General features: G+C 45.4%; 5 protein-coding genes and 2 long non-coding RNA genes across 25 annotated transcripts; 4 read left to right on the forward strand and 3 right to left on the reverse strand.

Moving 5' to 3' along the window:
- Positions 1–2,893: 2,893 nt before the first annotated feature.
- NPEPPS (aminopeptidase puromycin sensitive) lies at positions 2,894–89,024 on the forward strand. The gene is made up of 23 exons (XM_081219978.1): positions 2,894–3,300; positions 13,703–13,787; positions 47,252–47,329; positions 56,230–56,351; positions 58,943–59,050; positions 60,313–60,513; positions 60,967–61,063; positions 61,177–61,210; positions 62,068–62,182; positions 64,317–64,481; positions 65,292–65,396; positions 65,822–65,882; positions 67,745–67,854; positions 69,855–69,918; positions 72,138–72,277; positions 74,370–74,504; positions 75,758–75,977; positions 80,005–80,147; positions 81,288–81,344; positions 84,179–84,286; positions 84,771–84,926; positions 85,197–85,244; positions 87,489–89,024. The coding sequence occupies exons 1-23, from the start codon at positions 3,040–3,042 to the stop codon at positions 87,639–87,641; spliced, it is 2,766 nt and encodes a 921-aa protein (XP_081076104.1). The 5' UTR covers positions 2,894–3,039; the 3' UTR covers positions 87,642–89,024.
- Positions 89,025–94,013: 4,989 nt separating this feature from the next.
- Positions 94,014–114,238, reverse strand: LOC308607185. 7 transcript variants are annotated; one of them, XR_014013964.1, is made up of 5 exons: positions 113,524–113,881; positions 112,333–112,556; positions 109,635–109,832; positions 98,640–98,726; positions 94,014–97,610 (listed from the first exon to the last, which is right to left on the reverse strand). It is a non-coding gene; the product is annotated as an uncharacterized lncRNA (long non-coding RNA). The 7 variants fall into 7 exon arrangements; XR_014013967.1 differs by lacking the exon at positions 94,014–97,610 and adding an exon at positions 113,927–114,236 and having other exon boundaries at positions 98,082–98,726; positions 113,524–113,638; XR_014013965.1 differs by lacking the exon at positions 94,014–97,610 and having other exon boundaries at positions 98,081–98,726; positions 112,333–112,593; positions 113,524–113,885.
- A 44-nt stretch (positions 114,239–114,282) lies between these two features.
- On the forward strand, positions 114,283–139,881 carry KPNB1 (karyopherin subunit beta 1; the record flags this gene model as incomplete). Of its 2 annotated transcripts, XM_081218895.1 has the most annotated exons (22): positions 114,283–114,637; positions 114,740–114,798; positions 116,980–117,162; positions 119,604–119,804; positions 120,708–120,860; positions 122,472–122,531; positions 123,090–123,179; positions 123,532–123,642; positions 124,401–124,502; positions 125,732–125,956; positions 127,401–127,592; positions 128,392–128,522; positions 129,579–129,726; positions 130,073–130,144; positions 131,375–131,519; positions 133,113–133,195; positions 133,683–133,790; positions 134,172–134,315; positions 134,429–134,534; positions 135,198–135,312; positions 135,968–136,129; positions 136,844–139,881. In XM_081218895.1, coding segments are annotated over exons 1-22 (2,631 nt in total). In that variant the 5' UTR covers positions 114,283–114,597. The 2 variants fall into 2 exon arrangements, with proteins under 2 accessions (XP_081075021.1, XP_081075020.1); XM_081218894.1 differs by lacking the exon at positions 136,844–139,881 and having other exon boundaries at positions 135,968–136,133.
- Positions 139,882–140,974: 1,093 nt separating this feature from the next.
- On the reverse strand, positions 140,975–143,433 carry LOC308607993. The gene is made up of 4 exons (XR_014014072.1): positions 143,229–143,433; positions 142,921–143,007; positions 142,464–142,544; positions 140,975–142,060 (listed from the first exon to the last, which is right to left on the reverse strand). It is a non-coding gene; the product is annotated as an uncharacterized lncRNA (long non-coding RNA).
- A 3,713-nt stretch (positions 143,434–147,146) lies between these two features.
- Positions 147,147–164,450, forward strand: TBKBP1 (TBK1 binding protein 1). 6 transcript variants are annotated; one of them, XM_081220527.1, is made up of 11 exons: positions 147,154–147,205; positions 148,404–148,527; positions 149,148–149,407; positions 149,817–149,939; positions 150,174–150,278; positions 151,319–151,499; positions 152,110–152,282; positions 152,479–152,540; positions 160,961–161,079; positions 161,299–162,026; positions 163,055–164,450. In XM_081220527.1, exons 3-11 carry the CDS (start codon positions 149,183–149,185, stop codon positions 163,181–163,183), a joined length of 1,845 nt encoding a protein of 614 aa, XP_081076653.1. In that variant the 5' UTR covers positions 147,154–147,205; positions 148,404–148,527; positions 149,148–149,182; the 3' UTR covers positions 163,184–164,450. The 6 variants fall into 6 exon arrangements, with proteins under 6 accessions (XP_081076652.1, XP_081076653.1, XP_081076648.1 ...); XM_081220526.1 differs by lacking the exon at positions 148,404–148,527 and having other exon boundaries at positions 147,147–147,205; XM_081220524.1 differs by lacking the exon at positions 147,154–147,205 and having other exon boundaries at positions 147,253–148,756.
- Positions 164,451–184,795: 20,345 nt separating this feature from the next.
- On the forward strand, positions 184,796–194,775 carry TBX21 (T-box transcription factor 21). Its single transcript, XM_081219217.1, has 6 exons — positions 184,796–185,412; positions 192,003–192,157; positions 192,513–192,634; positions 193,242–193,400; positions 193,554–193,615; positions 193,850–194,775. Exons 1-6 carry the CDS (start codon positions 184,922–184,924, stop codon positions 194,466–194,468), a joined length of 1,608 nt encoding a protein of 535 aa, XP_081075343.1. The 5' UTR covers positions 184,796–184,921; the 3' UTR covers positions 194,469–194,775.
- Positions 194,776–251,384: 56,609 nt separating this feature from the next.
- OSBPL7 (oxysterol binding protein like 7) lies at positions 251,385–263,431 on the reverse strand. 7 transcript variants are annotated; one of them, XR_014014053.1, is made up of 25 exons: positions 263,268–263,431; positions 262,666–262,745; positions 262,297–262,345; positions 261,887–262,041; positions 261,653–261,778; positions 261,425–261,478; positions 260,708–260,821; positions 260,242–260,352; positions 260,029–260,146; positions 259,251–259,354; positions 258,802–258,894; positions 258,585–258,717; positions 258,402–258,496; positions 258,124–258,219; positions 257,307–257,444; positions 256,646–256,742; positions 255,744–255,976; positions 255,461–255,598; positions 254,548–254,611; positions 254,380–254,458; positions 253,310–253,454; positions 253,080–253,224; positions 252,867–252,949; positions 252,534–252,656; positions 251,385–252,394 (listed from the first exon to the last, which is right to left on the reverse strand). XR_014014053.1 is itself a non-coding variant. In XM_081220198.1 (25 exons), exons 2-25 carry the CDS (start codon positions 262,708–262,710, stop codon positions 252,286–252,288), a joined length of 2,688 nt encoding a protein of 895 aa, XP_081076324.1. In that variant the 5' UTR covers positions 262,711–262,745; positions 263,268–263,431; the 3' UTR covers positions 251,385–252,285. The 7 variants fall into 7 exon arrangements, 6 of the variants coding, with proteins under 6 accessions (XP_081076324.1, XP_081076323.1, XP_081076325.1 ...); XM_081220198.1 differs by having other exon boundaries at positions 252,867–252,993; positions 255,744–255,973; XM_081220197.1 differs by having other exon boundaries at positions 252,867–252,993.
- Between the last annotated feature and the right edge of the window lie 1,600 nt (positions 263,432–265,031).

A 265,031-nucleotide genomic window follows, 5' to 3' on the forward strand; every position in this document is an offset into this window, starting at 1 on the left:
GTGAGTTTTGAAGGAAGGGAGGGGCATGGGTTTGCGAAGAAGGATGAGGAGGCCTTTCCAAGCAATAATGCATGAGCAATGGTAGAGAAGAGAGTGAGCAAGCTCTAAGGACCAAGTGGTAAACAGCTTAGCTTGCTAAGACCGGAGAATCTATGTTAAAGGGTAAGGAGAAACAAGTCGGAGAAAATGGTAAGGACAGTGCATGAAGAGCCTTAAATGGTTATATATCAAATTTGCTTTAACAGAAAAGAGGGAGCCTCAAAGGTTCTTGCATAATAAAAGTAACTTTTTAAGAAGCTGAGGTACAGATGAATTAGAACAAAACAAAACTGGAGAAGTAGAAAATAGGGGAGATGCTGCAAAATTTTCCAGGAGAGAAAAAAAAATGGCTGGGTCCTTATGCCAGCTCTGCCATTTATCAGCTATATGACCTTGGGCAAGTCACTAAATCTCTGTGTGCCTGTTTTCTCATCTGTAAAATGGGGATAATGGTGTCCGCCTAACAGAATTGTTGAATGGATTAAATGAATTAATACGTGAAAAGTGTTTAGTAAGCACTCAATACATTAGTATGCAATTATTAATTACATTATTAATATATTAGTATTATGTTATTATGACCAAAAAGTGGTCATAGAAATGCAACCATGCAACAAAAGGCCCCATCTCACATCTTACTTTGAAATGACTGCAGCTTTTCAGTCTGCTCTAAAAGGTATGTAGGATTCAGAGGATAGGAGGGCAGGCCTAGTGTCTGAGACTATGCTGATCAATATAATAGTCACTAGTCACATGGGGCTGTTGAAAACCCAAAATGTGCCTAGTCAAAATTAAGACGTGGGCTTCCCTGGTGGCGCAGTGGTTGAGAGTTCACCTGCTGATGCAGGGGACACGGGTTCGTGCCCCGGTCTGGGAAGATCCCACATGCCGCAGAGCGGCTGGGCCCGTGAGCCATGGCCGCTGAGCCTGCACGTCCGGAGCCTGTGCTCCGCAACGGGAGAGGCCACAGCAGTGAGAGACCCGCGTACCGGAAAAAAAAAAAAGATGTCCTGTAAATTGAGATGTGCTGTAAATACACACTGGATTTCAAAGCCTTATTATGGAAAAAAAATCATATACATTTATTTTTTTGGCCACCCAGCTTGCGGGAACTCAGTTCCCCCACCTGGGATTGAATCCAGGCTGTGGCAGTGAAAGCCCAGAATCCTAACCACTAGGCCACCAGGGAACTCCCTCATTAAAACTTTTTTGTTGATTGCATGTTGAAATGATAATATTTTGGATATATGGGGTTAAATAAGATGTATCAGTTTCACCTTTTTCTCTTTTTTTTGAATTTAAAGTTACTTAGCTGGCTTGCATTATATATATATATATTTTTTAATAAATTTATTTATTTTTGTCTGTGTTGGGTCTTTGTTGCGGCGAGCAGGGGCTACTCTTCGTTGGGGTGTGCGGGCTTCTCACTGCCGTGGCTTTTCTTGTTGCGGAACATGGGCTGTAGGTGGGTGGGCTCAGTAGTTGTGGCTCGCGGGCTCTAGAGCGCAGGCTCAGTAGTTGTGGTGCACGGGCTTAGTTGCTCCGCAGCATGTGGGATCTTCCCAGACCAGGGATCGAACCCGTGTCCCCTGAACTGGCAGGCGGACTCCCAACCACTGCGTCACCAGGGAAGTCCCTTGCATTATATTTCTATTGAACAACAGTGGTCCAGTACAACTTTCAGCACTGAGTTTTAAAAATTAAGCAGTTCTACATGAGAAGGTTCTATAAAGGAATATGGGGAATTAAAATCTCCTTGTCCTTGACACTTTAAAACATATGTTAAATATACACACATTTATATGTAATTAATATTTATATTAAAAATATATATACCTCAATTTGCGAGATAACTACAAAACTGAGGGAGCCACAGCTAATTTACCTTTAAAGAGGTCACAATTGGTAAAAGGCCTTTTATTTTATTATTATTATTATTTTTGGCCCCACCACGAGGCTTGCGTGATCTTAGTTCCCCAACCAGGGATCTAACCCAGGCCCTGGCAGTGAGAGCACAGAATCCTAACCACTGGACCGCCAGGGAATACCCAGGTCTTCTATTTTTTTTAAAAAAGCAGAAACAAAGATGAAAACAAAAAAGGTGAAACACATCTTACTTTTGAACATTAAATCATGAAAACAAAAATCTTCTAATTTCTGAAATCACACCCTCAAACGTCCAAATCTTATTGGTTTAAGTAACCTGAATTATTAAAGGTTTTCTAACAAAATTTTTCGTATCATCCCCTGAAGTTACTACTTAAAATAACCGGAATAATTACGGCCAAAGAGCCTCCTATCAGGGTTTTCTGCTGGTCTGGAGGTAAAAATCTAGTTTGGGGTTTTGTTCTGAACTGATATTTCAACATTTTGCCCTGACTGCACTGACCAACTACATAGGCTTCTATTTCCAAAGACAGCCCGAGGGTTAGCGGGGTGGGGGGCAGAGAGACAGAGACATAGAGACAGAGACGAGAGAGAGAAGTGTGTGTGTGTGTGTGTGTGTGTGTGTGTGTGCGCGTGCGTGCGTGTAGGGGGTGGGGGGCCCTCACGCCTTTTCTGTGCTTCTCAAACCCTTCCGGGCTTCTTCCGGCTCGCAGGCGGCCTGCTCCCCGCAGCGGCGTAGACAGGTGCAGCGCCGGCAGCCGCCTCCCCCAGGGCTCGCCGGCGACCCTACATCCCGCCAAGCTGGCCGCGCCCTCGCCGCTCCGCCCCCTACCCGGCGCGCGCGCGCACACCGTCGGAGGCGCGCCCGTCCGGCGGGGCCGCGCACGCAAAAACTGCTGCTGCCGCCGCCGCCTCCTCCCTCCCTCCCTCCCTCCCTCCCTGCTGGCCCTCCTCCCCTTCCCTCCCCTCCGCCCCCTTCCCTGTAGGCAGCCGGCCCGCCAGCCCGCGCGTCCGTACTGCCTGCCTCCCGGCCCCTGGCGCTCGGGCTGGGTCTCTCCCCCGCCCCCAGGCTCCCCCGGTCGCTCTCCTCAGGCGGTCGCCGGCGCTCGGTGGATGTGGCTGGCAGCCGCCGCCCCCTCCCTCGCTCGCCGCCTGCTCTTCCTCGGCCCTCCGCCTCCTCCCCTCCTCCTTCTCCTCCTCAGCCGCTCCTCTCGCCGCCGCCGCCGCCTCCACAGCCTGGGCCTCGCCGCGATGCCGGAGAAGAGGCCCTTCGAGCGGCTGCCTGCCGACGTCTGCCCCATCAATTACAGCCTTTGCCTCAAGCCCGACTTGCTGGACTTCACCTTCGAGGGCAAGCTGGAGGCCTCCGCCCAGGTACGGCGACCCTCGGGTGCCGGGGGCGAGCTGCCGGGCAAGCAGTTAGGCCGCGCCCACGGGCTGGGCTGGGGGCCCGGTCGGCCGGGCGAGCGGGCGCGCGGGCCTGGGCGCTGCGGACCTGGGGCTGGGGGGGGCCGGCTCGGGGACGGGCGCGCCCCTCTGGGGCGGCCGCTGGGCGCCCGGGCGGCTGTGCTCTGCCCTGCCGGCCTGGGGCCCGGGCCGTGCTGCAGGGAGCGCCGCGGGAACCGGCCGGCCCGGCCCGGCCCGTGTGCCCCTCGGGGCCAGCACACCTGTGTGGAGCCTCCCCCAGACCCCGGCCCTTCCGGGCTTGGTCGTGGTCTGCGAGAGGCTGGAGGGTGTTGGGGAGGCCAGAGGGGTCATCGGAGTCCATGCGCAGCCTCCTGACTCAGTTCTTTTCTCTCGTTCTCCCTACGCCCCATGGAGGACACATTGGAAGGGGCAGTCATCTGGGACCCGGCTGCCGCGCGTTAGCCAGGAGGGGAGATTCTAGAAGGGGGAAGAGGGTGAGAGGGAGATGTTACTCCCGGGCAGCCTTGCTGAGTTCTCCCCGCCTGCTCCGGCCCAGGGGCTGGGTTTCTAAGATGATCCGCCCCCTCCCCCTTCCCCTTTCCCTCAAGTGACAGTGCAGCATTGACTTTGTTCTCTCCTAACCTCTCGAGAAGCTGAAGGAGGACCCCCATCTCCGCTTTTCCTTCCATCTTCCTAGCTGTGCAGCCTGTAAAGCAGGTGGATTTATTGCTACAGCGATGGTTGCTTAGCAGTACCCTCCTCTGAAAGAAGCTATTACTTTCAGCATACCACCGGTGGAAATATGCCATTACTCTTCATTGCAGTTTTTGGTGAATCATGCTCCCCCCGCCCCTCCCCCCGCAGATCATCTAAAGTATCGTTTGATTTTGGAGATCATTAGTGTTGATGCCTTACAAAGATCCAGAACAATAGACATTTGTGATACCATGTTATGTGATGTATTATGTGAAGTCTGTACTGAACAGTGGGAACTGTTTAGTATTTACCTTTAAAAAGAAGGATGGTAAATACATTTTGTTTCACTCCTTTTCCTACTGCAGTCAGGGGGAAAAAATCAGTAGGCCTCAACCTTAAAGAATAGGGTGTATGTAGCAGCGAAAGGAAAGAAATGTAGACTAGTGTAGCGTTCGAATGAATTGCAAGTTGGCAGTTATTTCTGAAAGCCGAGTTCTCAGATTGAAAATATGTCTAAAAGTGTAGAATTAAAAAGTATACTGTCAGATTTGGAGTGCTTGTATGAAAGCATGAGGGCTCTGTTGTCTGGCTGCATCAAAAGGCAAAACTTACCCCTGTGAAAGTCAGGTGATTTAAAAATTTTCCATTAAGAATATGAATCAGAATGAGTGCATCTTGGGTCTAAATTAGGATTTGAGAGGGTTATTTGGGAGAGACCGTTTATTTAAGCCAAGTGACTAGAGTATTTGATATATATTGGCTGTGGGCAGATGGGAGGGATTGTAAACAGTAGTGTGTCTTGTGACTTGGCAGACCTGCGGGAAGAAGGACCTAGCAATGAATGAGTTTGCATTATGTGAAAAGACTAACATTAAAAAAAAAATCATTTATTTCTTTACCCCAATAGTTGGTGTACCCCATAATGCATTCATAATTTTGAGAAGTATACATATTTAGGGGAAAGTTTCAGAAAAAATATTAGCAATAATAAAGATTTTCAAATGATTATTTTATTGGCAAATGACAGTTTTATTTGTGCTAGGGTAGAACAACAAGCAGTGACATGCTTCTCCTTACCCCTTTTCTACTTGCTTTTGGAAAGAAATGAGAAATAGGTGGTGAACTGGTTTGGGCCAATGAAGGAGCATGTGGTAATGTACTAGGTATTAGCTGGGACTCATTAATTTGATACAAGGAAATAAATGAATCTTTTTTTTTTTTTTTTTGTAACATTAACTTTTCAAAGCTTTTCAGAAAATGTTTTTCAGGCAAGGTGGCAACACAAATGAAAGATGGCATGATAGAGAATTCTAACAGGTTTTACTAAAGGATGATTGGACTTTTTAATTGTATGCTTTGCCACCTTTGGAAGTGTAAAGAGGAGTGAACATTAGTAAAAAGTTAACATTAGTAGTAAAAAGCATATATTGATGTTTTTGAAATCCATGGATTGGAGCAATAAGTTTAACTTGTGGCATTACGTGGTATCTCATTGTGGAAATATAAAAACGTGGACAAAATTACATCTCTAGAAGCCTAGATTGATAATTGGTATTGTGTCAGTTCCCTAACAGTTTGGAATTACATTGCACAAAGTATGCAAGTTGCTTGGTTCCTTTAGTTGCAAAATTTTATGATAAGCTCAGAGTATTTGTACAGGTTACATATTAGAAACTTAGTGGATTTTTAACCTGGTCTGGGGTGTGGACTCCTGGGGAAGATGAAAATTAGTCAATGTGCAGTGATTTAAAAGTAGTTGTCTTTTACGTAAGTGAGTGTGGTCTAATTCAGCAGGTTTTGAAAATGTGTTATCATGGGCCTAGAAAAATGGGACATTCCCTTTCCTCTCCTTTTACATTAGGATATTTGAGAGGAACAGACTTCGTAGCTATTTAAAATTCTGACTCTCTTGCTTTGTGGATAATTAATTTAAAAATAGATTACAAGTTTATGTGAGTGGCTACAGTTCCTGGTTATGAGTGTATAGTGGTTTATACAGTAATTCTCATATGGAAATATTTCACCTGTGCCAGAGAAATTAACTTTATCCTTCAAGGCCAGAAGTCAGGATATACTAAACAATCCCTGGCCTCCGCCAACAAAATATTCATGATGGTGATGACTAAATTGGCACGTAGAGGAGAGTTACAGATACAGTAGATTGTTTGGCAGGCTACAACTTGGCACGTAAATGGATGTTATTGTCCCCCTGTGTTATGGAATTTTCTGTCCAAATTTTGCAGATATTCTATGCAGTCATTTTAGGAGTTTTTTATTACTTAAAACAGATAAAGTTAGTTAATTTGTACAGCATTGTGCTAGATCACTAAATGGTCTTAAATTAAATTTGAAAGATTGGTCATAAGGAATTGAATTTGTTCAGATTTTCTATTCTGTTTCTTGAAATGTATCCATGAGGAAACACCTGAGTATAAGAAACTTTTGTATGGTGAGTTTTATCCAGTATCATCTGGCAATGAATTTTGCAGTGAATTTTCCAGATAAATGAGCTTACCCTTTGAGGCACTCAGACTTTAAAAAATATGTAAATATTTTGGTGGAAATGTTTATCTTTTTAAACTCCATAATTCCTCATAATCTAGGTTTCTTTCTTTTCTTCTTTTTCTAAATACTGGACAGCATTCTAACATGTCATTGATACTTATAACCATAGATTACCCAAAACTGTGTACTATAATTTATTAGTTTCATATCTTTTCTTTAAAGTTTTTTTGTTTGTTTTCCTTACTCAGGTTGTTACTTGCTGCTTATTGTGCCTTGTTGCTCCCTATTGTGCAATTTCTTCCCTCTTCTATTTTACTGAACTTGATCTGAAGAGGTCTAAGTAACCAAATAAACAAGCTTGTTTGAGCTTAAAATTATTTTCTAAGTGAGGGTTTGATGGATTCTCTTCTGAGTGAAAGGTATGAGCTTTATTGTATGGACTTTGTATCATCTATTCTGGCTTCCATAAAGGCCTTAAAAAAAATTTTTTTTAAACTTCCTGGTTCTTGATAATTGATATTGTCCAATACAACAGTGCAACCTGGATAAATGCAGTCTTGAGTAGTAAATTATCTATGAAACTTCTCTGAACTTTGCTACATAAATGAGCCTGTTCTTATTGTAAAGTAAATCTTATTCTTATCTGTATTTGAGTCTGAGGCAAAGGACTGAGTCTTCAGATAGCTGTTTTGTTGTTAATTGAGATTAGTTCTCTAGATCTTGGAGATTCCATTTTGAACACCATACAAGTATGTAGTTCTCAGTTTATTTGGCCACATGTAATCACTTTAAAATTTTATTTTAAATTAGGAAACGTTTTAAATACAGAGGAAGTAACCACCACCCAGATTTAGCAGATATTAATGTTTTGTCCCATTTGTTTTAACATGTACATGATGTTTTTTGGAAAATAAAATGTCACAGATACCACTAAAGTTCATTTCCATCTCTTCTCACCCTCACCCTGAGAGGTAAATTCTCTTTTTTGGTAGATATTATTCCTATGTATAGTTTTAAAGTTTTAGGGTGTACAAAAGTAGCTACAAACAATAAATAGTAATGTTCTGTATGTTTATGTGTTATGTTTGACTTTCTGCAGCTTGCCCTTTTTAATGTCTCTTTTGTTAGAAAACTCAGCTCAATTTGTGTTTACTAATTATTTGCTCCTTATTGTCTTTAGAAATTATAGCCCTATTCCACAAAGGCAATGATTATTACAAAATTTTAATGATGAAATCGCTGTTTAGGCAAAGTGACTCAGGCTTCAGACTGACCGGTATTTGGAATTATCACACTGGAGATTTCCTTTTACTAAAATCTCAGGATTTTAGCAATCAGAAAAAAACCCTTTTGAGTCTTTCTCGTACATGTAAGGTGTATTCCTGAGTGATTGTAGTAAAGACTTATTCAGGAAAAAAATTGGCTCAGATTGCTGCTTTCCTAGCTCTTAGGAAACTTCCATTATAAAATTGTTACCAATGGTCAAGCTATCTCTTCAGTAGAACCATTACTTAGCATTTGGTTCAGTCTGTATGGGACTCCAAGAAGACTTAACTAACCCTGGGTTTGAATCAAAGAAAGGATATGCTAACGTTCCATTCATTAATAGCACCAAATGGAAAAGGTGAAAATAAGCTTGTTATCAACACAATTTATATGCCAGTTTTAACATTCTGCTTCTATTTTAAGTTTGGAAAGTGAAGGTTTTTTTTTTTTTTAAGGATTTAAAAAAAAATAACTTTATTTATTTATTTATATTTTATTTTGGGGTGTGTTGGGTCTTCCGTGCTGTGCGTGGGCTTTCTCCAGTTGCGGTGAGTGGAGGCTACTCTTAGTGGCGGTGCGCGGGCTTCTCATTGTGGTGGCTTCTCTTGTTGCAGAGCACGGGCTCTAGGTGCGTGGGCTTCAGTAGTTGCGGCGTGTGGGCTCAGTAGTTGTGGCTTGCGGGCTCCAGAGCACAGGCTCAGTAGTTGTGGCACACAGGCTTAGTTGCTCCGCGGCATGTGGGATCTTCCTGGACCAGGGCTCGAACCCGTGTCCTCTGCATTGGCAGGCGGATTCTTAATCACTGCACCACCAGGGAAGTCCAGTGAAGATGATAATGCTGAAATTCCTTTGATTTATTACCTGTTTTTTCTTTTAATTAAAGTAGAGTTGACTTACATTATTACCTGTATTTTTGACAGTGGAACATACAGGTAGTATTCAATAACATGATGGTATTAGTGTGTGAGAAATCATATTGAATCATTAGGTCAGTGCTCTTGTTGGGAAAGCATCAAAAAGATCAGTGTGGTGGTTGAGTACTTAAGCATACGCTTAAGTCCACACGGATGTTTTATTTGTTTTGTTTTTTTGTTTTACGCGGGCCTCTCACCACTGCGGCTTATACTGCTGCGGAGCACAGGCTCAGCGGCCATGGCTCACGGGCCCAGCCGCTCCGCGGCATGTGGGATTTTCCTGGACCGGGGCACGAACCCGCGTCCCCTGCATCGGCAGGCGGACTCTCAACCACTGCGCCACCAGGGAAGCCCCACATGGATGTTTTAAATTACATTCCTTGGTTGGTACATAGAGTATGCTGATATCCAATATAAGATATAATATGTGCTATATAATACAGCACATAGTTCTTAAATTTTATAGCATTTTGATTAGGTACTTTGTAGACTGTTAGGTGCACATTTAGTCTTGGTCTCTGTGCATGTGTTTGTTTTTTTTTTAAATTTATTTATTTTATTTATTTATTTTTGGCTGTGTTGGGTCTTTGTTGCTCTGCGCTGGCTTTCTCTAGTTGCGTCCAGTGGGGGGCTACTCTTCGTTGAGGTGTGCAGGCTTCTCATTGCAGTGGCTTCTCTTGTTGAGGAGCATGGGCTCTAGGCACGTGGACTTCAGTAGTTGTGGCATGTGGGCTCAGTGGTTGTGCCTTGTGGCTCTAGAGTGCAGGCTCAGTAGTTGTGGCACACAGGCTTAGTTGCTCCACGGCATGTGGGATCTTCCCGGACCAGTGATTGAACCCATGTCCCCTGCGCTGGCAGGTGGATTCTTAACCACTGTGCCACCAAGGAAGCCCTCTGTGCATGTGTCTTAATAATGTCATCTATTAAGTGATTACTATGTATCAGGCACTAAGTGGTAGAAGCCCTTTCTATGGATTATCCTGTTGTTTAAAATGCATCTCTAGGGGCTTCCCTGGTGGTCCAGTGGTTAAGACTCTACGCTTCCACTGCAGGGGGCACAGGTTTGATCCCTGGTCGGGGAAGTTCTGCATTACACAAGGTGCGGCCAAAAAAAAAAAAAAAAATCTCTTATATGAGACAGAATATAACTGTCTGTTTTTTAAAGTTTGAGTGGAGTTCTATTATTAAGATAAGTATTTTTGTTCCTTTAGTTCTCCCCTTCCACCCTTCCAGAAATGGCAATACCCTGAAAAAAAGAATTAATTGGGCTTCCCTGGTGGCGCAGTGGTTGAGAGTCTGCCTGCCGATGCAGGGGACACGGGTTTGTGCCCCGGTCCGGGAAGATCCCACATGACATGGAGCGGCTGGGCCCGTGAGCCATGGCCGCTGAGCCTGTGCGTCCGGAGCCTGTGCTCCGCAACGGGAGAGGCCACAACAGTGAGAGGCCCGTGTACCTCAAAAAAAAAAAAAAAAAAAAATTAATTGCTGTTCAACAAGCAGCTTAATTCATTAGTATAAACAAGTGGGTTTTCCCTAAACCCAGGAGGAATTGGAATGTACTTGTAACTAGATGTTGTGCCCTGTACCTTTCAAAGTTAACAAACACTTTCCCTTAAAATGGTACAATAGTAGTGAGATAAATGTCATTTGGCATATGTAGTGTAGTACAGGTATCTTGACATGGTAGATTAACTGCTTGGCTACCATTAAATTCATTGTATATGTTGATGGATGAAAATAGGATTGCCTAGGTAAAGATTAAGACATGTAACTAGGGACTTCCCTGGTGGTCCAGTGGTTAAGACTCCGTGCTCCCAATGCAGGGGTCCTGGGTTTGATCCCTGGTCAGGGAACTAGATCCCGTGTGCCAGAACTAAGACCTGGTGCAGCCAAATAAATAAATAAATATTTAAAAACAACAACAAACATGTAACTAAGTCACTGTTATTAATGATTTTGTTGGCATAACCGTCAAACTCTGGAAGGTTTTTATTCATTTTACCCTTTGGAGCACACCCCAGTGCTTCATTTTTGTGTTTCTGAACATTTTTTTAAAAGTCAGTTTGTGAGTAGGCAGAGGTATTTTTTTCTTTTTGTTCCAGCACAGTGCTATCAACAGCCAGTCGGGATGTAAACGTTTTAGTGCTGTTTAGGTACGTTCTGGTGAAGTAAACAGTGTGAAGGAATATTATCACTTACCAAAAAACCCAAAAAAACCAAAAACCAAAAAAACTGTTCACTAAATGGCATTTTTGTTTAGAAACAGGAAGATTTATGAGAAGAATTTTTTTTTTAAATGAGCCAAAATAGTTTCACTTTATGTGTTAGAGATTTTGACAGTCTGTTACAGGCTTAATAACATACTATCTGTAATTCAGGTCAGGTAATTTTAGTTTAATATTAATCATGTTTATGTATTGGTTATTAATAAAATAATTACTCTTAGGTGTAGCTTTTTCATAAAGATTTTTTTTTTTTTTTTTTTTTTTTTTGAGGTACGCGGGCCTCTCACTGTTGTGGCCTCTCCCGTCGCGGAGCACAGGCTCTGGACGCGCAGGCCCAGCGGCCATGGCTCACGGGCCCAGCTGCTCTGCGGCATGTGGGATCTTCCCAGACCGGGGCACTGACCCGTGTCCCCTGCATCGGCAGGTGGACTCTCAACCACTGCGCCACCAGGGAGGCCCTTTCATACAGATTTTATATTATTCCATGTCCTTACCTAGTTCTGTGGTCCGTTCAGCGACACTCAAGGCACTGTTGGGTTTTGTTTGGTCTATACAGTGTTTTAGAAAATTTTGAATTAGTTGTCATCAATTAGAAATTGGGAGATTGCACATGAAATCTGAATTTGTGGCTTTTTTTAATTGGAAGATCTGTCAACACTGAGCCTGTTTTTTATTGTGCATAGCAATAATTGGTTAGCTCCAAGAAATGTCCACTTCCTCCTTCCTTTACACATAGCTTTCCTTTATACATAGCCTTCACCTGGCCTACTGTACTCATCTGTTTCATTGGCCTCTGTAGGCATATGTGATTTAGGACATCTGTATTTTTGTTATTTTAGATTTAGACCATTAAAATGTCTGAAAATGAATTTGAGATTTTGTGTAATGCAACAGTTATAGAAAAACAAGGTTACAACCAAATGGAACATGAGCAAAGGTTATGAATGAGCAAGTAGGAGAGGAAAAACTTAAGGGTCAAAAAAGAAAGAGAGAGGGAGGGAGGGAAGCAGGGGTGGCAAGGGGCAGAGGAAGAGAGAGAAAGGAGAATTACTAGTAATCAGAGAAATTCTAATTAAAACAATAATGGAATACCATTTCTTAAAATAAATTTACTTATTTATTTATTTTTGGCTGCATTGGGTCTGTTGCTGTGCGCAGGCTTTCTCTAGTTGTGGTGAGGGGGGGCTACTCTTCATTGCTGTGCGTGGGCTTCTCATTGCGGTGGCTTCTCTTGTTGCAGAGCACAGCTCTAGGGTGCTAGGGCTTCAGTAGTTGTGGCACACGGGCTTAGTTGCTCCATGGCATGTGGGATCTTCCTGGACCAGGGGTCGAACCTGTGTCCCCTGCATTGGCAGGCGGATTCTTAACCACGGCACCACCACGGAAGTCCCAGGTGTACCATTTAATAACCACCAGATTGTCGAAAAATTTTTAAGTTTTTGGGAGGTTGCTGAAACTGGGATTTCTTTATTCTTTGCTTATTGGAGCGTGCATTGAAACTACTCTGGAGGATAATTTTAGCAATTCTTGGTAAAGAAAATGGGTGCACAAGAAAACATGGGCCAAGATGTTTATTATAGTACTCTTTTACATAACAAAACAGTGGAAATAACCTAACTTCCTTCAGGAAGGAAATGGATAAATAACTGTGGTTTATTTATAGAGTGGAATACTACTATGCAGAAGTAAAATTAATGAGTTAGGTTTGCATCTATCAGCATTTACCTATCTCAGAAACAATGTTAAATGAAAAAAACAGGTTGCAAAAGGTTATACACACTTTTGATACCATTTGTGTAAGATTAAAAACATTGTTTGCTGATCTTTATATATGTAACAAAAGTACTAAACATATATGAGAGAGATATACATTAGCCTTAGGATAGTGGTTATCTCTAGGGAATGAGGAAGAGAGGAATGGGCTTTCATTATATCTATATTTTATTTTTTGGATCTAAATCAAGTCAGACAAAGTCTTAAAAGTTTATTTAATCTTGGTTGTGAGTCATTAGTGTCTGTTATATTCAAAATGTTTCTTCGGGAAAAGAAAAAATTTAGAGAGTGTTTATGAAGTTCTGACATAGTTTATGATACCAGATTTCTTCCTTCCTCTATCCTTACAAAAAGAGGGGACCCTCATGATGGTTTTGATGTGCAGGTTGAAATACGTGATTAATTGCAACATATAAGAAATGTTTCCTAATTAAAATTTTTTTGCAATTAAAAAATTTAATTAAGAAGTTGTTTTAAATCAAGATTTAAGTGGAAAAAATGGCTTTTATTTAGCTCATTGGTCAGATCTTTGAATTCTGTGAAATACCTAAGTATTTATTATTGCTTTTAATATAATCCAGATATTATAATATAATCTATTCAGAACTAGTCATTAATTTCTACCATTGATGCATATATATTTAGTGTTGGTTTAAATGGTGTTTGGCAAGGGTCCCCAATCCCCGGGCCTCGGACTGGTACCAGCCCGGCCTGTTAGGAACCAGGCTGTACAACAGGAGTTGAGCAGCAGATGAGGGAGCGAAGCTTCATCTGCTGCTCCCCATCGCTCCCATTACCGCCTGACCCCCCCCCACCATCCATAGAAAAATTGTGTTCCACCAAACCGGTCCCTGGTGCCAAAAAGGTGGGAACCGCTGATGTATGGGTTTTTAAAAATTGCCTGTGACATGTTTTAGGCCGAGATGAAGATGTACGTATTATTAACCTAGGCTATTTCTGACATTGCCGATTTTTTTTTTTTCACCTTAGGTGAGGCAGGCAACCAATCAGATTGTGATGAATTGTGCTGATATTGACATTATTACAGCTTCATATGTACCAGAAGGAGATGAAGGTAAGCGCTGTTTTCCCTTTTAATTTGCTGTCTCTGTGTTTATGTATAATATGTACTTGTATGTGCTTTTGTGTGTGTGTATACGTAATATATACACTCGAAAATTAAGATATTAATGTTTGTTACTTTTGAAATAGGAAAATTCTTTAGATGTTCATAGGAGATATTTGAGTAACGTAAGATAAAGGAAATGTAACAATTTAAATTCTATTTCAAACATTAACTTATTTTGTGACCCTAGGCAGATCACATTTCATGAGTGTAAAATAAATATAATACCAATCATGTAAAGCTGAAGAGTTATTTAAAAATTAAGTACTTTGAACATGAAAAGTTTCTCAAGCAGGCCTTAGTTCATATGCGGTTTTCTTAAAGTTTTCCTTTTTTTCCTTTTGAAAAATAGATTAAAATTGAGATAGTGTTACTCATAATTGGGAGAAAAATATTTGCTTTATGAGATCTAATGTGAAGGTTAGAAACTAGATGATGGAGTTAATTACAGGGGAAGATTATGTTTAAAAGGAACATGGTATAGAACGTGAGGGAACTCAATTAGCATCTTTAAAATAAGAAATATTTTGGACCTTGTAATTACAGTAAGAATTAAATTGAATAATCAGTTTTGGCCTGAATTCTTATTCCCACATAGACTGCATTTTAAAAAGTTATCAAATTTGGTATAAACTCACAAGTGTATTAATATTGGATCTGAATTACTTTTTACTCTTGACTTCTTGACATTCCTTGTCAAAATGGCTTATTGGTTAGCCTCTACTACTCAGACTTTTCCTCTTAGAAAGTCTTCTCATTTGATATAAATTAAGTTAGAAATTTGACCTTTTAATTTACATTTTGTATTGCTATTTCCCTTCTTTACATTATACTGAAAATAAGCATACAAGTAACATTTTAAGGCCTGGCTATATTTATTTTGTGGATTTTTCTTAAAATATCTTGTCCATAGAAAGATTAAAAAATGCAAGTAGCAGTTGAGCATATTATTGCCAAGAAGTACTTATGTTCAGTTGATCGTAATTGAGATCAGCTGCTGCCATTTTAAGTTAGAGGAACAGATCCTTCAAATGGACTTTGGTTGAGTGCCAACTTTAAAAAAATTGTTTGGTAAATGAAAGAGAGATTGTTTAATTTCTTTAGCTGAAGAAAATTGGGAGCACCTTAGCTAGGCATATCAAGGCAAGCTTTCTTTGTTGTAGATAGAGAACATTTAAATTCAATATAGGGTTTTAAAATGTTGTCAAGTTTAGATAGGTAGGACTGGTAATATAAGTGTGTACCCTCCAGCTGGCATGGTTTCAGCTCAGGTTTGTTTTTTTATCCTCCTCTACTGAAATGCCAGGAAAGAATTCAGAGAATTTAAATGTTTGAATATGCATAACTGAATGGTGCCAAGCTCATAATAATCTGAATCTTAAGGAAGCAGTGTTAGTATTCTCAATGAAAATTCATACAGTAGAGAGGATTTGGAGAGTGATTCATATAAAACACTAAATTTTTTTAGATACATAAAACATTTTCTTCAGAACTAGCTAAGGCACATTTCTCAATTCATCTCCTATAGCAGTAGGACATACCTGGAGTCGTGTAAACCCATTTAATTTTAGCGTATAAGAGAATGGGGAATTGTATTAATTTCGTGTTTTAAGGAGTCAGAACAGATAGATTTGGCCTTCCAGATATATACATAGCTTAATTTTGCCCTTAGATAGAGAAGCATTTCTTGATTTTTATCTTATTAGGAGAGTATAATACTGTTTCTTTAGTTGTGAACTAACAAACAGTTGTGAACTACCAGACTGTCCGCTCCTTCCAGGGATGTGTGCTGGTGGCAGGGTGATAAATGGGTTAATAGGAAAGATACCATTGTGTAACCCAGCTAATCTCACCTAGTACATATTTATGATTGCCTTCTGGAAGACTGTTTTACATATCTGTAGCCAAAATCTTGGTGCTTTAAGGTAAAATCAGAAAATTATTGGAAGGCGTGAAGTTGTTGCTTCTTTATGTAAGTTTTTAATTGATGAAAACGGCCATCTTGTGATATGTGCAGTAACCCAGAAAGATCTATTGGCATGTGTCTTTTTTAAACTAAGGCACTGCCTTTTAAACAGAAATAATTTATTTTAAAACCTATTTGAAATCTTTGTAATATTTTTTTAAATGAGAAATCAGTAAGAAAAACGGCTGAAAACTGTTTTTTTACTGTTCTGCACTTCAAGGGTTGGTGAAATCATTAGCACTTAAGCCAGTGCAAGGAATGCACCTCCCTACACAGTGCAGGGATTAGTATTGTCATCAGCTTCTGCAAGAGAAATACGAAACTTTTGAGTGCCTGAACTCAGGTCCTGACAGGTAAAGAGTCTTTTAATTTATCATTAATAGTTGATGGCTTGGGCATAACCACATAGAGAATGATCACTTGAAAGTTTTGTACCAACTTTTGCCTTAGTATATTCTGTCAGGTATGTGTTTGCAGAATTAGCTGTGTAAGAAAAAGTTTTTCCATTGGTTACATCATATTTCATGCAGAGTTCTAATATATAGTTTCAGATCCACCAGCATCACTTTGGTTTATCCATAGAAGGCATGTAAATTTTAACACATTTATTCTTAAAGTAGGGTTGTATATTTCAGTGTTACGCATATGTGCGTGTGTGTTTAATGGAAGGATAAAACAAACAGCTTAGAAATACTGCCAAATATTAATTTTGAGCAAAACTATTCACTTGAAAAATAGGAAAGGTTCCTCACACTTGATCATAAGCTTTTATCCAACTGTTAGTAATCTATATTCTGTCATACAATTAAGTGTGGATTAGTAAAAACATTAATAAACCATCTTCTCTTTGCAATAGAATTGTTCATGGCATTGTTCTGAAAATACATATGTGACTAATTAAGTGCTAACCCTCAAAATCAGGAGGATTGAAAGAGAAGGGAATATATCCCTTTCTAATACAAATGTATTGAAATATATTGTATTTCATAAGGAAATTTTCAAAGAAGTCTGAGTATAACTTTAGTTACACAAATAACAATATAGGGTAGGGGCCTAAAACCAAAGTTACTGTGGAGTTAAGCAAATAACAACCTTGAATGAATTGGGCTGGATGTAGGAAAATAAGAACGTTGGGGCAGAGGCTGAACCAAAGAGTCCCTGTCTCACGTAAATCTACTAACATTTTAAAGAACTTTTTCTGGCCAAACAGAACATATTTGTGGGCCATATTGAGTTCTGTTGATTTTGCAACCTCTAAAGAGGTAGAGAACTGTGGTGTGTATGCATATTCTTATCACTTGGACATGAAGATAAGACTTGAACATAGTTAGGTCCCTGGTCAGGGAACTAAGATCCCACATGCCACGCAGTGCGGCCCCAAAAAAAAAAAAAAAAAAAGGAACTTCCCTGGTGGTGCAGTGGTCAAGAATCTGCCTGCCAATGCAGGGGACACGGGTTCGAGCCCTGGTCCAGGAAGATCCACATACCACGGAGCAACTAAGCCCGTGTGCCACAACTACTGAGCCTGTGTTCTAGAGCCCGTGAGCCACAATACTGAGCCTGCGTGCCACAGTTACTGAAGCCCGTGTGACTAGAGCCCATGCTCTGCAACAAGAGAAGCCACCACAATAAGAAGCCCACACACCATAATGAAGAGTAGCCCCCGCTCTCAGCAACTAGAGAAAGCCCGTGCATCAGCGAAGATCCAGTGCAACCAAAAATAAAGAAAGAAAAAGGAAAACAAAAAAGAAAAAGTGTTTAAAAAAAAAAAAGAGGAAAAATCCTTATGAGATTCTTCTAAGTTCTTAATTGAAACTGATATAAATTATTTTATGCCATATTACTATTAAATATGTTAAGCAAATTGTTTCAGTTTGCTATATGAGTTCCAGTGGTATGTACTTTTAAAAAATTCAGAATCTAGCATAATAGCTCTTTAGGTAGCTTTTAGTTTTTCGAGCACTAAAATGGCATTTTGTTTTAATGGCATTGTTTTTGAGAACTTGTTTTTATTTTGTCTCTCGTTTATTTACTATTCCCAAGTATATTGAGTTTGGGGATTTTATTTATTTGTTTATTTATTTATTTTACTTAGAACTCCCAGATTCTCTGGGATGTTCTTTTTTTGTTTGTTTTTTAAATCTTTTGGCCATGCTGCACAGCATGTGGGATCTTAGTTCCCCAACCAGGGATCGAACTTGCATCCCTTGCATTGGCAGGGCAGAGTCTTAACCACTGGACTGCCAGGGAAGTCCCTGGGATTTTTTTTTTTGGCCCACGCCATGAGGCTTGTGGGATCTTATTTCCCTGACCAGGGATTGAGCCCAGGCCCATGGTAGTGAGAGTCCCAAGTCCTAACCATTGGACTGCTAGGGAACTCCCGAGTTTTGGGAATTTTGAAAATAAAGTCTGTTATGTGCTATTACTGTTCTGAGGAGTAGATGAATTAATGCATAAGCTAACCATAGTGTCCAGGCTACATTGAGGAACCATTTTCCCAGTTCTTTGGTAACTATCAGAGCTGCCTGTTTTCTGAATTAAATTTTGTTGATTTTATTTTTTTAATTAAAAAACTTTATTTTTTAGGGTTTTAAGTTCATTGCAAAATAGAGTAGAAAGTACAGAGATTTCTCATATAGCCCCTGTCCCCACACATACAGTCTGTCCCACTATCAGCATCCCAAACCAGAGTGGTACATTTGTTACAGTCATTGAGCCTACATTGACCTCATTATCACCTAAAGTCCATAGTTTACATTACAGTTCACTCTTGCTGTGATACATTCCATGGGTTTTGACAAATGTATAATGACATGTATCTACCATTATACTTATTGTACAGTTTGTTTTTTTTTTTTTTTGCCATACGCGGGCCTCTCACTGTTGTGGCCTCTCCCGTTGCGGAGCACAGGCTCCGGATGCGCAGGCTCAGCGGCCATGGCTCACGGGCCCAGCCGCTCCGCAGCATGTGGGATCTTCCCAGACCGGGGCACAAACCCGTGTCCCCTGCATCGGCAGGCGGACTCTCAACCACTGCGCCACCAGGGAAGCCCTGTACAGAGTTTTTCAGTACTCTAAAAATCTTCCGTGCTCTGCCTATTTACCCATCCCTCCCCTTGGCAATCACTAATCTTTTTACTATAGTTTTGTCTTTTCTAGAATTAGGTGGAGTCCTGCCTTTTCAGATTGGCTTCTTTCACTTAGTAATATGCATTTCTTCCATGTCTTTTCATTGCTCAGTAGCTCACTTCTTTTTAGCTCTGAATAATATTCCCTTGTCTGTATGTATCAGTTTTTTTATCCACTCACCTGCTGAAGGTCCTATTGATTGCGTCCAAGATTTGGCAGTTATGAATAAAGGTGCTGTAAATATCCATGTGTAGGGTTTTGTGAGGACGTAAGCTTTGAACTCCTTTGGCTAAATATCAAGGAGCATGATTCCTGGATCCTAGGATAAAAGAGTGTGTTTAGTTTTGTAAGAAACTGCCAAACTGTCCTCCAAAGTGACTGTCATTTTGGATTCCAATCAGCAATGAATGAGAGTTCCTGTTGCTCCACATACTCCCCAGCGTTTGTTGTTGTGTCTTGGATTTTGGCTATTCTGTAGGTGTGCAGTGGTCTGCCATTATTTTAATTTGCAAGACCCTAATGACTTCATGTTGATCATCTTTTCATATGCTTACTTGCCATCTGTATATCTTCTTTGCTGTTCTTTGCTGTTTAGGTCTTTTGCACAATATTAGTTGGATTGTTCTTTTTCTTATTGTTGAGTTTTAAGAATTCTTTGTACATTTTGGATAACCGTCCTTTATCAGGAGTGTCTTTCACAAATATTTTCTCCTACCCAGTGGCTTGAATTCTTATTCTCTGTAATGTTGTCCTTCTCAGAGCAGAAGTTCTTAATTTTAATGAAGTCCAGGTTGTCATTTATTTCTTTCGTGGATTGTGTCTTTGGTGGTGTTGTATGTGAAAAGTCACCACCATACCTAAGGTCAATTAGATTTTCTCCTATGTTATCTTCCAGGAGTTTTATGGTTTTGCATTTTACATTTAGGTCTATAATCCATTTTGAGTTAATTTTTATAAAAAGGGTAAGGTCTGGGGCTTCCCTGCTGGCGCAGTGGTTGGGAGTCCGCCTGCCGATGCAGGGGATATGGGTTCGTGCCCTGGTCCGGGAAGATCCCACATGCCGCGGAGCGGCTGGGCCCATGAGCCGTGGCCGCTGATCCTGCGCGTCAGGAGCCTGTGCTCCGCAACGGGAGAGTCCACAACAGTGAGAGGCCCGCGTACCGCAAAAAAAAAAAAAAGGGTAAGGTCTGTCTAGATTGATTTTTTTTTTTTTTGCATGTGGTTGTCCAGTTTCCAGCACCATTTGTTGAAAAGATAGGTCCATTGTATTGCTTTTGCTCCTTTGTCAAGATCAGTTGACTGTATTTATGTGGGTCTATTTCTAGGCTGTCTGTTTTGTTCCATTGATCGATTTTTCTCTTGTTTCTCCAGTACCACATCATCTTGATTGCTGTAGCTTAAGAAGTCTTGATGTTGGGTAGTGTCCTCTGACTTTGTCTCCTTCAGTATTGAGTTGGGCATTCTGGATTGTTTGCCTCTCCATATAAACTTCAGAGTCAATTTTAAAATATCCATAAAATAACTTTCTGGGATTTTGATTGGGATTGGTATTGAGTCTGTAGATGAGGTTGGGAACAAGAAATATTTTGACAGTATTGAGTCTTCTTATTCATGAACATGAAATATCTTTTTATTCATTTACTTCTTTGGTATCTTTCATCAGATATGGATCTTGTACATATTTTGTTAGAGTTATACCTAAGCATTTCATTTTGGGGGTGATAATGTAAATGATAATTTTTTTAAAGTTTTTAATTTATTTTTGGCTGTGTTGGATCTTTGTTGCTGCGTACGGGCTTTCTCTAGTTGTGGCAAGTGGGGGCTACTCTTCTTTGTGGTGCACGGGCTTCTCACTGTGGTGGCTTCTCTTGTTGCGGAGCACGGGCTCTAGGCGTGTGGGCTTCAGTTGTTGTGGCTCGCCGGCTCTAGAGCTCAGGCTCAGTAGTTGTGGCACACAGGCTTAGTTGCTCTGCGGCATGTGGGATCTTCCCGGACCAGGGCTCGAAACCGTGTCCCATGCATTGGCAGGTGGATTCTTAACCACTGCGCCACCAAGGAAGTCCCTAAATTATAATTTAAAAAAATTTTCAGATACCACTTATTCATTGCTGGTATATGGGAAAGCAATTGACTTTAATGTGTTAACCTGTATCCTGCAACTTTGAACTTTGTATCCTGAAGCCTTGCTTTAATTGCTTATTAGTTACAGGAGTTTTTTGTTGATTATTTTGAATTTTCTACATGACCATATCATCTGTGAACAAAGAGTTTTATTTCTACCTTTCCAGTATGTATACCTTTTGTTTCTTGTCCTTTTCTTGTCTTGTTGCATTAGCTAGAACTTCCAGTGTGATGTTGAAAAGCAGAAGTGAGAAGGGACATCCTCGCTTGTTCCTCATCTGAGCTGGAAAGCTCAGAGTTTCTCATTAACTGTGATGTTAACTGTAGGGTTTTTGTAGATATTCTTTATCAAGTTGAAGAAGTTCATCTTTATTCCTAGTTTGCTGAGTGTTTTTATCATGAATGGATGTTGGATTTTGTCAAATGTTTTTTCTGCATCTATTCATTTGATTGTGTGATTTTTCTTCTTTAGCCTGTTTCTGTGATGGAGTACATTAATTTAATTTTGAACATTGAAACCGCCTTGCATATTGGGATAAATTCCACTTGGTCATGGTATATAATTTTTTTTATATATTGTTGGATTTGATTTGCTAATATTTTGTTGAGAAGTTTTGCATGTATGTTTATAAGAGATATTGATTGGTCTGTAGTATTCTTGTAATGTGTTTGTCTGATTTTGATATTAGGTTAATCGCTGGCCTCATAGAATGAGTTAGGAAGTGTTCCCTCTGCCTCTATCCTCTGGAAGAGATTGTAGAAAACGGGTATAATTTTTCTTAAATGTTTGGTGGAATTCACAAGTGGACCCATCTGGACCTGGTGCTTTCTGTTTTGGAAGGTTATTTCTTCTTTGACCTGTGTCTTATCTAGATGTGTGTTTAATCTCCAAGTATTTTAGTATTTTTTCAAGCTATTTTTCTTTTACTGATTTCTAATTTAATTCCGTTGTAGTCTGAGAGCAGACAGTTTATAATTTTTTATTCTTTTAAATTAGTTAATCTGTGTTTTATGACCCAGAGTGTGGTCTTAGTGAATGTTCCATGTGAACTTGAGTAGAATGTATAATCAGCTATTGTTTGATGAAATAGTCTATAGATGTCAGTTATATCCAGTTGATGGATGGTGCTGTTTAGTTCAACTGTAACCTTACTGAGTCACTGCTGCTGGATCTGCATGTTTCTTACAGAAGGGTGTTAAAATCTCCAACTGTAAAATCTCCAACTGTAATAGTAGATTCATATATTTCCCTTGCTATTCTATCAGTTTTTGCCTCATGTATTTTGACACTCTGCTGTTAGAGGCATACATATTAAGGACTGTTATATCTTCTTGGAGTATTGCCCCTTTTATCATTATGTAATCCCCCCCCCTTTTTTTTTTTGCGGCATGCCGGCCTCTCACTGTTGCGGCCTCTCCCGTTGCGGAGCACAGGCTCCGGACGCGCAGGCTCAGCGGCCATGGCTCACGGGCCCAGCCGCTCCGCGGCACGTGGGATCTTCCCAGACCGGGGCACGAACCCGCGTCCCCTGCATCGGCAGGCGGACTCTCAACCACTGCGCCACCAGGGAAGCCCGTAATCCCCCTTTTTTATCCCTGATAAGTTTCCTTTTTCTGAAGTCTGCTCTGTCTGAAATTAATATAGTTACTTCCACTTTCTTTTGATTAATGTTAGCATAATATATCTTTTCCCCATCTCTTTATTTATTTTTTATGAAACATATATATATATATATTTTTTTTTTTTTTGCCGTACACGGGCCTCTCAGTGTTGTGGCCTCTCCCGTTGCGGAGCACAGGCTCCGGACGCTCAGGCTCAGCAGCCGTGGCTCACGGGCCCAGCCGCTCTGCGGAATGTGGGACCTTCCCGGACCTGGGCATGAACCCGTGTCCCCTGCATTGGCAGGCGGACTCTCAACCACTGTGCCACCAGGGAAGCCCATTTATGAAACATATTTTAAAATTCTTTTATTTATTTATTGTTAAAAATTATTTATTTATTTATTTATTTATTGGCTGCGTTGGGTCTTCATTGCTGCGTGCAGGCTTTCTCTAGTTGTGGCGAGCAGGGGCTACTCTTTGTTGTGGTGTGCGAGCTTCTCGTTGCTGTGGCTTCTCTTGTTGTGGAGCATGGGCTTCAGTAGTTGTGGCTCGTGGGCTCTGGAGCGCAGGCTCAGTAGTTGTGGCACATAGGCTTAGTTGCTCCATGGCATGTGGGATCTTCTTGGCCCAGGGATCGAACTCGTGTCCCCTGCATTGGCAGGCGGATTCTTAACTACTGCACCACCTGGGAAGTCCCATCTCTTTATTTTTAATTTATATGTGTCTTTATATTTAAAGTGGGTTTCTGTGGACAGCATGTAGTTAGGTCTTGTTTTTTGATCTACTCTGACAGTCTGTTTTTTCATTGGTGTATTTATACCATTGATACCTTTTATGGTTTTAATTGAACATTATATGATGCCACTTTCTCTCCTTTCTTAGCATATCAATTATATTCCTTTTTTAAAGTTTTTTTAGTGATTGCCTTAGAGTTTGCAGTATACATTTACTACTAATCTAGTCCACTTTCAAATAAAAATATACTGCTTCACAGGTAGTGTGAGTACCTTCTAATAAAATATTCCTAATTCTTCTCTCCCATTCCTTGTGTCATTGCTTTCATTCATTTCCCTTATACATATGCATCCACACAGAAGCCAACATAATCAAATACATTGCTGCTATTACTATTTTGAACAAACTATTATCTTCTAGATCAATTAGGAATAAGAGAAGTAAACATTTTTATTTTTCTCTCATTTACTCATTCTCTGATGCTCTTCCTTTCTTTATTGTAGATCTGAGTTTTTGACTTATATAATTTTCCTTCTCTTTAAAGAACTTTTAACATTTCTTGTAAAGCATGTCTACTGGCAACAGATTCCCTCAATTTTTGTTTGTCTGAGAAAGTCTATTTCTCCTCACTTTGTAAAAAGACTTTATTTTTTTTATTATTTTTTTTGTTTGTTTGTTTTTTTCTTTTTGCGGTATGCGGGCCTCTCACTGTTGTGGCCTCTCCCGTTGCGGAGCACAGGCTCCGGATGCGCAGGCCCAGCGGCCATGGCTCACGGGCCCAGCCGCTCCGCGGCATATGGGATCCTCCCAGACCGGGGCACGAACCCGTATCCCCTGCATCGGCAGGCGGACTCTCAACCACTGCGCCACCAGGGAGGCCCAAGACTTTATTTTTTAAGAGCAGTTTAGGTTCACAAAAAGATTGGTTTTCCTTCACTTTGAAGGACAATTTTGAAAGGTACAGGATTCTAGGTTAGTAGTTTTTCTCTCTTGACACTTTAAAGATTTCCTTCCACTCTTTTCTTGCTAGTGTGGTTTCTGAGAAGTTGAATGTAATTCTTATCTTTGGTCCTCTGTAGGTAAGGTGTTTTTCTTTTCCTCCAGCTTCTTTCGAGATTTTTTTTTTCTCTAGCTTTGATCTTCTAAATTTTGACTCTAATATGCCTAGGTGTAATTGTTGTTTTTTTTTTTTTTCCCCTCCGTTATCCTTCTCTGAGCTTCCTGGATCTGTGGTTTGGTTTCTGACATTAATTTGGGGAAGTTCTTAGTTGTTATTGCTTTAAATATTGCTTCTGTTTCTTTCTCTTTTTCTTCTCCTTCTGTTATTCCTGTTACATGTACATAACACCTCTTGTACTTTTCCCACAGTTCTTGGATATTTTGTTGTGTTTTTGTTTTTTTCAGTCTTTTTTGTCTTTGCTTCTCAGTTTTGGAAGTTTCTAGTGTCAAGTCCTCAAGTGCAGAGATTCCTTTCTCAGCTGTGTCTAATAATGAGCCCATCAAAGGTATTATTTATTTTCTGTTACAGTGTTTTTGATCTCTAGCATTTCTTTTTATTTCTCAGAATTTCCATGTCTCTGCTTGCGTTATCCATTGTTAGATATTAATCGTACTGGTCTGATAATTCCAACATTCCTGCCATATCTGATTCCAGTTTTGATGCTTGTTCAGTCTCTTTAAGTGGTGTTTTCTGCCTTTTAGTGTGCCTTGCCATTTTTTGTTGAAAGGCAGGCATGATGTACTAGGTAAAAGGAACTGCAGTAAATAGGACTTTAATAATGCAGTGGTAAGGTAAGAGGGGAGCGGAAGCATTCTTTAGTCCTATGATTAAATCTTAGTCTTTCCATGAGCTTGTGCTTGTGGTCTGTGAGCTTCACTGGTGCTTCTCAGGTTTTCTTACCCCCTTAGGTAGCCCCCTTAGGAGGGGTTGGAGTTGGGCATTTACTTTACCCCAGGTAAGTTAGGCTCTGATGGAACCCCAGCAGGTTAAACTCTGGTAAAATAGTTTCTCCTGAGGGCAGGTTTTGTTAAGAACAGAATATTCTAGCATATTTCAGAATGGTTTCTTTTCCCCTCCCCTTGCCAGAAGGATGAGAGGATTTTTCTCTGATATTTACTTTTAGGACCTGGTACAGCTCCTGGAGGTAAGACTCACAAAAAGCATGAGGGTCCTCCTGGAATTTTAAACTCTCAAGCTTGTCCACACAGAGCCTCCAGCTCTTCATCAATTACAGTTCAGGTATTCCTACCCCAGCACTAGTTGCCAGGGGTGATTTCTTCTTGAGGGTTTCTGCCCTGGTATGTTGTGATTTTCTGTATCTGCCTGTCTCCAGTTTTTTCAGCAGTGGTTTGCTCTTTGTCCTCACTTCTCTGGTGGATCTAAGGAGAGTTGTTGAGTTTTCAGTTTCTCCAGCTTTTTACTTGTGTTGTTAGGATGGAGTGGCAACTTCTAGGCTCCTTACATGTAAGACCAGATATCAGAAATTCTCCTAGTGATTTTATTTTTATTTCCAATATAAAAAGTTACATTCTTAAAATATAAAAGCAATATGTGCCCTTTTGTGGACATATGCTTTCGTTTCTCTTGGGTAAATACCTGGGAATAGGGACTTCCCTGGTGGCGCAATGGTTAAGAATCTGCCTGCCAATGCAGGGGACACGGGTTCGATTCCCGGTCCGGGAAGATCCCACGTGCCGCAGAGCAACTAAGCCCGTGTGCCACAACTACTGAACCTGCACTTTAGAACCTGCAGGTCACAACTACTGAAGCCCGTGCAGTCTAGGGTCCGCATACCACAACTACTGAGTCCACGTGCTACAGCTACTGAAGCCTCCGCGCCTAGAGCGCATGCTCCACAACAAGAGAAGCCACCGCAATGAGAAGCCCACACACTGCAAAGAAGAGTAGCCCCTGCTCACCACAGCTAGAGAAAGCCCACGTGCAGCAACGAAGACCCAATGCAGCCAAAAATAAATAAATAAATGAACGAATGAATAAAAACACTTAAAAAAAATACCTGGGAACACAATGGCTGCATAATATGGTAAATGGAGAATTTTTAAAGAAACTGCCAGCTTTCTCAAATGGTTGTACCATTTTATATCCCCATCAGCTGTTGCTCCATATCCTTGCTAACGTTTCTTATATTCTGTCTTTTAAATTTTAGCTATTCAAGTGGTTGTGTAGTTGTATCTTGTTGTGGTTTTAATTTACATTTCCCTAATGGCTAATGACGTCGAGCATCTTTTCGTGTCCTTATTTGCCATTCGTATTATCTTCCTTGGTGAAGTATCTCTTCAGACCTTTTGCCATTTGGGGGGAGTTGTTTACCTTCTTAGTGAATTTTAAGAGTTCTTCAAATATTCCAGGCATAAGCCTCTGGTGGACATATGTTTTGCAAATATTTTCTCCTAGTCTGTGGCTTGCCTTTATATTTTTATTTTTTTGAAGAGCATAAGTTTTAAATTTCAACAAATTCCAGCTTATTGAATTTTTCTTTTACGGTTCATGGGTTTTTATGACCTATTTTATTTTTTTATTATGGTTATTTTTAAATTATTTATTTATTTATTTTGGCTGCACCAGGTCTTAGTTACGGCATGCGGGATCTTCGCTGTGGCACGCGAGATCTTTAGTTGCAGCATGCAGGATCTTTTTGTTGCAGCATGCAGGCTCTTAGTTGCGGCATGCGGACTTAGTTGCATCATGCATGTGGGTTCTAGTTCCCCAACCAGGGATTGAACCCAGGTCCCCTGCATTGTGAGCTTAGAGTCTTACCCACTGAACCACCAGGGAGTCCCTTATGACCTATTTTATTTTATTTTATTATTTATTTATTTATTTTTATTGTGGCTGTGCTGGGTCTTCATTGTGGGGCGCGGGCTCTTCGTTGCAGGGCGCGGGCTCTTCGTTGCAGGGTGCAGGCTCTTCGTTGCGGCATGTGGACTTCTCTAGTTGTGATGTGTGGGCTCAGTAGTTGCAGCATGCAGGCTCTGTAGTTGTGCATGGGCTCCAGAGTGTGCGGGCTCAGTAGTTGCGGCACAAGGGCTTAGTTGCCTCGCGACATGTGGGATCTTAGTTCCCCAACCAGGGATTCAACCCGTGTGCCCCGCATTGGAAGGCGGATTCTTAACCACTGGACCACCCAGGAAGTCCCTGACCTATTTCAGATGTTGCAAAATTTAAGAACATTACAGTTGTCTTCTAGAAGTTCTATAATTTTAACTTTTACATTTAGGGCTTTGATCCATTTTGAGTTGAATTTTGTACATGGTATGAGATAAGGGTAGAGGTTTGGTATATGGCTGTCTATTGGTATATGGCTGTCTACTTTTTCTAGCACCATTTGTTATAAAGGTTATTCTTTCCCCTTTGAATTTCTACACTCTTTCTGCTGTATTTTAAGTCTTGAAATCAGGTAGTTAAGCGCTCTATCTTTGTTCTTTTTAAAAATGATTTTGGGGACTTCCCTGCTGGCGCAGGGGACACGGGTTCGAGCCCTGGTACGGGAAGATCCCACATGCCACAGAGCAACTAAGCCTGTGCGCCACAACTACTGAGCCTGTGCTCTAGAGCCCACGAGCCACAACTGCTGAAGCCCGCCCGCCTAGAACCTGTGCTCGGCAACAAGAGAAGCCACCACAATGAGAAGCCTGCGCACCAGAACGAAGAGTAGCTCCCGCTCGCCGCAACTAGAGAAAGCCTGTGCACAGCAACAAAGACCCAATGTAGCCAAAAATAAATAAATAAAAAATAAAAATGATTTTGGCTATTCTAGGTCCCTTTAATTTTCATATAAATTTTAGAATCAGCTTGTCAATTTCTCCAAAAAGCCTGTTGATATTGTTAAAGGGATTGCATTGACTCCATTGGGGAGAGCAAAATTGAGCTTTACCATTCATGAAGAATATTTATTTCTCCATTTATTCAGATCTTCTTTAATTTCTCTCAGCGATTTTAGCTCATTCTAGAGAGGAATTAATTTTCTTCCTCCTCCTCCCCTTCTCTTCTTTTTTTTTGGCAGACTATATAGCCAGCTCATCTTTTTTTCCCCCCTAATTGTGGTAAAATGCACATAACATAAAATTTATCATCTTAACCATTTATAAATGTACAGTTCATCGGTACACATTTACCTGTAGAGCAGTCATTATTACTGTCCATCTCCACAGCTCTTTTATCTTGCAAAACCAAAACTCTGTGCCCATTGAACAATAACTCCTCATTTCCCCCCATCTCTCAGGCCCTGGCAACTACCATTGTACTTTCTGTCTCTATGAATTTGACTACTCTAGGTACTTCATATAAGTGGAATCACACAGCATTTGTCATTTTATGACCGGCATATTTCACTTACCATAATGTCTTTAAGGTTCATCTGTGTTGTAGCATGTTTCATTTTTAAGGAAATGTGGTACGTATATTTTATCTGTGTATCTGTCAGTAGACACTTGGTTTGTGTCCACCTTTTAGCTATTGTGAATAATGCTGCTATGAACATAAGTGTACAGATATATCTCTTTGAGACTTTTTTTTTTTTTTTTTTTTTTTGCGGTACGTGGGCCTCTCACTGTTGTGGCCTCTCCCGTTGCGGAGCACAGGCTCCAGACGCGCAGGCTCAGCGGCCACGGCTCACGGGCCCAGCCGCTCCGCGGCATGTGGGATCTTCCCGGACTGGGGCACGAACCTGTGTCCCCTGCATCGTCAGGCAGACTCTCAACCACTGTGCCACCAGGGAAGCCCTGTTTGAGACTCTTTTAATTCTTTTGGATATACCCAAAAGTGAATGGCTTGATCATATGGTAATTCTGTCTTTTATTTCTTGCCAAACTGTTTTCTGTAGAGGCTCCACCATTTTTCATTCCCACCAGTAGTACACAAGGGTTCCAGTTTCTCCATATCCTTGCTACCACTTATTATTTTCTTTTTTTGGTAATAGCCGTTCTAATAGGTATGAAGTGGTATCTCATTTCGGTTTTGATTTGTATTTCTCTAATGATTAGTGATATTAAGCATCTTTTCATACACTTACTGACCATTTGTACATCTTAGGAGAAATGTCTATTTAAGTCCTTTGCCCATTTTTAAATTGGGTTGGCTGGTTCTTTGTTGTTGAGTGTAGGAGTTCTTCACATATTCTGGATTAACCCCCTATCAGACATACTATGCAGATATTTTCTCCCATTCTGTAGGTTGCCTTTTCATGCTGTTGATTGTCTTTCTTTCTTTCTTTTTTTTTTTGGCCACGCCACACAGCTTGTGGGATCTTAGTTCCCTGACCAGGGATTGAACCTGGGCCCTCGGCAGTCCTAACCACTGGACTGCTAGGGAATTCCCTGTTTGTATCTTTTGATGCACAAAAGTTTTAAATTTTGATGAAGTCTAATTTGTCTATTTTTCCTTTTGCTGCCTGTGCTTTTGGTGTAATACCCAGGAATTATTGCCAAATCCAGTGTCATGAAACTTTTATATTTTCTTCTAAGAGTTTTATAGTGTTAGTTCCCACATTTAGGTCCCTTTTATAGTGTTAATTCCCACATTTTATCCATTTTTGTGTATGGTATAAGGGGTTCAACTTTATTCTTTTGCATGTGGATATCCAGTTTTCCAAATACCAAATACTATTTTTTCTAAATACTATTTGAAGACTTCCCTTTTCCCCATTGAATGAATGGTTTTAGCACCTTTGTTAAAAATCATTTGACTGTATGTGCAAGAGTTTATTTCCGGGCTCTCCATTCTATTCCATTGGTCTATATGTCTGTCTTGATGCCAGTACCACACTTTTTGGGGTTACTGTAGCCCTGTAATCAGGAAATGTGAGACTTCCAACTTTGTTCTTTTTCCAGATTGTTTTGGCTCTCCAGGGTCCTTTGAGATTCTGTTTGAATTTTTGGATGGGTTTTTAAATTTGTTGGGCTTTTGAGAGGGATTGCATTGAATCTACATATGGATCAAACAATATCAAACAATATTAAGTCTTCTAATCCATGAACAAGGAATGTCTTTCCGTTTATTTGTATCTTCTTTAACTTCTTTGAGCAACATTTTGTAGTTTTTTTTTTTTTTGCGGTACGCCGGCCTCTCACTGCTGTGGCCTCTCCCGTTGCGGAGCACAGGCTCCGGACGGACAGGCTCAGCGGCCATGGCTCACGGGCCCAGTCGCTCCGTGGCATGTGGGATCTTCCCGGACCGGGGCACGAACCCATGTCCCCTGCATCGGCAGGCGGACTCTCAACCACTGCGCCACCAGGGAAGCCCATCATTTTGTAGTTTTTAGTGTGCAAGTCTTTCACCTCTTTGGTTAAAGTTTTTCCCTAAGTATTTTATGTTATTTTTGATGCTATTGTAAATAGAATGTTTTATTAGTTTCCCTTTGAGATTGTTCATTATTTAAAAAATAACTATTTATTTATTTATTTTTGGCTGCGTTGGGTCTTCGTTGCTGTGTGCAGGCTTTCTATAGTTATGGCGAGCGGGGGCTACTCTTCATTGTGGTGTGCGAGCTTCTCATTGTGGTGGCTTCTCCTGTTGCGGAGCACAGGCTCTAGGCCCGTGGGCTTCAGTAGTTGTGGCACGTGGGCTCAGTAGTTGTGGCTCGCGGGCTCTAGAGAGCAGGCTCAGTAGTTGTGGTGCACAAGCTTAGTTGCTCCGTGGCATGTGGGATCTTCACGGACCAGGGCTTGAACCTGTGTCCCCTGCATTGGCAGGCGGATTCTTAACTATTGCGCCACCAGGGAAGCCCCCTACGAAGCCATTTCTTAATGTTGCACATATTGGTTATCCCTCCCTTTTTTGGCTGTTATAAACAATAGTGCAAAAGACATCTTTTGTGAACCAGTGTGACAGGTTTTGGATATCTGTATTGCTGTTTTACTGGATGTTATTATGAATCTTTCTATTCTTTTCTCATCTGAGAAATGAAAAATATATTGTTTACATTTGAACTTTTTATAATAGAGTTGAATATCTTTTCATACACTATTGGCCTTTAAAATTTTTTGGCAACAATTTTATATTTGTAATTTTTTTGGCCTATTTTTGTATTGCTTTGAACATACATGATATATATTGTAGGTACACCCTTTGTTATCTGTCATTGCAAAATTTCATTGTGTCTGTCTTTTGTGTTTTAACTTTGCCGTACTAGTTAAATCTGTCAGTTGAGTGAATTTTTTCAGTTAGCTTTCTCCCTCCTTGCTAATCTGCAGCTAACTGAAAGGCTATTTTGATTTCGCATTTTGGTTTAGAATTCTCTTTTGTCATGTCTTTCTAGATTTTTATATTCTAGTTAATGTTTCTGGACTTGATTCAGTCTGTGGTATTATGAGTCTACAAATTAAAATTTCTAATTAGCATTCTGTGACCATTCAGTCACTTGAGACTTATCCAGAAATCTTAGAACTTGCCTTAAAATAATGCATAATAGGATTTATATTACCTATACTGAGTATGAGTTGTCTACTCTTCTACCTGCTCTCCCTTGGAAAGAGGAAAGTGAGACCATTTCAAATAGAAGCTAAAACTTTCTCATACCTTTTAATCCAGATATATTAACAGTTGATCCTTTTTTTTTTTTGGCCACACCGTGTGTCTTGTGAAATCTTAGTTCCCCGGCCAGGGATTGAACCCAGGCTCTTGTCAGTGAAAGCCCGGAGTCCTAACCACTGGACCGCCAGGGAATCCCCTACAGATTGTGTCTTTAGATGCTTTGACAACCGTAAACAATTCAGTGACAATTTTGGTGAGTAGGTTGTTTTTTTTTTTTCCTCCCCACATTTTCCTATTTTCCATTTTAATGGAACTTTACTCTGAAGGTATATATATTCTAACATTTAAGCACTGGTTCCCAAGCCTACATTATTTGGCTGCTTTATAAACATTTAACATTTTGGTTTATTTAAGTCTTTTTTTTTGGCTGGGCCACACAGCTTGCAGGATCTTAGTTCTGCGACCAGGGATTGAACCTGGGCCCACAGCAGTGAAAGCACCGAGTCCTAACCACTGGACCGCCAGGGAATTCCTTATTTAAGTCTTATTGATGTGTACATAAATAATTATTTATGTAAGCATCATAATTAATGTTAGAATCAAGTACCTTCGATTATTGTGGAACTGCAGGTAATATTGTACAGAATGTTCCCCTCTATCTCCCAGGTTCTGCCTGTCTGCTCACTTTTCAGATAAATTAGCTAAGGGAAGTTTAGTTTATTATTTATTTGAAGGCTTCCCCTCCCCATATCAAAGTTTTTTGTTTTGTTTTGTTTTGTTTGCTTAAGTGGTCATTTGTGTAGTAATTCAAGGAGTTTTTATTTAATATCCATTAAAAAAAAGTTTTTATTTTCTTTTTGGTCACACTGCGTGGCATATGGGACCTTAGTTGCCCGACCAGGGATCGAACCCATGCACCCTGCAGTGGAAGCGCGGAGTCTTTTTTGGCCACGCCGGGCGACATGTGGGATCTTAGTTCCCCGGTCAGGGATTGAACCCGTGCCCCCTGCATTGGGAGTGTGGAGTCTTAACCACTGGACCATCATGGAAGTCCTGAAGCACAGAGTCTTAACCACTGAACCACCAGGGAAGCCCCCAATATCCATTTTTAAGTGGTAGTTTGGTAAGTGTGAAAGCATGTCTGAAGTATCCGTTATCTACAGGAAACTTAAAACCAATTGCAAAGACAGTAGAGACAAACAGAAGACATATTTTTCAAGGGAAGAATTTATAAATAGTATTAACATTAAGATAAAACCTCACATTTAAAAAAAAGATTTATTTATTATTTATTTATTTTATTTATTTTTGGCTGTGTCAGGTCTTAGTTGCAGCATGCAGGATCTTTCGTTATGGCATGTGGGCTCTTCGTTGTGGTGCGCAGACCTCTCTCTAGTTGTGGTGTGCGGGTTTTTCTCTTCTCTAATTGTGGTGCACAGGCTCCAGAGCGCGTGGGCTCTGTAGTTTGTGGCACATGGGCTCTAGTTGAGGCATGCAAGCTCAGTAGTTGCGGCACACAGGCTTAGTTGCCCGGCGGCATGTGGGATCTTACTTCCCTGACTACTGATCGAACCTGCGTCCCCTGCATTGTAAGGCGGATTCTTTATCACTGGACCACCAGGGAAGTCCCCAAACCTCACATTTTTAATTCCTGATCTTGTTGGGATTTCTGAGTTTATCTGTGAACTGTGTTCTGCTTTCTATGCAGAATGTATCCTTTTTTTTATTTAATTCTGGCCACACTGCGGCTTGTGGGATCTCAGCTCCCGAACAGGGATTGAACCTGGGCCACAGCAGTGAAAGCACCTAATCCTAACCACTAGGCCACCAGGGAACTCCCGGAATGGATCCATTTCAAAATAAGTAATCTTCAGGAGTTCCCTGGTGGCCTAGTGGTTAGGATTCCAGGCTTTTACTGCCGTGGCCCAGCTTCAATCCCTGGTTGGGGAACTGAGATCCCGCAAGAGGTGAATCATGGCCAAAAAAAAACTGGAGTCCCATTGAATAAATCCTTTGATAACAGTAGCCAACCTTTTTATTCCTTTTTAGTACAGGTCAGAGAGAAAGAACATGAAGTTTGCAATTGTACATACTTACATTCTTTCACTTTCACTTTAGTTGGTTTTGAGTGATAGTGAAAGACTCGCTGATGAGGAATAGTTAAGTTTCCATATGGCTATGTACAAATATAAAGTATATGAGTGTATAATGGTTTTCAAGTTTTATTTGTATTTGGCAAGTTTTAAAACATTATTTAAACAGCTTTAAGCTGCTATGGATTGCTTTAGTGACTGTTGTTTTAAGAATTTAGATGACTTATCATTTGATTATACAAGGTGTATTTGTCTTCCTAAGTTAGGTTTCCTAACCTTCAGACCAGGTCCAACCAAGGGTATCATTTTTCTTAATAATAATAATGTTAATAGTGATGATAGTAAGAAAAATGAATTCATTGTTTAGTGTATGCTAGCCACTAAATGCATTACATAATCATATAGATATCCCTAGGTACAGAGAGGTTATATAACCTACTATAGGTCATAAAATTGGTAAGTGATTCAAACCTAGACAGTTCAGCTCCTTGGGTCCATGCACGTCATCACACAGTCTACTGCCTGTCATTAAAAACCACACCATATATATATATATGTTTTTAAATAAATTTATTTTATTTTTGGCTTCATTGGGTCTTCGTTGCTGCGTGCGGGCTTTCTCTAGTTGCGGCAAGTGGGGGCTACTCTTTGTTGCGGTGCGCGGGCTTCAGTAGTTGCAGTGCATGGGCTCAGTAGTTGTGGCTCGTGGGCTCTAGAATGCAGGCTCAGTAGTTGTGGCGCATGGGCTTAGTTGCTCTGTGGCATGTAGGATCTTCCTGGACCAGGGATGGAACCCATGTCCCGTGCATTGGCAGGAGGATTCTTAACCACTGCGCCACCAGGGAAGTCTCCACACCATATTTTAATTATCTGTTTCTGTCTGTGCTACTTCTTATTAGAATCTAAGTTCCTTAAGGACTAAGAGCTGTGATTCATTCTTTTTCACCTGTGGTCTTCCATGGTATCTGACATATAGTAGGTGTTCAGTAAATACTTATTGAGTGAGCTAAAACAAAATGTAAAGAAATACAGTAATAAGTCTGTCATATTTTTTGGGCCTGAATTTCTTTTTCTTTTTTTAAAAAAAATTTATTTATTATTTATTTTTGGCTGCGTTGGGTCTTCATTGCCGCGTGCAGGCTTTCTCTAGTTGTGGTGAGTGGGGGCTACTCTTCGTTGTGGTGCGTGGGCTTCTCATTGCAGTGGCTTCTTTTCTTGCAGAGCACGGGCTCTAGGCACGCGGGCTTCAGTAGTTGTGGCTTGTGGGCTCTAGGGCACAGGCTCAGTAGTTGTGGTGCACAGGCTTAGTTGCTCTGTGGCATGTGAGATCTTCCCAGACCAGGGCTCGAACCCACGTCCCCTGCACTGGCAGGCAGATTCTTAACCACTGCGCCACCAGGGAAGCCCTCCTACATTGTTTTAATGGTAGTTGATTTACAGTATTAGTTTTAGGTGTACAGCATAGCAATTCAGCATTTTTACAGATTATACTCCATTTCAAGTTATTACAAAATAATGGCTTTATTTCTTTGTGCCATGCAAGATATCCTTGTTGCTTATCTACTTTATACATGGTAGTTTGTATTTCTTAATTCCATACCCCTATCTTGTCCCTCCCCCCTTCTCTCTGTCCATTGGCAATCACTAGTTCTTTATAACTGAGTTTTGTTACATAAATTCATTTGTTTTATTTATTTTTATTTTTTAAATTAATTAATTTATTTTATTTATTTATTTTTTGGCTGCTTTGGGTCTTCGTTGCTGCACATGGGCTTTCTCTAATTGAGGTGAGTGGGGGCTACTCTTTGTTGTGGTGTGCGGGCTTCTCATTGCGGTGGTTTCTCTTGTTGCAGGGCACTGGCTCTAGGCACATGGGCTTCAGTAGTTGTGGCACGTGGGCTCAGTAGTTGTGGCTCGCAGGCTCTAGAGCGCAGGCTCAGTAGTTGTGGCGCACGAGCTTAGTTGCTCCGCACCACGTGGGTTCTTCCCGGACCAGGGCTTGAACCCGTGTGCCCTGCATTGGCAGGTGGATTCTTAACCACTGAGCCACCAGGGAAGCCCTGTTTTATTTTTTAGAATTCCAAGTATAAGTGATAATGTACAGTATTTGTCTTTCTCTGACTCATATTGCAAATGGAAGGGTTTTATTCTTTTTTATGGCTAAGTTTCTGTTATATATAAATTACATCTTTCATTCATCTGTTGATGGACACTTGGGTTGCTCCCATATCTTGGCTATTGTAAGTAATGCTGCTGTGAACATTGGGGTACATGTATCTTTTCAAATTAGTGTTTTCTTTTTATTTGATACATAACCCAGGAGTGGAATTGCTGGATCATATGGTAGTTCTATTTTTATTTTTTTAAGGAACCTCCATACTGTTTTCCATAGTGACTGCACCAATTTACATTCCCACCAACAGTGTACAAGGGTTCCCTTTTCTCCACATCTTTGCCAGCATTTATTATTTGTAGACTTTTTGATGATAGCCATTCTGACAGGTGTGAGGTGATATCTCATTGTTGTTTTGATTTGTATTTCTCTAATAACTAGCAATTTGGGGCATCTTTTCATGTGCTTGTTAGCCACCTGTATGTCTTTTTTGGAAAAATGTCTATTCTGGCTTTCTTCCTGTTTTTTGATTGGGTTATTTGTTCTTTTGATATTGAGTTGTATGAGCTGTTTATATATTTTGAATATTAATCCCTTGTTGCTCATGTCATTTGCAAATATTTTCTCCTATTCCAAAGGTTGTGTTTTCATTTTATCGATGGTTTCCTTTGCAGTGCAAAAGCTTTTAAGTTTAATTAGGTCCCATTTGTTTATGTTTGCTTTTATTTCATTTGCTTTGTGAGACAGACCCCCCAAAATATTGCTGTGATGTCAAAGAGTGTTCTGCCCATGTTCTTTTCTAGGAGTTTTATGGTTTTAAGTCTTACATTTAAGTCTTTAATCCATTTTGAGTTTATTTTTGTATATGGTTTAAGGAAATATTCTAATCTCATTGTTTTACATGTAGCTGTCCCGTTTTCCTGGCACCACTTACTGAAGAGACTGTCTTTTCTCCATTGTATATTCTTTTTTAAAAATATTTATTTATTGGGCCTCCCTGGTGGCACGGTGGTTGGGAGTCCGCCTGCTGATGCAGGGGATACGGGTTCGTGCCCCGGTCCGGGAGGATCCCATATGCCGCGGAGCGGCTGGGCCCGTGAGCCATGGCTGCTGAGCCTGCGCGTCCGGAGCCTGTGCTCCGCAACGGGCGAGGCCACAGCAGTGAGAGGCCCGTGTACCGCAAAAAAAAAAAAAAAATATATTTATTTATTTATGGCTGTGCCAGGTCTTAGTTGCAGCATGTGGGATCTTTTAGTTGCAACGTGTGGACTTCTTGGTTGCAGCATGCAGGCTTCTTAGTTGTGACATGCATGCGGGATCTTGCTCCCTGACCAAGGATTGAACCTGGGTGCCCTGTATTGGGAGTGTGGAGTCTTATGCATTGGACCACCTGGGAAGCCCCTCCATTGTATATCCTTGCCTCCTTTGTCATACATTAATTGACCATAGGTGCCTGGGTTATAAAGTTCATTTTCGAGGGTTATTTTTTGCTGGCTATAAAACTCTAGATTGCAATTATTTTCTTCCAGTACATTGACTCTTTTATTCAAGCTGTCCTCTTTCTTCCATTGTTGATCTTAAGAAGTCAGCTCTCAGGCTGTTATTTCTTTTTTTTCTTTCCTTTTTTTTTTTGAGGTACGTGGGCCTCTCACTGTTGTGGCCTCTCCCGTTGCGGAGCACAGGGTCCGGACGAGCAGGCTCAGCGGCCATGGCTCACGGGCCCAGCCGCTCCGCGGCATGTGGGATCCTCCCAGACCAGGGCACAGACCCGTGTCCCCTGCATCAGCAGGCGGACTCTCAACCACTGCGCTACCAGGGAAGCCCCCCTCCCAGGGTTTTTTTTCTTTTTTTTGCAGTACTCGGGCCTCTCACTGTTGTGGCCTCTCCTGCCGTGGAGCACAGGCTCTGGATGCGCAGGCCCAGCGGCCATGGCTCACGGGCCCAGCCACTCCGTGGCATGTGGGATCTTCCCCCAGGGTTTTTTTATTAATGTATTTTATATGGATGGTATTGATGATCTCTATGATGTAATCACTTAGTCTGTTGCTTTTTAAAGTGATCTATTTGTGCTGCTAATATTTACTAAACCTACTATGTGCCAGAAACTGTTCTAGCATTGGAGGTAGAGTGGTGGACAAAACCAAGAATCAACATTCCAGATACATATATTCAATCTGGAAAGAAAGACAATAACAAATGTGTGGTGTAAAGTAGTGATAAGTACTCAAAAATCACAGTAAGAGGATATAGAGTGAAGATAGTTGTTTAAGGTGATAGAACAGATTTCTAAAGAAGTGATTTGAGCAGAGACCTGAATGACATAAAATGTGTAGGTAACTGGATAAAGAATTTTCCATGAAGTTGCAGAAACTCTGAGGTTGGAGAATGCTTGCAGTCTTTGAGGAACAACAGTGAGGCACCAGCAGCAAAATATGAGTTCTAGACATTGCTCTGTATCTTCAGTGACATTTTGTTGTACGTTTCATGTGTACAACATTATATTTCTACTTCTGTATACCATACAGTGTGCTCACCACCAAAAATTTCATTTCTGTTCATCACTATACAGTTGATCTCCTTTACCCATTTTGCCCTCTCCTGGGCACCCTCCACTCCCAGTAACCACTGCTGTGTTCTCTGTATATGCATGTTTTTGTTTGATTTAGTTTGTTCCTTTATTTTGCTTTTTTAAAATTAGTTTTGTTTTATATTCCACATATCGGTGATATCATATGGTATTTGTCTTTCTCTAGCTGACTTATTTTACTTAGCATGGTAACCTCAAGGTCCATCCGTGTTGTGGCAGATGGCAAGATTTCATCTTTTTATGGCTGAGTAATATTCCATTGTATATATATCCCACATCTTTATCCATTTATCTGTTGATGGGTGCTTAGATTGTTTCCATATCTTGGCTATTGTAAATGAGGTTGTGATGAACATAGGGGTGCATATATCTTTTTGAATTAGTGTTTTCATATTCTTTGGATAAATACCCAGAAGTGGGATAGCTGGATCATATGGTAATTCTATCCATTCATTCATTCATTTATTTATTTATGGCTGTGTTGGGTCTTCATTGCTGCACACGGGCTTTCTCTAGTTGTGGTGAGCGGGGGCTGCTCTTTGTTGTGGTGTGTGGGCTTCTCATTGCAGTGGCTTCTCTTATTGCAGAGCTCAGTAGTTGTGGCACTCGGGCTCAGCAGTTGTGGCACTCGGGCTCAGTAGTTGTGGCGTACAGGCTTAGTTGCTCTGCGGCATGTGGCATCTTCCCAGACCAGGGCTTGAACCCGTGTCCCCTGCATTGGCAGACGGATTCTTAAACCACTGCGCCACCAGGGAAGTCCCGGTAATTCTATTCTTAAATTTTTGAGGAATCTCCATACTGTCTTCCATAGTGGCTACACCAGTTTACCTTCCCACCAACAGTATATGAGAGTTCCCTTTTCCCCAGATCCTTGCCAACACTTGTTATTTCTTGTCTTTTTGATAATAGCCAGTCTAATAGGCATGAGGGGATATCTCATTGTGGTTTTGATTTGCATTTCCCTAAAAATTAGTGATGTTGAACATCTTTTCATGTGCCTGTTGACCATTTATATGTCTTCTTTGGAAAAAATGTCTATTTAGCTCCTCTGTCCATTTTAAAATTAGGGTTTTTTTTGTTGTTGGTTGTATGTGTTTATATATTTTGGAGATTAACCCCTTTTCAAATACATCATTTGCAAGTATCTTCTCCCATTTGGTAGGTTGTCTTTTTGTTTTATTGATGGTTTCCTTTGCTGTGCAGAAGCCTTTTAGTTTGATGTAATCCCATTTGTTTATTTTTGCTTTTGTTTCCCTCGCCTGAGGAAGCATATCTAGAAAGACATTGTATTGGTAAGACCAATGTCGAAGATTCTGCCCGTGTTTTGGGTTGTCTGTCTTTTTATTGAGTTGTAGAAGTTTTTAATGTATATTCTGGATACAAGTGTTTTGTCATATATACAAAGTAAAATATTTTCTCCTGGTCTGTGGTTAGCCTGTGCATTTTCTTAATAGTGTCTTTTGATAATTACAAGTTAAAAAAATTTTTTTACATATATATATTCTTTTTCATATTCTTTCCCATTATGGTGTATCACAGGATATTGAATATAGTTCCCTGTGCCGTATAGTATGATATTAATGAAATTTGATCTATCAATTTTTTTCTTTTATGGTGAGTGATTTTTTTGGTCCTCTCCAAGAAATAATTGCCCATCTTAAGCAGACTTAGCTTTTCATTCTGAATATTTGGGACTCCGTTAGGGGCTTAGATCTCACTGATTACTCTAGCTGCTGTGTGAAGACAAGATTATAAGGCAGCAAAAGTGGAAACAGACCAGTTAACAGTTTATTGACCGGAGACATATTAATACGTCTTTTGTTAGCCGATATAATTAACATCACCGTGAGACATTGTTAGAACTTAAAATTGATCAAGAGTTCATTATACAACTTATGATTGTCGTTATCATTCACATTTTGCTCCATTAGGTTTTTGTTCCGCCCTGTGTATATTATAAACGCAAGTTTATTACCGTAAAATTTTCAAAAATTATGCACTGCGAAATTTTGAGTGAAAAAGAATATTTCAGTGGATTTTATCCAGGTGCTTTTCCTCTGATTGTCTGAGCGACGTATATACTAGTGTCTCAGAAGATGATAGTCCTTCAGAACCTAGTTCTGATTCAGACGCGTGTGAATATTAGACCAACAGAAAGACAAAAACCTTAGTGATTGATTCTGATATGGAAAGTGAAAATGAAACCCATGGTGCTGTAGAATGATCCTTTTCTTCGGCAGAAGAGTGGGTTGAAGACAACATTTCACAAAAATTAGAAGACTTTACGGGTGTGTCAGGTGTAACTTTTTAAAAAAATAAATTTATTTATTTATTTATTTATATTTTTGGCTGCGTTGGGTCTTTGTTGCTGTGTGCGGGCTTTCTCTGGTTGCAGCGAGCAGGGGCTACTCTTCGTTGCTGTGTGCGGGCTTCTCATTGCAGTGGCTTCTCTTGTTGCGGAGCATGGGCTATAGGCGTGCGGGCTTCAGTAGTTGTGGCACGTGGGCTCAGTAGTTACACGAGCTCTAGAGCGCAGGCTCAGTAGTTGTGGCACATGGGCTTAGTTGCTCCGCAGCATGTGGGACCTTCCCGGGCCAGGGCTCGAACCCGTGTCCCCTGAATTGGCAGACGGATTCTTAACCACTGCGCCACCAGGAAAGCCCAGGTTTAACTATTGAATGTAATAACCTGCAAAATGTTAGTGAAATAACAATTTTTGGTAACGACTTTTTTGAGTTGGTCACTTCTCAAACAAACTTGTTTCACCAACAGAATGAAAAATCATATAAAAAGTATGATGTGGCTTTAAAATGTTCTGATGTAACCAGTAGTGACATGAAGAAGTTTCTTGGGTTAATAACTTTGTTGGGACAAATAAGAAAGTCACACTGGAAAGAACATTGGTCGACTGATACCTTACTTGAAACACCTATCTTTCCAAAGATTATGACGAGAAGAATGTTCCAACAAATAATGACATTTCTTCACTTTAATGATAACTCAGGAACTCCACTTCCTACAGACAGAATTTCAAAAGTTAAACCTCTTTTGGTTTATTTTCTACCAAAAAATTTTAATAAATTTTAAAAATATTATTTGTTTATCTATTTATTTATTTATTTATCTATCTATTATCTCTCTATTTATGCGGGCTGCGCCGGGTCTTAGTTGCGGCATGCAAGCTCTCGGTTGCAGCATGCATGTGGGATTTAGTTCCCCGACCAGGGATCGAACCTGGGCCCCCTGGATTTGGAGCATAGAGTCTTACCCAGTGGACCACCAGGGAAGCCCCTCTACCAAAATTTCAGTCAATCTATATAACCAGACAAGAGCTGTCACTTGTGGAGGCAGTGATAAAGTAGAGAGGATGCCTCAGATTCAAAACCTATAACCCCAGAAAACTTACAAAATATGGAATTTTGGTCAGGATGGTTAGTGAAAGTGAAACTGGATATATATGCAACCTTCAGATTTACATGGATGAAGGAAAGAAACTATAAGAAACAATATTATCGGTCCTACAACGTTATCTTGGTTCGTGGCACCATATTTACCAAGACAGTTATTACAACAGTGTGTCCACATCTGAAATATTGTTGAAAATAAAACCAGAGTTTGTGGGACTATAAGAGAGAATCGTGATCTACCAAACCAATTAAAGGAGAAATCTAAATATCTGCAGAGGGGAGAAATGACATTCTTACGGAAGAGAGAAGTGACTTTTCTTATATGGAAAGACAAGAGGCTGGTCCACATGATGTCAACTATTCATGACGCATCCATAGCCTCTCCATAGCATGGATCCATAACATCTACAGGAAGGAAGACAGGAGGACTGGCCATCAGATAACTAAGCCCACTTATATATTAGAGCAGCTGTCCCCAACCTTTTTAGCACCAGGCACTGGTTTTGTGGAAGACGGTTTTTCCATGGATGGCGGGGGGATGGTTTATGTGGTAATGCGAGCAATGGGGAGCGGCAGATGAAGCTTTGCTCGCTCTCCCGCTGCTCACCTACTGCTATGTGGCCCAGTTCCTGACAGGCCACGGACCACTACCGGTCCGTGGCCTGGGGGTTGGGGACCCCTGTATTAGAGTATAATAAATATATGAAAGGAGTTGATGATCACTCTGATCAATATCTGGCAAACTTCAGTATCTTCCAGAAAACTTGGAAATGGTATAAGAAAGTAAGTTTCTGTTTGAGTAATTGAGGTTTATTCAGTGCATTTAAAATTTTACTGTAACCTTAATGCACAGAATAAAATGACTTACAAGCAATTTTTCTTAGCAGTAGCTAGAGAATGGGTAACTGGCCATTCTGGTAAGTGTAGTGGTAGTCCCGAACCTGGTCCTTCTTGTGGCGTTTCGCAAAGATCCACCTTGTCGACTCTCAGGTAAAATAAAAGAATATATGCTAGAGGAAATAATATACACAGGACTAAACAAAAAGAAATGCTGTCATAAAGCGTAGAGTCTGCTCTTAGGGGAAAGCGCAGTGCAACACGGTATATTTGTAATAGATGTTCTGTTCCCCTGCACAGAGGTGCCTGCTGTACTGCATATCACACTCTAACAAAATATTAGAATGCTTTAGTAAGACATGTACAAAGTTTCAAATAAGTACATTACGTGCAAAAAAAGTTGTTGATATTTACTCAAACTTGGGTGTTTCAATATTCCCTTATGTAACAAATTGCCGGCCACAGTTTCTGCAAAAATCCCCTGGTCAGCAATGTTAAGAGGCTATTGTAGTGGTCGAGGAGAGAAAATAATGGTACTCTGGACTGGGCTGTAGTGGTGGAGACGTTGAAAAGTCTGGGATTAAGGGTGTTGAATTTGCTTGTTGGATGTATAGTGTAAGAGACAGACAGACATGGAAGGGAGGCAGTTAGGATCATTTTGTATTTTTGACTTGAACCACTGGATAAGTGGTGGTGCCATATACAGAATATACAAAACTACAATTGACCGAGGTTATTTCAAACTCTAATGTACATTTGCCAAGTAGTATGTTGTCCAATATAAAGTAATTGGAAGAGTATCCCATAATACAATAGACTTTTAAAGAATTCAAATATATGGCTACTCCCTTTTTACTAAGAGAATTTTGGCGGAAGTTTTGCTCTTTTTTTGGTACACATGTATAGTTGATATGTACATTTGGAAGCATATTTTGTAGAATGTAACCTAACAATACAGTGCTTGATTATTTCAATTTAAAAACTGCTATTCTTTTGTTTTTCTAGCTTCATTTCTTACCATTTTGAAGCTTTTTTGTGCATCTATAAAAACAAGTTAACTTTAGTAAACTTTTATGCAGATGGTCTTTGATCATAGTACCTCAGAGGTATCATAATGCTACTTCATATATTAGTTAGAAAGGTACATTCTTAAGCCTTGAAGTGCTTCTTAGCTTCCCTATAGGCAAAGTAAAATTCTATTCTTGGGGATCAAGTTAGAGCAAATCTCAGATTTTTGCCAGCAAAAGTCATTGTTTCAGTAGAGATTTCATTAATATTGTATATATATACACCAAGTCTTGAGTTTCTGTTCAAATTTAGGAGCTAGCTTATGATAGCAGAAAGAATTTTGGCAACAGGAATAGGAAGGGAACTGAGTTCTAGTCCAGCTCTGTGACCTTAGGTGAATCATTAACTTTATATGCCTCATTTTCTTCATCTGTAAAATGAGGAATAATTGATTAAAGTTCTTTTAAAAACTGAAGTTATAGTTTCTTACTGGTTTTGTAAAGATTTTGGCTTTATAAAGACATGTTTGAACCATCGTATTAGAAACATTGGAGGGATTTCCCTTGTGGTCCAGTGGGTAAGACTCCATGCTCTCAGTGCAGGGGGCCGGGGTTCAATCCCTGGTCAGGGAACTAGATCCCGCATGCATGCCACAACTAAGAGTCTGCATGCTGCAACTAAAAGTTTGCATGCTGCAACTAAGAAGTCCACATGCCGCAACTAAGAATTCTGCATGCGGCAACTAAGTTCCCGCACGCCTTAACTAAAAGATCCTGCATGCCGCAATTAAGACCCAGCGCAACCTAAATAAATAAATAAATATTTTTTAAAAAAAGAAACATTGGAAATTTAATCTTTGGCTGACTCATTTGGAAAAAAAAAAGTGAATTGTGGGCATCTTGCCTGGTTCATAGAATGTTATTAAATTTGAATCACTGTTACCCATATCAAACTTAAGCCTGTGACTGGTAAGGCTACCTCTCTTTTAATAATAGCTTATTGAGATATAATTCACACGCCATACAGTTCACTTCAGTGGTTTTTAATATATTCACAGAGTTGTGCAACCATCGTCAGAATCAATTAGAGCATTTTCTCCCCCCCCCCCTTTTTTTTTGCGGTACGCAGGCCTCTCACTGTTGTGGCCTCTCCCATTGCGGAGCACAGGCTCCGGACGTGCAGGCTCAGTGGCCATGGCTCACGGGCCCAGCCGCTTCACGGCATGTGGGATCTTCCCGGACTGGGGCACGAACCTACGTCCCCTGCATCGGCAGGCGGACTCTCAACCACTGTGCCACCAGGGAAGCCCTTCTTCCCCTTTTTAAAAAAATTTTTTATTTATTTATTTATTTGGCTGCGTTGGGTCTTAATTGCAGCATGTGGGCTCTTCGTTGCAGCATGCAGGCTTCTCTCTAGTTGCTGCACGGGGGCTTCTCTCTAACTGTGGTGTGCAGGCTCCAGAGCGTGTGCGCTCTGTAGTTGTGGCACTTGGGCTTTGTATTTTGCGGCATGCAGGCTCTCTAGTTGAGGTGCACTGGCTCAGCGGTTGCAGCGCATGGGCTTAGTTGCCCCATGGCATGTGGGATCTTAGTTCCCGACCAGGGATCGAACCTGTGTCCCTGCATTGGAAGGCAGATTCTCAACCACTGGACCACCAGGGTAGTCCCTTACAACATTTTCATCATCCCAAAAAGAAAGTACCCATGAGCAGTCATTTCCCATTTCTGCATGACTTTCCAGCCCTAGGCAATGGCTAGTCTACTTTCTGTCTCTATGGATTTGCCTATTCTGGACATTTCATATAAACATGTGGCCTTTTGTGTCTGGTTTCTTTCACTCAGCATAATATTTTCAAGGCATATCCATTTTGTAGCATATATCAGCACTTCGTTTCTTTTTGTTGTAGCATAATATTCCATTGTATATCACATTTTATCTGTTCATCAGTTGTTGGACATTTGGGTTGTTCCTACTTTTTGGCTACTAAGATCATTTGTGTATAAATTTTTGTATGGACATATGTATTCATTTCTCTTAGATATATATCTAAGAGTGGGATTTCTGGGTTATATGGTAACTCTGTATTTAATCTTCTGAGGAACTGCCAGACTGTTTCCCATAGCATTTGTTTTTGTTTGTTTTTTTGGCTGCGCTGGGTCTTTGTCGCTGCGCATGGGCTTTCTCTAGTTGCAGCGAGTTGGGGCTACTCTTTGTTGCAGTGCGCAGACTTCTCCTTGTGGTGGCTTCTCTTGTTGTGGAGCACCACGGGCTCTAGGCCTGTGGGCTCCGTAGTTGTGGCTCACGGGCTTAGTTGCTCTGTGGCATGTGGGATCTTCCCGGACCAGGGATCAAACCCGTGTCCCCTGCATTGACAGGTGGATTCTTAACTACTGCGCCACCAGGGAAGTCCCTCCCATAGCATTTGGAAACATTTTTACATTCCTATCAGCAATGTATGAGGGTTCCAAATTCTCTACATCCTCCCTTAAACCTTATTATTGTCTATCTTTTTGGTTATAGTCATCCTAGTGGGTGTTACATGGTACCTCATTGTGGTTTTGATTTGCATTTCCCTGATGGTTAAAGACGTTGAACATTTTTTCAAGTGCTTATTAAGGCTACCTCTTTGGGCAGTTTTTCTTTTGGAATGGGGATATGATGTGGTTGGGAGTTGATCTACTTAGCTCTTTTCCTAAAGTGTCAACTAAGCATTCTGAAGTATCGGTTAAATAAGCAGACTCTTCTCACTCCTGGTAGGGAATAAATCAAAGTCTTAATTTAATCCACACACCTGTTTTCACCTTCTTTATTTCTGTAAAATGTAACAACAAAGAATTTCACTGGAAATATGATTTATATCTTGTTGGAATTGTTACCTATGTTTGGGTGGGGGACAGAACTTTCACTGATGTATCTTTAACACCAAAATCTTAGCAATCTGCTCAGTATTTCAAATGTTCATGAGTAAGACTGCAGCATATAAAGCAGTATCATAGTCACACAAAGATGAGAATGAAGCGTGTCTGGGAATCTGGTAGAAAACCTTGTCATATTTATAGCAGCCCTATTTCCCTTATATCATAAAAGTTTTGTGAAGTAATATAGGATGTGTAATTGTATCTAAGGAGCATATTTAACTTAGGTTACATAGCCTAAAATAGGTTACTTTGAAATGATACTCTTGTTAATAGGAACTTAATTTATTAAATTAAGAATATTTAGTTTTAGTAGAGATTTTGCTCTTGAAAATGTTAATTGCTGCCGTCTGGATTTGGTCTTATCAGTCCAGTCAGATTTGTGAAGTAATTTTTTTTTCCATTCCAGAAATACATGCTACAGGATTTAACTATCAGAATGAAGATGAAAAAGTCACCTTGTCTTTTCCTAGTACTCTCCAACCAGGTAGGAGAAATGGCTTTTGTAAAATCCTATTATGAATAGTGACATCTTCTTCCAGAAAACTTTATCGTATGCCCCCCCCCTTTTTTTTTTAACTCATTGTTTTAAGGAGATTAAGTATTAAGACAGAGCTTTAGACAGAGTCAGGTGCACTTCAACTTTTGGGCCACCAGAAAAAATAAAAAACATAGAACACAATGCATTGTTTTCACCTTTTCAGTTTTTTAAAAATATATCTACCTAGCTCCATCTTCTACTAATTGAATCCAAATCTCTGAGATGAATGTCCCACAGATGATTCTGAGATACAACCAGAGATTAGAGAGCTATTATGCTAGTGAGGGCATGGATGGAAAGATTCGTTGGTATGTTACTATATGTGCTATATAAAAGCACAAAGAAACTAGATGTTCTGAGCTTAATATAATGGAAGAAATTATATACAAATCAATTGGTAAAGCACTAAGACTTCGATTAGTGAGCAAATGAAAAGCCACAGATAATTTGTATGAAAGAAAATGCAAATAAATAATAAACACGTGAAAAGATATTTGCCCTCCTAGTAATGAGAAATATTAAAACAAGAGCTACTGATATATCAGTTTTTGCCTGTCATATAAGCTGAAGTAAAAAAACGATTCTCGATGTGACTGCCTCATAGTCCTGGTAAGACTGTAAATCCATGTAATTTATTTGGAAAGCGGTCTGGCAGTATGTGTTAAGAGCCTAAACATGTTCATGTCTTTGACCCAGCCATTCTGGTAATAGGAGTATATTCTAAAGAAAAGTCATAAATACAGGAGATACTTTATGCCTAGAAATGTCTATTGAGACGTTACCTAAGGTAGTAAAAAATTAGAATTAATACATTTATCCAACACTAAGGGAATAATTAAGCTAATTATCACATACATGTATGGTGGAATATATATAGCAATTAAAAGTGAGGCTTGTGAATTTTTAACACTGTAAAGTACTTATTATAATGTAAAATTGAAAAGCAGAATACAAAATCACATATACAAGGTGATGAATCAGATCTCTAAAATGGTACAAATGAAATTATATGTCTGGTTGATGACATAATTGATGATTTTTATTCTTTTTTTTTTTTTTTTTTTCTTTTTGTGCTATGCGGGCCTCTCACTGCCGTGGCCTCTCCCGTTGCGGAGCACAGGCTCCGGACGCGCACGCCCAGCGGCCACGGCTCACAGGCCCAGCCGCTCCGCGGCATATGGGATCCTCCCAGACCGGGGCACGAACCCGTATCCCCTGCATCGGCAGGCGGACTCTCAACCACTGCGCCACCAGGGAGGCCCATGATTTTTATTCTTATTCATACCTTTCTCTGGTTTCCATAATTTTTATATTGAGAATATATTCTCTTAATATAAAAGTATTTTAAGAAAAATTTTAAATTGGAGAAATTTTGTCTTTTATTTTGATACTCTTAAAGACCTTTCATTTTGTCTTTTTCTAACTAAGATTATTTTTGTGTGAAATTATTATAAAAACAAATGCTTGCCATGAACATGTATTAAAAGATGCTGAAGAATATAACCTGAAAATTGAGATTCCCTCTCTCTGACCCCTTCTACTTCCATTGTCTACTAATCCTTCCAGAAATATTCTATTTCTTTCTAGAAATATTCCATAAGTGTATATGTACATTTTAACCCACAGATGGGATCACAAATGTCAGTGGCTTGCAACAAATATTTCTTGTTTACACATGGCCCTGAGGACTGCTGATCATCTGCAGCCATATTGCCAACTTTACTGAGCACCACTAAGCTCACAAGTCTGCTCATTCCAGGCTCTGTAGTGAGTAGCTACTCTCTGCAGCATGCTGTTCTCTCACATGGCAGAAGGCAGAAGCTCAGGGATGGGGACAGAGCCAAACCACAAAGACACATTTAAAGCTTCTGTGTGGCTGGTGATGTCCATTCACATTTCATTGGCCAAAGCAAATAGCACGGCCAAGCCCGAAGTCACAACAATTACCAGACATTTGATAAAACTTCTAATATGAAACATAAAGCAAAACAATAAGTATAATAGAAATGTAGGAACTTGGAAGAAGCAAAGACAAATGAAAAGAAAGCCTCAAAAAACCCAAACAGATTAATATCCTTAGAAGTATTATTAATATTACATTCATTAAATAAGGACAGTATGGAATAGAGTAAGAAAACTTTTGGAACTTACAATACATTAGAAGTAAAAAACCAAAATAAGTTGTAGAAGATGAAATAGAGGCATCTTCCAATTAGGAAAATTGGAGGACCAATCTAGCAGGACTGGACATCCATCTAGTGAAAGAGAGGACAGAGAAGATGGTAAGGGGAAATGATGAAAGACACAAAACATGAATATTTCTCTGAACAGATGGGGCAGGAGCCTGAGGTTTGAAAAAAATACACTACTGAGAGGGACTGACTCAAATGTAAAAAGTCCCACATCAAAGGAAATTTTAGAACTTTCAGGGGTGAAGTGAGACTCTCAAAGAGTTTCTACCCGAGGCGAGGGACTTGGGAGGAAGGAAGGAAGACTGACAGATTACCTTCAAAGTTCAGGAATCAGAATAGCAGTAGATTTACCATCAGGAACAGTGGACACTAGACTCTAGTATGGCCGTTCCTTCAAAATTCTGAGTGAATCTGATTTTCAATCTAGAATTCTGTGCTTAACCCAACTGTGAAGTTAAAGAGAATAAAATATTTTCAGATTTGGAAGGTTACAGAAAATTTAATTATTTGTAAAAGATGTAGGAGTGGAGATGTAGTTTAGCTACACTTCACTTTTTACTGTTTTTTTTTTAATGTTATTTATTTTTATTATTTATTTTATTTTTGGCTGCGTTGGGTCTTTGTTGCTGCATGCGGGCTTTCTCTAGTTGCGGCGAGCGAGGGCTACTCTTTTTTTTTTTTTTTTTTGGCGAGGGCTACTCTTTGTTGCGGTGCGTGGGCTTCTCATTGCGGTGGCTTCTCTTGTTGCAGAGCACAGGCTCTAGATGTGTGGGCTTCAGTAGTTGTGGCTCGTGGGCTCTAGAGCGCAGGCTCAGTAGTTGTGGTGCACGGACTTAGTTGCTCCGCAGCATGTGGGATCCTCCCGGACCAGGGCTCGAACCCGTGTCCTCTGCATTGGCAGGCGGATTTGTAGCCACTGTGCCACCGGGGAAGCCCCGCTTCACTTTTTATAGTAAGAAGAAAAGAGTGTGTAACATTGTAAAATGAAAAAATAGCTAAATAAGCAAGGTATTTAGAAATCACAGAGTTGCTACTGAGGCAAGAGTAGGGAGTAAGTGGCATTGGGCAGGTGCCTGCAGCTTATATATGTAAGACTGTAGAACTATATGAGGTTTTAAACTATGAAATATTATTTTGATAGAAATAACATGAACTTTTAAAAAGATTTAAAATCTGTATCATTACAGACTATTATTCTATGTTCACACTGTGAAAAGATAAAAAAGTTAGTTGCAAAAGAGAAACAAAAAAATTCCTTCTTTGAAAAAATGATACCTCTGAAAATTAATGAGTCAAAGAATATTTGTTAGGGAAATTAGAAAATATTAAGAACTGAATAATGAAATTACTACTTACAAAGCATGTGGGATGCAGGTAAAACATTCTCAGAGAGTATATTTAGCTAAGAAGGAAGACTGAAAATTAATTAGCTTTGTAAGCATCAAGATCAAAATTAGACAAAAAGAATAGGTAGCTTGAAGAAAGTAGAAGAGATAAAGATTTAAGAGCAGAAATTAATGAAATAAAAATGACTTACTAGCTGTTGACCTTGGGCAAGTTATCTAAGTTAAATAAACTCAGGCGGAGCCTGAATTTGAACACCAGCAGTTTAACTAAAAACTTTGCACTTCTAACCACCACATTATGCTCTTTTTATTTTTTAAATTAAATATTAAAAAATATAATACATGGACATGGTTTGAAATTCAAATGATATATAGTGATAATTTGTTTGTCATTCTATCCTGTCTTCCTCTCTCAGCTCCACTTCTCAGAAGTGATGAGTTTCCTATGTATTCTTTCAAAACTGTTCCGTGCTTTTATAAGCATTTATGTATGTACCATTTAAGAACACAGAAGTTAGCATGTCATACATATTCTGTACCCTTCTTTTTTTCCCCTTATATATATGAGTTCATTTATTATCATTATATAAGAGCTGCATCATTCTTGATAAGGACTGTTTACAGTAGACATGGTAAATTAAGTCATTTCTAATAAAAGCAGGAGCAAGCCAGTGAAGGTTATGACCATTAGTATACTATCATTTGACAGAGTTTTGGAGATTTTTAGCTAATATAACGATATACATAAGTAATTGATATGAATATTAGAATTAAAAAATTATTTGCAGGTGTGACTATATTAAATTATTGAGTATCTATAAATATCTGTTCAAAAATCACTGGCTTTCACATTTTCCCAAGATTCTCTGGGTCAAAGTTACCCAGTCATTCTTTGCTTTAAGAATAAAGTCCTTATTTTTTCAAATTTTAAGTAGTCTCTCTTCTGGTAATGGAGTAAATATTGAACATATGTCAGGAGGATATTAGTAACCTTTGTGTTTAGCCTCTTCAAACTTAACAGTCATGCCAAATATTATATAGCTAAGTAAAATATCTTCTTTTCTGAAATTGGCACCATTCTAGAATAGTGGTTAACTTACCAAGATCATTGTAAGGCCTAACAACCTCAGAATCGGTGGTTAAGGATCCTGTAGAGTGACATTCATTTGGAGAAACACTAGAAGATATTAACATTTTGAAGAGTGGAAAACAGGATCATAAGAAATGGTGACAGAAAGGCAGAGACCTTTATTTTCTCTTTATGTAAAGTAATCTGTCTTAAATTTCATAGTGTTTGGTAGGCTCATTAAATTTTTTTTTTTTTTTTTTTTTTATGGCTGTGTTGGGTCTTTGTTTCTGTGCGAGGGCTTTCTCTAGTTGCGGCAAGTGGGGGCCACTCTTCATCGCGGTGCGCGGGCCTCTCACTATTGCGGCCTCTCTTGTTGCGGAGCACAGGCTCCAGACATGCAGGCTCAATAGTTGTGGCTCACGGGCCTAGTTGCTCCGTGGCATGTGGGATCTTCCCAGACCAGGGCTCGAACCCGTGTCCCCTGCATTGGCAGGCGGACTCTCAACCACTGCGCCACCAGGGAAGCCCTCATTAAATTTTTAATAATTTAATTTTTAGTAATTTTATTACTTCAGGTTTTATAACAATTATTATACTCTCCTAAGCTTTAATAAACAAATAAGGTTTTTGGAGGAGGTCCTAATTTTTCAGTTGTTTAATTAATAAATGAGCTTATTGTATATTTTAAGAGGCTTAGTACCCCAAGCAGATAAATATTGCAAACATTGGATATTCAAATAAGGTATCTAATTTGAGGAAGCAGTGTCAATTATGTGTGAAAATAGGTATAAAATCAGACTTTCTGACAATTGGTTTGTCAATATGGGATAAATTTCAAATGAAATTTATCATGAAGTCCTTTTTCCTCCTGTTCTTGCCCTAAAATTCTACTATATCAATAGCAGATACTTTGTAATTAGTATTGTATAATGTGACACTAAATTTAATAATATATTAAAAAAACTTGTGTTTTGTTTGAATTTCAGGTAATAGCCCTTCCCAATAATTTATATTTTGTTTAGTATGCCACTTTTTGGAAGTGGTCACTGTCAATATCTTGCTATATAGTATGATGACCTTGGAGATTTAAAACCAAGTAAAAGTGTAAACAGCCTTTCTTATTTAGTTTTGAGTTTTAAATCCACTTTTATTCCAAATAGGAAAAGTCAAAAGTAGATTTACTGTGGAATATGAGTTATATAAAAGACATCTTAACAGCTGACTTAGGGAAAACAGACTGGCCAATTCCATTTATGGAATTGTAACATAAAGTTCCATCAAACCGTTATCTTTAAAGGGGTTTTTATAATCTAATAGATATCACTTGTAAACTTTATTAATGTGAACACATCTGCTTTAAAAAAAAAAAATCAGTGAGGGACTTCCCCAGTGGTCCAGTGGTAAAGAATCTGCCTTCCAATGCAGGGTTTGCAGGTTTGATCCCTGGTCGGGGAACTAAGATCCCACATGCCGCGGGGCAACTAGGCCCGCTCATCACAACTACTGAGCCCGCTCACCTCAGCGAGAGAGCCTGTATGCCACAAACTACAGAGCCCACATGCTCTGGAGCCTGCGCACCACAACTAGAGAGAAGCCCGCATGCAGCAACTGAAGAGAAGCCCGAGCGCCGCAGCGAAGACCTGATGTAGCCAAAAAAATAAAGAAAATAAATAAATATTTTAGAAAAAATCAGTGAATTCCTAATGAAAATAGAGAGAAATTTTTTATTATTTATAGCTAAATTCTTTAGTATCAATCATTTAGAATTCTTTCAGATTCTTTTACTGTGTTCTTATTTACTGTCCCAGTAATCTATCATTCTCTTTAAAAGTAAAAAGTATTGGGACTTCCTTGGTGGTCCAGTGGGTAAGACTCTGTGCTCCCAATGCAGGGGGTCTGGGTTTTGATTCCTGGTCGGGGAACTAGATCCCACAAGCATGCTGCAACTGAGAGTTCGCATGCCGCAACTAAGACCTGGCACAGCCAAAATAAATAATAAATAAAATAAATAAATATAAAGAAAAAAGCATTTATTGACCCCTTCAGACAGAATGTCTGGTTTAAAAAAAAACTATCACAAATGTCTATTCATTGGACCTTCAATTGAGTTTTTTTGTTTTATTTTCCCAGCACGATTAATTTAAGAATGTGGCACTTTCTTTAGTGGTGACTTTGCTGCAAAGTTCTGAAATTTTCACTTGAAATTATTTTCAGAGCCAGTTTGAGGCACATAAGAAAATCAGTTAAATTATTTCATAGACACAATTAGTGTTTTGTCTAGAAATAGATTGCAATTTGTCATTCACATATTCTGTAGACTTGAACTCTTCATGACTTGGACCTTTCCAAAAAGCAAGTTCAGTTTTGGAAGGTGAAGATATGACTTTGAGAACATCCAAAAGGATATGTCAGAGAGAGAGTCAAGAACGTTTTGAACAATGTCAGTGTCATTGCTCTACAGCATTCCAAAATGACAGTTTGAAATATTAGGATATAAAAGTTTTGATATAAATGACTAATTACTTTGTAGTCATACTGTATCTGACTTGTTAGATTCCCATGCTCTAGATTCTTTTATAAATAGGCACTTTAAAGGGATCTATTACAAAGTCAACATTTTGGGGGGGTGGGTTTTGTGACTGGATTTGTAAAATGTAGAATGGGATTATTGTTTTGACATACATCTGAATTTAGTAGACGACTACTAGATAATGGTGATAATCTTTTTTCTGTTAGCGAAAGAGAGCATAGTTGATGCTTGAAAAACACAGGTTTGAGCTGCACGGGTCTGCTGATACTCAGATATTTTTCAGTAGTAAATACTGTACCACATAGTCCAAGGATGGTTGAATTAGGAGATGTGGAGGAACTGCGGATATGGAGGGCCCTGTATAAGTTATAGGTGGATTAACCTCTGCATTATTCAAGGGTCAACTGTATATATACTCATAAAAACTCACATTTTCTTCTCTCTCTTTTTTCTTTTTTTTAATTAATTTTATTTTTGGCTGCGTTGGGTCTTCATTGCTGTGTGCGGGCTTTCTCTAGTTGTGGTGAGCGGGGGCTACTCTTCGTTACGGTGCGTGGGCTTCTCATTGCGGTGGCTTCTCTTGTTGCAGAGCATGGGCCCTAGGCGCCATGGGCTCAGTAGTTGTAGCTTGCAGGCTCTAGGGCGGAGGCTCAGTAGTTGTGGCGCACGGGCTTAGTTGCTCCGTGGCATGTAGGATCTTCCTGGACCAGGGCTCAAACCCGTGTCCCCTGCATTGGCAGGTGGATTCTTAACCACTGCACCACCAGGGAAGTCCAAAACTCACATTTTATATAAAAAAAAGAATGTCTCTGTGTATAACTGAGTCACTTTGCTGTACAGCAGAGGTTGCCACAACATTGTAAATCAACTACACTTCAGTAAAACACAAAACAAAACAGAAACTCCCATTTTGTCTAAATTGATTTTGCTCTTATATAACAATAGTATATGTATTCAGGTTGCATTTTTATTTGCATTTAATAATTATTGATTAAAATTTATTTCTTTAATATTATTAGATTTCAAATGATTGAGGTAACTGTAAAAGTTTGTTTTATACCCTGTTGCTGATCAAATCATTTGTCTTCTCTATAGTTCCTTACAAATGTATGGAATCAGTGTTCCATTTGGATTGAACATCTGTGTCTTGTCTTAATAATAGAATAATTGGCATGAAGTCATCTAAAAGGACCAATTTATATGGTATAATTGGCAGAGAGCATGAACTTTGGATTAAACAGACCTAAGTTTTTAATCTTATTCTTGCTACTTACTAATGGTGTGACCTTGCGCAAGTTATTTAACTTTTCAGGCTTAGTTTCTTCATCTGAAAAAATGGAGACAAACCTACCCAACTAAATATTTTTAAAGCACCAATGCACAATAGCTTGTCATACATTTAATAATAAATGTTCATTTCTTTTCCTGCTTTTATCTTCATGTATTGGTAACTTGAGACTAAGTTAGTAAAATTAAAGAACTTTCTAAGCAGTCACCCTAAACATGATTCTAAGGTTTACTTTAGGATTAGTCTGCCATTTACTTTAGTCAATACTGTAGTCTCTCCATTGCCAGGAGGAGTATTTGAGAAAGGAAGGTATGATTTGAACCTTGTCAGCAGCCAGCTGAATTGGTGTTTTAGGGACATACTTTTGAGACCTTGTACTTGACATCTCCATGAAACTGTTTTCATTTATCTTCAATCACAGGTACAGGAACTTTAAAGATCGATTTTGTCGGGGAGCTGAATGATAAGATGAAAGGTTTCTATAGGAGTAAATACGCTGCCCCTTCTGGAGAGGTGCGCTACGCTGCGGTCACCCAGTTCGAGGTATGGGATTCTTTAACATATTATGATCTGAAATTCGACATTCTGACAAAGGTCTAATCCTGTTATTTGCGTGATTATTGGAGGCTTAGGTGCCTTTGGCCATAATTGTATTATTGATTTTGGAACTTTTATTTTATATTCAGCCAGTTACCTCTGTTATACAAGAGAGAGAATTAGGGGTGTGGGCTGGGGGATGATTTTATTTATAACAGTACCACTATTAATTTAGTAGGAAAAGCCACAGGTACAAAAAAAGGTACAAAGTATAAAAGCAATCCAGGTATTGAAATTTTGTTACCTGTATGTCTGTATATATAGTTATATATGGATATATATAGATATAGACCTATCTATTTAAATATAATTTTGTTACCTGTATGTGTGTGTGTATGAGTGTGAGTGTGATTCCAGTGCTAATCTCTAGCCCTTTTGAGCACTTCTTCATCCTGGAATGGTTGGCTGGAGTGTGTCTCCAAATAATTTTTTTTTAAGAGAGGGTATGTGGGTGGTATACTTCCTGAGTCTTTGCATATCTGAAAATCTTTCATTTGCCTTTATACATGATCAGTTTTACTGAGTATGTAAGAGATTTGTTGGGGGGAAAAAGAAGAAAAGAGCAGCCCCTGACATCTAGAAGTTGTCCTAGCACTGAAAACCTAGTCCATGTTATTTTCCTGTTGGACATAAACAGTTTCATAGAATGCCAACCTCAGACAAGGTTACTCTGAGACCATGATAAAGTGAGACAAAACAAGGGCACTTCATAATTTCATCCAAGCATAGACAAAAACAAGTTCACTTTGTTAATCACAAAAGACAAACAACTCTCTCTCTTGGTTAAAATGAGTGACTGCTGCTTCTTTACCATTTGCAGTTTTAGGTTTGGTGTAGTCTGCCCTCTCCATAGATAAATAACAGTTATTGAGATACCCACTCATAAAATTGCCTCCACTTTCTGACAGCACCCAACTTAGAATGAATCCTTTCTTCTTAAATCCTCCTCCAAATCCAAAATCACATAATTGTTTCTTTTTAGACTCTTACTGAGATACCCCATGGTTTCTTTTGATGTGAGTTTTCCCTTGCTACAGTGAGTAATAAGCCCAACTTCTTCAGTGATAAGAGTGGTACAATTGACTTACAGTTTTTCTCTTTCAAAGGTGTATAAATATTGTTCTAAAGTCTTTCACGTCTCATTTTGTCGAGGGGGAGGAGTCAGACTAGAATGTTTCTTCTCCCTTTGTAGGGTAACACATTTTAAAATTTTGTTTTACTTTCTTCCTGATTGCTTGTTAAATTATTTCTTTGTACGTAAAAATTAAAAATTTTCACCAGGTGTTCACTTTTCATTAACTTTTAATAATTGGTGAACCCTATGGATGTTATATTCAGAGCTTTCTTTAGTGTAGCAGTATTTTCTTCTATTGCATCTTCATCATGGTTTCTGTTCTGATCTCTTCTTCAGGAACATCATTTAATAATAGATTTAGCTCTAGTGTCTATCCCCCAAATGTACCTTAGATTGCTTTTATCACTTTGTCCTTTGGATATTTTGGAAACTTCAATCTTACTATCTATGTCATTCATTTAATTTCCTCTAATATAAATACATTTATTTACTGCTGTTGCTCCTAATTTGAATTTTTCTGTGCATTTCTTTCTTTACACTCTACTTACTTTTCCAAATGTCTTATTTATTCTTTTTTTAAACATCTTTAGTCTTTATTTATTCTTTAGTAGAATCCATAATTTATTTAGTTTCTTTGAGAGTGCAATGAGCCATCTAATGTTTTTCCTTGGAGAAATCCTTTTTCAGAAGTATGTGCTTCCTCTACCTTTGCATATTTTGTTACTTCTTTTTAAGATACAGAGTCAATGGTTCTATTTCTATTTTATTAAAGATTTTTTTCTTTTATAACTGATATTCTACTGCACCACTAATCTTTTTTTGCTTTAACAAGTTTGCTCTTTTTTATTTTTAAAGAAAGAATGAGATCTCTTTCAAAAGGTAAGTCAAATGGTGACAGTTTTATGTGTTGTATATGGAAGTGCCATTAAACAAATGACCTGTTTGGAACTGATACAGCATCTGTCTTTTTTCCTGTTGCTACCATTCCAGATAAAGAACAAAGCACATCAGAAATTCTGGAGATATTTTTATTTTTATTTTGAAATCAAAGCCAGAGAGGCAACCAGTCATATTTTCCTGTCGTTGAATCCTTACAGCAGTATACTGTTAACCTTCCTGTGCTCAGTGTTGTGTTGACATTATAGATAAAACCATTTGCCTTTAACTTGAAATATTGAAATGTTTTAATAAAAACAAAAATATAATTGTCAGTTATTCTAATACTATAAATTGTTAAGCTCTATAGCAGACCTAGTTCCTGGATAATTGCTGATGTGGCAATGATAGTAAACCTTGTGTTTTCTTTGTAGTCAGTGCCTAGCTTGTTGCCCGGCACTGAGTAGAAAATAAATATTTGAAAAAGTGAATGAACAAATGATAGAAAGAAAAATGTCTGTTATTTCATGAAATATTCTGGTAGGTTAATTCTGTGATATTTTATATTTCATATTCTTTTCTTAAGGCTACTGATGCCCGGAGAGCTTTTCCTTGCTGGGATGAGCCTGCCATCAAAGCAACTTTTGATATCTCATTGGTTGTTCCTAAAGACAGAGTAGCTTTATCAAACATGGTATGTTTGTGTTTGTGAGTCTGTTCATATTTTGAATAAGCGTTCAGCATGTTTAGTTTGCTGATTAGATGGGATAGCATGAAGCCACCCAGCACAATGCTTGGCACATAATTGGGGCACAAATGTTAGTTTTCTTAATTTCTGAAAGGGCTTCTTTTTCTTTATTGCCTTATATGGGGAGTTTCCCCCCTCCTGGAAGAAATTCTTTATAAACTATATTAACAAGATCATCTAATTCCTTCAATTTGGAAATCTAAGTAAGAAATGAGTTTAATAAATATTACCTGAAAGAAAAAAAATCTGATATTCTTATTAAATGCCAAAAGATATAGCCACATAATGAAGTGTATTTAGGTTTTTGGCTGATTGTATTCTTGGAATATGCTCCCTCCACTGATGTCGTTGATCCTCATTCATAATAGAGTAAGCATTCACTACTTGAAGTGTATTGTCTAAGACTGCCTTACTTAAGACATAGAGTAGCCTGTGGCTTATAATAGGAATGTAGGGAACTTGGAAATGCCTGCTGCACCTGAAAATGACTGGCTTTTGCCTCCTTTACTGGTGGAGAGAATTCCATAGATTCTCTTCTCAAATATTCTCAGAGAGGAAGCTAATATATTACACTGAAATGTTCATTTACAATTTAGTATGAATGAACTTATCAGATCAATTCTTGAATAAGTCTTACTTGGAAGAAAGAATAGAGAGACCTTGAGGAAACTGAGAGCCTGAATAGGAAAAAGAGGGAGAACACCAAAGGGAAGTTAGGGGACTCCAAAGGTAAAGTGGAGGTTTTGTGACAAATTTGTTTAGAGCCAGCCTTGGTACAGGGAATGCTCTAAATCTAGAAATCTGTGCCCTTTGAAATGTCTGATTCCACAATTACATTTTATTTTCATTAATATTTGTTGTCTCCTATCCTTCATTCACTTGAAAAGTATTGAGGTCTTAAAACATCCCAGTATCTGGCATATTAATAGGTATTCAAGAAAAGTTGCTTCTTTTTTCTTACAAATCCTTGGAAGTTTTAACACTTCAGGCTCCAGTTTCTTAGTGTGAATACTTTATCAGGTGACTTTCCTTCTTAATAGGAAAGATCTTGACAGCATAATAGCACTGGATGAATTAGGATAGAGAAGTAAGCAGTGCTGGAAAGGGGGAAGAAAAGGCCCCAAAGCCTAGAGTTTTTGGCTAGTGTTTGCTCTAAGGTATTTAATGTAAATCTGTTAAATTTTCCTTTTTTTTTTTTTTTTTTAAAGAATGTAATTGATCGGAAACCATATCCTGATGATGAAAATGTAGTGGAAGTGAAGTTTGCTCGCACACCTGTCATGTCTACGTATCTGGTGGCATTTGTTGTGGGTGAATATGACTTTGTAGAAACAAGGTCAAAAGATGGTGTGTGTGTCCGTGTTTACACCCCTGTTGGCAAAGCAGAGCAAGGAAAATTTGCGTTAGAGGTAAATGTACTTGAAGAGGATTGTTCCAACAGTCCATAACTCCAGGTTGGGGAATTTACATTTCTGATCAATTATTAGTACAATTATTTATAATTTAATCTGAAATTTCATGTACTACTTTGGTTTTACTTTTAATAGAATCTGGGAACTAGCAACTTTGGTGTTTTATTAACATTTTACAAGATAATGATTAAGAAAATATTAGAGTAGAATTTATTTACCCAGAGAGTGGGTGGGAAAATATGTAATTATACTTTTCATACTGAATTATAAATGGATTAAAGTTTGGCTGACATACAAAGCTTAGGGCTAAAGCACTCTTTGGAGGTGGGGCTCCCCAGGGTTGGTTTCTAGTAACTTGAGATATTTGGCTTGCAACAGGATTCCTTTGTGGATTTCTATATGAATGACAGTAAGATTTATCAGATGGTTCTTTTGTCTATACTTTTATAGGTTGCTGCTAAAACTCTGCCTTTTTATAAGGACTACTTCAATGTTCCTTATCCTCTACCTAAAATTGATCTCATTGCTATTGCAGACTTTGCAGCTGGTAAAGTAAATTTCATTTTATTGATGAATTGTAATAACTTTTTTTGAATTCTATGATTTTTCAAGAAGAAATATATATAAATATCAATAAATGTTTATATTTATTTTATGAAGGTGCCATGGAGAACTGGGGCCTTGTTACTTATAGGTATGTTAATGATGTATTACCCTGCCTTATCTTTTTAAAATCACTGATTTCATGAGAGCTTCACTCCTAAGTACAGTTCAGTAGCTTCTGCTTTATAATCTGTCATAAATTTTCCTACCTCCCCCCACTTCCTTGAACATTTCAAGAATTCAGATGATCACCCTCTGGTGCTACTATCTGAGAGTATAAGATTTTAAAGTGAGCGTCTGGCATTAGTAGCATTTGTAGATGTATTTTTGGCTGAGTTTCTCATTTCAGTGCCTTCTCGTCCTTCTAGTAGTTACATAGTTATATATCCAGCTTGAAGAACTTTCCCTGATTTAATATCTTCTGGCCAAATTTTTACATGTCTGTCACCACAGTACAAACATGTAGGTTGTATAATTTTAAAAGCAGTGTCTGTAAACAAGTTTCTGTCTTCTACTTTCACTTGCCTTCTTCAGTGAGCTAAGTTTTGGACAGCCTGCTCAGTGTTCTTTTTAGGACTGTGGAATGCATCTTCCCCCCACTTTCTGCTCCCCTTCTTTTAATGGAAGGACTGTCTTCTCTGTCTGTCTAGCACGATAATCCCTAATCCTTTAGACAAAGTTTTTCTGAAATTTCAGGCAGCTGTCCTATAAACAAACTGATAATTAAACTTGCGTCACATCTTTGATCTTCTGTTATGAATTCTATTGGAGTGGTGTCTTTAATCTTCCCAGAACTTTTTCTATCCTGTGTACTCTGAGGAAATGTTTTCTTGACATCTTTAAAGCCTAACTTGACCAACTTATTTACTGTTTGAATCTCCCTCCCCCATTTCTGCATGCCTGCTTTGATTGTAATACTTAAAAAAAAAATTTTTTTTTTAAACACAGGGAGACTGCATTGCTTATTGATCCAAAAAACTCCTGTTCTTCATCACGCCAGTGGGTTGCCCTGGTTGTGGGACATGAGCTCGCCCATCAATGGTTTGGAAATCTTGTTACTATGGTATTTAATATTTTTAAGTGCTCAAATATATTTATTTTTTTTCCTGCTGCACCTTTTTTTTGTCTACATAGTATTTCAGGTTTGGCTGGAATGTTGTACCAAAAAAGTAGTTTTTTGATTGAAAAACTTTATTTTAAAAGGTCTACTTTGAAAAGTGTTTATCAGAATATTCTTGTTGATCAAAAGCATGTAGATAATCTTTATTCAACAGAAAATACTTCCTAAACTGTTCTAAATACTGCCTGCAAGCGGGGGAAGTCATGATACTAATTTGGGTGAAAGGAAGAGATTTCACTTAGGTAGAGAGATTCCATGCAGTGAGATTCAGACTAACGGTAGTTTCTTGTGTTCTATGTATTATGTAGCTCACTAGCTGTAAAGTAACCTGATAAATGACAAACTATCCTTGATTAGGTTGAAATGTTTTTAAGGGTCATTTTCTTCATTGCCTGAAATTTTAAGTTGAAATTTGACAGAAATGAAGGCAAAGAAACAACAGAATAACTGTGAAGTATATTAAAATTTCCAACTGTCCTACTGAAGTTCTTGTTTATTATAATGTTTGCAGTGAATGATCTCTGTCCTCTAGTCTTGACCTTTCCCTTACTCTGAATAAGTACTATCTATAGCAGCCAACTGTGTTAGAGCTTGGGAGCCCAGCGTCTAATAAGTGAACTAGAAGTGCCTCTGCAAAGAAAGAACTGGAGATTCTGGAGCCAGCCAAATTTCCTGATGGCATTTTAGGCTGCCAAAGAGCAGAGCCCAATTTGGATATTAGTTGAGTCCACATGTCACAAAAATAAGCAAGAAAGGAAAACATTTAGCAACTCTTACATATTTGAAAGAGTTTCTAAAGAAAGTCAGCCCTTGAAAGTAAATCCTTTCCTTTTTGCTTTGGATGTTTAAAATTTTGCTTAGGGGTAAAAAAAAATTTTTGAAATATAATTTTATGCGGAAGTAAGTATACTAGTACCTGTATTCAATATGTCAGAAACATTCTTTTCTCCTAATGCAGCAAGTTTGTTGCTGCCAAACAATTTTTTTGCTCAGTGTTGAGCAGACTTTATTTTTTATGATTTTATTTTTAAACTTCCAGTAATAAATTTTAGTAGGGGAAATGTGTGCATTCTCATTTTGCTTTTAAACAACTTTTTACTGGATTGGAGCAATTTCTAGTTATTAGATGTCACTTGTTTCATTAACCAAAATTCAAAGGCTTAGAGATAGCTGGAAAATTACTAGGTTTGTACCAGCTTATCCCAGTGGAGGCTTTTAGTTAAATAAGTGCACAAAGCATGTAGACAGATAGCCATTTATCAGTTGATATTGAAAATATTTGATCTTTTCAGAATTTTAAAACGCCCTTTTGTTTTTCACCGTTGCATTAGTCCTTTGTCCTGAATTCATATAGTATTGCTTTCTTTTCATAAGAGATTTAATCAACTTTAATGAAAATTAGATTGAAATCTCTTTCTAAAAAGTTGATTTCTTTTTCAAAAAGTTGATTTTGTCTGTGACCCATTATATTCTTTGTCCACTCCACTGTTAATTCTTACTAACAGATGAGAATTTTATATTTCATAAATGTTTAAACACCAATTCATTACTGAACTACTTACTGCCATGACATTTGTTAATTTCACATAATTCTTATATAAGCAGTACTGCTTTTCTGTTTATCTAGAAAGTTTAACTTTTCAATCAACAGTGATTTTTCCCTGTCATTATGGAAATAGTTTCCAGTTTTCCTTGTTTGGTCCTGATAAGCTTTCTGTTTTTTTTAAGAGAACTGTTTATTAAACTAAATTTTATATGACAATGTAGGCTCTTGCCTGTATTTATGCGCTCTTTTTCCCTTTTCCATATTTAGGGTGTTTTTCATCCTCCTTCTTCCTCCTTTTCTACCTTCAGTACCAGAAAGTTACTTAGCAGTGGTGATAATGCTAGTGTCACCAGGTTGGCCTTTCTTGGCATTTCTTTTGTTCAGGGATGTGAGTTATTTACTAAATGTTTTGAAATGAATTTCAGTTCATTAAGAGCTTTAGAATATAGTGGAAGGGACATATGAGTTTTTTAAATTAGTGGAGTGACAAGCATCTTGTTTTCTTTATATATTTCCATCTTTTGTCTTTAGGAATGGTGGACTCATCTTTGGTTAAATGAAGGCTTCGCATCATGGATTGAATATCTGTGTGTAGACCACTGCTTCCCAGAGTATGATATCTGGACTCAGTTTGTTTCTGCTGATTACACACGTGCCCAGGAGCTTGATGCCTTAGATAACAGCCATCCTATTGAAGTGAGACATAATTTTCAGTCATTGGCCTTTGCTCTCATTTTCAGTAAAATATATAATTTGTTTATAGAGATACTTAGGACTCTGAAAAGAAAATTGCATGGGTGATGTCATGTACTTTTGTAGTTTATATTTCCATTCTTGAAATTCTAGCACTACTAAGGTCTAATTATGTTTCTTCTTAAACATCTGTGATCTTTGTAGAAGCAAGTGCTCAGTACCCGTAAGCATTCACTAAATAGATGTTTATTGAATAGTGTGGGGGAACCATAGCTGCTGGGTAGTATGATTCTGTTGTTTCAGAGAAAATTCTGAACATGCTCTTTATTGTTGTCATTGTCTGTTTTTATATAAATATTTTAATCTTTTGACTTAGCCTGTCCTTACTTCAGCTAGTTTATCTGTATAAATTTTGCCTCTACAGAGCTAGACTTAGAGTCTACTTTGACATATTTCACCAGGGTCCTGTGTAACTGTGAGCCATGACAATTAGTGCAAGAAGTCAAATGTTTTTCATCTCTCCCTTCCTTACCCTCACTTCCCTACCCTCAAAGAGAGCAGTAGTGACTTGCCTCCCAGCAAAGCAGTGCCAAGATTGGAACCCAGGTCCTAAGAGATGATGGGGATTGTGTTATATATTCTATTTTATTAGTATTAGTTATTAAACCCTTTTAAACAATTATACATTATGAGTCACCTAAAGGGAAAAAGTATCTTATGATTTAGAAGGGTTTTCCTAGAAAGCTTTTTATGTAATTCAGTATTACAGTCTGTCTGCTTCCTGTCATAACCTTGAATCACACTGTCTGCTAGGTCAGTGTGGGCCATCCTTCTGAAGTTGATGAGATATTTGACGCTATATCATATAGCAAAGGTGCATCTGTCATCCGAATGCTACATGACTACATTGGGGATAAGGTAAAAAAGCAATTTAAAAAATCTTCGGTTCTTTTATGGTGAAACCATAGAGTTTTGCATGAAAAAAAAAGTTTGATTTTATTCAGGTTAAGTTCCTAAGTAATTTTTCTAGAATTTATAAGAATAGTACTCTGGCTTGTCTTTATTTCTTTTTATGCTGACTATTTTGGTCTCTCAGATGAATGATGTTGCAAATATGTTTTGGGGGTTGGTGGAAGTCTGGTATAAAACTTAAAAGCAAAAGTAGAAGGCAAAGAGTAAGCATTTTTAAACAGAAGGTAGTAGACATTAGGGGGATACATGTGTTTTAGTAAATCTAACAGTCAAGTAATTTGAGTAAATTAGTTTTTGAGTACTATACACTCAAAATGTACTATAATTCTGAGTTCTGACTCTCCTGGATGTTAAAAATTGTGTTTTCTCAGGACTTTAAGAAAGGAATGAACATGTATTTAACCAAGTTTCAACAAAAGAATGCTGCCACAGGTAATCTTTAATAGCTTGATATAGAAATGGAGAGAAAGTGTTGGCATACTATCCAGAGTGTGACATTTTATTTTTTCTAAATACTTAATTTTCCATGTGCTGGATAGGAAATAGAGTCGACTTATTTGAAGATGTGTTATATCATGGATCAACGGCATGAATCAGGACCTATTATCCTTTCGGTCATCCTCCAATAGTCTGCTTTCCACAGCTCAATGTTTTGCCACTTTAAAGAGTCTGAAAAGTTCTGTTTACTTTACCAGAGCTTGTTTTTTTTGATGATTTGTGGGTTTTGTTGCCCTTCGTTGACCATTGGCCATTAAAATAGCTGCAAATTAACCATTTGTAGGAGTGAACTTGTGGAACTACAGATTTTCAATGAAGTAAATTCTTAAGATTTTATGATGGTCTATTAGATATTAGAGTCAAAAGGAAGAATAAAGGTGTAATAGTTGATTGAATATGAAGCTGAGTTCCTTAGTGAACAAAAATAGTTTAAAAAACAAGATTTGTGTAATGTCATTAGTATAGGTCTGGGGTGGGGCCCGAGAGTCTGCATTTCTAACAGACTCCAGGTGAAGCCACTGCTACTAGTTCATGGGCCGTACTTTAGCTTACCAAAGTGTAACTGGTACAGGGTGTACCATGTAACTTTTTTTGGTTTGTTTTTGTTACTTATGAAAGACAATTGGCAGTTCAAATACATTCCCGTTAATCATCCATGGTTTTTATCCTCTTGTAGGAGTTGTAGTGCTCTCTGTCTACTGTCTCCGCCCCACCCTTAATTTATGCCTTCTTGATCTCTCCCCTGGAATTCACTACTAATTTACTATTTGCCTTGTCCCACTCTCTTCAGTTTCATCTCTCACTCTGAGGCTAGCTAGGGTTATCTTTCTAAAGTGAATATCTAATTACATCACCCTACTGATTAAAAACACTTGAGATGCCACATTCCTTTCACGATAAAGTCTATACTTCTTTGTAAGCCATACAGTCTTGAACAGTTCTTCCTTCCCACTTTTTTAGCCTCACGGCCTGTTACTCCCACACATGCACCTGTCTTCAGCTTATTGAACATATTGCCGTTACTGACATTTTCTGTCATTTCTTATACTTTCCTCTTTTTTTTTTTTTTTTGGCCGTGCTGCACAGCTTATGGGATCTTAGTTCCCTGACCAGGGATCGAACCCGAGCCCATGGCAGTGAAAGCTCAGAAGCCTAACCACTGGACCGCCAGCGAATTCCTTTTTATTTTCCTCTTTGTACCTTTATTTTGTCTACCTGGAATGCCCTTTTTCCCCCTGTCTAATGAACAACTCCTCTTCAAGGTGCAGACCAAAAGTTTACCTCTTGTGAAGCCTTTATTCTTTGGATTTTTCTTTCTCTGTTCTTGCCCCTGTTACAGCATGTACCACATTGTATTGTTGTTTTGCTTATCCTACCACCAGAGTTGTCTGATCATATGGGTCAAAAACAGCATCAGCATTGAGTATTTTTTAACTTCTGTTAATTGAATGGGTATAATAGTTTTAAGTTTGTGAATGTTTAGTAGTGACCTTGAATATGTTTCCATTTGTTTGTTTCTGTTTCTTCTTGTTTGAACTCACCTGTTTGTCTTTTGTTTATAACTTGTAATTTTTTAATAAATTGGAACAATTAAGAACATCTTAGACTATAATACCATAGAGTTCACTTAATGGGAAGGCAAGGAGAACGTTAATTTGGCCCACTGTTCCTGAACCTGAAAGAACCACAAAATTGGTCAGTGTTGCAGTGTCAAGAGTTATATAAAATTTCTGGTTTGTTTAGGAAAATAAAAATGGAAACATTTTAGATTTTCATTGTTTGTATTTATCTTCTAGAGGATCTCTGGGAAAGTTTAGAAAATGCCAGTGGTAAACCTATAGCCGCTGTGATGAATACCTGGACCAAACAAATGGGATTCCCTCTCATTTACGTGGAAGCAGAGCAGGTAAACTTATAAAAAGTCCTTCAGTTTTTCTCATATTGTATTAAATGAAATTCAGTCAGTGTTATCAAATTTGCTTTTCTGTCCTTTAAGTATTCTAGGTAAGATTTAAGCCAGCCCTTATACTTTTTGCGGTACGCGGGCCTCTCACTGCTGTGGCCTCTCCCGTTGTGGAGCACAGGCTCTGGACGCGCAGGCTCAGCAGCCATGGCTCACGGGCCTAGCCGCTCCGCGGCATGCGGGATCCTCCTGGACCGGGGCACGAACCCGTGTCCCCTGCATCGGCAGGCGGACTCTCAACCACTGCGCCACCAGGGAAGCCCTAAAATTAGTTTTTAATGTTGGATGGCATTGTGATTTTGCTTAGAATTGCATTCATATTAGTTGAACTGTTATCTGAATTCAGACAGGTGTAGTTCAAAATGAATTGTCCTCCAACAGTACTGAGAATTACACATCAACCTATAATGCATACCAGAAAGTTTGTCTTAACTTAGTTTAATTGTATGAAACTATGAAATCATTCTCTTAAATTTCTTTGCCATGGTTTTATAAGGTGCATAGGGAATTAATTCCATTCTTTTTTAGGGAGGAGGATTCATAGCTCTGTTTTAGGTATGTGTTTGTCCTTGTGGTTCTGCATTGTCCATGAAGCTAATATTTTACAAAGGCTCAATGTGGCAATCTTAAATAAAATATACACATTGGAGAACCTCTCAGTTAGATTGGCTGCAAGCATTTGAAAAGGCAATTTAGGGAACACAATTAATCATATTTGGTGAGAAAGGATATCTAAAACTTTAGTGAGCTATCATTGTGGCCATTCTGTTTCTTTCTAGTTTATCAGAAGTGAGGACACTAATACCCCACTTCCTCCCAACGTTATTGAGACTCAGCGAACTTTTCCATCAAGCTACTTTCAAGATCTTACTTTTTCTGCATTTTTTTTGTCTCCAAGCACAGCCAAACTAATCCTCCATTTTACATTATAATAAAAAGCCTGTCTATGACTCAGTTCTTTTACAAATAGGAGAACTCTGCAACATTGTATCTTGATTATGATCTGTATCTCACTTTATATTCCCTAAATTTAAATATTTTTGCTTTATTTCTGAATCAATTTAAAAGTCACCTAATAACTTTTTCAAGGAAATCTATGTGATACATAATTAATCAGTGATGTAGTATCAGTATTTAAGTGCATTAGTAGTTTCTTTATGGCATCAAAGTGGCCATTGCTTCCTCACTCAAATTTTTTAGTTTTTCACTTCTGTCTCTTGCAGTCAGTTTATCCCTTTATAAAGGCCACTGACCCAATTTAGTGTTTGATTTAAGTGATCTTAAAATTGTTGTATCTTGCGTTATTTAAAATGTCTAGGGCATAGTAACAAATGATAACTAAAACAAAAGATTGCATATTGTTGAAGTATTTTTTTAAAAATATGTACTTGCCTTTGTTGCTTCTGGCTTTTTAGTTTTTTGCAGTACCTCCCCCCGACTTTTTTTTGTGTTTCATTGCAAAGCTCATCCTTTGAAACAAGGTGTATGCTGCTTTCATGTTTGTCAGTTGTTCTAAAAATGACTTTGGATTCTGAATTCAGAATTTGAATTCTGAATATTGAGTCCACATGCTAATTTAATGTTGCCACTTTTTGGAAGTAGAAAAGGCTGAAGACATAACCTTCCTCCATAAAGGTTAACTATGTATCCTTTTTGAAAACTTTAACACTTTGAAGTTCTTATCTGGATATCTCTTCTCATGAGCAATATTTCATAGCACCTGGCCTTTAATTTTTAGAGTATTGTTATTTTGAGGCCTTAATAAGAAGTAGTGACTTTTCTACCATTCTGTAGTATCATGCTCTTTATCACCATTGCATTTTGTATATTCAGGAGCCATTTGGCTATATGGTTTCACCTCTACTTTGTCGCAGAGATGTTGTCCCCTCCAAAAAAAAAAGTGTTGATGCTACTACAGCCTTTGTTTTGTTTTGTTTCTTTAGATAGAAGATGACAGACTACTGAGGTTGTCCCAAAGGAAGTTCTGTGCCAGTGGACCATATGTTGGTAAGCAAATGGCTATGAGTGGGAGCTGATCAGTGAGTTTGGATACCATACCATAGTGTTCCAACTAATAAGAAATAATTATCCATTTAAAAAATTTTTAATAGAATTAAACAGAAACAAGGTAATGGTAATAGAATAAAAACGAAATCTAGGAAATCAAAACAGGAGATTCATGGGGTATTTGTAGTATTGTCATATTCGTAGATTTTTGAAAGTCCATGTCTCTGTGTGTTATTGGGGGCTGTAATGAATGAAGAAGTATAGGAACACTCAAGAAGTGATGTCTCTAACCTTAATCCCTAAAAGAAGACTTGGTATGCATTTGTGTACTAAGTCTTATGCACTTGTGTACTAAGTACATTTGGTATACTTATGTACCAAGTGTATACATTGTGGCTAATTTTTTTTTTTTTTAATTCTTGGGCGTAGTAAGTAACTAAGCAAATAAATAAAGCCCAATGATTATTTAGATTTATTATGTACCAGTCATTGTGCTAAGCACTATAACTGACCCTTATTTTATACTCTCAGCAACCCTATTAGGTAGGTCATATTATTTCTGTTTACAAATAGGGAAGCTGAGGCATAGCTAAGTAAGTTAAATTGTGCAAGATAACCTATATAATAAGTCAGAGTAGGAATTCAAACAAAATAGTTGGATTATATAAGTTTATAATCCTTAAGTTTAAGTTTATTATACCCTTAACTATCACTCAACTCTGCCTTTTCAAATATTTCTACATGACATTAGACTTTTGTTTGTTTGTTTAATTATTTTCGGCTGTGTTGGGTCTTCGTTGCTGCACATGGGCTTTCTCTAGTTGTGGCGAGCGGGGGCTACTCTTCGTTGCAGTGCATGGACTTCTCACTGCAGTGGCTTCTCTTGTTGCAGAGCGCAGGCTCTAGGTGCGTGGTCTTCAGTAGATGTGGCACTTGGGCTCAGTAGTTGTGGCTTGCGGGCTGTAGAGTGCAGGCTCAGTGGTTGTGGTGCACGGGCTTAGTTGCTCCACGGCGTGTGGGGTCTTCCTGAACCAGGGCTCGAACCAGTGTCCCCTGCACTGTCAGGTGGATTCTTAACCACTGCACCACCAGGGAAGCCCAACAATAGACTCTTTTACCCAGGGAATTAAAGATGAATTGAAAAATCAAGAAGTAAACTGTTTTTCTGCACCTTTCTTACTTCCTTTAAAATAGTCGTTCCCAACAGGGGGAAGGGTATATCAGAATCACCAATGCCTTTTCATGTTCCACCCACCAAATGATGATGCATTCTACTAGGTTTAAGAGGTACAGCCTTCAACCCTTAGTCTTCCTTAGCATTGAGAGTTGCTCTTAATAAATATGTCTGACAAGTGAGGTGACATGTTTATTATCTAAATAAATAGTGTCACAGTTGCTGTTTTCTGCACATATCTGCAATCTGCATTGTAGGACTGACAGGTTTTGCAGGTCTTTGCTATACTCTGTGACCACTACAGGCATTACTACAACCTGAATTATCCCAGTGTCAGGAGGGACTTTTCATTTGTGGTTTAACCTGATAGCATAGAGCTATATAATTTATTAAGATAGTTGCATTAATGTAGTGGGCAATGACTCTCTTCTGTTTGGCATCTTCATGCAAAATCTAGTTTGCTGTATAATACCTAAGAGAGTGTATGTATTTGCTTTACAAAGGCTTTGGCTTTTAGATGTGACTCCTCAGGGTTCGAATCCAGCAGCTCCCAAGGTGTATCCTGTCTGTCGCAGACATAGAATCAGCTCTTCAGTTCCTCAGCAGTGTACATACCTGTTAAGAATTGCACCTTAGAATTTGTTTTTAAGTGCTATGTGAGAGCTTTAACCCACTCGAAATGTCTTTTATTAGTAAAATCATGAGCTTTAACCCACTCGAAATGTCTTTTATTAGTAAAATCATTATCTCTTTTGCTCTGAAAAGGGAAAACAACAATTAAATTAAAATTGTTGTATTTGTGATTCCACAAGTAAACACAGTGCTCTCTTTTTTATAGGCTATTTTGATTTCATTAGTAAATTCTTCCTTATTATTATTCAGGTTACCTGGAAGAGTTCATGTACCATTAAAAATGAGCTATTGGCTTAACAATTGGGTTCAAACCCATGCATGGGACACCAGTCCTCTCTCTCTACCTTACCTTCTGTTTCTCCCAGTGAGAAATTATTTTTCAAGTTTCCTCTTTGTTCTTCTCTTGCTTAAGGAGAAGACTGTCCCCAGTGGATGGTTCCTATCACAATCTCTACTAGTGAAGATTCCAGCCATGCCAAAATGAAGATTCTCATGGACAAGCCAGAGATGAATGTAGTTTTAAAAGATGTCAAACCAGACCAATGGGTGAAGGTGAGTCCAGAAATGACATGGCCATTTTTATCTTACCTAAATTGATTTCTTTCTTTCATTTCCTTTATGCATTTTATGGCTGGCTCTAAATTCTACTGCTTCATTTTGGACTAGGACTTGAAAAGAAAAAAACTTTTCTGAACTTTCTTGTGTGAAATTTAGGGCCAACTTTCAAATAGTATCGTCTAGATATTTGCCTTTATGTCAGGTAAGGGAGTGGTCAATAAGCAGTTACAAAGGGGTAGGACTAAACAGGAAAAAACTAGTAGTCTATGTATAAAGTCACATTAACCAAAACATTTGTAGTCTTGCAACTTCAAACTGCCCTGTCATTGTAATGACACGTTAACTTCAATGATGTGTTGTCATTGTGCATGTACAACTATAATCAAGTGAGATCAGACATATAATAATCAGTGTGTCACTGAAATGTGAAATTCCTTTTAGCTGGTGTTTTAAAGCCATTTCACAACAATAAGAGTCAGTAAATATTATTTTGCATTATTCTGTACTCTACCTTTCATAATGAGAATATCTATTACAAACTTTTCTCCCAATTATAGGTTCCTAATAGGAATTATACATTGTCTCAGGCTTTTGTGCTTGCAGAACTATTTCTCCCTCTGTTTTAATTTTTTAAATATATTTTTATTATATACCCAGTGGAATACTATATTACCATTTGAAATTACAATCTGGAACATATGTAGCAATATGAAATTTTTCTTATAAGAAAAAACACTATGATTGTAATTAGGTAAATAAAGGCGTTATTCCTATAGTAAAAGATAAAGGGAATCAATAAAATAATTACTGTATTAGAAATGTGAAGTGACTTAAATATATATAAATAGTAAAATATTTATATCCTTTAAAAAATTAATTTATTTTATTTTTGGCTGTGTTGGGTCTTCGTTGCTGTGCATGGGCTTTCTTTAGTTGTGGCGAGTGAGGGCTACTTTTCGTTGCACTGTGTGGGCTTCTCATTGCGGTGGCTTCCTTTGTTGTGGAGCAGGGGCTCTAGGCGCACGGGCTTTAGTAGTTGTGTCACGCGGGCTCAGTAGCTGTGGCTCACAGGCTCTAGAGCGCAGGCTCAGTAGTTGTGGCGCACAGGCTTAGTTGCTCTGTGGCATGTGGGATCTTCCCGGACCAGGGCTCGAACCCGTGTCCCCTGCATTGGCAGGCGGATTCTTAACCACTGAGCCACCAGGGAAGCCCAGAATATTTATATCTTTTTTTTTTTTTTTTTTTTTTTTTTTTGTGGTACACGGGCCTCTCACTGCTGTAGCCTCTCCCGTTGCGGAGCACAGGCTCCGGACGCGCAGGCTTAGCAGCCATGGCTCACGGGCCCAGATGTTCCACGGCACGTGGGATCCTCCCGGACCGGGGCACAAACCCACGTCCCCTGCATCGGCAGGCAGACTCCCAACCACTGCGCCACCAGGGAAGCCCTTTTTTTTTTTTTTTAATATATATTTATATCTTATACTGTCATTTTATCATTAAAATATTTTGCATATAAATATTATCAAAATATTTTTGACTGTTGGTCAATAGCCTATAGAAAATAATGATAGTCAATGATCACCTCACTCCAAAAATCATATGAAATTTCCTTTTAACTCCATGTAATTCTTTAAAATCTAGGACCTAACAGTTGTTATTCTGTTGATGCTCTGGTCTCATTAGATCAGTATTTGTAAAGGTTTAGTCTTCCTCAGAGATTTTATTGTCCAAGTATTTTTATTTTGTAGTAAATGTTTTCTGTAACATTTACTGAAAACCATTCACTGAAATTAGCAATAGAAACTTAGCCGCATTATATCCTCCTTTTCAGCCATGTTCTTTTCACTGTAGCTCACTTTGCCTCCCACTATGCCAAGTTTCTGTTTTCTTTTGCCTCTGTATTCATCTTTGACAACTGATTACTGTCTTTATATGTTGTTTCATTTTAAACTTGTCTGTTAGCATAAATGATCTTTGTTGTTTTTCATCCAGATATACTAAAACTAGAACTTCTTTCATACCTACAAAAAATTGATTTAAAAAATAAATGCAGCTCTTTAATAATACCTGTTGGATATCTTTTCAGTTAAACCTGGGAACAGTTGGGTTTTATCGGACCCAGTACAGCTCAGCCATGCTGGAAAGTTTATTACCAGGCATTCGTGACCTTTCTCTGCCCCCTGTGGATCGACTTGGATTACAGAATGACCTCTTCTCCTTGGTGAGCCTCCAGTAGTATGATGGATTTCGTTAATTAAAGGATTTTGTTTTTCCTGGAGTGCCTGACTAAAACATAACTAGAAGAATATAGTTCTTCCTGAAGGTTGAATGCCTTTAGGACCAAAGCAAATGACTAATTATTAATTAACATGGCAAGATTGAACCTATATAATTTACCAGAAACAAATCTCATTTTATTACTCCTAAGCCAGCTTTTTGCAACTATACTTAAACTATCCTTTGTAAGGCAAAAATTCTTTTCAATAGACATAAATATGAACCTTGAAGAAATTTCTCTACTTGTGTGGTTTTTAAAAATAATTCAGAGTGATTTATATTTTTCTAAAATAGTGGTTGTACTTTGCAGGGAAAGTCTAGTAGAATTTTTTAACATTCCGTTACTATTCAAATTATAATAGCCCATTAGCTTTAGAATTATATTTATATTTAGCTTTGTTCCAGAAAAAATTTTAAGGAGCAATTAGTAGTATTATCTTTATGACCCCAAAACATAGGGTAGATAATTTCTATATGTCTCTGTGATAAAATTGTCAGATTCCTCCTAGTGTTCCTTTAATTGGACTTGAAATTTTCATTCCCCTCTGCAGTAACTGGTTTTGGATTCCTCCTTTGTATAAACACAGATTAGCATTGATGCACAAAACCTCACATCTGCTGATTTCATTGCTGAGAGAGACCTGTCCCAGGAGAGTGGTGTGTTTGTGCAGTTGGCTGCTGTAACAGAAGTTCTTTTTCCTAACTCTGTTAGTCAGTTCTGAAAGGACTGAATTTGTAGTGCCTTCCAGTTTGCCTTCCTTTAGAAATGAGTAAAGGACAGGCTGACGTTGACATAGTTTGCAGGTCTAGTTTTGAAAGCGCCTCTGTCAAAAACCAAAGCCCCAACTGTTTTTGCAACTTTTCTGAAAGTATGAAAATTTTCAAAATAAAAAACAATGCCAAGACCCCAGAAACTGAATAGAAATAGGAAGTTAACTGTTTTCTTTCTTTTTCTAAATTGGTGGAATTTTAGCAATTTTTTAAAGTGGCTCTTCTATAAATAGCAAAAAAGTAAGGAATGGTGTCATAATACAGTTTTTATTTTATAAAATTCTGTAGTGGTCTGAGGTTATATAGTCTAGTCTCTTCCTTAAGGGATGACTAACTAGCAGAAGATAATGCCAAAAATACATGCTTGTGTTTTTTGTTTTGCTTTTGTTTGAAGACTAGATTAATTTATGTTTTTTCCTATCCCAGGCTCGAGCTGGAATCATTAGCACTGTAGAGGTTCTAAAAGTCATGGAGGCTTTTGTGAATGAGCCCAATTATACTGTATGGAGCGACCTGAGCTGTAACCTGGGGATTCTCTCAACTCTCTTGTCCCACACAGACTTCTATGAGGAAATCCAGGAGTTTGTGAAAGATGTCTTTTCACCTATAGGGGAGAGACTGGGCTGGGACCCCAAGCCTGGAGAAGGTAATGGATGTACTGAATGGGGAAAGAATTGATTAGAAATTGGTCCTTTTTTTACTCAGCCGTGGTTAACAGTAACAATAGCATCATCTTTGTGTCTGCTGGATGTTACTGTGTATTCAGCTAACTAGAAAGTAAGACTTAGGACTTTTAAGCCTCCCGGTGAAGTTATGTGGGTAACCAACATAAAAACAGTGGTGGCTATATGTATTCGTTGCTAAATATGATATATACACAGAGCAAATGGTGGAAATAAAAGTCTTTTACAAAGTTCCAAAGGCCCATTTTTAGTAAAGAAAAGCTAAAGGGAATTTTGGATTATTTTATTTATTATTACCATAAATACCAGGCACCTTATGTACAACTTGAAAAGGTGTTGAGAGACACAGGGGGCCAGTTTTCTGAATTAAAGGAGTTATTTGCTTTCTACATGTATTCTCTCCTCTTTATTTCTGTAATCCTGTATTTACTCTTTTGCTGTCATTTAAATGTTGGGAATAGTGATTACAGGGCTTTAAATATAATTATTTTCTACCATATGCTAATAACTGAAGGTGGTATTTCCTCCTGCCCTTCTTATTCTGGGAGTTTTTTACAGTAAGAACAATAGTAACAATTATCTAGAGCTCTATGTCTTTCTTTTATGCATTCAACAACTATTTATGTACCCAGTAAATGCCAGGTACCATACTAGGAGCTGGTGGTATAACAGTGAACAAAAAATCGCCCTGTGTGGCTTAACATTCTAGTGGAAGACACAGCAAATGGTTCAATAGATAATATTTTAGGTGGCAGCAAGTATCGTGAAGAAAAATAAAGTTAGGTAAGGTAGATCAGGAGTAAAAGGAGTAGTAAGCCACTATTTTATGGAGAGTAGACAGGAAAATGCAGTAAAACTAGTGAGATGATATTTGAGCGTAAGCAGAGACCTGTAGGAGAGAACTGTGAGGATATCTAGTGGGAAAATGGTCCAAACAGGAAACAGCAAGTACAAAAGACCTGAGGCAGAGGCATGCTTAGATGTTCAAGGAATAGCAAGGCGGCTGGTAAAGTCAGGACAGAGTAACTGAGGGAGAGAGGAGGATGGAAGCGTATCAGCTCCTATAGAACCCGTGGGACTTGCACGTTTAGTGGTGTGAGAAACTCATTTGAGAGTTTAAAGCAGAGGAACATGACTTATTTTTACTCGGCTGTGTGAAGAACAGACTGTAGCAGGGGAGGCAAAAGAGGAAGCAGGGGGACAAGTTAGAAAGCTATTTCAGTAATCCAGTTAGGTGTTGGTTGCAGGTAGCACTTGTAGGTAGTAAATTCTGGGTATGTTTTGAAGGTAGAACTGAAAATACTTGGTGGTGGCCTGTGTGGTGGAGAGAAAGAGGGGAGTCATCAAATTTTGGCCTGAAGAACTGAAAGAGTGAAGTTACCATATACAGGGACGGGGAAGACTGCTGTAGAAGCAGATTTGGGTACAAAAGGGAATCAGCAGTTTGGCTTTGGACATCTTAAATTTGAGGTCCTTTTAGACATCCAAGTGGGGAGTCCCATGCCTAGAGGTCCAGGCTGAATAGATAAATTTAATGCATAGATGGTATTTACAGCCATAAGATTGGATGAGGGCACGGCCAAGTCCAAGATTTAGAGATTGGGTAGAAGAGGAGGAATCAGCAAGGGAGATTGACTGGACAATAAGGTAGGAGAGACAAGAGGGAGAGGAGTGTCCCAGAAGCCTTAAAGAAGCAGTAGAGAGGGGGAAGTGATCATCTGTGACAAATGCTGCTCTAAGTCAGGCAGAATGATGAAGAACTGCTGATTGCATTGGCTAAGTGCTGTGGCGTGGTGATGAACAACACCAGAATGGGAAGAGAGGAAAAGGAGACAGCACTTTTAGACAACTTTTTAAAGGAGTTTTGGTAAAAAGAGGATCAGATAAAAGGGGATAGTCTGGAGAGAGATGTGAGGTCAAGGGGGCTTTTTTTTTTTTTAAAGTGGGAGACTTTATAATATGTTTTTGTGCTGATGAAAATGATGCAGTAATAGAAAAATTCACGATGTGAAAGAGAGGTAATTGCTGGAGTGATGGCTGAATAATCGAGAGGAGTCAGGATCCACTGCACAAGTGGAAGAGTTGGCTTTAGGTAGGAATACAGCAGATCCATAAGAACAAGACAGGAAGTATATGGACACAGATGCAGGCTAATTGGTGGATGTTGCACTTTTCTTTCATGATGATAATATGTGAAACTTTGGGGGCTAAAAAACACCTTTTTGAAATAGGGAGAATGTCATTAGTTTCCCAGCTTTACAGATGGAAGAATCAAACATAGCAAAATAATAAAAATATTGCCTGTATCAACACAGCAAATCAGCACCAGAATTATAAATTGGTTCTTATAAGAACCTTCACTAGCGTCGTGTTATCTATTGATTTCTTATGGTTTTCTTAAACTTATTTTTTATGGAGTTACTATTTAAATATGGCAAAATATGCATGTTCAATTCAGTGACTTGACAAATGCATACAACATTTCCATCACCACAGGAGGTTGCCCTCAGGCCACTTCCCAGTCCCTGCCACTCTACCCACCCCACCAACCCTCACATCCCCTGCAGGCAAGCACTATTCTGACTTCTTTCACCCTAGATTAATATGGTCTCTTCTAGAACTTTATATAAATGGAATCATATTATATAGTCTATTCTTTTATCTGGCTTGTCTCACTCAGCATAATGTTCTAGAGATACATCCTTTTTATCGCTGAGTGCTATTTCATTGTATGAATATACCACAATTTATTTGTCCATTGTGCTGTTGCAGTCCATCAGCTTGTATGCTAGGTTAACAATTTTTTTTTGAGGTATAATCAATATACCACAAAATGCACTCTTTTAAATATACAATTCAGTCTTTTTTCACACCGTTGTACAACCACCAGCACTGTCTAATTCCAGAACAATTTCTTTACCCTCAAAAGAAACTCCATACCCATTGGCAGTCACTCTGTACTCCCTGGCAACCCAGTCCCAGGCAACCACTAACCTGCTGTCTCATGGATTTGTCTGTTCTGGCATTTCATATAAATGGAATCATACCCTGTGTGGCCTTTTATATTTGGCTTCTTTCATTTAGTATGTTTTCAAGGTTCATCCATGTTGCAGCATGTATCAGTACTTCATTTCCTTTTATAGTCAAATAATATTCCATTGTATTATATGGATATACCACATTTTCTTTGTTCATTTATCAATTTATGTATGTTTGGATTGTTTCTACTTTTTGACTGTTATGAATATTATTATGAACATATGTATACAAGTTTTTATATAGACAAATACTTTCATTTCTCTTGGGTATATACCGAAGAGTAGAATTGCTGGGTCATACAGTAACTCTGTGTTTAACCTTTGAGGAATTGCTGGACTGTTTTTCAAAGTGGCCACACCATTTTACATTCCTACCAGCAATGTATGAGGTTTCTAATTTCTCCCCGTCCTTGTCAACACTTGTTATTGTCTCTTTTATTCTAGCCATCCTAATTGGTGTGAAGTGGTATCTCGTGGTTTTGATTTGCATTTCCCTAATGGCCAGTGATAGCTTATTGGCCATCTGCATATCTTTGGAGTAATCTATCAGATTTTGATTTTAAAAATCTAAGATTTCAATGTACCCAGCGTACTAGTTCTATATGTGACCTTTCTCTAAATCTTGGGTCAAAATTGCATGATCTAAGTCTGTTCTTTTCACACATAATTCTTATTAGTGTAATTAACTAGATGGAGTGAACATTTAGTAAATCCAGTTGGCATTGTAACTATAGACAGAGGCATCATATTTGCTTGTCTAGTGTGTTAAGCACTTCATTTCATTCTTATTTGATAAATTTAAATCAAGTGTTCTCTCGAGTACTAAGGTAATTGATTTTGTTTTGTTCAAGACTGTAGACACGGTATAACACAATTATAAGATATCCAGGTGGCATATTTGTAAAAATATGCTTTTTAAGTAGTTTTGTATCTCTTTTTACTTCTCAATCAGGTCATCTAGATGCACTCCTGAGGGGCTTGGTTCTGGGCAAACTAGGGAAGGCAGGACATAAGGCAACGTTAGAAGAAGCCCGTCGTCGGTTTAAGGACCATGTGGAAGGGAAACAGATTCTCTCCGCTGATTTGAGGAGTCCGGTAGGTTTTCATAATAAAGTACCTTGATTTCTAGGTGACTTCATCATTCTGTGTAGTGTGGAATGTATTTAATAGTAACCAAAAATGACCTAAGTATTGACTCACAAATCATGTCTGATTCTTTTCTTTTTTTTCCCCTTTATTTATTTATTTTCTTTCTTATTTTTTTTATTTTTTGGCTGTGTTGAGTCTTAGTTGCTGCATGCAGGATCTTCACTGAGGCACACAGTCTCTTCATTGCAGCACTCAGGCTTCTCTCTAGTTGTGGCATGCGGGTTTTCTCTCTCTAGTTGTGGCATGGGGGCTCCAGGGCACGTGGGCTCTGTAGTTTGCAGCAGACTGGCTCCTTTGTTGAGGTGCGCGAGCTCAGTAGTTGTGGCACACAGGCATCTAACCTGCGTCTCCTGCATTGCAAGGCGGATTCTTTACCACTGGACCACCAGGAAAGTCCCCTGATTCTTTTATTTTTTTAAGATATTTTATTACAATTTTTTTTTTTTTTTTTGGCTTTACATGGGCTTTCTCTAGCTGCGGCGAGCGGGGGTTACTCTTCGTTGTGGTGCGCGGGCTTCTCATTGTGGTGGCTTCTTTTGTTGCGGAGCATGGGCTCTAGGCGCACAGGCTTAGTAGTTGTGGTGCGTGGGCTCAGTAGTTGTGGCTCGTGGGCACTAGAGCACAGGCTCAGTAGTTGTGGTGCACAGGCTTAGTTGCTCCGCGGCATGTAGGATCTTCCCAGACCAGGGATCGAACCCGTGTCCCCTCCATTGGCAGGCAGATTCTTAACCACTACGCCACCAGGGAAGTCCCTCCTGATTCTTTCAATATACACCACTTATGAGGTCTGTAGGCAGCTTCTCATTGATGTCAAGCTTCTCAGTCTGCACTAGGGCACTGAAAGGTGATTGACTATCCGTGCCCATTCTCCTGAGAGACTGGTGTGTTCGGCTGTTACTTACTACCTGCCATCTACCCTTCTGGTTGTTCATGTGGGCTCTTAGATCCTTGCCACAATTTGTGTTAATATGTAATATCCACACAATTTTTTTTGACTTGCTTTCTATCTTTTCTTAACGTTAGAATATTTGGAACAAGATACATTTAATCAGATGCCTTCTTTTTTGTTCCTGTATTCTCTTGTAGGTCTATCTGACTGTTTTGAAGCATGGTGATGGCACTACCTTAGACATTATGCTGAAGGTGAGTAAATTTAGAAAGGGCTCCCATTTTCTGCTTTTTAAGTTGAATTGCCATAGAGAGTATGAGCTTGAGTGGTTAAAAAAAAGTCCTGGCAAAAGAAATACATTCTGATATGTATACTGTAGACATGCAAATATTAGGAAACTGTGGGAGAAATATATAATATCTGTTTATTTGTACTACCAATACAAGTGCCAAAAGTCATCTAATTTTTTCACTTTTTTTTTTTACTCAGGAATTTATGCATCTTAAATCTTAATACCAAAATGTTAATTTTGATTAAAAAGTCAAGTTCTTAAAACTTTTCCCATCAATGCAAATTTACTTGGGGTTCTGCCCATTTTATACAAAAGGTTTGTTTCTGTGCTTAGAAAAGGGATAGATGATTAGGTGTCTCAAGGGTTTGGTCTATGCCAGTGCCTCTTATGAATGGACAGTAAATTAATTCACTTGCTCTCACAGCCTCTGTAGTTTCCCAGGGTGGTTGGCATATAATTAAACTCCGACTTAGAAAAATATAGGTAAAACTTTCCATGTCCTTATAATGGCAGTGATCTGTTTGAAAGTCCTAATGCTGTGGAACAAGTGCTATCGCCAGTCCTTGTCCATGCAGTTATTAGTCTAAGAAATAACTTGACAATCTGGTTGCATTAGAGGTGGAGAGAGCTGATTCTACTTATTACCATTAAATAAAATGTGCAAAATGCGCCTAAATACCCAAATCATCTATCAGACCCATTCATTAAATGATCTGCACTTAGGGAGACAAACAGGATAGGAATGGGATGTGCTTTAATACTTCTACCCTTAATCAGAATACTTTTCTTATCCCAAGTGGATCAAAATTGCAAATCTAATTTCTAGTATTTTAGTTCTAAACAAATCCTATTTAAATGATTAGAATGTTTTTAAAAATATATATTATAAACTCTATTTAAGAAACTACATCTCAAACTGTATTGCTTTAACTACCTGTCTTGTATAAGGATTTTCTTTCTAATAACATAAAAATATATACTTCGGGTTTACCTTTCAACTAAATGACATTAAGGTCCCTTCTCGTTCTTAATATTCTGTGAACCTGTGCACTATAAACCATGTATTTCTTTGTATATGAAATGAAGTACTTGGTATATTTTGTCTGTTCCGTAAAGGTGTGGGAAAAATAGGGGTTCTGAAATTTTCATGAGAGGTACTGTGACATTTTCATGTCATGACATATTTTTAAGAATTTATACTAGTATGTTTATTTAATAAATGTTTGCATCTAACACAAGGGAGCTCACAGTGTTTCAGCTTTACTATGGAAAGAGCTCTAATGAAGGCAGAATCAGGGTTCTTCAAGAAACCAGTCAGGGGAGGTTGCAGAGGGATGGATTGGGAGTTTGAGATTAGCAAATGCAAACTATTATTATGTATGTATAACAATCACTTGCTGTACATCAGAAACTAGCACAACAATGTAAATCAACTATACTTCAATAAAATAAATTTAAAAAAAAAAGAAACCAGTTGATGAGAGATGAGGAAGACTGTTTTCTGTTGGTAATTTAGGAATAATGAAGCAGGATAGATAACTTTAATTCAAAGTGTATTTGAAATGTGGTGTTATGATGCCATCTAGTGGACTCCTGTAACAGGTTCTCCAGGGGGTGGGGTGGGGAATGCTTCCTAAAAGCCAGAGTTCAGACCTTGAGTATTAGAGCTGAAAAGGACCTTAGAAATCATCTGTCCACCCCACTCATTTTACAGATGGGGAAACTGAGACCCGGAGAGGTTAAGGACTTAGTCAAGATCACACAGCTAGTTAGAGGCAAAACTGGGACTAGAACCCAGGTCTTCTGACCTCCTATCTATTTTACTACACTGCTGCTCAAAAGAGTCCAAAGGAAAGGAAGAGGAAACTGGGAGCTGTGATGGGGTCTCCAGACACTGGTCAGTGTTAAATCTTCAGAGGGGAAAAAAGGTCAAGAGAGTCTATAAATTAAGTTGTCCTAGAGAAGTATCTCATATACATTTGTAGTTCTAACTTAAAAAATATATATAATAATATTTTGTTTCTAATTATGAAAAAAGATTTTGGTATACTCACTATGGAAGATTTAGAGACTAGAAAAGTATAAAGAAGAAAACAGAACTTAAATGTAATTTTAAAAACGTCACAAATATAGCATGTATAATATGATCTTATTCCTGATTTGGTTTTTCTTTATGCTTTTCTGTTTTCTTCATATTCTTCATTCAGCATGTGCTGCTTTTGCAGTTAAAAAATGTGATGATCCCATTGATCAGAGACCATTATTATTGTTAATATTTTGATGTGTTTTCAAGTTTTTTTTCCCCTTCACATTAACTTTTTAAAAATTTAGAATCATTTTGCTTTGTCTCTCTTCTTTCATTTAATATATCAAGAGCATGTTTATGTCATCAAACATTCTTAAAATATTACTTTCAATAATGCGTCTTATATTTTTCACTATTGTAAATAGTGAAAAATATTATAAATTGAAGTGGTATTAGTAATTATTATTTTGCTCATCTAACATAGAACATTAGTCAGACACCAATGAGTAAAGAATTTGGTCATGACAGGTTGACCCCTTAGATCTTGATGTTGAACTGCTCAGAACTGATGACAAGCTATTCATACAGTAAGCACTTACACCTAGTGTCTTACTATAGGGGCACATGACAAATTTAGTGCCCAAACATCTTGAAAAATATTCTTTTGTTAATTTCATATCCTGCAGTCTTAGCCAATGAGAATGTAGAGCAAAAGTTTCACCTTAATGGGGGAGAAGTTAATTATCTCTATCTGTATTTTTTCACTATAGCTTCACAAACAAGCAGATATGCAGGAAGAGAAAAACCGGATTGAAAGAGTCCTTGGGGCTACTCTTTCACCTGAATTGATTCAAAAAGTCCTCACGTTTGCACTTTCAGTAAGTTACAATGAAAACTGCTTTTAGAGGGAATTGTTACCCACTGATCTGCAGCAAGTGTCCTTGATTCAGTATTCTCTGCCTTAACCCTAGACTAAAGGCTCCCTCATTCTTGGACGGCTGGGATGAGCTTTTGTTACTAATCACTGTATCTCCCTCTACTGGTGAGAATCAGAATAGTTGGGAGAGGAAATAAACTGGAAAGCTGACACATCCCTGTGCCTACTTTCTGTCTCTTCCTTTCTTTACCCTAGAGCAAGTATCTATTGAGCAGCCTGTTTGTACCCATCCCAGTGCTTCATTCTCAATTTGGCTGATCTTTAGGTTAAACATTCTCCTCTGTTAGAAGCTTCTGGTGCCAGTTATTCCTAAAACAATAAGTGTCTTCAGTAGGATTACTTGGGTACCTCAACAGCATTTGCCCTTTCTGGCAGCAGACGATGTTCTGGATATGGTAGACTTTTAGTTCTCTTCCTTTTTTTAGGAAGAGGTACGTCCACAGGACACTGTATCAGTAATTGGTGGAGTGGCTGGAGGCAGTAAGCATGGAAGGAAGGCTGCTTGGAAATTCATAAAAGACAACTGGGAAGAACTTTATAATCGATACCAGGGAGGATTCTTAATATCTAGACTAATAAAGGTAGGTGAAAATTTTTGAGTAGCTTGCTTATCATGGATGATATTGAGAGACATCCATGATTCACTAGACCCATAGATTATGGCCTTTGCTTTTTAAGAGTTTCTTTAAGTAGTTATTAGCTTTACTAAAGAGTTTCTCTATAACCCATCCTGTACCCTCTAGAATAAACTGAAGTTGGGAAAGAATGGAATGATTTGTTTTTATGGTAAATGGAAGTTTGTTCCTAAGCTCTTAGTTGTTCTTACTATTTATAAACCTTTTCTTTTTCAGCTATCAGTTGAGGGATTTGCAGTTGATAAAATGGCTGGAGAAGTTAAGGTAAGGAAAGGACTGTTTACTTTTCACGTTTCAATCCAGTAAGTAAAAACACTAACCAAATTGTAATGATAGAGTGTTGGGGTAATGTTGTACTTTAGGGTCTCCACCTTCTTGCTTGGAGACAGACAGTTTAGGTTGTATCTTTAATGCTTGAAGAATTTAGAGTTGGAATCATCTTTGGGGCATTGAAGTGTGGTTGAAAGAATGTGGAACTTGACATCAGCCGACCTGGGTGTGAATAATCTGTGCTGTGCCCCTTGTTAGCTGTGTAACTTCAAGCAAGTTTTTTAACCTCTATGAGCCTGGCTCCTCATCCGTAAAATGAGGTGTTAAGATTGTTATTTAGATTAAGTAACATAGGGGGCCTGGAACATAGTAGGTCCTTGATACTAGTTCTTTTTTCTTTTCTAAAACCTTCATAGGTCTTTTGTAGGCACAGTGAGACAAGATGACTATGTAGGGACTCTTCTCTTAGCTCTTAGAAAGACTGATAATCAGTTTAGTGGCAGAGTTCAGTGTTTGGAGGACAAATCTACACTGATTAGGAAAATCTTAACTTTAAGCCTTCCATTGCATTTAATTGCAAAGTACTTTTTTAAGTGTCACTTCCACCTTCATTCTTGAAAGCAAGGGGGTTATCAGGTATGAATTTGGAAATTCTGAGAGCTATAATGTTTGATTCACTTGATGAGCCATTGTTAGAAATAAGATTCATTTAGTTTACATTGTGTATTGTATTGTGTTAATAATTACTTTATTGTAAAGGTAATAAATACTCTGAAGGAGAAATATGTATAATTAGTTTGAGGGGAGGGCAGTGGTTAAGCTAAGCCTGGTAAAGTAGGTAGAGGCCAGACCGAGGAGGGCCTTGTAGGCCGTATTAAAATTTTCCTAAGAATGGGAAGCCCTTGAATGGCTTACAAACCAGATCAAGTCCCTCCTTTGTTTATATGATAAAAATTTCAGTCTGGCCGCAGTGTGGAGAATGCATAATTTGGAAAGGAGAAGAAAAGATGTTGGGAAGCTAACTCTCCAAGCAAAAATGATGTAGTAGCTTGGAGAAGATGGAGTAAGAAAGAAATTCAGGGGCTTGATTTTGTCAATCTTTAATTCAGCCAGTATTTACTGAGTGGCTTCTCTGTGTTGTGAACGTATCTGGGGAGGAAGAAGGAAGAGTCAAGGATAATTCCCAGGTTTCTGGTATGTAAATAGTGGTGCTGTTTCTTGAGGTGAAATGAGAGGAAGTCTTGTATCTCACTCAGGCCCTAAGAACCCGACTGGGATAGGAGCCTTGGAGCAGGAGCCATTGTCATCCGTGTAAATAACGTTATTGATTTCTAAAAGGTCTAGACTTAATCTGATGAATTAGTTATTCTCTCTCATATACCTGTGATGACTAGCTCAAAGGAAAGACCCCTATCCTTCTGCTGGTTGGTATTTTCTATGGAACCAAGTGTACTTCATTAGAAAATGGTTTATTCAGCGTTTAATCAATAAGCATTGTGATAATTACAAGAAACTCTGAAGTAGTTTTACTGTATGAAAAATGTGAGTCTATAAAATTTTAAATTATTAGGATATAGAAGCAATTTAAGCTTCTTAATTTTATCAACCCTTACAAATTAATCTTTATTTGAAGCAGCCAAAATGTGTTGAGTCCTTAACTACTCTGTGCCAAGTATTATGCTAACTGTTTATATGGGTTGTCTCTTTAATCTTCTGCAGTAAATGTTTTCTTATAGATGAGAAAACATACTTAGAGCAGTTAATTTACTCCGTCACAGGTTAGTACATGATGGAGCCTAGATCAAGTCCCAAGTCTGATTCCAAAACCTAGACTCCAAGTAGGTCTTTTAAGCCCTGTGAGCCAGTTTCATGTGTAAACTGAAGTGATAAGATTGTCATTTAGATGAAGGAACTAACACAGGGGGCCTGGAGCAGAGTCGGTCCTTAATATCAGTTCTTTTTTACTTTCTTTTGCTGGTTGGACAATGAACTGAAAGGCCGTAGGTCCTGTCTCTTTACTGTTAACTTTTGATTAGGTTGTCAGCATATACTAGAGAATTCCCGTAGGCGGGTACAGGGAGCTGCTTCTTTTCTTCTAGCCTGGAGGTGGCAGTGGTAAAGTTTCCCGAGTGAAGCTTATGAACTCCTTACAGACAGTGGGTATGTTTTCATCGCCTGGGATATTAGCTTCTTACTGTTGCTGGTAATGATCCTACATTCTGGGTTGTTTTATACCAGGCTTTCTTCGAGAGTCACCCAGCTCCTTCAGCTGAGCGTACCATCCAGCAGTGTTGTGAAAATATCCTGCTGAATGCTGCTTGGCTAAAGCGTGATGCTGAGAGCATCCACCAGTACCTCCTTCAGCGAAAGGCCTCACCACCCACAGCATGAACCCGGAGCCTGCCGCCACTGCGGTTCTGCTGCTTCATGCAGGGATAAGGTGGAGCGACCGAACAGCTGATTCATATGCCAAGAATTTGGAGTCTTCTTTCAAGCCAGTGGGGGTTGGACAATGAATGTAGTTAACTGGTTCCTGCTCACACTCCAGAATTAAATTCTATTGAAAAAGGAAAATCAGCAATTCAGCAAAAAAAAATAAAAAATTAAAAAAATGTAAATATGATAGTAATAAAATAGAGCATAACGAAACTGTGAAACTTCCTGAAGCCTTGTCAGTGGTTAAAAGTATTTAACACTCTCCTGTTAATGACAGATGTTCTGTTTTTATAACCTACCAAAAGGAAACTAGAGGCTTCTGGATAAAGAGGATTTTTGTGAAATGGGTTCTACAAGCAGCCCACAAACCAAGGGTAGTGTCCATTGCTGGGGATGTTAAACATGAAAGGCTGATAGCTGGTATAACATAGAGTCTGTGCATAATTTCAAGTGGGGTTTTTTTTTTTTTTTTTTTTTTTTTTTGGCATGGGGACTGATCAGGAAGATATATTTTCCTGCATAACTCAATCTGAACCAAGGATTGTAGTTTTCCTCCTTGCTTTCCCTTCTGTGTGACCCCTTGGCAAAAAAAAAAAAAAGAAAAAAAAAAAAGTTAAAAAAAAAAAACCTATCCTGGTCTGGGTTTTTTCCTCCCCTAGTTCCATCCCCAACCCACCACCCCGGTGTCCTTCTTAGAGATAAAGAAATAATAAGGAAACATCTTTTATAGCCACATTAAATAAGAGAAACTGATATACATTATTTTTTTCTTTCTTTTTTAAGATGACTTTTAAGAACCCTGAAATGCATATAGGTGAGACAATAGAAATGAAAGGTTTTCATCCAGGCCTTTCTGAAGGAGTTACTCTGCTGAAAATGGTCTTAGTTGTCTGACAGGCCAACTGTTGAATCTCTTCATGACAGTATCAACACTGGCTTCTTCTGGTTCATTTCGGGCATGTAAGAGGTCATTGGTAACTGCTGCAGGGCCTGTATATTAGTGGTAACTGGTTTTAAAAACAACAAAGACTATAAGCCTGTGTGTGCCACTCTGCTTCCACAGTGTATCCTACTAACAAGCCTCACCAACCTAATCCAGTAAATTTTAAGTCTAAATCTCATTCCTTTCCTCTTTCCCTACCTTTTTTCTTTTCTTTTTCTTAAAAAAAAATATTTTTGTGTGTTATTAACAGGAATTCATATTTGGTGTGGCTTAACTGTATTTCAGAAGGTCATCAGATTGTGAGACTGCTTCCTTGAAACATTTTTGTGCTATTGTTTTAAAAAAAATAATTAAAAAACAGTTGGCGTTAATAAAAATGTCAATGTGAAATTGGATGTCCTGATGTCCTTTATTCTCTCTGATAAGCAACTAAAACCTTTCCTATCGTTTAGTAGGATTATAAGAAATTTTACTACCATAGGATTTTTTTTGAGTCTAAGAAAATCCAGTTGCTGAATTCCTAATGAATAGTACCTAACCAGAAGAATCTTAAGATTCCTCCTAAATTAGTTCTGGGTTAACTCAAGAGTCTCTTAGAGTCAGCATTCAGGAGTTAACTTGAGCCTGCCAGTTCCTATTTATTGAGGCTTCCTTTTATCTAGGCATGTGCCACCGGCAAAGCAGGAGCATCAAAAAGACTGAAAGAAATTCTGATTTAATTAAAGAACTCACAATCAAATTCTGGAAAGAAGTTATTTTAGTTTCAGCATACATACAAGTTTTGTGTATACTGGTTTAGCAGTTTGAATTAAGTTGGGGAAGAGGTTGCGCTAGGTATCTTCCGCTTCCTCTTTAGAACTGCTTTTCATCCTGCTCTGCGTCCCAGGAGGTATTGACCCCCATGGACTGCACTAACAGGCTCCTTTGCCCTCTGACTTCAGGTTGTGTTGATCCAATTAGTTACACCCTCAGAAGATCAAAAGGCGGAGGAATGGATATTTAGAAGCTAGGGTATTTATTCCCCTGGCTTCTAAATTGCCAGGTCTCATAGGTTGTCTTGAGTCCCTCTACCAAGGACTGCGACTCCTATCAAGCAGCCTCTCTAGCTTCTAGCTCCTTCTCTTTGGCCCTTCAGATCTAGGGATAGAAAGGACCACTCATTTACTAGCTCTGGATAACTCCATTATTCCTTGTTGGTTTCTCTGAACTCTGCCCATGTCTTTGTAAACAGTCCCTTTATTAAACCTTTCTCAAATTACCCAGTTTTAGTGTATTCTGTTTTCTACTAATACCTTGATTGATCTGGGCACCACAGTCCTGACGCTTTGGGTCTCTAGAGGTCTTAGTCCGACATTTTGCATGTCAGATTTTTGTGTGTTGTTTGGCCACACCACAAGGCTTGCAGGATCCTAGTTCCCCGACCAGGGATTGAACCTGCACCCTCGGCAATGAAAGCGCATTAACCACTGGACCAGCGGGGAATTCCCTGTCAGATAGCTCCCTATCCTAGGTAATATACTCAACTTACAGATGAGAAAGCAGGCACCGAAAAATTAGGCAAAGTAGTTAAACAGCAAATAACTCTCAGGACTAGTGATGAACGCAAGCTTGCCAGTCTGCAAAAACCTGTGTTCTCCCAGCTAACTGTTAGTTAGGTCTACACAATTAGAAGATCAGACAGTCACACTGGACCCAGGCAATAGCTTTAAAGATACTCAGTCCTTTTCCTTTTCCCTAATATTCTTCGGTTAAAATTTTTAGTGGAAATCAGAAGGTTGGAAAGAAAGATGAATGTGTTGTTATTTCCTTACAGAGTATTTTATTAATGGGAAGCAGTAAAGCCTTTGGGGACAGTGGGCAGTTGTGGGTGAATTCTTATCTTGCATTTTCTAAGGATGAATTTCAAGAAGGAAGGAACCCCTTTGAAAACAATATCTCTGTAGTGTGCAGTTTGCGGGGGTAGGAGGGGTTTTATAGCTTTAAATCAAGTCTTTCAACTCTATTATCCAAATGAGTCCTGGACTTGGAGCCACATTTGTAGGGTTAGTAATTTTTTTTTCTCAGCAAGAAAATAAGCTTTTGGTAATAAATTTATAATTTTGAATCTATACTTACAGCATCATTTTTTAATATATTTATTTTAATTTTTGGCTGCATTGGGTCTTCATCGCTGCGCATGGGCTGTCTCTAGTTGCGGCGAGCGTGGGCTACTCTTCGTTGAGGTGCGCAGGCTTCTCATTGTAGTGGCTTCTCTTGTTGCAGAGCACGGGCTCTAGGCACACGGGCTTCAGTAGTTGTGGCTTGCGGTCTCTAGAGTGCAGGCTCAGTCATTGTGGTGCGTGGGCTTAGTTGCTCCGCGGCATGTGGGATCTTCCCAGACCAGAACTCGTGTCTCCTGCATTGGCAGGCAGATTCTTCACCACTGCACCACCAGGGAAGCCCTACAGCATCATTTCTGACTGAATAATAAAATCAGCTGATGAGAATTTAATCTCTTCTTACCAAATACTAGTTTTAGGATCTCAGAGTTGTTGTTTTTAATAGGACTCTCTTTTGTGGTCATGGAAAATACCCACCCAAGATGGACCATGCCTTCTTGTACCAACCCGAGTGCAAGCAAAGTGGTTAAGGTGTTTGGTTTCCAATGCAAGACAGACAGGAGACCCTGATGTGAATGAAACATGGGGCCAAACAACTGCTCTCCCTAGGAACCCAAATCAGGTTGCTCTAACGGTACGATTGGTGGCAAACGGGTAGGCGGCGGCGCCAGGAGAGTCAGCTGGGCTCCTGCTGCCGTTTGTAAAGACCTCTGCTCCTCTGATCGCGTTGCTGATACCTGGCAGCTGTAGCTCTCACTACTGAACTTCTGGTCCAGCGCTGGGGTGGAGTTAGCAACAGAGAAGGAACATAGCTTACTATCATAATCTGTGCTTTCTCAGGAAGCTGCCAGCAGCTGCCAGCAGCCATGCTAGACACCAATTAAAATGACAACCAAGAAAGAAAGAAACATTAAATCTTGCCATGGTTTGGCTTATCATACCAGTATGGTCCTCTGAGACATCCGCCTCCTCTCACCCCAAAACAACCTTAACTTTTATCATAAATTTGACAAACTGTACAGGTATATTACATTACACTGCAATTTTAATCCACTGTAATTTATTAGGGGATTGATTATCTACCTTGTATTATATATACTAATCTTATGGATATACTCTTAATGCTTATTAGACTGACAAAAAAAATTAAAACAGTATACTGAGTGGTTGATGGTTTAATGGGAGAAGTCTCAAGACAACATAGAATACAAGATAATGGAGGAGAGGTGAAAAGAAACAGTCTGTAAGAAAAAAATACAAAACATTTAAAATATTTGAGGTGAATGAGGATGGGTGAGATGATTGTTGCTTTTCTAATAGGTCAGTTCCTTCATCTATCAATGGAGCAGTTAAACTCAGGAGAATGTGAAGGGGTGTGGTAGGATGAAGTTAATGCTGTGGCCTTTACAAGTGTAAAGAAGTGCCTCCTCTCTACTGTAACAATCCTAGAGTACATAGACTCTACTGGATAGACAGCATAACAGAAAATGGCTTATAGAAGATCTCTTGGCTACCAAATCTGGTCTCTCCCTGCCCCTGCCGACATTCTTATTTCCTGTAAATGGAAGGTTCTAGACCTGTGTGTCCAAATGCAGTAGCCACTAGCCATATGCACTATTTAAATTAAATAAAAAATAAGTTCCTAAGCTGCGCTAGCCACATTTCAAGTGCTCAGTAGCCACCCATGGCTAGTGGGTACCATATTGGGCAGCACAGTGTATCTGTATATATGTGTATAGTATATATGACCTATATGGTCATATCCATCACCAAAGAAGGTTCTATTTGAACTGTTCTATATCTAGTATATGCAAGTGTATTTTTTGTGTATGGTAGAAAATAATTACAGTCTGTGGCTTTTCCTTACCAACCTCATTGTAACAATTTGCTATTCATCTGAGAATACTGTATCCACTTAAAATTTTAATTCTGTTCACAAAATGTAATACAGATCCATTTTCCAAATTTTGAAGGGAAAAAAAAAAAAACCCTAGAAAGTGACTCTCTCTTCTTATAAACCCACCTCCCAAAGACAATCATGATGAATAGATGTTTGGGGCATATTCTTCCAGCTATGTTTTTATACTTTAGTTTATGCACTGAATTATTTTTGGTAACAAAGACAGGCTGTGCCCCTTTTGCCTATTCCCCTTTGTAACCAGTGCCACACATTTTCAGTCTTTGCCTTGTGAAGCCAAGTGTGCCAGGCTCAGACCTGCGACCCCTGATGTCATGCTTTAAGTCATGGAGCACATCGCCAAAGATGACCTGAGAACAAAGTAACATATGGCAAATGCATACCTTGAGAGCATTTCTTCCTTGTTTAGATTCTTTGGTTCATGACTGTTTTCCAGCCTGACTGCCTGACACTAAGTGCCAGTTTTGTGGAGTGCACATATTTGAGGAATGTGGCTTTAAGCTCTCAGGCTCAGTTAGTTTAAGCAGTTCATGTAATGAATTCGTTCAATGTTCTTTCCTTACTGCCAACGTGAACTGCACTATATTTGGAACTAACATTTGCAACCTTATACGCCACCGTCCGGGTATTTAGCCACAAGTTTTGATCACCGTGAACTGGACTGAGGAAGTTATATGGTGACAGATTTCATAAAGACTGTGCTGAGGAGAGATGTAGCTGGCTTGAAAACCTTCAGGGACTTCAGCTTGCTGCAGCTGTTGAAATGAGGCCATGCGTTCCTCCCACTGGACCCTGCTTACCTGCTTAACGCCTGCCTCGCCAGCTTGAGCAACTGTATTACTTCCACTCCTAGGCTTGCACCATTAATTTGGTAACTATACCTCACTGCTTCCAACAAGTAGAACAAATGTGCCATCCAACTATAAATGACCCAGGTGTGCACCAAACCAAGACCTGAGATGCGAATAGTCAGAATAGCTTTCGTTATTTTATTTTTTAAAAATAATCCTTTATTTAAAAAAATTTAATAGATTTTATTTATGGCTGCGTTAGGTCTTCGTTGCTGCGCGCGGGCTTCCTCTAGTTGCAGCGAGCGGGGAGGGGGGGGCGGGGCTACTCTTTGTTGCGGTACGCGGGCCTCTCACTGTTGTGGCCTCTCCCGTTGCGGAGCACAGGCTCCGGACGCGCAGGCTCAGTGGCCAGCCGCTCTGCGGCATGTGGGATCCTCCCGGACCGGGGCACGAACCTGTGTCCCCTGCATCAGCAGGCGGACTCTCAACCACTGCGCCACCAGGGAAGCCCGGCAGGTGGATTCTTAACCGCTGTGCCACCAGAGAAGCCCTGAATAGCTTTTAATGTCCCTGTCATCTGTGATCCAGCCTTGACTGCTCCAAAAGGATGCTGGGCAAAGGTTCTCATTGGTATGTGAGCATCACAGAAACAACAGAAGAGGTGAGAACGGCACCAGCCTTTTCTAGTCATTAACAAAGAATACAGTGTCACTGTGTTCTAACCTTACAACCTGCTATTGGATGTGGGAGGTGTGCATTTTGGTCACTAATCAAAGGACGTTGGTTATTGAAGTATCAGAAGAAGCCGGTCAGAAAAGCCCCACAGCACTGGACTTGAAGGCAAGGTTTTGATGCATTAGTCCCATGGCAGTGGAATCCAGATAGCAGACTCGTTACAAAAGCTTTCAGAACGAAAGAAGTATATTATACGAGGCACTGAGACTATAGAATCAATTAAGGCAGATTTGGTTTCTGCCTCATGCAGCTTACAGTCCAGCAGGAACAAGAATTATTGAATGAGTAACTTGAAGTGTGATGAGTCTTTGGAATGGGAAGTGCCGGGGGGTAGAAGAGGATATTACTGGGGCATCCAACATAGCCTCAATGTTCAGGAAAGGCTCCCGTGAAGAAATGGTGTTAAACTGAGACCCAAAAGATGAGTAGTTGCTAGCCAGGCAAAGAGGACAGGGGAAAGTGTTCTATGTGGAAGAAACGGCACATGCAACACAAGGCCTATGGCTGGAGAGAACCTGACCTACTTAAGGAACTCAAAAGAAACCCAGAATAGCTGGAACAAAGAGAGGTCTTGGGAAGGTAGTGAAAGAGGGATCTGGAGAGGTAGGCAAGGCCCAGACTAGGGAGGGACTTAGGTCACGTTGAAGATTCTAACCTTTAGCTAAAGGACAGTGGGAAACCATCAGTTTCCTTATCTGTAAAGTGAGAAATAATAATCTCAGAGTTACCAGGAAACAAAATGAGAAGAATGCAAGTGAAAGGTCTTGTAAGTTATAAAGCATGATAGGAATATTACTAACATTATGATAGTAGTAGTAGTAATAAGCAGCGCTGCTTTCTTAAGTAACAGAAGTAACCGTTCAAATCTTCTAAGTGGGAATATGAAATTGTCTTTTTTTTTTCTTTCTTTCTGACCGTGCCATGCAGCTTGCAGGATCTTAGTTCCCCGACCAGGGATCAATCCCGTGCCCCCTGCAGTGGAAGTGAGGATTCTTAACCACTGGACCGCCAGGGAAGTCCTGAAATAGTCTATAACATATAAAACTCTGACTTAAAGGAACTGATGGAAAGGTCAGAAGTTTATTTCAGTTGAAACTTCCAGTGTGAGGTTCACGAAGCCAGGCACGAGCTGAGCTGTTTGGAGCAGGGTCATGCCATTTATGGCCACGTGTATTTCTCAACTCCGCACTGACTCTTCAGCGCCACTTCCAGGAAAGATCAGTGTTCTGCCTCCTTCTCAAACCCACCAGAGCACAACGGCTGACACATTCTTTCCCCTTCATTTCTTCCAGCCACAGCTGGGGCCCAGCATCTCCTAGGTCAGCTTTTGTAGAAGCTGTTCCCAAAACATTACACTCTTCTGAGCTCTTCACGGCAAGATAACTATCCCAGTTAGCACCTGCACTACATTTTAGGAGAAATTCAACACCTTTTCAAATCTGTGATGTTTTATTCTTACAGCGGTTCTGTGAAGTAGGCACAAATGAATCTCACAGAAATGATGCGAAATTGGGGGCACTCCTCTCCTGTCTGACCGGCACAGATATGCTACCAGGAGAACTTAATGGTTCATTTTAGGCCATTTCCTCTCTGCCTGCAACACACTAAGCTTTACCCAAGGACAGAAGGGCATTTGATTTAGGCCCCGTTGACCTCTCCCCAGCCCTGGCCAAACAAACCAGACACAATTCTTCCCCAGAGGTCACTGCCTACCATAAATGCTCCACAGTACCACACACCAGAGGCTGCAAACTTGTATTTGGTCTTTGATTTACACAATGCCTTTTATTTTATTATTTTTAAAATAAATTTATTTATTTATTTATTTTTGGCTGCATTGGGTCTTCGTTGCTGTGAACGGACTTTCTCTAGTTGCAGTGAGCGGGGGCTACTCTTTGTTGCCGTGCGTGAGCTTCTAATTGTGGTGGCTTCTCTTGTTGCGGAGCACTGTCTCTAGGCGCACGGGCTTCAGTAGTTGTGGTTTGTGGGCTTCAGAGCGCAGGCTCACGAGTTGTGGCACACAGTCTTAGTTGCTCCGTGGCATGTCGCATCTTCCCGGACCAGGGCTCGAACCCATGTCCCCTGTATTGGCAGGCGGATTCTTAACCACTGCGCCACCAGGGAAACCCTACACAATGCCTTCTAAATCTTTTTGAAAATTTAAATGCCAGCTTTAAAAAATCATGGTATTCCACATAAAAATCCAGGTTTCCAGCTTTTCTTTTTTAAAAAAATTTTTATTGGAGTATAGTTGACTTATAATGTTGTGTTAGTTTCAGGTGTACCTAGTTTTTCTTGAAAAATCGTAAGATCTGACATCAGTGTCTGGAGCTGAGTACAGACCTATGGCCAGCACACTCCACCACAGGCCCCACTCCGACTAGATCCTTTATGAAGGTCGCATGACAGGCCCAGAATATCTGAGTTTGTGCACCCACCCCTGTACAGACCAGGTATCATGAATACCAAATCCCTCCTTTGTGACCCTTTCATATGCACAGGGCTTACTCTATTTGAATGCAACTTTGGGAATGCTTTGGAGACCTTTATGTAGATGGGAAAACAAGCCTTGGCCACTCCAGTGCATCTCTGGTGGATCTTAATTATTTGCAGCTATTTCCCGAGGGTAAAGGTAAAAAGCTTTCTTCTACCAGACTTCTCAGAGGCCACTCCTTTCTGTTGTCTCCTCTGTTCCATTCGGGCCCCTTTGCTCATTCATTAGAAATTCAGAACTTTTTTTTTTTTTTTTTTTTAATACTTATGAAGGTGCTGGGACAGTGGACTCAAATCAGTTTTGGAATGAGATGGAGAATTTAAAAAATGCATTACTGGAATCCCACTTCCAAGTATATATCCAAGAGAACTGAAAGCAAGATCTCAAAGAGATACGTGTATACCCATGCTCAGAGCAGCATTATTCGTAATAGCTAAAAGGTGGAAGCAACCTAAGTGTCCGTTGATGGAAGAACGGATGAACAAAATGTGCTACAAACAATGTAATACTGTTCAGCCTTAAGGGAGGAAATGTATCAACCTCGAGGACATATGCTAAGTGAAATGAGCCAATCACAGAGACACATACTGTGTGACTCCACTTACAGAAGGTATCTAGAGTACTCAAGTTCACAGAGACAGAAAGTAGAATGGTGGTTGCCAGGGGCAGGGGTGAGGGGAAAGTAGAGAGTTGTTCAATGGATATAAAGTTTCAGTTTTGCAAGATGAGTAAGTTCTAGAGGTTTGTTACACAACCATGTGACTATACTTAACACTACTGAACTATACACTTAAAAATGGTTGATGGTAATTTTTTTAAATCACAGTTTTTAAAAAAGTATTTTAACGCATCACTGGGTGTCAGGAGACCTGAGTTCTGCTAGAGGCTCCAACGCTGACTTGTGCGACCTTCGGCAAGGCACTCTCTGGAACTCAGGTCGTCGTCTGCAAACTGGGAGGGTAGGAGAGAATACTGAAAACACCAACCTCAGTACGGGGCAGACGAATGTGACAGTGTTGTGTGAGCAACGGAACGCCCTGCAAGTATTAGATGTGGTCATCAACTCAAACTGGTCTCTTGTAGTGACTTAAAATTAGATTAAAAAAAAAAAAAATCGAAGGTCTGTGTCAAGTGCCAGAACCTTAGAGAGGAAAGAACAAGAGCCTGCCCTCAAACTGCTCACTAGTGGAAAAAAAAAATTTACAATATAATGTGTCACAGGTCAGCCTAACATATGCCAGATTCAAATCCATACAACTTAACTTCCCTATTTAATGGGATGAAGGTTGGGTATACACTACATGTTGTTTGGGTAAATCAAAAGTCTCAAATTAGTTAGAACACAAGTTTAAAGCTTGATAATCTTTTCAAAGTGTTTAGTCTAAAAAAGAAAAAAAGTGTGTATTGCTTAGACTCATTTTTTACTGATATTTTAATTCAACAATTTAATCTATTAATGTATTAATTTACTAATTGAATTTAATTAACTCCCATTTAAATAAAAGAAGCCCTGGGTAGTTGGAACAAAGAGCACTCCTGCTGGCTGGAATGCAGAGTCTACAAGGAGGAAAGCCCACAAGTGCTGGGGTTGGTGGAGATCAACAACCATACTCTGTTGACACAATTACGCCTCCATAAATATTATCCACAGCCAAGCTAGTCTACTATGATTAAGCTTTGTTTCTTTCTCAGGTTTTTTAAAACATTCTTTTCCTGGAGTTAATCATTAATTCAAAACAAAACAAAACAAAACAATTTTTTTTTTTGCTTAGTTTCCATGTCCCTATAATGACTTTATTCTCCACCATCAGCAGAAGTGTACATTTTTCCTCTGTTCACTCCATCTGGTTTCTTGGAGACGTCCCTTCTGTCCTCCTGCCCCAGTCCTGATTACTCTCAAAGGCCTGCAGCCAGGTTATGTCACCCTGCGATTTCCTTTCATCATCATCTTGAAGAGTCTCTTCATTTCTCACCTCTGTTGAATATCCTGTTTCCAGGATCACGTCTTCCTGTTTCTTGATTTATTCTCATTTTGGTGTACCACATCCTCCAGACGTTTCCTGAGAAAGGTACATGGGTAGGAAGTAAAATTTTTTAAGATTTCACGCATCTGAAAATATGCTTACTTTACTGAATTCACAATTTGGCTAATTCATAAAGTTATAGGTCATAAATAATTCGAAAGCATTCCTACACCATCTTCCAGCATGGCTGATGGGAAGCATGGTACCATTCTGACGGCTGTTCCTTTGAACGTTAACTGCTTTTTCTCTCGGAATTTTTTAGTAACCTTCCTCTATTTACTCAATGACCTGAAATTTCTGATTTCTTTTCCATCCATTATGTTGGGCACTCAGTGGGCTTCTCATTCTGGAGATGTAGGCCATTTAGTTTTGATTTGATTTCTTGAATTATTCCTTCAATGCTGCTTTCCCTCCACTTTTCTCTATTTCTCTGTAACTCCTCTTAGTTGAATGTTAATCCTCCTGGGCTACTTCTAGCTTTTAAAAATCTTTTCATGCCAATTTTCCAGGTTATTTTTGGGGGAGGGCCAGGCTGCGCAGCCTGTGGAATCTTAGTTTCCCAACCAGGGATCGAACCCGGGCCCTTGGCAGTGAAAGCAGTCCTAACCACTGGACTGCCAGGGAATTCCCCAGTGTTTTGTTTTTTTTTTTGTGGTACGCGGGCCTCTCACTGTTGTGGCCTCTCCCGTTGCGGAGCACAGGCTCCGGACACGCAGGCTCAGCGGCCATGGCTCACGGGCCCAGCTGCTCCGCGGCATGTGGGATCTTCCTGGACCGGGGCACGAACCCGTGTCCCCTGCATCGGCAGGCGGACTCTCAACCACTGCGCCACCAGGGAAGCCCTCCCCAGTGTTTTTTTTAAAAAAAGGATATCTTCTCAATTTTATCTTCCAACCCTTTGATTGAAGTTATTGGTTATCATATTCTTAAGATGTTTTATTCCTTTTTTAATATATGTACCATTCTGTTCTTACTTCTTGGACGTAACATCTCCATATCTGAGAATATTTATCATCTTTTTATAAATTTATTTTTATTTATTTTGGCTGTGCTGGGTCTTCGCTGTGGCACACAGGGCTTTTCATTATGGTGTGTGGGCTAAGTTGCCGGTATGTGGGATCTAAGTTCCCCGACCAGGGATCAAACCCGGGCCCCCTGCATTGGGAATGTGGAGTCTTAGCCACTGGACCACCAGGGAAGTACCTATCATCTTTTTTTTTTCTTTAATATTTATTTTTGGCTGCACTGGGTCTTAGTTGCAGCATGCAAACTCTTAGTTGTGGCATGCATGTGGGATCTAGTTCCCTGACCAGGGATTGAACCTGGGCCCCTTGCATTGGGAGCTCAGAGTCTTAGCCACTGGACCACCAGGGAAGTCCCTTATCATCTTTTTAAGTTATACTTTGTTTTGTTCTGGTCTCTGTGCTGTTTCTGTATCCTCTAAGTTCCTTTGTTCTTGTTTATTTGTTTGGTCTTTGTCTTTCATGTTAGAGATTTTCTTCAACTACCTGGTAATCTCTGACAGTCCATTCATGTTTAAGACTGAGGCACTAAAGTTTTCTGGAAGCTCTGTGTTCTGAGACAGGGCTTTGCAGTTGGACATCACTATAGCAAGCTGACTTTCACTTGGGACTCTCAGCTCTTAGTGGGTTGAATAATGTCCCCCCCCAAAAGATAAATCCACATCCTAATCCCCATAATCTGTGAATGTGACCTTACCTGGAAAAAGGGTCTTTGCAAATGTAACTAAGGATTTTGAGATAAGACCACCCTGGATTATCTGGGTGGGCCCCAAACCCAATAACAAGTGTCTTATATAAGAGATAACACAGAGGAGAGACAGAGAGAAGAGGAGAAAGTTTTGTGAAGATGGAGGCAGATTGGAGTGATGCTGCTGCTACATGCCAAGGAACACCTGGAGCCACCAGAAGCTGGAAAAGGCAAAGAAAGGAATGCTCCCTAGAGCCTCCAGAGGGGACGTGGCCCTGCTGACATGTTTTCAGACTTGATTGATTTCAGACTTCTGACTTCCAGAACTGAGAGAGAATAAATTTATTTTGTTTTAAGCTACCAAGATTTTGGTAATTTGTTATAACAGCCCTAGGAGACTAATACAGTATCTATAGGTATTTCTTCTTGAGCTGGTCAGTTTTCCCAAAGGATCCTCCAGTCTACTGATTGTAGGGTATTAGCCTGGCTAGGAGAATCTTAGGGCCAAGTGTGACAAGGGGGCCAGGTCGCACCATCTGTTATGTAGGCTTGTTTCAGCTATGCTTAGCATCCCAGAGTTCAGATTCTTTCTAGATTAGATTAACCTTTCTTTCTTTCTTTCTTTCTTTCTTTTTTTTTAAATAAATTTATTTATTTATTTCTGGCTGCATTGGGTCTTCGTTTATGCACGCGGGCTTTCTCTAGTTGTGGCGAGCACGGGCTACTCTTTGTCGTGGTGCACGGGCTTCTCATTGCGGTAGCTTCTCTTGTTGCGGAGCACCGGCTCTAGGCATGTGGGCTTCAGTAGTTGTGGCACGCGGCCTCAGTAGCTGTGGCGCACAGGCTTAATCGCTCTGCGGCATGTGGGATCTTCCTGGACCAGGGCTCGAACCTGTGTCCCCTGCATTGGTGGATTCTTAACCACTGCGCCACCAGGGAAGTCCCTAGATTAACCTTTCAACAAGGTATATTAATCGTGTTTTAAAAAATTTTCTGTATTTGACATCTTGGGGCTTTGCTAGCCCTGGACAGACTGGCCCTCCCAACACTAGCCAATTCTTAGAGATAGTAAACCATTCTCCTGCCAGTGCACCTTTTACATATAAACCAACCGATCCAAAACCCTTACTCCAACCACCTACTTTATCAGGCTCTCACAATCAGAGTCACTATTCCTCTGCCCTCATCACCCCAGGGCCAGATACCAGACAACTAGAGACAGTCCCTATGCCCCAATGTCCACTGAAATTATTAAACTAGCCAATCCTAACCCTGCTTACCCAGCTTCACCTGTTCCTTCCTGTGGAAACCAAAATAAAGGCTGTGGCCAAGTTGTATATCCATACAATGGAATACAACAAAAAGGAATGAATTATTGCTATGTGCAACAATGCTGATGAATCTCAAAACAAACAAACAAACAAAAAAACGCTGAGCAAAAGAAGCTAGGCACAAAAGAGTATATGCTGCATGATTTTATTTATAGAATTCTTTTTTTTTTTTTTTTGGCCACGCCGAGCAGCATGTGGGATCTTATTTCCCTGACCAGGGATCAAACCTGTGCCCCCTGCGTTGGAAGCACAGAATCTTAACTACTGGACCACCAGGGAAGTCCCTAGAATCCTTTAAAAATGCAAAAGAAAGATGGCAGAAAGCAGACTGTGGTTGTAAGATGGAGGGTTGACTGCAAAGGGGCATAAGCTGTGGTACTGGTAAACTGGTTCTAATTTTTTTTTTTTTTTTTTTTTTTGCGGTACGCGGGCCTCTCACTGTTGTGGCCTCTCCCGTTGTGGAGCACAGACTCTGGACGCGCAGGCTCAGTGGCCATGGCTCACAGGCCTAGCCGCCCCGCGGCATGTGGGATCTTCCCGGACCAGGGCACGAACCCGTGTCCCCTGCATCAGCAGGCAGACTCTCAACCACTGCGCCACCAGGGAAGCCCTAAAAAAAAGTTTTAAAGCCCTAATTTGTGGCGCTTTACCAATTTCTGTGGTGTAAATACTCCCACCCTGGTCAATTTTGAGCTACTAATGTGATATCACTAAATGTAGATTTGAGAAGAGATGTACATAAAATTGGTTCTCCTGAGCTGGTACTAGCCAGCTTCAGCACGCCACTACAGAAAGAAACAAAGGCGATGAAAATGTCCTATATCTTGTTTTGGTCATAGCATGGGTTTATACCTTTGTCAAAATTTATCAAACTGTACCCTTAAAATGGATGCACTTTATTGTCTGTAAATTATACTTTAAAAATTGATTATAATGTTTCAAATGAAATATCTGCAATAATCAAAATGCCCAATAAGAAGGGACTGGTCATGTTATTGTCTATCTTCTTGACAGAATATGATGTAGCCATTCAAACAATTGATAAAATTTTAGCAACATGGCAAAATGCGTTGCTCTATTATGTTCTGTGAAAACAGCAGAATAGAAAATTTCATTTTTACCATGTGTTTGCCTATGCAAATTCTGTGGGCAGAGGGACAATGTTCGGCTTTTTTTTCTTCTGGCCACGCGGCATGCGGGATCCTAGTTTCCTGACCAGGGACTGAACCCTTGCTCCCTACAGTGGGAGAGGGGAATCCTAACCACTGGACCGCTAGGGAACTCCCCCCGACCTTTTTTTTAATGAGTTAATTTTTTTCTTTGTATTTAAAAGCAGTAGACAGCAAAATGGTTGAGAGCCCAGAATCTGCAGCTGGACTGCCTGGGTTAGGCAAATCCCAGGTGTTACTTCCCAGGTGGGTGACCTTAAACAACTTACCTAACCTCTTTTGAGCCTTAGTTTCTTGACTATAAAGAGGGCATAATAATAGTACCTATCTCATAGGGCTGTTGTGAAGATTAAATGAGTTAATATATGTAAAGAGCTTAGAACAGTACAAAGAGTAAGGGCTTTATAAGTATTAGCTGTTATTCTTATGAGGCAATGATACTGTTTGGACAATAAACTTACCATGTGGAACATAGAATTTATAAAACATCTGACCTCAAGGAGCGGTGGTTCTCAACTGCAGGAGTAGGAGAGTGATTTTTGCCATGAGGGGAAAATTAGCAAGATCTGGAGAGACTTTTCTGATCGTCAGGGTTTGAGGGGGTGTGCTGCTGGCAAGGATACTGCTAAAGAATCCTGCAGTGCACAGGACAGCTCCCCACAACAAAGAATTATTTGGTCCAAAGTACTAATGGCACCAAGGCTGAGAAACCTCGAGTCATAGTCTAATAGGGGACAAAAGATACGTGTATACAAAATGTACAAATGTGAGGTAACAGAAAAAACATACATATGTTCATCTCTGCCCCCGGTTCCTGGCACATTTACCCCATCCCTGACACAGGGCTCCTGAAACCTTGTAAATTTCCAGTGCTAATACTAGGAGCATCTTTTGTTCTAATAAGGTGACTCTCGCTGGGCTCCTGGATGGTAGCTGGTCACCAGAAACACCCAGCCATAATTAGAAGCTTGGAATTTTCAGCCCTCTTACCCCCAGCTTCTCTAAAGAGGGGAGAGGGGCTGGAAATGGAGTTAATCATTGATCATGCCTACATGAGGAAACCCCTATAAAAATCCTAATAGTAGGGGGGGTTTGGGAGCTTCCAGGTGAGTGAATACCTGGGGGGTGATGCACCCCAACTCCATGGGGACAGCAGCTCCTGTGCTCAGACCCTCCCAGACTTCACCTTATGTATGTATCTCCTCATCTGGCTGTTCATCTGTATCCTTTATCATATCCTTTAATAAACTGGTAAGTGTGTTTCCCTGAGTTTTGTGAACCGCTCTAGCAAATAAATAGACCCCAAGGAGGAGGTCATGGAGGCCTCAGATTCGTAGCCAAGGTGGACAGAAGTTCTGGGTAACCTGGGGGCCTGCTACTTATAATTGGCATCTGAAGTGGGGGGCAGTCTCATGGGACTGCGCCCTTAACCTGTGGGATCTATCTCCAGGTAGACAGTGTCAGAATTGAGTTAAATTGACCCTCAGTATCAGAGAAGTGCTTGGTGGGGGAAAATCCCCATATATCTGATGTCAGAAACTGTTGTGAGAATAAAGGAGACACACAACAGGAAGAGAGCTGGGTTTTCCCCAAAACAACAAAGCAGATAATCAAAATTGAGTATGTACTCAATTAAATAAAGAAAAAAAGAACAGAAAGATTAGAGGATTGCTGGCCCAGAACACAGGATTCCCTGTAACACCTGGCCAGGAAGAGAGGCCTCAGTGATCCTCAGGGTTTGTGACCCACTGGGCGTACTTCAATCATTTTCAATTTTTACCTTTTTCTATTGGTACTTTTTTAAAAGCTTAAGTCAACGTTAAAAGGCTTCACTTACTTCTCCATTGCGCTACCAGTATGAAAACCCATTCAGAGCCAGTCCAAATATGTTTAGTTCATACTAATTTTTTTTTTTTTTTGCGGTACGCGGGCCTCTCACTGTTGGGGCCTCTCCCGTTACGGAGCACAGGCTCCGGACACGCAGGCTCAGCGGCCATGGCTCACGGGCCCAGCTGCTCCGCGGCACGTGGGATCTTCCTGGACCGGGGCACGAACCCGCGTCCCCTGCATCGGCAGGCAGACACTCAACCACTGCACCACCAGGGAAGCCCCCATACTAATTTTTAATGAGACCTGGCAATGAGTTGAACCAATTTAAAATTCTTGCAAGTACATTTTTTTCTGGCGGGGGTGTGGTGGTGGTGACAAAAATGTTACATAATAATACTTCAATTTTCATTTAAAATGGAACTACGTTGAGAAGTATGCCAATATTTCAGTGGTGGATATAATTTGGGATTACAGGTGATTTCTGCTTAACTCTTCATGCTTTTCAAACTTCTCCAGTGAGAAGCATGTATTACTTTGATAATTAGAAAAAGCACAAAGAAAGAAAATAAAGGATGATTGAATAAATGAAAGGAGAAAATGGCTGAGGGTGTCTGGTCTGTCTCCAGACTCTTTGACAAACACAGAAGGGGGCAGGGGTAAGACTAGACAATCTGCTCCACTTCCTTCGTACCTCTTGGAGGCCCTCCTAACTCAGGATCCAGGAAGCTTTTATCTCTATATTCTTGCCTTTTTTCTTCTTCTTCTTCCTTCTATGTCCCCAATACTGAGTCCTTTTCTGCTTTGGGGTGGGGGGGATACAATTTTTTTAAAAATCACCTATTGGGACTTCCCTGGCAGTCCGGTGGTTAAGACTCCGTGCTTCCAATGCAGGGGGCAAGGATTCGATCCCGTGTCAGGGAACTAAGATCCCACATGCCATGCAGCATGACCCTGGTACCCCGGCCAAAATAAAATCACCTATTTTCAGAAAATTGTTTATAGAGGCTTGGTTGTGTCAGGTGCTGCAGGGCCCTTGCCCTTGAGCTTGCAAATCCTTCTCCAGACTTTCTCCCTACCCCTTTCCCTTGATTTTTAAAAACTATTTTTTTTTTTGTGGTATACGGGCCTCTCACTGTTGTGGCCTCTCCAGTGCGGAGCACAGGCTCCGGACGCGCAGGCCCAGCAGCCATGGCTCACGGGCCCAGCCACTCCACAGCATATAGGATCCTCCTGGACCGGGACACGAACCCATGTCCCCTGCATCAGCAGGCGGACTCTCAACCACTGCGCCACCAGGGAAGCCCAAAACTAATTTTTTAAATATATTTTTTGCTCAAAGAAGTAATACTTGTTCGCTGAAGAAAAATTGGAATACACAGAGAAGAATAAAAAATGAATAGAGGGCTTCCCTGGTGGCGCAGTGGTTGGGGGTCCGCCTGCCGGTGCGGGGGGCGGGTTCGTGCCCTGGCCCGGGGGGATCCCACGTGCCGCGGAGCGGCTGGGCCCGTGAGCCGTGGCCGCTGGGCTTGCGTGTCCGGAGCCTGTGCTCCGCGACGGGAGGGGCCGCCGCAGTGAGAGGGCCGCGTACCGCAAAAAAAAAAAAAAAAAAAAAGAGAGAATATAAAAATCATCTGTAATCCTACCACCCAGAGACAGCCATTATTAACATTTGGTTTATACATTCCCAGTCTTTTCCCTATTCATGAATACACAGGTATAATACATGCTTCCCTTCTTTGAACCAAACAGGACATCTATGTGTAATCTGCAATACTTTTTTGAGGTATACCATACATACAGTCAGTGCAAAAAAGGCATGACTCTTAGGTGTACCTCTTGATGAATTTTCCACATAAATACCTACAATATTTTAATTTGTTTTCTGTACTTCGCAATCTACTATGAACATCTCCCACACGATTAAATTATCTTCTACAGCATAATTTTTTTTACATCTTTATTGGAGTGTAATTGCTTAACAATGGTGTGTTAGTTTCTGCTTTATAACAAAGTGAATCAGTTATACATATACGTATGTTCCCATATCCCCTCCCTCTTGCATCTCCTTCCCACCCTCCCCATCCCACCCCTCCAGGCGGTCACAAAGCACCGAGCTGATCTCCCTGTGCTACGCGGTTGCTTCCCACTAGCTATCTACCTTACGTTTGGTAGTGTATATATGTCCATGCCTCTCTTTCGCTTTGTCACAGCTTACCCTTCCCCCTCCCCATATCCTCAAGTCCATTCTCTAGTAGGTCTGTGTCTTTATTCCTGTCTTACCCCTAGGTTCTTCATGACATTTTTTTCTTCTTAAATTCCATATATGTGTGTTAGCATACGGTATTTGTCTTTCTCTTTCTGACTTACTTCACTCTGTATGACAGACTCTAGGTCTATCCACCTCATTACAAATAGCTCAATTTCCTTTCTTTTTATGGCTGAGTAATATTCTATTGTATATATGTGCCACATCTTCTTTATCCATTCATCCGATGATGGACACTTAGGTTGTTTCCATCTCCGGGCTATTGTAAATAGAGCTGCAATGAACATTTTGGTACATGACTCTTTGAATTATGGTTTTCTCAGGGTATATGCCCAGTAGTGGGATTGCTGGGTCATATGGTAGTTCTATTTGTAGTTTTTTTAAGGAACCTCCATACTGTTCTCCATAGTGGCTGTACCAATTCATATTCCCACCAGCAGTGCAAAAGTGTTCCCTTTTTTCCACACCCTCTCCAGCATTTATTGTTTCTAGATTTCTTGATGATGGCCATTCTGACTGGTGTGAGATGATATCTCATTGTAGTTTTGATTTGCATTTCTCTAATGATTAATGATGTTGAGCATTCTTTCATGTGTTTGTTGGCAGTCTGCATATCGTCTTTGGAGAAATGTCTATTTAGGTCTTCTGCCCATTTTTGGATTGGGTTGTTTGTTTTTTTGTTATTGAGCTGCATGAGCTGCTTATAAATTTTGGAGATTAATCCTGTCAGTTGCTTCATTTGCAAATATTTTCTCCCAATCTGAGGGTTGTCTTTTGGTCTTGTTTATGGTTTCCTTTGCTACAGCATAATTTTTTTTTTTTTTTTTTTTTTGCGGTACGCGGGCCTCTCACTGCTGTGGCCTCTCCCGTTGCGGAGCACAGGCTCCAGACGCACAGGCTCAGCGGCCATGGCTCACGGGCCCAGCCGCTCCGCGGCATATGGGATCTTCCCGGACCAGGGCACGAACCTGCGTCCCCTGCATCGGCAGGCGGACTCTCAACCACTGCGCCACCAGGGAAGCCCTACAGCATAATTTTTAATGGCTAACTACAATTATAATAGTCCATCATACTAATGTATTGTAACTTGTTTAACCAATCCATCACTGTTAAGTATTTAGGTTGTTTTCAGTTGTTAACCACTGCAGTAGTTTCCTATCACTACTGTAACAAATTACTACAATCTTAGTGCTTAGAGCAACACAAATTTATTCTCTTACAGTTCTGAAAGAAGTCTAAAATGGGTCAGAACTGTGTTCCTTTTGGAAGCCCTAAGGCAGAATCTGTTCCTTGCCTCTTCCAGCTTCCAGAGGCTGCCAACATTCCCTGGCTCATGGCCCCACATCACTCAGGCTTTTACCTCTGTCATCACATCTCCTTTTCTGACTCTTATCCTCCTGTCTCCTTCTTCTAAGGACCTTTGTGACTACACTGGGTCCACCCAGACAATCCAGGATAATCTCCCCATCGCAAAATCCTTAATTTAATCACAGCTGCAAAGTCCCTTTTGCCAGGTAAAGTAACATATTCTTGGGTTCCAGGGATTAGCACGTGGACACCTTTTGGGGAACATTATTCAGACCACCATAGCTATGAACAGTCCACTCTCCCACTTCTTTTTCTACCTCTGCTCTTCCTTCTTTTCTCCCTCTCACTTTTAGTGCCTACTAGTTTGTAACCCCATTTCCAGTTCCAAAATCTTTTGCTTTTCTTTCTCTCTTTACAGAATGTTAAGACATAATTTATCCTTGGGAGCTCAGTGATTGTTTCTGATCTACTGACTTCTAACTTCTTCTTTCCCAAGCACCAGCCTTTCTCCCAAATCCCAATCAAGAATGTACAGTTTCTGGGAATTCCCTGGTGGTCCAGTGGTTAGGACCCAGAGCTTCCAATGCCAGGGGCCCGGGTTCAATCCCTGGTCAGGGAACTAAGATCCGTCAAGCTGGGCAGTCCAGCCAAAAAAAAAAAAAAAAAAAAAAAAGTACAGTTTCCCTTGATTGTCCCCTTCTGACCTGAAAGACTAAATGTTTCTAAAACTGGACACACACGACCCCTCCCCTAACCTCTACCCCACCGTCCTGCACCAACTCAGCTCCTATACGTGATCTTGTTTTTAAAATGATTACTCTCAAAAATACTCAAGGCTGGAGACCTAGAACTCACCTTTCATTCTTCTCTCTTCTCTGTCTCTCATCAGCCGCTAAATCCCATCAATTACTTTGTGACTTAGCATTCCTCTAATATTCACCTAATACCTTGGCTGTTGTTAGAGTGTGTAATCAGAGGATTTTCTCCCCATCCAAACCATGCCGGTTGTATGAGGGTGGATTATCCTCTCCTCCAGGAAGCCCTCTTTGACTGCCCCTTCCTGGGATACCATCTCCCCCTTCTAGAGAAAAAAACCCATAATTAAGTGTCCACTACGTGCTCAGCTTTTCAACCATTTTAAAATTTAATCGTTAAAGTATGGTTTTAATGTTTACAAATGAGGAAACTGAGAAGCTAAGTAACTTGTGCAAAGTAACAGAGCTAGTAGATGGCAGAACTTGAACCCCAGCCTGACCAACTCCAATGCCAAGCTTTTTGCCTCTATCCCACATGACCTCCCTGGAGTTAATGCCCGTGGTTTAAAACTTGCCTGTTCAGGGCTTCCCTGGTGGCGCAGTGGTTGAGAGTCCGCCTGCCGATGCAGGGGACACGGGTTCGTGCCCCGGTCCGGGAAGATCCCACATGCCGCGGAGCGGCTGGGCCCGTGAGCCATGGCCGCTGAGCCTGCGCGTCCGGAGCCTGTGCTCCGCAACGGGAGAGGCCACAACGGTGAGAGGCCCGCGTACCGCTAAAAAAAAAAAAAAAAAAAAAACTGTTAGTTATTTAAATGCTATATAAACTATGAGGTATACTGTGAGCTACACTGTAATAAGAGTTCAGAGGATAATAATAATAACAGCTAGCACTTACTGAACCCCCATCATATGCCAGGCCCTCACTGTTCTAAGAAATGTACATGTATTAACTTCTTAGGACTTTGCAATAATCCTACAAGGCAAGATCAGGACACAATTTGCAGGGCCCCTTGTTCAAACATTATTAAGAATTTCAACATGGCGACAGCAGAGCATTAAACCAAGTGAGGGGCCAGCATTTCTAAGCACCTGTGTGACTGTATAGGTCTCACACCTAGAAGCCAACCCTGGCTAAAACTATTATCTCCATTTTACAGATGAGGAAACTGAGACACAAAGATATTAAATAAACATTCCCAAGATCACACTGTTAGTAAGTGAATATATAAATGTGCACTACCTTAGTTACAGAAGGCTTCATTGCAAACTCTATATTTACAAAGTTCTCCAGTCCTTCAAGGTTCAGCTCAAAGCCCCCTTGTCTACTAAGTACTCTCACAAGTCAGGAAAAAAATCTCTCCTCCTCCTCTGATATTTTAGCTCCACGAGAGCATTTGGTTTGAACCTTTCTTATGGACTTTATCACATCCCCATGTTATACCTGAAATAACCTGGGAGGTGGGGGGGTACATCTAATAAACTCATGTAGTTGAATGAATGAACAAAGAAACAAACTTGTGCATGACTTGAAGACTGGGAGAGACGAGGAGGGAACCTGGGCAGGGGACAGGCCTAGGATAGTGCTGAGCACTTATGCAGGATGAAATTATATGACCGGCTTGATCGGACCAATGGTACACAAGGGTGCTAGTGTGGATAACACTGGAAAAGACGGTGAAGTTAAGTTTTAAAGCGCCTTTTACAAAGCTAGAGCATCACTTCTCACGGGCCGTAAGGACGAGTTGCATGTACCCCTCTGAGGTCAGCCAGTCTTGCTCAGGAGGAAGAGGCATCAGGTCATAGCGTGACTGCTTCTCCCCTCGCAGCCAGTCTCCTCACACATAAGCACCATGGGTTAGTAGGGGGACTGAGCTGGAGAATGCCATCTGATCTCATCCATTCACCAATTCATTGTTCAACAGATACTGGTGAACATCTCCCGTCATAAGACACTTGCACCGAGCACTTTCCCATCTCCCATTCATGCTCAGATCACCCAATGGTATGGCAGAGATTCTCCCATTTCACAAGACTAAGACGTTAAGTTAACTTGCTCAGGATCAGGCAGCAGGAAGTGGCAGAGTAAGACTGAAATCCACCTTCTCTAATTTCAGAATTTGTTCATTGGACATGAATATTCCTGTTATAGAGAATAGCATATTAAAATCCATGGACTCCATACACAGCTCAAGAAATACAACCTGAAGCCCCTGTGTACCCCTCCACATTCACTAAACCACGTGGCCTCCGATTCCTCCTACTTGGGAAACACTGCAAAGGGCATCACCATCCGGAAATCTAGCAGGCACCAGTGACACCTCCCTCTCCTTCCAATCAGTTACCAAGTTCAATACCTATCTCTGTTTCCACTATTCCTTCTACCTTTCTCCTTTCTACGAGTATCAGCTCGTACCTGGATTACTGCAATGGCCTCCTAACTGGTTTCCTTGCATCTGCTCCTCTCTTTCCAGTCTTAATCTTCACGTTGCAAAGACCTTTTTAAAACCTTTGAGTAGCTGCCCTCTGGTCTTAGGATATAGACAAAAGCAGTGGCATGCCAGGCTCTCACATGGTCTTTCCCTTACTCAACACTCTAGCTTTAGCTCAATCCCTTGTTCCCTGTATTTTGGGTGTGCCAGCTTTCTAGCAGTTTCTTATAATCCCCGAGCTCCCTCCCACCACAGGGCCTTTGCACATGTTTGTTCTTCCCTTCTCCACCTGGATTAACTCTTCCCTTTCTCAAGTACGCTTTCCCTGAGCCTCCTGGCTGGGTCATTCTTTGGTAGCTCTCACTTTTACAACTTTACATCTGTGTGAGATTAACTGATTAAAGTTTTTCTTCCCTAATAGGCCAAGGGCCAAGAACCACTCGCTTCATACAAAATACATGCTAAACAGATAATAGCCAATGTATATACAACATACACAAGATGCCAGGCAGTGTTACTAGCTCTTAACATGTATTAACTCACTAAGACCTCCTAAAAGTTGTGTATGAGGCAGGTACAATTAGCCCCACTTTACATAAAGCAAAGAAAATCACACAAGCTTAGAAGTGGCAGAGTTGGGTTATGAACTCAGGCAGTCAGTTTCTGGAATCTGAGTGCTAAGCACTCACATTATAGCGCCCAGTAGCATCTGCTGAATGCATGACAGTGTTGGCTGTTTTTGATAGGGACCACAGAGCACCTGTCTTAGCTCAACTAAAAACTCATTTCAGTTGGCTGCGGTAAGGACCTTATGTTTGACTGGAACTTTGCTGAAAACATTTACCTTCCCAGCATTTTATTCCAGCTACTTTAAAAATCCATTTTCTCTCACTGGTAGTATCATGACTGATGTTGAGCAGAGGAGGTGTCTCAGCAAACTGATAAGAGGACAGGAGAAACTTGGTTTGGAGTGAAACAGAACTGCGGATCACTTGTAGTGTGGGTAATCCTCATAAAGACAATACAGAGATTTTGATGGACGTCATCTCACTTAATCTTCATTGATTCCTAATAAAGTTACACACACAGGGCAGTTCTTCATCAGCTGATAGATGAAGCAAAAGGCTGAGATTAAAAGGACCGCTAAGCCACAGGAAATCAACTAGGCACAGGATGGGTAAGGAACGGTGTCCCCACACTTCCAGCTTTAGAACTCCAGATATTTCTGGCAGAGAAAGATCTCGTCTTCCTTTAAGGAATAAAGGTAGCTGGCCAACCTTTCCTAATTCCTTTTTTGTGTGCGCGCTGCGTGGCTTGCGGAATATCAGTTCCCCAGCCAGGGGTTGAACCCAGGCCACGGCAGTGAAAGCGCGGAATCCTAACCACTAGACCACCAGGAAACTTCCTAACTCTTGGTTGGAACTTCTCAACAAGGACAGAGTTGCTCTTAGGCTTTCCCAGTATGGCTAGAGTAGGGCAATTTTCCCACAAGCTGAAACTATATGGTAAAGAGCTCTATAAGCTAGCTGCATCCAATTAACCCTAGATCAATATGGTGAAAATCTAACAATTCTGGAAATTCTTCACCTGGAGCCCCTGTACCAACGTGAGGGGAAGTCAAGAAACTGTACGCACATTTTATGTTCCTTTTGCTAAGAAAAGCTTTCATTAGTTTCTTTGAGGGCTTATAACTTAAAAAGGCTAAGAACCACTACCCTTTATGCCTGTACACACATTCTTTCTGGTTCACGGTTGCGCCTTTATAAAAGGGCCACGTTCGCAGGATGAAACATTTCTAGTCTTTCAAGTACCTAATAGCTATGAATGGGTGTGTAAGAGGAATCCAACTGTCCAAACCACATAAGTTAGACCTTATAACAGCACAGGCCTCAAACTATACATAGGTCTAAAGGAGCTGCATTAGCATTCACCTCCTTGGAGGAGATGCGTGTAAGGCCAAGAGCAGTCAGGAGCGCTTGAGTCCAGTCCCAATAAGGCCACTAACCGGCTGAGTAACCTTGGACAAGGTGCATACCCTCTCTCGGCTTCAGTTTCCACATCTGCAAATTGGAAGTTGAACCGCATGGTCTTCAAGGTCCTTCCCAGCCGAAAGCCTGGTACCAAGTAGGCCTAGCCATTAAAGCAGCTTCCTGTGGGCGCGGGGCAGGGTTTTAACGGTCCCCCCTCCCCTGCTCGAGCCCGCGAAACCCTCTTCAACACGCCCCTCGGAGTAACGGCGCTTTCCCAACCGCAACCCGGACACGACTCCGCCCCTTCCCGGGGGCGTCCCGTCGTGCACTGCGCCGGGCTTCTAAAGCGGTGGGGCACCTCCCGCCTTTCCGAGGCCCCGACCCCAAACTCCTCTCCCCAGTTTTTTAGGGTGCCCTATCCTATCAACGTCTAGTAACCCAGCCAATCGAGCGGGCCAGGAGTCTTACCTTCGGTCCACCCTCCTCCCAGCGCTCAGACGGCCTCAGCTCACGGCCTTTACCAGGCCAATCCAATCAGCGGCCGGCTCTGGCCGGCCTCACCCCAATCTCCCGCCCCTCGGCCAATCCGCGCCCCCATCCCGCTGCCCGCCCAGCCAACCCCGGGCGTTGAAACCAGCGGGCGAATGGGCGCAGGGCGGCCCTTCAACGCTGACCGCCTGGCCAATTGGGGGTTCCGCGTGGCCACAGCGGCAGCCAATCGACATGTAGCGCGGTGCCGCCGCGGAGAGGTCCGGCCCGAATATCCCTCCGCCTTCCTCCCTCCCCCTCTCCCTCCCTGCGAGCCGCCGTTTACTCACCGCCTCCCTTCCCTTCTTTCTCCCTCCGCCACCCGAGCACCAGCCGCGCTCTGAGCTGCCCCCGGGGTCCCTCCCCCGCCGTTACAGGAGCAGCTGCCGCCGCCGCCAGTAGCAAATTAGGAGGGAGGAAAGACGGAAAGGAGGAAGGAAGGGGAGCTGGAGCGACTACCAAGAGGGAGCCGGTGAATGGGCTTGTGGTGACCCCCGCCCCCCACCCCACCCTCCCTACCCACCCGACCCCCAACCCCCATCCCCAGTTAGAGCCGCCGCCCGAGAGGCCGGGCCGTCGTCCTAAGAGGAGTCGCCGCCACCACCTCCGCCATGGAGCTTATCACCATCCTCGAGAAGACCGTGTCTCCCGGTAGGACGCGGGGGCCGGGGGTCGAACTGAGGTGATTGGGTGGGGGGAGGGGAAGCCCTGGCCCCTCTGACCCTGTTCCCTTTCCCACTTTCCTTCCCCCAGATCGGCTGGAACTGGAAGCGGCGCAGAAGTTCCTGGAGCGTGCGGCCGTGGAGAACCTGGTGCGTGCCACCCCGCCATCCCCCATCCCGCCGTCTCCCCATCCCCTGCATGCGGGCCTTCCCGCCCTCCCGGAGGCCCAGGCCTCGGGAACCCACCCCGCCCCATCCCGTCCCCCTCCCCCCCCGTCCAACCTAACCCCGCCATCGGGAAGCCGGTGGGTGTGTCCCGCCCCGGGCCCGGCAGCTGGCCAATGGCGCGGCGCGCCGGGGTGACTGCCACCCAATCGGCGTGCAGCCTGAGGGCGGCGGTGCAGCAGGAGGGAGAAAGAGGGAGGGAGGGGAGGTTAGGTTGCGCGGCGCTGCGTGTTCAGCAAGGGTGGGGGTGGGGGAGCCGGGCCTAGGGGCCATGTGGAAGCTACGAACCCCGCCGCCCGCCTTGTTCGTACCGGGGCCGGCTTCTCCTTCCTGTCCCATGGCCCCTGTGATTGTCCGCCTACTTCCCAGAGCTCTACCGTTTCCAGTCTCCCTTGGTCTGTGCTCATGGCCAGGCCTGCACCCGAATGCCTCTTAACCCATTTCCGGCAGTGTTTCTCCTTTTCTTGACTGGGTATTCCTCACCCGGGTTTTTGTATTCCCCACCCCCCGCGGCCCCCCGGATCAGTAGAGACTAAATCTGCACCCAGATAACAGGCTGAGGCTCATCGTTGAGATCGGGCCTGTTTCCAGAGGAAAGTTCCTCGTTTTTCATATTTTCAAATTTAAAGGGTACAGAACAAATGAATGTTAAGTCCCCTAGAGGGTGGACCTCTGTATAAAATTGTGAGATGTATTGGTTGAAACAATCTACGTGCCAGTAATGTTTCTCTTTGGATTCCCTCCTGTTGGGGGGATGGGGAGCAGAGAGAAGGGTGAATGATATTAGACATCCTTTAAAGGTAATAGTTCTAAATAACACTGTAACCAGATGTGTTCTTTTGTGTTACCTAGGCAAAATAACGCAAGAAAAAAAAGTGACAAGGCGTATTTTTATTTTATACAAACTGCCTTTGAATGGTTTTTGGTTTTTTTGTGTTTTGTGGAGTTTAGTGTTTTTTGTGGGGTTTTTTGCCTTTCCATGTGTTAGTTTTTACTACTAATCTTTTTATCCTTAACTTTCCATAGAAAAGATTTTTATCCACTAGTATAGACTGATAATATTTCCACTTGGTATATATTCCTCTTTTCTTCTTTTGCTAAATTTGCAAGGAGCCTTTTCTCTTATTCCTAACATTTTATTTTATTCCCAACATTCCTGACATTCTTTAGTGGTATATAATTAATAAAACTTTTAAGAATTATTTCCCACTGTAATTGCAGGACTTGTTAGTGGTAAACTATCTGCTTTTAGTTTTTCCTGTTAGCTTCTCCATTGGAGAGAGCTTCTTGCAGGGAAGCCTAGTGTGAAAATTTTTAAACCAAACTGGGGACCTGAGCAGTACAAAAGATTGAGTATACTTTTCAAGAATCTACAGTAATGTTTAAACAACTCAAGAATAGGAACAGTTCAAGGAATAGGAACCTTTTGTGTGTTAACTGTTGCCTATTAAACATGAAGTCATTTTCCTTGACATTTTAATCTTTTCAGTTGCCCCCTATTTCTAAATATTTGTTATCACTTTTTCCTTATAAATCTTTTTTCACTGTTACTATTTTGCTGAAACACTGAAAACTAAACTAGAGAACACTAGCCTCCTAAGTCTATGTTTTACATTTAGAAGTACTTCCCTCTCTTATACCTGCTGCCATGAGATCAAAAGCCACCCTGGGTGTCATTCCTTTTGGACTAAGATTTTTTTTAATCTAAATTTTAAAAGTAACAATTTTACTTTCTACCCTGTCATAACATACTCATCTAACAAATACAATTTACTGAGTACCAGATTTTGGTCCAGGTATGAAGAAGAATCCTCTACCAGATTGTCAAGCTTGCTTTAATTCTGGGGGATCTAATGTGAAGATTTGGGCACTCTTAGTTGATGTTGATAGGAAAACCTGTAACTCCTTGTTAAATGCTGAGTCTGTGTGAGAAGATGGATGACTTCCTCATGTACCAAATAACATTTTTATAGGAATCTTGAAGTAGATGTTTTGGCGTTTTCCGAAATATGATATGTCCTAAACATTTCAGGTTTTCCCCTGTTTTTTGATGCTATTCTCGATTGGTGAAGTTCCTAAGAGGTGTTTCCATTCACATCTTAACAGCCCACTTTCCTTGTGGAACTGTCCAGAGTGCTGGCAAACCCAGGAAACAGTCAGGTTGCCAGAGTTGCAGCTGGTCTACAAATCAAGAATTCTTTGACATCTAAAGATCCAGATATCAAGACACAGTACCAGCAGAGGTGGCTTGCTATTGATGCAAATGCTCGACGGGAAGTCAAAAATTATGTAAGTAGCTTTCATCTCCTTTTGGTCATACTAGCCTGGGGCATGTCAGTTCTTTTGTCATCTCCGTGGGAAAGAGCTGACGGTGCCGTAGATGTCTGGGATCTAAACTTAACTTGAAGGTAAAACATGTATTTGATACAAGTCTCCTTTCTCCAACTGTTTTTCTCCAAGTGATTCTTCCTTAGTTAACTAACACTTAGCTCTTGCTGAACTTCTGCTGTAGATAGATCTCATTGTTTGGTGATTAGGCATGGCACTGTGTGGAGTCAGAAGGGGAATTAAATGATCTCCTGGGCTTTCAAGCCCAAAGAGTTTGTGAAATAAGATTATGACATTAATCGTGTTTTTATCTACTTAGCAAATAATGAGAAACTTCTAGAGACATCTGGCTTTTTGTCAAGGTGTTTAAAAAGTGAGCTGATGGATTTTATTTTTTATTTATTTATTTATTTTTTGAGGAAAATTGAATGTCACTTGTTGCACTGCATTATGGAGTTCTTGTGATTTGCTTGCTGAATTAGAAATCCATAATTCTTGCTGCAGCAAAGAACTCAGAATATATGGACGTATTGCTTTTTTTAAAAAATTGGGTCCTTTAGTGGCCTGTGTTACATGGATAAGGCACAGAGGGTAGTAAGTCAAACATCTGTGCAGTCATCAGTTGGTCCTTGGTATTTGAGGAGAAACCAGTGGGGGGATTTCTGTGTCTGTACTTGTGCTCGTCGTGGTTGTGCACATCAATCTTCTGTTTCCTGGTTCTGGGTGTCAGCATTAGGTAAATTAGTGCTCTTTACGGCAGTAACTTCTCTTTCTAATTATGTACCTCCTTCCCTCTTCACTCTTGCATGGAGGAACTCATGACAGGAAACTAGGTTACAGAAGCCAACTCAGTTGGAATCTTCTTTGGACTGTGTAGAGCTGTTTCTATCCACATTGGGTTTCCTTATATAATAACAGTTTAATTCTCCTCTCAGTAATTTGATATAAATGAAGTTTATTCCATTAATCACTGGAAATCTTTTGTCACTGTTGTTGTTTGTTTTTGTTTTTTGGCCGCGCTGTGTGGCATGCGACATCTTAGTTCCCCACCCAGGGATTGAACCCATGCCCCTGCAGTGGAAGGGTGGAGTCTTAACCACTGGACTACCAGGGAAGTCCCATAATCACTGGAAATCTTGATACTTAACTGTATTCATTCAATTTCTCGTTTTCCTCAAATTACACAATAGTAAATGAGAGAAGACATGATTGGAACTGTAGTTGACTTTGGAGGGGGACACATCAATCTCAACACAAAATTTAAAATTTTTGAGTAAGAATTTGTATAGACATTATTGAGCTTTCATGCATGAAAAAAAATAGCAGTTATCTTGGGCTTTTTTCCCTTTCATAGCACATCTGGTAATACTTTTTCAGTGCTGGTGGTTATTTTTTTAAATGTGGGTCTGGACACAGTTGAGAGCTAATTTCTTACTCCTCTTATTTCTGATAATTGACTGTTATCATTAGGGTCACCCCTAGTTTTAAAAAAATAACTTTGAGTACTCAGGATTTAGACATTTGTAGTCTCTAAATCACCTCAAGTAATATTAATTAATGGTCTTCTAGAAGCAATTTAAAGGAGAAAAGCTAAAGATAGAATGGGATTCGCGTATATACTAGGAGATGGTGAAATATAGTATAAAGGCACCCTGGATTTCTTAGTCAGACTTGGATTAATACCTGTTCAGCCCCTGCCCTTTTGGACAATTCATCTCATCCCTGCTCCCTTCCCCATAACAGTTTTTGTTAAAGTCCAGTCTAGCTCTGGTAGCCCTAGGGAGCAAAACCTTCATTTAGAATCAATCAGAACTGTTATTGGGTAGAACTGTTGGGATTGGGCAGGTCTGATGATACACCGTATAAGGGGGAAGGATGGGGATTTCATTATTATTAGCTACAAAGCAGGATACTAAGTGACCTGACCTCGTCAGCAGAGCTGGCCTGAATATCTGGCAGCTACTCTTTGTCCTGTGTTCACGCCAGGAACAGTTAACTGTTTGCCTTTTGAGTGGACTGGTGATTCTTAGTGAGTTCATTGACAGAATTAGCTGATCACGGTAATGATTAACCCAGGGTCAGTTGTGGCTTCATTCTTTATCTGTACCTTCTTACCTTGTGTTGAACACTGAGGTGAGGTATCTGGCTTTGGAAATTCCATTTGGAAGTAGGAGATAATTGGTTTCATTTCTAGGCTCTGGGGCAGGGTTGATTGTGCTGCTGTTGATATTGAGGCTGGCTGTTTTCCCAACAGGTGGCCTATACTGTATATGCCTTTTCCTACTTTTCTGTATTATAGAAAATTCAGAGGCTGATGTAAGAGGTATGCTGGTCGGCAAAATATATTCAAGTAGTATTAAAATTGATACCTTTTGTCTTTTTCTGTGTGTACCTGAGGACAGGTTTTGCAGACTCTGGGCACAGAGACTTACCGGCCCAGTTCTGCCTCGCAGTGTGTGGCTGGTATTGCTTGTGCAGAGATCCCAGTGAACCAATGGCCAGAACTCATTCCTCAGCTGGTGGCCAATGTCACAAACCCCAACAGCACAGAGCACATGAAAGAGTCGACATTGGAAGCTATTGGTTACATTTGCCAAGATATAGTAAGTGCTGTGTCTAACTTACATACCTCTGATTCCCTCTAGTAGTAACATGCATGGTATTAGAATTCTTCTTCATCATCATGAAAAAAACCAAGCCATTGCAGAGTGTTTTGAAAGTAGGGCTGCTTTATTTGTTATTTTAGACTTCTATATTCAGATAGTTAATTTATCCTCATATTGCTAAGCATGCCCTAAAGGAAAGAGACTTAAGGTTTACAAACCCAAGATGGAAATCCATGTATGGAGGGACATAGATATTCTCTCCTCTCCTTGATCTGATCGCTTTTGGAAGATCCTCAATGTACCAAGGATGCTGTGTTACTTTTTCAGTTACTATTTTACAGAAACAGTTTGCCAGCTTTTGCTGTAGTGGTTTAACCACTGGAGCCACAACACAGTATGTTAAATGCAGCCCTCCTAGGACTGTTGTTGCTGCTGAGGTTACTACTCTTGGTGTCTGTTTTGATATACAGATTGGATGAAGCAAAGAAGTCCACAGCACTTGACCTGGACTTAGACTCCATAGATGTGCCCAGGTGTTGATCCTTGGTCCTCAGATGTTCTGAAGCTTTACTTCAGTTGGTACAGATGGCCTGGAAAAAAACACCAGACTGCCATCTCCATTTGCACAGAAGGGGAAAAAAAAAAGCCAGCATTACTTCATGCCCAGAGTCATTATGCTAAGAAGCAGAGATGAAGTTGATGAGTTTAACTTGTTTCAGTTCAATTTTGGACTCCCAGACCCTGGGATATTTGGCAGGTGGTTTGTCCCTGAATGGAAATGTGTGGGAAAAGATCAGGAAAGTCTCATGATACTCTCTCAAATAGACTTTACAGTTGAAAGGACTGCTGATTAGTCATGAGCTCAATTATTATATTCACTGCACTTCCCTGCTGTTTCAGGACCCAGAGCAGCTACAGGATAAATCCAATGAGATTCTGACTGCCATAATCCAGGGGATGAGGAAAGAAGAGCCTAGTAATAATGTGAAGCTAGCGGCTACTAATGCACTCCTGAACTCACTGGAGTTCACCAAAGCAAACTTTGACAAAGAGGTAAGTGTCTCTTGATTAGAAAGTGTAGGTTCAGAGGGTGAGGCGTGAGAGTTAAATGAAAGTTTTGTTTTGTTTTGTTTTAAGTTTATGACTTAGAAGGTACCATTTTGTTTAGAAGCATTTATCTCCCATCTAGTTAAGATTTGTGTTGTGTGAAATGGCCATGGAGTAGGTGTTTGCCATTTCTCATCGGGCTTTTGGGATTAATGTGATCTAAAATGTTTCTAGGTTTAGGTTTTCCCTTTTGCAGTCCAAAGTGTGAGTATGCTTTGGGATTTTTTTAAAAGCATTATGCAAATTGGGCTGTTTCATACTTCCTTAGGAAAGTGCTTTTGAAAATTAATATATAAATAAAGTTTATTTTGCCTGAAAGTATTTCCCCCATTATTTATTTTTAGTTGTGTTAAAATGTACAATAAAATAAAGTTTGCCATCTTAACCATTTTTAAGTGTGAAGCTCAGTAGTGTTAAATATATGCACATTGTTTTGCAGTCAATTTCCAGAGCTTTTTCGTCTTGCAAAACTGAAATTATATTATTAACTCCCCATTTTCCCCTTTACAATCCCTGGCAACCACCTTTATACTTTCTGATTCTATGAGTTTGTTTACTCTAGACAGTTTATGTTAGTAGAATCATACAGTATTTGAATTGCCTTTTTGTGACTGTCTTATTTCACTTAGCATAATGTCTTGGGTTCATGCATGTTACAACGTGTCAGAATTTCCTTTTTAAGGCTGAATAATAATTCCATTATATTCGTTTGTTGATGGGCATTTGGTTTGCTTCCTTCCACCTTGTGACTATTGTTAATAGTGTTGCTGTGTACATGGGTGTACAAATATAGTCTGAAAGCATTTTTGCGGGTTTGTTGACGCTTTAGTTGGGCTTTTTGCCTTTTCTTGGCCTTAGAGTGGACAAAGTAGGGAGGTCTAAGAAACCAAAGCAAATTGCATTCTAATTGCTTGGAAATGTAGTTCATTAGTCTTCTCCTGTATCTTACCACATTTGATCTGGGTTTGTTTGAATTCTCTTAAAGTTTATTTTTTTTATTTTTAATTTTTAAAAAATATTTAATGTATTTATTTGGCTGCATCGGGTCTTAGTTGCGGCATGTGGGATATTACTTGCGACATGCGCGATCTAGTTCCCTGACCAGGGATTGAAGCCGGGCCCCCTGCATTGGGAGCTCGGGGTCTTAGCCACTGGACCACCAGGGAGGTCCCTCTCTTAAATTTTAAATACAAGGAAGGGGTTTTTCCTAATTGTAGGGGGGTTTTTTGTTTTGTTTTAACCATTTTTATTTCAATCCTGTGACCTACATTTTCCTGTCTGCTTCCTTCCTCAAGTCTTGTTAGTGAAGGTCATTTGGGGGATTAAAAGATTCAGGACCTCCTTAGAGGGCAGGTCATATAGTAGACACTGGGGGCAAACTGTAGAGCCTAATGGGACTGTAGAGTCCCATTACTGTGTCAGGAAAACCTGCTTGATTGATCCAGGGTTGTGTGGGTCCCTGAGGAAGTGAGAGGTTTTCTTTGAAGGGACAGTCTAGTAATCTTCATATATGTGGTTTATACTCTTGTCATTTTCTTTATTTTTATTCTTTTGCAGTCCGAAAGGCACTTTATTATGCAGGTGGTCTGTGAAGCCACACAGTGTCCAGATACAAGGGTAAGTGAGAGGTCCTGTGAATAATTTGTCTTCTACCTTTCCTAGGAAATGCTAACTCTAGCATAGTAGTTTGAAATGTTGGAATCTGGTGACTTCAGAAATAGGTTTGACTAATACTGTTATTAAATAAGAATTTTTCTTCACTGAATTGGAGAAGAGGGAAGAATAGTCCTTGGAAAGCTAACATGATGGAAGTTGTCACCCTCTTAAAAAAGATTTAAGGGAGAAATGGTTTTTGATCAGCCTTGCTATTTAATTGCTGTAGGTTGTTCAAGTGATTGTTTTCCATTGTAGCCATTGAAACAGCTTTCCTGTTGCTGTAACCTAAACCTTGACCCTTGAAGCTGGTGGGAGTAACATCCAGTCTGAGGGCATTAGTGAGTTTAGTCCTGCCAGGGGTTCCACAGATATCTTTAAAGTAAAAAAGAAGGAAAGGAAATACACTTCAATTGACCCTATAGATTATTAACCCATTTGAGTGAAGTGGTTATTTCCCTTTGTCAGATTGCATTGTTATTAAACTAAATAGTAAACTGTTTAATCTGATGTTTGCAAAAGGTACGAGTGGCTGCCTTACAGAATCTGGTGAAGATAATGTCCTTATATTATCAGTACATGGAGACGTACATGGGTCCTGCTCTCTTTGCAGTAAGTATTTTTATTTTATGTAGCTGAGCACAGAGCTGGTTGCAGAAGTCCATTATTCTTAGTTGATGTTTCGTCAGTTCTGTAATTTTTTATTTAATGTTGTGAAATCAAGGAAATTCCCTGAGTCTGCGTATTAGATTTAAGTTCATCAGCAGTGTGCCAAGAAAACTTGTGCTACCTTTGTACTAATAAGAGTATATTTAAAAAATCTCTTTCTTTTTCCTACCTTTCATTTCAGACCTAGCTTTCATAAATCTACATTTTTGAAACTTGAGTATCTGTGGTTATAGGAGGGGTCGAACTTGAACCAGCACTTATTTGGGGCCTGGGGTGTCATGTTTTCTCTCTTAAGATCACAATTGAAGCAATGAAAAGTGACATTGATGAGGTGGCCCTACAAGGGATAGAATTCTGGTCCAATGTCTGTGATGAGGAAATGGACTTGGCCATTGAAGCTTCAGAGGTGAGCCTGGGAGAGTCCATGTGGTGGGAGAGCTGTTATTCTGACTGGGCTTTGGGACTTACCTCTTTTCTGGATATTATTTTTCCTCTGGGAGAGCTTTATTATGACCGGGCTTAGAGGGTATCTCCATTTGTAGAGATTTGGGGTTTTCTGCTAGCCAAAGGCCCTCATGAGGGAGACAGATCAGGAATGAAGCATCTCCTGTTTTTACCAGTCAGGATTTGTTGAAAATACTAGTACTGTGAACACAAGGGGGCAGCAAGAAGTCACATTTTAACCAGGTGACATCTGATGCTGAATTATTTTCTTTTGGAAGGCCTAATGCAAGCATGGGATGTATAATTGATAGCTTACTAACTCTGGTGAAGGAATTAGATATGGAGAAAGGGGTTAATTCTGCACTCACAAATTTGAATTCAAGCTTTGTTTCCAACCTTGATTGTCTTTATGTCCTACTAAAAGCACAGTCTTTGGCATCTTTATGTAAACTTCATACATCTCTTCATCCAGAGGTCTCTTAGTGAAAAAATAATATAATTCTTAAGGTTGCCTTCGTCCTTTAAGGTAGATTATATGTATGGCCTAAAAGAATCTCATTGAAGTAGCCCAAAAGTGAGCGCCTCCAGAGACCACACACACTGCATGTTACCATGTGCTCCGTGTATTTCTGTACAGACCTGTGGGAAGCTCTCACTGTATGCCTTTAGTAGCATAGCTTGTTTGCTGCTGTCCAGAATTTGCTTTATGTTTCTCCTCAGGCAGCAGAACAAGGACGGCCCCCTGAGCACACCAGCAAGTTTTATGCCAAGGGAGCACTACAGTACCTGGTTCCAATCCTCACACAGACACTAACTAAACAGGTGAGTTACCTTCCAAATCTAGCCAGGTGAGCTGTGAAGCCTTGTTAACGGTTGGTTTGCTGTGGAACAGTTGCCACGAAGGAACTCGGCAACTCTTGAACTAGTTGATGTTCTGTTATAGATGCCTCGGGAAGAGCTGAGCTGGATCTGTAAGATCCTCTAGGCTCTGAGTAGTTTGTGACAAAATAAATGTAGCGAGACTTGATGAGGGATGTGGGTTTAATGAGTAAGTAGAGAAGTTATCTTACAAGAAGTGTATCGTGGTTGCCATGGTTCCCTTCTGGCTTCATGCATCCCAGTTTTTCTTGGTATGGTGTTTGAGAGATTCTTCCTGTCACCGCACCTCTTCTGGTGCATGTGAAATATTATCAGAGTTGGCAGCGCTTTGAGGAAACAACGCTGTAACTTTGAGCACTGTAAAATTTCTTCGTACACAGGAATGTAATTTGTTTTTAGGGAAGTACATGACTCTTAATATAGCAATCTTGAAAGATAGAGATATACTTAGTTTGAAATGGACTGGGTGTTCCCTCAAATTTTCATCTCATCTTTTAGTTTTACAGTTGCTATTTTTCTATCTTTGACCTTAGTATTTTCACTTTTGTATATTTTTGTTGTGCTTTTCTCATTTGGGAACAAATTATTCTTTAGGTATATAATTTTCTGAAGTTGCATAAGCAGGCTGCCTTAAATTACTCTGGTGTGAACAGCCACAATAAGAAGGATATACCTTGAATTCTAGTTTCAAGGGAGATCTGAATGGAATCTTTTTTAACTTTTTATTGAAATAATAATTACTAGCACACCAGAACCACACTCCCCACCCCCATCCCCCCAGTGTCTTCTTCCTGGTCGTTAACTCCTCCCTCACCTTTAACTGCATAGATTTTGACTGATTCTGAACTTTATATAACTAGAATCATGTAGCATATATTGTCTTGTTCTGCTTTTTACTTTATGTGTTCAAGATTCATCCTTATTGCATGTAGTTGGAGTTTGTTCATCTCATTGTGTAGTGCTAAGAAGTATCTTCCCTCTGTCTGCATCTTGTTTAACAAAGGCTGTGCTGTGATGAATCTTTGTGGAAGGGATAAAGATAAGAAAGTTTTATATTTTATTTACTTCCCCAAAGCTGAAGTTGTAATGATACTTGAGAGTAGTCAGAGGACCTTTTGAGTTAAAGTGATTCTTTGAATAAAAACTTAATTAGTGCCACGTTCTTTCACTAGGATGAAAATGATGATGACGACGACTGGAACCCCTGCAAAGCGGCTGGGGTGTGCCTCATGCTCCTGGCCACCTGCTGTGAAGATGACATTGTCCCGCATGTCCTCCCCTTCATCAAAGAACACATCAAGAACCCTGATTGGCGGTACCGGGATGCAGCAGTGATGGCTTTCGGCTGTATCTTGGAAGGACCAGAGCCCAATCAGCTCAAACCACTAGTTATACAGGTGAAGCTGAGGGAGTTTGTGGGTGGAAAGTGGGATATTTATTGTTTATTTAAACTTTTTGCCTGAAGATTTGCCTTTATTTTATTTTTTTATTTTTATTTTTTGCGGTACGCGGGCCTCTCACTGTTGTGGCCTCTCCCGTTGCGGAGTACAGGCTCCAGAGGCTCAGGCCCAGCGGCCATGGCTCACGGGCCCAGCCGCTCCGCGGCATGTGGGATCTTCCCGGACCGGGGCACGAACCCGTGTCCTCTGCATCGGCAGGCGGACTCTCAACCACTGTGCCACAAGGGAAGCCCGATTTGCCTTTATTTTAAGAACAAAGCTGTAGATAGTCATCCACAAAGGTTATTTCTAGATAGCTATTTGCTGTCAATGAGGCATAAAATATATTTTTTATTACAAAAATCATATGACTTGAAAAATGCAGAAAAGGCCAAAAAGAAAAAGTACCTTTAATCCCATTGCCCAGTGATAACAGCGTGCATTTGTGTGTAACAGGATGGAGATCTTGCTATACAAATAATTTTAAAACTTGTTTTTTCACTAAATGCTGTATCAAACAATTCTCCATGGTTTTTTGGGTTTTTTAATTATTTATTTATTTTTGGCTGCATTGGGTCCTCGTTGCTACGTGTGGGCTTTCTCTAGTTGCGGCGAGCAGGGGCTGCTCTTCGTTGTGGTGCGCGGGCTTCTCATTGCGGTGGCTTCTTCTGTTGTGGTGCATGGGGTCTAGGCGCGCAGGCTTCAGTAGTTGTGGCGCACGGGCTTTGTTGCTCCGTGACATGTGGGATCTTCCCAGATCCCACAGGGATCGAACCCGTGTCCCCTACATTGGAAGGCGGATTCTCAACCACTGCACCACCAGGGAACCCAAGAGTACATTTTAATTGAGCTTAGTGTATATAGACCTCAACCTTTCAGGAATAGCTAAATGCCATCACAGCTGCATCCTGGGATCTCTGCCTGAGTAATTCAGTAAAGATTGCTGAAAGTATTCATACCAAACTCTTAATAAAACTGTATGCTGGGATTTGGTGAAGAAAGGAGGACTTTTTCACTTTTCCAGTTACTTTTATTATATTGTTGGATATTTGATAAGCATGTCTTATAAAATGACAAAACCATCTTGATACTTTGAGTTAAATTCCAAACATCAGGGGCTTCCCTGGTGGCGCAGTGGTTCAGAGTCCGCCTGCCGATGCAGGGGACACGGGTTCGTGCCCCGGTCCGGGAAGATCCCACATGCCGCGGAGCGGCTGGGCCCGTGAGCCATGGCCGCTGAGCCTGCGCGTCCGTAGCCTGTGCTCCGCAACGGGAGAGGCCACAACAGTGAGAGGCCCGCGTACCGCAAAAAATCCAAACATCAGTATTTCCTCTTCTGAGGTATCAGTCAGCATGAACTTTAATCTTTGTTTTGCTTTGCCAATAACCGTTGTATTTTCAGGCTATGCCCACCTTAATAGAATTAATGAAAGACCCCAGTGTAGTTGTTCGAGACACAACTGCATGGACTGTGGGCAGAATCTGTGAACTGCTTCCCGAAGCTGCCATCAATGATGTCTACTTGACTCCCCTGCTGCAGTGTCTGATTGAGGGCCTCAGTGCTGAACCCAGAGTGGCTTCAAATGTGTGCTGGGTGAGGGATTTTCTTCCTGGTGAGATAAGGAGGTTGGCCAAGCCATTGGCAAGGAAGTAGGAGGTGTGGGAGAGAAATGGGTCTACCTCACTAGAAGGTTTTTTCTGAATAGCATCTGCTTTCTAATTTCTTCAATTAAAATGTGGGGGAGATGCGAGCTGCATGACCCAGTGGGAGCAGTTGTCTCATGGTGACTGGTTCCCGAGCCATTTCTAAGAGTCATGTTAACCCAGCGGGAAAACTATCTGGACTTGGTTTTTTTTCTTCAGTTGCTTGGGGACAAGAAATTTTGATTAAGGTAGAGAGTTGCTGGCTATGAAAAGTAACCATTGCTGAGAAGGGGGTATGAGGGAAGGGAGGTAGGCAGCTCAGTGTTGAGTCAGGATAGGCTGAAGGTAGTTTGTTAGGGACCTTTGGGGTTTGGGGGTGGAAGGTAAAATAAGGAAGGAGTGGGGTAAAAAGGCTTTCTGTGGAGGGAAAGAGCAGAAATGAAGTGGCAGGTGTTCGTGGTGGGTGAGAATACTCTGCTGCTTAGAGAGCTGTGTGTAGATTATTAGGCAGCAGAAGCAAAATATAAATAAATATACATACATACATTTATCTAATTTTGAGAATAGCTGTACATGTTAAGTTGTCTTGAGATGACCTTGATAGGAAGCATTGAGGGTTCACTGCCATTGGTTTTTTCTTAGATCAGTTGGAAAGGAACTCTGCCCAAGGTATCTTAAGGGAAAATGAGGTAATCCTGGAGTGGGATTCTTTTCAAGTTTAATTAATATTTACTCTGTCTGGGTTTAAGGCTTTCTCCAGCCTGGCTGAAGCTGCTTATGAAGCTGCAGATGTAGCTGATGATCAGGAAGAACCCGCTACCTATTGCTTATCTTCTTCTTTTGAACTCATAGTTCAGAAGCTCCTGGAGACCACAGACAGGTAACTGATACTACACAGAAATGAGTGGTGTCTTTGCATCCAAGTCCTTTTGCCTCTTGTGTGGGGACTGTTTAACCTAATCATAGAAACATTGCAATAGGAGAAATTAAAAGAATCCTGTTCTAGATAGTTTACATAAGAGTGAGAAAAGAAATGTAGGCTTTCGACTACCTTAGAATTGTACAGTTTATAACTGAAGTCAGAAAATAGTCTCATTTCTCTACAGGTAGAGAGTAATTGACCTAGAGAGGTGCCTTCATTTTGCAGTGTCTACAGTTAGTACGAGTATTTGATTATGGTATAAGAGAGATAGTAGCTCTCATTATGAATTTAGTTGCCATACCAGATTACTAACCACCATTTATGATATTGTGTGAGGAACTTGGCATTAAATACAGTTGTTTTATAAATGAGCTTTGGAAATGTAGTTTGAAGGGGTTATAAGTTGGGGACAACCTTTAATTATTGTGATTTTGTGTAAGCTATACCTAAAGCCATACTCAAAAGAAACCATTAGGAAGAGGGCAGGGTATCAATTCTTCATGCTTAACTAGTTCGTTTCTTCATCTCGCAGACGAATGAAGAAAATTGATATATCCTTTTTTTTTCTTTTTTCTGACCTCACCGCGCGGCTTGTGGGATCTTAGTTCCCCGACGAGGGGTTGAACCCCAGGTCCTTGGCAGTGAGAGTGCGGAGTCCTAACCGCTGCACAGCCAGGGAATTCCCAAGTTGTCTTTTTCATAGCTATTTGTGCAACCTCTTCAGTTGGCCACATGGGTTCTTCAGCATTTTTAACTATTTTTCCTACAATTTTAGCTCATTTCCAAAAGGGCCATTCTAAAGTTTAAACAGGTCTGGAAACCATATTGAACGTAGTCATTGGCTCAGAGATTGAAAATTTGGTTCCAGGCTGTATTGCGTTTGCCAAACTCAGATCAGGTCTGCAACCATCTCGGTTTCTGGGTTACTTTCAGTGAGAGAGTTTCCACATTATAATGACTTCTCTGTCCTTTCTCAGTTAAGGCTTTCCGATTTTTGCTGTGTGTTCCTTACAGACCTGATGGACACCAGAACAACCTGAGGAGTTCTGCATATGAATCTCTAATGGAAATTGTGAAAAACAGTGCCAAGGATTGTTACCCTGCAGTTCAGAAAACAACGCTAGTCATCATGGAACGACTACAACAGGTGCTCCAGATGGAGGTGAGACTGAGGGCGTTCCTGGTTCCTGGTGGGAAGGGTGTGGTACTTAACACAGAGCTCTAGTTTCAAGACTGTTCTCTTTTTTTCAGTGTTTAAGCATATGTGTTCTCAGAAAGATATAAGGCTTATACAAAAAATGTTGCAACTTAAAATTGTTTTGCTTGCTACAGTTTATTCATACGTGTGTAACACCATATACATATATAAGCTTATTTACTTTCCTGCATTAGCAGCAGTAAAGATTATTTAATGGTCCTGGCAAACCCAGCAAAAATGGAGGCATTGAGGGAGTTTAAAGCCCTTTCAGAAGGTGTTTATTCAGAACATGATCTCCTTTGTCTTGTAGTCACATATCCAGAGCACATCGGATAGGATCCAGTTCAATGACCTTCAGTCTTTACTCTGCGCAACTCTTCAGGTATGATGGTGCCTTATCACTTAATAGCTCCAGGGAAGAGAATCATGTCTCAGGATGACAAGTTCATGTACACACAGAACTCTGAAGATGATGATGTAGATGATGATGGTCAGAAGCTCTTCTCAGAAGGCCTTAGTCTGATTGATTAGGAGAGTAATTTCCCATTTTCCTTTCTTGTCTGTCCATAAAAATGCAGTTTGCCTTTTGTACAGTGTAGGGAAGGAAACTACTCCATTTGTGATGGTCCTCCCAGCTGTGCAGCTATTTTGTATTAGCAACTTTTAGTCTGGTTTTCATTGGGTTGTCCAAGTGTAGCCCAGTCATATTTGGTTCCCAGCTATGGTTCACTGAGCTAAAAATATAGCCTTGTGTTTTTACAATCATCTTTTGAAACAATTGCTGTTGGAAACTTTATTATAATTTATTTATAGTATTTGGTGTTCACAGTAGACTTTTTCTGAGGAGAGACTGGGAAAATTAAACTGTTAACTCCTTGCTCGTGACTGGAGTCATGGCGTGGCTGAGGAGCTATTCCCTTTTTTATCCAAGAACAGGAAAACCTTGGAACTTGTCTAGTGCTTAGGTGGGTACTAGGTTTTAGAATTGAGTGATGCTGACTAGGTCATCTTACCTATGACTCCCTTCTCTTTTTTACTCCAAACTTAATTTTTTAAAACATGACTGTTAAGAGGTCTTTCCTGACCCAGTAACATTAGTTGAAACAAATTAAAGGGTAAGGAGAGAGGTTTGAGGAATATTGAATTGGGAAAAGTCAGATGGGTTTCAGTTTATCAAAACAATTTCTTGACCATCATCTGTAAATGGGTTAGGCTATAGAAAGGGTTGCTCTTTTGTTTTATGAGTAAGAACTCTAATATGACATGTCCTTATTCAAAGCTGAAATAATTTAACTGCCATTCCAGTACAACTAGATCATGGAGGCTGCTGACAAGGATTTGTCAGACTTAAATGAAACACAGAGGAGATGACTTTTTGCACCATGGAAGATCATCTTGTGTTTGTTCTGAATTGGGAAATAGATGAGATATTTAAATGTATGTTTCATTGTAGATGATTTGCACTGTCAAAACTTTTGAGCATAAAAAGCCTCCCCCCTCACCAAAAAAAAAAAAGAATTCTAGGGACTTAATTGATTAAAAAAAAAAAAGTATGGTGTTCTGATTGAAGGGTTTAGAATCAACAGATTCTGAACTCTTATTCATTTCACAGAATGTTCTCCGGAAAGTGCAACATCAAGATGCTTTGCAGATCTCTGATGTGGTCATGGCTTCCCTGTTAAGGATGTTCCAAAGCACAGCTGGGTCTGGGGGAGTGCAAGAGGATGCCCTAATGGCAGTTAGCACACTGGTGGAAGGTCAGTGAGCCAAAATTGGGCAGGGAATGTCTTTAGAATGCAAAAGTATCAATGGCCATGAAGAATTTTTGACTGCAAAAAAGCATAGTCCAATCTTCTCACTTATTGGGGTACTGAGTCAGTTCAGAGCTGGATTGAACATAAGTGTAAATTTGTGTATAACTGCCTTGCCACTCTCCTTGAAGTGAATGGGGAGCCAATTTGCAACTCAGATTGGCAACCTTTCTGGGGGTGGAGGGAACTGTTACCTACCTCATGTTCATCAGGTTCTTCTTTCCCCTAAAGTCTACTTGCTTTATTGAGGTTTGGCTCCTGTAAAGGATGGAGGAAGTAAAGGTTTCTATTTTCTTTCCTGGCACTTGGTACCTTCTGGTTTGGGTTGTAATGCTTTGGATTCAGGTTGACGCAATATGGTGCCTGGTATGGAATGGAATGAAACGAAACATCGAGTTCTAGGAATTAATTGATTTTCTGAGTGTTACATGTCTAACTATGCAGAATTGCTTTGGGCAAGCCATATCTGACTTAAGGCTCCTTGAAAGGCCATTAAAAGCACATTAAAGAGCACTTCAGAAACCTGGAATGCTTCTTTAGTGGTGGTCTGTAAGGTGTTTTTGTTTTTTTTTTTTTAAGAATTTTTTATTGATTGATTGACTGACTGGCTGCGTTGGGTCTTTGTTGATGCACATGGGCCCCTCTCCAGCTGCGGCGAGCAGGGGCCACTCCTCGCCGCGGCGCGGGCTTCCCACTGCGATGGCCTCTCCTGCTGCAGAGCACGGGCTCTGCAGTGAGGCGCGTAGGCCCAGCTACTCCACGGCATGCGGGGTCCTCTCGGACCGGGGCCCGAACCCATGTCCCCCACACTGGCAGGCAGATTCCCAACCACTGCGCCAGCAGGAAAGCCCTGTAAGGTGTATTATTAAGGCAGACCCATTTCTAGCATAAGGAGCCTATGTGCAACTGGTCTGGCAACATGTGATTACCCTGGCAGGGCATAGAAGTTGATTTTGGTTTCTGGAGTGGCTGATTTGGATATGAAACCCAGACAGCTTTTCTTGACTGGCTTATTAAGTAAGTCCTCGATGGAATTGGCTAGAGATCAAGCTGGCTTCCAGGAGTTCCCTGGTGGTCTAGTGGTTAGAGTTCGGCGCTTTCACTGCCGTGGCCCAGGTTCAATCCCTGGTTGGAACTGAGATCCCACAAGCCGCCCGGTGAGGCCAAAAAAATAGCTGGCTTCCAAAGAGGACACGTTATAATCAGATGAAGAGGTGGGCAAGAGGCAATATCACTAGCTCAGGCAATTCATAATTAACCTTGACATTCCTTGAGGGCCATACCACTTGGTAGTTTCAGCCAGAGTGAAATCCCACTCTGGAGATTTGGCATTATCTCCAGGATATAAGAGTTAGGCCCTTTCAGCAGTTATGAATTTGGCTTGTCCAAGGCAGCCCTAAGTCTTTGTGATAGAATCTGTAATTAACTCACATTCTACCTAACTTTTGACTGGAGTGCATACATTTTGGGAGAGCTAGGATGGTTATTTTTGTTCACTTCTGTGATACCCTGTGGTGCTAATAGTTTGTTTCTTTACAGTGTTGGGTGGTGAATTCTTAAAGTACATGGAGGCCTTTAAACCCTTCCTGGGCATTGGATTGAAAAATTATGCTGAGTACCAGGTAAGCTATGCTTTTTCACAATAATATATTTATATTCTCATTTATACTTGGTAGTCATTGTAGTACAAAAGTCTGGATCCTGTAGCCCAGGTAGTATTTCCCTGTGTATCACTCCAAGGGTTGAGCTACTTTGTTGCCCTGAGTGTCTGAACTAGAAATAGTCAGTGAAAGACAGGGTATTAGACACATCAGAGTAGCACCCTAAGAAGGGGTTTTGTTTTGTTTTCAATAAACCATCCGCCTCTGCTACCACCATCCCTGGTGAATATTGTCTTTTCTGTCCTTTCTTAATGATAGATTAGATAGTCCTAGTTCTCTTCCTGCCATATTGGTTGTTAAAAAGTGAACTAATCTGAGAGAGGAGGGGTCTTTTCTTCTTTGACTCTAGGTTCAAGTGATAAAGGACCAGTAGCTAGGTAAAAAATCATGCCTTACCCCTGCAGGCAGCCTTTTCTGTTCTAGAGGTCATTTTCTTGATTCTTTGCAGGTTTGTTTGGCGGCTGTGGGCTTAGTGGGAGACTTATGCCGTGCCCTGCAATCCAACATCTTACCTTTCTGTGATGAGGTGATGCAGCTCTTACTGGAGAACTTGGGGGTGAGTGTCTATACACACAATCTAATTTACCATTGGTTAGAAAGATAGTTAAACGTCAAGATCCGTGAAAGGGAATGTATATGTCCCAGAATGTTGGCTGTGGGCTTATGAAGGGAGTCGTTCATTTTCACAAGATGATTCTAACCTAAGGATGTGAAGTTAATTAAAGGAACGCATGGTCAGTGCATGGAACTTGAGTGGGGCAGGTGGGGACCAGTAAAGTACAAAGGAAAAGTAAATATATAATCTCTCTATCTAGAGGTAAGCATTGCTAATTTTTGTGTATGTCCCTTAAGGTCTATACCAGACATATCAGTAATTGCTTATTTTAAAAAGCTTTTTGAATCTTTGGACAGGACTTTTTTTTTTTCTCCTTGTCAGAATGAAAATGTCCACAGGTCTGTGAAGCCACAGATTCTGTCAGTGTTTGGTGATATTGCCCTTGCTATTGGTGGAGAGTTTAAAAAATATCTAGAGGTTGTATTGAATACTCTTCAGCAGGCCTCCCAAGCCCAGGTGGACAAGGTAAGTTTAAAGCTATCTTTAAGTCCAGCCCTGACTGGAGGAGCAGGACTTTTGACAAATATACAACTAAAGGCCATCGATATGATGGAGATTCTGTTCTTTTTCTCTTACAGTCAGACTATGACATGGTGGATTATCTGAATGAGCTAAGGGAAGGCTGCTTGGAAGCCTATACTGGAATTGTCCAGGGATTGAAGGGAGACCAGGAGAACGTACACCGTTGAGTATACAACCCAGTTGACTTAGTCCAGCGTGCACTTAGCCAAATGGGCTGTGTGTTCATTGTGTAGTTCACTTGTAAACTAACACCTATTGCTTAAAAGAAGGGGAGAAGGAGGAACAGTGCTCTAATGAAGGGAGTAGCTTTGGGGGAGGATATAGACTATTATTTCTGATCCCTGCTCCTTCAGCTACCTTGCTTCACGTTTCTTGAGCATTGCAAGGGATGGGGTCCAGCAAGGCTGTTGCTGCTGGTTGCATATGTACCAGCGCTGAGTGGGAGTTCCCTAACCCCCACCATGCATCTGAATTGAAGGATTGGGGGGGTTAGATTTCCTCTATCACCTGATGTTTTTGTTATTGATTGGGGAAATATTTGTACTTCACTCCTTTGATATTACAGGCTTAGAGGAAAGGTTCCATTTGTGCTCTACAGATATATATATCTGCTTATAAGAATAGGAGTATCTGCCTCTTCTGTTGACTTGAAGAATGACATCTTAATCTGAGGAAGAATAATTTGGTATAACTGTATGCAACTAGTTCTCCAGCCCAAAACCTGCCTGATGGGAGTAGAGAATTTGGGAATTTTGAAACAGGGTGTAAACAGGGGGTAGTCCTGACAAATGTGGGACAACCTCAGCAGACCTCTTTCTTTTATAGCGGACGTGATGCTGGTACAACCCAGAGTAGAGTTTATTCTGTCTTTCATTGACCACATTGCTGGAGATGAGGATCATACGGACGGAGTAGTAGCTTGTGCTGCTGGACTGATCGGGTAGGTTATACCCTGCTTTTGATAGCTGAATAGAACGTGTCATGGAAAATGAGAAGACGTGTAGTAAAGAATATTGAGAGTAGCCTGGATGGCAATTACCCACCTTTTTGGCACAGAGGGGATTTCTTTCTTTAACAGAACCCATCATGTCCTGTTTTGATTTCTTAGATAATAATTCATTCCAGAATTCAGCTCTAATCTCATTTCAGACCCTCTAGATTTCTAATTTCTCCCCACCAAACTCTGAAGTGAGCTCTCAGAGGTATAGAAGCAGCATCAGATCTATGTCCATCCCATATTCTGATGTTGGTCAACAAATTGCCTCTGTTTAGCCTCCTCTACTGAGGGTTTCTGAGGTATCATTAGAAGAAAGAACATTGGTTTTGAGCAGCTCAAAGACCTGGAGTCTAGTTCTGATTTTACCATGAATTAGCTGTGGAACCTTGGGTAAGTTATTCTACTTTTTTAGACCTCATTTTTTTTAATCTGTTGAGGGCAGGTGTTAGACTTACTTATCTTTAAAATTTCTTCCAGCTTTAAAAAGTAGGTAAATACCAAGAAACCTATAGCTAGCTTAGCACTGGTTCGGAAGGTTCTAAATATGATCTTGTTGTAGGGCCAGGAGCCCATTTTCAGGTGTGTTTACTTTGCACAGGGACTTGTGTACAGCATTTGGGAAGGATGTACTGAAATTAGTAGAAGCTAGGCCAATGATCCATGAACTGTTAACTGAAGGACGGAGATCGAAGACTAACAAAGCAAAAACCCTTGCTACATGGGCAACAAAAGAACTGAGGAAACTGAAGAACCAAGCTTGGTAAGAGCTTGTCTCCACTGCCCTCTTTCTTCTACTTTCTTGGGGAGGAGGTACATTTTCTTTAGACTGTTCTGACAAGGGCTTTCTTCAGGTGTTTTGTTTTGTACTCTTTCCCATATAGTGCTTCTGAGCCAGGCCTTTGTTCCTCAGCCTTGTACTAGTGGAAGGGTCAGGCAGCCAATCTTTCCTTGAGCCAAATATTTGGTTCCTCATGGTTATAACAGAACTTACATAACTAGAATTCACTGAAGTCCCCAAATCATTTTGGACCTTAATAAAGTCATCGATAATGGCATTTTCCCAAAATTCTCTTTCTACTCTTTATTTCTTTCCTCATGTTCTTTTCTTTCTTTACTGCAGTGCTTTGAGACATTGCTTTCTTTTACAGAAGATATCCAAAGTCGGAGTTGTCTGACCTCTGCTTTGAAATGTAGTTTTAATTTATTTTCCTCTCACTTACTGAGTTATCTTACCCCACAGATCTCAGTAAAATTGGCTATTTTGAGTTTTATCTTTTCAGTTTCCTACCCTTCGTAAGTGCTAATGAGAGCAGGTAGATGGCACATAGGAAAATAATAAAAATAATCAGTCCTTGAAAAGTTGACAAATTCCATTCAGGTCTATAAGCACTTAATTATAGGAATCGGAGAGGTGTTTGGCTCTACTGGCTATAAGGGATTTCAAAAATTGACCTTTTTTCCAATCTGTTTTTAGATCTGTTACCATTGGGATGATAACCTGAGACCCCCACTGGAAATCTCCAATCTTTTGAAAAACCCGGAAGTGAGGAGTGTGCACGGATGCTGAATGTTTGGGAATGAGAGGATGAGTGAGTGAGGCTTGAAAACACACCACATTGAAAATCCTGCCACAGCAGCAGCTGCAGCCATCAACAGCAGCGCTGTTAGTGAGCTAAGTAATCACTGACTTCGTAGAAAACCATAATGTCGGCCATCTTGGAAAAGAGAAAAATGGTGGATTTACTTAAAAAAAGAAAGCTCTCTCTTCCCAGGAGAGGCTAGAACTAGCTTTTCTGTCTTTTGGCCAGTGCCGAGTGGAATGACTAGTTTGGGGGAGAGGAGGAGGGACTGGGTTCAGCTGTGGTGCTTTGTTGTAAAAGGCATCCTGGCCTTTGCTACTGATGAGAAAGATGGAGCCTGGGTCTCAAGCCCACCTTTGGTGTACCTTTGCCACGTGGTACTGGTACTGTATGCGTGCTGGCTGAAAGGAGGGTGAGGGATTCTTTACAGTCTGAGAATGAGTGTGTGTGAGTGAGGCGGTATCCACATTCTCAACTTCAAGTCATTGCAGTTTCTTTTTCCCAAAAAAAGAGGTTAGGATGTTGCATTTCATGAAACTAACTGAAGTTCTGTCTACTGATGCAGCACAAGAGATACAAGAGAAAAAAAAAGGAAAGACGCTCTTAGGTTTTGTTTTTTGGGTTTCTTTTTTTTTTTTTTTTTTTTTTTTTAATTCTAGGGAAAACACTGACGAATGGTCAGAGCTCCCACCCTGATCTTTTCATCAAGGCGCCTTTCCTAATAATATGGTTCAACTGTGAATGTAGAAGTGGGGGGGGGGGACTCTGGAGTTAGAGGATATAGAAAAAATAAAAATACAATTGTTACAAATAAAGAATGCAGACTTCGAAAACAAAAGAAAGCCACAACCCAAACAAACCAAAATTTAAATGCTCATAATTGGCAGCACAAAAGAAAAGTTCTCTCCTGACATGTATCTTGGCAGTCTGAACGCCCCCAGAAAATTGTGCCAAAGAGTTTAGAAAACAAACATACCATAAAAGTAAACACACACAAACAGCAAATTTCAGGTAACTATTTTGGATTGCAAACAAGGATAAATTTAATGTTTTAAACAATCTGATAAAATGACCATTTGGAAACTGCTTGGCCTTCTGTTCTCTTTTATTTGATTGATTATAATGCGGTATTGGTCTCTTGCTGCACTTCAAAACCAAGTAATCAAAACAAAGGAATATATATGTGTGTATATATATATACACATATATATATATGCTAGAACTCTTGTGATGAAAATGGCACTTGAAAAAGGTTATATTTTTCCACTGAAGTTGAAGATTAATAAAATGGTGTCAAAACATTCCCCTGGTCACACGCTGTAATATTTTTTTTAAAGTGTGATGTGCTATGATAATGATAAATCAGACTTAATTATTTTCCCTTTTACAAGGAAACAGGGCACCCTGAATTTTGGCTTTAGACTTTTTCAGCAATAAGGAGGGATGTTGGTAAGCTTTGATCCCCTTTTGGTTTTGCAGTTATTAGGAGTTTTTGCTGGCATTTTGAATATGCTGCATTCAAAAGCACCAAGAAAGATTTTTAAATTGCTTCCAGGTATTTGGAGGATTAAAAAACAAGACCTTAATTTCCCACTTTCATTTCCATTCTAGCAAAAAATATGGGCTTACATGTTTCTCTTTGCCAACTCCCTGTTCAAGCCTTCCATTCATAAGTGGGATTGGCTCAGTTTTGCCCATCCATACGGCAGCATCTCTAATAGCTCTTGTACAGGGTATCAGATATTGTGCCTTTTGGTGCCAGGTTCAAAGTCAAGTGCCGATCTATGAACCAGTGTACAAAAAAAAAATCCAGGTGTTTGAAGGAAAGACACTCCATTGTGAATAAAGAGCTCACACCAGCTCCTGAGCCCTCTGAAGAGACCTGGCCCTATAATGCCTTGTTTAAATTTTAGTTCTTGAGGGAAAGGGTGATATACTAACCATTCCTGATAAGGGTTGGTCAGGGCTTAGGGAGGGGGCAGGGATATTGGGGAGAAAAGAAAAATCTGATCATTCCTCAGTGCTACCCATTTCTGTCCTGTGTGGGCTGCTTAGCTAGACAGCAGGAGAATAAAGTACACCGAGAACCATAATGAAAACAAAACCCGTGTGTTTTGTCATGTTTTGTTCCAGGGAAGCAGTTGACAAGTGCTGTTATTAATGCTTTCTCCCAGATCCACTCAGTGATGGAGAGGAGGAAAATGGGCTGGTTGGACTGTGGTCTTGGTGCCTCGCAGTTACTCTGCACTGGTTATGCATTTATTACCCTCTTTTCTAGTTACCTTTGGCTAGTGGGTCTTCCCACTAGGTATTTGTCCTTAATTGTACCACCTAAGGCAAATGGATGCAAAATGCATTCTGCCCACTCACTGTCTGGGCCTTCCCCACTCTAGTCTTGGCACATTCCTTCAAGAATGTAGTTACCGTCTGGTAAGATGTCAGTGCAAATGTGAAGAAAATGGGCATCGGACTAGGCTTTGGTTTGCCACAAGTGGCAGCTGCCTATATCAATTACAATTACATTTATTAATCTTGCTTTTCATTTTCCCAGTTCCTCTCAGCTCCCCTGTTGAAATGTTGAGATTTTGGCTGTCAGAGGCAACTGCAACATTGCCTTACGGACTTGTGGAGGAGGGGAACTGCTCAGTGTAGTGTTTTTATTTTCAGAACCAAGTAATCTAGTCACTCATATATTAAAAATGTGTCAGTCCAACTTTAAGAAAAAAATCCAAATCCAAGCTCCATCAGATTTTGACAGCATCTTGGATTTTGAAACAACTTCAGTCTGTAATTGGCATTCAGAATGCCCTTGGCATGCCAGTCTGTGATGGCAGTAAAGACCTGTTAAAACACTTGAGCCCAACTTTATTAACCAAAACTGATACCACCACCTTTATCTTCTAAATAAAGTCCGCTTTATTTTTATTTTCAACATTTTGCCGCTTCATTTTTGGTTCCAGATGGTGTCACCTCCTGGAGGTGAAATGAGTTGTTTGAAAGAAGCTGGTGCGTGTGGTGATAGATGTGTGAGTTGGGGAGAGGAAGGACACATCTGTCTTAAAAATTAACTCTACGTAGTACAATAGGAAATGAGTGAAAGTTTTCTACAAATGAGGTAGTGAAAAATGACTACGTGGAGGAGGTTTCCTGTCCAGAGAGAACTGAAACTGCTGGGAGATTGTCCTCTGTCTTGTGCATATTTTTCAGGCTAATGATCTGGTCTGTTTAATGGCTTATCCAAAGTTTGGATTTTTACTTAGTTTGCAGCGTGTATTTAATTTCTACTTCCACTTTTTCCCCCCTAGAGACTTGGAGAGGATAGAACACTGACTTGAGATTAAGAAACTGGGTCCTGGGCTTCCCTGGTGGCGCAGTGGTTGAGAGTCCGCCTGCCGATGCAGGGGACACGTGTTCGTGCCCCGGTCTGGGAAGATCCCACATGCCGTGGAGCGGCTGGGCCCGTGAGCCATGGCCGCTGAGCCTGCGCGTCCGGAGCCTGTGCTCCGCAACGGGAGAGGCCACAACAGTGAGAGGCCCGCGTACCGCAAAAAAAAAAAAAAAGAAACTGGGTCCTTTCCTTCACTGTTTATTAGTGCAGTGAGATGCCTGCAGGCTACTTTATGAAAAAATGCACTTTCTTAGTTTATGTTGGGCAAGTAAAATGAGGGCAGACCTTCATTTTCCTACCTTAGCCTCCATGTGGCCTTTCACCATTTCTAATTGCACACCCCTGCAGTAAGGAATTTTTGATCATGCGTACCCACATGTGTTGATAAATTATATACCTGTACTACTGTACCCATATATTGTGTAATAAGACACAAAAATAGATAATTAAAAAGCAATGATATGAAAAATAAATATAAATAGGAGTTCTAATATTTTCTTTCTGTACCCAAATTTGGAGATGACTGGGTCATAGAGGGTAACTTGTAATTCTTGACTAGACTGCGTTAAATATTTCTCCACTGAAGGTATGCTCAGAGGAAAGAATGGTACCGGTTCATTATCAAATGGTAAAAGGAAGACCTGCTTCTCCTCAGAACTTTTTTTCCAGCAGCCCTCCAGGTAATTCCCCATTCCCATATACCCCCCCCTCCTCAGCCAACACTGAAAAAGGACATACAGTACAAGGCTACAGTTCCACCTGGCCTCATCAAGGATTCCAGCTTGACCTGTCTAATGTGAAAAACAGTAAACTCTGGGAAGATTTTATGTTTTATTATATCTTAATTCCCACAGCAACCTTAACAGATTTCCATATAGGGGAACATACAGGAATGAGGAGCAGAAAGATTAATTTATCAGACCAAGGTTACATGGAGCTCGACTTCAAACCCAGTTCTGTCATACCAAAACCCAGGCTTTCCTCACATTTGTCCTAGACAGATGCTGTCGGTATCTTAGTAATACAAAACGAGGATCCATGCTGTACATATTTATGCTATGCCATCCATTTCCTTCACAGCATTGTCTAAAGGTATATTTGTTGCTTATTTAATGCCAGTTTTCCCAACTATAATGAAAGCTCCCAAATTTGGTGACCTTGACTGTCTTTCCCCAGCTTAGCGCAGTGCCTGACATACAGTAGACCCTCAGTAAGTATTCGTTGAACTAATGACACGTCAGTACAGTTCAGGGAGTTTCTGAAATGGCATCACTTAGCCTTTGAGGGGCAGAGCCTCAAAACTCCTAAGCCTTACCCTCCCCGCTTGCTGGATGACTTCAGGCTAGCCTCTTAGCCTTGGGTTAACTGGAGGCATGGGAACAGGATTAGTCAATAATTAGACATACAGTGTTGATTTTATGCACTTAACGGATGCCAGGCTTGTAATCAGCATCTTACATAGAATAATGAAAGTAACCCTCATCAACCCTTTAACAAAAGCACCATTTTAGTCCCAGTCGACAGACGAGGAAGGAGAAGCACAGAAGGGGCAAGAATCTTGCCAAGAGTCACGTGGGCCAGCCAGCAGTCCCGACTCCGTAGGCTGTGCTCGTCCTGCCGGGCTGTTGCAGACTGTGCTGTGCATGGTTGGAGGATGGGCAGATGAGCCTCTGTTCCCAGCCAGCTTCCAGGTATCAAGCAGGGAGAGCTCTGGAGGAAGGGGCTTTGGAAGTAAATGGCAAAGTCGTTTTGCAGAAATTCTATAGTGAGGTCCATTGTTAACCTTTGTCAGCTATCAGACTCAATGCAAGGACGGGTGGGAGGCGGCACACTTCCCTGAAGGCAACTTTCCTCCCAACTGGGATTTGAATCATCTCCCTGCACTTCTGCTTCATCTTCCCTCTGAGCTAGAAGCTTTTGGGAACCATGGCTGGGGGGCAGGGTGGATGTTGGTCCCTGGCGGCCCAAAAGGCCACAGGCTGCTGAGTAAGCTCCGCCTCTGAATTACCCCTGCGCTGTCAGCCGACCCTGGGCAGTGCAGTGCGGTTACGAGGCCTGAGCTGTTCCCTCTCCCAGGTGCTCCTAAGCCATATGTTCCTGAGCTTAGCTGTGTGTGTGAAACATACCTTCTTGTTTGAAAGCAAAGTACATCTCAGCTTTGGTGCCCAGCCTGAGCTCTGGATGCAGAGGGGCAGCCTATCACCATCCTGAGGAAAAGAATTAAGACATGGCTTCGGGGCTTCCGTGGTGGCGCAGTGGTTAAGAATCCACCTGCCAATGCAGGGGACACTGGTTCGAGCCCTGACCCGGGAAGATCCCACATGCCTCGGAGCAACTAAGCCCATGCACCACAACTACTGGGCCTGCATTCTAGAATCCATGTGCCACAACTACTGAGCCCGCGAGCCACAACTACTGAAGCCCACGCGACTAAAGCCGGTGCTCCACAGCAAGAGAAGCCACTGCAGTAAGAAGCCCGCGCACCCTGCTCACGCAACTAGAGGAAGCCCGCACACAGCAATGAAGACCCAAAGAAGCCAAAAATAAATAAATTTATTTAAAAAAAATTCAATATAGGCGTACCTCAGAGATACTGCAGGTTACGTTGCAGACCACCGCAATAAAGTGAATATCTCGATAAAGTGAGTCATGCCAATTTTTTGGTTTCCCCTGTGCATAGGAAAGTTATATTTAGGGACTTCCCTGGCAGTCCAGTGGTTAAGACTCTGCGCTTCCAATGCAGGGGCCGCAAGTTCAATCCCTGGTCAGGAAGCTAAGATCCTACATGCCTCGTGGCGTGGCCAAATTAAAAAATATATATATATATATATATTTACTATAGTCTATTAAGTGTGCAAAAGCAGTATGTGTAAAAAAAACAATGTACATACCTTAATTTAAAAATAATGCTGTTGGGGGACTTCCCTCGTGGTCCAGTGGCTAAGACTCTTCACTCCCAATGCAGGGGGCCCAGATTCGATCCCTGGTCAGGGAACTAGATCCCACATGCTGCAACTAAGAGTTTGCATGCCACAACTAAAGATTCTGCGTGCCACAACTAAGACCCGGAGCAACCAAATAAATATTAAAAAAAATAATAATAATGCTGTTGGAAAAATGGTCCCAATAGACTTGCACAATGTAGGGTTGCCACAAAATTTCCATTTGTAAAAAACCTAGGGGTAAGACGGGAATAAAGACACAGACCTACTACAGCATAGACTTGAGGATATGGGGAGGGGGAAGGGTAAGCTGTGACAAAGTGAGAGAGTGGCATGGACATATATACACTACCAAACGTAAAATAGAAAGCTAGTGGGAAGCAGCCGCATAGCACAGGGAGATCAGCTCGGTGGTTTGTGACCACCTAGAGGGGTGGGATAGGGAGGGTGGGAGGGAGGGAGACGCAAGAGGGAAGAGATATGGGAACATATGTATAACTGATTCACTTTGTTATACAGCAGAAACTAACACACCATTGTAAAGCAATTATACTCCAATAAAGATGTTAAAAAACAAAACCCACGCAGTATCTGAGAAGTGCAATAAAGCGAAGCACAATAAAACAAGGTATACCTGTAGACTAATTTTTAGTTGTTTGGGAGAGAGCAGAAATGAACATAGTCGTGGAGCATATGAAGCACAAATAGTTATAAATTTTCCACCCAAACCTCGCAAATTTGATTGGAGGATGTGCATTACCTCCACAAGAATTGGAGGATCTGGGGAAGGAATGAGACTTTCCACCACTGCCCAAACCTCTGATTTGATGGAAGACTAGCAGCTACAGTTGGAATCCCAGGATGGTTCCGCAGCAAACCCTAATTTTCTAGGACCTAGAACTGAAGGGCTAAGGTGGCAACCAGATCCTGCATTGTCACATGTGTCTAATCAATTTTTCTGCCGGCCTGATTCTATCTGAGTCATCTGCGTTTTATTTTGATTCAATTTTTTGCCAGCTGCTAATGTCACCTCCTCCTACTCTTTTCAGGCAAGAATGGGACAGGAAGGTTAAAGTGTTTCTCCAAAGCAAGGGTCCTGGGAGTGGGAAACAGTCTCCCCCTGATGGTTTCCAAGGAGGAAACATGCAGGGGTGACTTGGCTCCTGCTTCTGCACTGTCTCTCCTACCAGTAATACTGGAGGCAGGTCCTCTCACAGCACCTGTGAATACCATTTACAAATGTCGCACAACTCGAGCCTGACTAGCTGTCCACTACATTCCCTCTTCTCTTCTCACTTCCCTCTACCACCCTTCCCCTTTCACCAGGACCCTGGGTTTTACCTTTTTCTGTCTCTATCATGATAAGCCCTGATAATATCATGGGTCTTAGAAGGAATTCAGACCAATCTCCAGTTTTCTTAGATGAAGAAACAGGCCTACAGAGGTGAGAGTAACTCATCCAAAGTTACACAATTTCATTCACTTATTCATTCAACCAGGAACACTCCTTCCTACCCTTTAAGATTTAGCTTAAACATTACCTCATCAGAGAGAACTTCTCTACTTTATCTAAAGCAGATACCCCCCTCCTATTCTTCCCTATTGTTGCCCCTTGTGTCTTTTTACTTTTTATCAAAATTTATAATTGTTTCATTTATTAATCTCTTTGTCTGACTCCTCTACTAGAACATAAGCTCCAAGAGGGCAGGAGATACATGTTTGTCCTTCAGAGACATCATCACATCATCAGAGGCTCATCACTGTATTCTCAGCATCCAGCACATAATAGGTGTTCAAGAAATCTTTGTTGAATAAGTAAGTGTATAGTGAGCAGATACTATCTGGGCACCTAGGGCTATGAAGAGAGATGGGATACAGTTTCTGTTCTCAGAACTGTCTGTCCAATACGAGCAACAGAACCAGAAAACAGGGAGAATGCAATGAGATCAGGTCTAGATTCCAGGGAGGGAATTATTCTGGGGGCACCTGAACCAGGCATAATCTCTGTTGGGCTTTTGCTACCAACTGCTTAGAATCCCAGATAAACCACTGGGCTGTGCCCGGCTGGGTGACTCAGGCCTGTACCCTGAGCAGCCCAGCAGCATCCGGACCTGACAACTCATCCTGTAGAGTGTGTGCTTAGACGGTACCTGGACCCATTACCTTTTTCAGTGAGGGAAGGCTTGTCAGTCAGTTTCAGGCCAGTTGATGGCCAAATCCACACTCATTGAGGCCTCAGAGACAGCCTCACTACCTTTAAGCCCAGCCTCCAATCTTTTGCCTGGTCTTCTAAGTTTTAGAAGAGAACCTGTGCAGCCTTAAGGGAGATGACACCTGTTGGTAGCCTTTATATCTAAAGGGCAGGTGGGTTGTCCCACATGGCTCAGAGAAAGCTAGTGTTCTGGACTGTAAAAGGCTAGCAGGAACAACTGGAAGGGAACCCAGCAGGAGGAGGAGGAGGAAGGGAGCCAGTGAGAATCCCTTTCTTTGAAAATAAAGAGTACACAGCCCCTGCTGGCTCTCCTAGGAGGAGGAGCTCACCCTCCAGCCCAATCTTCTCCCTACAGTGGGACAAAATGGGAACTGCTGCTGCTGCTTCTCAAAGCTCACAGCAAGCAAGAAACCTTTTCTCCTGCCCTTTCCAGATTCACCACCCACCTCCTCCAGGAGCCAAAAAGATAGGCTCAGGTTCCCAGCAGCCTGAACCCTCTCTCCAGATGGGAGGCTTCAAGCTAAATTCTGAGCCTACCAAAGGCCCCCCTCCTTAGCCTATACTCTCTTTCCAGGGTTGGCTTGTTAGGGGTTAGCCAGAGTCCTCCAGAGTTTCCCTTGATCATTCCCTACCTGCATCCAGGCTGACCATGCCTCTGCCCATGGTTTTTTAATCCATCAGGGAATAACCAAAATGACTTATTAACACCCCCCTGAGGATTCACAGAGCACCTTTAGTTCTGATCCCCATTCCTTTCCTACGGTTGCCCAGGTCAGGAATTACTCCAATTTAATTCAGAGAGGTTAAGTAACTTGCCCAAGGTCACACAGTGGGAAAGTGGCAAAAACTTGTGACTCCTGCCCAGCAGTTTGGCAGGTGCTCAAATAATCTTTGTGGAAGGGTGAAATCTGTTGTTTGTTCATTTCGCTGGCCTGTGGGTGCGTCTGTGTGTTGGGGGGAGGGGACTGTGTGTGGGAGAGGAAAGCTGCCCCCCTTCCTGATGAACTTTGATCTTCTTAGCTCACTCTCACTTCCAAAGAAGTTACTGATTTAACTCTAATCTCTCCGACTGGACCCTAAGGTCATTGTATTCATTATCATTGCAATGCCCCCTCTCCCAAGAGCTATGAACAGTAGGTCTAATATTTTCCTTCTCAAAAGATCAAAGACCAAAACAATCCAAATAAAGAACCTCACTTTCCCCAAAACATACAGCCCCAAAGCAAATTCCAAAGCACCTCCTGAGCCCCGTCGCTGTCCGAAAACTCCCCCCCACACGCCGCCACGCCACACTGCGATGGGAGGCGTCGGGGAGGGGCGCGGAGCGTGGGCCGCGCAGCAGGGAGCTGGTGGGCGCCGGGCGCGCTGCCAGGCGGGGCCGCACGCCGGGGGCCGGCCGCCCCTCGCCACGTGGTAGTGGCCGCGGCGGGGTCCGGGGCGCCTTCCCAGCCGGAGAAACCCGGAGCAGCCGGGGTGGCGGGGAGGAGGAGGAGGAAGAGGAGGAGGCGGAGGCGGCGGCGGCGGCGGCGGCGGAGGAGGAGGAGCGGGGCGGGAGCGAGGGAGGGGGGTTGGGGGGAGGGGTGGGGGGTGGGGAGAGACCCGGCGGCGACAGGGCGAGAGCAGAACGCGGTGCCAGGGGGGTGGGGGCACCGGTCTGGGGAGGGAGCAGGCGGAGGGGGTAAGCTGCGATTACCAGCAGGAACCGGCAGCAGCTGTGAGTCCCGGCTGGGCTGGGCGGGGGGAGGGGAACGGCGTCCAGGGCTGGCCCCTGTGGGTCGCGAGGTGGACCGGAGGAGGGGGCGGGAGGTTGGCCCGCAGCTGGCCCAGGGTGGCGGGGAGGGGAAGGGTCCGGCGTCGGCAGCCCGCATTCCCCCTTTCCCCCTCCTCCGCCGCTCCTCAGGCCGCACCGCCTCCGGAGCCCCTTCCCCGGCCCGGCTACGGCGGACTGGGGCCCCGGGGCTCGGCCGTCAGTGGGGGAGGGGGCTGCCTGGTCTCGGCCCCTGAGAGGGGAGGGGCGACAGTTTCTGTCCGCCGAGCTAAAGGGGTTTAAAGGGCGGCTCTTAAAGGGACCGCAGAAGGGGCCCGGGGCCGAGGAGGCACCCCCTCCCCATCCGCCTGCTGTCGCTCTCGCGCGGGGTCGCTGGGCCGAGGGGGGGATGCAGAGGAAGCAAACACTGGTCGCGGCCGCTAAGGGGCCAGAGCCCCGGCTAGTGGGGTTGGGCCCAAGGTGGCCGGCCAGCCGGGGGTCTGGGCGGGTGTGGTGAGCGCGGACGAGCGGAGTTTGGGGAGAGGGGATGGGCCTGGGGAGGAGAGGGTTAAAGGTGGGGCCAGCCGTACAAATACGCGCACACACTCCTTACTCGGACCCGGTCACACGCGTTTCCCTGGCACTTAAGGCGGGGCAGTGTTGGGGCCTGGGCCTTGGGCCCTCTTCACCCCAGGCTCCTGCTGCCCGATTTTGGGAGGTCACGGACCCCACCGCCTCAACTCACACCTCGGGAGCCCCCTCTCCTACGCGCACACACGCTCTGGCGCGCGCGCACACACCTCAGACATTCCCATAGTGCCTCACGTGACACACGGCCCCGAACGTGCCCACCTTTCACACACGCTCACGCACGCGTGCACACACGCGCACACAAACACATACGGCCTCCTGGCCACTTCCCCACTCCCTCCGACCACCCCCCCCCGCCCGCCCGCCCGCCCGCCCGCAGCCCCGCTAAGGCACTCATTGACTGTGACACACCTACACTCATTCACAGACACACATTCCCCCCACACATGCCAACCACAGACACACATTCATAAACAGGGCCAGGAAAAGTACACACGCACCCCCTCGCCTACTCTTTCGGGAGCCCTGAGTCATTCCTGCCCCCTCTCAGGGCTCCCCATTTCCCTCTGTGCAGGCACACAGGCCGGGCTTCGGAATTCTCTGCCAGCCCTCTCCACCTGCGCCCGGCCCTTTCCCAGAGCCCCCTTCCCCTCTGTGTACCCTCAGACACTCAGCCGATGACTTCCTGTGGGTCCCAGGTCAGGGGTGAGGAGGGCCTGGAGGGTTGCCACAGCCGCTGGTGTGAGTGGGGGAAGCACTTCCTTTTCCTGAACTCTGGGATCCTAGAGGAGGAAGCCGGGGAGTTGGGCGGCGGCCCAGCAGAGGATGTTCTGACAGTGGTGGGGCTGACCCTCCCAGAAGCACTGGGCCTTCCTTAGGGAGGAGCCAGGGGTGCCAGAGGCCTGGCATGAGGAGCTTGGAAGAGAGGTATTTGGGGAGGTGAGGCCTGGGGTGGAGAAGGGGGCTGAGGAGTGAGTCGAGGCCGCCCCGTCTGGGCCCCATGTGCTGGGAAGGCAGCCCTCTCCTGTCCACAGTTCTCCCTGGGTTCCGGAAGGAGCCCTTCCCTGCTGCTGGCCTCGCTTACTTGTCCCTATTTGTCACTGCTCCCCCCGCCCCCGCCACCTCCGTCTGGTCCTAGCTCCTTCCCCCAAAGGCAGCAGAGAAGAGAAGATGGGTCTGGGAGGGGGCTGTGAGACACGGGGGCAGGACCAGGCTGCATCTCAGCTGGCTGCAGAGCTCCTCAGGCCAGGACAAGGGGTATTAGGGACAAGCTCTGGGCCACCCTCTCCACCGTTGCTCGTTGCTCCTGCTCTCCCAGGAGGCCCAGGGCGGGCCGTGGCCCAGGCCCTTGCCATGGAGTCCATGTTTGAGGATGACATCAGCATCCTGACCCAGGAGGCCCTGGGGCCCAGTGAGGTGTGGCTGGATGCCCCTGGAGACCCCTCGCTCGGGGGGGACATGTGCTCCGCCTCCCACTTTGCCCTGATCACGGCCTACGGAGACATCAAAGAGCGGCTGGGGGGCCTGGAGAGGGAGAATGCCACCCTCCGCCGCCGCCTCAAAGTCTACGAGATTAAGGTCAGAACCTGGAGATGACGGGGGTCTGGCTGCGTGTGTGACACGGGAGGGGGCTGCGGGGTGGCAGGAACTGGGGATCCGGCAGAGATTCCAGGGATCCAAAAGAGGGGTCAGGATACAGACTCTTGGGAACTTGAGGATCCCTCACGAGGGATGTGGCTGCTCTGGACGGATGGGAACTCTGGAGACCCCAGCACCAATCAGGAAAGGATCAGGAGGGATCTGCTTTGGGGTGCTGGACCTCGGATCTAAAAAAGATCTGGTTGGTGGGAGACGCCTACAGGGCCATGGGAATCAGGATGTACAGATCCCGCTGGAGTGGGGAGGGAGAGGCGAGGATTCTGACGCAGGTTGTGGGCTGGGGACACAGCAAGGCTGAAGCTCTTCTGAGGGCCTGCCCCACCCGCAGTACCCACTGATCAATGACTTTGGAGAGGAGCACGGCTTCTCTTTGTATGAAATCAAGGATGGCTCCCTGCTGGAGGTGGAGAAAGTCAGCCTGCAGCAACGGCTCAACCAGTTCCAGCACGAGGTGAGCCCTCCCTGAGCTCTTTGCTCCAGTCCATTTCTGATAACCTCCCCAGCCTCCGACCTTCCATCTCCTTGATCAGAGATGGCCATGGTCCTCCCGAGAACCAGCTGCAGCTCCTCCTACCCCTCCACTGGGTGCTGGGAGTGGGGGTGGGAGGCACAGGGTGCTGCTCTGCCCCCAAGTCAAGATGGGCCTGACTCTGGCTGCACTCCACCCCCTCCGGGCCCCGTCCAGTTGCAGAGGAATAAGGAGCAGGAAGAACAGCTCGGGGAGATGATCCAGGCTTACGAGAAGCTCTGCGTGGAGAAGAGTGACCTGGAGACGGAGCTGGGGGAGATGGTGAGGTCCAGGGAGCCCGGGTGCTTGAGGGTGTGACCTTGGCTGTGTGCTTGTGGAATGCACCCCACCGTGTTCGTGTCTGTCCGTGAGTGAGTGAGTGCCCGTTTGGCCTGGTGAGTGGGGTTGTGTGTATCATACAGGTTGTGAGTGACTCTGTACGTCCTGGCCATGCAGTGACAGGAGGTGACTATGTGAGTAGCCCTGTAGAACACTGTGAATCTGTGTGTATGTTTGGTGCTCACGCTGCGTTGACCCTGCGCCTATAGCACTGAGCTGGAAGGCTGTGTGGGTGAGGGCAGAGGTGACTGAAAGTGTTTGTGGCTGCTGGGATGGGCCTTGGCCTGTGTGTGATTCTGAGTCAGGGTATAGCCATGCGTGTGAGCAGGTGGGCAGGTGTCGGAATCAGGAGGCATGGTCTCTTGCCGACTCCTAGCTGTGAGCTGGGTCAAGTCACTTAGCCTCTGTCCTGCCTCTGAAAAGTGGGGCAAATAATAACAACATTGCTGAGCTGTTGGGCATTTGTGTAAAAAATGCTTTGACTTAACAATCACAAACACTTACATGGCACTTCACTGTGTGCCAGGCATCATTCTTATCTCTTTATATATATTTACTCATTCTAATCCTCGTAACAAACTTACCTAAGAGATAGGTGTGGTTGGCCCCATGTTATAGGTGAGGTAGGTGAAGCCCAGAGTGGTTAAGTGACATATGCAAACGGAAATTATTATGCTCCTGAGGGGGGTGGTGTCTGGACAGGGGGCTGAGTGTTCTTATAAGTGTGTCTGCGTGTTAGTGACAAGGAAGAGGCATTAACTCTGACCTTGCAAGGGGCAGTAGGCAGAAACATCTGCATTGCAGTTGCTGGGAGAGGAGACTCATGGCCACTTGGAGAGTGGAGTTGGGATATGTGACCTGGGGTCTCTGCTCAGTTTAGGGGAGTGATGGATACCCAGACATGGAGAAGTTCTGGGTTTGGGCGGCCCACAGGGGTGCCCTGACCTGATGCAGATCCTCACCCCTTTGTCTCCCCCCCATAGCGGGCCCTGGTGGAGACCCACCTGCGGCAGATCTGTGGTTTGGAGCAGCAGCTGCGGCAGCAACAAGGCCTCCGGGATGCAGCCTTCCCCAGCCTGAGCCCCCCACCTGCCCCTGCCCCGCCCTGTGCTGAGCTGGACCTGCACTACTTGGCACTGAGAGGCGGATCTGGCTTGAGTCACGGTGAGATCTCAGCCACCCCTGATTTCCATACTCTGAAGTTCCCAAGCCAGCCCCCCATTTCAACACCATTGGACACCTCCAGTGTTTCAGACTGATAGTCAACACCCCGTTACAATGTCTTAAACTTCACCCATAATCACCTCATCCCTCCTTACCAACTGTCCCCTCACCTCATCAACCATTACCCCAGTTTCTCCCACTGACATCCCCCCCTTAACTCCTTCATTCCCAGGCTCTCCCATGCAATTCCTGTATGTGCCAGCAGAGGGCGGCCCCACCCAGAGTCCCCTCCGCCTGTCTTCCGTTGTGATTAGGAGAGGCCCCTGAGGATGCTTTCAGACTTGAGTCTGTCTGGGGAAACCCTTCCAGAGCCCGTCTTATTTCTCCCCTGGCCTCCAGAAAGATTAGAAAAAGCAGCTCAGCCCATCGTTCCCCTCTGCCCTCAGTAGAGGTCTCTCTCTCATCCTGGGATCTCTACCCTCTGGATGTCTCTCTCCTGGATCCTTCCTGCTGCAGTTCTCACCTGTTTCACTTTGTATTGATCGGGGAGCGGGTGGAGGGTGTCCAGCAGCTGGTTCCAGCCTGACATTGTCCCTTCCTCTACCGGCAGGCTGGCCAGGCCCCGCGCCGAGTATGAGTGAGCTGGAGCGGCAGCAGCTAGAAGAGGCTCTGGAGGCTGCCCAGGGGGAGGCCCGGGGGGCTCAGCTTCGGGAGGAGCAGCTCCAGGCTGAGTGTGAGCGGCTGCAGGGGGAGCTGAAGCAGCTGCAGGAGACACGGGCCCAGGTACAAATGGGGGGGGGGCGCTGACCTGGGGTCCCTGCTCTGGCACCTGCAGAGCTCCTTGAAGGTCTGGGGGCTGCTGGAAACGACTTTAGAGGTCTGGGACTTCCTCACTGAGTACAGACCAGCCCTGGGAATGGTAAAGAAGGGAAGTTCAGGCAAGGTGAGGTTGGGGCTGACTGCTCGATCTTTCCCTTAGGATCTGGCCTCCAACCAGTCCGAGCGCGACATGGCGTGGGTGAAAAGAATTGGGGATGATCAGTAAGTCGCTCTGTGATCCTCTTCCTCTTAACCTCTGCGCCCCCGGGGATGGCGTTTTCCAGGTTCCCCCGTCGATCCTCTCCTCCCCCTCCACAGTGTTGGGGGGACCTCTCTTCCACGCTGTCGGGACTGTGAGGTTTGGGTTGCTTGTGTGGCTCCGCGCCCGTCACAGGAAGGAGGTGCGCTTCTGGAGGTGCTCAGGTTCTGGGAGGTTCCCTTTGCTTTCCTCTGGCACCCAGGCCTGTGTCTTCTCGAGGTGTCAAGTGTTGAGAGAGACTTCCTCAGCAGCTTTGCTGCTATGTTCAGTGTCCCCTGGTGAGTTTTGGGGCCTCTCTGGAGCCCATTTTCTATCCCAGTAACAAGGCCCAGCCACTTGGGTTAACCCTCTCCTCCCTGACAAGGAGGAAGGAGATGGTCTCTTTGAGCATTTGTGGTGCCTCGTCTCCTATCTCAGGAGAGAGAAAGCTGAGACTTTGGAGAGGATGGGTTTCCTTGAGTTCATGCAGCAGCGTCTAGGGAAGTAGAACGTATTATGCTGGGGTGTCCCTTGGAGATGCTGCCATTAGAGAGAGGCAGCAATGGGTGGGGAGGGAGCTTTGTCAGGGTGGAGCCTAGGAGCGGGGCCTCCGGGGCAGCACTGGGCAGCCAGGGCGAGGGTGAGCGCAGCCTGGCAGCAGCGAGCCTGGTGCCTTTCACATCCGCACCCGAACTCGTCCTCTCCCACTTTCTGAGAAATAGAGCACAAACCTGCTTCCGCCTAAGCCTTCTCCCCTAAGATGAGACGTGTGGCACAGACTCCTTACTTTCATCAGAGGGGAAGGCCTCTGATCAGAGGCCCAGCAAGGGCAGGAGCGAACCCTGCACCACACCACACACCCGGCTCCAGGACCCCCGGTCCTCCTCCCAGCAGGTTCCCTCCTCACCTTCCTCCCGGCTCCTGGCCGGTTGGGGGTACCTCTCGCCTCCCTCCGCACCCTGGGGTGAGGGCCTGGGTGGGGCTGTGATAGCTGGGGAGTGAGAACCCAGTGTGTGGGCCTGATGGGCGGGACCCCTCAGCTGTTGGGGCCTCTGCAGAGAGGGTCCACCCTAGCTTGTGGCTGGGGCTCAGGGTCCATCCTAGCCCGTGTGCCCAGGCCCGGAAAGCACACAGACACACACACACACACACGCACACACACACGTTCTAGAATCCTAGCTTGCCCCTGAAGTCACACCGTGGGGCCCTTTACGGCTCACTGGATCCAACTCCCTCTTAGGAGACCAGCAGTGAAGCCTCCCTCAATTGGTTGAACCCAGAGAGAGGATTTTTTTTGGCTGGAGTCCGAACAGCCAGGTTTCGAATCTCAGGGACCCCTCCTGGGATGCCAAATGGCTTAGCTTTGCCCACTTCACCTCTCTGGCCCCAGGTTTCCCTCGTGGGCTCAGAGGTCCGTCGTTGCTGGGAGAAGTGGCAGAAGGTGATGTGGGGGAGGCACGGGGGGGGTGCCGAGGGGCCACGTGAGCGAGTGAGGGGAAGAGAACCCCTCCCGCAGATGCTTTTGGAGGTCGTATCGTCTACGCCACTAATTCGGGCCCGGACAGCCCCTTTCCCTTCGCACCCCAAGGCACTCCCCCCCGGCCCCGACCCTGTCCCTTTGGCCAGAGGGAGCCGGGCTCTGCTCTGCGGCTGGTCCTACCAGAGGTGGCCTCCAGCTCCTCCCCTCGGTCTCCACGGCTTGGGCTCTGCATCAGGGCCTCCTGGACGTCTACCCCTAGAGCCGGCTGGGCCCTGCCTGCCCAGCTTCACACTTCCTTTCAGGCCAAGCATCTCTGGACAGCCTCAGCTCGGCAAGAGTTAATTCTCAGAGGAAGTCCTCACTCCCCCGGTAGTTTTATTTTCTTATAAACTCAGCTCCTTTTGGTAATAAGCCGCTTCCCGAGGGCTCCCTCCCCGTCCTCCCACCCGAGGAGGCCTCAGTCACCTGCCCTCAGCTCCTTTTCCCCCACCAGCCCCTCCTTTTCCTTCTACTTCTGCCTAAGCCTCCAGGCTAGTGGGAATGTTACGGGTGGACCTTCCTAGGAGAGGATTGCAGGGGTGGATTATCCAGATGGAGGTGTGAAGGCTAAAGAGGGAGCCACAGAGGTTCCTGAGTCCAGCCGAGTCCCCTGTGGGAACCCCGTGCACCCCCGAGGGGTGCTCCCCCGTCTCAGTGTGGATGCCTCCAGGTGGCCAGTTCCCCCGCGGGAGTCCTGGCTGTTCACACGCCCTCCCCCGTACTGCCGCCGCCTCTACTAATTGCCCTCAGTGAGTCCCCCAGGTGCCGAGGGGGCAGTCCTGGGAGGCAGCCCCAGCCCCAAGGCTTCCAGTCCCTCCCATCCCAGCCCCTGGCTCACACGTCCAGGTCATCAATGTTCCTCTGAAAATGGGCGCCCAGACCAGACTGCCACCCTCCAGGTCTGACCTCCGGTCAAGATTTCCCTGCCGTTTGGTCAGCCCAGCATCTGGTGGTCGGTGCCCAGGGGGACAAATTGCCCCAGAGGAAGAGCCGCTGAGGGTGACTCGGGGGCCAAAGGCAATAATGAAGGAGGAGGTAGGAGTGGAGACCACCTGCTCCTGAGGATGTGCAGGGAGCTGAGGACCCCAGGAGGGTCCCAGCCAAGTGAGAGGTGCAGAACCCATGGCCTTCTTCCCTCTGGGCCCCACTCGGGGTCACAGGTCCTGAGTGCGGCCTTCCTGAGGGTGTGGCCAGCCCTGAGGGTGGAAGGGAGATTGTGGAGAGGGGGCTCCTTGAGGGGGCTCAGTGAGGGGAATGAGGGCCAGTGAGGGAGGGGGTTCATCCATGAGGGGAGCACCCTGTGAGAAGATGGGGATTCGGTATGAGTGATGAGGGGGGGACTAGAGGCCTTTCTCCCCAACGTGGGGGGCTCCGTGTTGCAGCCTGGGTGCTTTTCCGCCCACCCCCCACCCCTCTCTCCACCCACAAGCCTCTGCGTGGGCTGCGGTTAGTGGTGGGGGAGAAGTGTGAACTCGGAGAGAGAGGATGGAAACTCTGCACAGAGGTCAAGGGCAGAGTGGGGGGGGGTCAGGACGGAAGTCGGAGACCCCCGTGTACCCTGAGCTTAGTCTCATGCCCCAGAACCAGCGGGCCCAGGGCCTCCCCCTTCACGCTTCTCACCCTCCCTACTTCCTTTCTTTCAAATTTCCTTCAGCCTGGGTACCCGGCCCACAGGAATTAAGCCCTGAGCACTTGCAGCCTCGGGGGTCCCCAAGGGTGGGGAGGGGTTCTGAAGTTGGGGCCCACCACGCCCACCTAATTGTGGTCTGAGGGTTTGGTGGGCTTTGAACTGTCTCTGACCCTTTCCCTGCCAGGGCGGCAGAGAGCAGCTCTTACCCACCCTCTCTCCCTCGATGGGGAACTCCACATCCTCCCCTCATTCAAACCAAACTCACCGAGCTGGTATCTCCAGAAAAGGATCAAAACTGGTTTCCCCCTTTCTCCACCCGTCTCCTGGGCGCTTCCCTGAGTCTTCATCCACAGCAGACACTGTGCGCGGCAGTTTACCTACAAAATCTCATTTGATTCTCACCAAAATGTGACGGTAGTGTCCCCTTTTACAGCTGAGCAAACCAAGGCTACAAAGAAGTAATCAGAGAAGTTAAGTGCAACTTCCAAACCGGTCCTGAGCAGATGGGGTGACGGTACCTCTGCGGTGGTTTTCTGGTTCACATTCTCATCCAAGTAGGAGGCCCTTATATGAGGGGCAGCCAGATGATTTGTTGACTAAACCTGATCATTTTTAAAAGCGAAAGGGGGCCCTATTAATACTTCTGCCAGGTGACTCCTGTGAACCAGGACAGCCCTGGGCAAATTGGGATGTGTGGGCCCCCCCACCGAAATGGGGACTCTGATCCCTAGCCCTGCTGTGAGCCTCTCGGTTTGGTTGTATCTAGGGAGGCTTTCTAGACACAGAGAACATCTGGCTGAGCTGGAAGCATGGCAGGGGCTGCCATGAAGAGCTGGGCTCTGTGGACCGCAAGTCATAGCTGGCCGAGGAGAGTGTAGGGGCTCAAGGCGCCTGAAAGGAAGTGGTGGAGCGCTGGGTTGTTGCATGCGACTTCCTCCTCCCCCCCCCCCCGCCCGCAACCTCAAGTCCCTCCACGGCCCGGTGCCTGTGGTCCCCTCCCTGAGGGTCGGGCCGGGTGGGAAGACTTAATGCTGGGTGTGCCTGTGGGTGGTGGAAAGTTGGGTCCCTCCATTCCCCCGCGGGGGTGAGGTGGCTGGGGGCAGCAGGGGGCAGCTGTGGGCAAGGATGGAGGGGGTGGGGATGCCGGGTTTCTGTTTTCCTGCTGATTCTGTCAGCCAGGGATTCTGACCACATGACCAGCTCCGATCCTTACCCCCGTCCTAACCCTAATACTGATCCCCTCCCTCCCTGTAACCCTATCCCTCATCCTGCCCCCAGCTCCATCTACAATCCTGACTGAAAATGAACTCATCTGACCCCGACCCCAGCCTTAATCCTGACCTTGAGCCCATCCATCCCTAGTTCTAATCCCATGACCCATGAATTTCGACCCTGTCGTATCTGTGTCCGCATCCAAATCCGCATCCGCACGGAGGCTCCGGCGCAGCACAGGGCACCCAAGTGGACCTCCCTGGGGAAGACACTGCGCTCGGAAGCCCACGTGTCTCCCAGCTGGTTCGGGGCAGAAAGAGGCCTTTTCTAGAGGCAGACGCTTAGGTCTCTAACCTTTCTCATCTCAGTTGCTTTGTCAATAACAGTGAAGATGGTTGTTTCCAGATGAATTTTTGAGCTCCCTCAATTATTCGCGTAAAGAATGAATGAAAGGATAAGTCAACCAAGGTGGAAAGGTTTGCAGGGGTGGGAGCCCTCTTTCCTGCCAGCGCTGCCATTTGCACTCTGGCTCTTCCGAAGGTGCCAGCTCAGGAGGCCGAGGTGCCAACAGCCTGCTTGAATCCCTGCCCTGTGCCACCATTGCTGTGACCTTGACCCGGCCTCTTAATATAAACTCTGGCCTTCCACGTCCACACGTGCCTAGCGCCTTCCTCTCCCCTCCCAGGGCAGGGCTGGTGATGCTCAGGGCTCCCAGGCCACTTTGCAGGTCCCCAGCCTCTTCCTCCTCCTCCTCATCTTTGCCTTCTGCTGCCTTCCCACCTCTCCTTTCCCCCCTTCCCTGATCCTTTTGGAAGGCAGTAGATAGCTTAGCGGTCAGTAGCCTCGACTTTGGAGTCCAGGAGACGGGAGCTCCCATTCCAGCAACTCCACTATTACTGGGCTTTATGGCTTTGGTCAAGTGACTTAACCTCTGTAAGCTTCACTTTTCTCATCTGTTAAGATGGAGATAATAAGAGTGGTAACACTGCAGGGTTGTTGTGAAGATTAAATTCTTAGCACAATGCCTGGCCCATAAGGGCTCATACGGATTATTTATGATTCTTTTCTCCCTGAGTCCTTCCCAAGTTCTGAGAGACTCAGACAGGATTTTCCCCCACAATTTAAGCAATGAGGAAGCACCCAAATGCAGCCATCTGCTGCCCTTCACCTGACCCATCCTTCCCAGACAGCCGTGATGGTGGAAAATAGCACTCAGGTGTGGGCCAGGAAGTGGACGGTGTATTCAGGTGCACGTATGCAGCTCTTGGTTGTGTTGTGAAGTTGAGATTTTTTTCCACTGAATTGGCAGTGTTTTCTAATGTGAGTCATTCAGGTTGTTAGAGCATTTAGCAGCCTGGGCCTGCGCATCTTGAGGTGGGAAGAGACCAAGAGACGCCCGATGAAGGGGGAGGTCCCACAGGGCCACGGGGCATCAGAAGGTCGGGTCCCCCCACCTTGCCCAGGGTCTCAGAGGTCGTTGCAAGGGTTGCCTGGAGCTCCAGGAGGACACAGGGTCAGAGCTGGAAGAGGGGCTGGGCATTCCGGGCTTCTCCCTTCCATTTCCTCTTGCCCTGTTTTGCTGCGAGGAGGGTGCCAGGAGCTGGGCGGTGGAAACTGGGGTAGCTCCTGACATGGGGAGGAAGGCAAGCGGGGAGAGATGGGGCCTGGCAACTGAGTGTGGCAGGTGAGATCTCTAAGGCAGGGTGTGAAGGCGACAACCTGCATCTGTCACCTGAGATACAGCAGTGAAGGCGGACAGGGAGAGAAACTGTGGTTGCTCGGTCAGAGGGGATGTTCCATCAGTGCCCTGCCCAGGGCTCCCTCCTGCCCCCACCACTGAGGGGCTAGCATGATCCTCCAAAAGCCCCCAGTCTGAGCGGGGGAGACGCAGCTCCTGCCCTCAGATTCCCTCGGTTTGAAGAGGGGAGCCTCCCACTGGGAAGTCCCCAATTTAATGTGGGACACAGACTGGCCTCCCAGTCTGATGAGGGCAATGCCATTTCTTCGCACAGACCCACGCTGAAGAAGAGGGTGGGGGAACACAGGACACACGACGGCTGAGATGTGGTGGGATAGAGGCTGCAGCACCTTGGCCAGGGCTCCCAGAAGGACTCCCTCCTCTCTGCTCCTGTCCATCCCTGTCCACCGTCAGACTGGTAGAGGGCACTCTCCCGCCTTTAGAAGTGGGCTTGTCCCCCAGGATCCCAGCCTATTTGCAAGAATTTGGCTTTGGTCCAAAAGGGTTAAAAATAGCTTTGTTGTGGGAGGGGCTCCCCCTTCCACCCAGCTCTGCCCCAGGATTAGGAAGAGCGCGCGCGAGAGCCCGCCAGTGAGTGGAGAGCGAGGGGGTTCAGTCATCATCTACCCTCTGCACCTCGGCTTTTCCTGCCCTCTGAAGCCCTAACCTCACGACTTCCCCTCCTTTTCTCTGGGGTCACAGGCACACACACACACTCTCTCACCCTGTTCCTCACACCCACCACAGTGGTCTCACACCTCCCTTCATTCCCTCCCATTCACATACATCTTCTCTCACACGTCCATTACCATGGGATGAGGACAGGGCCCTCAGGGTCTGGAGAACTCCCTCCACCCTCCTCTCCTTGCTGCCCAGGGCCCTTCAGCTACTGGGGCAAGAGGGCCTCCCCTGTGAGGAAATCCCTCTGGGCTGGCCAAGCTTCTGCCTGCCACTTCCCTCCAGCTCCAACTTCCACAAAGTTCCAGAGTCCCTTCTGGATTGAGGGGACAAGATCTGAGGAAACAAAATCCCCTGCTTCCTAGGATCGGTCCAACCCCAGATCAGAGACGAAAGCAGTGACCCAAGGCCATGGCAGAGCCTCATGTGACATCAGGACAGGCTCCTTGGAGGTGTGCAGGCTGGGGTGGGAGAGAGGGGAGGGGCAATGCTGAGAATGATAACCTTCAGTGATTCTGGGTCACAGGGACCCAAAGAGAAAGGAAGAGAAAAGGAAGTGGTTGAAGTCTTTGCTAAGTCTCTTCCAGCTCCATGAGGGTGGGTGCCCAGGAGGCCTGAGCACGAAGTGCGAGGAAGAAAAGGGAAGAGAGAAAAATGGATAGAGAGGCTCAATTCATTAGCCACTTACTGAACAGCTCCTGGGTACCAGACCCTGAACAAGATGCTGGGAATACGAATACAGTGATATAGACCCCAACTTTGAGGAACTCCCAGTGAAGTTCCAGAACAAGGCAACTTTTGTTAGGTGCTTAATGTGAGTGGCGCCCCCTGGAGGTGTTCGGTGCACAACAGCTCCATGTAAAGGGTTCCCTGATGACCCTGGGAGTTGCAAGGCTGAATCGAGCTCAGAGGCAGCTTTGACGTGGAAGCAAGAGCAGTGGACCTGGAAATAGGCAGACTTGGGTTCAAGTTTATCAGTTGGCACCTCTGCCAAGCTACAAGGCCATGTCTTCACTTATGGAATGGGGCTCTTCATAGGCTGTGAGCAGTGATCCCTAATCTTTCAAAGGTGAGGACTCCTCAGGCATCCCCTGCCCCCAATACACAGATTGCACTTAAACTATTACCATGAGCTCTTTGAGAAAATTCACAGGGACAAAACCTACTATAAATTCAGTGCAGCTTTTTGATGAATCTGTTTTGTCACCACAGCTTCTGCACAGATTAGAAAAACGTTCACACATACCTGTATGAGGTGTGTTCAGGCCACAGACAATGCTCAGTGAATACACAGTTTCAGGGATCCCTTGAAATCACTGCGCTCTCTGTCCCCAGCCCATAGTCTGGGAACCACTGCCCTAGCCCAAGGTAAGGTTCGGGGTCGGGGTCGGGCTCCCTGGAAGAGGTTCCGTTTGAGGTGGCCCTTAAAGCCCAAGAGAATTTCAGCAGCGGGGCTAGGAGGGCCTGGGAGGGGAGGGGAGGGCCAGATGCTGCGGCAGAGACAGTTCTCCACAGCTGTGGCAGTAAACCCACTTCCCTTCTCCTCTCCCCCACTCCCTGCCCTCTGCCCTCAGGGTCAGGGCAGGCTGGGGTCAAGCCTTGACCTGGGTGACTGGGTGTCCTTCAGGGTGAATTTGGCGCTGGCTTACACGGAGCTGACCGAGGAGCTGGGCCGGCTTCGCGAGTTGAGTTCCCTGCAGGGGAGGATCTTGAGGACTCTGCTGCAGGAGCAGGCTCGGAGTGGCGGTGAGATGGGGCAGGGGAGGCCTGGAGCTGGACCCGGAAGGCGGGGATAGCTATGGCCACCGTCCTGCGTCCGGGGACCACCCTTCACTTCCTTCCCCCGTGGCCAGGCCTTTTCCACTCGCGTTCGGAGGAGAGTGGGTGGGCACTGGTCGCCGGCAAAGCCCTGTCTCCCCAGTTCTGACGTCTTCTCTCCCCACCACTGTCCCGCTTCTCTTCTAGGCCAGAGGCACTCGCCACTGTCGCAGCGCCACTCCCCGGCCCCCCAGTGTCCCTCGCACTCCCCGCCGGCCCGAGCGGCGCCCCCTTGCCCCCCGTGCCAGTCCCCCGTCCCGCAGCGCCGCTCTCCCGGGCCCCCCTGCCCTTCGCCCCAGCAGCACCGCTCGCCGGCCTCGCCCTCCTGCCCGTCGCCTGTCCCGCAGCGCCGCTCGCCGGTGCCGCCGCCGTGCCAGTCCCCCAGCCCGCAGTGCCGCTCCCCAGGGCCTCCCGCCTGCCCGGCCCCGCAGCCCCGGCCCCCACCACCCCCGCCGCCCGGGGAGAGGACACTGGCCGAGCGAGCCTACGCCAAGCCGCCCAGCCACCACGTGAAGGCCGGCTTCCAGGGCCGGCGCAGCTACTCGGAGATGGCGGAGGGCGCGGGCTACGCGGGCGCCTCCCCGCCCTGGCTGCAGGCCGAGGCGGCCACGCTGCCCAAGCCGCGGGCCTACGGCAGCGAGCTCTACGGCCCCGGCCGGCCCCTCAGCCCACGGCGCGCCTTCGAGGGCATCCGCCTGCGCTTCGAGAATCAGCCGTCGGAGGAGGAGGAGTGGGCCGTGCCCGCCAGCCCGCCCAGCCCGGAGGCTGGCGCCATCCGCTGCGCCTCGTTCTGCGCTGGCTTCCCCATCCCGGAGTCGCCCGCCGCCACCGCCTACACCCACGCCGAGCACGCGCAGTCCTGGCCGTCCATCAACGTGAGTGGGCACGTGCGCACGTGCCTCAGACCCGGCGGGGGGGGGGGGGTGCCGCCCTCTTCACGCCCGGTTGATGGGCGGGGCTCCCTTCCTTTGTTACCGCCCCTTTCCCCGGGGCGCAGCAACCCCTCTCTCTCCAGTGGCCTTTTGTTGGCCTGAACTGGGGCCCGCACCATTAGAACTTGTTCAGTTTCACGGTTAAAGGCCCGGGTCTTTAGAGTGACAGTCCTGGCTTTGATTCTGGATTCCACCACTTAGTAGCTTTGGGACCTCCGGCAAGTTACTTATCTTCTTGGCCTTCAGTTTTCTCATCTGCAAAAATGAGGTCAATGATTTATTATCTAATTCCATTAGAGAGTTCTTAAGAGGGAGGCAGTGAGCCCAAAGCACTCTTGCACAGTGCCTGGCTCAGTAGTAAACATCTGCTATTACTTGGTGATGGAGGCTATGCTGATGCCATGGGTCTTGGTTCCGGACAGGGACAGGCCTGCTCATCCAGTTCTGTCCAGCAGGCCTCAGAGCCCCTGCCCCTTTCTGTCTGTCCTGGAAGACAGCCCTATCTCACGGCTGTATCGTTTCACTGAAATAATGAGTTTCTTGGATGTCAGAGCCAGCTCTTGCCACCTGAAAGGACCAAAATATATTCCAAAGCCAGACAGAAAATTATTTTTGGGTTGTACATTGTTTAGGATTATCCATTGCTTTGAGTTATCTGAGAGCTGTGTCTTAGTCAGTCTGAGGGCATATCTGGGTCTTGGCTTCCCTCATTACCGCAGATGCCTTGGGAGGCTGAGCATACCCACCTCCCCATTCACACCTCCTGGGGACACTATGCCCGGGGTCGGGGCAGTGGATGTTGAACTGGTAGAAGGTGGTCAGGGAAGGGGGTGGTGCAGGAGAAGGGGTGCCCAGATGCCTCCTGCATGCTGCAGCCGTCCCTGCCTCGGGTCCCAGGAAAGGGCAGGCTGGGATGTGGGGACCATGAGGGAGGGTTGTGGACCCTAAATGAGCCCCTTCTCTCCCCACAGCTGCTGATGGAGACAGTGGGCTCTGATATCCGCAGCTGCCCCCTCTGCCAACTGGGTTTCCCTGTCGGGTACCCCGATGATGCCCTCATCAAACACATTGACTCTCACCTGGAGAACAGCAAGATCTAGGGTGCCTCCCCCACCCACTGGCTGTTTCTCCACCTTCTCCCATCACCCCCAAACTCTCACTCACTTTGAATGCTGCATGAATCTCGTAGGGGGCCCCTGCCCCTTGCGACCCCCAGATACCTCCACTAGCTACCGAGTCAACGTGTGTGCCATCTTCCCTGGTCCAGGCACCACTCAGCCCTGGCTTTTCCCAGGAGGTCAGCTGAGGCTCTCCCCAGCTCCCTGGCTTCTGCTGGGGAGGTGGGGATCAGGGCTGGGGTGGGAAGGGGCATATCCCACCCAGCCTCTCCCTCTGCCTTTCTGTTTTCAAACAGTTGGATCCAAGAAGGTGTCTAGTGCTTGGGCCTGGGGGAGGGGAGGGTACCAGAAGACTCCAGGAGCTCCCCTAGCACCTCCCCAGATGTCCATCTTTCTCAGGCTGTGCTCTGTCCAGGGAACGCCTCCCTGTGGGGTCTCAGAGCCTTCCCTGCACACTGACGCCAGTTCCTCCATCCCATGGCCAGGTCGGGACTCGCCGTTCCCTGCAGGCCAACCCTGTTCTCCCCCTCTGCCCACCCTGGGGAATATGGAGGGTGGGAGAGGAGAGGGAGGACCTTGGAGGACTGCGAACATCCAGCCTAGAGAGGCTGCCCTGAGGCGCCATGACCCTCAGGCTAGGGAACTATCTGTGCCAGCCTCCCAGGCCCATGCCCTCCTCCTGGAGCCCCCAGCACCAAGGCACAGATTGTTAAGGCAGATGCTTCCCTCCACCCTGACCCCACTCAAGCCCCTACACCACAGGTGCCCTGGAGCCCGGGTGTGACTCAGCCTCTGTTAGCTGGGTGGGTGTCATCAGCCCCGCCTCCCAGTCCAGAACCTGAGGATGGGCTCAGGGTGCTGTGGAGATCAACTTCAAAAGAGCTAACCCCTTCCCCACACCCCAGCGACCCACATTCCCTCTGTGAAATCTACCTCAGAGTCGAACCCTCAGAAGGACGGGTAAGCAGGAGGCCAGGGGGTCCCCAGGGCTGAGGTGTGGAGCTTGCTATGGCAAGAGCCTGCCGCCCCACGACGAGTCCACCCCCCTCCACTGCAAGCCCCTCCCGGGTCCCAGCCCGGTGCGGGCAGTGCACGCCACTGTCAGTGCATGTACCATTCTGATCCAACTCTTCCAGGTCCCCCACCTCCTCACACCCCTCCCCCCCTCCTCAGTGCAGGGGGGTGAGGGGGTGTGGGGGGCAGGGAAGGGGCTGAGGACTCCAGAGACACATGGCCTTGTACCTGGAGTGTCCCCCCAGGGAGGGGGGAGGGGGGAGGGGGACTGGAGAGGGGAGTGGGGCCCCTGAGCTCCCTGAACAAGTTGAAAGTCCAAATAAAACTTACCTGTTCCATCTGCGCCTTGGTCTGTGCCCTCTGTGGCTGTGGTGGGGAGGAAACCCTTGTAGCGGAAGGTCTTGGAAACTGTCTCAAGTAACCACAACCATGGGAGGGTGGGCATTGGGCAATTAGGGGATGCACGGGGCACCCATGTTCCAAGGCGATTCTGGAGATGCAGGCATGTGAGTGGCTACAGGTGACTTGTGACGTGGACTTTACCTGGAACAGGTAGGGAGCAGCAGAGGGTGTCTTCGTGACCAGCCCTGAGCAGATGTCAGGGACTCATGAATTTTCCCTCCCAGCAGGTCTGGCAGGTAGAGGTTCTGTAGCCTGGGGATTCATTTATCAGTAGCACGATTTTTTCATCAAATGATGTCTTGCGCCATGAACCAGACTGGGGCCTCAAAGAGGAAGGAACATTTGGATCTCTGTCCTTATGGGTCAGAGAGCAGGGAGGGGCTGGGCTCCAGGCTCAGCAGCTGCCTTGAAAAGTCCCATAGCCTGGGAGGTCAGAGCCAGGTCGTGAACCCATGACTTCTGCCTCAGCTGGGGCTGTGCCCTCTTGTCTGCAGAAAGGGCCTGAGTTACTTATTCATCAACTCTGGTTGCCTTTCATTTCCACGTGACCCTTTTGGCCAAGGATTCACTTAAAAACAAAAGGCAGGGGCAGTTGCTCATTGAAGGCCCAAGGTTCAGCTCCAGACCCAGGGCCAACATCCCTTTCCATTCAGTGCCAAGGTGCAGACCCCCATGGGGAGACGTCCCAGCCTCCCCTGCTCTTCTGTTGCAGTTGGCAACTATAGCTGGCCTCTAAAAGTCTATCCAACCTGGATTCCATCTGCAGCTGAGTCCTGCGTGCCAGGGAAGGTGAGAACAGACATCCCTATGGGACATGGTTTCTCACAAGCCCTGGGAAAGAAGCTTCCGGAACCTCTGGCACATGGGTTCCCCTGGTTTTTTCCCACCTCAGTCAATTCCCGTGGAGGAAGGTAGCACCCAGGTTTCTGGGTCTGGGTTTGTTTGGCTCTCTGGAAGCATTTGCTAGAAGGGCATTAGGAAGTTAGGGATGGTTAAGAGACACAAAGCCAAGAGAAATCCTAGCCGAAGATAAAAAGTGCAAAGGATGACCTGGGAGTGAGCTACAGGAGGGGGCATGACCTGAGTAACCACATCTGGTCCCTGAGCGTGTTTGAGGGGGGAGGGCACCCAGGTATCCTGCAACCTGGACATTTCCCCTGTCACCGGGGTGAGGGGAGCATGGCAACATAGGGTGCAGATTCTGGCAGCTTGTCTCCTTGATTTCTGGGGACCCGGGAAAGGGCTCAGGTGTAAGGTGGGAAGCTAGGTGGAGCTGGGAGGGAAGGAGAGGAAGGGAGAAAAAGCTAGTGTTTCTGCAGCCCAGGTCCTCCAGAACCACAGCCTTTAACTTAATGCCTGCCCAGAAGAGAAGACATCAGGGGTGGGGGTGCTGGAGGAGGGGCTGGGGAGCCCTGCCAACACTCATCCTCCTCTGCCCAACCAGGGCTGTGATCAGATGGAAGGACTCTGTGGGAGTGATTCAGGGACACCAGGGCCTGAGAGGGCGTGGGCCAGAGGGGTCTGGATCTCTAAGCTCCTGGAAGGGCGAGGAGGGTGGGAGAACTTGCGCAGGAGCAAAGTGCGGGGACGATCCTGCTGAGGCTGGAGGAGACACCCAAGGACCCATTCACCGTCGTCAGCACAGACCCGGAGCTGGACGGCTGGGGGTGGGGGAGGATTCACAGACACCAAGCTGTCCATGAGCTCAACCCCGAGTGCCCGGTGAAAGGCCAACACCCAGCATCCCAGCTCCGGCCCCACTGCCCTCTGTCTCTCCTTCAGCCACCAGCTGCCCCTCAGCCTTCCCTGCCTCATCTCTGCTTTCACAGCCAGAGCTACCAGGCCGTGGCGACCCCTGCCCTCTCCTGGGTCCCCGTAGAGGCTGTGCCAGGCGATCAGCTGAGGAGAGCAAGAGCTCCTTTCAGAAGCTGTAGTGGTGATGGTGGTGGCGGTGTGTGTGTGTGTGTGTGTGTGTGTGTGTGCGCATTGCGGGGGAGTGGAGGGGTGGGAAGCTGATAGCTAGCAAATGGGAGGGGTGTGTGGGTGAGTCAGCCGTGTTAATGAGAAACACCACACCCCGCTGATTAGGACTAATGAAGAAGATCAGGGAGGGTGGGGTTTCAGTCGGTGATACCTTTATAGGGTCGGGGGAGCAGGACTGCTCCCCCAGTCACATTTCTTCCTTAGCAAGGGCACGAACAGAGCCACTTTGGCTACTGCAGGAAGAATGGAGGTTAGACACAAGCATGAAGCGTCCAGGTCAAGGGGGTCCTACCTGGGAAGGGGTAGAACCAGGGGTCTGGGCAGAGACCACATATGGGGGGAAGCGGTGTGCGATCCTGCAGCACCTGCTCCCATATTCCTCCCCCTCCTCTGACTTCTCTATGTTGACTCACTCCAGAGACATTCCTGCCACTCGGAGCGCAGTGGCCTAAGTGCCTTTTGAAATCTAACTGACATCTGAAGAGGACGTGATGGAGGGGGTGCTGTGGAGAAGGCTCCAGGCCGTGCCCCTCCCATCGGCAGCCTGGAAGGAAGGCTCTGGTTTGAGGCACTGACGGTCTATGCAGATGTCCACGACCCAGGGGGGCCTGGAAGGGCTGAGGACAGAAGGGAGCTGAGGTAGGGGAAGACCTGGGCATCGCCGAAGGCCCTCTTGGTGGCTGCCCTGTCCTCGTGGCAGAGACAGAGGCCCCCCGAGAACCCGCAGTGTCGCCCACCCTCCATGCCAACTCAGCCAAGGGCAAAGGCACCAGGCGCGCCTCGCAGATGTTCCAGTCTGCTGTGTGAGCGCGGGCCTGCAGGGAGGGAGGGCAGAGGCTGGGAGGGGGGACAGGATGGGTGTAGGCAGCACCTCCAACACCTCCTAATTTGCATTACCGCTGACACCCTTCTGGACCAAGAAAATGGAGCCCGAAATAACAAACGGGGAGGTGATTCCCTGAGGGGGCCTTTGAGGTTCTCTTTCCTTGCCTCCAAGCTCCCGGTGCTGAGGGCAAGAGGGCAGCCCCACAGCCGGCCCCTGGGGAGGGAAATGCACCTACTGCTGCTCCAGACACCCCACCCCGGCCTCCCACTTCCCTTGGCCCCAGACCCCCCAGCCCTGCCCCTGTCTTTCCTGGGAGCCTATTCCACCCACCCTTCCCTCCTCTGGGAACCCTCTCCCTGGAGCCCCCCTCACACCTTCGCTGACCCCAGCTCTGCCCAGCTGGGGAGTTGTTCTCTCCAGACCCTCCTGCCTCCCCCTTCAGACTAGGCATTTCCCAGGACAGGGCCCAAACAGCCCCTGCCAACCTGGGAGCTGCTCAAGAGAACATTCTGCATGAGAAATAATCCAAACAATAGCAGGGGAACTTGTGAGTAGATTCTAGAAATGGTGTGAGGTGGACCAGGGTCCAGTGTGAGACGGACCAGGGTCCAGTGTGAGACCCCGGCCCTAGGGCTACGGGGTGGGAGGGAGAGGGGGCTCTGTCCGTCGGAGGTATTGCTAGATGTCAGGTCTCTGCCCTGTAAGATCCTTGGAGAAAAGGACCAGGACTGTTCCATTCTGACGTATGTTTCCTCTGCCCCAGGGACTACCGCACCGACCCCCAGCAACACACTTGGCGCTCGATTTATATGCACTGAATTGGCTTCTGTGCCAAAGAGGGCAGGGAATGATGTGGCGGCCAAGGCTTGGAGGCGGGAGGCGGCGAGTGTGATGGGCTGAGGAGAGGGAGATGGGACCCTCTGCCGGAGGGTCCTGGGACCTGGACGAGCCAACGGTGAGGGTGCAGGCAGAGCAGAAGGACCTGGCAGGGAAACCAGGTCGCGAGAGACAGCCGAGAGAGCTGTGAACACGCTGTGGGGAGGAGCGAACGATGAGCTGAGAACTTCCCCCACTCCCCTCCAGAGATGCTATTTTGGAGGGAGAGAATGTATGCAGTGCAGGGGGCAGGGTGGGGGGAGTATGGCAGCTTCCACAGGGGTCAGCGGGACCCCCCCTCTGCCTCCCCTCTCCCCGGTCAGCCGTCTTCACTGGCCCTGGGACCCCCCTCCCCCAGCACTTCCCTCCTCATTGGGAAAATCTTGCTCTCTTGAGCGCAGGAGGAGAAAGAAAGAGCTTGGAGATTAGCAGCTGTGGCTTCTTGGCGCCCGCCTGAGGGTCCCCTGGGTCCTCAGACCTAGAGAGAAGCTTCTATTTCCATGACTGCCTTGGAATGAAAATGTGGAGGGTACCATGGGGCACAGGGGGAGACAGGCACCGAGTACGGCTCGGGGGGCCTGAGCACTTCTTGTCCCCAGCTCCATCCTTAGGCACTCAGCGTGGATCCCCCTCTAGCATCAAACAGGGAGGGAATCTGGTGTTAAAAGAGACCAGGGCAGAGGCTGCTTCCAGGGCCAGCTGGGTTCACCCACAGGAGGTCCAGCCCCTCCGGGTGGAAGCCCATCTTGCCCCTTTGGGCCAAGGAGGCTGGACAGAGGTCAGTGTGAAGTAGAGCCTTGCTTGGCATGAGGGGAAATTCCTGTGCCCCAGCTCAAGCCTTCCGAGGGGCCCTGACTCATTTTGGGATGAAGGCTCCAATGCCCTGCGGGTTTCTGTGGTAGCTGGGGGCAGGGGGCAGGCAGAGTATGTAGAGAACACTGGGGACAAGGGGAGACTTTTGTTTTCGTTTTTGGAGCTTGGCTCTTTACTGCCTGAGAGCTCAGCTTCATCTGAAGGAGCAAGGTTGGCTGAGATGGGAAGAAGGTGCTGGGCACGGCGGCAGTAGAAGGAACGTTAGGTTAGACTTTAGGCAGAACTTCCCGTGAAGACACTGGGACCCATTTCCCAGAGGAACCGAGGGATCGGGTTCCCTGCGTGTTTTCCACAGTGAATCCCTCCCTCTCTCTAAGGCTGGGAGTTTGGGCTGCCATTGAGGCAGTGCAGGCCAGAGGCAGACAGATGAGCAGAATGACCCACTGCAGGCAGCGGGGGTCTGAAGGCTCCAGGGAGCAAGGATGAGAGTGGGTTCAGGTGTCAGAAGACCTATGTCCCCACCCCAGACATGGGTGAGGGATTTGAGTTAGAAGACCACAGGTGAGAAAGCCCGTCTCATCTCGGTCCCTCTCCCACTGTCCTAGCATCATACTTTTCTTCTTCTGGCCCTTATAGACCAGGGAGGGAAGGAGAGGAGGGGAAAGCAGCCACAGTGAATGGGCTCCTTCCCCTGTGCCTGGAGCAAGAGGCCTGCAGGACTTCTTGGCGGGGGGAAATGGGGGTACTGGAGCCAAATTCCCTGTGGTAGAGGAGCTGGGGGGTGATCAGCAGAGGGGCAGGGGGAATGCACGAGCCCGTGTTATTCCGTCCAGGGCCCCCTGCTCCAGAGGGATGCCCAGTCCAGGCTTTCAGCCCACGGTGAGTAAGGGGATGGGGCCAATTGAATGATGATCACATCCCTCCGCCTTCCTGGGGCCTGTGGCCTTGTGGGTGTTGCAGGAGCTGAACTTTCCCATTCCCTATCCCCCAACAGCAAAAGCAATCTGTGGATGGGAGGTGGGGGAGGATCAGGGGATGGTGTGAAGGAGATAGGTCACCCAGAGAGGCATGGGTGAGGGGCAGGGAAGAGGACAGTGCCTCCTGGTGCTGGCCTTTATGGTGGGCCCAGCACGTACAGGAACTTACCTGGGGGATCAGAGGGCCCCTTGCCTGCCCTGGCATCCCACTCCCTCCCGGGCTGGCAGGTGGTTAAGCCTGAGGACAGAGGAGGAACTGAACAGGACTTGGCACAGGGGGTCTCCGAGCTCAGGGATTTGTGTATCTTGGGTCTCAGGCGTGGCCCTAGTCCCCCACAGTGAACACATGTGGGTCTTTTCCCCACGGTGGTCCTCCAGACTCATCCTGTCACACATAGCCCCAGATGCACAAAGCACACACACACCCTTCCAAAGTCCCAGTTGTGTGTATACACCCCCCACACACACACACACACTTCCTCGCTTACCAGGCTCCCAGTGACACCCACCTGCAGAGACACACTCCTCCCAACACGCATGGCCCACACACACAGTCTCAAACAACCAGGAGCAGAGTGCCACACAGTATGTCCCAGGTGCCACAGGGACATGGGCACGCACTGCCATTCATTCGCATATGACCCCACGTGGACCCCAGGAACAGTGCACACCAACACATGCGTGAAGTCCCACGTGCATATGCTCCTGGCTTTGAAGTTGACCCCGTTATCCAGTGGTGTGCCGGTAAATGTTCAACAACGGCTCTCCAATTTGAGCTGCCACTAGGATAGCACCGAGCATTGGGAAGAGACACACATAATCAGCTCTGGCGAGCTGGTGTAAGCCAGCTGTAGCCCACCACTCCACTATCCTTTGTAGAAATCACATGATAAACCTTAACCGCAGATGGGCAGCCCCCAGGAGGGCTGCCCCTGGGCAGCAGTGACTCATTAAGGCAGCTTTTTCCCCATGCGGGTGCCTCCCCTTTGCTAGCTTCTCCATCCCACACACCCCGCTCCTGTCCAGACCCCACTTCCTGTCCCAGGTATGGAGGGTGACAGGCCCAAAGCTACTTCAGGCAGGCTTCCAGGAGGAAGAGGACAAGGAGATGCTGCACGTTCTCAGAAAAATGCAAAACCTCTCTGTGCCCAGCTGCTGATGCTCTGTATCTGCCCCCTTGTGCCTGGCCCACCTCTCGTTTCCTGATTCTTCTACCTGGTCATTAGGATCAGAAGTCTGGTCAACATTAAAAGCTGAGAAGGGGGGAAATTTGCACCTTGTAGGGTAGTGACGGGAGGTGCTCAGAGCCTGTTCTGAGAGTGAGGACCTCTCGTTCCACCCAAGCTCTGAGAATGTTGCATCACTTCTCAGAGATTCTGCTCCTCAATTAGAAAAAAAAAAGGGAAGGGACTGGACTGGGTTGTTTTAATTTCCCTCTCGGCTCTGACCTTTTGGCATTCTATCTTTCTGAGATTCTTCTAAAATCTACTCCCTTATTGCTAATCCGGATCCCTTCTCAGCTCACAAGGGAGGTGAACAGATGTGGTTTGGGGACTGGGGGCAGTGAGTGCCATAGCCAAAGGAGCTGGAGGCTAGGCCTGGGCGTCTGTAGGTTTGGATCTGAGGCCTGACAGCGCATTTTCATTTGGAGGACCTTCCAGCAGCCTCTGTTCTCTTCGCTGTGGCTCCTGAATTATTCCTGCCACACACACATATTAGAGGAAAAGGGGAGGGGAGGGAGAGAGAGGAGAGAGGGAGGGAAGAAGGAAGAGAAAAAGGAAGGAAGGGAGGAAAAAAGAAAGAAAAAGAATGGAGAGAGAATGAAAGGAAGGAAAAGGAAAGGAAAGGAAAGAAAGGAAAGAAAAACAAAATGAAACAAAAAGGAAGGAAAAGAAAAGCGTTTACCCTGGATCCAGGAAGCAGCCAGCCTAACCAGTCAAGTTGCTGGGGGGACATGGAGAGGACGGGGGAGAGTGGCGTTCCTGGTTGGTACAAACTCTTCCCTGTGATTGTGAGGTGGGGGCAGTTCCGCGCCTTCCTGAGCTTGGGCTGAGTCGTGCCACGGCAGAGGTGAGTGCCCTCACCCTGCCCCATCAGTGCCCCGGGCAGGGGCTGGGGTCCAGGAGGCAGCCCACTCCTCTGCCCACAGCCTCCTGCTGTGCATTGCTGCTCCTTCTGAAAACAACTGAAACCACAAAATTGGCTTGTGGTTGGGTGAATATCAGTCACTGCTATTCAGCTTGGCTTCCTAGGATGACTAAGGGGGTTGGAAGCCCCTCCTATTAGCCCCCCAAATTTTCAGAGGAATCAGAGGCAGACATGGAAAAGTGGTCTCTTTCGGAGGCTTTTGCTGGAACCTGAGCTCCCAGATGGCAAGGCTGCAGGCACTGTATTGCAGCATGTCTGTGGGCCCAAGGGTTTGGGAGGTCACCAAGGTGGAGGGTAACATTATTCCTGGGGTACCTCACCCAACAGCTTGGAGAGGGAGGGGGAAAGGATGAGGACGCTTAGGTCTCCAACGAGTCTCCTTTCAATCTGCCTCTTCCAATTCCAGTCCTCAAGGGAGCCAGGAGCCGAGCTGCTGCTGAGGGCGTGACTGGGCATGGTGGGTCCCACGGGTAGGGCCTGGGTATCAGCCTGGCAGCCGAGCTGGTGCCTGGGCCTGGGATCAGTGTCCTTGGCTGGAGTCCTCCCACCTCCCTCCCAGATGGCTGCGTGACCTGGAGACAGTCCCCTCCCCTCTCTGGGCCAAATTGTGCTGGTGGTCTTTCAGGCAGGGTGCTGCAAATGGGAGAAGCCAGGCTGCACTGTGAACGCCCAGCCCCCGGTCAGTGTCACCTAGAGTTTGATAGTCTGGGGTTTGACAGGGCCTAACTCTCCATCCTTCCCAGAGTCAGGAAGAGACAGTCCAGGTGATCCTGAGTTTGGGATGGAGGTGGCGTGGGAAAAAGAGACACTTCCTTTCTTTCTTCTGGATATTGAAACACTCTTGGCCCCTTTTCTTATCTCCTCCTTCCTGTGCGCATCAGTGGTAGCCAGCGCCAAGGGAGAAGGTTGCGTCCCCTCCTCTCAATGTTATGTAAAGTGGAGTAAAAGCATCCTTTAGAAAGTTTTGCTATTTTTATTGATCTGTAACATCTCAAAGGAAGAAATGCGCTTGCCATACAAATACACGTCAAGACCAGTCTCCAGTCTCCTTCCCCCTTGCCACCCCCAAGCCCCACCATAGAAAATGCGGGAAGTGCCGGCTCAGCCTGATCCTCCGAAACCGTCTGGGCTTTGTAAACGAGCTCGGTCTGGGAGGCAGGAGTCCCCGGCTCGGTTTTCCCTTTTAAGTGACTCTATCACTAAGCCTCGATTTCCCCTTCTTGACCTGAAAGACTTGCATTCTCTCAGCGCTGACCGCTTGTGCATCTGTGATGCTGGTGAAGAAAGGGAAAAGGCAACCCTTCCCTTGACCCCCGCTGCCCGCGCCCCCCGCCCCCCCACCCTCGCCGCCCGCCGCAGTTCTGCTCCCCGCGGCCCCCTCCCTACCCGGTTCTGCCCTTCGATCTCTTTCTGACTCTGATCTCTCTCTGTCCATCGTCTCAGTTTCTCTCTCCAGCTTTCATTCTCTGTTTCTCCATCTCTCTTCCTGTTTCACTCCCTCGTTCTCCGCGCCCCGCCCCCAGGCTGCGGGTGGGCGCACGTGAGTTCTAGGTTGCCGACTCAGGCTTTTCTAACTGTCCCGTCCCCGGGGTTCCATTTCCCCAAATTCGCCCGCCCTCATCCAGGGTCTGGGAGTGGGGTTCATGGGGGTTCACATCTCTTTGAGCCTTTGACCAGGTGGGAAGGTTGAGGGTCTACAGGACCGATCTGTGACCTGCCCCGACCGGCTGAGGGTTGGGGGTCCCCTGGTTGGAGGAAGAAGAGTCATTTTTCTGTGAAGGGATGGGCCTACCTTCTCACTGATCCCTGAATTCCCCAAACCTTGGGGAGGCCCAAGGCGGGGCTTCTCACTGAAGGAGAGGGAGGGAGTCTGTTTAATACCCCAGGCTGCAAGCAGTAGGGCACACACGGAGCATTCCAGGAGGGATGGAGAGCGCATGTGGACAAGGAACATATGAATATAACATATGTGGGGAAAAAACCTGTGACACTCATAGACACACCAAAGGCATGACATCTCCCCTCCTCCACCCCTCTCTCACCCTTGGGGGTTAGGGGGCTCACCCCTAATACCAACCGTACGTGTGTGTTAAGCACACACACACACACACACACACACACACTACGCTCCTGCACTCGCGCACACATGAGCTAGAAGAGCAGGACTGGGGAGCTGGGCTGAATGAGGGGAGGGGAGGGGCAGGAAGGCAGGGTAGCCCCACCCCCATCCCATGCCCCATGCCCACTATCCGCCTCCTGGTAATTGGCCAGGTCTCTGCCCCCTTGACTTTTCCCAGCTTCGAGGAAATACCTCCCTTTAGGGGAAAGCGAGATCGTGAGGGGAAGCAGGGGAAGCACTGACTCGGGCAGAGGCATGAGCCTGATTTTCCAGTCTGAGGCAAGGCGGAGCAAGGTGGCACCGGGGACGCCCGGGCGACGGGGCCTGACTCAGAGCCAGAACCACAGAGCTCGTCCGCTGTATTGTCGTCGGGGAACAAGAAGCCACCAGGTTTATAAGAAACTGCGATTCATCTCTGCCCCCTTCCACCCCTCTGCAAGGGATCACAGTTAGGCTCGAGGAAGGACTTACAGTCCAGGCAAGGCAAGGACTCGTCTCAGATGATCCTTTTGGAAGTCTTCCCTGGGTTTGTTAAGGAAGGACGGTATGTTTCAGGGAGTTTAAGTCTTGAGAAGAGTCTCGGGCCAGAGGGTGTGGCCCCTGATTTCCCCACATAAGCTGTCAGAGAAAGCCCCTTACTTCCTCCCAGATGAGAACAGGGGCTCTTCAGCCCCACTTGCTGTCCCAGAGCTACTGAGGCTTCCGCAGGGGCGCACAGGGTCCCCAGAATCACAGGCAGGTCGGTTGGCATGGAGGGGGGGGGGCAGCTGGCCCTGGCTCTGCTGGTCCCCTCTTGGCCACTGGCTCACAGGTCCCAAGGTGAGAAGCAAGATGGGGAGGAGTGCAGGTTCTAGTAGCAGAAGGGCAGAGCTGAAGGTGTGATGAACCTCGGAGTGCGCAGAGAGAGGGAGGTAACCCTGCCTGGCAGGGAGCATGCCCAGGGGCGTCCTCTTCCTATTTCTAACAGCTGCCCAGGTCCCCTCCCCACTCACACAGAAACACCAAACCGCTTGGACGTGTGGCAGTGGGCCCAGTTTTCAGGGGTGGGGAGTTCAAAAAAGTGAGGAATGCCTCTGCCCCCACCTCTACACCTGGAAACAGGACTCCTGGACTCCTGGGTTCTTCTGTCTGGACTTGTTTTCCTCCACTGCCGCCATGCCCAGCGCAGCCTGGGCTGTGCATCTGAGCCGGTCCCTGCCCCTTTTAGTTCCTCAGTCCTGCTTCCCCCACCCGCCCCCCGGCATCTTGCCCCATAAGTGGGATGGGTTTTGCTGAGTAATGGAGCTCAATTCTGCAAGGTCATCAGACAGAAAAGGACACTAGGAATGACTTCCCAGAGTACAGGGGACACACACCAGGGAGGCCTTAAGGTCTTGCCTTTCTCCAGACGGAGGGGAAGGGCTCTGAGCTGGAACTGGGGTGGGTAGGATACTTAGTGAGCAGAGAGGGATAGGGGATAAAAATAACTGAGAGCCTGGGGAAATAAAGCCACCCTCTGAGCTTTATTCCGTTTCCTCATCTGTAAAATGAAGAAGGATAGTATCCTCTTTACAGGTAGGGTCATGGGAAGGGCACTGTGCAAGCATAAGGGTTCAGCACAGGGTCACCAGCTTGACAAGGTACTTAACTTCTCTATACCTCAGTTTCCTCCTCTGTAAAATGGGTACAGTGGTCCCCACCCCACTGACCTGCGGCCTTGTGGAGCCTAATGAAATCAAGGGTATGTATTGCCTGGGAGTGTTCTCTTTTCTCATCCTCTGTGCCCTTAAGCAGCAGTAGGAGCACCAGGAAGAACTCAGGTTTCTCCAGTTTCCAAACTCACTGGGAGTCAAGGGATGAGACAAAGTACAAGCTGGACTCAGCAATATGTCCAGGGTAGTGGGAGCCTGAGAACCCTGGCACACAGCCCACTCCTGGGGCCCTGAGCCTTGGGTGGTGATTCCAGGTCAGTGTGCGTGTGTGTGTATCTGTGAAATGTGAAGACCCTGGGCCCAGTATCTCAGTCCCCAGCCACTGGTCCAGTTGCTAAGAACTTGCCTAACCATAGCCATCCCTCCCCAACCCACAGAACACGTCAGGTTCTGGTGCCAGTGATTGATTGGAAAGAAACGGAGGCAGGCACGAGGTGGGGAGGCTATGGGCAGCCACACCAGCTTCACGACCCCTGTGGCTGGAGATGAGGGTCCAGGGGCTGCCAGCTGCCCACGGCTCTGGTGGAAAGAGGTTGGCAGGTCGCCTTGTGACACTTCCTGGGTAACTGAGGGGGGTGGGCAGCAGACAACAGGCTCCCAGGGAAATCTCAGACTTGTGTGTCAGAGCGGATCTGTGTCTGGTATGGTAAGCGGGGTTAAACTCAAGGTCAGACCGAACCAATCTATTTCCACGCCTACCTGGCCTTGGGTGCCCTCCGTTGCAGTGGCTGGGACCCAGGTGTCCACTCAGCTGGAGGTGGCACTGCTAATGCCCGCTCTGTCCCTCTGCCCAGACGCTGGTTGTCTGCCTGGTTTCTGCCTGTGCCTGGGATTTATGAGGAATGGAGCACAGCATATAGGGCCTAGGCCTCCATTCCACTCCCAAGTTGGGGGTGTTCATCTCTCCATAGGTTTGGGGGATCTCAGAAAAGGAAATGAGATTGAGCTGTAGTATGAAGGGCTGAGGGAAGACAACGTCTTAGCCTTAAGTGGATGAGGTGCGAGGTGGCTCTAAACTGCTTAAACAGAGGGAACACTACCAGGTGTCTCAGAGTTCTGTACAATCCAGACGCGATCACTTAGCCTCCACCTATGAAGTGCCAAGAGATCAACCTGCCCCAGGCTCCTGGGTCTCCTACGTCACTCCTCCTTGCTCTCTGCCATATGCCATTCCCAAGCCACTGTTACATTTCATGGAGTTGAGAGGGAGGAAGAGGAGGGAAGGAGGGAAAAGGAAGCCCTGAGTACAATCTGGAGGGCCAAAGTGGATCCCAAGCAGGATGCAGAACAGGCAAGATGACAAAGAGGATGCAGTGGTAGGTGAATTTGTTCAGAGGGGCAAGAAATGTAGGATAAGTCGGCAAGCTGCCTTTGCAGCAGGGGGACCTGAGGTAGAAGGTAAGAAGGGTTTCCAAAGCGGGCAGTGGTTCTCGGTGTTTCTGGAACAGGATTTGTATGTATATTGTGGGTGGGGTAGGGCTGGACAGAGGAAGAGCTGCATCTTCCTGCCCTTGAGGAGGAGATGGCACAACAGGAAGGCCAGAAGGGGGACTGCAGGTAGAATTCCAAAGTGCCCCATGAGGTAGGGATGAGGGGGACAGAGGGCCAGCTTCTGGGCCTCGTTGTCCCCGGTCCTAGCACAGCTCCCCCACCCCATCTTGGTCCACAACCCTGGGGAAGCTATATGACGTTCTCCCCACGGACCCCGTGCCGGCTGCGGCTTCTTCCCTCTGACCTATTTTTTAATCATCTGATGGGATCCGCACCCCCCCCACCAACCAAACCTAAGCCCTGGCCCCCTGGGCCCATCAGCTTCACCACGTGTCAAAACTGCCCCTGTCACTTTGCGTTGGTTTCTCAGTCCAGCCGGCCCCTCCCCCAGGGCCTGAGAGCAATGGCTAATTCCCCAGCTGCTGAGCCTCCAGCCCCAGCCGCAATGGAGGCACCCCAGGACCGCTGGGAGGAGAATCTGGGGCCTCCTCACCCTCCTGCTGTGTGACAGGAAGTCCTTTCTGCTATCTAACCCCCATTCTTCCCTCTAAGCCAGCTGGGAGCTGAATCACAGGCACAGAGGATGTTGGTGATGGAAGGGACCTTGGGATACCTCTCAAGGGACAGAAAAGGGCAGCCAGTCTCCTGCCCTGAGTTTAGGGAAGTCCGCTGCCCCCTTGGCTCTCTCACGGAATTCACGAGGATGGTCTCTACTGACTTTCATTTTACAGAGCAGAAAACTGAGGCACAGTGAGGGAAAGCACCTAGCCCAAGGTCATGGGGGGCCAGTGGTGGAGCCAGGGTCAGAACCCAGAGCTCCCCTTCTGAATTTCCATTTGCCTCTGGGTCCTCCCCATTTGATGTCTGTTTCAGTTTCTGTGCAACTCTACCCTTGACCCTGGCCAGAAGTGTTCCCTGCCATGTCCCTCTCTCCCTTGCCCACTGGCCTGGAAGAGCACACTGAGACCTAGAGAGACCTCAAGGCACCAACAGAGAGACATGGAGATGTTTGCAGACTCAGCCCCAGAGAAAAGCAGATGGACAGACACAGAGAGATCGACACGGAACCTACACTAGGGACAAGCACACTGAGATTTTACAGATCCCAGAGATAGAGGTGGATGTAAAGAATACTCACAGCCAGGCAGGCAGAAACACCGGGGACCCCGAGAGACACAGAATCAGACAAACACAGCAGAGGAACACAGAGACTCAGAGCCCTGAGAGACCAGTAGAGTCACGGGGCAAACAGGGATACATACAGCTCACAGGAAGCCAGGCGAGGGCCTTGGCCAGCGAGGGGAACAGGCAGGGGCTGTTTGGCTGCCCTGTGGCCAGAGGCCCCGGGGAATGGCCTTCCATGGTGGCCTGGCCTGGAGGAGCCTGACTGTGCCAGGGGGTTGTACAGTCTCCAAGAGCACAGGATGGGGAGAAGAGAGGAGCCTGCCTGGAAGGGTCAACCCTTGGCCTGCATCCCACTACTCAGCTCTTCTTTTCCTCCCTGCCCCCCACCCCAGCTCCCTTTACCCAAAGCCCTGGGTATTCCCCCCACCCCCACTCCTGGTAACCGGACCCTGCTTCCTGCCTGAGATTAAGGGCCTGTCTGCTGAGATTCCCCAGGAAGGGGAGGGACACAGTCTCTCCTCGGCCTCCCCGGAGCTCAGGCTTGCCCACCCATAGCCTGGCATACCCCCAAGACTACAGATTGCTCAAGTACCCAACATCTTAAGGTCCCTTCAGGAGGGGGCAGGGACCCTAGCCCGGGAACACAGTGGGGGTAGGGTACTCTCCGCATGTGTGTGTGTGTCTGTGTGTGTCTGTGTGTGTGTGTGTGTTTTGGGGGGTGGGGGGATGGAGGTCTAGTGTGAAGAGCTGGGGCTGGGGTGACCGTGGTTAGAGAAAGAGAGAAAAGCTGATCTGAGATAGGATGCCCATGGAGGGAGAACTGAAATGCAGGAGCCAGGCATGGCCTGGAGCCAAAGGGTAAGGCTGCCCAGCCTTGAAGGGTGTAGGGGGTGGGGAAGGGGAACCAGCCTGGGGGTGAGAACCTGGAGCCCTTGACCTTGGGATGAGCCCACACTGACCACCTGGTGCTGGGTGCTGGGGACTCGGAACCCCTCCAGCTGTCATGGGGGGAGGGGCTTCTACAGGTGCTTGTCACTCCCCTCCTGCCCCCTCTGGCTGTTAAGCCCATGGTTCCGGCCTTGCTCTCTGAAGGACTGGCAGTCTGGGCCCAGAATCTGAGGGGGTTCAGGGCGGGTGTTGGTGAGCACAGCAGATGCCCAAGGAGCTCAGGGAGGCTGCATGTGGGACAAGAGAAGGGGTGTGGCTGCAAGAATTTGGGATTTGTCTAGCATCGCTCTGTGGGCCGCGTGTGTGTGTGTGTGTGTGTGTGTGCATGCGGGCTCTTGTGTACACGTGGGCGTCATTCGTTGTAGGTGCACAGGCTGCTGTGTTTCAAGTCTGCATCTGAAGGACAAGTGCCCTGAGGGGAGAGCTCTGACCCCGAGGTCACCTTGCTAGGAGTTCTTTGAGCACAGAAGCTGAGCCTAATTTATCTCTGTGATCCCAGAGTCCCCAGGGTCTGGCCTATCCCAGTCCCCAGGAATGGTGTATGGGCGTCAGGAGGAGAAGGCTGTCCTTTCTGAGATGGGTTCTTAACAAACAGGGAGGTTCTCTTTGGGCCCAAGGCCCTTAGTGGAGGCTGGAGTCTGGATCTGAAGGACCCTTTGTGGGGAACAAATGGATGCCAGAGGGAGGAAGGGAAAGCCGCAGGCAGCTTGGAGGAGGGGAAGAGGAGGCACTTTAGCATAGTCTGTGCCTCTGCTCTGTTCCTGCCTTGGGGCAGACCTCCTCAGCCTTTACACTACCTTACACCTCACTTGAGACCTGGCTTGTCCTGGCAGAATGTCTGTTAGCACCATTTACTGTCAAGGAAACCAGAGCAGTGAAGATACTTGAACAGGCCACACAGACAGTTGGAATTGGGGTTCCAAGCCTGTTACCCCATCTCCCTCTGCCCCAGCCTCCAGTCCCCACAGGTGTCTCCACCTCTCCCTGGCCCATCTCCCTCTTTTCTTCTTTCTGGCATCCCCCTTTTCCTAGCCTGAGATTTTCTCACTGAGCCACACTCTGGGTTTCTGACTTTGTGGTGCCTGTCCCTCTCCATCTCTGAATCATTCAGAAACTCAGCCCAGGCCCCTCACACTGTGCTCTCTCTTTCCTGTCCTGCTTCATCCCCAACACGCCGCCCCCGCTTCACTCATCTACCGTCTCACAGCCTCTCAGGCTGTGCCCAGCAGGGTGGAGGGCAGAAATCCTTGGCCCTGGTGCCTTTATGTGCTGGGTCTCCACCAATAGCCACCCCTCCCCAACTCCCCACGGGCCACACAGTCCTCCCTGCATCTTACGGTATAAGCCCATTCAAGAGCGTTCTGGTACCATACTGTCTTGATTACTGTACCTTTGTAGTATAGTCTGAAGTCAGGGAGCCTGATTCCTCCAACTCTGTTTTTCTTTCTCAAGATTGAAATAGGTAGCTAATGGGAAGCAGCTGCATAGCACGGGGAGATCAGCTCGTGCTTTGTGACCACCTAGAGGGGTGGGATAGGGAGGGCGGGAGGGAGTGGATATGGGGATATATGTATACATATAGCTGATTCACTTTGTTATACATCAGAAACTAACACAACATTGTAAAGCAATTATACTCCAATAAATATGTTTTCAAAAAAAAAGACCCTTCCGGGTCCCAAGAGGGCTCAGCACCCACACATTTTAAGGAGAGGACCCAGGTGACTGTTAGATTCTGGGGTGAGGAATTGACTGACCCTGGAGTTTCAATAAGAAAATATTCTCAATGCCTGTAGCAGACGTCCTCAGCCATTACACAGTCTTCCAGGCGCCGAGGAGCACACAGCAAGCAGGGTCAGGGCACAGGCTTTCTCAGGCTGGGACATAACTTGGAGGTGGAATAGCAAAGTGGGAGGGGGCCTGAGAGTGGGATACATGGACTCTGTGGGGTCCAGCATCACCTGGAGTCCTTCAACATACAGATTCGGGGGGAACCCACCATAGGCCTGGGAATCAGAATCTCTAGAGGCCCATCCCAGGAATCCGCATTGTAACAGCTTCCTGGCACCGTCTGCGACCCACAGGTGTGGCAGGTGCTGTGTGGCATCAGGTGAGCCAAGCTCAGTTTGAGTCTTGATAAGAAATGGCTTGAAAAGAAGCCTTGAATACAGGCAGAGGACAACAGGGTGAAGAAAACCGCTGTCCAGGCTGGTGGGGGGGGGTGGCGACTTTCTTTTCTGTTTTCCAAACCTTTTCTGATGTGATCATATGACTTTTCATGTATTACGCTTGTTCTCCCTCAAAATGGGAAGGCAAACACTGTGGTGGGAAGAGCACTGGATCAGGAGTCAAGAGACTGGGATTGCAGCCCTGATTCTGCTACGAATGGGAGTTTGCTAAGTCGTTCGTCTTCCTGTATTTACCATCCAGCCTGTCTCGTAACATTTGATGTTTGTTGGAGACGGTGTCTCTCCCATCCTGGACACACACCCTGTGTATCTTTGCTTCTGCCTCACCAGGGCCAGCCTTCCGGATGCTCAGTGGGTCGATCCATGAGGTGGGGGGACGGGCAGCGATGGGGTGTGAGGGGACCCCAGGGGGCCTCGTCACAGCCTTCTCCACCCTTCCCACCTCTCCAGCCCTGGGGCCTGGGCAGAGGGTGAGGTGGCAACAGGAGGAGGAGGTGTCACTGCCAGAGTTCTTCTCACCCAAGCTGGCAGAGGGGCAGGACTGGCACTGGTGACACCAGGGCGACTCAGCCCCCGCTTTTCACAAGTACTTTCTCTTCTGGGTGGAAGGAATTGGAGGGAGGGGGTGAGGAATCTGGGGTGGATGAGCCAGGCTGTAAGACCCTCTAACAGCCCATCAAGTTATGAAAGACTGCCCCCAGCCACCCTCTTCCCCCAGGGACAAGTCCCCAGGTCCACCTGATTCCGAGATTCATAATCCCTCCTGCCCCAAAAGCTGGGTAGGAGCTCAGGTCCTTCTGTTCAGAGGTAGGGGGATGGATCCCTTGACCTGAGGAGTAGCATGGAAAAGAGGAGTGGGGGGAGAGAGAGGGAGGAACAAGGCTGCACTCGGGCCTCCGCAGCCAAGCACTTAGCGAAACTGTCTCCCAAAAGACATGTCAGCATGCAACAGTCTCATGTCTCCTGGGGAAATCAGTCATGCAGGGAAGACTTACTAAAATCTTTCACGTTTCCCCCAAAGTAGCCAAGGGTCCCAAGGTTACCCTCTCTTTCAAGCAATGCTGCCCGGTTGCAAGAGCAGGCGGAAACTTCCCCCTTCCGTAAGAATGGGGAATGGCAGGTAAAGGGCCAGGAGGAGGCCAGTCCCCGGTTCTGGTGCTGTGGTGTGCTGGCCTCCATGCTCAGGGGATGCACTGATTCTCCTCCCTCCCTGGGTCATGCCCGCCTCCTGGGGTCCCCAGCTTTGCCTTCACCTGCCAACCTGCCTCTCGGTTCAGCTCTAATTGGGAGCAAAGAGTCCCCATGGGCCCCTAAGGGTGAAGCCCTGTTGGGCTGGGGCAGGGATGCAGAGATGGGGCCAGCCCCCAGGGGAGAATTGAGGAGGGCTGGGGTGAAAGGGGGGAGAGAAGAGGTTAACCTTTAACACGGTGAAAATGTTAAAGTATTTTTCAAAACACTCTTACAAATGTAAAGATTTATCTATATACTGACATGCAAAAAATTCCACGACACCTTGTTGAGTGAAAAAAATATATTACAAAGCAGCACGTGTGGTGTTTATACAAAATTATATGTATATATACACACACACCATATATATATATATATATGGTGTGTGTGTGTGCGCATGTGTAAAAGACAGAGGGGGGTGTGCAAGGAGTGATGTCTGGAAGGGTGTTCACCGAAATTTTAATCCTGTTTGCCTCTGGGGGGTAGAATTTGGCGTGATTTATACAGTCCTATTTTTACTTTTTTCTACTGCTGAAATTTTCTACATGAGTATGTTTTATCTTTATACACAGGAAAACTCCCAATGATGATATTTTCAACCGGGGGGGAAAAGGATTGTTTTCATGATAAAAGGAATATAACTACATTAGTTAGCAGAAAAGGAAAATAGAGAAAGAAAAGCTCCCGTAGTCCTATCACCAAGGCGGCCCTTCAGAACATGTGGTGGTTTTCCTTCCTGTCAGCCGGCTCTGAATCTGTTCAAATCTGAATCTGTTCAATCTGGCTCTTCCATCCAGGTATAACAATAGACTGGAAAGGGCTGCCCAGGTGTGCCCTCTCATGTAAGGCTCATAGCCCCTCTGAAAAGTACATCAGTTTGTTTTCTCTAGCCTAGGGGACTTGAGGCACTTGAGGCTGACTTTCAGGCAAGGGAAGTGACTTGCCCAGGTGACATATACCTGAGTGAGGGGCAGAGCCAGTCCTGGGACTCGGAGCACTGGCAGCCCAGTGCTACTTCCAGTGCGCATGGCTGCCAGGCCCTGGTGGTGGAGCCTTTTGTGGGCCTGGACCAGCCCAGGACCCTGCAAACCCTCAGCTGTTGCGATGCAATTCGTTTGAAGGAACTCTTCTTGCTGCCCACCAGGTCCCAGGTGTGCCCTGGGGCTGAAGGAACAAGATGCATCGGACACAGTCCACTTGGGTCTCTGGCAAAGAGAAAGCATGTAAACACTTCACACAAGGCCACTCGGCACGGAGCCTGGGCACACAGTGAGCATCAGTGAGCATCTGTCACATGCCCACGGGCGCAGCGGCTTGGAGCCTGCGACTAAGCCCATCTGGGCCATCACCGAAGGCTTCCCGTAGGAGGGGGCCTTTGAGCTGAGCCTTCAAGAATGGGTGGAATTTCCAGAGGGTCCAGAGAAGAGAAACAGTCTGGCGTTTCAGGTGGAGGGGTTGACTCTCCCAGAAGGCAAAGTATGCGAACTACAAAGCGCGCGGGGACTCGCTGGTCTACACGGTGGGGGCCCTGCAGTCCTCACCAACCGCGTAGAATTTGCCGAGTATTAGCCACGAGGGGCGGGGTGAGGCGGGGCGGGGCCGAGGTGGGGGGTGGCGGTGGGGGTGGGAGGCCCAGAGAGCTTCATAAAGCCACAGCAAAGGCGCCGCGACGCTAGTGACAGCGGCCCGCTGAAGACGGAGCCCGGGAGCTGCCGCGCGCCCGCCAAACGCGGGCGCAGGACCCAGGCGTCCGAGCCCGGGCTCCGGTGGGGCCCCCGCCCCACAGCCCCACCCCCGCCAGCCTCCGCCCAGCCGAGCCCCCGCGCCCGCCCCCGCGCGGAGAAGGGCCGGTCCTCGACGGCCGCGGGAAGGTGCCAGCCCGCCCCGGATGGGCATCTTGGAGCCAGGCTGCCGAGACATGCTGACGGGCACCGACCCGATGCCGGCGAGCGACGAGGGCCGGGCGCCAGGCGCCAACTCGCAGAACCGCTACTTCTACCCGGAGCCGGGCGCGCAGGACGCGGCCGACCGTCGCGTGGGCGCCAGCCTGGGGGCGCCCTACGCCGGGGGCGCCCTGGTGCCTGCCCCGCCGGGCCGCTTCCTCGGAGCCTACGCCTACCCGCCCCGACCCCAGGCCACCGGCTTCCCCGGGGCGGGCGAGCCCTTCCCGCCGACGCCGGGCGCCGAGGGCTACCAGCCGGGGGACGCCTACACCGCCCCGGACCCGCGCGCCACACTCTACCCGGGGCCGCGCGAGGACTGTGCGTTGCCGGCTGGGCTGGAGGTATCCGGGAAAATGAGAGTCGCGCTCAACAACCACCTGTTGTGGTCCAAGTTTAATCAGCACCAGACGGAGATGATCATTACCAAGCAGGGACGGTAAGAGAGGCGCGCGCCAGGAGCGCCGAGCTGTGGGAGCCTCCTCGGTCCCGCCGGCCCGGACAGGGACGCGCTTTTCTTTTTCTTTTTTCTTTTCTTTTTTTTCTTTTCTTTTTTTTCTGTCTAGACTTTGCTAGTGTCTCTGTGTCCCTCACAGTTTGGGCTCAGGCTTCGGGGGGGAAAGAGGAGTTGAGTTTCGGACAGGAAATTTCTGGGGCTTGTTTACTCTCAGGACCAACAGGCACAACTCAAGAGGGAGATGGAGGAGAGGGGCGCAGTGAGCCGTCGTCCTGGTTTAGGGGGAGGGTGCCTATGGTTTCACCCAGCACTGGGGTGCGGTCCCTGCCTGGTGGGGGGCGCGGAGGGCGCAGGGGGACTGTGTGCTGTGGGTCTGACAGAGCAGGGCGCCTCTTAGCCCCTATGTGTGGGGAAACGGAGCGGAGGGCAGAGTCTTACAGTGGGGTGGACAGCAATCCAGCCCACGGCTCCGGGGCCCCTTGGGCCCACCTCTCCCAGCCCCCTTGCTGCTGTTGTGTACAGGTCAGCTCTGGGGGAGGGGGTGTGTGTGTGGTAAAACTGGGATTTGGTGACATGGAGAAGTGGTCGCCAAGTTTCCTTTCCGGTAGTACTTTGAGATCATATGTCTGGTGTGCGCATGTGTTGGGAGGTGGGGGGTGGTAAAGTGGAAAGGGGCATAGATTCCTTCCAGACACAGTCCCCTCCCCGAGGGCACAGATGTCCGTGGGCCTGAGCAGGTGAAGCTAACCCCATGGGTCCCAGCTGGCAGCCAGTCCCACACTCTGTACCCTTCAAGGCTTGTCCCTGAAAGCCTGCCCCACCCTTATCCAGATACTCACCAGTCCATCCTGGGGAACCCATGGTTCCATAGTTCAGGGTCCCCTGAGCTCCGTGCATGAGGGGTAGGGTTTGGGGCCAAGGGTGCTGCTTCCGGAGAGAGTCTCCTACAAGGAGAAAGAAAGAGAAACTTGCAACTTGTGTGGTATTTGTTTAGTAAGCAACACTCTGAGTGGGCCCTGCCTGTGTCTGGTGTGTGAGTGTGCACCCACCCTTCCCGGTGGGGGCCCGTGTGGGCAGGGGACCAGCGAGGGCCTCTGTGTGGAGGGGCTATGTCATCAGTGGACCTGGGAGGGGTTGAAGAGCAGATACCAAGGGTTGGGCTTGGGGAGGGAGAAGGGAGAGGCCATGCTGGGCCTGGGGGTTGGCGTCCAATCTGGGCATTGCTGGAACATTCTTTCCTCCTGATGGATGATTCCTATGGGGTGGCTTGGGATTGAGGGACCTGTCCACCGACCACAACTGGCTTCAAGTTGCTGAACCGTTCCTGCTTCTCGGGGATGAAGCCAGGAAAGCTCGCATTTTCTTTCACGGCACGGCCTTCATCTTCTAGGCCTTCTGATCATTCCTCTCTGCTCCCCCAGCCCTAGCCCCTGTCTGGGTGCACTCAGGCATAGCCTAGGCTTCTAGGCTCCCGTGTCTGAATTGGAGGAGACCCAGGAGACCCTGTCCCGTCTTCTCCCTGCACAGAGAGGGAAATGGACCCAGAGACAGTAGGAGACTTTTCTGAGGTTACACAGCACATGCAAAGCTGGCAGAACTGGCATCAGCATGCGGATGTTATGTGCCTGGGTTTCTCTCTCCGGCCCCCACGACCAGCAGTGAACACAGCCGCCCACACTGTCCGGGGGCCTCGATGCGTTCAGACTGCTTTTTCACTTCCATTATCTCACTGTGTTCCGCAGGCCGAGCGGCCTCCCCATGCACAGCCGAGGGCACTGAGGCCCAGGGGAGCCGGTGGCTTACACTGGCTTACACGGCAGACCTGAACTCAGGCTCAGACCTGAACTCTGTTGAGTGGTCAGGAAGCCTTCCCACCCTGCGGCCTGGTGGGGGTCTCCCCACAGCCTTGCAGCCAGGCCCCAGCCCCTCCAGTCTTGAGGGATGAGGTAGACGGAGCTTCAGCAGAACCTCAGGGCTCTGGGGGTGCAGGGCTAGCTGGGGGTCTTAGGCGGATGCGTCTTTCTGTACTGGTTGCCTCCTTTACACCTACAGCCTCCTTCTTTCCTTTATTTTCCTGCTGAACAATCCTCTCTGGACAAGTTTTGTTGTCTCTCGTTTGGATCCACACACTTAATTTCCTTTATTATGAAAAATTCCAATAGATACAAAAGTGAAGAGAAACATGTAACGGATCTCCATCTACCCATGATCCAGCTTCGACAGCTGTCAGTACTGGTGCAATCTTGTTTCTGCTTTATCCTCGCTCACGTAACTTGTGGTCTGAAACTATATTAGTGATAGTGTAAGTAATTAGTACGTAAATCCTAGACACTGTATTACTTTATCCTTAAGTAGTTCTCCGTGCGCCTCTAAAAATAGCTTTTTAAAAATAAACACAATGCCATTAGCAAACCTGAAAAGAAACTCTTAAATATCGTCAAATTTCCCTGATTCTTGTGTGTGTGTGTGCGCGCGCGCGCATGTTTTACAATCCTCACACTTTCAACCCATCCTAACGGACTGCTTCGGACACTGCAGGCTGTGGGGCTGTTGGAAGGGGGCAGTGGCCCCTCACCACTTCCTCTGAGGCCTCCTCTTGGATCAGGCCTTGGGGGCCCCATGGTGGGGTGGAGAGGACGGCCACACCACCCCCGATTCAGCACCCCTGACTGTGAGCCGGGGCTCCAGTGATCTGGGAAGTCGGCGGCCATTTCCTTCTGCTACTGGCTTCTGAAAAGGAAGACTTGGGCTCAGAGGACAGCTCCCTTTCTGTCCTCCTGCTTTGGTGGGCTGGCCTGTCCTTCCATGGTTTCCAGTGACCCACCAGTCACCACCACATCGCCCACGGCTTTCTTCCTTTTTGAAAAATCCTTCCAGCCCAGGCCCACCCACAGCCCCGTAGCCTTTCGCCTTGGGCTGACTCACTCCCTCCCAGATCCTTCCTCTCCCACCCACCCTAGACCCATTCCTCAGTGTGCACACAGTAATGCTCTCCTCCAGGGGCAAGAATGGGGTGGGGAGCAGGGGGTGATTCCAGGGTCCAGAGACTGATCCAGACAGCTCAGACGGGGCTGGGAGGGGAAACGGAGGACGAGAAGATGGACTGGCCAGCTGGAAAGCTGAGAGTTCGAGTCTGTGTGTTTGTGGAGGTTCATGGCCTGATAGGCCCACTCATGTTCCCCAGCCTCGTGTTGTTTCTGGGAGGCAGCCTGTGTGCTGCGCCCAAGTCGGCCGGTGTATGATAGTCGGCGGTAGACATTCTCAGTAGAGGAAGAGAGAGGTGGCTGTCTAGTGTGTGGGTGTGTGGGTGTGCAGTAATTGCCGGCAATCCCCACTTTTCTGGGTGTAATTAGTTGATTATTATAATTGAGATAACTCTGTTGTTAAACAGCTCAGTTTGCATTTGTGTATGTGTGTGCGAAGTTAGGGCTTGATAAAACAATTTCAGTCCCATACCGTCCTTGATCACCGGCCTCAGCCCTTTTGGTTTTCTCTTCTCTACATTCCAACTCCGAGAACTTTTTGGATTTTTAATTTTTTTTTTTTTAGCTTTAAGCCTGCTTTAATTTGGGCTGACTGGCTTTATTTCTAATGGAGCAGGTGAAAACGGCTTTGCTTTCTCTTCCGCCGTTTGCTGGTGGCTGTCGGATTTCTATTCAGTGGGTCCGAGGTTGGTGGGAAGAGGCGACCCCTTGATGCCCGAGCGCTTTTTGCATTCGGAGCGGTACAAGGCATTGCCAGAATACCCTCCTCAAAGGTGGTACCGATTTACACCCCCACCAATAGCGGCCGAGAGGACCCATTATCCCACAGGTTCATCAGCATTAGATATTGTCAATTTTGAAACATTTTGCCAACATGACTGATAAAAACCATCTTTTAATTTGTACTTAACGATGGTGAATTGGAGCACTGTCAGAGGTGTACAGGATGGGGACGGGATATGATGACTTTGAGAATCATTTCAAACTGGATGGTCCTTAGAAGCAGCAGAGGAACTTGGGGTCTTGGACCCTGTCGTCTGAGGGCTGAGTGAGTGGTGAGAGGTCTTTCCTAGGGGCTCAGTTTGGCACCAGATCCATCTTCACTCCTGGTTCCTTCCCAGCAAAGTGTCTTGTAAATCAGAGGCAATTTTGGGACCCCAGCTGGTGGTGATTCTAGACTTTTAGGGTGAAGTTGAGACCTCCCTTCTCCTCTCCCTCTTGCCCACAGTCTTCCTGTGTCTCCTGCCTTTCCCTCTACCAGCGATAAGCAGGATGGGGTGATGGAGACGGTAGCATGCGCCCTGCCACCAGGAGACCCCATTTCTGCTCTCCCACCGTGGAGCCGCCACCAAACCTCTCTGAGCGTCATTTTCTTCGAGTATAAATTGGAAGTAACATTTTATATCTCAGAGGACTGGTTCAGTGAACTGGCTGCTGCATAAGTAGTGGCACTTGAATGAATATGTTCCCTTCTCTCTATTACAACATGCTTAGATAGGAACTGGTTACAATATAGGAAACATGAACGACCTGACCACTGTTGTAGAATGAGCTGGTGGTAGAAACGGGTTGAAAATATTCTCCCACCCTAGATTGCTCAAAGTCTCATCCCTAACCTTTGATTTCTCCAGTTGACTGGCATACCGAGCTCCTGGGACCGAGGGCCTCAGACCGGAACTCTGGACTCTTGCTTGGGGCTCTTCAGCCAGGCCAGAGGGCTTTGATAGTTCTGGGCCTGGGAGAAGGTGGGATGGGGGTGGGATGGGAGAGGCAGTGAGCTGAGTTTCACATCCTTCAAACTCCTGAACAGCTCTCAGAGGAAACATGGACAGGAGTTATTATGTCCATTTACGGGTGAAGAAAGTGAGGTTTGGCTTGGGAATTAACTTATCCAAGGCCATAGGGCCACTAAGTCTCTTTTTCTCAGCCCAGGACAGTCTGGGGAAGACAGGAATGTGACAGTACCCTCTCGGGAGATCTTTCCAAGGTTATTAGCGATGTTGATCTGGGACCCTCTGGGGACTGGAATGCACCCAAAAGTGCTCCTAGGCCCCTACAACTCTCCCTCCCCCAGGTTTCCTCACTCCTGAACCAGTGCCTTTCTCCCCAACCGGCAGGGCTTCTTGTAGGGGAAGGGAGAAGTGTGTGGGAATGAAAAGTAATTCTGATGAGGACTTGACTCTGCCAGCTTATAAAACTCTGCTCTTCCGCTTGGGTTAGAAGAGAAAGACTAAGCCATAGATGTGCTGCTTGTAGTGGTGGCGGTGATGGGGTGGTGGTGGTTGTAGTGGTGGTGGGGGTAGTGGTGGTGGAGGTGTTGCTTGTAGTGGTGGCGGTGATGGGGTGGTGGTGGTTGTAGTGGTGGTGGGGGTAGTGGTGGTGGAGGTGTTGGTTGTAGTGGTGGCGGTGATGGTGGAGGTGCTGCTTGTAGTGATGGTGGTGATGGGGTGGTGGTGGTTGTAGTGGTGGTGGAGGGGGTGGGGGTAGTGATGGTGGTGATGGGGAGGGTGGTGGTTGTGGCGGTTGGGGGGGTAGTGATGGTGGAGGTGTTGGTTGTAATGATGTGGTGTTGGGGGTAGTGATAGTGGACATGATGCTTTTAGTGGTGGTGGTGATGGGGTGGTGATGGTGGAGGTGGTGGAGATGGTTGTGGTATGGTAGTGCTTCTTCCTCTGAATCTGTTGCTCAGCACAATTGCACAGCATCCCAAATCCAACTTCCTCCACTTTCCTGGGAACCAGGACTTTGAACATGAGGACTGTGGTCAATAGAGTCCCTCTTCCAGGTGGATGGGAAGCTCCAGCTAGGACTTCAGTTACTTCTCTGAAGACCCTGGAACAGGCTGTGCTACAGACATCAGGCCCAGGAGGATGGGGCAGGGAGAGCCTGTGGATGGGTGCTCTGGGGCTAGGTGTGTGTTAGCACCGTGAGAGCCACGATGGAGAGGATGGATGACAGACTGAGCCCAGACCAGGGTTCAGGGAACGGAGAGATGAGGACCTACTGGGAACTGCCTGTGTGGGGCTGGCTTGTGGCTTTGCTCCCCCTCTAGGGAGCAAGCTAAGGCTAGGGACAGGGGTGTGCAGCTAATGTCTAGCAACTGACCCTCTGAAAGAAAAACATTTTTAAAAGCCCCGATTCATAGTGTTTGCTGATTTCCGTGGTAAATACCCCTATAATGGCTGCTCGTAAGCTGCCCATGTGATATCACTTAATGCGGAGCTGGGAAGAGACGTGTGGTAGTGCACATAATCTGGTATCTCCACCGGACAGGTAGCATAGATGTAAACAATCTCAAGAGCAGAGAGAATAGTAAACTATAGTAAAAAAATTGAGAAGTGATTTTTTTGAGTATTTATTACCTTGGCTTGTAATGTAATATATTTAATTGTAAATTTATGTGATTTAATTTTTCATCGTGGCTGTTTAACAACTGGCTGGCAGACTTCCTGGACTTCTCCAGCTGGCTCTGGTGAGGGGTGGGAGCTGGCTCCAGCACACCAGCGACGGACAGCCTTTGGAGCAGGGCACGGCTGTCCGGGGGGTTGGGGGCTGATGGATATTGATGGGTCTCTCTGTTCTCCCCAGGCGGATGTTCCCATTTCTGTCATTTACTGTGGCTGGGCTGGAGCCCACCAGCCATTACCGGATATTTGTGGACGTGGTCTTGGTGGACCAGCATCACTGGCGGTATCAGAGCGGCAAGTGGGTGCCGTGTGGAAAGGCTGGGGGCAACATGCCAGGTACGCGCCTCCTTGGGAACTGGGGGGCATGCTTTTTGTCTAATACTGGGCGCCCCCTGGTGGATCCAAGAGGAACCCCCAAGCCCCTGGCCCTGACTCCTAGGATTTCATTCTCTGTTCCATCCCTCCCATCCCCTCCCCTCCCACTTCTCACTTCCGTTCTGTTTGTCATCTCTTCTACTTTGCTCTAGCCTGTGCCTGTCTTCGGCTCAGTCCTCTGCCCACACCCCCCGCCCAGCCCCGTCTCTCCTCCCCCTGCATCCTTCTTGCCATCCCCCAGGACAGGCCAAGAAGCCCCACATCACCAGGGGTCTGGTCCCAGGGGCTGCATGCCAAAGAGATTAACTGTCCACAGGGAACCGCCTGTACATCCACCCAGATTCTCCCAACACTGGAGCCCACTGGATGCGCCAGGAAGTTTCATTTGGGAAACTAAAGCTCACGAACAACAAAGGGGCCTCCAACAATGTGACCCAGGTGGGACTCCTCCCCATGGGATAGCCCCGCACCCCTCCCTGTCCCCGAGGTCGAGGTCGCAGCAGGTCCTGCAGGCTGCTTCTGTTCTGTAGGAGCGACGTTCCTCCCTCTCTGACTCTGGTTCTTTTCCACCCACCTTGGGAGGAAGCTGAATCTCAGGGCAGACAGGCGTCACATTCGGGCCAACACGGGCCAAACCAGCCAGGGGGTTTCTTCACCGAATCCTGGGCTACCATCACTTGTGTACCATATTGGGTATAGAGTTGGTACCAGTGGTCCCAGGGAACAGATACAAAGTTTCTTTGAGTTGAGCAATTCTATTAAAAGTGCCCTTATCGCTGCAAAGCCCTGTTTGTGCTAATACCTTGGTCACAATGGACATCTGGGGATAGGTAAAGGGGCAAGAGAATAGAATGGGTGCCCTGAAGAGGCTAGGGACTGGGGTTGGAAGCCTGGGAGAAGTTATGTGGTGGCAGGGCAGAGGAATGGGCACGATGACCTCAGGGTCCTTTCTAGCTTGGCCGTAGGGCTGGCCATAGGTGGGGCTGGGAGAGGGTTCCTTTGAACTCCCTCCTCCCACCCTCACAGCCATCCTACCCTCTCTCAGATGATCGTGCTCCAGTCCCTCCATAAGTACCAGCCCCGGCTGCACATTGTCGAGGTCAGTGATGGAGAGCCAGAGGCGGCCTGCAACGCTTCCAACACGCACATCTTTACTTTCCAAGAAACCCAGTTCATCGCCGTGACCGCCTACCAGAACGCCGAGGTGAGGGCTCCCTGGGGGAGGGTGGGCTGAGCCTGTGGCGGGGGTGGGGGGACGACGAGGGGGAGAGTGGAACCCCCAGTCTTCCTGAGAGAGGTTTTGGAAGTTCCCCAGCCTCAGACTCAGGACTCAGGTGACTCTTTCACTTCTCTCTAGATTACTCAGCTGAAAATTGATAATAACCCTTTTGCCAAAGGATTCCGGGAGAACTTTGAGTCGTAAGTGCCACTGGGTTCATCTCATGTTTGCAGAGGCCTCCTCTTGTCCCTCTGAGACCAGACAAGTGCTCAGCACGTCCCCTCTCTGCCTCTGCGGTGGGGAAGTGTGGGCTGGGTACTGGAGGGTGGCGGGCAAGTCAGGAAAGAGGGTCTGGGGAGGAACGTGAGACAGGCAGGCTCCTAAGTGACCAGTTCTGTTCGTGACCCCTGTCTTTTGCTTCTTGTTTTTTTTAGCATGTATGCATCTGTTGACACCAGTGTCCTCTCCCCGCCTGGACCCAACTGTCAGTTGCTTGGGGGAGACCACTACTCCCCTCTGCTCCCCAGCCAGTATCCCGTTTCCAGCTGTTTCTACCCCAACCTCCCCAGCCAGGCCAAGGATGTGGTTCCCCAGCCGTACTGGCTGGGGGCCCCTCGGGACCACAGCTACGAGGCCGAGTTTCGAGCTGTCAGCATGAAGCCCTCATTCCTGCCCTCCGCCCCTGGGTCCACTATGTCCTACTACCGAAGCCAGGAGGTCCTGGCGCCTGGAGCTGGCTGGCCTGTGACCCCCCAGTACCCTCCCAAGATGGGCCCGACCAGCTGGTTCCACTCCACGCGAACTCTGCCCATGGAACCTGGCCCTGGAGCCTCAGAGGGGCGGGGGCCAGAAGACCAGGGCTCCCCCTCCTTGTGGACTGAGATCACCCCCATCCGGCCAGAGTCCAGCGACTCAGGACTGGGTGAAGGAGACTCTAAGAGGAGGCGTGTGTCCCCCTATCCTTCTAGTGGCGACAGCTCCTCCCCTGCGGGGGCCCCTTCTCCTTTTGATAAGGAAACTGAAGGCCAGTTTTATAACTACTTTCCCAATTGAGCAGATGACATTGTGAAAGGAACAAAAAGAGTGTTATTAGGTTGGTGACACCAACTAACGTAGACCACAGACCCAGGACTGAGCCGTCCCCAGCCCCCTCTGTCCCGTCTCCTTCTGTAGCTGGTTGAGGAAGAGGGGGGCCAAGGAGGATTCTGGGGTTCACTTGCTGCCTCCTGGGCCACAATGAAACCTGCGAGGAGTGTTCTCTGCCCCTTTGTCCCAACTATACTCATGTACCTGGTGCTGCTTCTGGCTGTGGGTTCCCAGCTGGAGAACAGAAAACAGACAATGGAACGTCTGGGACACAAAGGAGCTTCCTCCCTTCTGCGGGGGTGTAGGGGTGGGAGTGGGGGGGTCGGGATCAGGTGGGATAGCCAGACTGGAGGCTCAGATCTCTTCCTCTGCAGAGTAACTTTCAACAGTTGTGTGTGTGTGTTAATTCCTGATCTGGAAATAAAGACACATGAATTTTATAACAGCCAGCCAGCCACAGTCAGGGGAGAGGACCCAATGACTTTGGGCAGCTGGCTTGGGCCGCACCCTCTTAGAGGGCAGTGGGGTCCCAAGGAAGGGGCTGGGAAGGGGGGGATTGTGCACGACTCAAGAAGCAAGGTCTTGGGGGGTGGTGAGGGTGCATTTTTTTTATTTTTGGGGAACGGGGGAGGCTATTTATTGTACAGAGAGTGGTGTCCGGATATATTGCTTTTGTCTTCATCACTTTCTGAAAATAAACACGAAACTGTCAAGTGTGTCCTGCTTTAGTGCCTGGGTGGGGGACATGGGCGGGAACTCTACCGGGAACTGCAAGTGCACCAAAGCTGTTCTTTCTGCTCTAGAACAGAACTTGAAGTTCCGAAGACCATGTACCTCCCTGAAACCAGAGGTGACTTCATTCAGGGGATAAACTGAGTGAGAGCAATGCTACGTGTCCTGCCTTTGGTGCTCAGGTTAATGGCTGATGCCACTTCTTAAGGTGTCTTGGGATACCCTGACCTGTAGAGCAGGGTGTGAGGGCGAGGCCAGAGGATGGGGGCTGGATTGGGGCAGGTGGGTCTGAGGAGAAGGGTGGCACTTGATTTCTCTTTGCATTTCTAGCAGCTTTGGATCCTCCATCTTCATCTTAGGGTTGTTCAAGGATTAAAGGAGTAAATGTAAATAGGACTGCATGAAATTGCTGCTTTTGTAGGTCAAAAACAGCCAAATATAGACAATTTCATATATTTTACCCTAGTACATGTAAAGGGTTTAGAACAGTGTCAGGTAAACAGTAAGCGCTCAGAGTGTAAGCTATCGTCATTGTCATTATTACTGTTCTCTAGCTGTTTCTCTCTCTCCTTATACACATACTGAATTGCATTTGTAAAATGATACATGCTTCTTTTAAAGAATTGAAGCAATGCAGAAAACTATAAAGACAACAATAAATTATCCCAAATCTTACCACCCATCCATAATTATCATTAACAGATGGATTGGAGAGACAGAAACATTTTTATAATATTGGAATCATACTGAAGAGTCTTTTTCTTAATGAAACCTACTGAATTTTCATGGACAGAAGTTAATAATAATAAATAACCCACCAAACCATCAAACCCCCCAAGAATCTCAAGTGAATGAGGACAATTGCCGAAGTCAAATCTTCCTTCATGATAAGAGATATTTCCTGAAAGACCACTCTAAGGTTAAAAAAGGAGCTTATGACAAACATTAGGAGGTTGGAGTTACTATGTTTGCCTCACCCCAGTCCAGAGTATACCCCATTCTAATGTGGGAACTTCATTATAGGCTGTATAGGTGTTCTTCCAGTTCTTTTTGGAGCCTGGAAAACTTCACTAATGTCTCACAGTTCACATTCCCTCTTTTACTGGTCTCTGCCCAGAGGTAATTTGCATCACCATCTAGTCAGAAGAAGGAAAAGATAAGGAGACATACATATCTGGTTCCATCCTCTTTGGATTTGGAAGCTCATCTTTTTAAAATGACATAAGGAGTTCAGCCATATTGCACTCTGTGAATGTAGATTAATCCTCCCCATGCCCCAACCCTTGGCTGTCACTCTTTGGAGTTAATGATATTAAACTGAGCCTATTTCCTTTCTTGGGAACTGTTGTGAGTAATTACAATACTCTTCTTTAAAAAAATTTTTTTTTAATTTTATTTATTTATTTATGGCTGTGTTAGGTCTTTGTTGCTGCGCGCGGGCTTTCTCTAGTTGCGGCGAGCAGGGGTTACTCTTTGTTGAGGTGCGCAGGCTTCTCATTGTCATGGCTTCTCTTGTTGCAGAGCACGGGCTCTAGGAACTCGGACTTCAGTAGCTGTGGCACACGGGCTCAGTAGTTGTGGCTCGCGGGCTCTAGAGTGCAGGCTCAGTGGCTGTGGCTCACAGGCTTAGTTGCTCCGCAGCATGTGGGGTCTTCCTGGACCAGGGCTGGACCAGGGCTCGAACCCCGTGTCCCCTGCATTGGCAGGCGGACTCTTAACCACTGCACCACCAGGGAAGCCCCTTACAATACTCTTCTCCCTCACTATTTTTAAATGATTTTGGTTCACTACATTAGACATGAGGTGAAGGGAGTTGTGACTGAGTCATACTCTTCTTTTTCCAGAGGTTTTTTTTTTTTGCGGTACGCGGGCCTCTCACTGTTGTGGCCTCTCCCGTTGCGGAGCACAGGCTCTGGACGCGCAGGCTCAGCGGCCATGGCTCACGGGCCCAGCCGCTCCACGGCATGTGGGATCCTCTCAGACCGGGGCACGAGCCCGTGTCCCCTGCATTGGCAGGCGGACTCTCAACCACTGTGCCACCAGGGAAGCCCCTTTCCAGAGGTTTTGATGCAGACGTTTTGATGCTTTGTTATTTAACTCACAAAGATCCCTTATTATTATTTCTTCACTATTAGATGTACCTTTTCCTGAAAAAAATATATATCTGACTAAATAAGTAATATATTTACTTATTTTACTGAGTATATATGAATACACATACACAGAGTCTTTAGTTAATGTAATGCATTTGCCTTAAAATTATATGGTCTGGTATTAATATGCTTATTTGTTTTTATTTGAATTCATCTGATAAATTTTCTCCTTTTTAGTTGATAGTGTCTTAGTTTCATTTTTGTTGTAGTTATGTCTGTGTTAAGCAGCAAACTAACAAATTTTAAAACACATTTTAAGACTCGTAAGGACTTCCCTGTTGGTGCAGTGGTTAAGAATCCGCCTGCCAACGCAGGGGACGTGGGATTGAGCCCTGGTCTGGGAAGATCCCACATGCCACAGATCAACTAAGAGGGTGCGCTACAACTACTGAGCCTGCATGCCACAACTACTGAAGCCCCCTCACCTAGGCGAGTTGCCTGTGCTCTGCAACAAGAGAAGCCACCGCAATGAGGAGCCCGTGCACTGCAACGAAGAGTAGTCCCCACTTGACGCAACTAGAGAAAGCCTTTGTGCAGCAACAAAGACCCAATGGAGCCAAAAATAAATAAATCTATTTTAAAAAAAGATTCTTAAAATATTTTCTATTTATTTATAAATATAATGATCACTTATTAACCCACCACACAACTTAAGGACCAAAACATTAATAACATTACCCCATCCCATTTCCTGCCTTTTCCTTATGGATAACTAGTATCCTGAATTTTGTGTTTATCTTTTTCTTGCTTTTTAAAATTATGTGTTAACACTTTATATATCTCATTATTATGTTACTTGGTTTTTGGTTGTTTTGAATTTATAATATATATATGTATATATCTTTGTATTATCTTTCTATGCATGAACATGGAATATTTCTTCATTTATTTAAGTCATCCTTAAGGTCTCTCAGTAAAGTTTTATAATTTCTAGGTATAGATCTTGTACATCTTTTGTTAGATTTAGTCTTAGGTATTAAGTTTTTTCCTCTATAAAAGATATCTTTTAAAAATATATATTCCGGGCTTCCCTGGTGGCGCAGTGGTTGAGAGTCCGCCTGCCGATGCAGGGGACACGGGTTCGTGCCCCGGTCTGGGAAGATCCCACATGCCGCGGAGCGGTTGGGCCCGTGAGCCATGGCCGTTGAGCCTGCGCGTCCGGAGCCTGTGCTCCGCAACGGGAGAGGCCACAACAGTGAGAGGCCCACGTACAGCAAAAAAAAAAAAAAAAAAAAAAATATATATATATTCCCTAATTGTTACTAGTATATAGAATTACAATTAATTTTTGTATGCTGATCATAAGATCCAGCCACCTTGCTAAATTCTCATTATTTTTCAGTGGTTTGCTATAAATTCATTACTTTCTCTATGGCCAATCAGGTTATTTCAAATAACAAGAGTTTTATTTCCTCCTTTTGAATCATTATGCTTCTAATTTCCTCTTTTTTTATTTTTTAAGTTTTTATTGGAATATAGTTGATTTACCGTGTTGTGTTAGTTTCAGGTGTACAGCAAAGTGAATCAGTTACACATATAACATATATCCACTCTTTTTTAGATTCTTTTCCCGTATAGGCCATTACAGAGTATTGAGTAGAGTTCCCTGTGCTATGCAGTAGGTTCTTATTAGTTATCGATTTTATATATAGTAATATGTGTATGCCAATCCCAATCTCCCAATTTATCCCTGTCCTACCCTTATCCCCTGGTAACCAAAAGTTTGTTTTCTACATCTGTGACTCTTTTTTTGGAAATAAGTTCATTTGTACCTTTTTTTTTAGGTTCCATCTAATTTCTTCTTTCTTCTTCTTATCGTATTGTACGGGCCAGAACTTCAAGTGCTAGTTTCTTGCCTTTGGAGGGATGATTTTCCCCTATTTATTCCACTTTCCTCCTAATGCTGGTTTGGTATTTCTGTAACCTATTTCTCTTATTTTACTGGTATCTCTATACAGTTTATATGCACAGTTAACCTAACAACGTTGTAATGTTGAATGATATTTTGCCTTCCATTCTGGTCAGTAAAACAATTTTAGATCACTTTAGCCCTGCTCTAAGCCCTCCTGACTCACTATTGCTTTTCCCCAACTTACCGATTTTGAACATTTCAGCTCTGTTTTTTTTTTTTTTTAATCCCACAGATTAGACTCCTGTATTATTTTACTTGTTTGGGCTTACTTTTATGTTACTATTCGTTTTGTTCATTTTTCCTTTTTGCATTTCTACTTTTTTCTGGGATCATTTTCCTACTTCTTTTTTAAATTTTGTGTTTTATTTTATTTTATTATTTGGCTGCATCGGGTCTTAGTTGCCGCATGCAGAATCTTTTGCGGCACTCTGGCTTCTCTCTAGCTGCAGTGCACGGGCTCTAGAGCGAGCAGGCTTAGTTGCCCTGTGGCATGTGGGATCATAGGTCCCCGACCGGGGATCAAACCCGCGTCCTTGCATTGGAAGGCGGATTCTTAACCACTGGACCACCAGGGAAGTCCCCATTTTCCTACTTCTTGAACTAAATCCTTTATATGTTCTTTTAGAGAGGATCTCTTTGTAAACTCCGCATGTGTTGTTTCTTATAAATATTATTGTTTTTCCCTCATTAATGAATAAGGTTTGCTGAGAAGACAATTCTAAATGCTTAGTAATTTTTTTTCTTATCATTTTATAGAAGTTATTCCACTGTCTTCTGGCTTCCGTTGTTGTTTGTGAAATCTGCTGCTACCTAATTGCCATTCTTTTGTCTTTTTCTTTCTGCTTTCCAGATCTTCTATTTATATTTGATGTCCAACAGACTCACTATGATGTGACAAGGTATGAATTGATTTTTCTTGCTCATTTTGGGATATTCTGTGCTTCCTGGATCTGTGTATTCATAGTTTTCATCAGTTCTGAAAATTCTCAGTCAATTATCTTTTAATTTTTTAATTGAAGTATAGTTCTTTATAATATTATATTAGTTAATTATTTTTTTAAATATTGCTTCTTTCCATTCTCTTTAATTTCACCCTTTGGGACTCCAGTCAGATGGATGTAAGAAATTGTTATTCTATTATTATTCATGTCTCACAACTCTCTATTATATTTTCCCCCTTGCCTTTCTTTCCTGCATTCTGGATAAATTCCTGGGATATATGTTTTAGTTAAATTCTACTTTCAACTGTATCGAATAGGCTGATTGATTAGCCCATCCATTGAGGGTTTTTTCCACAGTTTACAAAACAATTTTCATAAGTATTTTATATCTCCATTAAGTTTTATTTCCAGGTTATGCTTTGCATTTTTATAAGTTCTATTTTTTCCAATTTGTACAATCCTGATGATTTCTTATTGTATGTTTTCCCGTATACTTGCATTCTTTGTTTCTGTAAACATTCTAGACGTAACCCTTCTGTATTTTGTATTTGACATTTCCAACATCTGCTGTCTTTGTGGCGGTGGTGGTAGGGGTATTGTCTAAACATGTTGTTTCTTCTGGTCCTCACTCATAGTGGGTTTGCCTTCTTGCACACTTGATAGTCTCTGTAAGGCCATGTTTGACTTTTAACCCATACAAGTCCGGTAAGACTAACTTGGGGAAACTTTCTTCCACAGATGCTGCCTCTGATTCAACAGATGTGGAACACCAAGTAGTGGCTGGACTTTTTTTCCAGCACTAAAGTTTGATTTCTTGGCTAAGGGCTTCAAAAGAGTGAGACGGAAGCTTCCAGACCGCTAAGGGCCAGGCCTGGGACTGGGACAGCATAACTCCCACTGCATTCTATTGGTCAAGGCCAAACCATATACAAGGGGAGGAGAAATTATTTCCTCTCTGGATGGCAGAGTGGCACGTGCTGCCTATAGCCACTGTCCTGGGATCTCTCCTTCACCACCAGCCTGGGGATTACTTTCATGTCTCTCTTGTGTTGGATCTCCTGTTTCCTGGATCACATCTTTCTGCTTCTTTGTTTATTCTCTTATTTTACTGAAGGACATTTTTTTTTTTTCTGAAGGAGTTTTATGGTGCACAGAAGGTAAAACTAAGTTTTCAACATGTCTGAAAATGTCTTTATTTCACTTGGACATCTGATTGATGGCTTGACTGGGTATAAAAGCCTCAGTTGGGAATAATTTTCTCTTGAAATTTCCAAGGTATTTTTCCATTGTATTTTAGTTTTCAGTATTGCTCTTAAGAAGTCTGATGCCATTTTGATTCATGATCCTTTGTGTTAGGTTTTTGGATCCTCTCTTTATCCCCAGTGTTTTGAACATTCTAGATTATATGCATTGGTTGGAAGCCTTTTTTTTTTTTTTTTTGTCTATTTATTATTCTGGGGCACTCAATGAGACCTACCAATTCAGAGACTATGTTCTTTAGTCTTAGAAAGTTTTCCTTTTATCCATTCTTTTTTGTTTATTTCTCAACTTTTTAAAATCATATGGTAGATGTCCAAGGTGATTCTCTAACTTTATTTCCTAACTTAAAAAAATTTTTTTAATAAATTTATTTATTTATTGTATTTATTTTTGGCTGCATTGGGTCTTCATTGCTGCGCATGGGCTTTCTCTAGTTGCGGCGAGTGGGGGCTACTCTTCATTGCAGTGCGTGGGCCTCTTACTGCAGTGGTTTCTCTTGTTGCAGAGCACGGGCTCTAGGCATGCGGGCTTCAGGAGTTGTGGCTCGTGGGCTCTAGAGTGCAGGCTCTGTAGTTGTAGCGCATGGGCTGAGTCGCTCCACGGCATGTGGGATCTTTCCGGACCAGGGCTCGAACCCGTGTCCCCTGCGTTGGCAGGCGGATTCTTAACCACTGCACCACCAGGGAAGTCCTATTTCCTAACTTTAATCCTTTTTCTTTTTATTACTTTAAAAGAGTTTCTTTCTTTTTTTAAGGTTCTTTTTAAAAAATATTTATTTATTTATTTGGCTGTGCTGGATCTTAGTTGCAACATGTGGGATCTTTCAGTTATAGCATGTGGTATCTTTTAGTTGTAGCATGCAGGCTCTTAGCTGCAGCTTGTGGCATCTAGTTCCCTGAGCAGGAATCAAACCCAGGCCCCCTGCATTGGGAGCACAGAGTCTTAACCACCAGGGAAGTCCCTTTAAGAGAGTTTCTAGTCTTTATAATCTGATTCTGTTATGGACTTTAAAATTTCTCCTAACTTGTTTTAATTCTACAAACCCTTTCTTGTCCTCCAAATGTTTTTATAGCACCCTGTGCTTCTTTTATGGATGAAATATCTTCTCATATCTCTAAATATGTTAATTGGAAGAGGGAGTTTTTATTTTGCTTCTTGCAATATATCTGTTTTTTCAAATTTCCTTTTTCCTGCTTGTTTATTTTAGACTCTTTTTCATACTGGAGGCTTTGCTCAAATATTTAGTAATCCTTGACTGTTAATGTTTGAGAACAAACCCCTATAAAAATAATAATTTAAAAAAGAACAAGGCACTAAAGCTTACACAAAAGCTCTTGTGTGTTCATGGGTGAGGGGTTAATCAACCAGTGGGCTTCATTTCAAGGTGATATCAAAGGATGGTCAGGTTGAGGACCTGGCAATGGTGTGCTGGAGCTGGCTGACACCAGCTTGCAGAAGGTGAATGGGCACATATATCCCAACTCTGCATTCAGTGGCATATGTTTGTAGCTTGAAATTGTCTGTGGGAATATTTACACCAGGGAAATCAGCAAATGCTACAAGCAAGGGTACACTTCCTCCCAAATTGTTGGTTGTTAAACATTTACTGCCATATCACCGGGAGCTGGTATATTAGGTTGGGAAACTCACAATGAAACCTGAGAGGAGTGTATAGAGGTCTTTTCTCCTAAGATACTATTCAGTTCTCCTAAGGAGACTTTCAAATTTTCCCTGGTTGACAGCATTCTAAGAGTAGAATATGAGAAGAGAAATTGGGGGGGGGTCCCTTTTTTTCTTTTATTAACTTTCACTTAAATTTTCTGTTTTCAGCTTTGCCTCACCCTTCTCAGCCACTGACTTTGGTATCCCCAGGTCCCATGTCTGTTCTCCCTTTCTTCAGAGAATAACACTCTGCTCTTTTAGGTGGTGGAAGACATCTTGATACCCATGATTTCAGTCTTTTAGCCCATCCACCAATTTTCAGTACCATGCCTTAACTGTCACTGTGCCTGATACTCCCGAGTCCTGAGCCTCTTAGGGGTTATTGGTTGGTAAATCAGTTCACTTATTGTTGATCCTGTTTGCAGGCATTTCAGATGTGGCTACATTTTAGTTTGTTGCTCCATCTTGCTTAATCAGATACTATTCCTTCATCTGTTTTCTATATTCCAAAAATTTGTTGAAATTTATTGTCTGCTTCTTTTACCTCTGTTGCTTCTGTGGTTCTATACATTAAGAAAATTCTTGGGCTTCCCTGGTGGTGCAGTGGTTAAGAATCTGCCTTCCAATGCAGGGGACACGGGTTTGAGCCCTGGTCCAGGAAGATCCCACATGCCACAGAGCAACTAAGCCTGTATGCCACAAATACTGAACCTGTGCTCTAGAGCCCACAAGCCACAACTACTGAGCCCATGTGCCACAACTACTGAAGCCCGCATGTCTAGAGCCTGTGCTCCGCAGCAAGAGAGGCCACTGCAATGAGAAGCCCGTGCACTGCAATGAAGAGTATCCTCCGCTCGCAGCAACTGGAGAAAGCCCGCATGCAGAAACGAAGACCCAACACAGCCAAAAATAAAAAATAATTAAGAAAATTCTTATATTATCATTTTTGTAACCAATATACAATTTTAATTGAAATACAGTTGATGTACAATATTATGTTAGTTTCAAGTGTACTACATAATGATTTAACATTTGCATACATTATGAAATGATCACCACAATAAATCTAGTAACCATCTGTCCCCAAAGTTATTACAATATTATTGACCATATTCCTGTGCCATATATTACATCTCCATGACTTGTCTATTATATATCCTCTTCACTGAGTTTCTCTTCTCCCTATCCTCCTCCCTTCTGGCAACCACCTGCTTTTTCTCTGTATCTGAGTCTGTTTTTGCTTTGTTTTATTTTGTTTGTTTTGTTTTTTAGTTTCCACATATGAGTGAGATAATGCAGTATTTGCCTTTCTCTGTCTGACTTATTTCACTTCACATAATACCCTCTAGATCCATACATGTTTTCAGAAATGTCAAGATTTCATTTTTAATGGCTGAGTAGTATTCCATTGCATATATATATATATATATATATATATATATATATATATATATATATATATATATATATATACCACATTGTCTTTATCCATTCATTTATTGATGGGCACTTAGGTTGCTTCCATATCTTGGTTATTGTAAATAATGTTGCAACATTGGAGTGCATATATCTTTTCAAATTAGTGTTGTTTTTTCTTTGGGTAAATATCCAAAAGTGAAATTGCTGACTCCTATGGAAGTTCTATTTTTAATTTTTTGAAGAACCTCCATACTGTTTTCCATAGTGACTGAACCAATTAACAATATCACCAACAGTGCACAAGTTCTTTTTTCTCCACATCCTCACCAACACTTGTTATTTGTTATCTTTTTGATGAAAGCCATTCTGACACATGTGAGATGGTACCTCACTGTGGTTTTGATTTACATTTCTCTGATGATTAGTGATGTTGAGCATCTTTTTACGTGTCTGTTGGCTGTTTGTATGCCTTCTTTGGAAAAATGTCTATTCAGATCTCTGCCCATTTTTAAATTGGGTTGTTTGTTTTATTGATGTTGAGTTGTATGAGTTCTTTGCATATTTTGAGTATTAACCCCTTATCAGATATATCATTTATAAATATCTTCTCCCATTCAGTAGTCTTCCTTTTTGTTTTGTTGATAGTTTCCTTTGCTGTGCAAAAGCTTTTTAATTTGATGTAGTACCATTTGTTTATTTTTGCTTTTGTTTCTCTTGCCTGAGGAGACATATCCAAAAAAAATATTACTAAGAAAGATGTCAAAAAGCATATTGCCTATGTTTTCTTCTCGGATATTTATGGTTTCAGGTTTTACATTTAAGTCTTTAACCTATTTTGAGTTTGTTTTTGTATATTGTGTGAGAAAGTAGTCCAGTTTGATACTTTTGCATGTAGCTGTCCAGTTTTCCCAACACAGTTTATTGAGGAGGCTGTCTTTTCTGCATTGTATATTCTTGCCTCCTTTATCATATATTAATTGACCATATAAGTGTGGGTTTATTTCTGGACTCTCAAGTCTGTTCCCTTGATCTGTGTGTCTGTTTTGTGCCAGTTCCATACTATTTTGATTACTGTAGCTTTGTAATATAGTTTGAAATCAAGGAGCATGATACCTCGAACTTTGTTCTTCTTTCTCAATATTGTTTTGGTTATTCACAGTCTTTTGTATTTCCATACAAATTTTAGAATTATTTGTTCTAATGTTGTGAGAAATGCCACTGGTATTTTGATAGGAATTGCATTGAATCTGTAGATTGCCTTGGGGAGTGGCATTTTAACAATATTAATTCTTCCAATCCATGAACATGGTATACCTTTCCATTTGTTTGTGTAGTCTTCAGTTTCTTTAATCAATGTCTTATAGTTTTCTGAGTACAAATCTTTTACTTCCTAGGTTAGATTTATTCCTAGGTATTTTATTCTTTCTATTGCAGTTGTAAGTGGGATTGTTTTCTTAACTTCCCTCTCTGATATTTCATTGTTACTGAATAGAAATGCAATAGATTTCTGTATATTAATCTTGAATGCTGCAACTTTACTGAAATCTTTTATTAGTTCTAATAGGTTTTTTGTGGGGTCTTTAGGATTTTCTATATATGATATGTCATCTGCAAACAGTGACAATTTCACTTTTTCCTTTCCAATTCGGATTCTTTTTCTTGCTTTATCTTGTCTGATTGCTAAGCCTAGGACTTCCGATACTATATTGAATGAAAGTGGCATCCTTGTCTTGTTCCTGATCTTAAACGAAATGCTTTCAGCTTTTTACCATTGAGTATGATGTTGGCTGTAGTTTTGTCGTGTATGGCCTTTATTATGTTAAGGTATGTTCCCTCTATACCCACTTTGTTGACAGTTTTTGTTGTAAATGGATGTTGAATTTTGTCAAAAGCTTTTCCTGAATCTATTGAGATGATTATATAATTTTTATTCTTTAATTTGTTAGTGTGGTGTATCACATTGATTAATTTGTATATATTGAACCATCTTTGCATCGTATACCATGGTCAAGTGGATGATCCCACTTGACCATGGTGTATGATCCTTTTAATGTATTGTTGAATTTGGGTTGTTAATAATTTGTTGAGGAATTTTACATCTATGTTCATCAGTGATATTTGCCTGCAATTTTCTCTTTTTGTGTGGTGTCTTTGTCTGGTTATGGTATCTGGGTAATGCTGGCCTTGTAGAGTGAGTTTGGAAACATTCTTTCCTCTTCAAATTTTTGTAATAGTTTGAGGGTAGGTGTTAATTCTTTATATGTTTGTTAGAATTTATTTATGAAACTGTCTGGTCCTGGACTTTTGTTTGCTGGGTGTTATTTTATTACTAATTCAATTTCATAACTGGTAGTTGGCTGTTCATATTTTCTATTTCTTCCTAATTCAGTCTTGGGAGATCGTTCATTTCTAGGAATTCATCCATTACTTCTAGGTTGCCCATTTTATGGCATATAATTTTTTGCAGTAATCTCTTTGATCCTTTGTATTTCTGTGGTGTTGGTTGTAACTTCTCTTTCGTTTCTGATTTTATTGATTTGGGCCCTCTCTCTTTTTTTCTTGATGAGTCTAGGTAAAGGTTTGTGAATTTGTTTATCTTTTCAAAGAACCTGCTCTTAGTTTCATTGATCATTTCTACTGTTTTTTTAAAATAAATTTATTTATTTTTGGCTGTGTTGGGTCTTCATTGCCGCATGCGGGCTTTCTCTAGTTGTGGAGAGCGGGGGCTACTCTTTGTTGTCGTGCACAGGCTTCTCATTGCAGTGGCTTCTCTTGTTGTGGAACATGGGGTCTAGGCCCACAGTCTTCAGTAGTTGTGGCTCATGGGCTCTATAGCGCAGGCTCAATAGGTGTGGCGCACAGGCTTTGTTGTTCCACGGGACTTGGAATCTTCCCAGACCAGGGATCGAACATGTGCCCCTGCATTGGCAGGAGGATTCCTAACCACTGCACCACCAGGGAAGTCCTCTACTGTTTTTTAAGTCTCTATTTCATTTATCTCTGCTCTGATCTTTATTATTTCTTTCCTTCTACCAACTTTGGATTTTGTTTGTGCTTCTTTTTCTAGTTCCTTTAGGTGTAAGGTAAGATTCTTTAATTTGAGCATTTCTTATTTCCTGAGGTAGGCTTGTATCATTATAAACATCCCTCTTAGAACTGCTTTTACCATGCCCCATAGATTTTGGATTGTTGTGTTTCCATTTTCATTTGTTTACAGGTATTTTTAAATTTCTTCTTTGATTTCTTCAGTGACACATATTGTTTAGTAGCATATTGTTTAGCCTCCAGGTGTTTGTGTTTTTTTGCAGTTTTTTTCTTGTGGTTGATTTCTAGTCTCAAGCCACTGTGGCCAGGAAAGATGCTTGGTATGATATGTTTTCAATCTTCTTAAATATACTGAGATGTGTTTTGTGGCTTAGCATATATATGTATATGTTATACACATATATATCTTTATATATATATGATTATTTTAAGTTGATGATCTCAAGGTTGAACGTATTCTAACAACCCTGCCTTTTTACTCCCCCCACTACGTTTAATGTTTTTGACATCATTCATCATTTATCTGTTTGTTTGTTTGTTTGTTTGTTTGTGGTACACAGGCCTCTCACTGTTGCAGCCTCTCCCACTGCGGAGCACAGGCTCCGGACGCGCAGGCTCAGCGGCCATGGCTCATGGGCCCAGCCGCTCCGTAGCATGTGGGATCTTCCTGGACCGGGGCACGAACCCGTGTCCCCTGCATCGGCAGGCGGACTCTCAAACACTGCACCACCAGGGAAGCCCTATATCTGTTTTATGTATCCCTTAACTACTTACTGTATGTATAGGTGATTTTACTACTTTTGTCCTTTATTCTTCCTACCTGCTTAATAAGTGGTTGATCTACTACCTTTACTGTATGTTTGCCTTTACCAATGAGATTTTTTCCTTTCATAATTTTCATATTTTTAGTTATGGTCTTTTCACTTCCACTGAGAGAAGTTCTCTTAACATTTCTTATAAAGCCAGTTTAGTAGTGCTGAACTTCTTTGTTTTTGCTTGTCTGTAAAACTCTTCAAATCTGAATGATAGCCTTGTCATGTAGAGTATTCTTGGTTGTAGGTTTTTTCCTTTTATCACTTTGAATATATCATGCCACTCCCTTCTGTCCTGCAAAGTTTCTGCTGAAAAGTCAGCTGATAGGTTTTTTTCCTCAAAGATTTATTTATTTTATTTATTTCATTTATTTTTTGGATGCTCCAGGTTTTAGTTGCAGCATGTGGGATCTTTGTTGCGGCAACTCTTAGTTGCAACACGTGGCCTTCTTAGTTGCAGCATACAGACTTTTAGTTGCGGCATGCATACGGGATCTAGTTCCCTGACCAGGGATCGAGCCCAGGCCTTCTGCATTGGAAACGCTGAGTCTTACCCACTGGACCACCAGGGAAATCCCAGCTAATAGTCTTATGGGAACTCACTTGTATGTAACTAGTTGCTTTTCTCTTGATGCTTTTAAGATTCTCTATCTTTAATTTTTGCCATTTCAATTATAATGTGTCTTGGTGTGAATCTCTTTGGAATCATCTTATTTGGGACTCTCTGTGCTTTCTGGACCTAGACATTTTTCCCTTTCCTATGTTAGAGAAGTTTTCAGCTATTATTTCTTTAAATAAGTTCTCTGCCCCCTTCTCTCTTCCTTCTCTATCTGGGATCCCTATAATGCAAATGTTAGTACACTTGATGTTATATCATTGGTAGCTTAAACTATTGTCCTTTTTAAAGTTTTCTTAGTTTTGTTTTTCTATTCCATTTGAGTGGCTCCCCCTGCTCTCTTCCAGTTTGCTGATCTGTTCCTCTCGATCATCTAATCTACTGTTGATTCCTTCTAGTGCAGTTTTTATTTCAATTATTGTATTCTTCAGCTCTGTTTGGTTCTTTCTTATATTTTCCAAGTCTTTGTTAAAATTCTCACTGTGTTCATCCATTCTTCCCCTGAGTTTGTTGAGCATCTTTATAATCATTACCTTTAACTCTTTATTGGATAGATTACTTATCTCCACTTACTTCATTCTTTTTCTCAGGTTTTGTCTTGTTTCTTCATTGGAACATGTTCCTCTGTCTCATCATTTTGCCTAATTCTCTGTGTTTATTTCTATGTATTAGGTAAGTTGGTTACATTTCCTGGATTTGGAGAAGTGGCCTTATGTAGTAGACATCCTAGGGGGCCCAGCAACACACTCCTCTCTGGTCACTAGAGGTATATGCTCTAGGGGTACCCCTTATGCAGGCTGTGTGGGCCTTTCTGTTGTGGTGGGACTGACTACTATGGGCAAGCTGGCAGGCAGCCCCCAGCATGGTTGGCTGCCAGGCCCTGTCTTGTGTAGTAGCTACAGGCATGCTGATAGGTGGGGCTGTGTCCAGGTGCAGCTGGTTGTGCATCCCAGGGGTCCTGGGGTTGGTGCCAGCCCACTGGTGGGTGAGCTCATGTCCCAGGGTGACTGAGCTCGTGTCCTAAGGTGGCTGGTTGTGGGGTGAGGGTGGCGGGGGCAGGACTAATATACTACTTTTAAACTAAATACTTTTCATTGAGTTTGAATGGAAATTTGTAAATCTTTCAATCTTTATAATTTGGGCTTTATCCCCCCTTTTTAGGAAAGTTTTATTTAATTTTGTCTCTGATTAACTCTCATCCAGTTAATTTTTATTTTTCAGGGACATCTGTGATTCTTTGACTTGATCTCTACCCTCTTTTTCTCTCCCTATGACTTTATTTTCATCTTTTAAAATTTATATTCTGTACTCTGAGAGAGGTTTCCAAATTTATTGCAGTAATGGAATACTAACTTGGGGATGGCTGGAGACTAATTTCTTAGGGGAGAGCAATCCAAAAGGTTAATACCTGTACTTATAATTTACATGAACGCCTTTGCGAATGTCTATGGTTACAGCTGTGTCTTAATATGTTGTTTTATGAGAGTTAATAATGGCAAGAGTTCTAAATAGCTGGATATAAAAGTAACCGTTGGGCTCAAGATGTGAAACTACATTAAACACTAGTCTAATCTTTTCTCAGACTTAGCAAAACCCAGCCTGTTTGAGTTACTTATATGTAGATTACCAATGGTTCCTCCAAGTGGGGAAAAGGGACGCAAGAATTGTGTCAGGAAATATCTGAGAAAACATAACTGCCTATGCTCATGTCCTTATATGACAAGTATGCTTCTGTGATGAAAGAGAAATTGTGGCAAAGATATGTGGCTGAATCACGTCAAAACACGCACATCAGAATGATCTTTTGGGACTTCCCTGGTGGTTCAGTGGTAAAAAATCTGCCTTACAATGCAGGGGACACTGGTTCGATCCCTGGTCAGGGAACTGAGATCCCACATACCACAGGGCAACTAGGCCCGTGTGCCACAACTACTGAGCTCACGCCTCAACTAGAGCCCGCGTGCTGCAAGCTACAGAGCCCACACGCTCTGGAACCTGCACAGCACAACTACAGAGCCCACACGCCCTGGAGCCTGCGCGCCACAACTAGAGAAGAGAAAACCCGCACGCCACAACTAGAGAGAAGCCTGAACACCACAACGAAGGTCCCGCGTGCCACAGCTAAGACCTGATGCAGCCAAAAATAAATAAATAAATCTTAAAAAAAAAAAAAAAGAATGATCTTTCACTACACTGATTCATTTTTCCCACAGTTCAATTGTGCTCTTTAGAGCTTCACTGAGAGTTTAAATTCTGATATTGGATTTTAGTTTCCTTTTTAATTTTGTCTTATCCCATCTATCTCTCCTTCATCCTGGCCTACTTATCCTTGGATAAGAATTCTTTCCAAATAGATTTCTTTTACTTAATTGAGCATGCTGAATAGTTCCCTGGAATTTTCTTTTGGATCTTGAAATGGCAAGATAGTTGAGTGAGGCAGCTTACTAATTGGGATTATTAGCTACAAATCAGTTAAATGAATAATTGAACAATAGCAGTTTGGGGGAACATAATAGATATGTGTCTTAGGAACATACTCGTCCTTTGTGCAAACTCTGACGACACCCCCTTCCCTCCAGGAGTAAGACCCTGAAGGCCACGCTTACATAGTGTGACTCTGCCCTACCTCATACCCCATCATAGCTGGTTGGAAGACGTATTGATGCGTGGAGGAATTGGGGTTGAGAGTTACTAGTTACTTTGGGGTATTGCTTGAGTTTAGATTGTGCAAACTGTGGTTCAACAAGGCAGCCAAGTATATGAAAACAAAGAATGCAGTTTGTGGATACCGGAGCAGAAGAAGATGTGCAAAGAGATATAGGAATAGAGTATGAGAGAGGAGGGAGGGAGTGACCGTAAGAGCAAGAGTGACAGTGAGAAAGCACTTCCTTGTTCCAGTTCCTCTTAAGGTCCTACTGAACTTCATCTCTTTGTCCTCTGAGCCACAACCATGTGCTAACAACAATTCCCCTTTAGTTTGGAGTAGGAGTCTGAGACGACTAAGAGAACATTGGTTAAGGCATCCCTTCCTAGCCATAATCAGCAAATTGTATCATTGTGAGTAAGAGGTTGAAAAAGATGTTTCACGGGCTTCCCTGGTGGCGCAGTGGTTGAGAGTCCACCTGCCGATGCAGGGGACACGGGTTCATGCCCCGGTCCAGGAAGATCCCACATGCTGCGGAGCGGCTGGGCCCGTGAGCCATGGCCGCTGAGCCTGCGCGTCCGGAGCCTGTGCTCCGCAACGCGAGAGGCCACAACAGTGAGAGACCCCCGTACCGCAAAACAAACAAACAAACAAACAAAAAGATGTTTCACATTCTGTCCCAATAGTGGGAGGATATGTATCCAGCTTATCCCAAGGTAATATTAGAGGATTAGGAAACAAGGTGAAAAAGTGGGGGGGGGGTTAGGATGAGGGAGCAGAGACCACAGCCTCATTTTACCTCTGTGGAAATTATCTTCTGATCCCTCAGAAGGTAGACCCCCCTTTCCTAGGTCTTGCTGAAGTACTGAGCTACGCGTTCCTTATGAGTAGCAAAAGCTTGTGAAGCTTAGCTAATAGCCAATTCCTGATCATGGAATTAAAGGTGAGTGAGAGCTTTTAGCTTGGTGGTGAGGACCCCAACCATAAGCTGAAGTGGAGGGTCATATCCATGGCTTGCCTGCTTCTCATGTTCAATATTAGCCAGAGAAACCTAGCGCTGCAGGTCAGTGAAAAAGCAGTGGGCATACATTTTTGATGGATGCTGTGACTTTGGAGGAACAGCAGGTTGCCTTTTAAAAAGAAAGAAGACAGTGAGATTCATGTAGATGGGAATCAAGCCTTTGGGACTGACAGCAGGCTGGCAGGGATCGAGGGCATTCTCCAAGGTGGCCCTTGAACATCACCAGGGCCAGGGGGGGTTCTTGGATGCTATATTCAGTGACAGCTTTCTTCTTTTGAAACATATTATGAAAAATTTCAAACATACAAAAAACGCCTCAGATTTAACAACTGTTGATATTTTTCCATATTGTTTCATCTTTTCTTTCCAGATGTATTTAAAATTATGAACATTATGGTATTTCATCTCCAAATATTTCAGTCTGCATCTCTTAAAAATAAGGACACTTACAGGACTTCCTGGCTGTCCAGTGGGTAAGACTCTGCGCTCCCAATGCAGGGGGCCTGGGTTCGATCCCTGACTGGGGAACTAGATCCCGCTTGCCTGCCTCAACTCAAGAAGTCTGCATGCCGCAGCCTAGGATCCCACGTGCTGCAATGAAGACCCAGTGCAGCCAAACTAAATAAATAAATATAAAAAAATAGGACATGTTCTTACATAACAGCAATGCCATTATCACACTGACAAAATTCAACAACAATTCCTAATATGTTCCCATACTAAGTTCTTATTCACATTTACAAAACTGTCCCCCAAATGTATTTCACTATTGATTTGTCTGTAGAGCTCCCAAAGGCTACAGCTTTCATTTGGTTGTTATTCCTCTTAAACATATTTTAATATGGAACAGTCCCCCACCTTTTCTTTCATGCTGTTGACTTTCTAAGAAGCCAGATCAGCTGCTCTGCTGCTCTGTAGAGGAGTATCTCACCTTCTGAATCTGATTGCTTTTTTTTTTTTTAATAAATTTATTTATTTATTTGTTTGTTTTTATTTTTGGCTGTGTTGGGTCATCATTGCTGTGTACAGGCTTTCTCTAGTTGCGGTGAGCTGGGGCTACTCTTCATTGTGGTGAGCGGGCTTCTCGTTATGGTGGCTTCTCTTGTTGCGGAGCATGGGCTCTAGGCACATGGGCTTAGTAGTTGTGGCTTCCGGGCTCTAGAGCGCAGCCTCAGTAGTTGTGGCACACAGGCTTAGTTGCTCTGCGGCATGTGGGATCTTCCCAGACCAGGGCTCGAACCCTTGTCCCCTGCATTGGCAGGCGGATTCTTTCCCAGCCACTGTGCCACCAGGGAAGTACCCTGACTGCTTTTTCATGGTATCATTTAATTGTTCTTCTTTCCCCTTCATTTCATACAAATTATATATATATATACTATATATATACTATATATATACTATAGTAGAATATAGTATATTATATAGTATACTTTTATATATATATATATATATATATATATATATATGGAGAGAGAGAGAATCACATTAGAATGAACAGCCTATCTGGTTGTCCAGCTAGAACTTTTTGACCAACTTTGTAGTGAGAGGGATTGTAAATGAAATTCAGGCAGGGTCTGGTGTCATATATTCAAAGATAGGGGCACCTGAATAATACATATCTTCTAATTGTGCCCAGAGGTGGGCCACCTACTCACCCTAAATTAGAGATCTCCAGGGAAAAAAAGTATATTGTTTTCTCTGAGCCACTAAACATTGAGGTCTGTTTGTTACAGGAGCTTAACCTGTCCTAATCAATACACCCCCTCCCGACTAAGTTATCAGGGGAAATATGTGCATTAAAGATAACAGATAGTCATTATCATAACACCATTTGTTGACGAGTCCATTAGTTCTCCATTTATTTGCAAAGCCGTCATTACCATACATCAAGCTGAAAGGTATACATGGGTATGTTTCTGGATATTTTCTTTTTAAAAATTCATCTCTTTGCCTATTACTATACCAACAATACACTTTTTAAATGGCATTTTACTTTGAGATAATTGTAGATTTATATGCAGCTGTAAGAAATAACACAGAGAAAGTCTATGTACTCTTTACCCAGTTCTCTCAATGGTAACACTTGCTAAACTATGATACAATATCACAACCCAGATATCAACATTGATACCATTAAGAGAGAACACTCTCATCACCACAATACCTCCTGTGACCCTTTTATAACCACACTCACTTCCGTTCTGACCCTACCCTCACCTTAACCCCTATGGGGTTATCCACTAATTTGTTCTCTGTCAATTTTTGCTTCATATATTTTGGGAGCTCTGTTATTAGGTGCATATATGTTTGTAATTGTTATCAAACCTTCTAACAATATATAATTTCCTTCTTTGTCTCTTGTAAACTTAAAAAAAAAATTAAAGTCTACTTTGACAATAATATAGACACCACAGCTCTCTTTTGGTTACTGTTTGCATGAAGTATCTTTTTCACCCTTTCACCTCAGCCTCTTCATGTCCTTGTATCTAAAATGAATCTCTTGAGAATGAGCATATAGATGGATCATATTTTTTCACTCCCTCTGCCAGTCTGTCTTCTAATGGTGCATTTAGATCTTTTAAACCATTTCTTATTTTCTACAAATTTCTCTCTCAAGCACTCCTCTATCTCATGAATTTTGATATGTTGCCTTTTCATTTTCAATTAGTTCAATGTATTTTTAAAATTTCCTTTGAGACTTCCTCTTTGATGCATGGATTATTTAGACATATGTTGTTTAGTTTCCAAGTGTTTGGAGATTTTCTTGTTATCTTTCTGTTTTTGATTTCTGGTTTGATTTCACTGTGGTTGGAGAACACACTCTATATGAATTCAATTCTTTAAAAAAAAAACTCGACTTTGTTTTATGACCCAGGATGTGGTCTATCTTAGTATATGTTGTGTGGGCACTTGAAAAGAATGTGTATCCTGCTGTTGTTGAGTGGAGAGTTCTATAAATGTCAATTAGATCCTGTTGGTTGATGGTATTCTTAAGTTCTTTTTTATATACTTGGTAGTTTTCTGTCTAGTTGTTCTATCAATTATAGAGAGAGTGATGTTGAAGTCTCCAATTTAACACTCTTTTTTTTTTTTTCCTGGTAGGCGGGCCTCTCACTGTTGTGGCCTCTCCCGTTGCAGAGCACGGGCTCCGGACGCACAGGCTCAGCGGCCATGGCTCACGGGCCCAGCCACTCCGCGACATGTGGGATCTTCCCGGACCGGGGCACGAACCCATGGTCCCTGCATCGGCAGGCGGACTCTCAACCACTGCGCCACCAGGGAAGCCCGTGCTCACTTTTATAACACCAAATAATATAGAAGGTTATAAAGTGAAACACTAATCTGTCTCCAGAGCCTCCCCCTCTGGGAGTTCCTACTCCCTTAGGTTTACACTGTTAAGAGTTAGGTCTGTATCCTTCAGAGGTTTTCCTATGTTACATCTAAAGTGTACATAGTAAAACTGAAAAATTAAAGTCTTCCTCCATCAACTCTGAGGCCCATTCCCCTGAAGTAATCACCTTCAACCATTTCTCCTTCTAACCTTCCTGTTAGTACTTCCATGATGCCAGAAAATATGCTAATATCTCTGTACCTAATTCATCAAGTTTAAACAGTATCTCCTGACTCCCTGCAATGAAAGGTGATGAATTTAGCTTGCTTTCACCATTTCCTGTCTTTCCCTAATCCCTGCCAGTCACCTATTTATTTACTCCTTCTATTACTTACTTTTAGGGCTTTAAATAATACATTTAAACATCTCTTTCTTGACTTCTCTGTGGGTTGTTGCCTATATAAAAATGACTTTATTTTATTCTCATACTTGATTGATATGTTGGCTGGGTATAATTTCTCCTAAATATCAATATGAATCAGGTTTAGCTGTAAATAAGAGACCCAAAATAGTGGTGGCTCACTGTTGTAGTCTCTCCCGTTGTGGAGCACAGGCTCCGGACGCGCAGGCTCAGCGGCCATGGCTCACGGGCCCAGCCACTCCGCGGCAGGTGGGATCTTCCCGGACCGGGGCACGAACCCGTGTCCCCTGCATCAGCAGGCGGACTCTCAACCACTGCACCACCAGGGAAGCCCTCTACCTTCTTCTTGAATCAGGGGTTGCCGATGAGATGTCTGATGACAGTCTGATTTTCATGCCTTTGCAGGTAATCTGATCTTTCTCCTAGAAAGTTTCAAATGGGAGAGAATTACATCTGCAGAGGCCTTGGGACCTGAGAGCACAAACCATGTTCTCACCATGTGCTGAGGACCTGTTCGTCCTTTTCCCAGACTCCTTCCTTCTTGTGTCCTCTCTGTCCACCCACTCAGCCAGCGTGGGCGTCCTCATCTTTCCTCTCACCCTCCCTGAGTGACAACATCCTCCTGTGGCTTTTGCTACCACCCACTGGGATGAATCCCAAATTTATAGCCACAGCTTACGTTTTTTCTCAATTTTTAGATCCAAAACAACACACTCATCTACTGGTCTCTCCACCTGACAGACTCACGGGCCCCCAGACCCCTCATTGCCGCTCGGACCTCTTCCGTTCCTCTCACCCCAGTTTGCAATTCCTCTGTGTCCCTCTCTTGAGGAGCTGCCGGTAATTTCCCCTTCTGCGCATGCCAGGAACCTGCCATTTTGGGGTGGTCTCTACACCCCTGCATGTTGCTTCCTCTCCCGGAACTTCCTTCTTCCTACCTTCCCTTGGCTAGTTCTTTATTTTCTAAATTATTTTTGGCTGCGGTGCGCGGGCTTCTCTTTACGGTGGCTTCTCTTGTCGCAGAGTACAGGCTCTAGGGCACGTGGGCTTAGTTGCTCTGAGGCATGTGGCATCTTCCCAGACCAGGGATCGAACCCATATCCCCTGCATTGGCAGGTGGATTCTTAACCACTGAGCCACCAGGGAAGTCCCCCTTGGCTCGTTCTTGTTCATCTTTCATAACTCAGTTGAGGGGCAACTTTTGGGGGAATGTGTTTCCTGGTTTCTTTCTGCCTCAGTCTGGGTTGGGTGCCCCTCTCTTGGGTTCCCAAGGTGTCTGGAGAGTCCCTGTATCTCCTCATCATCGTGATAATTTCTAACCATCCGACCCCTCATCTGGACTGGAGCTATTTGATGGTAGAGACGGGATCTTATCTCTGAATCCCCAGCATCTCGTAGAGGGTTTGGCACAGAAAAGTGGAAGCTTCCTTTTTTTTTTTTTTTTCTGTGCTGTCCAGTTCATTTTGTGCAAACCTCCTCATAACTGAACCCCCTTTTCTTTGGGGAATCCCCTCCACTCCACGTGGTCCTGAAGAGCTGTGAGTTGGGGTACTCCCTCACTTCTGCCTCCTCTAAAGAGGCAAACACGTGACCCAGCCTGGGTTAATCACAGTCTCAGCAACAATGATTAGACCAGCGGGTATCGCTGACCAAACAGGACCAATGAGACCGTTCCTTGGGATTAATATGCAGACACAGGAAGGAGGTCCTCTTCATGTTGGGAGCGCTAGATGAGATGACACAGGCCTGGGGCTCTGGGTGACCACCTTCCCTCCACGTGAAGGAGTCTCTCTGCAGAGCACAGCCAAGCAGTGATGGAGACGAGCCGCGGACAGGAGTGGAGCTCTGGTGGCTCCTTTAGGCGCTCACAGTACCACCCCCAGTCCTGTGAACCAACAAATTCCCTTTTTGTTTAAGGTGGTTTGAGTGGGTTTCCACCACTTGAACTGAAAGAGTTCTGACTAATAGAGAACTCCATAAAAGTTTAGGGAAAACATTAATAAACCAAGTGGACCAGCTACAGTGCCTCTCTCTCCCATGTGCTCCCTCTGAGCATGGCAAGATGCCTCCTAATCTATGCTCCTTGGAGAGGTTGATACCATCCCTGTCTGCACTTACGGTGTCAATTCTGAACTCCTCAGCCTGGCAAGTGAGACCTTTGCAATCTGACCACAGCTCCCAGGCCAACCTCCCGTCCTCCTCCCAGGCAGCCTTTGTGCCAGCCAGATAGATGCTAACAGTCCTGCACTTGCCCTGTTGTTCTTGACTGCTGCATCTTTGCTTGAGCCTCAGCCTGGAATGCTCCCCCTGCCCATGAACCCCAATTCACTGTCCAAGGCCAGTCTTAAGTAGCACCTCCTTCAAAAACTTCCCCCCACCACCCCCAAGAAGAGTCCAGCCCTCTTTTCTGCCGCAGTCGCCTCCGTTGTCCACCCGTCGCACTGAATTGCAATTGTCGTTTACTCATCTGTCCTTCCTCTGCTAGACAGAGTTCCTTAAGGGCAGAGAGCTGCTCTTTATCCACCTCTGTGTCCCCATCTCCCAACACCCACAGCATGCTGTCAACTAACATGTGGTGAGTGAGTGGAGGTCTTAGGAAGAGGCTTCATTTCCTTCTCTGTTAAATGGTAGAAAGGGAGTTCTGACCCCACACACCTCCAGGTTTCAGGTTTCAGAAGAAAGGTGAGTCTTGTGATCCCTCCCCAGGACCCCCTCCATGCCAAGAGGATGGAGTGTGGGAGGGCAGTGTGGATGCCATCTGACTGGCCTGTGTCTGCTTTGGCTTCTGGTTCAGTTAGTGATGGGACCATATTGCCTTAGAGAGCTCTGACTTTCCCTGAGTTTTGCAGAGATTTGAGCAGTGCCACCTCCTCTCTCACTGTCCACCTCCCAGGACCAACAAGGTCAGAGGAGGGAGGTTCTTGGGAATCTCCTGGCCCTCTGTTCATGTGGCAGGGCACTTGGCAGATTTATCTTTGGGAGGTGTGGGGTGAGATTTGGGGGAGTGAGGGAAGGGGCCTGGGGAGATTCTCTCCATTGCAGCACACACATCCTCTTGCTGTGCCTGTGTTGCTGTACGAGGTTTTCACACCATTGAGAGGCAGTGTGGTGGAGGGTCTGGGATCCAGAGTGGCTGTGTGACCTTAGGCAAGTCACCTAATTTCTCTGTGCCACAACCGCCTCATCTGTAGAATAGGAATCAGAATACTAACCTCATGCGTAGCTGGGAGGGACACATGAGTTGATATTTGTAAAGCACATAGTAAGTGCTATGTAGATGCTTGTTTAGACTATACTAGGGTTTCATGTTTTGAAATTCAATCGTAGGATCCCAGAACACTCTTCATCCTTAATAAAGAGACCCCTCAGTTGTCTGTGAGTGCAGGGGTGGAAATGGTCATGGAACTACTTGGAGAATGGAAAAGATATAGTGAATTTCCTCAAGTATCCACAAGAGGGCACCCAATTTCCCGAAAGAGCCGCTTCGTTATGTAGAGCCTTAGGGGACTTACTGCCTCCGTGAGCCATATTGGATGAAGGTCCTGTCCAGTGATGATAAATGCCTCATACAAAATCATCTCCAAACGCAGGCTGTGTGCACCCCAATACACACCACCTCTTACTCCTCAGAGACCCAGATATCCTCACCCTTTAGCACTGTCCCTGAACCTGCTACCCTGAGGTCTGGATGTTTGGGAAAGGAGTGTCAGGTGCTTCCAGGCCTAGATTTGCTAGTTCCGTCATCTCCATCCCCACCGTACCCCCGGGAGTCAGATCCCTCCACTAACCTCACCCATCAGGCTCTTAAAATGGTTCTAACCCTCATGCCATCACAGACCCCTCACCCACCACTCCCGCTCCCCCAGCTACCCGAGCCTGTCTGGGCTGGGTCGTGTGAGTCCAGCTCTGGTCCTCATCTCTGGTCTTCCAGAGATAGCCGGAAGTGGAGGCGGAGTGAGGTGGTGAGACCGGAGACTCTCCTTGGCCTGGCCCCACTGAGATGCTGACGTTTGAAGTGGGGAGATTACACCCAGCGCCTGATTCAGCAGAGAACTCAGGACCAACATGAGACACCACTGCTCTTGGGTCTCTCTAGTAAAAGGTAGAGAAGCTGGAGGGTAGAGAAGGTGGAGGGTAGGGAAGGTGGAGGGTAGGGGAGGTGGAGGGTAGGGAAGGTGGAGGGTAGGGAAGGTGGAGGGTAGAGGAGGTGGAGGGTAGAGGAGGTGGAGGGTAGAGGAGGTGGAGGGTAGAGGAGGTGGAGGGTAAGGAAGGTGGAGGGTAGGGAAGGTGGAGGGTAGAGAAGGTGGAGGGTAGGGAAGGTGGAGGGTAGGGAAGGTGGAGGGTAGGGAAGGTGGAGGGTAGAGGAGGTGGAGGGTAGAGGAGGTGGAGGGTAGGGAAGGTGGAGGGTAGGGAAGGTGGAGGGTAAGGAAGGTGGAGGGTAGGGAAGGTGGAGGGTAGAGAAGGTGGAGGGTAGGGAAGGTGGAGGGTAGGGAAGGTGGAGGGTAGGGAAGGTGGAGGGTAGAGGAGGTGGAGGGTAGAGGAGGTGGAGGGTAGGGAAGGTGGAGGGTAGAGAAGGTGGAGGGTAGGGAGGTGGAGGGTAGAGAAGGTGGAGGGTAGAGGAGGTGGAGGGTAGGGAAGGTGGAGGGTAGGGAAGGTGGAGGGTAGGGAAGGTGGAGGGTAGAGGAGGTGGAGGGTAGGGAAGGGAAGTCCCACAGACTGGCCCTCTCCACTGTTCCCTTCCCCCCCACAGTCCAGGCCCAGGGCCACCTTCCTGCAGCCAGCTCTGTGGGGATGCTGCGCTCAGGACCCAGCCAGGGCAGAATCACTCCCACGCCCCTCCCTGCTTCACAACAGAGGGAGTCAAGGGCAGAGGACACGGCACTGGGCTCTACGGGCGACCTGGGCTCTATGCTTGGCACTGTCATCGACCGTTGTCACCTCCGTCAGCCTCAGTCCCCTCATGCTTAAGGTGGGGATAAGGGTGCCACCCAGCTCAGGCAGTGGGGTTGCTGACTGGCTCCTGGAGGAGATGGGATCCGAGCTCGAAGGCTGGGAGGGATAGGGGTCCTGTCAACTGTCAAAAACAGTTCCTAGAATTACTTAACCGCTTAGCTGCAGCTGGAACAGAGCAGATAGTGACCTGAGATCTCCCTCAAAAGACAGGGTCCCTCACCTCTGTGGGCCCCTCACCATCAGTGCCTGGGACGGAACACGGCATCCCTGTGTCTGTTAGCTGACTGATCCTCCCTCCCCAGTTAAGGAGCCTCGGGCTGTGAGGGGCTCCGGATCCACCCACCTCAGACACAGGAGACACTCCAAGCTAAAAGGGGCCAGAAAGTCCTGGAAGGGCAGTCAGTCCCTGGCTGACAAAGATGAAGGTTAAGGGGACAGAAGTGGGCGCCTGCCCCAGGCCTCACCTTCACCTTCACCTTCACCTGTGGCACCGACGCGGGGTGGCCGGGATGGCAGGTGGCCCGGGCGCGTGTGGACACCCAGCTTCGCAGGAGACACGGGGTTAGAGCCGCGCCGCCCAGCCTGGCCGCTCGGGTGCAGCTGGCCCGGTGGCTGCGGGGCGGAGCCCGAGGACCGGAGACGCCCGAGCGCTGGGCCCGGGCCGGGCGGGACGGAGCGGCGCGCCGCGTCCTCGGTCGCCTCTGCGCTTCCCTGGAGGCTGCGGGGCTCGGGGCGCCGGGGAGGCGCGGGGTCCGCGGGGGCGGCCGGAGTCTCCGTGCCCTCCCTCCGCGCGCACGAACGCCGGTCCCCTCGGCCAACACGCGCACCGGGCGCTGCGGGACCCGGGACCGCGCCCCCGCCTGCGGCGCTCCCTCTGCAGAGAGGGCAGGCCCGGGAGCCCAGTCCTGGCGACCTCCTACCCCTCAGAATTAGTGACCTAGGGGCTGGGGAGGCGGCAGGATGACAACGAAAAGGCACCTCCTGTCCTGTGAATTAAAGGTGTACATTTGTGGGCTTCCCTGGTGGCGCAGTGGTTGAGAGTCCGCCTGCCGCTGCAGGGGACACGGGTTCGTGCCCCGGTCCGGGAAGATCCCCGGCTGGGCCCGTGAGCCATGGCCGCTGAGCCTGCGCGTCCGGAGCCTGTGCTCCGCAACGGGAGAGGCCCCAGCGGTGAGAGGCCCGCGTAAAGGTGCACATTTGTATACGATGGGGAACCAGCAGATCACACAACACTTTCACCCCCTTTTGAAAATATAAGAAACCATTTTAAGAAAAATGCACATTTATTGTAAAACCACAACAACTGATCAAATAACATTAGGAAAGAAAGTAGAGTCGTGGAAGATGAGTGCTTGTCCCTGCCTCCCACTGTCCCCAGGTCTGCTTCGTAGTCACATGATAAAAGACTGGCGACTCCCTGTGAGGGTCTGGAGGAGAGGCCCTCAGACCCCTGAAGCTGGCGTGCTGGAGGGGAGACCCCAGAGCTGGCTGGTGCAGACTGAGTGGAAGCTATCATCCCAGTGCCACTACTGTCTGAGATTCTGGGAAGATGGGCCCCCAAAGGGCCTGGGGAAGGACTGGCCTCTTTGGTGGGACCTGGAGCAAGGACTTGCAGGTCAAGCAAGCTGAGGGGTCTTCCCTGCTCAGATATGGCCACCCCTGAACCCAGCGGCTCTGTTGGGCTGAACTGCTCTCCTCACACCCTGTCCTAGGAGTCTGAGAGCCCAAAGGCTTCCTCCACCCTCCTCATGCAGTAAGAGGCTCCTACCTACGCTAACCCTCAGAGCTGAGGAAATTCCGGGAACCGACTAGCAAACAGAGAAACCACAGGGCTTGGTACGTGCGGATAAAAAAAAAGCTTACAGGTCACTCAAGATGACTCAGTAGTTCAAGCGAGAGGTCATGTTAGCAGCGCCTGGGGGAAGGCTGCACCAGTGGGTCACCAGTGAAGGGGACCCTCAGGCTATCGAAACCTGAACCATTCTCCAGGATCTGTGTCAAGGGCTGGGGATGAGAGCAGATGCCCGCGGGTCAGCCAGGGCCACCCAGCCCTCTGTGTTTCAGGTGTTGGTTCAGGTGGTCCCCTTTCAGACAGGCAAATCTGGGCTTCTGACATGCTTCTGGTGTGGCTCTGTGTGTGTGTGTGTGTGTGTGTGTGTGTAAGTGTAAGGAATGCCCATCCTCACTCCCTCCCCCACTGCATTCAGGAGAGCAGCCTTCCACAGGCCTTTGAAAGGTTGAGAGCCTGGCTTAGCACAGTCTCAGCATTACTGCCCCCTGGGGTCTCATGCCCTGTGTCAGCTCTAATCTGCCCTTCAGGCCAGGAATCCTTTAGGGATTGAGGATTCTTATCCACCATGTTCCAGGTGCCCTGGCCTGGGCCTGGCTCAGGGTGGAGGTTCAATAAGACTTCTGTCACTTGGAATCGCAGCTGGGACAGCATGGTCTGTGGCCTCCGGGATGGCAGGGCCCTGTCCCCCAGGGCTTGTATTCTGGTGAGGAGGCAAGATAGATAACAATACAGGAAGATGAAGTAGTCCTGGGTGCAGGAAGAACATTGGCCTGGGAGTCAGGTGTCTTGATTTCTACTTTTTTTTTTTTTTTGCGGTACGCGGGCCTCTCACTGTTGTGGCCTCTCCCGTTGCGGAGCACAGGCTCTGGACGCTCAGGCTCAGCGGCCATGGCTCACGGGCCCAACCGCTCCACGGCATGTGGGATCTTACCGGACCAGGGCACGAACTCGCGTCCCCTGCATCGGCAGGTGGACTCTCAACCACTGCGCCACCAGGGAAGCCCTCTACTTTTGTCTTCCGTAAAATGGGGCAAGTGTTCACCATGTAGGCTGTTACAAGAATTAAAAACAAAAAGTCGTGAAAAACAAAAAAAGAGTCATGTAAGGTACCTGAGCCCCTCCCCAGCATGTCCCTTCCCTTTCTGGAACGTTTTTCCATCTGTTACTAAAGGGACTGTTAGATGATGCCTATGATGGTGCTTGTAGAGATGTTTTTCACACTGCATGTTGACCGTGGTGGGTCCCATGAGATAGGCTCCCTCCTGCTCTTGAGATCTAAGGGCAGAGTTGACATCCCCCCTAGGACAGGGCCCCACTCAGTCAGGGCAGGCAAATAGGCAAGTGACTGCACGTCTTAGCTCAGTCTGCTCTTAATTAAGTGCTCAGCTGTTCTGTCTTATGTACTTGGAGTTAGAGTTTAATCAGGGACTTGAGGGGGGTTCATCATTATCATAACAATTAGGTTCTTTTTTCCCTAATTTGTTTGATTGTTATTGCTTATACAATGAATGTATATTTTTCTTACAATGATTTATTTAAAAAATCAAATAAATTTTGATTTTTGGTTGTGTGATCTGCTGTGTCCCTATCTATACAAATATATACCTTAGGGTATGTTTATCTTTCAATGCATATGGGAGAATCTTGACCCTTTACTACAAAAATGTGAACAATGTCACCTCTGGGGAGTTAGACAAAGAGTGAGGGTAGATCTTCAATGTTCTCTTTTGTACCCTTCAGGATTGCTTATACATTTTACAGGTACTTCTTTTAGAATTAAAATAACTTTGAGAAAAAGTATTCATAATATTTCACTCAATGGTACTTAGTTCTTATCCTAAAAGAATAAGCATATGTTGGCGCACATTCATGTGTAAGGATGTTCGCTGCAGCATGATTTAGAGAATATTTAGAAACTAACAACCAATCTTCCATCAGTAAAGAACAGGCTAAATAAGTTGTCATCTACTCTTCCAATAAAATATGATACGTCAAAAATCACACTTTTAGGGCTTCCCTGGTGGCGCAGTGGTTGGGAGTCCGCCTGCCAATGCAGGGGACGCGGGTTCGAGCCCTGGTCCGGGAGGATCCCACATGCCGCGGAGCGGCTGGGCCCGTGAGCCACAACTATTGAGCCTGCGCGTCTGGAGCTTGTGCTCCGCAGCAAGAGAGGCCGCGACAGTGAGAGGCCCGCGCACCGCGATGAAGAGTGGCCCCCGCTCTCCGCAACTAGAGAAAGCCCTCGCACAGAAACGAGGACCCAACACAGCAAAAATAAATAAATAAATATTTTTAAAAAATCACACTTTTATAAATTACTTGATGATATGGGAAAATGCTCTTGATATAAAGTTAAGTTTTAAAAGCAGGATACAAATGTAAGTACAGTTTGGTTAGATAAATGATTGCCTCTGGTGATAAGATTAGCAATTTATAATTTTCTTAATTTCGTTGTCAATTTTCTCAAATAGATTCGCATCATTTTATCTGCAAGAAAAAACAAACAAATAAACAGTGATTTAATTAAATGAATGGAAAGAGCATTTAAGCCTGGAAACGGTCCACAGACCCTCCAACGTCTCCATCAAGCGATGTCTGAGTTGGCTTGTTCCGCCCCGCTCCACACACACCTTTTCCTCCAAACTCCCCTTCTCTTAATCCAACCATCCCTTGACCCTCAGTCCTTTAATTCACAGGACCTGAGGTGCCTTTTCGTTGTCATCCTGCCGCCGCCCCAGCCCCTAGGTCACTAATTCTGAGGGGTAGGAGGTCGCCAGGACTGGGCTCCCGGGCCTGCCCTCTCCGCAGAGGGAGCGCCGCAGGCGAGGGCGCGGTCCCGGGTCCCGCAGCGCCCGGTGCGCGTGTTGGCCGAGGGGACCGGCGTTCGTGCGCGCGGAGGGAGGGCACGGAGACTCCGGCCGCCCCCGCGGACCCCGCGCCTCCCCGGCGCCCCGAGCCCCGCAGCCCCCGGGGAAGCGCAGAGGCGACCGAGGACGCGGCGCGCCGCTCCCTCACGCCCGTCCCGGGCCCCGCGCTCGGGCGTCTCCGGTCTTCTGGCTCCGCCCCGCGGTCACCGGGCCAGCTGCACCCGAGCGGCCGGGCTGGGCGGCGCGGCTCTACCCCCGGGTCTTCTGCGAAGCTGGGTGTCCACACGCGCCCCGGCCACCTGCCACCCCGGCCACCCTGTGTCGGTGCCACAGGTGAAGGTGAAGGTGAAGGTGAGGCCTGGGCCAGGTGCCCACTTCTGCCCCCTTAACCTTCATCTTTATCAGCCAGGGATTTGCTGCCCTTCCAGGACTTTCTGGCCCCTTTTAGCCTGGAGTGTCTCCTGTGTCTGAGGTGGGTGGATCCGGAGCCTCTCACAGCCCGAGGCTCCTTAATTGGAGAAGGGGGTCAGATACAGGGTATTAGATATACAGATGATACTGTATTTTGTCAGTAGAGTACACTTGGTGGAGTCAGCGTTTGGGACCCCTGCCTGATCACCAGAGGGAATTGGACCTGGAGCCCAATGTGTGGTGGGCAGCACAGCCAAAGACAGCCCAGGCTGATGAGATCTCTAGTCTGGTGTTGCCCAAAGCTGCACTTACCACTTGCTTGGCCCCCAGAGTTCATAGTGTATTCAGTACCACCATCCTCTTTAACATGTCTGTCAGCTCTGGGTGGAGGGGTAGGGGAAGCGCCAGATATCCAGAACTGAGCAACAGGTTATCCCAGGACTACCTAGTGCCCTGACTTTGCGGAGGAACATGGGTGCCTGAATTATGGCAAATCTGTGCAGTGGATTTGCATTGCCATGGTAGATAGAGCACACCTCTGCACCCCATGTCACACTAAGTCCCACAAAAGGACAGAAAAGATGGGAGGGGGAAATAGTGTGAGCAAACTGGAAACGCTGAAGAATTTCTTCAGTATGGAGATCATTCCAGATCAGCCTTCCTGAGGAAGAAAATCACACCATGCGTTAGGTGGAGGACGGCCCTGGAACCAGAATCGAAGTGGTTAGATGCTGCATCTGGAGCAGTGGGCAGCGCCTAACCTCCCTTTAGTCACTCTAGCTGAGCAGCAGGCATGAGTGACGCTTGCAGAAATGGTCAAACAAATGTGGGCCCTGTGACTGGAAAGGCAGGATCAAGACGTCCTCACACCCAGAAAACAAACGCCCAGCTCTTCCCTCCTGGTGGCACACTGTGTCTAACATCCTAAGAGTTAACTGAGAAAAATGAGACGTGTGAAGAGGTACAATTAGTATCTCCAGAGGGATGGCCGGCAGTCTGTCACATGCACAGTCCCCAGAGAACCACGCCTCCTGCTGTGTGTGTCCTTGGTAGTCCCCACTCAGGTTGGCTCTGGGCTGGCCTGGGACCTGCTTTAATCAGTGTACTATGGCAGAAGTGTGCCAGCTCTGGGTTTACACCTTAAGAAGGCCTGGCATGTTCCCCGTTTGTGCTCTTGGCAGCCCTGAGCCACTGTTTAAGAAGTCCAGCTACCCTGCTGGAGAGATGAAGTCGAGAGGCTGAACAAAAGACACTTAGACTGCATAGAGAAAGGGAGGCCTGGCCATCCCGACTGAATGTAGCTGTATGGACCACCTGCAAGACCAATAGAAGAATCGCCCGTCGGGTCCTGCCAAGAGGACAACATCGTGAACAAACAGCTGTTTCAAGGCACTTAGTTCTGGGGTAGTTTGTTGTACTACAGTGAATGACTGAAAACAGGAGGCAAGACAACCTCCACACACACACAGCCAGAAGTTCTGGAAATTAAATATTTGATTGTCGGGGAAAAAAGCTTCAGAAAATGGTTGAATAACAGTATGGATACAGCTGATTAGTTAACTGGAATACTGAGCTGAAGAATCTCCCACAATACAGTGCAAAGAATGAAAGTGATGGAAAGGGTGAGTGAAAAGCTTAAGGTATATATAGAGTTTCCACATCCATCTAATAGAAGTTCTCTAAGAAGAGAATAGAGGAAAGGGTGTGGGGGGAGCAATAAAGAAATACGATAGCATTTCTTATGCATCTTCAGTTTGAGAGAGCCCACTGAGTGTAGTGCAGGAAGAATTAAAATGATCAACCCACATATACGTTGTGTTGACATTTCAGAGTCCAGTGATGTTGGGAATACTCTAAAACCAAGAGAGTGGGGAAAGCTAAACAGATACCCAGCATACTGGACTAGGTGATGACGAACGGACCAGGGATTGGCAAGGGTTGGCAAGGGTGGAAGGAGAGTTGGCCTCAGAGGGGCAGCACGGGGATTTTTTGAAATGATGAAACTTACACTGCTGTGGTGATTAATGACTATGCATCTGTTAAAACATATACCTATGTAGTTTGCACGTGCAAAAACACCTGGATGATGCAGCTGACATAGGACTCAACGATTGTACTCCTGGGCATTTATCCCAGAGAAGTGAAAATACGTGTTCACACAAACACGTGGGTGTTCATAGCAGCTTTGTTTATAACACAAATAACTGAAGTATAAGCCAAATACTGGAATCGGCTCAGATGTCCTTCAACAGATGAATGGTTAAACCAATTGTGGTACATACATACCATAGAAAAATACTCAGCAATATAAAGGAATGAACTATTGCCACAGACAATGACTTGGATGAATCTCTAGGGAACTATGCTGAGCAAAATAGAACATTTCTCAAAAGGTTATATACTGTATTATTCCACTTATATAACATTTTTTAAAGTGACAAAAATTTGGAAAAGACAGTCAGATTGGTGGTTGCCAGGGGTTAGGGATGGTGGGGAGAATGTATGGAAGGGAAGGAGGTGTGATTATAAAAGGGCAACAGGAGAGGATTGTTGCGGTATTGGAACTGTTCAGCATCTTGACTGTATTAGTGGATACACAATCCTACATAGGTGGTAAAATGGTATAGAACTAAACACACACACACACAAATGAGAACAAGTAAAACTAAGGAATTCTGAATAAATTGCATGGATGGTATCAATATTAATTTCTTGGTTGAAATATTACATTATAGTTTTGCAAAATGTTACCAATGGGGGAAACTGGACAAAATGTCTGTGATATCTCTATTATTTCTTCTAACTGTAAAGTGAACCTACAATTATCTCAACAAAAATTTTTTAAAAAACCCACCTGAATACATTTACCGCAAAGTGATTAGACTGATGACCTTGGAAAGTGGAGTTTGGGAGGTGGGGATAGGAGGAGGAGTCACTATTACCTTTTATTTTACATGCTTGTAGTTTTAAAATTTATTCTGCATTAAGAATGCATCACTTCTGTAACAAGAGGAAGCAAATCTTTGTCTAAACCTCTTTAAGAACAGTATATAAACATAAATACTTTAATTTTATTTTTATATTAACAACATATTTGCAGTTTTTTTTAGTGTATGGTGTTTGGTAAAAATCTGACTTTATTTTTGACCAAATGGTTTATCAACTCTCATAGTACTATTTGTCAAACTCTTTTTTTCTTTCTTTCCCATTGATTTATGACGCTGCCTTTGGCACAGGCTAAATTCTTACATGTGCTCCAGTCTTCTCTGCTCTGTGTTATTTTTCATAATCCATTTGATGGTTCATAAGTAATACATTTAACCTAATTAATTTAGAAAGTATTTTAATAGCTGATGAAAATTACTTAATTTTAACATCTATTTTTCAAATTTTTTTCTTAAATGGTCTCATGTTTATTCTTTCAGGAATCTAGAAAACCAGTAGCATTTAGAATCACATAGTCGGACTTCCCTGATGGCGCAGTGGTTAAGAATCCAACTGCCAATGCAGTGGACACGGGTTTGAGCCCTGGTCCAGGAAGTTGTGGCACACGGAGCAACTAAGCCCGTGCGCTACAACTATTGAGCCTGCGCTCTAGACCCCGTGAGCCACAACTACTGAAGCCCAGGCACGTAGAGCCTGTGCTCTGCAACAAGAGAAACCACTGCAATGAGAAGCCCGCTCAGCGCAACAGAGAGTAGCCCCTGTTCTCTGCAACTAGAGAAAAGCCCACGTGCAGCAATGAAGATCCAATGCAGCCAAAAATAAACTAATTAATTTTAAAAAAAGGAACCACATTGTCAAGGAGCAAAGAAAAGGCCATTCTTAATTGTTTTATTACAGAAGTAATTTATACTCATAATAACAATTCAAACAATGCAAAAGACATAAAGACCGTGATAAAAATTTCTCTCTCTCCCCACCCTATTCCATCCCTCTGACACAACTACTGTTTAGATGTTAGTGTATATCCCTACACACCATTCTTTTTATTTATTTATTTATTTATTTATTTTTGGCTGCGTTGGGTCTTCGTTGCTGCGCATGGGCTTTCTCTAGTTGCGATGAGTGGGGGCTACTCTTCTTTGCAGTGTGCAGGCTTCTCATTGCGGTGGCTCCTCTTGTTGAGGAGCACAGGCTCTAGGCACGCAGGCTTCAGTAGTTGTGGCACATGGGCTCAGTAGTTGTGGCTAATGGGCTTAGTTGCTCCATGGCATGGGGATCAGGGAAGTCCCACCCCATTCTTTATGCTTATATAAACATGCAAATATGTACACACACACACATTGATTATCTTTTTCTTTTCATTGAAAAAAGAACATTGGATTGTATTATTCACATTACTCTGAAATTTGCTTTTCTTATTCAAGAGTAAGTAATAGAAATGCTTCCTGGTCAATAAATATACACCCTACTATTTTTAAAATTTTATAATTTAGCTTTCTTTCTATCTTTTTATCATACAGTAGTTTAAGAACTAAATTGTTCTGGAAGCCTTGTTATGAAAAACTTTAGCCTCTCACATCTCCCAATCTTTGTTCCTTGGAGGCAACTCCCTTCAACTCTTTTAGCTCAAAATGTTTATATAACTACTTAGTTGTTTTTCAATTTTGACACATTATCTATTTACTTCCCAGTATGGAAAATAAGGATTTATTTTCCTCATCTCCAACCCCTGTCTCATATATGCTCACTTCCCCACATATTCTCAGCATAATTATATCATAAATATGGCTGAAACCTGATTGGCTAGATCAATAGTCCATGTTCACATCACTGGGACCATGTAAAACTCTATCCATAACTGAAATTCACAGAGCACTCTAAGTACTTTTCCTTTTCTGACAACTTTTTCCCCTCCAAACTTAGTCATTGTTTTTGTTTGCCTATTTTTCTGTGAATATATCACTACTCCAACCCCAAACCTTTACCAGTTGTCCAAATCGCTTCTCAATCTTTTCAGTCATATCAAGTAATTTGATCCTTTCATCTTATGGAAGAACCTTTCCCGAGCAGAATCTTCCCTGCTGCTCCAATCTGGGCTGATCACTCTCCATCCTCATCCTTTTGCTTGTCTCTTGGGTTGCATTCCTGATGCCTGTGTTCCACGTCTTTTCTTTCTTGGTTTCCATCCTCATTTTGGTAGAGTATATCCTTTAGTAGCTTCCTGAGAAGGGGTACATGGCACATATTTTCAGAATTTGTACATCTTGAACTTCTTGTTTCAATTCACAATAAATTGGTAGTTTTTGTGGGTTCAAAATTCTAAGAATTAACTTTCCCTCAGAGAAGTAGTGGTTCATTGTCTTCTAACTTCCGGTATTACTCTTGGGGTTCAAAGCCTTTCTGGTTCTTTATTTTTCATATGATAGTTTTTTTTTTTTCTTTCTCAGGAAACTTGTAGGATCTTTTCTGGGTCCCTGGTATTTGGAAGTTTTGAGATGGTGTGCTTTGAAGTGAATCTATTTTAGATTTTTTTGTCCGTCTTATCTTCTATGAAGAAATCTCTTCTGGGCATTCCCTGGCAGTCCAGTGGTTAGGACTCTGTGCTTTCACTGCCATGGGCCCGGGTTCTATTCCCACCCCCCAGAAAAGAAATCCCTTCTGAAAGCTTCTGCTCACAACCCACACTTAGGTAATGGGCTATCACCTGGGGAAGCCTTGTCACCAGGCTCTCAGAGAGCAAGCGACCCTTTTGTCTGTTTATGTTTGAGAATGGGACACTAAGCGCTTATTGGAGGAGCTGAGTGCATGGAGTAGTTGAGCTTTATCTACAGAAGACTCATGTAGTGATCTGTCTGGGCCTTTTTAGGGCACCCCTTTTGCATCTTTCCTCATGAGCTGGTAGGATTCTTTAAGGCCGCTTGGACCCCTTGCCTATGGAGTTTAAACCTCGTGGCCAGTGTCTGGGTGCTGAGTGGAAGGAGAGGTTCGGGAAGGGAGTCTCAAAATTTAACATGTAAACATCACTTCTCCTCCTGTTTTCTGAATAGTAGTCCCACCCTCAGCTACATCTGGCACCTCACAGCACAGAGACTTTTTTTTTTTTTTTTGTGGTACGCGGGCCTCTCACTGCTGTGACCTCTCCCGTTGCAGAGCACAGGCCCCCGACGCGCAGGCTCAGCGGCCATGGCTCACGGGCTCAGCCGCTCCGCGGCATGTGGGATCTTCCCGGACCGGGGCACGAACCCGTGTCCTCTGCATCGGCAGGTGGACTCTCAACCACTGCGCCACCAGGGAAGCCCCACAGAGACTATTTATTTTAATCTCTCCACATAATAAACCTCCATTCTTCTTTGGGGAATTGGAAGGGGAAGTTGTTCAGCTGTTTTGAGTATGGAGAAAATTAGAGGACGTACATGTTTCTTAAGCAGGCTTTTAAACAATCCTCCTTTTTCTTTTTCCAAACTTACCTTCTCCCCGACTTCCAGAAGTACCTGGTAACTTATATACCAAGAGCCTTTAGGGAATTACATAGAAATCAGGGTCGTTACTGGGCTTTTCCCACTGCTAGCTGCACGGTATGATCACTGACCATTTGTTTCCAGTTTCCAAAATGTTGTTGAGACTGTCTCCTACCTCAATCGCTATGTTTTCCTTTTAATGTCTATAAATATCTTTTTAAAATAACCCATGAGGGGGCTTCCCTGGCGGCGCAGTGGTTGGGAGTCTGCCTGCCAATGCAGGGGACACAGGTTCGAGCCTTGGTCTGGGAAGATCCCACATGCCGCGGAGCGACTAGTCCCGTGAGCCACAATTACTGAGCCAGCGCGTCTGGAGCCTGTGCTCCGCAACGAGAGGGCCGCGATAGTGAGAGGCCCGCGCACCGCGATGAGGAGTGGCCCCCACTTGCCGCAACTAGAGAAAGCCCTCGCCCAGAAACGAAGAGCCAACACAGCCATAAATAAATAAATAAACTTTAAAAAAAAAGAAAAAAGGCAAAATTCCTTAAAAAAAATAACCCATGAATGTGATAAGCAGACTCCACTAAAGAAATGAAGAGTGGTAAAAATGATAAAAATTAAAGTAACAATAAGGTTATTTTTTCTTATTTTTAATCACTCTAAAAGAGAATTTACTAAAAAAAAAATAGCTCAAAATAGACCACAGACCTCAATGTAAAACTATAAAACTTTTAGAAAACATAGAAGAAAATATTTTTGACATTAGATTAGGCAAAGATCTGCTAAATACTATACAAAAAGCAGAGAAAAATTGATAAAATTGGAGTTCATCAAAATTTAGAACTTATGCTCTTCAAATGATACTGTTAAGAGAATAAAACGACAAGCCACAGGCTGGGAGAAAATATTTGCAAAATACTTATCTGATTAAGGACTTGGACATAGAATATATAAAGAATTCTAAAAATACAATAATAAGAAAACAATTCAATGATAAAGGGGCAAAAGATTCAAACAGATGCTTCAGCAAAGGAGATATATTAATGACAAGCACATGAAAAGATGCTAAGAGCATTACTCTTTAGAGAAATGCAAATTAAAACCACAATGAGATAGCTCTACACATCTATTAAAATAGCTCAAAACAGGGAATTCCCTGGCGGTCCAGTGGTTAGGGCTTGGCACTTTCACTGCTGTGGCCCTAGATGGGGAACTAAGGTCCCGCAAACCATGTGGCAGCCAAAGATAAATAAAATAAAATAAAATAGCTCAAAACAACAACAAAAAAACAAATTTAAAAATCCCTAATAATACAAGTGGTGTTGAGAATGTGGAACCAATAAAGATTTCATCCATTCCTAGTGGGAATGCAAATGACACAGCCACTTTGGGAAACAGTTTGCAGTCTCTCATAAAGTTAAAGATATGCTCAACAATTTTTTTTTTTTTTCAGTACGCAGGTCTCTCCCTGTTGTGGCCTCTCCCGCTGCAGAGCACAGGCTCCAGATGTGCAGGCTCAGCGGCCATGGCTCACGGGCCCAGCCGCTCCGCAGCATGTGGGATCTACCCGGACTGGGGCACAAACCTGTGTCCCCTGCGTCGGCAGGCGGACTCTCAACCACTGCGCCACCAGGGAAGCCCTTGCTTAACAATTTTTTATAAAGAAGTTAAACATACACTTAAGACTCAGCGATTCCACCCCTCTATATCTATCCAAGTGAAAAGAAAACTTAAGTTCACACAAAAATCTGTACATGGATATTTATAGTGGCTTTATTCATAATTGCTAAGAACTGGAAGTAGTCCAAATGTCCTTCAACTGGTGAATGAATAAACTATGATACATCCATACGATGGAAAATGAGTCAGCAATACAAAGAAATGAAATGTTGATACACCCAACTACGTGAATCTCAAATGTCTTATGGTAAGTGGAAGAAGCCGGATTCAAAAGGCTATATGTTCTATTTTGCCGTTTATATGACATGTGGAATAGGCAAAACTACAGGGACAGAAAACAGATCAGTGGTTGTAGGGGATGGGGTGTGGGAAGGAGTTGACAACAGAAAGGCACAAGAGAAATTTCGGGAGATCATAGAAAAAATTAAAATGCATAGAAAAAATAATATTAAAATGCATAGAAAAAGTAAAATGCATAGAAAAAGTAAAATGCATAGAAAAATTAAAATGCATAGAAAAAGTAAAATGCATAGAAAAAGTAAAATGCATAGAAAAAGTAAAATGCATAGAAAAATTAAAATGCATAGAAAAAGTAAAATGCATAGAAAAAGTAAAATGCATAGAAAAATTAAAATGCATAGAAAAATTAAAATGCATAGAAAAAATTAAAAAAAATGGAACTTTAAAAAGGGTGAATTTTACTGTAGGATTACACTGCAATTAAATATTGCTAAAATGATGTTATTTGATTTTCTTAGTTACCTATTTTATACATTTAGTGGGTGACATGGCTGAGAGAAAAATTATGTATATGTGTTCAATCTGTAGTCTTTACCTGAAAACCATTTCATATGCATCTGAAAGGTAGCTTTTTAATTTCTATTTTGTTGGGTTTTAATTCATTTGTTCCCATGTGGGATGGTAAGGTTTTTGCTATCCAAACCAGTGCTGCAATAAACATCTGCTCCTTGTTTGTGCTTTCATTGTATGGGATACAACTTTAAAATTAGGATGTCAAAATCAAAGGGCACTTCTCTCTATGAGTAGGTGAAAGCAGGGAGTGAAGCTTCTAAGCCTGAGGGACCTGGGGCAGAGAATCTGCTCCCCGACACCGCAGAGTTCTGCATGTCACCACCAACCCCACTCACCCTGGAGGAAATCAAGCTTCTTTCCCATTGCTTGCCAGCCCTACCCTACACTGGCTCAGAGGTTTTAGTAACAACCAACAATTAGTGCATTGCTGCAACTAAACTGATGGTCATAAAGTTTTAATAACACCTGTAAGTACTTCAGTGGTATTATAAAAATACCTTATAAAAATATACACTAATATGACCACAGCGAGGAAAAATGAATGCATTACATGGAAGCAAATGATCTAAAAAGCAGAATTTATCATTGCCTTTGGAGGTAGGAACATGAGTGATTATTTTCTCCTCTCTGTATGTTTGCATTTTTCTATATATTAAGAGGATGGTGTTATTTTTTTTTTTTTTTTTTTTTTTTTCTTTTTGCAGTATGCGGGCCTCTCACTGTTGTGGCCTCTCCCGTTGTGGAGCACAGGCTCCGGACGCGCAGGCCCAGCGGCCATGGCTCACAGGCCCAGCCGCTCCGCGGCATATGGGATCCTCCCATACCGGGGCACGAACCCGTATCCCCTGCATCGGCAGGCGGACTCTCAACCACTGCGCCACCAGGGAGGCCCTGATGGTGTTATTTTTAAAATCATGGAATAAATGAAAGGTTGATGAGCAACTTTACAGTGGAGGTTTCAAGTTGTTACCTACTGATCAATATTGGCATCACTAAGAATGGGACACCCTGACATTATGTGCCTTCTGGGGACATGTGATGTGAAGGACTTAGCACCACCTCTGAAATGTTCTTATCCAAGAGAAAAGTTAAACCTGAATCGAATCAAGCCTTTAGACCTAACTTCTTGTTCACAGGAAATACAGAGGATAAAGGAACAAGTTAAATGCCATCCCAAAGGCACAGAGAAATCTGGAATATGGGATATTCTACAAGGAAACAGGCCTGGTTTCTTCAACAACATCATAGTAGAAGAAAGGTGAGAAGAGGGTGGACTACTCTAGATTAAAAGAGATTTAAGGGACTTCCCTGGTGGCACAGTGGTTAAGAATCCATTTGCCAGTGCAGGGGACACTAGAGAAAGCCCGTGCACAGCAACGAAGACCCAATGCAGCCATAAATAAATAAATTAATTAACTTTAAAAAAACAAGAGATTTAAGAGACATCATCAAGTGTAGTGTGTGGACCTTGACTGAATCCAGATTCAAACCAACTATAAAAAAAACATTCTTGGAACACTTGGAAAATTTGAAAATGGACTAGATGTTAGATGACACCAAAGAAATTATTATTTTTTAAAGGCATGATAATGGCTGGAGTTTTGAAGAAAATATCCATATATCAGAGATGTATACTGAAATCTATAGGATTGAAAAATATGTGAGGTCCAGAGTTTAAAACAATAATAACAGAAAGAATAGATTAGGCAAGTGTGGGAAAAGTTTGATAATCGCTAATTCTGGAGGATGAGAATATGGGGGTCATTGTGTTTTGTAATGCTTTCATAATAAAAATTAAAAATGTATATAATAGGGGCTTCCCTGGTGGCACAGTGGTTGAGAGTCCGCCTGCCGATGCAGGGCACACGGGTTCGCGCCCCGGTCCGGGAGGATCCCACGTGCCGCGGAGCGGCTGGGCCCATGAGCCATGGCCGCTGGGCCTGCGCGTCCGGAGCCTGTGCTCCGCAATGGGAGAGGCCACAGCGGTGAGAGGCCCCACCCACCACAAACAAAAAAAAAGTATATAATAGGTTGTTCTGTTGTGAAGATCACGAATAGTGAATGGGTATCTTGGGATAACATTTCCAGGGACACCATCATACGTGATGCAAAAATTGCTTATCCTCAAGTAGCTTGGATGGAAGTGCTCAAACAGTCCCAGTAGTGAAAACAAGTATAATGATATCAAAGGAGCAACTTGGATCAAAAAGTTTCATAAAATGGGAGAGTGACAAAGCAATATTTCTAAACTAGTCTATAATATATTGCATAATTTTATATAATGACATTTTCAATATAAAAGTGCAAAATTAACAATTTAAATGTTTTCAGTAGTAACAATGTCCGAAATGAAAAAAACAAAAACTTTCATTTCTTTGGGTGGCCCAGTTCTTTCAGCACCTGGTAAACACATCCCTAGGCTTAATTTTTTTTCAAGATTCTTTTAAGGAATATTCTTAATCTTCATTATCTTTTATATCGCATTTTTGGTTCATGTAAAAAAATACATGTGGCATATACCTAGGACTTAAAGTGTAATATTAAAATAAATGCCTATGAATCAAACACTCAAATTAAGAACCAAAACAATACCAATAACTTTGCATCTATCTGTGTCCTCTTTCCCTACCCAGCTGCCTTAGTCTCCCCGGAGTTTACCATTATCCTGAGTTGTGAGTTTATTACTTTTTTGTTTAAAAATTATAATCCAATGTTCATATATTCTTAAACAAGGTATTATTTAGCTGTACTTCTTTTTGAGCTTTGTAACTCTTTTCAAGGCTCCTTGGGATTCTAGCCTATTTGGTTCAGGACACGATGTCTCTGACTTAATTTTCTCCAGGGTTGGGGGGAGGGAGGATTCTGGACCCTCCTTGAGACCGGAAGCCATAAAGCCACTGGAGTTAATTTCATAATTAGCATCAAATCTTTCCAACATGTTTGGCAGGATGGCTTGTGAGTTGTCAGCACCCTGGACAGATCAGGGTCATCTCAAGTGTTCTGCTGCCTTCCCTTCTCCTGAGACAAAAATAACTTCTCCTCTCACCCCTTGGGGTTTTGCAATGCTATCCTAAGTCATCAGTGTTCTCAACTCTGAATCTGTTGACTCTTCTGGTTCTGGATTTTGCCCAAGGCAGGAGCCAAAGAATTTGTGCTGGGTCCAGGCTTGGAGTTAAGATGATTAAGGCTTCCAACTCTTCCACCTGATATTTTTCTTATATATAAAAATATGTAAGAAAATATTTTTCTTTTCTTTTAGTGTTGACAATATGATTCTCTAGTGCCTGAAAACATACTTTTCCCCATGTAACATTCACATCATATTTCAGGCAGCAACTGACCTCTTCAAATTCCTGTCAAATCACAATGTGCAAAATTAACCTGATTCAAAAATATTACTGTTTGCTGACCTCACACCCATTAAAATGGTTATTATAACCAAAACAGAATAAAACAAAAAACAGCAAGTGCTGGGGAGGATGTGGAGAAAGTGGAACTCTTGTGTAATGTTGGTGGGAATATAAAATGGTGCAGTCACTAGGGAAACCAGTATGGCAGTTCCTCAAAAATTAAAAATAGAATTGCCATATGATCCAGCAGTTCCACTTCTGGATATATACTCAAAAGAGTTGAAAGCAAAATCTCAGAGAGGGACTTCCCTGGTGGCGCAGTGGTTAAGAATCCGCCTGCCAATGCAGGGGACATAGGTTCGAGCCCTGGTCTGGGAAGATCCCACATGCCACGGAGCAACTAAGCCCACGTGCCACAACTACTGAAGCCTGCACGACTAGAGCCCGTGCTCCATAAGAGAAGCCAGCACAATGAGAAGCCCGCGCACCCCAACGAAGAGTAGCCCCTGCTCGCTGCAACTAGAGAAAGCCCACGTGCAGCAACGAAGACCCAATGCAGCCAAAAATAAATAATAATAATTTTAAAAAGATCTCAGAGAGACATTTGTACACACTTGTTCAGAGCAGCGTTATTCACAATAGCCAAAAAGGTGGAAGCAACTTAAGCACCCACTCATGGATGAATGGATAAACAAAATGTGGTGTATACACAAAATGAAATATTATTCAGCCCTAAAAAGGAAAGAACTTCTGACACATGCTACAACATGGATAAACTTGGAGGACATTATGCTAAGTGAAATGGGTCAGTCAAAAAGGACAAGTAGTGTATGATTCCACTAATGTAAGGTACTTAGAATTGTCAAATTCATAGAGACAGAAAGTGGAATGGTGATTGTCAAGGGCTGACGGAAGGGGAGAATGGGGAGTTATTAATCAATGAGTATAGAGTTTTAGTTTGGGAAGATAAAAAAGTTCTCAGAATGGATGGTAGTGATGGCTGCACAACAATGTGAATGTACTTAATGCCACTGAACTGTACACTTAAAAGTGGTAAGATGGTAAATTTTATGTTATGTGCATTTTACCACAATTAAAATTAATATAATAAAATTACTATGTGCATTTTTAAAACCTAGAGGGGAGGTTCACAGCAATCCTCAAGTAATGATTTATAAAACCTTAGGAAAAGCCAGCCATGACAATCCTGGGCATATAGCATGTGTGTTATTCAATTATGCTCACTCTAGAACTATTAACATTTTATTTTTTATTTTTAAAAAATATTTATTTATTTGGCTGCATTGGGTCATGCAGGCTCTTCGTTGCAGCACACGGGCTTCTCTCCAGTTGTGGCACGCAGGCTCTAGAGCACGTAGGCTTAGTTGCCTCGTGGCATGTGGGATCTTAGTTCCCTGACCAGGGGTCGACCCCGCGTCCCCTGCGTTGGAAGGTAGATTCTTTTTTTTTTTTTTTTTTTTTGGCTGCGTTGGGTCTTCGTTGCTGTGCATGGGCTTTCTCTAGTTGCGACAAGCAGGGGCTACTCTTTGTTGCGGTGTGAGGGCTTCTCATTGAGGTGGCTTCTCTTTTGGAGCACAGGCTCCAGGCATATGGGCTTCAGTAGTTGTGGCATGTGGGCTCAGTAGTTGTGGCTCACGGGCTTAATTGCTCCATGGCATGTGGGATCTTCCAGACCAGGGCTCAAACCCGTGTTCCCTGAACTGTCAGGCATATTCTTAACCACTATGCCACCAGGGAAGCCCCTGGAAGGCAGACTCTTAATCACTGGACCACCAGGGAAGTCCCTAGAAATAATAAACTTTTAAAAATAAACAAATGGTATCCATTAATAAAATGTGAAACAAGAAGGAAATGAACAGCTCCCGGAAGAGGAAATTCACATTTGGGGAAAATATTGCAAAACAGAAGTACTCTTCCCTTTTTCTTTTTTACTTTGTATTGAGGTACAATTATACACACAGTCAAGTGCACAGATTTAAAATGTATAGCTTGGTGAATTTAGAACATTTTCATCGGAATCCCTCTCAGCCAATCCTCTCTCTGTAAAAGTCATCACCAATTGGTTTTTAACACCATAGAACTTTCCATAAATGATGTCATTCAGTACATAGTATGGTTTCCTTTGTTCAATATTATGTCTGTGATATTCATTCATGTTATTGTAAGTAGTGATACATTCCTTTTTCATTGCTCTATTGTTTTGTTTTCCACTGTATAGGCATACCACAATTTATTTATCCATTTTCCTCTTGATGGACATCTGGAATTTATCCACCATTTTGGTAAAAATGAATAATTAATGTTAGGAACATTCTCATACATGTCTTTTAGGGAACACATGCCTTCATTTCTGTTGGGACTATGGCTAGGAGTGGCATTGTTGGTCCTAGAGTATATATATGCATTTTTAGCTTTAGTTAATATTGATAGTTTCCCTAGTGATTGTACCAATTTACATTCCCACCAGCAATGTAAGAGAGGTCTACTGTTCTATTTCCTTTCCAGCACTTTGTATTATCAGTCTTTTAAACCTTAGCCTTCAGGGCTTCCCTGGTGGTGCAGTGGTTGAGAGTCTGCCTGCCGATGCAGGGGACACGGGTTCGTGCCCCAGTCCAGGAAGATCCCACATGCCGTGGAGTGGCTGGGCCCGTGAGCCATGGCCGATGAGCCTGCGCGTCCGGAGCCTGTGCTCCGCAACGGGAGAGGCCACAACAGTGAGAGGCCCGCGTACTGCAAAAATAAATAAATAAATAAAATAAAAAATAAAAATAAATCTTTGCCTTCAGACAGAAATAAATTTGAGAATTAAGAAGGGGATGGGAGGGACTTACCTGGTGGTCCATTGGTTAAGGATCTGCCTTCCAATGTAGAGGACGTGGGTTGGATCCCTGGTCAGGGAACTAAGATCCCACATGCCGTGGGGCAACTAAGCCTGCGTGCACTAGAGTCTGTGCACCACAACTAGAGAGAGAAGCCTGTGTGCCGCAGCAAAAGATTCTGTGTGCTACAAATAAGACCCGACACAGCCAAATGACTACATAACTAAATAAATATATATATATATATATATATTTTTTTTTTTTTTTTGCGGTACGCGGGCCTCCCACCGCCGCGGCCTCCCCCGCTGCAGAGCACAGGCTCCGGACGTGCAGGCTCAGCGGCCATGGCTCACAGGCCCAGCCGCTCCGCAGCACGTGGGATCCTCCCGGACCGGGGCACGAACCCACGTCCCCTGCATCGGCAGGCAGACTCCCAACCACCGCGCCACCAGGGAAGCCCCTAAATAAATATTTTTTAAAAAAAGAAAGGTTAACAGTTACTGGGTTAATGAAAATAACACATACAAGCAACTACATACTAATATATTTGGAAATGTGGATTAAATGAGCAATTTTCTCAGAATATAAATGACCAAAATCCACTAGAGAGAAAGAAAAACCATTATTATTTGATTAATATTGAAGAAATAAAAATTATTATCAAGTTTGTCAGAATTTATATATTTGGGCCAGTGTGTTTCGGTTAGGAGAGCCTGGAAGTCAGAGGAGAAAAGGCGAGGCAGTTGCTCAAATGCAAATAGACTCTGAACTATTGCTGAGAACTTTGGTTTTTATTATTATTATTTTATTTATTTATTTTTTTGGCCTCACTGCACAGCCTGTGGGATCTTAGTTCCCTGACCAGGGATTGAACCTGGGCCCTTGGCAGTGAGAAAACAGAGTCCTAACCACTGGACCACCAGGGAATTCCCCCAAGAACTTTGATGTGATCTCATATTAAAGGCCACGTATCTCTGACAGTCTTCATCCATCCATAGCTGGGCAATATGTCCCAGAAGCGGGCCGCATGTGTGGGAACAGACCGTGGGAGGATCCAAGGTTGGAGGCCAGCAAGAAGGAAGAGAGATACAAGCAGGGAGGTTCCATAGCAAGGCTGGTTCAGTCAGTGACCATGGGGTCCAGGGGTGGTGAGGGAAGCAAGATGTGGATGGGGCTGGTGGACTAGAGAGCTCTCCAGCACCAGCGCCAGCAGCCTAACTGTCTCAGACTGTTTGGGCCTAGCAGAATGCCACAGACTGGGTGGCTTATGAACAACAGAAATTCATTTCTCACAGTTCTAGAGGCTGGGAAGTCCAAGTTTAAAGCGCTGGCAGATTCGGTGTCTGGTGACAGCCCATTCATAAATGGCTGTATTCTGAGTCCTCACATGGCGGAAGGGGTGAGAGAACTCTCTGGAGTCTCTTTTATAAGGGTACGTATGAATGCCATTGATGAGGGCTCCACCCTCCTGACCTAATCACCTCCCAAAGGCTCCACCCCCAATACTGTTACATTAGGGATTAGGTTTCAACATATGAATTTTGGGAGGATACATTCAGTCTATAGCACTAGCCAAGTGAGTGTTATCTTTTGCCTGAACTAGTGCAGTTTGCTCTTTGCTGCTCTTCCCAGAACATTTGTGGCTCCTCGCCATTTCATTCTTCTCATAAAACCCACAGTATTTTTGTTTTGTTTTGTTTTGTTTTGCGCTACACGGGCCTCTCACTGTTGTGGCCTCTCCCGTTGCGGAGCACAGGCTCCGGACGCGCAGGCTCAGCGGCCATGGCTCACGGGCCCAGCCGCTCCGCGGCATGTGGGATCTTCCCGGACCGGGGCACAAACCCGTGTCCCCTGCATCGGCAGGTGGACTCTCAACCGCTGCGCCACCAGGGAAGCCCAAAATCCACAGTATTTGAAAGGCAGTTCCAACAGTGGTTGGAATTGTGGTTCAGCTTCAATGATATGGGCTCAGGTTGCCAGCTGTCCAGAATCTCCTTCTTTGGGGGTATATACTCCTTTATTTCTTGATTTGTTTTTATAATGAGTATGTATTATTTTGCTATTATTTGCCTGATATGCCATTGCCCGTCATAAACATATCTCTGTGTTTGAACATATACATGCATTTATGTACATACACACACACTGAAAAAGCCAGGGCCACTAGCCCCAAACAGCTAATAGAGGAGCCCCTGGCAGTGGGAGGGAATGTGGGGGCAGGATGCTTATTGTGTCTTATAACTTTTATACCTTCCTTTCATTTGAATATTTTTCTAGGAGTATATGTTACTTTCAGAACAAAAATAAACTGAGATAAAATATTCCTACCCTTAAACCAGTGGTTGTCAACCTGGGCTGCATGTGAAGCATTTTGAAAATAGTGAGGCTCAGGCCCCACCTGGACCACTCTGGCTCTGGTCTTCTGTAAAACTTCTCAGAGCAGCAGAATGTGCAACCAGGCTTGAAACCTGCTGCGTTAGATTTAATAATTCCATGTTTAGTAATTTGGCCTAAAAAATCAGATGTGGATAAAGCTTCAAGAATTTTCATTTCTGTGTTATTATGATATGTTTTAAAGGCTATAAATCTAAACCTCCTATTCTTCAATGGAATATTATGTATATACTTTTAAAATCATATTTTTGAAGACTATGACATGGGAATGTAGTCCTGATGTAGGATACAAAACTATCAATATATACGGTGTGATCATGCAACATTAGGGAAGAAAATGCTTATGAGTGGAAGACAGTCCCTGGGATATGGGATTATGGGCTATACATACATATATATATATATATATATATATATATATATATATATATATATTTTTTAGCGGTACATGGGCCTCTCACTGTCGTGGCCTCTCCCATTGCGGAGCACAGGCTCTGGACGTGCAGGCTCAGCAGCCATGGCTCACGGTGGGCTATATTTTTAAACAATTTTTTTAGGACTTTTAAAAATTGAGGTGTAGTTGATTTACAATATGATATAAGTTTCAGGTGTACAACATAGTGAGTCACAATTTTTAAAGATTATACTCCATTTATAGTTATTATAAAATATTCGTTCTAAAGCAACTATACTCCAATAAAAAAAGAAAATAAAATAAAGGCAATTTGGCAGGAATAAAGATAGATAAATGGATAAATGGACTGAATAGAAAGTCCAGAAATAAATCAACACTTCCATAGGCAATTGATTTTCATTTCAAGTCTTTTCCACACATATTGCTAAAATAATTGGCTGTCCATACGTAAAAAATCAACTCCTATTTTATGTAATACTCAAATGTTAATATAAGATGGATAATATACTTAAATATACATACTAAAACTATAAAGCTTCTAGAAGAAAATAAAAAAAATATTTGCTATATTCCCTGTGCTTTACAATATATCCTTGTAGCTTATTTACTTTATACATAGTAGTTTGTACCTCTTAGTTCCCTACCCCTATCTTGCCCTTCTCCAATTCCCTCTCCCCACTGGTAACCACTAGTTGTTCCCCTCTATTTGTGAGCCAGTTTCTGTTTTGTTATATTCATTCATTTGCTTTATTTTTTAGATTCTACATATAAATGATAATATACAGTATTTATCTTTCTCTATCTGACATTGCACTAAGCCTAATATCCTCTAGGTCCATCCATGTTGTTGCAAATGGCAGAATTTCATTCTTTTTTATGGCTGAAGAGTATTCAATTGTATATATATATATACCACATCTTCTTTATCCATTCATCGGTTGATAGACGTTTAGGTTGCTTCCATGTCTTGGTTATTGTAAATTGTGCGGCTATGAACATTGGGGAGCATGTACCCTTTAGAATCAGTGTCTTTGTTTTCTTTGGATATATACTCAGGAGTGGAATTGCTGGATCATATGGTAGATCTATTTTTAGCTTTCTGAGAAACCTGCATACTATTTTCCACAGCGGCTGCACCAATTTACATTCCTACCAACCCTATAGGGTTCCCTTTTCTCCACATCCTCACCAACATTTATTTGTGGTCTTTTTGGTGATAGCCATTCTGACAGGTGTGAGGTGATATCTAATTGTGGTTTTGATTTGCATTTCCCTGACGATTAGTGTTGCTGAGCATCTTTCATGTTTCTGTTGGCCATCTGTGTGTCTTCTTCGGAAAAATGTCTATTCAGGTCTTCTGCCCATTTTTATTTTTATTTATTTATTTATTTTTATTAGTTTCTGCTTTATAACAAAGTGAATCAGTCATACATATACATCTGTTCCCACATCCCTTCTTCTGCCCATTTTTAAATCCACTTGTTTGTTTTTGAAATTGAGTTGTATGAGCCGTTTATATATTTTGGGTATTAACCCCTTATGAGTCATATCATTTACAAATATTTTCTCCCATTCAGTAGGTTCTCTTTTCGTTTTGTGGATGGTTTCCTTTGCTGTGCAAAAGCTTTTACATTAGGTCCCATTTGTTTATCTTTGCTTTTTTTTCCTTTGCTTTAGGAGACAGATCTTTTTATTCTTTGTGTATTTTCTAACTGTCCAACAATGAACATGCATTATTTTTAACAGGGGTGGAGAGGGGGTAAAAACAAGCGAACAAAACACCAAAAAACAAAACAAACACACACAAAAAGAGGAAAAAACCCACGCGCTATATTGCTGTCGTTTTAAAGAAATAAAAGGAAAACCCAGCGACCTAGAAAGGGAACTTGGTCTCTACTCTTCTCCATGACAGGGGCTCTAGATTATTCTGCCTTCAGACACGTCTGCCTCCCCGCCTTTTGTCCTCACCCCTCGCGGCTCTTCCAGCCCGCGCTGCCCCTTCTCTGTCCTCCCCCCGGGCAGGACTTCCTTTTCCAGGTGGTCATCCCCGGGACGCACCTCATACTCGTTGAGGTGGGGAGGATGAGTGGTGAGGCTGTTGGGGGAGGCCGTCCGGGACTGGGCTCCCGGGCCTGCCCTCTCTGCAGAGGGAGCGCCGCAGGCGGGGGGCGCGGTCCCGGGTCCCGCAGCGCCCGGTGCGCGTGTTGGCCGAGGGGACCGGCGTTCGTGCGCGCGGAGGGAGGGCACGGAGACTCCGGCCGCCCCCGCGGACCCCGCGCCTCCCCGGCGCCCCGAGCCCCGCAGCCCCGGGGGAAGCGCAGAGGCGACCGAGGACGCGGCGCGCCGCTCCCTCCCGCCCGGCCCGGGCCCCGCGCTCGGGCGTCTCCGGTCCTCGGGCTCCGCCCCGCGGTCACCGGGCCAGCTGCACCCGAGCGGCCGGGTTGGGAGGCGCGGCTCTGGCCCCGGGTCTCCTGTGAAGCTGGGTGTCCACACGCGCCCGGGCCACCTGACACCCCGGCCACCCCGTGTCGGTGCCACAGGTGAAGGTGAAGGTGAGGCCTGGGGCAGGCGCCCACTTCTGTCCCTTAACCCTCATCTTTGTCAGCCAGGGACTGACTGCCCTTCCAGGACTTTCTGGCCCCTTTTAGCTTGGAGTGTCTGACTCAGGTGGGACAGGAGTTTCTCAGAGCCCGAGGCTCCTTAACTGGGGAGGGAGGATCAGTCAGCTAACAGACACAGGGATGCCGTGTTCCGTCTCAGGCACTGATGGTGAGGGGCCCACAGAGGTGAGGGGTGGTGGCCATTCCCCTTGACCAGTGCCTGAACCACCCACCTTTTGGGGAAGATGCTTTGTATCTTCCTTTTCTTGGAAAAAGTATTGGGAAACTTAGGGCGCTGACTGGTGTCTGCATGCCCACCCTTGAACTCTGCATCTTTCTCTCTCAGGGAGGACTAGCGCTGCACTGGGAGGCCCCAGGTGTTGGGGCAGCAGAGCCGGTGGTGACTCTGGTCCAGGTCACCTGAAGCCACCCTTGTCCAGTGCCCCACTGCTGTGTCCCACAATCTCCTTTGACAAAGGAGAGAAACTGGGCCATTATCATTATACCCCCCCCCTACAGAGGGAAAAACGGAGGAAGGGAATAAATGGCAGAGCCAGACCCAGAACTCAGACCTCCTGGTTCTTAGTCCAGTGCTCTCCCCTGCCCACCTTGCCTCGCAGGTGGTGGAAGGGGAGTGTGCCAGCCTCTGATGGACTAGCTTGGAGGAGAGAAGCTGCCCTAGGCCTGGAGTAACTTGCTCGGTGATAGAGAAGGGAGCTAAGGGGACCAGCCCTCCCTATCTCCCACTCTCTAGCTCTCTCCAGGGGTCCTAGGCAAGATGACTTCCCACAGCAGCCAAGACTTCTCTGCTAAACTGGCACTGACCTAGCTCCCTTCGCATCCCCAGTCTCATCCTTCCCAGGAGGGCACACGGATGCCCCTCACACCCCACACCCTCCCACACATGCATACACCCTTGAAAAACACAACACAAGGAGTCTTTCCAGGCCCAGAACAGGAGTACAAATGCAGGCCTATATATCATGTGTTAAATACTTAAACATTATAAACCAAGCTAACAAATATGTTCTATTTTCCAAACTTGACAAAATATAACTTCGTTATGACCTGAAAGGTCAGGTTCGAATTTAGAATTTCCAGACTCTTCCAAGTTCCTCGCCAGTGTAGGGAGACCTGGCACTAGGCCAACAGCAGATCCTCATTTCTGTCATGGGTGGGACTGCTCACACTGGTGGGCAGTTAACCCTTGATAGGGTGTGCCTGGAAAAGATACCTGCTCCGTGGCCTAGAAGCCAATTGGTCAGGAATTCCGCCCACCCCACAGATCTGCAGCCCTGTGGGAGGGGCGCTGTCAGAGGAAAGCCAGAACCAGACCTTTCAAAGCTGAGGGCCCTGACAGGGGCACCTCTTGTCTGGACTTAAGGATGGCCCTCTTCCTACTCTACATTCTACCTGCCCTTCTCTTTGGAAGTTCAAAGTTAGGGTAAAAGACTAATTCAGAGTTGCCTGACCCAGTGTGTGATGGGTCTGGGGGCTACAGAAGCAGGAGAGGTGTTAGTAGAAACTTAGTGGAAACTTAGCAGAAAGTTCTCTCATAGGGGCTCTGTGTGGTGGAGGGGTCTTGAAACAGCCCCCGGGGACACTGTTACCTGGCAGTGAGGAGGCACCAGCAGGGTGCCTCCCCCAGACCACCTGGGCCATTTCTGGGAGTGGTTGGGACAGCTGGGTGTCCCAGAAAAGGGGGTTTCTTGGCCCAGTGAGTGTTCTCGGAAGAGTAAAGGTGAACAGCGGCTGGATGAACTGCTGATAAATGGTGTCTGTGCTCTCATTTGTCACTGATGAGCAGGGAGCCAGCCACTGAAGATTCTTGGGGGCCTGATACTCTGAGCGAACAGTGGATGCAGCCAGCCACTCACCAGGTGGGTTCAGGATGTGCCTGAATGGGTCCTTTCAGGAGACCCAGGCGCCCTCTTGAGGATACTTGACGAATCTCACTACCTCCATCCTGCATACAGGGACTCTGAAGCCAACTCTCCTCCCCATTCTCTCTCCTTCTGGCTCCTGTCCAGGCCCTTCCAATTTCTTCTTCCACCTACAGCCTCCCCATAGTCCAGCCCACCCATCATTCTGAGAGGCCTCTTATGTTAGGAACCAGCAAGGCCCAGCATCCCCAGTGCCCTGGCATCATGGGGCATAGTGCCATTGGACTTACCCATAGGAAAGCACCCCTCCAAATACTTTAGGGCCTGGAAGCATCTTCTAGCAACCTGAGGATTTTGTACCATGTGATGACATATGTTAATGAGACATGGGTAGTCTCATTAACCCCAACTCCTACGGCCAAGCTCACCCTGCCCCAGAGCCCCAAGCTGAGCTGACTCTGGTGTGCTGGGGATCTCAAGAGCTCTCAGTGACCCCTCTCTGCATGGGGGCAGGTGAGGGGAGGATGAGGCAAGAATCAGGGTGGATCAGTCCCTGAACTCTTCAGGCCAGGTGGCCGGGTTAAGAGTCTATACCAGGGGCTTCCCTGGTGGCACAGTGGTTAAGAATCCTCCTGCCAATGCAGGGGACATGGGTTCAAGCCCTGGCCTGGGAAGATTGCCACGGAGCAACTAAGCCCCGTGCGCCACAACTACTGAGCCTGCGCTCTAGAGCCCACGAGCCACAACTACTGAGCCCATGTGCCTAGAGCCTGTGCTCTGCAACAAGAGAAGCCACCACAGTGAGAAGCCTGCGCCCCGCAACGAAGAGTAGCCCCCGCTCACCGCAACTAGAGGAAGCCCGTGCACAGCAACAAAGACCCAACGCAGCCAAAAATAAATAAATAAATAAATAAAAATATAATCTGATCCTGCCTGCAATCTATTCTGAGTTCATATTCGGGAAAATTCTAAAAAAAACAAAGAGTCTGTACCAGGAATAGGTGAGCAAGACTTAGCCCAGAGCAGCCTGTGAGGGTCCCTCTGAAGTCTCTGCTGCCCTCCCTGACCCCCTAAGGGGCACAGAGACAGGTCCCGGGGGGAGAGCACTAAGCCCCACCTCCTTTTCTGCCCAAGTGGGAACCAGAGGGTCTCTGAAGGGGGAAGTCACTTGTGCAGTGGGTCCTTTCCAGGAAGAGGGCATCGTTAAGCTAATGACCAGCCACAAGGGGCCCCCTGAGCTTTCCCTAAAGAGGATCCCAGGCAATGTGACCAGGGATCTTTAAGGTGCCTGTGAAGAAGGGGAATAGTAGGGCCTTTCGGGGACAGACCAAAACCAGCTGACTTAAAGTCAGGCACCAACACCTTTGCATCCTGAGCAGGCGTTGGTCAGACCCTGAGAGTATCCCCATCACTGCCCCGATGCTGCTTTCCTTCTCCCTGTAGCAGAGCCAGTGGGAAAACCCCACTCACAGCCACCTGGGCTGCATGCCCTTGGGGAGCAAGGACGTGGGTGCCTCCAGCTTCAGGGGATCAGGTCCGGACCCTGTCCTCCAGGAGAGGAAGTGAGGTGTCCCCTGAGAGCTGCAAATCAGCACATAACGACTCCGCCCAAACCCCTGCACTAGGAGCTGACCAAACTCTAGCACAGCTTCCAGCAGCCTGTGTCCCTAGGATGACCCCAGTCCCCTCAGATGCCTGCCTGAGAAAGCTCAACACTGCCAGCAGAATTCACTGTTTGTTCTAGCCAATACCTGACACAGGGCCCTGACTTCCTTTTCTTCCTTTTCTTAGAGCAGGGCCTGTGTGTGCAGTGCGGTGGGCTGAGGGGCTAGGAGACAACTAATGAAATCAGGAGCCTGGACATACATTCTCCTCTAAGACACAAAAGAAGCCAAATGAAGGACCACGGAGTCCCTGAACAGAAAGGCAAGGCACTCGAGCAAGATCAGAACAGCTTTGGAATAACAGAGCCAAGGCAGTGCGGGAGGGGGAGAAATGCAGCTCGCCCTGTTCTCCCATCCCTTCTAGTCCCTCCCCCCTCCCACCTTCCCTTGAAAAGTCACTGAGGGGGTGAGAGGGTGAGCACAGACCTGACCGAGGATGCTGGCGGTGGGGGCAGCTTCTGTGCCAGAGGGGGACAGGGACCACACAGTTTTCTGCCTGGTTAAGGAGTTTGGGTTTTCCCCTGAGGCGCTCAGAAGCAATGGATGTATTTGAAGCAGGTACGAGGTGCCATATTTCTCTTTTAAAATATCACCCTGAAAGCCAGCATTAGAATGGAAGTGACTGGAGGCTCCAAGGATACTGCAGTAGTCCAGGCAAAGGTTGATAAGGGCCCAGCCTAAGCCAGGTGCGATCACGAGAAGGGGCCAGAGAGACACTGAGGCAGAACTGACAGGAGGTGAGGATTAAGGGAGAGAGATGACATTGGGTCTTTAGCCCAGGTGAGTGGGGAGCTATGGGCCTTCACCGGGCTTCAGGGCACGTGTTTTTCAATGAATGGTCACAGGCCAAAGTTTGGGACAGTCTTTACTGGAGTTTGGAATGTCATAGCAATTCACCTTAATCACAGGCAGACTGGTACAATGAGCAGCAATGCTGGCGGACCCCCGGCAGGGGACATCCGGCCTACACGAGGAATCCTGCTCGCCCGCAAGCAGTACACAGGCACACGCACACACTCTTCTACACAAAGCAACACTCTCATGAGTGCCCGCTCACTCCGGGTGGGTGAGAGGCCAGGCGCCCCTCCTGCCCTGTCTGCTCTGGGGGATCCACTGAGCTGAGACTGAAGGAAACCACTTGAGGACCAGGGACGAAGGAGCTGGCAGCTGCAGGCGTTTTGCAGTTTGCGAGAAGGAGATCCGGGAGGATAGGAGAGATTGCCGGGGCCAAGCGAAGGGAGCCCCTCTGGGCCAGGGCATGGGGAGAAGATGCTGGAGATGGGGCGTGGGAGGGACGGGGGTGGGAGAAAAGGCCATCCGCTCTCCTTCACTCACTCCAGCCTCACAGCTGGGGCCAGAGTCCTGGGCATAGGAATCCTGGGGAACGTCGAGGGGTCCCCTGTGTCCTAGGAAGGCACTGAAATGGGGAGCAGATCCTGGAGGGCCTGGAGTCTCCCCCAAGTACCCCAGGGGGTAAGGAAGAGGGTTGACAGAGCAAGGAGGGTCTTACATGCTGGTTGTCTGGGGCAACAAGACTGGGGAAGCACGAACACTGCTTCCCACCCCAAACAAGGGGTGGGGGATGGGCTGAGATGCAGCCCCTCTGGCCGGCAGAGGGGAGAGGGCCAGAGCCAGGGCTTCCCCTTTGCTCTCCAGGGCAGTGAGTGGGAGAGCCTGGCCTCGCCCATGTGTCCGTGGGGGGTGGGGGCAGGAGGGGGGCACCGGGGCCTCCTGCCCCTGGGGCCTGGGCTACCAGAGCACAGCCCCGTCCAGGTTCCCGTAGCCCGGCTCGGCCCGCAGCCGCCAGTATGTGTTGTTAGTCACCCACCACTCCTTCCCGCTGCTGTCTGTCTGCCGCCTGGGGGAAGGGGGCCGTGGAAGAAGAGGGGTGAACATCCAGCACTGAGGCCGGGGCCCCGAGACGCTGCCTTACACTGCCGGCCCCACTCAAAGCAGGAAGGGGCTAGTGGGGAGGAGGAGGAGGGGGGCAGAGGCACCTGAAGAAGCGAGCCTGGTGGACAATGCTGTTCTCCTCCATCACCTTGCGCCTGTCTCGCTGAAGCTGCTCAATCCTTCTCTTCTGGGCCTCGGCGGCCTGTATGTTCCCCTCCTCCAGGTACCTGAGCATCCAGACTGCAGTCAGCGGAACTGCCCACTCTCAGAAGCCCCCAAATCCAAGGCCACTGGACCTGCCCGGTTCTGCCCCCAAACGGGTCCCATCTCCCTGAGGCAACTCAAGGAAGGAAGGACACAGTCCCAGGTCTGGGTGGAAACCCACGTGGGGAGGGAGGAGCCCGGAGCTTCCGGAGCGGCACCCGCCCGGCACTGACCTCTGGTCCGGCCGGAGCCGCGTGTCTGTGGAAGGCAGGGACCGCTTCAGCTCCGCCGTCAGCTCGTTCAGCTCCAAAGCAAACTGAGTGAAGCCGAAGTTTCGCTCATAGTTTGGGGGCATTGAGTCTAGGGGGAAGGCAGGGGGCTGGGGCAGGTGGACTGTGCACAGCTGCCCTCACCTCTGCCCAGCCCGCCCCAAGCACCCCGCTTACTGGGTTTCCAGATGCACTGACCGCCCGGCGGGGGTCCCCGGTACAGCCCCTCGGGCCACTTCCCGAAGAGTCGGTGGAGGACGCGGCCGCTCCGGCTGAACACGGCGCCCTGCACCTCGTGGATGTTGGAGCTCCAGTACTTGGCCTGGGGTGGGGGTGGGACAGGGGGCTTAGGGAGGTGTCCCCTCCCCTTCCCCGGGGCGGACAGGTGGGGCAGGGAGGCCACCCACCTTGCAGAAGGTGATCTTGCAGTGGCAGGAGCTGTCCTGCGTGTTCCGGATGAGCACCTCCCCGTAGTGCTCAATCCAGCGCTGGCCGCTCAGGATGTTGTGAATGCAGGACGTCACCTTGTTCCACTCAAAGTGGTCCCCAAACCTGAGAGAGACAAAGCATGGCGGGGGGCAGCTGGCCGGCCCTGGGGAACAAGTGCCACCCTGAGCCGGGGAACGCCTGTCTCATCAGAGCAGGTCGTGCGGGTCTGGGAAAGGAACCCTGGGGTCCTGGTTCCAGCTCACGGTCCTTCCGTGAAGGCCGACATATTTACGAAGCAAAGCAGCTTCACAGAAAGTATTCAACTAACACGTCTCCATCTGCTGAGAAAGCTCCAGAGCGCCTAAGTCACAGGGGTAAAAACATAGACGGGGTCCATGTCCCTGGGATATATGTCTGTTCACATATATCAGCCTGTTTACTCCCCACTTCTGTCGAATATTACTTATTACTCTTATTTTATAGACGAGCAGACTCAAGGCTCTGAGGCGTCAAGTCTTTTTGCCGCTTGTCTAACTATTAAGTAGCAGAACCAAGACTCCCACCCAGGACTTCTGACCCTGAAGTCCAGGGTCTTCCCCACCCCTGCACTGGCCTCTGGCTGCAGTTCCCCACCTATAACATGGCTAAATGAGGGTGCTTCATACGTGGTTTGTGAGCAGTCCTGAAATCACTTCAGAATCATTTTAGGCGCGTGTGTGTGTGTGTGTGTGTGTGTGTGAGAGAGTGAGTGAGTGAGTGAGTGAATGGGTTACGGTGCACTGACTTGAAGTCTCAAATGCATTCCTTACTGTGAGTCATGGTTAAAAAGTGTGAAAGCCACTTGATCAGATGGCCGTGATGAGCCCTTCCAGCTCTAAGACTTTTCACCTTTCTTTATTGACAACTGCTGTTAACCCGGGTATAAATGTACAGACACTGCCCCACCCTGAGCAGCTTCACACCAGGCCTCTCTCTCCTGTCCCTCCCACCTCCCCATCCCAGCCTGGGGAGGAGGGCCTGTGGGCTGGGCCTGGCTGCCCACACTCACCTGGGCAGGCTCACATTGACCATCCCCACAGGCACAATCTCCAGGGATTTGCCCCAGAACTTGTTCTTCCACTTCATGTCTGGAGTTGGGTGGGGGAAGGAGAGGTAAGACCAGAGAGTGTTCCAGCCCCTCCCCCATCTGCGCTTCACCCCCAGCCCCATCCTTTACCTTGCCAGAATATGAAGTTCTCAGACTCCGCATGGCACGCCGAGATGGGGGGGTGGTGGGAGACCTTGATGAGCAAGGAAGTTTTCTAGAGGCTGCTCCTGAGGACCCTGGGGTCTGCTCCTGACCCCAGGCCCCCAACATCCCTCACCCCATCCCCAGTTCCCCATGGAACCAGAAGACCAGTTCGTTCCAGGTCTCTTGTCTAGGTGTCCTTGGCCACCACCCAAATTCCATCTCCCTCTCCTTTCCCACGAGGCCCCTACGTTCTCCCTTCTCCCTCCCTCCCCTCTAGGGCCCTCTGTGCTGACCCTGTGCATGGTGCCCTCCAGGGACCCTGCCCAAGCCCTCTAGCAGTGACAGGTGGGGCCTCCACCCATGCCCTGCCTGAAAGCCAGCCCCCCCAAGAGGACCCTCTTCCTTAATCATCTTCTCCCCCAGAGCTGATCATCACCCTGCGATCTCCACAACACACCCTTGGAAAACCTCGGCCTTGCCCTCATTAGAACAGCCCCCCATCTGGAACCTTGAACTCAGGGACCCCACAGCCTGCCCTCCGTGCCTCTCCCCATCCCCTGGTGCCCACCACTGCCTGAGTGTTCTCTACAAAGTGCAATTCTAAGCATGTCACTCTACTGCTTAAAACTCTCCCGTGACTCCCCGTGGCCTTCAGGATTTAAAAACCAAGCAACCAATAGAGCTGAATAACCTCCTGTGAGCTTCCACAATCCCAGCTCTAGAACATGGTACAGTACCTCCTTGTTTGAAGTCTGTCTCTCCAAGGAGCGGGGAGCTCCCCCCTTGACTGCCCAACTGTCGGGTGTTCTCGCCCACGACCCGGCCCCTTGAAACCCGGGTGTTCCCCGGCCTTGGCCACATGGCTGCCCCGACCAGCCCACTTCTTCCAGGGCCTCACCTGCTCACTGATGAAGCGGAAACCTCGGTCAGGCCGCTCGCACTCGTAGGTCTCCCCCAGGACGGGGTTGAAGGGCTTGCAGCCCGCCCGGTGGTACGTGGAGGAGTAGGCTGACACTGCGAAGGCTGCGATGTACACCTGCAGGGGGCGGGGCGCCGGGGGGTCAGAGGAGATGCCGCCCCGCCCCCACCCTACCATGAGCCAGGACGGGGGCCTGGGGTCGGCCCGGTAGACTGGATCCTGGGAGGCGGCCGAAGCCTGGGCGGGGCCGGGGCGGACCCACCATGCGCTCGCAGGGGTCGGTGGTACGGCTGGCCTGGTCCAGAAGGCTGCTGTACTCCAGCTCCTCGCAGAGCCGCTGCAGGGTGCTGAGCGGCTCATTGAGCTGCACGGGCATCGACACCTTGGACAGGTCCTTGCCGATGTTGTTCCGCAGGATGTTCCACAGGCTCACGTCGGCCCCGGGCCCACTGGCCGCAGGTAGGCATCGGCGGCGGGGTGGTCCCACGGCTCCTGCTGGAACACAACCCCGGGGCCAACCCCCCTGTCACTCTGCCCTGGGCACCTCGCATCCAGGCCCATGGCCTCCCGAGCTCCTGAGGTGCTCCTAGGTCTGCTCGCTCCCAGGCCCCAGGCTCGACTCACTATGGGGCAGGCGGCTGGGGGCTAATTCTTTTTTTTGGTGGGGGGGCGATGGGGGGTGGTGGGGAGTGGTTAATTCTTGATGAGCTCCTGGGGATTTAGGTGAGCCGCAGAGTTAAGAACCAGAGGACAGTTCCCACTGTTGGACACAGACTCCCTGCACCCCAGAAGCCCTTCCTGAGTCTCACCCTTGGCTTCTGCTCCGTTTCATAAGCACAGAAACCAATGTCAAAATTATTCAGCCCATTTTATAGATGAGGAAACAGGCTCCAAGAAGGAAAATGACACGTACAAAGCCACACTGCTAAAAAGCGGGCCCTTCTGCTTATCAGGCCCATGCAAGCCTTCGCAGAAGCCCAGAGTGGAGGCTAGCCCCAGGCTGAGCCTGCCCCACCTCCAGGGCCGCCCCTGGACTCAGCACCCGAAGCCATTAGCCCACTAGTACTACAAGGGACTACTTCCCAAGGGGCCGGGGCCTAGGCCTGGACAAACCCCGTTGCTGTGCCCACCTCCAGCCCTCCCTCCCGCCCGTCTGGCTGGCACCTTTCTGACAGCGCTCAGCTCCCCTGAGGTCGAGGACCTCCTCGGACAGGCTGGTGGTGACTTCACTGGTGCACGACGCCTCCTCCTCCTCTGAGCCCTGGGCCAGGGACAGATGACAGGCTGGGCAGACTAGGCCTCCCCCAGGCAGCTGGACAGTGCCCAGGGCCTGGCAAGAATCTGCCCAGCTAGCCCTTTGGTGGGAAGGGGAAGAGAATATATTTGGGAGGGTCTGAGCCCTAAGCCACTGCCCTGGGAGGCCTGGCATCATGGTGTGCCCCGCCACCTTGGGAGGGAGAGGGCCTGGCCTTACCACTAGCAGGGAGACGGCTCAGGGACTTGGTGGGACACTAAGGGAAGGGAAGCTGGGGATTACTGGGATTCAGAGTCAGGAGGGTGAGCGTCAAGGGAGTGCTAAGGCTGAAACGAGGTCACAGAAAGATGGCGGGGTGCAGCTGAGGCAGCATGTTCAGTAGAACCCATGGGGATGGAGCACATCACACTGGAAGGACGGTCCCCAGCAGAGATTTCTACGCAGGGCCACACGAACCCAGCAGATCTGGACGTGTTCCCAGGGAAGTGGCCGAGGTGGTCAGAAAGGACTTGGGAGTCTACAGGTTCCAGTCTCCCGGGACCCCACCCCTCTATTCCCAGGGTCCCTCACCTCATTCTCAGAAGAGCTGGCAGACAGGAGAACCTCACAGGCATCAAAGAACTCTGTGTGGGAATCAGCGAGGGAAAGGACGCTGCTCTGGGACAGCTGGGGGGTCAGCTCTCGCCCCTTCATGTACAGAGCTTCTTGCTGTGGGAGCGGGACAGGTGTCAGGCCCAAGGCCCAGCCGGGAGAGTCAGGCAGGGCTCCCCTCGCCTGACAGCTCCCTTGTGAGGGAAGTGTGACTGGGGACTTTTTCTATCTGAGTCTGAGACCTGCTGAGCAGGAGAAGATGTGGAGGGGAGCGAGTGTAGCGGGGTAGGAAGGCCTGGTGGAAAGATCCCGGCCTGGAAGTGAGGAGACATGGGCTCCACAATAACTGCTTACACTGCCTGGGCACTGACTCTGAGCCCGGCTCCAAGCCCTTTGCGTGTATCAACTCCATCAATCCCAACACTCACCCTACCAGGTAGGTGCAATTATTACCCCCACTTTGCAGATTAGGACACTGAGGCTCTGGGTCATGAAGCCAGCATACAGTGGAGCCAGATTCAAACCCATGTAGTACGGGAGCCTGGGCCCATCAGTTAGATCCTTTGAGTCTCAGTCTCCTCATCTGTGAACTTGAGGGTAACAATCACTGCCTCATGGGACTCTGACTTAAAAGTAAAAGCACTCTGCACGCTGTTAAGAAATGACCCACATGTGGCTGCTGCCTGTGTTCCGTGAAAGGGGCTGGAGTTTCAGGTCTGAAAGCCAACCACGCCTTCACTTCTGCTGAGAAAGAAGGCCCAGAGGAATGGTCCCCACAGCCCACCCCGGCTCCCACCTCCTCGGGGTTGAGGGAGCTGAAGGAGTCTGCAGTGGTGTCGGAAGACACGGACAGCGAATGGAGGCGCCTCGGGCCGGCTGCGGCCTCAGAGACCTGCAGGGAGAGGGTGAGGGCACAGGTGCCGGGATGGGGCGGGTGAAGCCCTCCCCAGCCTGCCAGGCACAGCCTGCCTCCTCCAACCTCCCTTCCCGGCCCAGGTCCGCGACCACCCCCAGGCCTGCAGCCCTCGGGCTCGGGCCCGCTCCTCCCACTAGCCACCCTGCCCCCAGCCTCACCCCCAGCCTGGACGGCTCCGAACCCTGGTGCAGGTCCCTCAGTCGGTCCCGTTCAGTGGTGAGGGCGGCCAGGACACTGCTGAGCGAGCTGTGCACTGTGGGGGCAGGCCGGCCATCAGACTCCCTTCCTCTCCCTCTCCCTCTCCCCGCCTGCCCCCAGCCACCCCCAGGGCACGCACTCACCCTTCTGAGCCAGGGCCCAGAAACTGCGCTGCACGTGGGCATAGTCTGGGGGTGGCAGCCCGCGGGGGCCCGAGGGGTCCCGGGACTCCAGGTAGCGAGACAGGTTGGGAACAGAGCCGTGGAGACGACCCACCTGTAGGCGAAGGGGAGGGTTTGAAGGGCGCAGCCTCCTTCAGAGCCTCCCACCCAGCATCTCGGGGCCCACACCCCAGCTCACCCGCCCGATGGTGTCGTCCTTGGCAAAGCTCTGTGTGCACCATATGCGGCTGGTCCGCTTCCCCTTCTTGGGTCTCTCGGTCGTCACCGAGGCCTGGCAAGTCGAGGTGAGGGAGTTTCAGTCTCAGGGTGGGGAAGACCACCAGAGCCGGGAGAGAGGCAGACGGTCATGGAGGAGGGCGCACAGACACCAGCATCCCGGAGGCAGAAGACCGACAGCCTGGCAGCCGCCCGGGCACAGGAGGAAGGAGGGGTCGCTCCAAAGGGGCAGAAAGACAACCCTGAGGCGGTCTGGACACGGTGGGGAGGGGCAACGGGGAGATGGTGGCTCTCCAGGAAACCGCAGCATATAAGGGGGACTGGGGACCTGTCCGGGGAAGTGACGGAGATGAAGACAGCGAGAGCGGAGAGAGCCCTGGGCGGGCCCCTTCCTCCTCCCGTGGACCTTACCTGGTGTGTGGGGATAACAGGGGCTGAGGGGATCCGGGGCAGGGACTCCAGGCTCTGGAGGAGTCTGTGGAGTTCCTGGAGCTTCCCCTGACACTCAGAGAGCTCTGTGGGAAGGATGAATGAGGAAGTCCCTCTCCCAACACTGGCCAGGCCCCCCAGTCTGCCCCTTAGCTTCCCTTCCTCCTCCAAAGACGTCACCGGCAGCCACGGAAATCCCGACACTGGCTGCCCTCCCCCCACTCACGAGCCCAAAGCAGTTCCCAGCTCCCACCCTTTGGTCTGGCCTCACGGGAGTGCCCGCACCCCAATCTGCACTGTCCCCAGACCACACCTTACCTCGGCCGCCTCCACACAGGCCAGGGGGCTCCCACTCTTGCTCTCCCCCCTTGGTTTGCATTTCCCTCTCCCAGGCCAGCAGCACAGCCTGCAACTCCAGGAATCCGGTTCTAGTCCACACCCCTTCCCTGGCACTACTCCTCAGGACCCCTCCCTGCGTTGGCATTCTGGATCTTCTTTTTCATGAGTCCTGGCCCTGTGTCCGGGTCTGTCTATATGCCTAGAGCACGAGCCCCACCATTCTCTGTAAGCCTGAGGCTCCCCAGGGCAGGGCCCTAGGAGACCTGATCAGCCTAGAGGCGGAGGCTGCCTCCCCCATCAGACTGGGGCTCCCAGAGGCAGGGATGGAGGTAACATTTTCTCCTCCTTGTGACTGCTGGTGCCACCTAGATGCAATAGCATGGGCCCTCCCCACGGAGGCGCAGTGCCAGGGGCCCCTCACCATGAGAGCAGCGGTCTAACCCATCACTGTCCCTCAGCCAGGAAGACACCTTCTCCCGAGGTCCAACCCCTGGCAGAGCTGAGGCACTACCCGCTGCCGGAAGCTGGGCACCAGGAACCTGTGGGGTGAGTCAAGGGTCAGGAAGGTGCCTGCCTCCCTGAGTCTCATCCTGAATCCCCACATCACCTGTCGCTGCCCCAGGGCCCATCTTACCTTCCGGTGAGTGGTGCTGGGCAGCAGGCTTCGGGGCACATCCAGGTGCTGGGCCAGGCGGTGGGCACGCAGCTGAGCCACCCAGCTCTGGAACAGGTCCTGGGATTTGATCTGCAGAGGTGATGGAGAAGGGGAGGGATGCATGAAAGGAAGGATTGCTTTCTAGGGGCAAGAAGTTGGGGCTCTGGTCCGCAGGCAGGCAGGGTCTCTCCCTATAGCACACAGCTTGTGCAAAGGTCCCTCGCGGGGAGGCAGGAACAGCTTCTGCAGGTGTCCAAGCCTTCAGCTCTGTTCCTGTTCACACAACAACCAACAGGGCCAGTTTGCCATTGGCTATTGTACATGGTAGGAACTCCCTTCTGGTCAAACTCAGACAGACCCTCGACTCCTGTCCCTCTCTCCTGTGTGCCCCAGTGCCTCTGACAGGCTGGGGGCCAAGCCACCACCTGGCTCCCAGGGACGTCACCTTGAGGTGGTAGATGTTGTCTTCAGTGTCAAGGTCAATGCGCTGGGCCTTTTTGTTGATGGACATGACCGACAGTCGGACATCAATGGAGCCATGGAGCTTCCCCTTGGTGATCTGGGGTGGAGAGATCGGAGGGGGACTGGTTTTAGGCCACCAGGGCCACCATCACTGAGGTCATGCTAGGCTCAAGGGCCAGGTAGCAGGTTCACCCTCATGCCCAAGTCACAGTATCAGCAGGACTTGTCAGTCGTCCTCCTGCGCACAGGACACCCCGCTACGTCAAGTCACAATCTGAGCTCTAGGCAGTCACAGACTGAGGAAAACTTTTCCCACCCTCAGGAATCTGCGAGGCTGAGAAAGGAGCACCTCCTTGGAGAGAGCCTGGGTGTCTAGGCCTTTAGTTCCTTGTTCCTGCAAGAGCAGAGGACAAGGACGAGGATGATAAAGCTCCCATGTCTTGGGTACTTATTTTATGCCCGGCACTGTCCTGAGAGCCCTCACCAAGACAAAGACTCTATAAGTGGGTGGCTGCACTCTGTCCACCGTAGAGATGAGGAGCTGAGGCCCAGGGAAGTAACCTGCCCGAGACCCCACACCCAATAATTGGTGTCCCTGGGATTCAGACCCTGCTCTGGGGGATTCCAGAAGCCCCCTGCCCGCGCAGGGCACTCTGGGGCCAAACTCCTCCCTCGTCCCCCAGCCGAGGCCCTGACTCACATCTTGCCGAGTCGTTGCATAGTGAAGGATCCCATCCTCGAGCACAAAGTATCTCTGTGACGTTGCCCAGAAGGGACCGGGCCCGGGGGGCAGAGAGGAAAGGATGTGGGGAGAGAGCAACCATACAGAAGTTTCTTCTGACGCACGAACACCCTGTACCGCCCGGCAACCCCACACACCCCCGTCCGGCGCCCCCATGTGGCCCCTCCCTTTGCCCCGCCTCCTTACCTTGTGCCAGCCCTTCAGAGGCCACTTCCTCTTCTTGAGCAGGTGGCCTTCCTGCCTCTCGGGCATGATACCCTCTGCCCCCAGCCGGCCCCGAGGCTCCTCCACTACCTCCCACAGCTCGGAGGTCTGCAGTCCAGGACAGAGTCGGGGAGCGGCCAGTGAAGCGACCACCTCTGCCTTTTTCCCCTGGGGGCCAAGCTCGGCGCGCCCACTGCCTGCTCCCCACCCTCAGACCTGCTGGGCATTGCTGGGCTTGGCGGACTGTGTGCTCTCAGCCAGGGAGGGAGGGTCCCGCTCTTGGAAGTCCATGGGGAAGGGAGTGGCCACTCCCTGCTGAGGACGTAGAGAAGAGTGGAAGGGGAAAGATGTCACCTTGTCCTGAGGGGGCCCTTGAAGCAGAGAGAGACCCTGTTAGCACAGACTCGGCTATCACCTTCCCCACCTCCAGCCCCTCTTGCACCCTCTGGGATGAGAGCCCCTGAGCACATCTTCTGCTCACCTGCCACACCTCTCCCAAGCCTGTCCCCATCCCACTCTGGGCAGGTCTCCGCGCCCGCCGCCCAGAGAGGTGGAGCGCGCAGCGGGCAGGCCGGCGCCAAAAGAAAACCTCGAAAAGTCAGCCCTGCCCCACCTTCGGCACTCACGCATTCCCCAGCTCCAGGAGACCCTCCTGTGCTTTCTCTGGAGGATTCCCTGGGGGTAATCAGAGGTGAGGCGGGGGAGGGAAGGAAGAGGCTCCAAAACAGGACAGAGGGATCCAGAGACTGGACAGTGAGATCTCAGCCCAGCTCCTCTCCCGCCAGGACCCCTGTGACCCCAGCACCACGGCAGGAGGCTCCTCGGCCCTCATCCCTTTACAGAGCCCCCCAGCCTCTTGACCCCAGCGCCCCACCAATTGGCCTCCATATCCTCTAGTTCCTGGGCTCCCATTCTTCTGCCTGAGGAAACTGAGGCCTGAGACAGCCCGCATTTTCCCCTGTGCCTCCCATCAATAGCCCCCTTAGGATGCCCACCTCGGACTCCCTGTCCCCCCGTGCCCCAAGCCTCCTTTCTTTCATCCCCGTCCCTGGGGCTCCTGAGAAGTGCCATCCACCTGGAGAGAGCAGGGGACGGGCCATTGGAGACACATGCCGAGGACCGCACAGGTCCGGCAGCAGTGCCCACAGGCGCCCTTGGCACCAGCCCTGGTCATCCTGGCTCCACGGGGAGATCAATAATGCATGAGGCTCTGTGTGTGTGAGACGGGGGAGGGGACCGGAGGGGCAAGGTTGGCCTGAGGCTGGGGAAGCAGCCCAGATCTTCCGGTGGAGCTGAGGCCAGGAGGGGACAGGGACGTGGTGGGGTGCGGGTGGCCAGGAGGTCAGGGCAGAGGGGCCTAGGCTACCGGAGGCTGACCTGGGGGGAAACTCCTACATTCAGCCACTGAAAGTTAACAAACTCTGCCAGTGCTCTGGGTGTCTCTGTGCCCTTCTCCTGGCCCCGTGGGATTCTGGCCCCTCACTGCTTGCGGGTGGAGGGGAGGCTCTGTTAGGAGAGGGTGCAGGTCGAGGGGAGCCAGGTGGGTGCCCCCTTTCCACCTCCATTCCCGCCCTCATCTCTGGAAGAGCAGACCCGCCGGCTTCAGGTGAATGTCTCCTTCTTGGGGAATGTCAGCTGATGCCAGCGCGGCCCCCTTACCCCAGGGTCCATGGACACCAGTGCTCCTTGGCCCGCGCACCGCTCCGCCTCTGAGTCACCGTCTCCGAGCCGCCAGCTCCCTGCTCATGGACCTGAGCAGTGGCGGCAGCTGCAGCAGGAACCAGGAAGGAAGGAGACGTCGGAGCCTCCCCTCTAGCCGGATCTCCTCACCTCCCCCTCCCGCGGCCCCTCCTCCAGCCAAACTCCGGGCAGCCGCTCAGCTCTGCCCCCCTGCTCCCCGGAGGACTCAGGGCTGAGCCGACTCCCCAGCGCCCAGAAAGCTTGGGAGTGGGAGCAGTCCCCAGTGGGCACAGCTCCAGACAGACCACAGAGGACTAGGGAGCTGCTGGCCCCAAGCTAGTGCTGGTGAAGAATTCGCTCACACTAGCATGGCCTTGACCCCAGTTAGTACCCAAGGCCATTTCTTTATTAACCCCTGCCTCTCGTTTTACATCTGAAAATAGATTGTGGAATTGGGGGCCAGCAAAGCTTTCAGGTTGACAGCGAGGGAGGGATGCCCCTATGGAACCACCGACAGTGCCAAAGGCAGTCAGCAGGGCAACGTTCGAGAGAACCACAGTGAGGCTGTCACTGGGGGTGATGTCCCACCAGGTCAGGACCCATGGGGGCCAGAAGCACCTATGTGGTAAGACACCCCCCACCCCCCAGCCTACCAAGTCTTTGGATGGGGAGCAGGTCTGGGGCAGTAACCACCTGGCTGTTAAAAGGCTAGCTGGAGCCAACTCTGGTACCTTTGGCCTCCCTTTCTGAATACCTTTGCCCTTCTGCTGGAGTACTGTGTGCAGCTGCTCAATTCTAATTAAAAATTACCTCTCGAGAAAGGTCTAGAATTCATTCAAATGAATATGAACTGGACTGACAGCTTTAAGTGCAGTGCAGCCACTTTCTGGAAAGAAGTGGGTTTAATGCTGTGGCTTCAGGCAACGCCAGCAGGCGAAGGATGCCATTCGAGGTTCTTCTTTGATTCCCAGTATGACATAGGCCACTTCCCCAACCAGCTGTCCCATGGGCCTTGGCTTACACATCTCTCAGGAGATGCCTGCTCTCTTCCATTCAGAACCTCAGCAGTCCCTGCCACCCCAGGAGGGCGTTGTTAGCACCTGGCAGGGTCCTGGGAGCCAGGGAGAGCACTGGGCAGCACTAGGCAGACCAGCTCTGGCATCCAGGAGCCTCAAGGGCCTTTTAATTCAATTCCTATTGATTGAGCATCCCTGGGCGAATGGCACAGAGCTGGGCACTGTGGAAAGTTGGTCCTGAACTGGGGAAGGAAAAGCTGCTGCAGATCATCACCAGAGCAGTGTCTGCTCAGGACTAAGGAAGCTGTGGCACTGCTCCCAGAGCAATGATCACCAATCAACTCCCCACATCACCCGTGTCCACCCAGAATGCGCTCCAATCAAGGACAAGGGTAGGCTTCTAGTCATACACCGCCTCTCCATTAAAAACCTCCAGTTCCCTGAGACCTGGATGAGGCCTCCTACTCGAGAGCCCCCAGACCCCGTTATTAAAACATAATCCTGGCTTTCCCTCAGCTCCTTTTTTTAAAAAATAAATTTATTTTATTTTTGGCTGCGTTGGATCTTCGTTGCTGCACGCGGGCTTTCTCTAGTTTCGGCGAGCGGGGGCTACTCTTCGTTGCGGTGCACAGCCTTCTCATTGTGGTGGCTTCTTCTGTTGCAGA

The sequence above is a fragment of the Mesoplodon bidens genome, assembly GCF_964165515.1.
Source record: "Mesoplodon bidens genome assembly, chromosome: 19".
Taxonomy (NCBI): domain Eukaryota; kingdom Metazoa; phylum Chordata; class Mammalia; order Artiodactyla; family Ziphiidae; genus Mesoplodon; species Mesoplodon bidens.

Bases quoted from the DNA above. Each gene is read 5' to 3' on its own strand.
- NPEPPS (XM_081219978.1), top strand. From the start codon at position 3,040: ATGTGGCTGGCAGCCGCCGCCCCCTCCCTCGCTCGCCGCCTGCTCTTC. The intron at 13,788-47,251 runs GTAAGCGCTGTT...TTTCCATTCCAG, and splicing joins TGTACCAGAAGGAGATGAAG to AAATACATGCTACAGGATTT. The intron at 75,978-80,004 runs GTAATGGATGTA...CTTCTCAATCAG, and splicing joins GGACCCCAAGCCTGGAGAAG to GTCATCTAGATGCACTCCTG.
- TBKBP1 (XM_081220522.1), top strand. From the start codon at position 149,000: ATGGGTCTGGGAGGGGGCTGTGAGACACGGGGGCAGGACCAGGCTGCA. The intron at 150,279-151,318 runs GTGAGGTCCAGG...TCCCCCCCATAG, and splicing joins AGACGGAGCTGGGGGAGATG to CGGGCCCTGGTGGAGACCCA. The intron at 152,283-152,478 runs GTACAAATGGGG...TCTTTCCCTTAG, and splicing joins TGCAGGAGACACGGGCCCAG to GATCTGGCCTCCAACCAGTC.
- TBX21 (XM_081219217.1), top strand. From the start codon at position 184,922: ATGGGCATCTTGGAGCCAGGCTGCCGAGACATGCTGACGGGCACCGAC. The intron at 185,413-192,002 runs GTAAGAGAGGCG...TGTTCTCCCCAG, and splicing joins ATCATTACCAAGCAGGGACG to GCGGATGTTCCCATTTCTGT. The intron at 193,616-193,849 runs GTAAGTGCCACT...TGTTTTTTTTAG, and splicing joins TTCCGGGAGAACTTTGAGTC to CATGTATGCATCTGTTGACA.
- OSBPL7 (XM_081220197.1), bottom strand. From the start codon at position 262,710: ATGAAAGAAAGGAGGCTTGGGGCACGGGGGGACAGGGAGTCCGAG. The intron at 255,599-255,743 runs GTGGGTCCGCCC...CGCCCCCTGCAG, and splicing joins CCGACCCCTGCGAGCGCATG to GTGTACATCGCAGCCTTCGC. The intron at 252,994-253,079 runs GTAAGCGGGGTG...CCTTCCCCCTAG, and splicing joins TCAGTGCATCTGGAAACCCA to ACTCAATGCCCCCAAACTAT.